The 288,358-nt window shown below is 38.4% G+C and overlaps 1 protein-coding gene, 2 long non-coding RNA genes and 1 pseudogene across 3 annotated transcripts; all 4 read right to left on the bottom strand.

Annotated features, from left to right (window-relative positions):
- Positions 1–10,269: 10,269 nt before the first annotated feature.
- On the bottom strand, positions 10,270–17,726 carry LOC140599499 (uncharacterized). Its single transcript, XR_012002384.1, has 3 exons — positions 17,592–17,726; positions 13,647–13,738; positions 10,270–10,364 (listed from the first exon to the last, which is right to left on the bottom strand). It is a non-coding gene; the product is annotated as an uncharacterized lncRNA (long non-coding RNA).
- Positions 17,727–139,892: 122,166 nt separating this feature from the next.
- Positions 139,893–145,529, bottom strand: LOC140599498 (uncharacterized). Its single transcript, XR_012002383.1, has 3 exons — positions 145,380–145,529; positions 143,440–143,564; positions 139,893–143,011 (listed from the first exon to the last, which is right to left on the bottom strand). It is a non-coding gene; the product is annotated as an uncharacterized lncRNA (long non-coding RNA).
- A 10,731-nt stretch (positions 145,530–156,260) lies between these two features.
- On the bottom strand, positions 156,261–260,785 carry VEGFC (vascular endothelial growth factor C). Its single transcript, XM_026015812.2, has 7 exons — positions 260,068–260,785; positions 191,493–191,706; positions 189,832–190,022; positions 175,842–175,993; positions 160,447–160,553; positions 159,804–160,137; positions 156,261–156,765 (listed from the first exon to the last, which is right to left on the bottom strand). Exons 1-7 carry the CDS (start codon positions 260,212–260,214, stop codon positions 156,651–156,653), a joined length of 1,260 nt encoding a protein of 419 aa, XP_025871597.1. The 5' UTR covers positions 260,215–260,785; the 3' UTR covers positions 156,261–156,650.
- Positions 260,786–281,183: 20,398 nt separating this feature from the next.
- LOC112932852 (small ribosomal subunit protein eS25 pseudogene) lies at positions 281,184–281,580 on the bottom strand (annotated as a pseudogene).
- Between the last annotated feature and the right edge of the window lie 6,778 nt (positions 281,581–288,358).

The following is a 288,358-nucleotide window of genomic DNA, read 5'->3' as shown; positions in this document are numbered from 1 at the left end:
TTCACCTGCTCCCCCCTTCCACCTTCCCTCTGGTAACCATCAGTTTGTTCTCTATAACAGTCCATTTTTGGTTTGCCTCTCTCTTTATTTTTACTTCTTTTCCCATTTGCTTGTTTTGTTTCTTAAACTCCCCATGTAAGTGAAATCATATGGTGTTTGTCCTTCTGTGACTGACTTGTTTCACTTAGCTATAATACTCCTGCTTAAGATTCTCTCTCTTCCTCTCCCTCTATCCCCCCACCCCCCACCCCACTCATGCTCTCTCTCTCAAAAAAAAAAAAAAGAAAAGAAAAGAAAAGAAAGGAAAAAGGAAAGAAAAAATGAAAAAGGAAATGGGCAGAAGACATGAATAGACATCTCTCTAAAGAAGATTTCCAGTTGGCCAATAGACACATGAAAGGATGGTTCACATCACTGATCATCCGGGAAATGGGAATCAAAACTACAATGAGACATAACCTCATTCCTGTCAGAATTCAAGTTATTTTTATAGTTTTGGAATTCTTACCCTTTTTATTTTCAATTTTTCTTCTGCCTTATTTTGTCTCTGAGACCTGCACTCTGTACTCCTTGTGTCTGTCATCTCCTCTTCCATATTTCAACTCCATGTGTCTTTGTCCTCTGGTTACCTTCTTCTGACCAGTCGCTCAGTTCACTAATACTGGCTCAGACTGATCTGCTATTAAACCCACCTGTTATTGTCTTAATTTTGCTGTTATTAGTCTTTTTTCAACTCTGCTTTATCTTTCTTTATATTTTCTACTCATCTGTCCTGTTTCTCTATCCTGTCTTTTATTTACTGGAATGCAAGAAGCATTATTTTCAATTCATTGCCATGGACTCTAAATGGATTTGTTTCCACTGTCATGTAACTCTGCTGTTTAAGAAACTGTTGTCTTCTCATGTGCCAGGATATTTTTTTATTGTGTGCCAAATATGGTATTACAAATTATAGCAATTGGGGATCCCTGGGTGGCTCAGTGGTTTAGCGCCTGCCTTTGGCCCAGGGCATGATCCTGGAGTCCCAAGATAGAGTCCTGCATCGGGCTCCCTGCATGGAGCCTGCTTCTCCCTCTGCCTGTGTCTCTGCCTCTGTCTGTCTGTCTGTCTCTCTATCACGAATAAAAAAATAAATAATATTAAAAAATTACGGCAATAAATTGAGAGAAGCCCTAGAGATTAAGAAGATTCCCTGCGGAGGTTCATTGTAACTCAGCATATAGCTCATTGGTTCACTGAGCTGCACACAGGGTTCACCTGCACCTGGCTTCCACGTAGAGAACCTGGGTTTGTATCTTATGAGGCCTGTAAAGCTTCTGAGAGTTTTCAGCTTCCTGACCTCTCAGCCACCTTCTCCAGAACCAGCCCATACCCACTGTAAAAGAGGTCATAGATTCTGGGCTCATCATTTGGTGTTTTTTCTCTTCCCAGATCATAACTTAGAATTAAACAAAAAAAAAAAATCAAACATTCAGAATTAGAAGGGAAAAGTGTCTCTGCAGATTAAACAATTTCTACTTTCTTTTTATCTCTTTAATGTGTTTAAGAAGATAGTTTTTATCTTTGGTCTAGCTTTGGCCTAGTTTCTCTCAGAGGTAGGGTTGGCCTCATATACACACTTAGCCTTACATTACTGGAGCTGGAGGTTCTTATGCCTTGGGTTACTTTCTTCTGTTGGATTCCAGAGCAACACTTTTCCCTTTTAAAGCCTCTTCCCGGGATACCTGGCGGGCTCAGTTGGTTGAGTGTCTCCACCTTCAGCTCAGCTCATGATCTCAGGGTCCTGGAATCGAGCCCAACATAGGGCTCTGCATTCAGCAGGGAATCTGCTTCTCCCCCTCCTTCTGTGATCACTCTCGCTCTCTCAAATAAATAAATAAAATCTTAAAAAATATATAAATCCTTTCCCCTTCCTCACAACTCTCTCTCCCTCCCCTCTGCTGCTTTTCCTTATCTTGCCAGCCTGCAAACTGAGCTCATCCCTTGGCCCTCTTCTTTTCTAGCCATACCACCCCTTAGATATATTTGTATCCAACCTCCCAGCTTCTAAGGGCTTCTCTACCTGTTAACAACTTCCAACTGTGTATATCCAGCTTGGTTTTCTCTCCCGACCTTCTGGTTTATGAACTGAATCAACTATTCAGCATACTTACGTGGATGTCAAGCAAACATTTCATACTGAAGACTCCTCAAAACAGGTTCTAATTCTCCACCCCAAACTCATCCCTTCTGCCCTCTTTCCCATCCGAGCAACAGGCAACAACTTTAGTTGACACAGTTAAAGAAAAAAGATGCTGCTGTCATCTTTGACTTCTCCTTTTCTCTCAGACTCCACATCCAAGCCATCAGTGATTTTACTGGTATTATCTTCAAATTATACTCCAAATATTCAGGCCATTTCTTCAAACATCTTTTATAATACTCTGGATTGTTGTAACAAGCCCTTAACTATTTTCCTTGTTTTCACATTACACCACCACTACTCCCCTAATTGGTTCCAAACTCAGCAGCAAGAATGATCTTTTAAACAGTCGATAATATAACTGGTAACTTCTTTTTAGTACTTACAGGCACTATCCTAAGTACTTTAAGTATATTAACTTTTAAAACTTCATACAACCCTTCCAGTACTATCATCAAATCTCCTCACATAACAGATAAGGGAATTCAAGTGCAGAGATTAAGTAACTTCCCAAGGTTGTGAACTGAAAGTAGAAGAACTGGGATTTGAACTTGACAATTACCTTTCCATCTCAGAGTACATCAACATCACCACCCCGTCTCTGTGGTCTAGTTTATCTGCCCCTGGCCCCTCTCCAGCCACATCTCCTACTACTCCCTTCTCGGCTCACTATTCTGGACATCACGGTCTCCTTACTAGTTCTTAAACTAGTTCTTAAATGAGCACATTCCCATCCCAGAGCCTGTGCATACTTGCTTTTCCTATGCCTGGAATACTCTTCTCTCACATATCCAGGTGGATTGCATAGAATCACAGTCCCTTCCTGATTCCCAATCTCCTTTTATAGATTATACTTCTCTTCACCTGACTTATTTTATATGTCCTCACGAATGCAGAGACAGCCTGGTTGCTCATTACTGTATCTCCTGAACCTACAACAGTATCTAGTACAAAGAAGCCATTCAAATATTTGTTGATTGCATGAGTGAACGGATAACTAATTAGCCACTTAATGATGGCTGCTTATACAGCACAGAGCAGAAGATGTAGCACCTCTTTGCTGACAAGTTTCTGTGATAGAGTAAGTGGGAGTGGGGCCAGGTCAGAAGAAGCAGTGTAATGAAGTAAAGCCTAACTCTCTGGCTTTGTCATCAGTGAGCTATGTCATCTTGGTTAATTGAATTCATTACCTTGGATCTCCATTTCCTTACCTTTAAAATGATGTATTGAAAGAAATGTTCATTTAGGAGCAAGATACTTTATAAAATAGGTCAAAATTTTTATGATTATGGATACCATCGGCAGAAAAATTAATTTAGTATATAGCATTAAGTTTTCAACCAGGGGTAATTTTGTACTCAGCATGCCACCCTCCCAGGGGAACTTTAGTAATATCTGTAGTCACTTTTGGTCATCACATCTAGGGGGTGAGCTAGGCATTTAGTGGATCGAGGCCCCGAATACTGATAAACATTCTACAATGCATGGGATAATCATCACTACCCCTAACAAAGGATTATCTAGCTCAAAATGTCAAAAATGATGCATTAGAAAACCCTAGTGTAGAGTAAATAGAGCTAGTTAGGTGTTGGGGTGAAGCCAAGGAAGAAGAGCACAGCTAAAACAGACAACTGGAAGGCGGGGCCCACTGACATAAAATAGAAATATGTTCTGTTCACAGAGTGGAACAAAGATAACTATCTTCAGGAACACTGATAACAGGAGTATCAACACAGCAGGGGGTGGAGGGCTGGCATCATGTGTGAACTTGGACGACAATGACCACAGATGGATGGGAGCTTATCTGACTATGCCTAAGCTGGTGTCCCCAGGGCATTTAGTGATTACGCACATCCCGGCCCATTTGTTTCTAATTGCAGTAAAGACCATGCTCTGTTATATCATTAAGGTGAATATCATCAAGTTTTAGAGGAAATAAATGCACAAGATGCTCCATCAAAGTAATCTCTACTTTTTGGCACATAAGTCTATCAAGCATTGATGAAGCAAGCAGGAAAACTAATGAAAATAATACAAGGAAATCTTTTCATCAACACCCATCCCTTAATGCTTAGCTATCAGGTCATTGTTTTTGCTTCCCTAGGTGGAATATGCATTTCCAGCCAACATCGGAAGCTCTGATTTTAAACAAGGCTAAGTAGTAACTTTTACATGACCTGAGCCAGTCAAGTGGTGCCAACCCTGTCTCAATTAAGATGTAATGATTTTTAAGTGTTGTTTATATTATAGCTTCTTTCTCAAGACAAGCACACACACACACACACACACACACACACATACTTAGAGACACCGGAACAGGAGCCTTCAGTGTTTGTGACAGCCATCTACTTTATTTTTCCCAAAGAAACATGCTCAGAACATTTGTATTGGTTTAAATATACTTGCTTTATTGGCAAGGTTAGAAATGGAATTAACTTGATGTTTTATGATGGCTCCCCCTTTCTCTTGGGTAAAAATAACCATTTTATAGCATTATAATAATCTTATTTTACCTATAAAAAGATAAAGATTGACTAAAGATGAGATTGACTTTTTACTCTTTCCTCTAAAATATTTTGGTGAAGAAGTTTTAGACCCCAAGATAAAGGATGAACTTTGGGGACATAGGTCCCATAAGGGTGTATTTACTGAGGTAAGCAGAGTTGCGTGATAGGCGTGTTAAGGCGGGATGGGGGACATGGCAGGGACAGGAAATCCTCTTCATCAAACATACATTGCTTTCCTCATCATTAACGTAACAGTTACACAAGTTGTCCTGGCTCCAGCACTTAAAGGACCAGAAACTGAACCCACCCTTCCATTAGGTTCAAAGTGAAATGATCATCAAGGAAACTTGTAATGTCCTGTCTGGGGAATGTGGCCAGATAATTGGGATTTAAAAGATGGCCGTGACTAGGTTAAACTACTTCTGCAAGGTGCAAAGGAAACATCAATGACCCAAATGCTGGAAGAACATAAAGCTTAACAGGATTGTTTATACTAGAATAGACTCCTTCTTTTCTAATTCCTCAGTGGCATTTCCATCTTGCTTCCTTGGGTAAAAAAGCAAGAGTAGGCCATGATTACCTCATAATATGCACTTTACTGGTGCTTTGGCCCTTGGGAGAAGTTCAATAAATATATATTTCTTAAAAATCACCAGTTAAGCACCTATTTTATGCCAGGCACTGGGTAGGAGATATAAAAATACAAACAAAATAAGGGCACAGTTTCTGAACTTTAGGAATTTAGGATGGAGTTGGAAGTGATATGTATAGTAACTACAGTTTACAATGCATTGGCAACTTATGCCTATGGCCAAGCCTGGCCCACTGGCTATTTTTGTAAATAAAGTTTTATTGGAAAACAGCCATGTCCATACACTTATATATTACTTATGGTTGCTTTCACAAAACAGCAGCAGAATCAAATAGTTCTAATCAGGACCACATGGCTATTGAAGGATAAAATATTTACTCTCTGTTCCTTTATATAAAAAAGTTATAATACCTAATTATCAAGAGTACCAGAGAAAGAGAGAAAAATCCATCCCAGAATTAAAGAAAGAAAATTTCAAATGGAAAGAACTCAAGGTATAAAAAAAAATTGAATACTTTCAAGAATTACCCCTAAATACATCCTTATGAAGTAGGTAGGTAATATGATTATCACAATATCACAGATGGGAAACTAATCCATGGAGATGCTAAATAACCTTCCTAAGCACTTTATATGTAGACACTTAATCCTTAAAACAATCCTTTGAAGTTTGTATTATGATTATCCTAAGTTAGCAGATGGTAAACTAGGGCAGAGAAAATTTTAAAAACTTACCCAAGGCCATACAGGTAATAAACATCACAAATAAGTCTTTAACCAAGATGCTCTAACTCTGAAGGGATTTACATAATTATTATGCCATAGCTGCCATATAGATGATAAAATGAAGATTCACAACTAAATACCAATTGGATTTTTATATCTCATGGTAACACAGAAAAAAAAAGTAGTCATGAGATAGTATCTTCAAATTTCAGACTAAACAATATTAAGTTAGACTACCAAATTGATTTTATTTAGCCAGATCATAACTCAATAATGAATTTAGGACTTTTACTTCCAATCATGGTGGAGTAACTGGTATAGGATTTGCCCTGTCACCACAAACAACTAGAAAAATGGGGGAAAAAAAAAGAAAAAAAACCCCAACCCCATTTTTAAATATTGGACAATGGACAGTATAGGACTGTGATCCCTGAGAAAAGAAGAACATATGAGATAAGCCCTACAGTTGTGTCTTCTTTCTATTGAAAAGCACTTATACTGCTGGTAAAACAAAACTCAACACTCTTTAAAGGAATACAAAAATATTCTGAGCATCAATATAATTTTATTAACAACATCTACCATTCAATAAAAATTTTTAGATATGCAAAGTAGAAGGAAAACATAAACCACAACCAGAAGAAAAACCAATCAATAGAAACAGGTCCAGAGGTAACACAGGTAATGGGAGCCCAAGTCATAAAGTTGTTATTATACACATACTCCAGGATTTAGAGAACAACATGATACAAATAATTAAAGAAATGGAAGATATATTTTTTTAAAAAAATAAGTGGAATTTCTAGAGAATAGAAATATGGTGTCTGGCCTGAAAAATTAAATAGACTCATTAGATAATTAGACCCTGTAGAGGAAAAATACCAGGGAAACCAAAGACATGAAAAGAAAAACTTCCAAAATAAACTACAGAGAGAAAAAGAGTAAAAAATTTTAACTGTCCCCAATACCTGTGTCAAAATATAAAGATGATATGATGTCAAGATCCAGAAAAGGAGAATTGAAAAAACAATTGAAGAAATAATGACCAGAAGTTTCCACATGCAAGAAGCTGAATAATCCCCAATATGATAAATAACATCAAGTCATACCATAATCAAATCATTGAAAGCTAGGGAGAAAAAAGCATTTACAGAAGCCAGAAAGAAAGGCAGACATGTTACCTATAGGGAAGCAAAGATCAAAATGGCCAGAGACTTTTAAGAGCAACAGTGGAAGTCAGAATCCAATGAGTTAATCATTTGAAGTGCTGAAAGAAAAAAGAGTCAGTGTAGAATTCTATATCTGATGAAAATGTCTTTTAGAAATTAAAGAGAAAAAAAAGAAATTAGGGAGAAAGAAATAAATTATTTTTAAATAAAAAAAATACAAAAAACCAAAGCTGAAAGAATGTGTTGTTCTTAAATGTGTAGCACAGGAAATAGTAAAAGATTTATCTCAGGAGAAGGAATAATGATACCAAATGGAAACTTGGAAAACCAACACCAGAAGTCAATATGTGGATAGATATTTAAATATCTTTAAAAGATAATTGTTTAAATAAAACAAAGGATGTTGAGTTTTATAATGGAGGTAGAAACTAAAGCATGACAACTCTAGCACAAAGGATGGAATGTGGACATTGGATGTACATAGTTTTTTTGATTATACATAAAATCATGTATTATTATTATTTGAATGAAGACAGTTATAAGTTAAAGATGCTTAGTAAACTCTGGAGCTACCATAAAAAAACTTAGAATTGCCAACAATTCAGCAGTGGCTAAAAACGTAACATCCAAAAACATTCCAAAAAAGTGAGGGAGAGGCAGGTGAATAAAGAAACAAAAAGCATGACAAACAGAATATGAGTAAGTAGCAAGATGGTAGACTTAAGTCTTAACTTAAGACTTTAAATTAAGACTTAACTTAGAACTTAAGTTCACTGAAAATGAATTAGATGGTCTAAATAGTGCCTTTACAAAGCTGATTTGGGGTTGCCTTAGGCTGTCACCTCCCAGAATATCCAGGAATCACCTCCATTTTGTTTTCCTAACTTCCCTTGTGTTCCTGAGATGGCTTAGACTGGATTGAACTTGTTTAGAGGAGACAGAGCTGCAGGAGAAGGGACAATGACAAGCAGCTGGGCGTTGGAAACAGACAACATAGAAAGCCAGGCATAGAAACAGACAATAGCCTTGCACCTATTGGAAAGCCCATGGTGAGGGAGGCGTGGGGGGGTCCACTGGCTCTCACCTGCACACAGCACCACAGAGGCAGGTGGGGAAAGCATGGCTAGGACAAAGGGAATGGCAAGGAAGATCTGGAGGTGTTGCCTCTATGCAGGACGGATGCAATAAATAGCTAACGAGTTTCTTGATGGTGGAGAAGAAATGAAATGGACATGAAAGGCCAAAAACCAGACCAGGACCAGAAAATGATCTAGGGGAGAGATCAGCAAACTAGGTTCAGTTTAGGGGCAAAATCCAGCCCCTAAAATCTAAAATATTTCCTTTCTGACCCTTTACAGAAAATGTTGCAGCTCTCTGGTCTTGGGCAGTCAGGTGGAAGTTGCTTCAAGGAGACCATTGGCCAGCTCCACGCTTCTCTCCAGCCCTTGCAGAACTGCTGGTGGCCCAATATCTGAAATCGCACACTGAACCCTTCCTGAGCTATTGCAAGGTCCTGACCTCCTTGACAACTCTCAGCAGACCATCAGCCTGCCCTTAAATCCCTCGGACTTGGTCAGCCTTTTAGGATGGTAATTTGTCTCTTGTTTGCCAGGTCCGGTCCCTCTCTATTCCTTGTTAATGAAGACATGGGTACTAATGGAAATAAAATACAAAAGTGTCAGACCAGGAGGAAAAACCCTGTTTTTTGTTCAAAGAAACCTACTTTGATATGAAGAAATAGAGGGTTTTAATAAAAAAAAAAAGGTAGAAAAAGATATAGCAGGAAAATATTATTCACGAAGAAGCAGGGTAGGGAGTGGCTGTATGAGTAAGAGACAAAGTAGACTTCAGGACAAATGATATTACTGGATATAAAGAGGGATATTTTATGATGACCAAGGGGTGAATTTATTAAGAAGGAGTAACAAACCTAAACAGGTATGCACCTAAAAACACCTTCAAAACATAAAAACCAAATAAAATAGAAAATCAAAAATCCTAACTAGAGATTTCAACAATCCTTTTTCAGCAAATCACAGAACAACAACAACCACCAAAAACCAATAAGAATATAGAACACTTAATATAATCAACCACTTGACATAAATATTTCTAGAACAACTCATTCAACAGCAGAACACATTCTTTTCAATGGGGTAAATTCCCCATAGATCAAGTCTTCGTAAAGTTAAAGCATTTAAATATTACAGAATGTGTTCTCTGAGCACAGTGATATTAATTAGAAATAAATAACAGCAAGATATGAGTAAACCCTTCAACTACTTGGAAATTAGGTGACACGTTTTTAAATAGTGAATGGCTTGAAGAAGTAATCACAAGGCAAATCAGAAAATATTTTGAGGTGAATGAAAGACACAGTGTGACAATATTTGGAGGCTATAGGTTAAATAGTGTTTTAGAGGAAATTTAGAAGTTTGGTTTCTTTTTTTTTTTTAAAGATTCAGTTATTTATTTTATATAGAGAGGGAGTGAGTCAGTGGGTAGGGATAGGGACAGAGAGAGGAGGAGAGGGAGAGAATCCAAGCAGACTCCCCCATGAGCTCTTGGAGCACAATGTGGGGCTCCATCTCACAATCTGAGATCATGACCTGAGCCTAAATCAAGAGTCAGATGCTCACCCAGCTGAGCCACCCAGGTGTCCCATGAAATTTAGAGTCATAAGTGCGTATATTTGAAAAGAAGACAATTCTAAAATCGGTAATGGAAACTTTCACCTTAAAAAGTGAGATAAAGGAGATAAAGTGAAAAGAAAACAATGAGCAGAAATTAGGAAATAGAAAACAGATGAAAAATCAAGAAACTTAGAGCCAAAAAGTGGTTCTTTGAAAATATCTGTAAAATTAAAGAAACCTTTAGCTAGACCAATTAAGGAGAAAAAAAATAAAAAGAATAGGACAGCACAAATCACAAATACCGGGAATTCTACATCTTGAGTAACAGACGTTCCTTACGAGCCACCCTCTGAGATGGCCCCAACCTTCCCACCTCCTGGTGTTCCTACTTTCTGAGAACTTCTATTTTACATGAATAGAGCTAACAGGCACAACCAATCAAAAGATATTGGGGAACTTACCAAGTGTGACTCCCCAGGTCAAGTCTTGGAGACATTGTGTCGCCCACCTTCTTTGGCATTGGCTCACTCACTCTGGGAGCCGCCGGCCGTCATGCTGTGAACACAAATCAGAAGCCTAGTGGCAAGGTTCACATGACAAGGAACTCCTGCCAACAGCCAATCCTAATCTGTCGGACTCCTGTGTGAGCCGCCCTGAATCCTGCGTTCCCAGTCGACCCTTCCAATGGTTGGAGCCTCAGCTGGACTCCAACTGCATGCAACTTCATGAGAGACTCCGAGCCAGAACAACCCAGCTGACGTACTTCAGAATTTCTGACCCAGAATCCAGGAACTTGTGCAAGATGTTAAATATTTGTTTTAAACTTCTAAGTGTTTGTCTCTGCAGCAGTAGACAATACCAACTCTAGGGAAGGATAACAAGGGATCAGTATAAAGAACCTTATGTCAATAAATTTGATAATTTCGAAGAAATGGACAGATTCTTTGAAAGACAAGAGTCACCAAAATTGGGGCAGGAAGAAATGGGAAATGAGAAGAGCCCCATCCTATCAAAGAAGTTGAATTCATTAATAAAGACATTTCCACAATGAAACTTCACACCACAATGGCTTCTCGGGGTGGATTCTATCAAACATGTTAGGAGGAAACAGTACTGACCCTACACAAACTCTTAGAGAAAACTTAGGGAAAGGAAACATTTACCAATTCACGAAGCCAGTGTACTTTTTTTTTTTTTTTTTTTTTGCCAGTGTACTCTTGATATCAAAACCTGATTAAAACACTGTAAGAAAAAGACCAGTATTCTTCATGAACAAAGATGCAAACATCCTTAACAAAAAATAAAATAAAATAAATTGAATACTAGTTTGATATGATTATATAATATGGTGAGATTTTAAAAAAGTCTTGTCTGAATATGTACATCATCCAAACCTAAATAAAAGAAAATTTAAGCTTATAGGCTTGGAAAATGTGATTTCAAATTAGAACAGATATCTGACATTGAGAAATTTTCTCTGTAGAGAATGGTGATACCGTCTCACCGGTGAGATTAATTTGATTAATTAATTAATCAGAACAGCAGGTTGACGTCTGACCAGTTCGTCAGCATTTTCTACCACACTTTGGATCAACTCCAATATGCTATTGTTAAGGGATCTGGCTTTGGAAAGCCTCTGAATTTAAATAATGTGTTATTATATGAAGATATATTACATCTATACTCATATCGCTATAGTTTCAATCACAGTATATAATACCTGGGATCCTGGGCCACTCATCAGGGAAGCATCTGCCTTCAGCCTCAGGTCATGATCCTGGGGTCCTGAGATCAAACCCCATGTCAGGCTCCCTGCTCAGAGGAGAGTCTGCTTCTCCCTCTCCCTCTACTCCTATAGACTGCTTGTGTGTGCTCTCTCAAATAAATTTTTTAAAATTAAAAAAAAAAAAACAACTCCCTAAGGAAACTTTTGAGGACACAAACTCTAAAAGTAAATTCAATTGAAATGAAATAAAAGTAAGCAAAATTGAATTTTAATAGTAAGGAGATTTGGCTTTCTGCAAGATTTAATTTGTGTGAGTTGATCATTAAATTAATCCAAAGGGTACATTACCGAGCTAGGAGCTGGGATGTCTTACCTCTGGGTTCTCATCATGATGGAGGTGAAAAGTCTTCTTTTATTAGCATTAGAGTGATAACAGGGGGCTGCCCTCTGTGTCCCGAGAGAAATAGTTACGCTCATCTAATATTCATGCCTATTATAGCCTAAAATGCAATGTTCCAACAAAATATTTTCTTAAATGTGTGGGAAGGGAGTTCAGATAATCTAATTTTTTTTTTTTTACTTAGTTTATTTTCTCCGTTTTTCAAGGTGTGGTATGTTAATATTCACTTTAATAGTTGCTTAACCATTGGCTTTGGTTTTCGATAAAAGCATGTTGTTTTAATCCCTCTTACTCTACACAGTCACAAGTGCACTGGTTGACCTTGCACAGGCAAGGGTTAAAATGTGCCATGTAGTCCATCCTGCCACCCTTCAGCCTCTCCCTGACCTGGGGCCCCCAGTCCTTCCAAGTAGATTTGCCTTAAGGCAACATCTTCCAAAGGCAAGATGAAAACCAAATGTAGAACTTGATAGAACTCGAGAGATAGAACATGTTTAGTAATAATCCTCTAAAGTTCCCTGAAACCAGAGTCATAATGCTCTCAGAGGAGGGAAGAAGAAAATGATTGCCCCTCCCCTCTGCTCTCCCAGCATCTCATGGTGTATGCATGTGCATGGGCGTGTAGGGATGTCTAGGGGACAGCAAGAGATGATGAAAGTCAGAGTTTCTGTGCTCATGAATTACCTGCCACCTGAGTGTCCAATACACTCTTGCCATTCTTTTTCTGGAACCCTGTGAAACACCGTTTCCAGGAAGTATTCCTGGATTTAATATTTCTGACTCTGTTTTGTTTTCAGCAGTGCTTATGGACTTTTTTGTGATTTGAGTGTATTTCTGGGAACTGGCTTCAATCTAAATCTTACCTCTCAATTAGATTAAGAATACCCCGTGAGCATGAATCGTTACCTTTTTAATTAAATTCCCAAAGAGCATCAGCCATGAATTCTATATTTAAGAATAAAATGCTATGTGTAGCACCTAGATCAATCACCAGCAAATTCTTTTATGCCATTAACATATTTTTCTCCTTCCCTCCTTAAAACACCCTTAAAAGGAAAACATGTGTTTTCCTTTATCTTCCTTCTTTATTCTTTATTTGCATATATGTTCTTTATATTTCTATTCTTCAGAAGGGAATATCTAGGGAATATTTTTGGAAGATTCTAAATAGTTGAGAGACAGAGAGAGAGAGAAAAATAAAGCATGAGCAGGGGGAGGGACAGAGGGAGAAGCAGGCTCCCCTGCTGATCAGGGTGCCCAACGTGGGGCTCGATCCCAGGATCCAGGGTCATGACCTGAGCCGAAGGCAGATACTTAACCGACTGAGCCACCCAAGTGACCCAAATATTTGAGGAATTCTGGCCAGTATCCTGCTTCTTTTTCCCCAGGGTCTGTTCAAGTTTGAAGCATGAGGTGACACTCACACCTTCCCAGCTGTCTTCCAGAATACAAGACAGAGGGGAAGGAGGGTGGAGAGCAAGATTACCCTAGGCTTAGTATGGGTGGCAAGAAGGCCGTGAGGTACACAAAGTTAAAGCTGTTCTGTAGCAAGAAGAGGAGCTGCTGATGGAGGACGTCAGAAAGAAACAGCACTTTCCACTGGGGCCTGGTGGCCAGTCACACAGGGTCCTCCAGCAGAGTGAGTGTGAGTGCATTTTCCCCCACGCATCTGGAGAGAACTGGTTTAGCGTCAGCCACAAGCGTGTCTTACCATAGTAGATCGGTGTTCCCACTCTGCCATGCTGAAAGCTGGTGAGCCACACAGTTTATGGTGAGTCCACCAACTTCCCTTCCTCGATGAGCCTAAGCATAATGATAATTTAGAATTTAAAATAGTTAAAATTTATGGAGTGCTTAATCTGTTCCAAAAGCAAATGCTTTACACAGCAGCTCATTTAATTGTCCCAACAACCATGTAAGATTGGGCGCTGCCATTAATTTTCTTTCTTTCTTTTTTTTAAAGAAGATAGGTTGATTAATTGATTTGAGAGAGAGAGAGAGTGAGAGAGAGAATGAGCAAGAGGGGCAGAGGGAGAGGGAGAGACAAGTGCAGAGCCCAATGCCGGGCTCGATCTCACAACCCTGAGATCATGACCTGATCCAAAGTCAGCTGTTTGACCCACTGTACCACCCAGGTGCCCAAACCATTATTTCCCTTTTACAGATGAGGAAACTGAGGTTTGAAGATGTTAAGTAACTTTGCAAAGGCCACTCAAATTGTGATTGGCATCACTCCCTCATGACTTCAGGCACTGATCTTTCAAAGCCCACACTCTTACTGACTCTTTCAGTTACAGGTGTGCAGAAATTGTGGGGCAGATCAGCTCACCCATAAACTGAATAGAATTACCTCGCTTGTCTTTTTCATAGATCTTCAGCTTGCATAGTCTGTTGTTACTTAACAAGAGCATGTTGTCTTGGATGACATATGACATTAAAGCAAGTAGGAAAGTCGAGTGGAGAGAACATGTTCCAGGGCTTCATCTGAGGCCTCAAATTAAATCCTAAGTTTCATTCTTTGCAAACACCAAACATGGAACCATCAGCAACACTTAGGTTCATGTTCCTTTATTCAAAATGCTATTTTATGTGGTAGTGAGTAAAAACGAGTTAAGGTGATAAAATGAACCTACTAAAAGTCTGTCTTAAAAATCACCAGGACTTTCCTTAAACACATTCCCCTAGTCTAGTTTTGATTACATTAGAGAAACCATAGTTTGCATTCCCAGTTATTGCTCAGAGGTGGATTTTAAAGGATCACAGTACAATGCAATTTTGTAAGCATTTATTTTGTCATAATTATTATTTAATGCTTATTAGATGTGTGGACCGTTCAGCCTGCTATGTATAACGAAGGGTTTACTTCATTATTTATTTAATTTATTATTAAATTCATAGGATTTATTTTCCCATATGGTAGATCACGCAAAGTCTTGGTTGCTTTTCTGTACTCGGTTTACTTTTTGTGTTTTACTCACATGGGATCGGCTCTCTGAAGCTTGATGGAAAATCTCGGCCTTGAACTCTGAGATGGTTCCACTAGGTTTGTGTGGACTATCTGATACCTAAGCTGCAAATCACATGGATTATATGTATAGGTTGGTTAGAACTGGTGGAAAATTAACCAAGAAATGATGTATGCACTGGCATTGCAGTATTATTTGTAAGAGCAAAGTACAAGAAACACCCAAAATATCCATCATTACAAGACTGGTTGAATAAAGGGTGACACATTCATGCAGTGATATGCGTCCTGCTGTAAAATGGGACCAGGCATATCTTTATATACTGTTATGTGTAACCCCAGGATGTATTATTAAATGAAAGAAGCAGGGTTCAGAAGAGTGTTTATGCTATAATCTGTCTGTGTGTACGTGTGCATGTGTGCACAGGTGTGTGTGTTCGCTTGCTTTTACTTGCAGAAAGAAACGATGGGAAGTTAATCGAAAAACTAATGAAGAGGGAGGATGTAGGGAGGAGGAGCAGTGGTGGGAGCTAACATTCTCTGAACATTTTTATGCTACTTTGACTTTGGAACTACACAATGTCGTACAAAGTCATAAACCCCCAAAGTAAGCAAACCAACATATCTCCCACACCGAGGAAAATCTAAAACTAATTAAAAAATGTTGGTTGGTTGGGAAAAAAATATTTTTTTATGGTTGGAAAAAAATCGTAATAATGATGTGGCAATAAAGTGCTAAACAATGCAGGCTGTTAGATAGATGAGTCAATGTATTGTTATTGAGAAGAATTATCAAGAGGAAAAGGTAGCCTTTTCCCTGTATGTCCTCAGGTTCTCAATTAATCACCGAGGTTGTGATATTTGCCACGAACAAGATCTAAAGATACAAAATGCCTCTTGTGCTCTGCGAAGAGAAAGAAAGTAAATAGCATGTGAAGATTAGACAAAAATACTTACAGGATGATCAAAGTGGAGAAGGGAGGGATCCCTGTTCTTGTTTGCCCTCATTCTACTGACTTCTCAAGTTCCTTGCTGGGCAGGGTTATAAAACATGCCGTGTCATCTGAGTTCACGGGTTTGTAACAAGGATGACCCCAGAGGGCTTCCCTTTTGTCCAGGGGCCCCTGGCTGTCACACACCAGTAGGTGGAGGTCCTTGTTCACATCCAGACCTGGTGACAGGTACTCTCTGACTTACTGAGCTTCTTAGGATTTGGAGGGTCATTCCTGGCTGCCCAGAATTTTCTTCCAGGCTTTGCCTGCCTTGTAGAAATAACATCAGCGTGAATATTTTCAAATGGTTTTGTCATTTTACACGTTGCAGATTGTTCAGGCGAGTGCAATATAAGGAATGGAAAATACTGGAAATAGTTCCCTGAAATAGAACAAAGGATAATTCTGACATCATAAATGATGTGGATTACATAGTTGGTGAACGGCTGATGAGTCGCTGCTACTTGAAAGGATGTGAACAGCATCGAAGAAACTTGTGTCTGAAACCAACACGGTGCCTACATTGATCAGCCGGTAGGTTGCAACTTGGAGAACCCATCAGCTTAGACTATAAACCTCGCTCTCTCTTTCATTGGCTTAATCAAAGTGGATTAAAGGGCCAGAGAGTTTCTTGGGAGATTTCTGAATGAAATTGACGAGGAACTGGACTGTTCATGATGAAAATACAGCTGCTGCCATATTTTAAATTTTTTTTACTTGATTTTCTCCCAAAATAAACAGTAACTGTTTTTTGACACATTATCTTCTCTATAATGAGGGGACTTTGATTCTTGTTGTACTTAGAAAAAGGCCACAAAAGGTAAAATATCTACACTGTTGTTCTTTTCTATTAGCCATGGAAACTTTTGAAATTCGTTTGAGAAAAGTCAAAAGTAAAAGAATTGCCAGGTTTTAATAAGTTCCTTTGGTCTGAAAGTGGGAATAAATCAAAAACATTTGGAACCAACAGGATACTGATAGTGTTTGTTATTTTAGAATGCTTCAAGGCATCCCTGCAAAAAAGGTTTGAAATTTAAAAATCCCTGAGGCCTCCCAAAACATTTACACATTTTGTTATCAGAATATAGAAATAGGTTAGTGAATAGCATCACATACATTTGAAGTTAAACATGATTTCTCAAAAACCCAACATCCAACTCCATTTTTCAATATAGTGCAAGTAATCAAGGAAAAAATTAGTAAGTTTTATGAAATATAATGAGCATCTGACTTCTGATGAACGTTATTGGTGATATGCTTTTTATGCACGATAGTTAAAAAACTTTTTATATCATGCCATTACTTCTAGCACCAATTATCTTCCTTTCAATGTGGGGATTTAGAATACTTATCATTACCCATAAATCTCTTAATCCAGTTCTAATCCCAGAGATTTATCCATAAGAAATAAATAGCAATTTGATATATCCCATTCTTCTTATCATCAAAATGGAATGGCCCAAGATGGAAGCATCCTAAGAGCACTTACTACAGTGAGAGAAACCTCTCTGATCCCTTTGCTAATTTTCTATTATCACAGAACAGGAAGACATAATACATACGGTGTTTAAGAAGAAAAAGAAAAATTATTTTGTAACTTTAGATCTTGTTCATGGCAAATATCAAGACCTCAGTAATTAATTTAGAATCTAATGGTACCTAACAGTGTTTTTTAAAAAAAAAAAAAAATCAGGGGCACCTGGATGGCTCCATGGTTGAGTGTCTGCCTTCGGCTCAGGTCATGGTCCTGGCGTCCTGGAACCCAGTCCTGCATCCGGCTCCCTGAGGGGCTGCTTCTCCCTCTGCCTGTGTCTCTGCCTCTCTCTGTGTGTGTCTCATGAATAAAGAAATTAAAAAAAAATCAAAACCAGCAAAAAGAGATTAAATGTTGGTGACCTTGACAAACCTAAACAGAACTTAGATCATCAGGACCAAAGGGGAGGTCCCTTACTATACTGCTTAGACACAATAGATGACAGGACTGACTTTGAGTCATGAAGATGCCATGACTCACAGCAGCAGCACTAGAGCTCAGGAAAGCATAAGAATCCCATTGTGACATTTGATATAAAGAATAGGATGCAAAATCTGTGGTGCTGTACTTCTCTTGGCGGTATAGGCCGGAGATGACAATCACGTGAGGCTCTGAAGACGGCCTGCCTGGGTGGGTTCTTTCCTGCTCTATGAACTAGCCCCTCATTTCCTTGTTTTCTTCATCCGTCAAAAGGATCCAATAAAGGTCCCACCTTCACAGGTTGATTGTGAGGATTTAGTGATTTAAATCATGTGTTCACTTTAAAACAGTGCCCGGGACAGAGTAAACAATCAAATATATATATATATATATATATTTTACGATAAAAAAATATTATCTAACATTCCTTTTTTTTTGTAAGGAGAGGGAATAGAAATGAAGCATATTACCAAATGTGAATGAACAATAATATAGGTTCATGACAAAGATGGTCTTTAATACTATTTTATAGATATGTTTTCATAAGGGTTGAGGAGACACATAATGATCTTGAAGAAATATATATAAGCAGATGTTATTCTATCGATGAAGATTGAAAAACATTATTATTTTATAGTCTTCTGAAGATATTAAAAAGGATTTAAATCAGATTTTGGGGAGGTAATCTGGTTAAGAGCATTAACCCAAGGTAACTTTACCAATGGTAGTTTAAATAGGGCAGTAGGAGCTATGGGAGCTCCTGACCACGTTTTGAGGTCTTACCTTCTTTCTGAGGAGTAAGCCTTTCTTCCAGAGTCTCATGGAGATCTCTGCCTGAGGACTTCTGGCATGCCCAGATTCGAGAAGTTATGCCCCTGTAGCACCCTATGGGCCATGATGGATAGGAATTGGGGGGTAAACAACCCAACTTCCTCACCTCTTAGGGAGAAGTACCTCTGTCTGTATCTGCACCAACTCCTCGAATGTCCTAAGCAGTAAGCTGCTTCTTAACATGCCCTGTGTCAACACCTTCCCCTTGCTGCCTCGCTTCTCCATGCCCCATGATCCCTTCCCAAGATCACATCCCAGATCAACAACTTGCCCTTGAATCCCTACATCAGCATCTGTTTCTTGCACAACCCAAACCACTCTCTGTTCCAGAGCACTAAGGAAATGATGCATAATGATGTTTTCAAAATGACCTGTGAGCTGTTCTCTCAGGGATAGGAAGACAGATTACATAGTGCTTAAAGTCACCTTGTGTTATGCCATTCTATTTCCAAATACACAACAATATGTTTTTATACACATTTTAATAGGAATTTCGCTCTCATATTAGATAGGACTCCAAGACAAAAATAAAAAGCTGCATGGCTGGAATCCTGAACTTGAGGCTTCTCCATCTGCTGTCCTTCTTTGTTGGGGGGCACAGGGAAGATAGTGAGAAGAAAAACTGCAAACCAAGTATGCCATTGGCTATTTCAAGTCTTTGGCTTCAAATCCTCAGTGTTGAGGGCCTCAGTTTTTGTGAGCCAGGGTGTGCTGGCTCTGTCCTCTCCATTCTCATATTCATCCTGAGGAGGAAGGGTGAGGATTTTAATTGTTCAGATTGCAGGCTGGTCATCGAAACCATTTCTCCTAGTAGTGACTTATCCATGAGAGAAACATGGCCTCTCCAGTGATCATTTGGACAGGTAGGGTTTTGCATTTAATTGTTATAGTGAGTTCTGAGATGCTGGTTCAAGCTTTGGGAGGAAAAGAACAGGCATGAAAGCTTCCTTGACTCAGGAATATTTAGACCTAACTGGTATAGGAAAAATAAAATACTTCCACATGATTCAACTTTACTCACTGGGGTTCTACTCTGGCACAAAATCCCAGTTAATAAGAGAGTACTGTGTTTCCTATGTTGCCACAATTGTACATAGAGAGCCTTTTGAGAAGGAAGCATGGCTAGCCAAGGCAGGGATCAGGGGATTCTGGTGTTCTTAGAGTCTCGTCTTAATGCAACTCCTGCATTAGATCAATCTCTCATTTGCTGGAAACCTAAGAGCCTGGGTGACTTCATTTGTATAGACTAGACAGGTTAGGGGAGTCTAGGCTAAAAATAGGCCTTATTTACTCATTCCTTTTTATCCACATCCAAACCCTGGCCACTAATAGGCCACTCAGATCACAAGAGACAAAGGAAAACAAACCTAACAGAAATTACACCGAGGGAAAGAGACTATTTTATACTCTACAGTCCAGTGCATAGCAGATATCGGCTTGGATTGCTCATCTGTAGGCACGTCTGGATGCTACAGCGAAGATTTCTCCAAGACTAGTCTTTCTCTTCCACTGCACATATACTTTTTGAGTATTTATTGAACACGGCGCAAAAAAATCATAAAAGGAAGTGCCTGCCTTGATAGAGCTTACACTAACCTGGCCTCATGGTAATAACAAAGTAAAGAATCCAGAAAGGATAGAGGATTGTTTCAAGTATAAAAGATGATTTTTAGCAGAATCCACAATTATGAATGCACACTGGAGAAGGTAATTCATTCACGCGGCAAAAGGACATGAAGAAGTTCTGTTGGATCTAGGCTTTGGCTCGAGTTCCTGGTTCATGACACAGAGCCAAGAAAAGCCACTCTTTCTCCCACATGACCTGCATTGGTTGCTACTGGCATACTTTCTAGAGCCTGTAGGTGAAATTACCTCAAGATGAGGCCCACATGGGTACAACGTAGGGAGAAGAAACATATCCTCTTCCGTGAGATCCTATAGTAGTTGCACCAGTGTTGTAGGGGTTCCTGCCTTTTCCAGACACAAATATGTTAATGGACTCAGAAATTGATATTAGAGTTGTAGTCAGAAGCCCCTGGGAAGTGGCAATTACTCAGCAGTGGCGTCTGCTGAAGGTCAATCAAGTGTTGAAGGCAGTGGCGTCTACACAGCATCAAGGTATGGAAATGTGGCTGCCATGGCACACAGTGGCAAACAGCTTAATCAAATATCTGAGATACCCATCGAAGGCGAGGATTAGAAGGGCTGAGCTGACATGGCCAAGACAGCATCTGTGGTGTGCTTTTGTTGACACTGAAAAGATTAAAGTTTAAAGAAAGACCATGATGAGTTCAATGTTTCAAATTCATGACTCAATGTATAGATTAAATCTCAGGGGCTTCCTCCAATGGCGAAATGAATCTCTCATCTTTTCGTGAGCATAGAAATAGCCCAAAAAGCAGATGTGCTATGTGTTTCTGCAGTTGTAGATCTCCATACCCGTGTGCTTTACAACCTTCGCAGAAATCTGATAAAACAGCCAGGGACATGGTTGGTATTAATGGAACAACTAGCACTAATGTGGGGTTCTCTGGGATGGATTTACAGGCGTAAAGGAATTCAGGCATCTAACCCCAACCCAACTAACTTCCCATACCAGGTGAAGCCATTCCTTTCTACTTCATGAGAGCTTATTCCTGCCTTATTTAAAGACTTAGAATCTCAGTGGCAGGAGGGAATTATATTTCAGTGGGAAGCCAGTTAACCTCATCATCACACTCTATTATATCTAAACCTAAATTAAATTAGATCCCATCACACTGGGGGCAGGGGACAGGGAGGTGAGATTACATAGTCAAGACCAGTAGGATGTGATTCACACAACAAGAACTAGAGTAATTTCCTAATTCATATCCGGAATAATCTGGGGAATGGGTCTAAGCTTGCTTGAGCAAAGGGGGACACAGAGTTTTAGGTTGGGCTGACTTTATCCATAAGAATGCCATAGTTCTGGATTCAGTATGGCTTTAACAGCTTGAAGTAATGATAAAGATTGGGTTGAGTGACTAAAATAAGGTCTCAGGTGGCTCTTGCTAAATCAAACTGAGGAGGCAGAAAATGTTTGGAATGAAATCAATAAAGAAATCCAAAGACATTGGGAGATAAAAAATGTTGGAGTAAATTTAATATACGTGGCTAACTTCTCCCCTCGTCAGTCTGACTAGAGAGGGCTCTGAAGACTGAGCATCCGGGTCCTACTGGATTTGTATATCTGAGCAAGGACAGGTCAGGTGAGCAAAGCTCTGGCTTAGACACGATCATAATGTCAGTTCTTCCTTTGATTCCACACTCAAAGTCCTTTTTTTTTTTTTTTTTTAAGATTTTATTCATTCATGAGAGACACACACACACAGAGAGAGAGAGAGAGAGAGAGAGGGAGAGAGTCAGAGACACAGGCAGAGGGAGGAGCAGGCTCCATGCAGGGAGCCCAATGTGGGACTCAATCCCAGGTCTCTAGGATCATGCCCTGGGCCGAAGGAGGCGCTAGACTGCGGAGCCACCCAGGCTGCCCCTCAAAGTCCTTTGATTGAAGAAGCCAGGAGTGCATTTGAGAAGCTTTGCAATAGCTACCCGATAATATTTTTTGAACCTCCTGATTAGCATTCCTCAAATGATTCAATGGATATTTTAAGAATAACCAGAAGAAGGAAAAGGGAGTTACCTAGATCTTTATGGTCAACCTAGCACTAACTCTTTGCAGGCTAGCCTCCTGGGAATCTCCCTAGATATTGCTCTAGCCACGTGTTTACAGCAATCAAGGCTGGGAGGTACTGAGGAAGTGGACTCAGGCTACACGTTCCAGACCCCAGGCCCCTAATCACCAGGGTAGGAATTCAGAGGCCAATGATCTGCTTTGTTATACTACTGTAACTATGAGACTTGAACTCAAGCCTTTGATCCTGCCAGGGGAGAGGCTGGTACTTCCCTAATCATGGAGCTTAAAAATCTCCAAGTCTGAAAGCTGGGGTATCTTTCATCATATCATCTGTCAAGTTCTGTAAGATCTATCTGTGCTGTTCCAGAATTCAAGGACCACAGAAGATCAGACACTTGTTCTTGCTTTTACCCTGTGCTTTTCTCTCCTAAATAGTGTCTCCGAAGACCTAGTATCGATAGTCTTCGATCCCTCAACCTTAGTGTATATATATGTACACACATTTTCCTGAGGAGCGATGATTCAGTATTCACCAGTGCAGTGCTATTATCATTGTTAGGAAAGGCTAAAGTGGAAGCTTCTGGGGTCTTTTCCACCCACAGTGGGAATAAATCAAAGGCATGACCACAGACCTGCTGAAATTACAAATATTTGCAATATCATTTAAGGCTTGAAAAATGTGGGAGTGGAGATCCTCATCACTTTCATAGTTAGCTGTCCAGTTCAGCTAGTGAAAAGGCAGACTGATCACAGAGAATGACTATAGATTATCAGAAGTTTAATCAAGTGGGGATTCAATATTGCGATTTTGTACAAGATGTGGTCTCTTCATGGGAACAAATCAATATGGCCCTTCCTAAGCACCCATTGATTTGACAAATGCTTTTTTCTCTATCTCCAAAAGCAGTAAATAGCCGAAGTTTGTTTTCCTGTGACAGAGACAGCTGTACATCTTCACTGCCTTGTCACAGGGTTATGTCACCTTTCCGTGTCTGTGTCCCAAGTCATTCAGCAAGGATAAGTAATTACACCATCAATTCTCAGAACATCATAACTGGCCATCACCCTAGTGACATATAGAAAACATGGCAGGCAGGCTCCCTATTACCTTGTAAGATACATGACTACCCAACCTGAAAAATAAATGCTGCAGAAGCGCAAGGATCTTTCATTTCATAAGGCTTCTGAGAGTCCTATGATCTAAGGGAACTCCTCTTTGATTTTGAAAGAAAAATAAATCATAAATCTGTGAGCTGCACTGGTCCATATACTGTGGCCCTAAACAACTGTTCTTTGGCCCAAAGAACAAGAATTCTCCCCTACTGGTGCAAATTGTGGTGGAAGCAACTCTTACATCTGGCCCTCACGGCTCAGTGTGTCTTGCAGATGCTGCCTAGACCCTGTGCTGAGAGCAATAGCAGGAGCTCTGATGATTTTGGAGACACATCATGACTTTGCTAGAAGTAGTTAGCTCTTCTCTTGCCTCTGAGCCCCACTACATGGTGAAGGCCCATCTGTAACATCTCATGTGACCATTAGGTCTTGTCTGGCCAATATCAACTGAATGTTATCTGACACACTATGTCATAAATGTTGGTATTCATAGTGGTTGAATTTTACACTTAATAAATATGTGAACTTGGGCAAGTTTCCTTTTTGTGCTTTGGTTTCGCCATTAGCCAGAAGTTGATGATAGTAAGTACTCCACAATGTTTTGATGGGATTAATGGCTTGACACCTGTAGACCACAGACAATAGTGTCTGGCACATATTAAGGGTTTATTAAATGTTAACTGTTATGGTTATTTTTCTCCTTTGAGGACCAGGACCTATAACCCTGGGGAGTCCAGAGTTGTAAGGGTGAGTCTCTAGGAATGATGATGGCTCATCCTTGTACCTAAACCAACGTGCTCTTCATATCAGGGTCCACAGCACCGTATAAAGGCTTCTAATTTAGTGTATGCAACCTGTCTTGGAAGATGGGATCCTATCCTCACAGAGTATTGTTCTTGAGCTGGTGCTGCAACGCCTTCAAATGTTAATTCTAGTGCTTGTAGAGCACCTTCCTCGTCAACGTATGGGCAGAGTGGTATTCCAAGATACAGAATGTGTTGCCTCCAAAATGAGGCATGTACCACATGTACCAAGAACTGTGATTTGTTCCAAGTGGTAGTAATTCAAAATGCAACACTGCCTGTTCCTGTGAAGGGAATGTCTTGACATGTCCTTGACCACCAGAGCTCCCATATCTTTACAGGAGTGACAGTCTCTGAATGTTCACAGATCACTTCCCTGTCCTCTGGAGTACAACTGTCTCCACACGCCCTTCTTGCTCATCCTGCCAGATTAGCTTGATGTCACTGATAAAATCAATCCATGTGGTGTTTTGTAGAATATCCAAAAAGTCTAGATCTGTACAGATGATATGGTGGGATGAGGTCATCAAGAAAGCCTTGGGGAAAAACTGTGAATGTGCAAGTTTATTTTTTCCAAGAGAAAGCTAATGGTTCCTGCTCTTCTCTGTTGATTGGGAAAGAATGTCCTAATTAAGTCACTAGCTACATGCCATGTGGCTGAGGCCATATTCATCTGCTACAGCAATGATGCTGCCTCTATCATGGTGGCTGGTCAGCCTAACTTGAAGTCTATAATCATTCTCAAGGATCCAACCATTTCTTGCAGGAGCCAGCGTGACAAATAAAATGGAGCTATAATAGACACTGGGACCTCTTTGTCTTTAGATCTGTAAGTGTGGCACTGTCCTGTTATCCTTCCTGGCGTATACTTTCCATTTACTCTCTTGACTGTGGTGGTGGGGCAATGTTGGAGGTTTGCTCACTATCATAGCTCTCACTACACAGGCCTAGAACCCATTGTGAAGGTCACTGTGATTTTCAAGAAAGTCAAATGTATGTGTAGACTTGGGAACTTTAGAAAAGACCTTTGGGTGGATTTGGAGACCCATAGTCTCACAGTAGGTTGGGTTTGTTCCAGGAATAGAATTATTACCTGGACCCCATATATTTCTATGATGATAGGGAAGCCAAGGGGATAATTTAGCTGTCTAGGTATCCATATCAACTCAGATCTGTGTCTAATAGTCCCTGAAATGCCCTCTCCTCAGTGAATAGTAACCTGAGTAGATTGTTCTAGGTTCTTCGGGAGAACAAGTGGAGGCATGGTTGCAGCACGCATTTGCAGTATTGCTGAAGGGTCTTGCCTCCTGTGGAAATAGCTCTTTCTTCAGTTAATGGCTCTTGGCTTTGAAAACTGCCTCAGGATTATGGCTTATTTCATGGAGTGACAGCCAGCTCTCTCCCGTTCAAATGCTCTTGCTTCCTTCTGATTATTCGTGAAATAGCCCCCTCACTGGTTGCACATGTATTTTTCTGCTGAGGACTCCATGTTCTGTTCATCATCTCCACACCTCCCCATGAAGCAAACCCCATCAGGGGCCACTCTGACCTGGATAGTTGTTACGATCATTGTAAATCCCTGCTTCCCAGATTTTTGGTATTTATTTATTTATTTATTTATTTATTTATTTATTTATTTATTCATTTATTCAGATTTTTGGTATTTAAAAGCCACTAGCTTCATAGCTTTAGGCCTTTGTAGTTCTTCTGCTTTCAATGAGGCAAGCTTTTCCTCTCTCGGCCCTGGGCTGCAGAGCAGGCCTCTTAATGAGGCTGATATCCCGGTTTATCAGCTAATTCTGGAGCCTCTGAGTCTCCTGTGTCCTCTGAGCATTCCTCTGTTGGGGGAGGCGGGGACAAATACAAATGATTTGCGGGCATCACCAGAATGTTACCACTCTATCATGGTCATGTTTCTGAGCCTTCTCATCACTTCCCTGCAATCCCCCCTAATAAGTCAGGAATTTCAGTTCCGTTTACAATGAACCATTGCTTTCTCTAGGCTCCTCAGGAGCCATCCCAGCAGCTGGTTTGCATCACCCCATGGGGTCCTTGGCAGAGTGTTAAGTCCCATATCACAAGAGATGCTCTAAGTCAATAAACTCTCTCTTATTTTCCAGTCCTCTTGATCAAAAACCTCTGAATCCAATCCCTCAAGGACTGCCCTGGCTCCTGCCATCCCACATTGCTGCTAGTATTGTGGCAAAGGCTCTTTATCCCTTTAGGAGGCAGCATGTCCCTGGTTCAGTTATGCTGTGGCTGGACTATAGTGATGGGCAATATCCTGAGAGATCTGCAGGGGAGTAGCTCTGTCCTTTCTTCCTCTATGGGAGTGGAGATAGCTCTTGAGAAGAAGGACTGGCTCACCTTTGTAGGTTCAGAAGGTTCAAAAGAGTCTGGATGTTGATGGGGGGAGGTTGTGCATATATGGGAACATTCTGTACTTTCTACTCAATTTTGCTGTGAACCTAAAAGTGCTCTAAAAATTAAGTTTATTATTTATAAAAAAGAGTTTTGGGAATTCAAATCTCAAGGGACATCTGCCCAGCTATCCTTATCTCAGTTGTCAGGATTCCAGGTCTACCTAGCCAGGTTTGGTAGAACCGAGCTGCTTCAGCTGAGGCTGCAATTGTCTTTGGAGATGAGTGGCTATAATGTAAATCCTCAGTCTTGTTTTAGGCCTTTCTATTCTCCCAAGAGAGAAGTGGCTTCTTTTAGACTAGCAATGAGGACTCTGGTCTTTATACTTGATTCTTAATTATTTGTTAAAAAGTATCAGCTTTTCATTCGGAAGGACACTGCAGTGACTTAATGGCAACCAACTGATTCTGCTGTTATTCTGTATGCTGTTTCCAATTCTTGTTAGATTCACCCATCATGGGATTTCCTTCCATAGGAATAGTCTCCCAAGTCACATCAGTGACTCTTTAGTGATTGGGCTGCCTCTTTGTGCCAGGGTTTATTCACAGCTCGCACACCACTGGGATGGTCATTGTCAAATGGGTGGCTGGAGATCCAGTCTCGGAAGCACATCTTTCCTGCCAGCTTTCTTGGACGACTCTTGGAGTCCGTTGGGTTCTTGGGAAGCAGACACTGGGTGGAGATAGGACTACCAAAGGCTTCTGTGAGATGCAAAGAGAGGAAGCAAGGTTGTACTAGAGGAGCTAACAGGCCCTGATGCACCTGACAAAATCTCAGTGCAGCCAGCAGGGAGGTCCAGAGCAAGGTTGCCAGTTGGGCAGAAATGGTGAGCGGGCTTTTTACCTCAGCCTTGCTCTGGCATCAACCATCATTGGGGACCATCCTGAAAAGAATATGACCTTGGTGCAAAAGCTGTCTGCTAACTACACTCCTCAAATTGAGTCCCATATTAAAAAAAGGATCTAAGAGACTCAGCCCCACTTTTACACATGCTCAGAATGAATTCAGGTAGCGAAATGGAGGGATGAGGTTGATCTGCAGTTTGTATCATGGAGCCAGGACATTGTTTCTCCAGCATGAGAGCTTCTCAGAGCAGCAGCTTCCAACAGTAAATCATTTTAGCATCAGTTTCTTCTTAAGGGACAAGGAACAGTGTGAGTCCATGTTACAATTACCTGTTTCATATTTGTTTCATTTCATCGTATTTCTTTATTATACAATTAAGATCCAATGATGGGCTTAATCTGGAAAATATTTGGAGTAATATTGAAAATTATTATGCTGCTTCTCATGTGTACTTTTCAAAGTGTTCAGAGAAACACCATCTCATTTGGATCACAGAATAACCCTATCAAGTAGACAGAGCCAGGTCAAAAATTCTCTTGGGTCAATTTTTGTAAGTATCTCATAACTTATAAAGATATTTTCATGACAATAGAAAAGAAAAAGAAAAGGTTACCACATGACCATAGAGGCCCTTTGCTGCTCTAGAAGGGATCCAGAGATCACTGATTTAAAAACTGAAACTACCAGCACATTCTTATCTTTTATTGAAGTTTAGTTGACACACAATGTTACACCGGTTTCAGGCGTACCACAGAGTGATTTGATAAGTCTATATGTTAAGCTATGCTCACCAGCATTTTCTTAAGAGAACTTACTCTCAGTTTTTTAAGTTTTTGTCATAACTTTAAGTTCATATGAATTTGGTGAATTTAAAGGTAAATGATATTAGTTGTTGGCATTTGAATTTTAAGATTAATAAATAGATACAAAACATTAGGCAGTTTGATAAGAGATAAAATTCACCAATTAAAAGACAAATTTTAAATTTCTATTATCATCCAATCGTTATTTAGTCACATTTTTACATTATTGCAAATATGTATACATATAATTATATAATTTTCTACTTAGCTTTTTTTTAAAACTTTACAACATTCCAAAGCATTTCCAAGATCCATACTTCTATAGTCATCATTAGTACAATTTTCTTTTTAGGATAGTATTTATTTATTTTAGAGAGAGAGAAAGAGAGTGAGTGAAGATTGACGGGGGACAGGCAGGGAGAAGGAGAAAGAATCTGAAGCAGACTCTACTTAGAGCACAGAGACCACTGTGGGGTTCAATTCCATGACCATAAGATCATGACCTGAGCCAAAATCAAGAGTTGGACATTTTCCTGATTGAGCCACCCAGGTACCCCCATTACTATAATTTTTAATGACTATCTACTATTATCTGCTGTTTTAAAATGTTTCAAACATGGTCTAAGTGGGCATTTTATTTTATTTTACTTTATTTTTTTAAGGGGGCATTTAAAAAATAAATCTCATGGCAGATAGCCATCTTGGGACATATAAAGTAAAAAAGATATATTAAAATAATATATTCCTGTTTTTTTTTAAAAAAAAAAAAACTGGACCAAACATATGGTTAAAAATCATTTATAATGTAGTTGTTCCTGTGAGATTTTAGCATTCTCATTGACCTTTCAGCCTCAATCTAAAAATAGAAGACCTTATCAGAGGTTTAGCCTGTAAATCTATTTTTAGATGTACAGCGTCATGACCTAAACTTAATAAAAATCAAACACAAAGAGTTGAAAGTGGGAAGCTTCTTTGCAGAAATTCCTTTGGGGCTATATCCTGCCTAAATTCTACAAGAAGAATTCCCACAGAAATCAGTAGGAGATTAAAATAAATATCAATGGCAGGATATAGTCCCAAAAAACTTTAAACTTGACAGGTTAATTGTTTTTCAGAATGATCGGAATTTGGGGGCAATATTTTCATGAGGGAAAACCAACATTTTGGCCGCAGATAAATTTGTACACAGTCTTTTGTATAGTAGGGCCTTATCTGTGGGAATAATGCCCACCGTTGTTTTATGACATGGGTTCCTACTTTTTTGAAGAGAACTTTTCAGAGGAGGCATTCTGATCTTGTATCGGTGGGTCAGATTTCCATAAAAATGCTTTTATTTTAAGTAAGACAGTATATAAAGTGGAAAAATTTATCTCTAACACCCCTTGCTTAGCTACATTATTTGAAAATAATTAAGAAACAAATTATATACCACAGTGAAAGATTCAAAGATAAGATTGGGCAATGAGTGCCTTGAAGCACATTGGCTATGAAATGTTACAACTAGTACAAATGTGTATGTACGTAGAGTTCAGGTTGCCTAACTTATCACCTGGAACACTCAAATAGAGGTGGTAGAAAAGTCAGCTTTTGCATTCATTGTTAAACTTTGCCCCATATGTCACAGCACAAATGCACAGCCTTAGACCCCTTAGCGTCTCTGACTCACAGTTTCCTTTTTGTGCCTTTCTGTGAAATGAGGATGAGATTCAAGAAAGAGCAACAGAAGCATAGAACGATTTCCTTTTCTGACAACCAGAAGTCAAGAGTTAGTCAACTGTGGGCAATGACTCAGCATTCCAGGGATGACAGGGCTAGCTGCTCCCCGGGGAGTCTGGTGTCCTCACCTTCCCATTAGGAGGTGGCTGCCACAGGGCCAGATATTGTGTCTTTGTTGAAGGTTGGTTATAGGGTAAAGGAACGATGTCACTGATGTTATTCCCTTTTTCTCAAAAAATTTAAAAAAATAAATGAAAGATTTCCCAGAAGCTCCCTCACATCTATCAGCATGTGTCCTGTCTGGAACTGTGGGATATGACCAATCCTAGTTGCAAAGGGGACTGGGATTAGAGCACAACATTTTTGGTATAGGCAAGAGTATATAATTAATTATAACTTATTCATATAATATATGTTTATATATAAATATGTAAATCATAATATATAACTATACAGATTACATTATTATTTAATTATATAAATTTATAAATTATATGATTTATTTTAATTATCTTCAAGGCACTTATAAAATTGCAATGATATTTTTTTTTTAATTTTTTTTTATTTATTTATGATAGTCACAGAGAGAGAGAGAAAGAGAGGCAGAGACATAGAGGGAGAAGCAGGCTCCATGCACCGGGAGCCTGATGTGGGATTCGATCCCGGGTCTCTAGGATCGCGCCCTGGGCCAAAGGCAAGCGCCAAACCACTGCGCCACCCAGGGATCCCTGCAATGATATTTTGGATAAAGGTGGGCACAGAGCAGATACCCACTAACCTCCATGAGATCAATAACCATGATTGTTTAGTTTCCTCCTGTAAACTAATAGAGCTTTAGCTATATTACAGCACTGTCGTTTAACCGGGTGGTTGGTACTTAATATATGGCCAGGAAACAAAAGAAGCAGAATCAGTAATATTCATTCCAACGAAGGTATTCAATTCAAACAACATTAAGTTAGTGCCTATTATGTTCAAATTAGGTGCTAGAGGCTATAGGAAGTATAGTGGGCAGGTAAGCTTGAGTCCAACCAAATACAATACGAAGCCATACATGTTTGGAGCATAATTAGAGATTTAAGTGAAGCCCTCTAGAAATATAAAGCAATCACAATTATTTTCCACTAGAAATTAAGTGGAGAGTCAACCAGAAGATTGACAACACAGGCAGAGGAGGATCTAAGAGGAAAGGACCAATTTCTACTGCAGCAAGAATGTCAGTGACTGGGACAAGCCCTCACAAGGTAATTTGCATTCATTTGGAAGAGAAAGAACAGACTCATGATTGAGCCTTTGGAAAGCAGTGAGAAGAGTGGTTTTGATCATTTAACAATTCAAAAGAAAGGACACAAACAGGACTTCTTTTATGAAGTTAAAAGATTCAAGTATGGAGATGCCACAGAAGGATATGGAAATTAAAGGAGATATCTAGTCCACGGGGAATAGAGTACTTGGTTGAAATGGAAGCAATTTGTTTTTTTCTGAGACCCAAGATCTTGGACAGTAAAAAATAAGAAAAAAAAATTAAGTACCAGTGGAAAAAATGATACTGCCTCTGATTAACTTTAGAAGCTGGGCACAGATTGAATTTGTTATTGAGGAAGCTGTAAAGAGAACCCCAAAATAAATCAGTTTGGTTCCAAATTTACCTTAGGTTGAAAATGGTCTGATCAAAAATTGTTTCCCATACTGTGTGGAATAAAAACCTCCATCTAAAGCATGTTGGCATTGCTACATCAGTTTCTTTTAATATCAGTTTCAGCAAATATTTTAAGATGATTGAGGCATGAAAATCTGTTTGAGATTAAAAACCTGCTGTTAGCCCAAGGAATGTAATAGTAAATGAAATGTCAGGAGGAATTCAATGTACATGTTTGAGCTTGTAGAACAACTGTGTTCAAAGGAAATTAAACAGGAAAAAAAAAAAACAACTTTGTTTCAATATGGCCAATATATGAGTAGATTAAATAGTTTGTAAAAACTTCTTGTTCAGTGTCTACATCACAAACTGTTTTCTAAATAAGTATACATTGCCCTTCTCTGATGCTAAGTGCTAATGTTTACTGAGCATTTACTATACTCCAGCTACTGTGCTGATTAGGTTGTACATATCTACTCAAATAATCTTTTTTTTTTAAGATTTTATTTTTTTTATTCATGAGAGACACACACACAGAGAGAGAGAGAGGGAGAGAGAGAGAGAGAGAGAGAGACAGGCAGAGGGAGAAGCAGGCTCCACCAAGGAGCCCGACGTGGGACTCGATCCCGGGTCTCCTGGATCACGCCCTGGACTGAACGCGGCACTAAACCACTGAGCCACCTGGGGTGCCCTCCTCAAATAATCTTAATTAAAAATAGGTAGAAACTATTTTTAATTCTCCTTTAAAAATGAGAAAACTGCTAAGTGGCAGTGTCCTGGTCACACGATTAAGCAGAAAAGTAAGACTGGACTCATGATTCCTTCTCACTGCTAACCACCCTCTCATATACTATTTCTGTTGTTTGGATTCATCAGGTATTTTTTAAAAAGGGGGAGGGATGAAGAGGAGAACTTGGATGATTGGTGTACCCTTGATATTAATGCCCATGATTATATCTTATTCAAGTTACTAAATTAACTTTAAACTATTCTTGGCTCTGTAAAGAAAGTCTTCCATTAAACATGAGACATAATTCTATGTTCCCTCTCCACCATTGAAAAGTTTACCTATGGCGAGGACATGTTTTCAGTATGGGAAAAGATTTTGTGTATTCTGCTAGGGAAAAAGAACATATTTTCTATGTTAGAGTCAATAAAAGAGTTTAAGATATACACTGCAGGGACACAGTGCCTGGGTGGCTTGGCTGTTTAGAGTCTGCCTTCAGCCCAGGGTGTGATCCCGGAGTCCAGGATCGAGTCCTGCATCAGGGTCCCTGCATGGAGCCTGCTTCTCCCTCTGCCTGTGTCTCTGCCTCTCTGTCTGTGTCTCTCATGAATAAATAAAATAAAATCTTTTAGAAAAAAAAAAGAAAAGAAAAGAAATACACCGCGGTTCCAGGACTTGGGTAAGTTCCCTTTTATATCTTCTCTTTAATGTTTGGTGAGGAAATCTTTTGTTTGATTTTCCTTCTTTGAAAGGGACCATTCGTTTCCTAAAGTTATAAATCTGACTATTGTTAGAGTCCAAGTGACAAAAGTTTGGGAAATGAAAAAAACACAAACACCAGTAAGATAATCCACAAAAACGGAGTCTAGGTTTGAATAGTGTTATTCATCATTTTTAATGGCATGATGCTGCAATTGTGTTGGTAGAAATATGACCTTCTTTCCTTAAATAACTGCTTTTAGGGTTTCCACAAGCCATTCCTCCTTCATTCTGAGCATGGTCCTGGGAACCTGTGTGAAGCGAATCAGGCTTGAGTGGTTTGGTTTGTGTTGGCAGAGGATTTGGGGCCACAGAATGGAGTGGAGTGGAGACCCCCGGGGAGACGGAGAATAAGCTGGAAGCTAGGCAATGTCTGAAAATTTGAGTCTATAAAATCGGGCAGTGAGAACACGGGAGCCCAAGTAAAGTACGTTACACGGTATCTATGAGCCAATTTGGAAAGTGGAGCCCAGAAGAGTCCCCTTGGGCACCAGATATGAGGTAAGGATTCTTTTACAGTTTGGCAGCTGTAGATCTATATGCTGGGAAAGAGATCAATTTTAGACACTTTAAAGTTATTAAAGTCTCATTTTCACAACAGACTCTCTCAACAGTGGACAGTTCAGCTAATGGGATAATTTAACCAAGAAACGAATTTATCCAAAAAATTCCTGAAGGACTGATAGAAGAAACTTTTTACTCAGGCAACAAAACCAGAATTTATTAAATTGTACCATGGACATTCGACAAGAAAATCTAATATTAAGAGTATTAAAAGTTGGGTTTTTTTTAACAGCAATATCCACAGGGACTTTTATTCCTTGACCTCACTTTGCCCCTCGATCCAAAATTCATACAAATTAAGTGGTGAAAGCTGACAAAACGTTTGAATTACCTTAAAATGACATGTTATGAATTTAAAGCAGAAGGAGAGAAGATGAACTAACATTTACCTAAAGTGACAGATGCACTAATTGCACGCTTAACAGAGAAAGTGTTCCTGAGAATAAAAACACCAGAAGGAAATGACAATTGTAGGAAATTTCTTTATGATGTAAAAATTCTCTGGGGGAAAAATGGCGTCAGATTTTTGCCTCTAATGAATTATTATAGAGTAAAATAAAAAAGACTTTAAGACCCAATAATCCCAGCTCCCACAGACCGGGCACCTGCTGCAGGTCAGGTACTGCACTTGGCCTTGACTTGCACACACTGTCTCCTCTGGTCGTCACATCAACCCTCCTCATTGCTCACATGAAGATGCAGATGCCGATAAGAAACAGACTTCTGGGAGATTCTGTGATTCACCAGATCTGGGTTTAGGAGTCATTCATGCCAGGCTTCAAAACTTGATTTTTGAGTACAGGATCAATTTAGCTATTAATTCTATTTTTTCCCAAGTTATTCATTGTCACATAAACAAGGAAAATATGTATATTCCAAGGGGGCATCCTATGGACACTTGAATCATATATTACTGGATCGTGCTAAAAGCATACAATCGAAAGGAAATTTTGTATCATTATCTTGGAACCTTTCAGGGTAAATCCTGTGACTCGAATTTTGACGGGAGGGTTGGTTTTACCTTCTAGAGTGGCCTTCTTTCTTGTCCGGGCTCTAAGCAAACTGAGAAGTAAGATGAAGAGTAATGGATATGGAAAATGAAAATGTTGCTAACCACCCTTCCCCCTAAACAAAACCCCATAAAAAACCCCCAACAACTGAGAAGGTCTAAGTTGTTAAGGGCTAACTAAGCCTGGGAAATGAAGCCAAGATTAGACTTGTCCTCCCTGCCAAGGCATTAAGGACTGACTGTTTTAGGGGAAAGCCAGCTCCCTGGGGCCATAGAGACGGTCTACAGCTGGGAGCCAATAGCTCTCAAGAGGGAAAGTGTTGGGCTAGCTCTGCATACCTAGTGGTTTCTTTTGAAATCTGTCAGTCAGATTAATCCCCCCAACCCCCCAGCGCAGAGCAAAGGGGCAGACAAGAGGTAGGTAGTATAGTCATAGAGTTACTTTCACAGAAGGGAAACAGCACTCCCTTTAACAGATTTGTTTTGTTTCTCCTTCCTCACTGGCTTAACTCCTCAGCCTGTGTGTGGTTGGGGGCAGGGGTGGGTGGTCCTCTGTCCAGGAGATGAGCATTCTAGAACAGGCTGCTGTCACACTCACGAAGCCATTCTTTACCCACTTTCCTGGGTGGCTCAGTGGTTGAGCATCTGCCCTTGGCCCAGTGTGTGATCCCAGGGTCCTAGGATCGAGTTCCATGTCAGGCTCCCTGCATGGAGCCTGATTCTCCCTCTGCCTGCGTCTCTGCCTCTGTGTGTGTGTCTCATGAATAAATAAATAAAATCTTAAAAAAAAATCCAAAAATCGAAAAGGCCAATCACTGCTCTCTTAATATCCTCTTGGCACCTCTCATAGGAAAGACACATTTTGCCCTGAGAAGGCTCTAAAATGAGTTTGCTGCTTCATTAATTAATCTACTCCGGGGTGACTCTAGGTAAGACTGAAAATTTACTCACTGTTTTTATTTTCCATCCCAAGTTATGTCCAGCCGTGCTTTCCAACATTATCACTGGTTCTAGAATGAGGCGTAATGACATTATTAAGAATGAAATATACAAATGCTGCAAAAATAAAATGCCAGGAAAGTTCAGTAGAAGCCATCTTCTGCTGTCAAATTCACAGAGAGAAACAAAAGGCTACACCCATTAAACTTTAAAGAAAATGTTTAAAATAGAATTTTCTTGAGAATATGAGTTAAAAGTTAGAATTTAAAATAATGCCCAATTTTCAATTCTGCTAGAGGTTTTTCTTAATTTATCTGGACACATGAGAATGGGGGTGGGTATTTCTTCTGGGCCTCATATATTTCATTAATTGAACCCAAGGTATCTGATATGTGCCTCTTTCTAGAATCCAAAGAGTCAATAGAGCATGCAGGCCTATAACTACACTGCCCCTCTATATACCAACTTTAAGAAAAATGGGCCGCCCTCAGGTCCTAGAATATTTTCCCAGGTAAAAAATCCCTTGAACTCATTATTTAATCTTAACTAAAATGGCAGTATAAAAGCTCAGTTATTTCTAAATGAAAGAAGGCATATTAATTTATCTATTGCTATGTGATAAATCACCCCAAAACTTAGTAGCTTAAAACAACAAACATCATCTCACACTTTCTATGGTTCAGGAAACCAAGAGCACTTTCTCTGGTTGGTTTTTACCCATAGGCCCTCATGAAGGTGCTTTCAGCTGCCCTCCAGGGCTGTGGTCAGCATTTCCAAACCCACTCGTGTGGCAGCAGACAGCCCACAGCCTCTCCCTGGCCGATGGACAAACACCTCAATCTTGTACCATGGGAGCCTCTCCATAGGCTGCCTACGTGTCCTCAGAACATGGCAGTTGGCTTCATGGCCTGGGAGACAGGGAGAGAGAGAGAGAGAGAGAGAGGAAGAGTGCTACTGCTCTGTCATTTATGTCCTAACTCCTGAGTCATGGACTGTCTTCTGTCTTATTCTATTCCTTAGGAATGAGTCACTTGGGGCGCCTGGGTGGCTCAGTTGGTTGAGCGTCCGACTCTTGGTTTCAGTTCAGGTCATGATCTCATGGGTGGTGGGAAGGAGCCCCTCCTTGGCTCCAGGCTCAGTGAATAGTCTGCTTGAGATTCTCTCTCCCTCTGTCCCTCCCCTCATTGTATGCTTTCATTCTCTCTCAAATAAATAAATCTTAAAAAGAGAGAGAGAGAGACAGAAATGAGTCACTCAGTACAAGAATAACCTCTGCAGAGAATTATTACACAGAGGTTTTGATACTAAGAGGTAGGGAACATGGGGGCCGTCTTAGAGACTGGCTCCCCAAAATAGGTGATAAAAATTTTAAAAATCCTAATTTTTATTCTCATCAAGATGCCACTGGTCAGTTGATACAAAGTAAGTAGACTCTATGACATGTTAATTTAAATTAATAGGGTTCCATCTCTGTCAAAAAAAGTTTAGTATCATGCACATACCATTTCTGGTAGAGAAATCTGCCCAGGCTTCTTAACTCTGTTTCCTTTCTCTGGCCCAAAGGAGAAGAACACCTCTTTAGGCATGTGTTGAATGTTCTCGTACAAGTGTAGCTACTGCTCTAGTAACACTACCATTTCCACCGTGGGATTGGGGCAAGAGAGGAGCACAGCCACCAGGAGAGCATTCGTTCTGAGAGAGAGGAAAGCTACCCCCTTCCCCACCTGCCCTGCTCAGTGCATCTCTATATCTCGGCCTGATGCTTCCTCCCACCCACCTTCCTTCTCAGAAGTCCACAGGGATCTCCCAAATGCCAAATGCCACAAACACCTTGCACTTCCTCTCCAGAATGATGATCTCGCTTTGATATTTGAGACTCAGCCTTTGGAAATGGTGTGGTTTTATTTCTTAGTATCACTTTTTCAAAATTCCCGTCTGCCTTGACTTCCTTAACTGCATTCTCCAGAATCTTCGGCTGTATCTGCAAGCTCCTTCCCTCTCTCTTCAGGCTCATCGTCCTTGATGCATCCTTAAAGAGGGGACCCACAGATACCTGCCCCCAGGGCTGGTGTCTCCTAACCACGCGCTCTACCGTGGACACCGCAATGTGCTGTGGCTTCTACAACCGTGTCCACGAGAGCTTCTCGTGTAGGCCGAAACCTGAATTTCCAGCTTCCGACTGTATATATATTTATTTTCAATATTCAAGGTGATCATGTAAATGTGTCCAACACACACACAAATATACACATCTGTGTTTACCAGAAACTGCTTTCCTTTATATATTCCTCACTCCAGGCAATCACATCCCCATTCTTGAAGTCACTGATGCCAGAAACAGCATGATCATCTCTGATTCCACCTCCTTGTTGCCCATGGTCAGACCAGTTGAAGACTGTGTACTACCTGGATTTGTCCTGGGTTCAGTCTCTGCTCTACCATTTCTTACCTCTGTGACCTTGAACTACTTAACCTCCCTGACCCTCAATTCTCACATCTGGAAAACAGGTGGCTCCAGGGGGCTGTTATGAAGGTTTAATGGATGAGTGTGTGGGGTCCTTAATACGGTTGTGATCACAGAGATGGCAGCTGATGCACATTTTACGATCATTAATGTGTCGGCTCTGACTCTGGATTGTCTAGATTGTGTGCCCTCCTTTCTGCTGCTACTGCCTTAATTAATTTCCTTTTGTTTTCTCATGTGGATTATTGCATCTGACTGGCCTCCCTGTTTGTAGTTTCGTGCCCTTTAAATCTATCATTCCTATGTCCCATGTCTTCTCTTACTAAAGCCCAGAACTATTTGGGCCACAGTCTGCTGCTTTAACGCTCCAGGGGCTGCTCACACTCTACAAGATCCCGTTTGGTTCCTGACTCAGCATCCAGGTTCTCAGGAATCTGCTTGCAACAGGCTTTCCTCATCACACATTTAGACTGCAGCCACACTGGGCTCATCGCTGTTCCCGAGGGCACTTTTCCTAAACTTGTGACTTTTTCGAAAAAAGCAAAAAAAAAAAAAAAATCCCTCATCCTGAAGTTCTCTATGCTGTTGCAGATATAAGCTAAAATTCCTTTCCTTTCTGCTTAATCAGCACACTTCCCTCTTACTGTCCTCACCACTTTTTAACCTCATCATGGTGGTTTATATGTTCATGTCCACAACAATATCGTAAGCTCCCTGAGAACAGAAATCTTGTCTGATTCTTTGGGCACAGTCGTTAACAGCTAGCAGATGACAGGGAAGCACTCATATACATGAATTTGTAACTCTAATAAACGTTCCAAGTTAGGAGTTCTAAATTGCAGATTCTACTCCTCTGCCAAATTAATATGTTTCTGTTTTGATAATTATTTGCTTCTTTTCAACTCGGATGGTACTGCGGGTGCTAGGAATCTCACGGCCCATTTCCAGCGGCATGCCATATCAGCTCGCCTATGGAAAGCAGAGAGAATGGGAAGCAGTAGGTTCACAGGAGCACCATGAAGACGTTAAAAATCAAATCTGAAATATAAATGCTACGTATAATAAGTAAACAAATCAATGGAAACATTTTTAATTAAAATAGAATCGTAACAGCAAGAATCCGGATGGAAAGTGTTTTCTGAAATTAGTCTCTGTCTCTCACACCCTAAGAGTCATTGGTTCTAACCTGACTTAGAAACAGGTCCTGTTAAAAGAAGTTCAACTTTATTTAGTGCCACACAATTGACAGGTGCCTTTCCAGTGTTCATGCAGTTTTATATCAGAGTCTCATTTATTTCTTGGTTTTATTGAATTCTAGGCCAAATGTGAACCCTGTGGAGTTAATGAACAGAAGCATCCTTTTCTACCTCTATTAAAACTTGGCTATAGGCTATATAACACTGAACACACCTCGGCTTCTTAAACAAGGTGCCAATATAACCTGCTCTGCTTATAGAGAAAATTAAGAAAGGCACCTTGGTGTCATGTATCGGAACGGTTCCAAATCGCTGAATGCCTGCTAATATAGTCTTCATTTTCAAAATAAATGAAATCTCTCCACTCACTTGGTTGAAACACAACTTGTCTGTTTAAACCTATGCTTTCAAACATTTATCACACCTCATAATTCCTCCTGTGATACTGGTATCCTAATTTCAAGACAAATCTTCAAATATAAATGCCAGTAAACATATGTTTCTTTCTTGTCTCTACTTAATTTAAAATTTTGATTATTTGTTAAATATAAAATTTGTATATGTTGTAGAAAAAATAGGGAAATATGAAAAACGAGGAGAATTTTATTTTATATCCAGATATATCTACTCTTTCTATTGTAACTTTTCTAGATATTTCCCTATGTGTTTTACAACCTTTTATATGCTTATGTTCTGCTCCATAGAGTCTTGTAAAGTTGTGTCCTTATTTTGTCATTTAACATTATAACACATTTGCCCATGTTAATAAAGCTACTTGCATGCAAAATTTAATGGTCATATGAATACAGTTGACCCTTTAACAACTTCATGGGTCCATTTATATATGGAATTTTAAAAATAAATGTAGTACAGTACTGTAGATGCATTTTCTCTTCCTCATGATTTTCTTAATATCATTTTCTTTAGCTTATTTTATTATAAGAAGACAGTATACGCTACATATAACATGCAAAATATGTGTTAATCAACTACTATTGGTAAGGCTTTCATTCAATAGTAGGCTGTCAGTAGTTAAGTTTGGGGGAGAGTCAAAAGTTACATTCAGATTTTTGACTGCACAAGGGTTGGTGACTCTAACCTCTACGTTGTTCAAATGTCAGTTGTATATCATCATTTATTAACCATTCCCTTATTATTGGGTATTTTCATGTATTTTAATGTTTCAGACATTATAAATAATGATGCCCTGCGCAATTTTGTGTCATAAAATTTATCTTCAAGAGTGAGACAGAAAATATGTTGTTTTTGTAGTTTACAACTCTTCCCACTTCATAAAAACAGAAGCCCATTTTGTGTGGGGAATCCTTTTTATTACGTCTTTGAAATCACTGTCAGCCTTATAATGAGCACACATTGGATTTCACAGCCCTAGCTACCTCATTTTCCTAGAGACTGTGACTGGTTCAGGGAAATACACATGATACAGGCCATGACAATCAGAGAATTTTCCAGATGGAGCTTATTATCAGGCTACTAAATTGATAGGCACCTTGGCTCACTGTTCAGAGTGAATCTGCTTGAATGGCAGAGAAAAAGACAGAGTTTTGAACTATATTATTTAATCCTTGCCTTACTTAAAAAGCTCTATGCCACTACTTTTCAGTTATTTACACCTGTTATTATTTTAGTGTAAGCTAGTTTCAACTTGAATACCATTGCAAACCTGAAATAATCCTGATTAATAAAAATTGATCTTTGAGGGAAAGTGGCAAGATGACTGATAAGAAGTCCCAGACTCTCTCTTCTACAGAGACACCAATTTGACAATAATACTACCATTCTCTTTGTGAGAAATTCAGAAATCCAGACATGAAACAACTAAGAAATGACAATAGCAAATCCTTCCTTATCAATAATTCCTTTAAATGTAAGTAGATTAAACTCATCAAAAGGTATAAAGTGGCCGAAAAAGTAAAAAAAAATCAAGATCCAACTATACACTGCCTTCATGAGACTCACTTTAGATTTAAGTACAGATGTAGACTGAAAGTGAAAGAAAGGACAAAGATATGCAAATGGTGACCAAAAGAGAGAGAGGTGGCCAGATTTATATTAGGCAAAATAGACTTTAAAGACTGTAGAGACCAGTTAACAAAAGGGTCAATTCACCAGAAATATATACAAGTTATATATGCAACCAATATCATAAACTTAAATATATGAAACAAATATTGACATAACTGTAGGGAGAAATAGCATTATAATAAGAGTAGGCAATTTCAATACCCTGTCAATATGAATAGAACATTCAGACAAAAAAGCAAAGAAAAAGAAGATTTAAACAAAACTATACACACATAAGCCTCACAGACATATATAGAGCATTCCATCCCAAAGCAGCAGAACACATATTCTTCTCAAATATGTGCAGGCCATTCTCCAGGCTAGAGCAGCTGTTATATCACACAACAAGTCTTAACAGATTTAAGAATATTGTAATCATATCGAGCATCTTTCCTGACTACCATGGAATTAATCTGGAAATTAATAAAAAAGGAAAACTGGAAAAGTCACAAATATGTGGAAATTATGGAAAACTCTTGAATAACCAATGGCTCAAAGAAGAAATGAAAAAAGAAATTTGAATATATCTTGAGACAAACAAATGAAAACATAACATACCAAAACTTATGGGATGTAACCGAAACAGTACTGAAAGGAAAGTGTAAAGTCCTAACACCTACATTAAAAAAGAAGAATTAGCTCAAATAAACAGTGTAACTCTCCACATCAAGGACCTAAAAGAAGAGAGGCCAGGGTGCTCCCATGATTTCCCCAGCTCTTTCTCTGAGAGCAAATTTCCTACGTTGCAAGGAGCTCAAGACTAGGGAGAGAATGAAGGTTCTTCAATGAAATAAGGAGGCAGAGATCAGAGTTTAGGGCATCTAAAGCAGCTTAAATCTGTGAAGTGAAGCATTGGGACAGATGCAGAGATGCAAATCCAAAAGATTATGTGAAGCTATGCCAAAGGCCTATGATTAGAAAATGGATCATGCATGTGGAGATGGAAGGTACTATGGGATTAAGAGTAGAACAGAGATACTGGAAGAGATACTGCTCAGCACTGGAGAAGAGAAGTACTTTGGAGTGACCTCAATATCTATCTTCTTGATACTCTTGGCACTTAGCTAAGGCAACAGAAGCAATTTCTTAGCACCAGCCACATCATATAAAAGCTTCTCTGAATTTAAGGATTAATCCCTCAAATAATATCTGCACTAACCCCTCAAGAAATGCTGTAGAGATACCTTAAAGCCTAAAATTAAGCTCTAAAAAATGTGCAAAGAAAACATTTTGGGTTGACTCCCACTGAATTACAGGAATTGAGGGAATCTTGGGCTTTATGCAAATTCACACTAACAAAGCAAAAATTCAAGTCCACACAAGTTTATCATAATAGTCAGTGATTGAGCTACCTGATAAAATAAAAATGGACACATTTCAGAAAAAGATTTTTAAAATTCCAGTCTCTACAGTATTTTAACCAATAAATCCAATATATTCTTAAATAAATCACAAGACATTCAAACAGAAAAATTTGATCCATAGTCAAGAAAAAAAGTACTCAATAATAAAACCAATCAGAGATGGGTCAGTTGTTGAATTTAAGCAGAGAAAGACCTTAAAACAACTAGTATACGTTTCTCTTAAAAAGATTAGTTTTGTTGAGTGAAAGGGTAGAGAATCTCAGCAGAAAAATGGAAACTATTAAAAATGAATCTACTGGAAATACTGGAATAGAAAAGTACAATAACAGAAATAAAAAATTTACCAATGAGCAGATTCAAGATGGGGAGAAAGAGAAAACTTGATGACAGTTAAAAAGAAATTATTTTATTTCAGCAACGGAGAGATAAAACTTTGAAGAAAAATAAACAAATAGGATGCCAGGAATTGGACGGAAAAATATATAGTAGTCTAATTTATTTTTACTTCATGTCTCAGAAGAATAAACTGGGATTGAGAAGAAAAATTGTATTTGAGGAAATAATGTCCAAAAACTTTTCAAATTTGAGAACACCAAATTACTTAGAAATACTAAAAGCTTCCGAGCAGAATAAATATCAGAGAACCATATTGAAGTATATCACAGTCACACTAGTGAAAACAAGAAAACTTGAGAACAGTCACAATAAAAAAGAAAATCATATACAAGGGAACTGTGGTAATAAAGATTGCTGATTTCTCCTCAGAAACAATGCAGGCTGGAAGACAATGGGATGTCTTTCTTTCTTCTTTCTTTCTTTCTTTCTTTCTTTGAGTTTATTTATTTGAGAGAGAGAGAGAGAGAGAGAGAGCTTGGGGAGAGGCAGAGAGGGAAGGAGAAAGAGTCTGAAGCAGATTCCACACTAAGTGCAGAGCCTAGTGAGGGCTTCTATCCCATGATTGTGAGATCATGACCTGAGTGGAAACCAAGAGTTGGAACTTAACCAACTGAGTCACCCAGGCACCCTGGAATGGCACATTAAAAGTGGCACATTAAAGTGGAACTTAACCAACTGAGTCACCCTGGAATGGCACATTAAAAAGTGGCACATAAAAGTGGAACTTAACCAACTGAGTCACCCAGGCACCCTGGAATGGCACATTAAAAGTGTTAAAAGAAAATATAAGACTGTCAAGTCAAAATTTAATATCCAATGAAAATATTCTTCAAAAATAAGATGAAATAAAATAATTTTTAGGTATACCAACAGAAAGAAGGAAGGAAGAAAAAGAAAAAGGAGAGGTAAAATTCACCACCAATAGGTTTGGATTACAAACAATGTTAAAAGATGTCCCCTAAGACAGAACATTTCCCTAACTCTGGGAAATGAACAAGGAGCGACAGAAAGGGAGGTAGGTGTGGGGCGGGGGTGACTGGGTGATGGGCACTGAGGGGGGCACTTGATGGGATGAGTACTGGGTGTTATGCTATATGTTGGCAAATTGAACTCCAATAAAAAATTTTAAAAAAGATGTCCCCTAGGTCAAAAAAGTGTAATAGCTGGAAATTCAAATCTACAAAGAGCAATTAAGAGAACTGAAAATGACAAATTAATTTAGAAGGTAAATAGAGATGACTGTTTTCTCTCTTCACATAACTTAAAAAAGAATAGCACTCTAGACTCAGATTCACAACACATGTAGAAGTAAAAGATAAATGCAGCAGAGAAAGGGCAGGGGCAGGTAAATGGAATTATGCCTTATACAGTAAGTGCATTTGCACAAAAGGGAGCCAGAAGTGGGGAACTAGTGAGGGAAGGAGGAAGTGGTAAGGTTGTGTTGATTGTTAGGGGGAACAATGGAGAAAGAATTGTAAAGTTCAAAATGTGAAATATAAGGAGATATAATGCTGTGCCTAATAAGATTGGTAAGATGAATATTGTCATAGGGCAATAATTAAAGTGACACATACTTTTAGCCTTAGAGCAACCACTAAAAAATAAAGAAAAGATAGGTAGCTAGGAAGCCAGCAGAAGATATAAAAAAGGCACTAAAAATATTTGACCAGCTGCAAAGAAGGGTGGAAAGGTAGCCAAAACATAAGGGACAGATGAAAAATTAATAGTAACCTTATAAATGTAAACTCAACCACAGCAATTATGAAAAAGAGTTGCATAGAACCATTCATGACAGCTTTATTCACAATAGCCCCAAACTGGAAATGACTTAAATATCTCCCAACTGATGAACAGATTAGAAAGGTGTGGTATATACATATAATGGAATATACTACTCAATAATAAAAAAGGAAGAAATGCAACGATGTGGTTATTCTTCAAAAGACCATGCTGAGTAAAAGAGCCAGAGTGCAAAGTATACAGACTTTGTGATTCCATTAATAGCATATTCTAGGACAGGCAGAAGGAATCTGTACTGACTAATCTGAAAGTTGGCTGTCTGGGGCAGGAAATGGGGTAGATCCATTGCAAAGGAGGCACAAGGAAACTTCCGGTGATGATAGAAATGTTCTGTATCTTGAAAGGGGTAATGACTATACAGTTATTTGTCAAAAGTCATCAATAGTTATACAGTTATAACGGGCCCATTGTATTGTGTATAATTTATGCCACAAAATTATTTAAAAATTTTTTAAAAATATTAAAATGATATGAGTTGTGGATTTGTGTTGAATTTAGAAAATGTGGAGTATTTTGAGGCTTTGAATGGCATCAAAGAAAGGTGTGGAATTTTTCTGTTTGTTGAAAGAGTCTTAGATCAAAAGAAAAGCAATGCTTTTTGATGAAGGAAATTTGAGAGAAGCCGGTTGTCTTCATTTTGCAATACTCCTAAACCTAGCATGTTGGCCCGCTGAAAGTTATTGCTCAATAAATTTTGGTTGAATTTAATTCATGTTAATTTTCAGGAAATCAATAACCTGAATATTCAAATGATTGCCTTTCATATTTTAATATGTTCTTGTTCATCCTGAAATTAAAGACATAGTTTTCTAAATGAAAGATCTTTATTTTTAATAAATAAGGAATCCCTGATCTTGTTAAGTGCTGGGCCATGTTTTACGTGGGTTGGTGTTTCCAGCACCTCTAGCATATTGACTTTTGATTCACCCTTTCTTCCAAACCAAGTTCTTTTAGGAAATTTGTTCAAAATTGTACCATGCGAGATATGAATGAAAATGATTGTTTATCAGAGACATATGTTAAATATTATGATTGATTTCTGTGGAAGGCTATATACTTTGCCATGTGTGCATTTCTTCCCTTCTCTCAATTCTGCCATCTTTATTGATATATAATTAACATATAACATTGTATAAGCTAAATATGTATAATGTGATTATTTGATACACATATATATTGCTAAATAGTTACCACAATCAGAGTCGTTAAAACATCCATCAAGTCAGATAATTATTTATAATATTTTTTTTCTGGTAAGAACATTTAGGATTTACCTCCTTAGCAACTTTCAAGCATGCAATATAGTGAATGTCTTTTAAAAAGCAGATTTATTAATTCTTGTCAAAGATAATTGCTCTGTAAAATTGAGATTGGGGCAAAGAACAGAAATTTAAGTTTACATGGGAAATTTTGAGTTTGGATGAGGCTGCAATGCACCATTATAATACAGTGCACTTGGAAACTGTCAAGTTTGTGGATTGCCAAACACCCTTTGGAAGGAGAAGCTGTTGGTAGATTTTGAATCTGAGCCATTTACTGTCATATAAATACAAAGACCTATTTCTTTAAAGGATATACACATTCAACTCTGAAGTGTCACAAGATCACTAATGATTTTAAGTGTTATCTTGTACTAAATGTCTGTTTTAAAGTGTCGCTCTTCTGTTTTCTTTTTTTTCTTTCTCTCTCTTTTTTTTTTTTTTTAGAACAGATTCATGGAGCTCATTAGGTCCCTGCATATAATTTATACTGGATTAAAAAAAAAAGGGGGGAGATCTCATTCGGTTTTTATTATAAAGCTCTTTGGGGCTATTTTCCTTCAATCTAATTTGGTTAATTAGCTGCTTTTGGTACTTAGTAACAGATATTGATATTTGTATTTGAAACATAAATGAATATGGAACTAATTTGAGAAGAATGTTTAGTGATAGTGGACTATTTCACAGTAAAAATTATTTATCAAGTTTGGAAAAATACTTCCGGGTATTCTATTAATTATTGTAACATTGTCCTATACAAAGAGCTCTCCATTGACGTCAAATGATTTATCAGGTAGTCTTTAGGGAAACCTATAGTATACTGATGACAGATTAGGAATTGACATGTAACTATGGATACAAGATAGCACTAGTGAAGCAATAAGTCATGGTTTGGTTAGGCTTTTCTCTCGTGAAATGAAGACATTAGAGCTCAGTTAGGCGACACCATTGATTTTCCTGTCCTGAGTTACTGTCTGTCCCTCTCTTAGTGTCCCTCCCCCCTCATAATTAAAATAATAGCTTACAACAATCAGCTTTTGTCTGAACATCAGTTTGAAGCTGGGGCTCTTGTGAACTCCATATCAAATCTTGTGAAAACTTCCGAATAATGGAAATATTTTTATTTTATTTTATTTTATTTTATTTTATTTTATTTTATTTTATTTTATTTTATTTTATTTTATTTATTTTACTTTACTTTACTTTACTTTACTTTACTTTATTTTATTTTATTTTATTTATTTTATTTTATTATTTTCCAAATAGGGGCTGTATGTTTAAGGTATTTGGAGTGACTAAAAGAATACATTCACTGGAATTCAGTTGCCTGTCGAGGTGTGGCCCATGGAGTGGGAATGGGGCATTCACAGAGCCCCACACTTGTGTAGACAAATGTGCAGCATATTTTTGTCCAATCCTAACCTGGACGCTTAGGTTGCTGGCAGATAACATTGACACACTAGGCTTCAGAAAGTTCCAGGCCACTGGGATCACACAAATAAATATTGTATAACCCTGCATACAAGCAGAACCTGAAGTGGTGTGCTTCATGAAAAGACAATTGAAGGAATCTTAAGGACACTGTGTTTTAGTGTGGCCAAAGGGAGGCACATGATATTCACATGTGAGGAGACATATATAAGTTTTATTGTTATATTAATACAGATATATGTAGAGGGATATCTATAAAATTTTTAATCACTGGTCTTAGTACTCTATAGTTGCTTTCCAGCTATTGAGCTGTGATTCTGTTTCTAAAATGAATATCATTGCTATGTTTTGTGTTCAAGAAAATAACCTTTTGAAATTTTTCTCTTTCTTTCATAAGTAGAGCATATTCCCAATATGCTCTCAATCAAGAAGCATTAAAAATAAATTACAGACTTTACCCCAACTACTTTTATAGGCCACATATCCTAAATGTTGATATTTTCCCCATGAGTTTTCTTTAATGACATCAGAAGGACGATAATAGGTATGTGAAAATGCTAAACTTATTCATCATAATATCACTAACTTTATCTTTTCTTGCTTTAGGTTGATTTGTATTGATTAATTTAAGCTCTGCAGTGATTGTTTGGCAGAGATGCTTGTGAATTCCATCGGTGATTATAGCGTATTTTTCTGTACTACTAAAAAAAATTATATGGGAAACATTTTCATTTCAGATATTTGTTTTTATTTGCAGTTATAGGATGTAAATGATAAATAAATGATAGAGCCCACATGTTCTTACTTTAGTAAGTCCAGTTCTGAGACTAAGAAGTGGTAATAGTTTTATCCTTGACAAAATGCTAGAAACAGCTGTACTTTTACTTTCTGCTGATGTGAATTTCCCATGTTAAAACATGAAATGCAGTGTATGTGTGCTTTTTAAAACTCTCTTTCACTCAATACTGTTATTACTACTAAACCAAATGTCTTGTGTAGTGTCTGGCAAATGTAAACAGATGGGGCATCTTTGCTGACTATCGTCTGGTTAGTGTTTATTAGTGGCCAATTTACCTCCAAGAGCCCTCATGATACTTTGCAATCTAAAATTCTATGCAATATTTACTTTATACTAACCTATAACAAATACGTCTTTACTTTTTTATATCTTTACTTACATCAGTGTCTTAGGTTTATTTCGGCAAATATCTTGAGAATATATGACATGGAATGTGCTCTGCTGGACTTGTCACTTGGGGGTCTACTCATACTCTTGAGACATTGCTCCTTTCTGATACAATTCTTTTGTTGTTGTTGTTGTTGTTGTTGTTAAGATTTTATTTATTTATTCATGAGACAGAGAGAGAGGCAGAGACACAGGTAGAGGGAGAGGTAGGCTCCCTGCAGGGAGCCCAATATGGGACTCAATCCCAGGACCCCAGGATCATGACCTGAGCCAAAGGCAGACGCTCAACCACTGAGCCACCCAGGCGTCCCAGATACATTTCTTGTTTTAAGAAACAATGAAGAATTCTGGACATTCCTATAATTGACTGGGAAATGATGAATAGTGTGCGATAGATTTTCTCATTCCCCAGATAGCAACAGCTCTGTGCAACTTTGTTATCTAGACATGAAAGAAAACAAAATAAAGAATCTCAAAGAATTCCAGATTAGTATTATTAGGGGAGAAGTTTAGAGATGCTGCCTCTACATTTTCTACCACTTCACACACATTTTTATTCAGCTCAAATATATATTCTTTTAAATTAGTAATAGATTGAGAAACAAGGAACTGTTCTCAAATTAATGATATTGAGACCAAATGAGGACTTTCATATTTTCACTATTGAAATAGTTGGTGTTTTTCCATGATGTTTCAAACTACTCCTTTAGAACAAAATTTACTTTGGTCCAGATTTCAAGATGACCAGGTGCTTGGGGTTGCTCACACATTTGACCTAGAAACTCTTATTTATGGCTTATGAACATTTATTGACTTTCTACTCTGGGTTGGATACTGGACTATAAAATGATGGAGAAACCCTCCTCTCTTGAAGGCTTATTGCTTGGTTGGTAGAGAGACACACATAAAGACAGATACAATTTAATGTTCTATATGTAGGGGTGCAGAGGAGGAGATAGGGTTGGAAGTGGTCAATCCTACTTAATGGAGCTCATGAAAGAATTCACAAGAAAGGTAACATTTGATCTGTGTCTGTAAAGATTGAAGTTTGCTAGGCAGAAGAGCGTGAGGAGAAAAGAGCATTCTATTAGAGGCAGAGCCAGGAAGACAGATGCAGAGGAAGGAAATGACCCTTAAAGACAGTTGGATGCTGGTTGTTCTTGATGACTGGAGAGTAGTGAGCTCCTAGCAGGGGGGAAATAAAGCAGCGTATCCCGTAGAAGTCTACAGTGGACACTGGAACAAATATTTTATATTTTTGTTATGTTAAGGTGTTACTTCATTTTTAGTGAAAGAAAATGCTTTCAGTTTTAAATGGAAGATTTCAGATTTTGAACTTTGAACTCTTAATTAGAGTAAATGTATCAGAAATTATAAGAATCACAGTTGCTAACAATTATGTAATATGAATCTATCGATATATGTGACCTCTTGTTCAAAGAGCAAACAATAATGGTTGCATGAAGTAAACAGAAAAATCTTTTATTAGTGAAGAAAAGAAAAACCAGGGGATTCACATTGCTTTCATAAAAGCATATTTTCAGGGTGCCTGGGTGGCTCCGTCAGTTGAGTGATCTTGAGGTCTTGGGATGGAGCCCCGAGTGAGGCTCCCTGCTCAATGGGGGAGTCTATTTCTCCCTCTACCACTGCTCCTGCTCTCTCTCTCAAATAAGTAAAATCTTAAAAAAAAAAGCCACATATTTTCACTTGAGAATCACCCAGTGTGCTTGTTGAAAATATGAAATCCCTGACCCTACCCAAGGAGATTCTGATTCAGTGGGTCTGAAGAGGAGGCTCTGGGCTTTGCATTGCTAATAAACTCCACAGGTGGTTGGTGTGTCCACTGAAGTGAAGCATGAGTACTGGACCTCCTATGGTGAAAAGTGTTTAATATTATGTTTTGTGACCTTTAAAGCCTGTTTATGTGCTTCAAATATATTTGATTGAGAAAGTAGAAATTTTCTCCCACTTAATTCAACTGACAACAAGACATGGCCATGCGAGGCCTTAACCCATGTGGGTAACAGCAGCTCACTCTGATGGAAGGGCACGTTCCCGTCCAGGCAGTGGTCCTGAAAGCATAGCATAAAAGCAATGGGAAATACAGCCTCTATCCCCTTGCTCTTTCTCACCATTCAGTCTACATATTTGCCACATGAAGTATCCCACTCAGGAAATGCTGGGTTAGATTTCATTTGAGCTAGTATCATTTCTTCTCAGATGTATCAACAAAAATAGTTAGGAAAGGTACCAAAGAGCAAGCTGCATTCTTTCCATGAATGCTGTCTGGGTGCATTGCAGGATCCCCAGTGGAGGTGTGGGCATTGTCTCTGCTGAGTAGTATTTGCTTCAGCATAGTCTTTGGGGTTATTCTGTTACATTTGTAATGCTGATAAGCAAATACATTGTTGGCTTAGTTAAAAAGACTTTGTGGACTTGCAGTTGTGACGTCCAAATGTAGACTTCTGAAGGATAGGAAATAGGGAGATAAGAGGTGTGACTTTCATTCTTTGGTCCCTGAGTTCCCACTGTTCTCCATTTTGCCTTCTTTGCTTCCTCCTCAGTCTGGGCCTTGGTTACACCACTTCCCATCATTCTCTTGTTCTTCTGTTAGCACAGAGAGCAGCAGGACAACCAAAATTGAGATTCCCCTCAATTTTGACAGTGACAGTTTTCCTGGTTCATGAATATTTTCCAGGATTAGTTTATGATGTATGGCTCAAAGTTCCTCTTCACGTTCTGATTACTAAAATAAATAGTCATCGAAGCTCTTATTTTACATTTTATAATTCAGTGGTGATCATTGATATTTAATGTATGTGCTACATGTTGCTTAGTTTATATGTTTAAAATTATACCTAGAAATAAAGGTGTCATTTGTTTTGCACCAAAAATTAATTAATATTGCTCTTTATATTTTAGCTGCCAGATTGTGCAGACCACAAAATGATGAGAAATTACTTTTTCTACTTTCTTTATCTCGGGTACTGATGACAACAAGGCAATTTTCTTTTAGGGGGATTCTTTAGAAATCGTATAAATCCCAACAAATTCCAATTTATTAAACTGCAAATTTTAAAGCTTACAATAGATGGGAGGGGTTTTTACTGTTGTTGTTTCAGTCCTTTTGTCATGTCTGGGTAATAATATTAGAAACAGATCAGAAGTCCTTGAACCTTACATAAGACTGGAACACACTAGATGGTGCTCTTATCCCAATTGCGATCGGGCCCTGGAAACAGTGCTAGAATAAAGTTAGAATAAAGCTAGAATAACGGAGAGAATGCTCAGCGTGCATATTGGGTTTTGTCTTCCAACAGAGGATACGCTCATGTCAGATTGTATAATTCCCATCCACCGCATTGCATTTGCATTTTCCTCAGAAATGACTTGTTGAAGCTTTGCACTAGCACAGCCTTGATTTGACTACACATGTGTGGGTGTGAGCATGTGTGAGCACATGTGTGTGATTGGGACCAGGCAGGTAGTCTGCTTTATCTGACTTAATTTCTGATTTTATTGCTCACAACTTCAACAAAGGAGCACTCCATTGCAATTGACTTCCTTGAACATAGCTTACCTCCTGCCACCTCCTTGTTTCCCACTACTTTTCTCCATATGGGATATCTGTCCATCACCTGTTTCCATCGATATTTTGTCCATTCTGCAGGACCTATTTCAAATGCTATATCTCCCATGAAGCCCTTCCTCATTGCTTTAATTTTTCTTCTGTTACATTGAATTCCTGTAATACTTCCATATACTCAGTTTATGCCTATCATTCTCTGCCTCACATTCTTCATATATTTTTCTTATTATCTTGAGAAATGGACAATTCCTTATGCAATTCCTTCTCCTTCTTCTTCCTACATCAACCTTTACAGGAAATACTACATCTTGAACACAATTGGTGCTTACAAATGTGCGTGCATTGAAAGAAAAGAAGAATGAACAAGTGAATTGCTATTAGAAAAGCATTTGTCTGGATACCCTTTTTGCTCTCCATCTTCCACCACACTGCCCTGGACTGGAGAAATTGACCTCTATCGATTAGATTGATCACTCTTTCCTCTGGCTTCCAGTTGACATAGCCAATAGAAAGTACAATAAGAAATAGGAAGGCAAGAGAAAAGTAGAGGTATTTATTCTTCAGTCTCACTCTGGGCCAAGTCATTGGTCGTCTCCAGCTCTGTTTCCTCCCATAAGGCCACAGCCCTTGACGGGTATCTAGTAATCACTCCCTCCCTTTGCTCCCTCAAGCCAAGAGGTGATAACTTTGACACTTCACTCTTTCTCATTTGCGTTAACTTCGTCTCTTTAAAAAAAATTTTCTGGTTTTATTGAGAAACAATTGACCTACATCATTGTATAATTAACTCTGTCTCTATTAATCTCTCTGCAATCAACTGATGGAAATGTGACATTTATGACCCACATACAAACTAAGACCCATAGAAGGTCCTTAGAAAATGAGTTGGCTCATATAAGACATTATTCTTTCTGATAATGTGACGAGGCATCATATCTTAAAGGATTGTTTGTATAACTGAGAAATGTGATTTCCTCTTGCTCTCAGGTCAGAAGATAGCCTACTCTGATACACACTAGTGCTTGCTCTCATTTGCTAAGGTGTTCAAAATAAGCATATTAATTATTGGAGGGTATTTATTATTGCATAGAAAAAAATTATCTACAATAATATTAGTGGTAACTTTCCTTATATTCAGGCTAATTGCTATGTACATATTTTCTTATTTTAAAACATTCCATTTATTATTTTTCTGCTAATATACAGAATCACTGACTCAAAGAACTAAAACAATGGGTTTCAAATCATTATGTGAGAGACCTGAGGATTCCCAAATCAAATGTTTACTTCAACATAAAAAACAAAATGCATGTGAATTTAACCTTTAGCAAATACATGGTGAAAATGGGCATCAAGATATTAGATGGTATAAGAAGGTATATTGAATTGACAATACTAATCTCTCATGTGATAGGATTCAGATGAAAATCTTTTCGGCTTACCAAAAAAAAAAAAAAAAAAAAAAAAAAAAAAAAAAAAAAAAGACTTAAACAGGTTTAGGAATCTGTTCATTGATTCTCTTCCAACACAGACCATAGCCATGTAGAACTTTTTTTCAGCAGTAAAATAGCAGTAATTTACGTAACTCACAGAGGTTTTAAGATGGTTAAATGGCATAACAATATATACAGCATCCTGCTCAGGCCTGGCAAAATGTGTTCCATAGATCCTAGTTTTCTTATTTTTCTCAGAATCAGACAGTCAGTTGCCAGATGATCACATTGAAGCTCCGGCCTCCTGATTTCAAGTTCACGGTCAGTTCTGACTTACTGATGCTGACCCAATTTGCCCTCGTGTGCATTAATTTCTTTTTTCAGTTATACTTTTCTCTTTGCAGATATGTAGAGCGTAAAAGCATCTCAGGAAAATCTAGGCTACAATATGGATTTTAGTCTGCATTAGAAGTTCCACTGGTATCGTGTATGTAGTTATTATCTTAGACCTTTGTTCTTTTCCCCTCTGATACTCACAAACTCTGATACAAGAAAGCCATGGCCTACGTGATTAGAACATTTGATTTTTCATTCATAATTTGCTATCATTTTTGAGATTGTGAATTAAATGGCCCCTTGGACCATGTGTTTCTGGCTTAGACCTTGCAGACACTGCCTATCCACTTCCTAAGATTGGACACCTGATCTCTGGAAGAATGGCATGAGTCCTATGTGCCTCTCTCTCTTTCAGTTGTGGGACTGGCAGCCAACAGAATTCCACTTCCTACCAATCTGACCCATTCTTTGGCTGACTAGGTCATAGGCCTGACATTGGGAAATAAGGCAATTTAAGGGGAGAGAAGTTTTTAAATTTGTTTTGAATGTAGTAATTTGAATCAAATTATTTTATTTAAGATTTTATTTATTTATTCATGAGAGATGCAGAGAGAGAGAGAGGCAGAGAGACAGGCAGAGGGAAAAGTAGGCTCCCCATAGGGAGTCTGATGTGAAACTCGATTCCAGAACTCGGGGATCACGCCCTGAGCCAAAGGCAGACGCTCAACTGCTGAGCCACTAGGCATCCCTCGAATCAAATTCTACTTCTGGTTAAAGGAAATTTGTAGTTGTTGAGTTAGAAATTTGTAGTTCTTGGGTAGTTATTTAATCTGTTTTAGTTAAAACCAGTTGGATATTTTCACTCTTTGGATGTCCAGGAAAGGACAGCCATGTGGAATCAATGGGTAAAGGTGAAAATATCACATAAAACTTTCAGAGAAAGAAAACATCTGAATCTCAGTCCCTGAATAATAGAATACAGCTCTTAATTTTCTTTAAAAATGTTCAGTTTCTCCTGAATTTTGCCTCTTGGTATTGATCAAGCTTCATATAATACATACATACACATGCCTGTATGTGTTCGTAATTGTAAAATCATATTTTGTGTGTGGGAATATATGTATATAGAGATAGAAAAATCTTAAGATCATTCTTATGTGTTCTAGACCCGATGATTTCCAGATTTTTGTGGAGAATCAAATAATTTTTCTTGCTGATGAGGCTGCCTTGGCCAATACCAGCATATGCAATGCATGAAGGACAATGACTGTTTTCAACATAGAAGCCCACAAAGGAATATTCCATTGATACGTGAATTACTTCCCAGAAGTGCTATTACTTACAGAGTGAGTCGTAAAGCACAAGCTTTCTACCCATAGTGCACCAAATACAGCTGAGGGCTGTGTGTACTTGGACACAGAAGGGCCAGGAATGACTTCCTGCAGTACTACATGTCCTTAGACCCTTGCTTAGGTCCCAACAATTACCTCAAATGAGAGAGATATAAGAAAGATGGTGTCTTAATCATCTTCCACTTTTATCAAACCAAGGTCCCTGGAGGAAAACCAGGAAAACCCCACTCAACACAGAAAAGATGGATCCCAAAGTATGGAAAAAGGACAGGAAGTGAAATAAAAGAGAATACTATTGCCATATACATTAAAAAGATGATTTTTTACCTATATATGAAGGATTGTTATACATACTAAGAAAAATCTGAGATGACATTTTTTTCCCTGAAAAAAGTATGTTTTTTTCTTTTTTTCTCAGTGATAAATCACCATATTTGGCAGACATTTGTCTCAGAACATGCAAATTATCATTTGAAAATAGTAATTGCTAACATTTCTGAGAACTTGCCATGTGCTAAGTGTTTTATATTTCTGCTTAACATTTGCCACCACCCTGTGACATATTTTCTTTCCTCCATTTTACTAAGAGGGCCTTAGGGGATTAGGACAATAACCAGGTCAAATATGTTATTAATGGAGGCCAGAATATAAATGGCTGTCCAGCAACTGTGCATAATCATAACAAAAAAGAATGAGGGAATCATCAGTAACACAGATGCTTTTCATTTATAACTCAAGATACTAATAAGATAGAAGAATGATTCTTGAAGAAATCAGAGATACTTATCAAAGTGATCTTTCCAAGCCTATTGGCCACAGGATGATAAAGGAAGGCACCACCTGAGCATATGAAATAGCAATGGCTAACTTTTGTCTTTGTTAATTAACACATTTTATCCTTACTGAAAGCAAAAATGGCCTCGACCCTGGTCTTCAGAGGACAACATAAGCTTGATAATAGCATTCAGTAAGTTACACTTCTTATCTGGTTTTGCACACTTGGGAGCTAAGATCCTGATTGTGATCATCACTGCTAGTTGAGTGATCTTCACAACTGCAATTGAGGAGCAAACGTTAAATAAAATCAAATGCCACCTAAGTATCTAAATAAAAGTTGAAGTTCAAGCAGAGAGGATGAGTATGAAAAGAATTCAGAATAAAGAAGTAGATTTGTTGAATCCAATTTAATTATACAGCGACTTATGTGAGAAGATTGCAGATTCAAATCAGACTTGAAAACTGTGTAATGTGATGCTAGACCTCAAAGACAAAGTCTTCAGGAGTCATTTAGAAGGCATGAACTTTGAGTCCCTATCGGCATTGAGGTAACCATAAGTGGCTCAGCTCATTATTTAAGAACATACAAAAAATTGGATATATGCACTTCCACCTTTCTTGACCCCTCCCTCAAAAATCTCTCTAGTTAGTATGAAACCTCATCAGCTGAGAAGATAACCTCAATGTTCTTTGGATAAAAACCCTAGTTATCTTGAAAAGGTAGAATTATTTAATTAGTGGGTATTATAGATTCACCTGGGGGAACTGAAATATCTGTTTTCTGTTTCTTTTCATAGCAGGACCTGCTGAGATTTAGCTGGGTTCACAGAAACCCATCCAGGGACTACACTTTAGTCCACATCAGACTCCCTTTGTAACTGTAACCATATCACTAAATTGTGGACAACCCAATGTGAACAGTGCTGAGTTATGCTCCTTCCTGGTCTTTCCATTAAAATAACTGAGTGTGCAGTATCCTAGCTTTTTACTCCCTTCCTGCTAGATGGGAAATGGTTACAACTGCTTTACTTTAAAATATAGAACACATTTTGGAGATGGGACAATCAGTCTAGTCAATCCAAATAGAGGAGTCACTTTACTACCCATCTACTTCTAAACTTTTAGATGAGAAAGAAATAAAAATATATCTTGTTGAAACAAATGTATTCTAAATAGCTTTATTGATATACAATTTGATATACTATAAAGTTCACCTGTTTTAACCATATAGCATTTATAGAATTGTGCGACCAAGACCATAACTTAATTTCAGAACATTTTCATCACCCCCAAGCCCTCAGCTGTACCCCTCTGTCCTAGACATACACCAACCTACTTTCTGTCTCTATAGATTTACCTATTATGGACATTTATATAAGTGATGTTATGTAGTATGTGAACTTCTGTGACTAACTTTCATTCAGTATAATGTTCTTGAGATTCATCCGTTTTGCAACATATGTCAATTCTTCATTCCAAGTCATTGCCACGTAATATGCCATTGTATGGATACGCTGTAGCTTGTTTTTTCATTCATCAGTTGATGGACATGTGGGTAGTTTCCACTTTTTAGCTAGCATAAACCATGGACATGAACTGAAAAGGTTTTATGTGGACATGTTTTTTTCATTATTCTTAGGTATATGTATGTAAGAATAGAATTACTGTCATATAGTAACTCAATGGTTAAAAATTTAAGGAACTGCCAAACTATTTCCAAAGTGGCTGTAGCATTTTTTATGTTCCCACCAGTAATATATATATATATCATATATATAACATATATATATACACACACACACTAAATTATTACATAAATCATATACTGGAATAAAGAAATCAGGGACAGATGACTTATGAGAATATTTAGACTATGAATCTAAGAGACAGAGAGACATACAGTGTTCACTTGTTGAAATATATTCTAAGAACAGTTTGTGGCCTGAGGAATGTATTACTTCGCGTATAATGGGAATTATATATATATATATATATGAAATGTGTCTTGAAGTATCTTTTTTATACAATTAAACTTCTACCCTTGAGTGATAATCAAAATATTTAAAAACTAATGCAGCTTAGGGAACAACCAGTCTTGTGCTGAAGTCCACTTAAACTGACCCTTGAGAACCAATTGCTAAATATTTAGGAATTTTATCAGCCAGTTATTAAGTCTTTGGTACTTTGAAATCATCTGTTGGTGAAGTATTTACACCACAGGAAGTGACAAATGCTACAAATCAGGGGCTTTCTGTTCTGGAAAACTGGTTTACCACACCACTGAAACCAACCAATAAAAATGGATGCTAATATCGTAGGAATAGAGGCTGGTTGTAAATAACAATTTCTTTTGCATGAGTTGAATTTCAACTCTTTTTATTCCCTTATTAATACATGGGACATATGGTTTAATTCCAGCCAGATATAAGTATAGAAATAGTAAAATAAATTCAAAGCATTCATAATTTTGTGTTGTCTGGAAAGTACTTCATTTATGTGTTATGCCAGTATTTTTAACAGATTTTGGCATTTTAGAGAATGTAGGAGATTGACTTAAGTTTTAATTTATAAAATGAGAATTGACTTAGGCTCATGACATTAAGTTAGAAAGTAGGAGAAAACTATTGTTCATAAACAATGCTAAAAATTTAGAATGACTTGGTGCTCACTATATTTATAAGCTAAATTTATTAGATTTATAAAAATGCTTTAAGTACTTTAAAGGTGGAGGATCTGGGTCGCTCAGTGGTTGAGCATCTGCCTTTGGCTCAGGGCATGATCCCGGGGTCCTGGGATTGAGTCCTGCATTGGGTTCCCTGTGGGGAGCCTGCTTCTCCCTGTGCCTATGTCTCTGCCTCTCTCTGTGTCTCGTGAATAAATAAATAAAATCTTTTTTTAAAAAGTACTTAAAATCTTTTTTTTTAAAAGTACAAAAAAGTACTTTTTTGTTTATAAGATGCATTTGAAGTATTTCAAAAGAAAATCTAATACAATAAACTGATAGATCCAGTTAAACATAGTTACTAAAATGCTTTTCTTGATGTTTGTTAAAATTTACCAGATGACTGGATAGAATAAAATGATTTACTGGTTGAACTTCAAGGATTTAGGAAAATATAATTTTTGTTTTGATTTTAATAAATCAAATATTACTTTTCAGAATCAAATTAAGATCTGTCCTAGTTACTAAAGATGCTCTCAAGGATGGGAAGGTCACTCAGTGACATGCAGAATCTATCTAGGCAGATATTTCTAGGTTTCTGACTCAAAAGATGACAGAAAAATATGTAAAAAGATTTACTGAATAGGACTATCCCTGCACCCTAGAAAGAGAACCAAGAAGATCCACCATGTAATTCTGATAGGGGTCTCAGTTTCCTCTTCACTGGGAACTTATGTTAATAGTTTGTCATCATGACTGGGCAATGACCGCCCCCACCCCCCTGCCCGGGGCCCAGTGGCCTCTTTCATTCTGATTCTTGTCTGTGCTTCACAACCAATATATTAATCTTTTCACATCCAATGTCCTTATAACTATTTTCAGATTCTCCATCTCTGTTGATGCAATTGCTCCATTTGCCTCAAATATTAAACATTTATTAATAACTTTTCATACAAATTTAAAGTGCTCTGGAGAGTGCTGGTTGCCAAATGGAGAACGTTATCATGGGAATGGCTCTTAGCCAGAGGCTCGGCCTCCACGAGCTTCCTTCTCTGCTCTCTGAGTCCGCCTGCCTCCCTGCAGCAAACAGAACGCTCTACTCCACATTTCTCATGAGAAGAGTTCCCTCTTGGCTTGAAGTGCAATTTGTAAAGTATAAATCTAACCATATCAAGATTCTTTTTCTTTTGCACAATTTAACATCCCTCCTGGTAGCAAGAGTTCAGAGAAATCTCTGTTTATAGTTTTTTTTTCCCCTGAATTTTGTGCTCAATACAGTGAGGGTTACCTTTGTACCCTAAGCTAACCCTGGATATCACATGGGCTACAAGAACAGTATTTGGCTGTGGGACCTGATTAATTCAGCACATTCTGTTAATGCTTCCAAGTTTTAAATACACAGGCTTTTTGTTGTTGTTGTTGTCATAAGCAACTTCCAACCTCACGTTCACAGGAGGACATCTGCAGGAAACACCACTCTCTGGTTTTCATCCTATCCATATTTCAGTGTATAAACGTTTACATTCCTCTGGAGAAAAATATTTAAGATTCAATATGCTATGACTATTATCAAAATTCCTTGAGAGATGATCATAATCTGTTATATACTAATAGTCTGAGTTCAAGAAGATAATCCAATTTTAAAAGCTTACTTATTCCTAGAGAAGCCAATCCTAGACAGATCTTGTCACAAGAGAAACCAGACCCATATTCATCATCTAAGTGTGTGAAAATCCTGTATAAATAAGTTAAGAGGTTGAAAGACACATTACAGATTCCAAATGGCTTGTTTGTTGGGTGCTTGAGATTTTGGCATCAATTTCCCAGACAACTGAAGGCCTACCAATACTGAACATATTTCATCTTTTAAATGACTGCATAGTTCTGATTGACAAAATCCTAACTAAACTAAAGCATTTCTGGGAGTGGTTCACTTGGCTTAGGGTGTACAATTATGAGCTAGTACTGCAAAGCAGGGTAAGACCTGTCAAGCATCACTGAAGTGTCCCTTGTCATGTGCTCCTTGGCCTGACAGGACACGTGCAAAGGGGAAAGGCAGCAGGTGTTTCTAAAGCACTGCAGTGTGATGAGAAATGGAACCATTTCAAACAGGATGTGGAGAAGAAATGCTTCCCTAAAATACAACCTCAATAACATTGAATGCGGGTAGAAACTAAGAATAGTAGTATGTAATAGTCAACCTGGAATAAAGAACCCAGAGACGGATGACTGGTGGACATATTTAGACCACGAATCTAAGAGAGAGAGGCAAGCGATGTTGAAAAATATTCTGAGAGCAGGTCACAGACCTAGGAATGTATTACTTTCTATATAATAGGAAACACCATTATCTTTTCTACTGGAACCATCCACATACATAATGACACACTCAACTAGGATGATCGCTATATATTAAGGATCTGCATAATTGTATTTGGTATTTTACTCAACTGAGTAAAAGATTCTCAAGAAACTGTGTTATCAAGTTTTTGAAGTAAATTCTCTCCACTTGAATCTGTTACTTCCACTTACCTCCTCAACACCAAGCTCTTGGCTTTTTGCTTTGTTTTAAGTGCAGGGCTTCCATTTCTTACGGTAGCGCGTAGCTCTACCTTCTTTTTTTCACTCTATCCAGACAGCCTGTTAGTTCTAAAACCTGTCCTCTTCGTTCTCCTAGCCTTATGTTCTGCACAAATTGATAGCAATGAGGAAAAAAAAATTATAGTTGAATTAGCACAAGAATAAAATTCTAAGCGATTCAATACTCTGCACATTGCAGGATTCTGACTCTGTCATGATGGAATGAGAGAAATACCACCTTTCATTCGCAAGTAAAAACATTTTGCTATGCTGAAGTTAAGAGAGTCTGGAAAAAGAGATGTTGCTGCCTGCTGCTAAGATGTTGACAAATGAATATGTGCAGAGATTGGCCTTTTTAAAGCTTGCGTATGTTAGCCTCCTGAGAGCTCTGAGCCGCAGGCATAGATCACAGAGGAAGGTAATACGGTAGGTTAAGGATGTCAACTCAGACCTAACTGTATCTCACTCTCTTATTCATACTTGCTTTCTCTCTCTCCCCAGTGCCCTTCCCCACACTCTCTCATAATCTTTTGCTTAAGCCTGAACCTTAACGTTATTGCAATCATGCAGTTTGCTTCTCCCAATAACATTCTTGTCAGGAGACATCTGTTATGTTATGAAAAGTCTCTCCTAGTAAAGCATCAATCATGTCTCACTTGTAAAGCAAAACACATTTTTGGGGGGTCCCTAGATAGCAAAATACTGCTGAGAAAACAAACCGTGCAGAAATATTAACTGTGGCGTATTAATATATGTATTCTGAGCAGGCTTTATTTGTCTGCCATTGGTGCTGTGTGATTCCAACAGTGTGAGCTGCTGACCTCTTATGTCTGAAACCACAGAGGGCTCATCAGTGTCCTCCCTAAAAGCATCATAATAGGCTGATTGCCACAGAGATCCACGTGATGAGAATGCGACTCTGTGTTTTAGGCACTTTGCTCTCATCTGCTAAAAATACGACTCCTAAAACTATTGCAACTGTCTAAGTCCCTTCCAACACTGTGGATGCATAACATCAGGCTACCTGGGAAGTCTTACCCAATCATCTAGGTGTTTCCAAACACTTAGATGCTTTGCATCATGGACATTAAACATCTGGTCAATAGAACAAAACTTCTTGACATCTTGACATTTTTGTATTTTACTGACATGCTCACTCTTTACATTTACAAAATAAGATTTTCTGCTTTGAGGCCCACATTACTACTCTCTAAAGTCCAGTCAATCTCATGTATTACAGCACATGTTGAGTGAAATGAGAATGTATTGCGCTTTGCCTGCCTCGAGGCTTAAAGTTGGGTATAAAAGAGAAATTAACATAGTTTGGGTAAATACTTCTACACTGGAAACTACACTGGATGCTGTTAGAGCTAAAAGTAATGAGTCAGGTGGTGTCCAGTCAGGAAAAAAAAACCATGCTAAAGGTTTCAAGTAGAGGAGGTTGGATACACAGGACTCACAAGGACTGGAGAAGTAAAACAGAGCAAGAGGAGGGCACCAAGGGAATGCCAAGGAAGGAATGATGTGCAGAGATCAGGAATCTGCTTGTGCTTCCAAGTCAAATGCCCTGAACCTGCACCTGCAGCTTCATCTAGAGATGCTACCAATTCCAGAGTTGTAGGTACCAGGAGAGGCTGCTGCTACCAGCCCATCCCTTTCACCCTAACAGCGACAACCAGCCACTGCCAGGAATGTCCACTGCTGTGGGGACCAGAAGCAGAAAGTTCTCTCTTCCTCCTGCTTTGTCATCTCCTGACCATGCTTTCAAAGGACAGAGCTGGGCAGAAAGCCAACTGGGAAGGGCATGTGGCTTTCAGACCGTTGGAGGAGCAGATATGGAACTTGAGAGAGCAGGTGAAGAAGCAGATAGAGGCAGTGGTGTTTTGTGAGGTTAACACTTGACACACAGAGAATGAGGTTATAATTAACACCAAAACCAAGATGCAATTGTTGGGAATAACAGGCAGTTCAAAAACAGGAGGGTTGTCCCAAAGCACAGCAGGTGATCTGTGAGAAAGGAGGGGGGGCGATTTCCTGTACTGCCTGTTGACCTGCCTTTTTATGTCAACTAAGACATGAGAGTTTTTAAAAACTATTACTTTTCAGTTCCTCAAGTAATACATAAGTTCTCCTCGTAAGACATTAAAATGTATCCATGCAGGTTAATTTTCCTTTGATTACCAGGACAATCCTCGTCCCCTCCCAGAAATAACTGTAGGTTTGATGTGTATCCAAAGAACCCAAACTATACCCCTTGGCAGGAAAAATGATCAAGGAAAATGTAGCATTCTGTACTAAAGAGCATCTATGCTGTTCTGTAAGAGAACAGAGTAGATATGTAGTTTTTCTGAATAACAAGCAGAACATCAAATTTTCAGGAACACATATAGCGTGTTTCACTTATGGGTTTCCTAAAAAGATGCAGAAGGAAGTCTTGTAGGTCTAGAGTAGGCATCTAACACGGTCTCTGCCCTCCTGCTCCCCAGTGCGTTTCTAGGCCGTCCCTCAGAGTGGGGGCCTCAGACTCTGCCTCCAATCCTTTCCCTCTGTTCCAGCCCTGAGGCTCTGCTCTGTTTCCCGCCACACAGCTGACCAAAAGAAGAGTGGGAGAAACTGGAAAACAAGAAAACAGAAGGGTAAATCAAAAAAATATATCTAACATAGTTATAAGTAGCATCTTAGAATTCTGCTATTACAAAAATGTAATCATAAGAAATGGTTTCTCCAAAACACTATGGATTCTCAGTTTTCTGAAAGGGTTAACAAACTTGTTTTGACCCTTCTTTCCTTCCTTCCTCCCTTTCCTCTCCATCCCTGTTGTTCTTTTGTCAATGCTTAGATCTAGCTCCATGTAAATAATGACAGTGTCAGTTAAAGGAGAAAGTTGGTAAAAGATAGTAAATAATCTGTGAATGACATCTTTTCATGGATTCCTAAAATTCTGTGTCCGGGGGAGGGAATCACTGAGGAAAATGCAAAAAAAAAAAAAAAAAAAAAAAATCCAGTTGCGTCGAACATCATTAAATAGCTCAGGGTGATGAGGAAGCATTCAAATTGGTATAATCTGGGTCTCTCCCACCGCAGACCTGGGATCATGCTTGTTGGCAGGGCATTTACAGAGTCTGTGCCCCTCGAGGGGCAGAAGTGAGGGACGGAGCAAAATCAGGAGGGAGGGACTGTCAATACAAGATGCGTGTTTGGGTTGGTCATCACTGCCTGTGACAGATGCATGATTTCACCATCACTTTCTGAGCATCTGCATGGAATGCATCAGAACTCTCTATCTCAAGGATAGAAAATGAATGCCCTTCTATCACTTTCTCTCTATTCTTTGAGGATGGTCCCACAGGTCATCAACGCTTCTGTGGGCTTCCCATGCCACGTGGTCAGAGGAGACACCAGGAAGGAGGCCAGAGGGAAGTAGCAGGTGCCTGAGATGAGGCCTTGCCCAGCCACACCTGAGCAGAGGTGGTGGTAGCCCGCGTGGAGCTTGTCCCCATAGCTGTGGCCGAGTGGGAGGCCAAGAGAACTCAGACACAAGAGGTGTCAGAGCCGTAATTCTTGAAAACTCTCGTAATCACCCAAGTCACATACTGGTGGGTGAATGTGAGTGCAGTATTATATTTAATACACCTTCCATCTGTCTTTCTTCTAGTGCCTGTCGTTATAGGATGAATGGGCATGTTATATTTTCAAGTGTCCCACAACTTACAAATATATTTGAACATACGAAGTGTAGTCCTTGAGGGCAGGAACCACGTATTATCTGCTTTACCATATACATACTTAGGAGAAGGACAGGTGATTAAAGGAACTCACAAATATTGAATCATGGGTGTACCTGGGAAAGATCTTCAAAGACACTTGCTGGGAAGGTGGATCCAATCCCATCATTCCTATCAATGCTGTACAGTTTGTGGGGGTAAACCCTTCTCTGCTTCTGGTAAGTGTAAAGGCAGAGGGGCGAGGTGGGGGGGAGGCATTATGGTAGAGTAGGAGGGAGTGAGATACTTTGCCAGAAGATACCAGATGGTCCGTAAGTCATGTGTCCTGACCCCGGTGGTTGGGATTAGCTCACATCCAAGCTTTGTCTTCCCCCATTTTCCTGCCTCATTATCCCTGCTGAGGGGTCTCAGCCATTTGTGGTTTCCACATCCACACTGTTCAGCTCCTATTTTATTTTATTATTATTTTTTATTTTTTTAAGATTTTATTTATTTATTCATGAGAGACACAGAGAGAGAGAGAGAGAGAGAGAGAGAGAGGCAGAGACACAGGTAGAGGGAGAAGCAGGCTCCCTGTGGGACTCAATCCCAGGGCCCCAGGATCACGACCTGAGCCAAAGGCAGATGCTCAACCCCTGAGCCACCCAGGGGCCCCTCAGCTCCTATTTATTTATTTATTTATTTATTTATTTATTTTCAAGGCACATTTAATTTAATATCAAGAATGCAATACAAAAAGCCCAAATACAATGAAGGAAACACATTCCCCCATTAACACCAACTACAATGCTCTTTTAACATGTGCCTGTTGAATGGAATGGGGATTTAATTTCACTACTGAAAAAAATAACACAGTGAGTCTCATCACAGCCAATATCCTTATACAATCTAGCAGTGAAATGAATGTTTATAATGCTTCAAACAGTTTCAACCTGAAGTTTGATACCACACCTTTATGTTTGTTTGTACAGTCCTCAGTAAGATTATCTACAGCATTAGCAACCATTCAAAGAACAAACCATTGATTAAAACCACATTGATTTAAGGCTCAATCAAGTAATATAGAGCCCCAAACTAAATGGTTAAAGATATGACCCTCGGCTCCTATTTTAAATTCGAGCATGAGGAGTTGTCAGTGTCAGAGCCACAGAACCAGAAATTCCGAAGGACGACCTGGGGCCTGCTGTGGGCCACCCTGCTCCTGCTGTTAGCCTGAGTTGATGGTTTATTGAGTTTATTGTTATCCTGCCACCAGCTTCTCAACAAACAGGCCAGACTTCAAGAAAGTAATCACTGAAACGCGGCCAGTCCTGAACAGGTCTAGATCAGCTAACTCTGGGCATCTTTACCTCACGGGGCCCCACCCGAGAAGGATGCTGGCCTCTCCTGCTGTTGGTCTGTTAACACCAAACCGACTTGGTATTTTTATCTGTTTACAGAGCAGTGCAAAATGTTTACATAGTAGTGACCTGGTTTCTGGGTCTGGAAGTGCTGTTTGCAGTAGAATGTTTTCTGATCTCCCATGAAGCTCTAATCGTGTGCACTCAGCGAGGCTGCGGTGCCAGTTGGTGGGAGCTGTTGGGAGAACCTTTCCACTCCGGTACCCACCTTGTTTACTTTGACCTCTGGAGGCTGGTTTCGGAAGCGCTCCTGTGAGCCCGACTGCTTGTCTTTTACCGTAGATTTGATTCAAACTAAACACTTTGGGGTTCTGAAAATGGGTATTTTTAGTCACGGACGGTGCAACAGCAGAAAGGATGCTGATGGCACCTCTGGTTTGCCATCGTTTTCCTAGAACCACAGTTGACACACAGGTGTGTGTGTGCCTCGTCTTCGGTCTATGTGAATTTTTCCTGGATCTTTCCCTGGAAAGCATGACTAATGTACATTAGTGTTTCTCATTAAGTGTTTCTCTACATTTTAACAAGGCATCATCTCTCAGGGACAGGGAGCTTTTCACTTAGGGCTACGTTGTAATTCTTTGTAGAAGGAAACAAGGACGGCCTGACTCTCCTGACTCTCCATGCAGGGCCGATGGGGCTGTCAAATGTGATAATGGAAAAGACAGCATTTTACAAGCAACATGAAACTCAATATGTAGCAGGTTACTATCCATGGACAGTTCATTAGATTCCAACCCCGAACTCCATCCCTCCACTTGGATTCATGAGCAGGAAGTGGAAAGTAGGAAAAGCACTGAAGTGCAAGTCACAAACCCTGTGTTTTCCACCCCTCTGAGGATGCAAATAATATTCGATAAGTCACTTATCTTCTGTGGGCCTCAAAATCCTCACTGGTAAAATTAAGGGGCTGAGTTAAATTCCTTTCAGCACTATAATTGTTTGTAGCTATATGGTGCATACTCCTGCTAAGATAGAAAAGCCCAATGGGGCACCTGGGTGGCTCAGTTGTTGAGAGTCCGACTCTTGATTTTGGCTCAGGTCATGACCTTGGAATCCTGGCATGGAGCCCTGCATCAGGCTCCCTGCTCAGTGAAGAGTCTGCCTGAGAGTCTCTCTCCCTCTGCCCAGATAACTGGTTGGGGTGAAAACCCTTTTAACTGACTTTAAGACATGTCCCTTTGCCTACTAGTCTTTATAGTGAAATAATAATGACATTTTAATTCTATGATATGTTATGAAAAAGGGATATCAAATTTTGTTGAAGTGTGGAATAATTTCCACTGCATCTAAACAAATTTAGGTTAACTGATTCTGAATAAATATGGAATTTATTTGGTATTCTGACAATTGCTATACATACACTCCCCAGCCATCACTCCCAGCCTAGCACCCACCTGAGCCCATGGAGCTGGGGAGGAGTGGTGGGTGGGAATGGGGCGAAGTTAAGATACTTCATAAACTATCTTTTTACCCACTGTCCCCCAAAGCTGGTTTCACAGAATCCTAGTTTCATGAGCTGTTATAGATAAGGCATGAGAAAGGTCCCACAATTAAATGAGTTTGTGAAACATTCCATTCATCAAAAATAACAGATTTTCTCACTACAAAACTTTCTCAGAGCTTTTACGATGCTCACATATATTCTCCATCGCCAATAGAAAGATATGACATGTGTGTTGCACACATGTGATTGACCACCAGACCCTTTTATGTGAGGAAGTCTCATAGGACAGGTTTCCTCGGAGCACACTTCAAGACGTTTATTTTTAAAGAGCCAAAATTAACTGGAGAAAGTAAAGATCTGCTGAGACACTAGAGAAAGGGAAAACTTAGGCTGTGGGAATTCACTATGTGTGTTACTGTGATGACTTGCATCACAGTGAACAATAGCAAGGACTCATTATTGGTTTTATATTTACCTAAAACACACTTCATCGGTTACATTCAATTGCCTTCTGTGGTGCTTAATGTACCATCAAGGGCAAGGACATGTAGACATTTCATAAATGCTTCTGATGCCAAAGTTAAACAATTTTTAGACTGTGTGTTATAGCTTGTTAATAATAATTGTATTCCTTACCATTTCTTCCTTCCTTCAGCAAACATTCATAGAACGCCTAGTCCTAAGTACTTTCCCACGCTCTAGTGCTACATCATTGACCACTAAGGCACAGATCTTTCCCCAACAAGCTATGATTTAGTAGAAGCAAATGTGCATTTTAAAATTGAAATACACTGTGACAAATGTAACATTTTAACCAACTACAGCGCAAAAAAGCAATGAGGCGGAGAGAGGACAAGTAATTCTCAAAGAATGCTGAAGGATGTTTTCTAGAAAGACACTTGAGTCTTAAAAACAGAATAGACGTTTTCTAGACGGGATATGCCAGTCGATTCTAGCACCAAGGATAAAAGTTTCAAAGGCAAGGAGATGGGAAGCAATTTCATGAGTGTGGGAGAGTATAAGCAGTTGATATTGTTGGAACATGAAGTAGAAGGAGCAAAGTTGAAAGGTAGAAGGAAAGGAGCAAAGTTGAGAGATTTAAGGATTAAGAGCTTGGCAAGGCTCAGTTTAGTAAAACTTTATGTCCTTTGTAAAATGACTGCAGAGTCTGGTTCAGGCAATGGAGAACTCTGAGAGGGTTTCAGGAAGGAGAGAACCACGATAAAGCAAGCACTTTAACCCTGAGAGGCTGGAGGTAGGGAAATCAGTTAATTGGTATTACAATTATCCAAGCGAGAAATGATAGGAGCCTTAAACAAAGTCCCTAACAGTGGCATGTTTTGATAGGACATATTTGAGGTGTTGGGGAGGTAAATTTAATACTTGTTACTGAATGGATTGTAAGGAGTGATGACCATGAATGAAGAACCGCAGATGACTCCTAGGTATATGGCTTCTTGCTTGGAAAATTGGTTGGATAGTGATGTTGGGAATGAGATAGGCATACAGAAAATGGGCATTTTTTTGTAAGTGTAAAAAAGTATATCTTATTTTTGTATATCTTTCGTATATAAAATTTGAAGTGCCTTGGAATATACAGGATGAAACCCTAATGGATGATTGGTTGAATTTGCCCTGAGTTCCATAGAAATGCTTTGTTATAGTTATATATTTATGCACCATCAGCTTGTAGGTGGTAGATACAATATGCTTGAAATACAAAATACAGCCTTAGAAATGAAGACGATAAGAGACAGAAGAATAAGGACTATCTTTATGCCAAAAGCAAGATACAGAATCATTAAAGGGAGACTGAAAGGGTTCTCGAACCAAGACCTGGGAATGTAAGTTACGACAACACATAAAATAGTAAGAGAGTTTTAAGGAAGAACATGTCCAAAAAAAGAGAGAGAAAGAGAAAGAGAGAACAAAGGCCAAGTGCCTCAGAGAAGTATTCTGAGATAAGGTTGAGACTTGTTTTAGGATTTGGCAACACTGAGTCATTGGTGACCTTTGCTAGAACGATTGCAGTGAAGCCAGACTGCCTTAAGTGGTGGAGATATAAGCAAGTGATACCATGGGTTTTAGTCATTTTTTTCAAAAATGTTTGGCTGAGAAAAAAGGAAGAGAAATATAAGAATATTTAGAGGGAGGTGAAGGGTGAAGGAGGAATGTGTTTAAAATGTGGTTGTGTGTGTATAGGTATGTGAGAGAGAAAAATAGGAGGCAAGAAGATAGGAAGGGAGAGTGGGAGGAAGGAAGGAGGAAAGACACAGAAATATGTCTAGAGGCTACAGGACCTATCAGTCTTGACACTATCTTGGGCCAGGTAACACTGTATTGTGTGTAGGTGTGGTGGGGGTAGGGGTGGAAGATTCTGTGCATTACAGGATGTTTAGCAGCACCCATGGCCTCTATGTGCTGGATGTCAGTAGATGCCACTGTGACCATCACACATTTTTCCAGTTATTGACTGGGGAGGGAGGCAAAATTATTCCCTGTTGAGAACCACTGGGTTGGAAGAGAAGGTAGTGGAAAAGGCTGACCATATAATGGAGAGAAGAGAAAAAAATAATGCAGCATCCACTAAGATAGAAGGAAGCTCTGGGCTTAAGAACATAGATAAAGGTCTATCTTTTGTACAGAAGGGACACATTTTCCTCTGACACCAGAATGAAGGAGAAAAAAGTGCATAAGAATGCTAGGAAATTTGTATTTGGGGATGGAATGAATACTGGTCAGGGAAATGAAGGGATGACTCTATTTCCTTTGTGAGCTAAGGAGATAAGGTCATCTGGTAAATATGAAGAAGCCACAGTCTCAGTAGGAGGAGTAAGGAAGTGGAAATCATTTAGGATAAAAAGCTGAAGTGAATGTGAGAGGGAAAGTCCAAAAAGAAAAAAAAAAGTCTTGAAGAGTGTAATGGAGGCCACTGATTTGGAAAGCACAAATCTGAACAAGCTTCAATCCTAATACATGACTGTTTTCCCCCCAGCGGCGTCTGGCCTCGTGGTTAAAGAAATGAGGCGCAGTGCTCATGTGATTGTGACAGTGTTGGATGTTTGTAGGTCAGGTAGGGAAAATGGCAGAGTAGAATCTCGGTTGGATCGAAGACAGACAAAGACTAACCATACATCATCTCTGAGATTAGTGGATTTCAGGTGATGTCTAAGTCAATGGTTTTCAACCTAGAATCTATTGACAGAATTTCTTTAAAAACCGCAAGGACTCAGATGATAGTGTTTCAATTTTTAATTCCGGAAGTGTCTGAAATTTGAGGCAGATTAAGTATACTTCATATTTTAAAAGCCATTTGTGTAGTCTTTTTTGTGTAGTCTATCTTTTTTATTAACCACTTGAAAATAACATACTTATCTTTTGCTTATTGATTTGTCACTCTCTGCATGTTAAAGAAGCCCTATGGGCACCTGCCTGGCTCAGTCGGAGGAGCACGTGACTCTTGATCTCGGGGTCATGAGTTTGAGCTCCACGTTGAGTGGAGAGATTACTTAAATAAAAAAAAAAAACTTTAAAGAAACCTTATGTGATAATAACCCTATGTGATAAGTGTTGCAAATATTTATCTCAGTTTTATATTTGTCTTCTGACTTTATCTGTGGTTTTATCCAGGCATTGCTAGATTATTATATACCAAATGCATCAGCATGTCCTATAAAACCAAAGAAGTTTTATGGCATACTTAGAAAAGGTCTTCCCACACAGCTATGATAAACAGATATGATAAACCATTTTTTATACCTTATTCCAAAATTTTATGTTTTTTTTTAAATTGATATTTGTGGGTGCCTAGGAAATTTATTTTGACCTCGTATGTAAGCTAGGGACACAAATAAGTTATTAAGAGATTATCGATCACCCAAATGTAACATATTAAATATGATCTTTTCCCCATTGTTATAAATGCCGCTTTTTAAAATAAAATAAATATATGCAGCTATTTGGATCTGTTCGTGTTACCTTTATTTATTCCATTGATGTGTTTAGTTTTGGATATGCATATATTTAAAACCTCCCTGAGTAGTGCATATGATGATACAGTCACTGATTAGACTTTACTATTTTATGATGAAGACCAGAGAATTTAGGTGGTTTATCAGAGATCATACAGGTAATTAGCGGAAGTCCACTAGAACCCAACTGCTTCTCAGTTGAGTGTGGATTCTGCTAACATACGAATGAGTTTCTCTGTTACGTAGCCGTTGACTAGATCTGAGATGAGTCAGTCGTCTTACTTATGCTTAGTCATTACAGTGACCAGATGAGGGATTTCCACAGATGGTTGATGGGAAAAGAAAATGTTAGGAGAAAATGACTACTTAGTAGTCATGAAAGTACCTTATTCTTCATATTATTTTGCAACCAAAGGCAAAGGATTAACCATGAACTTTTTACATGATTTGTGTAAAAGCATTTCTTTACAAAAATTATGCGTTGGTTTCAGGTTCATGGAGAGCTTTTTTCCTTTGTGCTAGTATGAAGACAGAGAAAAAAAGAACATACTGTTGATTAGTTGTGCTTTTGTAGTTTTTACTTCAAAGTTATAACATCAATTTGACTTTGCTGGTTTTTTTTTCAATTTAGAATGTATTACTGTTAGCTGATAGGTGTTGGACTATATAGCTCTTTGGATTGTTTTTAAATTTTAGGAAAATGAGTGAACCATTTTAGAACGTTCGCAAAGCACCACAGAGGTCTTTGAACATATGAAATGCTAGTTACAAGTCGACTGTCTTAGTGAAAGTAGGAGGTGGGGAATGGTTGAAATCTTAGAAAACCCTAAACAAAGGTATTGGCTGATTCCTCACCAACATGTACAGACACAGGGGATAGAGGTAGAAAGATTACCTGCATGCACTTAACCTTCCCAGGATAGGAACTATTACCATTACCATTAAGATTTTAATTAAATACAGATTGAATCAGCCTCACGTGGTGAGATTTTTCAGGGGAAATTTTTTTAAGGCCAGGTCTTCTTTGATCTCCTTACTTAACATAAGGCAGCTGGAGTAACTATAATCTAGAGACAGGGAAAATGTGTTGACCATAGAGTTCACTGACAGATTTGTGACAAACATGGACTGGTTTGAATCTTTAGCCAACTTACTAATTTGACTCCCTCTGATTTGCAAATTGCCTCATTGCTTCCAAAATCAGGGTTCAGCAAATCACTGCAGGCGTGGAGTGTGCCCTGTTCAACCATGAGATCCTCCCTTATTTTAACTTTCTGCGGGAGTCAGGATTCAAATAAAATCCTAAGGTCAAAAAAGGTAGATTTTCCTTGTGGATGATGAATTATCATAGGAGTACTACAGTTTAGTTTTAGATTCACCCTTTTTAGGTAAAAGGACACTTTTGGACTACTGAATGGGAGATCAAAAACTGGAACTTTTGAGTCTCAGCAAAAATTCAAAAATAATCAAATCAATGTATTGTCTAAGCCTGGAACACAGCCATAAGTAAATCAGGGTGTGATATGTAGTGGATATTATGAAATATGGTAAAACACTTAAAAGATTGGATTCTTTTCCTTCCTTAGAGGATACTTTCCAGATTTGCACTTGGAATTAAATTTAGTGATACTGGTGTAGATGCAGCCAATGTCAGAGTTCCAGAGTCACATTAGCAAAGCATGAAAAACTGTGAGCACAAGTCGCTGAACAAAGAAGAAATACTTACTCACAAGTCCCAACTTATCATATAATGACATGGTCAAGGCCTGGAATGCACCAGAATCTTTTCTTTCCAGTCACCTAGAGTTTATGCCTTATAGGTCAAACCTCTCGCACTGTGTAGTAGCCAGGTCTGCAGCAGAAGTTCTTCAGATAAAAGTATACTCTCTTGGGGCATCTGCGGGGCTCAGTCAGTTTTGCACCCGACTCCTGATTTCGGCTCAGGTCATGATCTCAGGGTTGTGAGATTGAGCCCTGAGTCAGGCTCTAAACTGGGCGTAGAGACTCCTTAAGATTCTCTCTTTCTCTGTCTCTCCCCCGCCCCGTGTGTGCGTGTCCACATGTGCTCTCTCTCTTAAAAAAAAAAAAAAAAGATAAAATTTTAAAAAGTAGATTCTCCTGGTTTCCTTTCCATGTGATATTCCTTACCCATATCAAAGACTCTAATCTCTCCCACATCCTCTGCCTTTTTGTATTAACACATGTCACCTGGAAGGACCAGCTATGTATAAGTTAATGTGAAATTAATAAAGGAGTTATTATTTCCAGGTTAGTTGCATTTAAAGTCTTTTGAAATTACAGATTGAAAAAATCTCCCATACTTATGTCACTTATGATTAATTTTAGGATTTATTATTGATTTGGGAAGTTTTAAAGGGTAATTTGAAAACCTTATGAGTATGTGCTTATAATTTTGGTATATCAGATGTAGATATGAAATATAATTCCCTTTATATTTGAATTAATGAATTATAGTACCCACATAGACATCCCCCCCCCAAAAAAAAACCCTCTTTTGTATGTAAGCTAAATATTTCCTCAAAAAATTCCATGTGGAGGCAAACAAGAGATTCGTCAGCATTCTTTCCTTAGGTGAAGACTCTGAATCCACATTAAGGCAACTCTAAGCCTGGATTCCAGTGTTTCCAATGGAGTTTATATCTCACTTTACATAAGAGTTGTCAGGCTAAAAATTCTAAGGAAATAACTGTTGTGATTTACACTTAAAATTATTTTCTTGTCTATCCCTTTGCTGAAAGGAGGTCTAGTCAGCAAATGAAGGTGCAGAGCTTTGGCAAATATTGTTAGAAAAACTAAACTGTGTTGAAATCTTGAGAATGCTTCCTCCACTTTCTCACGTACCCACAGCATTTCAGGGATAGCCACAGAATGATGAATGTTGCAATGCCACACTGGAAATACAGACTTATGTTGAAATCTTAGTCAGCAGCTTTAAAAAAAGATAGTGGGATGTGGTGAAATCATGAATTATGAGGAAGGTCCAAGGCTAAAGTTATAGAATAATTTCATATTGGGCCTGGGAATTAGTGAGGGAGGGAAGGACAAGGACAAGTCATTTTAGGTAATACAGACACCACTGGGTACACAGAACAGGGGTGCGAGAGACCACAGAATGGTCAGAGAAGAGTAAGGCTGCACACCAACAGGGTGGATGGTGTAGGTCAGCTGGTAAGATCTACTGCAAAATGTTATAGAGAGTTTTTGGTGTCATGCTCGAAGATTTAGACTATATGCTGCAGGAGGGGATACACTGAGATCAGAATTATGATTCTGATGGTATATGGAGTAGACGTGTTGGAGTTGTGGATTATACAGAAAGAGAAAAGATGTAGGTTTGAGGGAAAGCAGTGGTGTTGGGATGGAAATCAGGGGCACATCTGAGGAAAGATTGGTATACTTGACTAAATCCAGTAAGAAATTGGATGTAAGGATGGTAGTAGTAGAAGACAGAAGAATAATCAAGGATGATCTCAAGATTTGGCTCAGAAACCTATGAGGATTGAGAAATGCCATTCATTACATTTTAAACATTGGAGGGAAGGGAGCTCTGGAAATTTGGGGGGTCCTGGGGCAAGTGATACATTTGGTTTGGGACATGTTGTGAGTGCCGTTCCAATGGAGCATCCAGGTTAAAAAAAATCTGTGCGGAATACTAAGGGGTTTAGGATAGAGGTGGAGCTCATAAAGATTAGAAGGAGCATCAGGATCCAGTGGGATCTCTCTTAAATGAGAGCTGAAGTGCCGGGAAGAAACTGCTTGGGCAAAGAGTATTGAACAGAAAGGGGAGCAGGAAGAGCAGAGGACCAAGCATGAAAGGCCCAAAAGCTCTAAAATTAAGAGATTGAGCAGCAGAGATGCTGTTAGGGAAAGAGGATGAGGTGAAAAAAGAACCAAGCAGAAGTGGTGTCAGAAACCAAAGGATGGGACGCCTGGGTGGCTCAGCGGTTAAGCGTCTCCCTTCAGCTCAGAGCGTGATCCTGGAGTTCTGGGATCGGGCTCCCTGCAGGGAGTCTGCTTCTCCCTCTGCCTGTGTCTCTGCCTCTCTCTCTGTGTCTCTCATGAATAAATAAATAAAATCTTAAAAAAAATTAAAGAAACCAAAAGAAGGTCATGGGAAGGAGGAGGGATTGGCCATCAACTACAGTCATCACAGCATCCTCACGTGGCCAAGAACTGAAAAGAAGGTGGTTGGTTTGGCAAGGAGGAAAGTGCCTTTGGCAAGGTGCCTTCCAAGCGTGGGCATTTGGGAGGTGAGGACCCAAGTCAGGCAGTAGCGAAAAGAGGGAAATGAGGAAATGAAGACAAAAAGGTTGGTTTGGAAATCTGCTGGCGAGTACGTTGCATGTATACTCAACACCACGTCTATCACATGTGTTCTTTATGCCACATATTGTTATAGGTGCTGGAACCACAAGGAAAAGTGAGATGCAATCCCTGCTCTCAATAGCTTCATTTTCTATCTGGGGGGAGGCTGATATGGAAATAAATCATCATCAATGAGGCCATTTCAAATGCTGTCTCAGTGGACCCAATATCTTCTCTTCTAAAGACCCACTGAACTACTTAGGAAGGCACAGAGAATAGGAAGGCACTGACAATACATAATATCAAAAAATAAGAGTCACGATCAAACCATTTTTCGAATTGTGAAAAATTTTCAATCAGTTATGAACGCACTAAACTGATCCTTAGTAATTTTGGAGGGCCACTGTGCTTTTGACTTGTAATACTGTGAATTCCCTAGATTAAAAAAAAATTGGTGTGTATCAATTAAAATACTTCAAAAACTCACCTCTCACTCAGACAGTGCCCTGTGCCCTACTCCTGGGCACCTCTTTTAAAAAACATTTGGCAAATGCAATTGTCAAAAAACATGGAAGAAAAGGCTAAGTGGCTATGGTTTATCCCATGCAAGAGCTGGAGTCCATGCAAGGGAAGAGCTCTGTTTGGGGGCGGGGGGTGGCACGGTGGGGCAGGCTTGACATTTCTCAAGACCAAGACCTCTATCAGTTTTTAGTGTCCCCGAACCAGGCAGCAGTTAAAGTTTCACCCGTGTCCAGAGTGTGGCTAGATTTCCCTCCATTTGAGATTGAGCAAAGTGAAATGAGGCACCAGTGCAATAAGAAACATAATATTGCAATAGGAATTGAACAGCATCCTGCAACTCCAGGGTAACGGCAGCTTGCTGGAAAAAAAAAAAAGACATCACCCAGAAAAGTGTCTGGAGCTGTCAAGAGACTGCAAGAACACGTGGCTTCCATGAAAAGAATCACATTTCAGACCAAGTAGGCATCAACTTCAAAGCAACTAAATAGGACGAAGGGGGTTTAAATGTTAACACTAATAAACCTGTGCCTTTTTGTTATCTCATCAGAAAGACACATCACTACACCTCTGAAAATAAATAAGAAAGAGAAAACATGAAAAATAACTTTGCCTTTATGCAGTCTCTTGAAAAGATGATGTTACATTCCCAAGAGCCTGAAGATTCCCTCCTTCAAGAGCTTCCACAGGGCACCTGGGTGGCTCAGGCAGTTAAGGGTCTGACTCTGGATCTCAGCTCAGGTCTTGTCTCAGGGTCATGAGTTCAAGCCCTGCATGCTAGGAGGCATGGAGCCTGAAAGGAAGGAAGAAAGAAAGAAAGAAAGAAAGAAAGAAAGAAAGTGTCCTTCTCATGGTAACTGTCTTCCTTCTTTTCCTCTCCCCAAATATTTGATTCCAATTCTCTATTCTCTCTCTCCCTCCCACCCTTCAAGAAATGATATCAGCGGCCCGTCTGACTCCTGTCTCCTGTCCTCACCCTTTCTCTCTGGTCAGTTCTTTCGCTCTTTGGTACATCAGTTTACCCTCCTGGCTTCTTTCAATTCTCTGCTTCACCTATTAACCTATCACGACAAATTTCTAAGAAACTAGAGTGTAAAAACACAAATGTTTCGGGAAGGAGGTAGAGAAACTGAGAACGCTCACATGGGAGTAGGTTTTCTGCCAGTGACACATGGGTGCAGTACAGCACTAGCCCAGGCGACGACGGTGTGGTGCTTGCGTGTCATTCGATCCCCCGTTTGGAGAATTGAGTGACTCATGCTGGGGGCAGGGGCCACCAACCCTCTACAGAAACTGAAGCCGAGAAAGCAACTTTCCCCTTTTCCTTGGTGACCCACACAGGCAGATAAGGACAAGAAATGAACAGCAGGAGCGAAACCAGAGCTATGCCATCTAGTGTCCAAGGTCCCCCGTATTAACCAAACTATTCACGTGGTTTTCTTGGCTTTGTGTGTTGTTCCCTGAGCTCCTGTCCATTCCTGTGGTGGATTTTCCAGCTTCCAGAGCTGTCTGAAATGATGCCAGTAATTAACCTTTTTTTGCTTAAATTAGCCAGAGCTGCTGCTTTGGCTTGTAAGAAGAATCCTGCCTAATACAGAAACTAGTACCAGACGTGGGGCTTATCGGTGATACCCCACAGAGTGACACGAAGGAGGTGGGGAGGTTGGACTGCTTGCAGGATGTAGAGGTGCTCAGTTGGGGCTGAGGGATCCCCCAAACCCCGTTGTTAGTCAGGGGAGAGAATGTTGCAGCACCTGGCATGCTGAGATAAAAGCACCAATTGCATTATCAGCTAGAGGGAGGTGATGGTTTCAAGCAAGCTTCCAGGGAAGCCATTTCTCCTATTGTAGAAGAATATGAAGGATGCGCAGAATTTCACCCCATGAGTTCGAGTGACTGCTTCCACTGGCACAGGGCAGATTAAAGAAGAAAAATCGGTAGCTTAATATTCTAAATTCTCAACTCAGACGGCAGATCATACCCCAGGGAAATTCAAAGCCCAAGCTAACAAATGACTTTGCAAATGCTACCAAAAAGCTGATAAAGCCAAAAATCAAAACATGCCTTTTGATCCCGTGGATCATCAAATCACAGTGTCTGTTGGATTCATAGATATGCAGGATCTCTCACAGTGAATGTCAGAGCACTTGGAGGGGGTAGTATTTACATATTTTAATTATTTCCCTTTATATTTCCTCTCAGTCCCTCCACTATTGTTTGGGGACTACTACTGAGTTTATGGCAGACTGTCAAAAACAAGAGGACTGTGGAATTTGGGGAGGAATTTGACATCCTAGTTGTTCAATGTGAAAAGATAAACTGAGGAGTATTAGAAATTTCAGAAGTTCATTTGAGCAAAAGTCCATTTGAATTGGGCAACCTCCAGTCTCACAGGTAGAAGGGAGCTCTGAGGAGCCAAAATAAAATACTTTTAATGGGAGAATGGAAAGTTAGAGTAGGCAAGAGAGTGGGCTGATTACTACAAGATGACTTTCCATCAGGGGATGACAGGGGGTCTGTGGGGCGGGGGGGGGCGGGGGGGGGCGGTGTTCCCTGACTAGTGCTAACAGGAGATTCCCTGACTGGCTGGTTTAAGGTTCCATTCTGGGGACATCTAAAATTGTAATTTAGTTGTTTTAGTTTGGTAATGTGGGGCTTAGCATAAGCAACTCCATTTGGGACTGGTTTTCTTGTTTTTGTTTTTGTTTTTTTTATGACACACACTTGTTCAGAATCTGTCAGATATAGTAACTCATAACTCTTGGATCTATTTCTCTGTGAAAGGACATAAATGTGGTTTTGGTTTTAGTATAAGGCATAGTTGTATTCTAGGCAGGGACTATTTTTTTTTTTTTTTTGAGTATAAATATGGGATAAATTACCTACATGGATATCGAGCTGTCAAAAAGAAAGGGTGCTAGACATTTGCCCTTCTCATTCTGTGCTGTACCTGCACCTCTTCTTTATTTTAGGGATCCCCCCCTAGATTGTGAAACTTAGTGAGAAGCATCTTCCACCTTCCGCTGCAGAGAGCAATGTAGGAAGACACACCCTTCCTCTCTCCTCTCTTCTGGCAGTCGTAGAAGATGTGGCTCTTGCTGACCTTGATTCTTGCTTCAAGGGGTGACCTTGGGAATTTCAGGCATCATTTCAGGGTTCACAAATTGAATGGTAGCAGCAAAAACAAATATTATTTTAATATTTGTTTGATTTTTAGTTATATTCTTGGTTTTATCTCTCTATATTTTTAATCTTGCAATTATTTCTTAATCTGTCTCATTTGATTTAGTCTACCTTTGTTCTTTTCAGAAAACTGATTCAGTTCTGCCATTCATCTCATTCCATTTTTTTGCATTCTTTTTCTTTATTGTTTCCTGTTCTAATTGGTTTATTCTGTTGGTTGTTGTTTAGCTTTTTGAATTGAACCTTAGCTCAAGTGTTTTCAATATATTTTGCTTTCTGATATGTGTGCATGCATGTACATGTTCACACAGACACACACACGTGTGGACACACAGATACATTGACATCAGTGATGTGCTAAAACCAGAGCAATGTGAGGGAGAGTAGGTTCTCCTAGAAGGTCCTCCCCCAGCTGAGCCTTACCTCTATGGCATCTGGTCTTCTCTTTCTATAGGATGCTGTTTCTCTTTCTCACCTCTTTCACACATAACCAACCATGAAATGAAAGGCCCATTAACCACTGATACTTTCAAGAAAGAAGCATGGCATCATGAGAACCTCCCTGAGAACAGGCCTCTATGCTTGCTTACGTCCCCTGGCAGATTCAATGTCTTAGCTGTCAGCTCAGATGAAGCCATATAAGGTATACTCACAACATTTCAGAATGACAAAATGTCAGGCAAATTTAATTTGTTGGAAGATCAGCTTGGTGAAAGAATTCCAAATTAAGAAATTTAAGTCATACTAAAACTAGCCACCAGTTATTGAGTACTTCCTGTTTCTTGGGCCCTGAGCCAATTCGTTATAAGTCATTAAGTCATTTCATTCTAAAAACCACCCTCTGAGATCAGCATTAGTCAGTGGTAGATTGTGGCCAACAAGATAACTAATTCCACTTAACATGTCTTAATTGAGGACCAATACATAAAATTATGTAGAGAAGAGTGTGGCACTACTTTGTACAAAAGAGTTCTTGTTGTGTCTGGACTATTGTGACTATCCAGCATTGTAGATATGGAGGATCGCACTTGGTACATTTGTAGGAAGATCAACAGGTCTGGAGGTCAGGCCATTCTGGGCTTCCATTTGTGGAATTGTCATATTGCAATAAGACTACACTTATTTTCACATTTTCAGAGCAGAACTAGGAAGAGATGTAGAAGTTATAGGGGAGAAAATTATGAGTCATTATAAGGATTTTTTTTTCAATAAAATGGTCTAGCCATGGAACGATCTACCTCTACAATGAGGGGTCTCCATCTTTCCAGAGTCCCACAGCAGCAGCCAGATGCTACAAGAAGGTTGTAGTAAAGATTCTTATAATGGGGTGATGTTGAGTTGAAAAATGTCTCAGATTCTTTTGACTCATAGGCTCCATTTCTGTACATTTCTGACATTTTGTGCAATAAGAAAAGGTGGTAATGATGTAAGAGGGCTGGTGATGTGACACCTTCTGAAAGACCCAAGTTTATTTCATGGTTTCACAAGATCACTCAGTAATCCCTCAGCAAGTCAGATGAATTAGTAAGAAAATTGTCATAATTATCTGATTTAACATATAGACATAGTCTTAGCAAAGCATGAGTTGAGAGTTGACAAAATGGAACCACTTCAGAGTAGACTGCAAGCTATGAGGCCAAGTTGGCTGGGTTCAAGCTGTGTGATGTAGAGAATTTACTTATCTTCTCTGTGCCTTGATTGGTTCCCTTGTCTGGAAGTTGAGAGTGGTAATAGTACCTCATAGGGTTGTTGTGAAGATTGAGTGAGTCGCTCACATAAAGAACACTGTGCTTTGTACACATAATAAATATTCTTACTCAAATATACCCTGAGTAAGAAAGCAAAAACGTGTAATTCCTTAGAGTTAACATCTAGGCAAAAGACTTGTTACATCCTGGGCATTGTTGTACATGCCATAAAAAGCACATTTTGTACTTGAACATGCTATGCTCTACTGCATCTGTAAGAAGTTTTTAGGCATTTATTTCTTCAAACCATGAAAGAAAGAAGACAGCAGAGATTAATGTTTTCTTTTCTCAAAGGATTTGAGTGTAACTGGTAAGCCCACTTAGAGATTCACTAATACACTGGAATGAAGGAAAATCCTGACACGATACCAAGTCTATCAGGTGAAAAGATGGAAAATTTGTGAAATGGAAAGAGCAGTCTGCAGGGCAAAAGTGCAGAGCTAAATTTCTTCTCTATACTGACCTGTGGCTGTTGGCTGGTTATAGAGCCAGCTGAGAGCTCAGTCATCTATTCTACAATACAAAAAGAAGAAGATCTGGTCTGCCGCTTTCATAGGGATGTGTGGGTCAAGTGAGTGCAAATATGAAGGCTCTCCAAACTGTAAAGCCCCACACCAGAATTTAGGGTTGCTCTGATATATTGTGTGGGCGAACTGGTGAAGTTCACCAAACCAAGTTAGCTTTCTGGTTCTCTTCATAAAAGCACATAGTGCTTCATAAAAGCACTAATGTGAACAGAGAAATAGTCTATGGCATTCAGGAAGCAACACCCATTGTTACCAGGCAGTATCACCCCGCTTTGGTTTTCTTTACTCAATCTGGAGTTTTCAGAAGATCAGGGGTGTTTGTCACAGGAGGAAGAATGCGGAGAGAGGGGAAATGAGGACATTGTTCCCGACCTGCACCCTAAGTTCATGCCTGAGTCAGAGTTGAATTGCTGGGAGGTGGGGTAAGGGAGCTAGAGGAGTAGGATGGGGGAGAGAAATTTCTAGGTATGAAATAGAACTCTGAGACTTCACATTTTAATACATAATTCCTAAAGACTGTTCTTTAATAGGCAAAAGGACACAAAATGCTATGGCATCTCTTTTAGAAAAGTTCTAGGGTCCGGTACAGGGAAACCTTCAGACTGAATGAAAAAGGCAGCAGGAAGGAAGAAGGAGTGTTTTTTACAATCTTGAATTCCTGTGGAATTCTGAAGGCGGAGCTCATCATTCAGTGCTATTTTAGCTAGGCATAGAATTTTCAGTTCAAAATTATTTTCCCTCAGAGTATTGAAGGCATTTCTCCAATATCTTCAAGTACTTGGGGATGTTGAAAAGAATCCAAAAGCCAACGAAATCATTACCGTTTCATAATTTTATTTTTTCTCTTTGGAATGTTCTAGGATCTTTAGCCGTGGTGTGTTAGAATTTCACAGAGAAATGCTAGGCTTTTTTTACTCACTGGAATGAAAACTTCGTAAAATAAGGGATTTAGCTTTCTTCACTCCTGCTTCTTGGTCACTTGTATCACTACCATGTCTGACACAACTCCATAAATAGTTGACAAATACATTTCTGGAATGAAGTTATTCTGTGGGACACCTAGATGATGCATCTAGTCTGAAGAATCTGTCTTTCTTCACTGAAAAAACTTCCAAAGTTCATTTGTATAAGCTCACCTTTCTTTCATTCACCTGTCTTGGATGGTAATAATGAGGCAATTTGTCTACTTGTTGAGACCCTAAGGGTGTCTCAACAATCCGGATAACTAAAATTTAAGCATCTGTCCACTTCATTCTTTTTGTCTTTTCCTTTCAGTCAGCTGGCTTCATTTAATCAAATAAACACCCTTTTGTAATTATTCATCCTGAATAATTGAGTGGTTCTTAGTGCAACTATCATTTGGTGGCCACTAATCTGCCTTGTTATTTTTTTAAAAAGATTTGTGTATTTATTTTAGAGAGAGGCAGAGAGAGAGAGAGAGAGAGAGAGAGAGCATGTAGAAGAGGGGCAGAGGGAGATAGAATGTCAAGCAGATTCCCTGCTGAATGTGGAGCACTGAGCCCAAATAGGGGTTCGATCCCATGACCCTGAGATCATGATCTGAGCTGAAATCAGGGCTGAGTCATGCAGGTGCCCCTAATTTGTTTTGTTATTAAACATGAAATCTCTTGCTTTGACAAAGCCTGACAAAAATTAGAAAAAAAAATGAATGGAAGGATCCTTCAGCAAGGATCCAAAGAAATCAATTCACTAATGACAGTCATGTGATTTTCTGAATTTCAAAACTAAATTTTCACCTTAAAAAAAATCTATGGGGACCATATGATTTCTCAGTTTGTATATTTCTAGGACATGATACTTTAGAATGCTACTGCAACCCAAGATTATCATGAATTCTCTTAAAATATTACATTTCAACCCCTCAAACTTAGAACATTATCTACAAAGAAGGAAAAATCATAACTTTAAAAATGTTTGTATTTTTATATATTCTTATTCACTTATGTATTCATTAATTATTTAATTGAACTAACCATTCATTCATTTATTTCATTCCATGAAATCTTTTCTCTTGTGAACAAGACAGGTCTCTGGGATCACTGACATCAAAATAAACACAAACTACAAAAAAACTGCTCCCAGTGGATTAAGCTCAGAATTTTGTAGCTTGTTCTGTTCTTTATTTAGTCTTTTGCTACCATTCAAACTCAAGAGAAGTAAAATACACGCACATTTTTAGAAGATTATTTCTTTGATGACTCTATTAAGTATTAATAGTAATCCAAGACATGGAAATAGAGTCAGGGATCACATTTTTCCTACCTTTCTTTTAAATGACTCCCTATTTCTTGGCTAAGGAAGAGAAATAGGCAAAGTACCATGGAGAGTGATGAAAACAAAGTAGGGATCCATCTGATCCTTCTGGGATATTTTTCAAGAACATTTTATCCTTTAAAAAATGTTACTCTTGTCTCATTGCCAAGGTCAGTGACAACTTGGATAATCCTCTAGGTATGAACTAACTGTTTAAATGTGACCTGGCAAGTAACATGTCCATTCTGTGCTCTCTCACTTGAGAGTATTTACAACATTTCTCATTCATGATAAGTTAAAATACCTTTTACCACACTTGCTCATTTTTTCCTATTCTTTTTTGTTCTAGAAAAAGACAGTAGATATATTTTCTCTTCAGAACTGAAATAGCACAAGTGTACTTTGTACATTGCTCTGAGGAGGAAGTTTCCATGTAACTTGTCCAACACATAGATAGGCGAGTGGGTGGATTTTAAATGATTCTCCAGCAAAGAAAAAGCAATGACATTTTCAAAAGAGAGAGAGAGAGAGAGAGAAAAGAAAGAAAAGAAAGATGCAAATGAAGTTAAAAAGAACCACAGAACGATTGTTTCAAAAAGAGCCCTAAGAAGAGGCAAATTCTTGGTGTGGACATTAAATGCAAGTGATTCTGCATCTTGTGTAGTGACTGGCCCAAGTGGCAAAGGTTTTTTTCATCAGTTTTGGGGAGTCTCTGAAACCCATTTGCTTATGTCCTCTTTAATTTAGATGTCCTTTAATTTATGTCCTTTAAATTTATTGAATATGTCATCTCTTCAATCCCACCCACCCTCCACTACGCTTCAGTAGAGAAAAAAATGGCCAAAAGTTGCAAATTGTGATTTGCAATATGTACCAGGGCCATTACATGACTCCAACTGTATAACCTGAAAGCAAACACCCTTATTGTGAGGATTAAGTGAAGTAACCTTTGATCTCTGCCTCAGTGAATGGCATTTCCCCTTTAATCTCCTTGATATCCCCTTGGCTATTTTTGTGGGAGAAAATTATTGCCACTGTTTCCACCATCAATCACCGCTACCTCCCCTTTCTCTCCCTGTTATGCTTAGGCAACCAACCCTATTGCTGTGGAGGCTTTGAGCAGCTTCCAACCATGCATTCCTAGAGGAAACACTACACAGTGCTGGATAACGTGAGACTGCGAGGTGTGAGTTTGACATGGTGGCAATGTTTCTGCTTGCATGTGAGAGGCCCAGCATGCAGGACCAGCCGTCTCCGAGCTCTCCAAGTTACGGTCACATCATCTCTGGGGTTTCTATCCCCTGCATTTCTTTCGCATCACTGTCTCCTTAAGGAAATTTTCTACTCCAGTTGAAATTGGACAGGAGCACTCTCTTATTTGCATGAGTGCCCCACTGAATTGTGTATCCCTCTCCGCCTGCAGCTGGCCACGAGCCCATTCTTTGAGGAAACCAGAGAGACTGCCTGATGTTCAGCTAATTGAAAAAACAAAAGCAAGAGTCCAAGTGATTCTGTCTGTTGCTGGTTGTGGGTTGTTATGAGTTGAATTATTATGCCTTCCCAAAAGATATGCTGAAATCCTAACCCATGAAACCACAGAATGTGAATTTATTTGCGAACAGGGTCTTTGAAGATGTGATTGGTTAAGTTAGGATGAGGACATACTGGAGCGGTACGGGCCGTTAAGTCCCTCGTGACTGGTGTCCTTGTAAGAAGAAATTTTGCCACAGACATAGAGGGATCTCCAGGCTGGAGGCATGGATTGGAGTGCTGTTGCCCTAAGCCAGGGCATACCTGGGACCACCAAAAGCTAGGAAGACCAAGAAAGGACCCTCCCCAAGAGCCTTTTGACAGAGCGTGGTCAGAACCATGATTTTGGACTTTTAGTCTCCAGAACAGTAGGAAAATAAATTTTTGTTGTTTCAAGGCATTCCAGTTTGTGGTCCTATGTTACAATAACTCTAGGAAATAAATATAGAGGTGTTAAAGATGAATTTAAGTCTAAAAAAAGAAAGAAACTAATAATCTTTTCCAAACTTTGACTGTTCAAGGAACCTAGGAATCCAAGTATGGCTACAGATTTTTACTTTGTTCTACATATTCCTCCTGGAAAAAAACAGGTAATAGACTACATACCTCCTGGCCCAATTGCTATATACACTGGCAAGCTCGGAAGCAGATGACCTTTGAGGCTGCTCTCGGTGAGGAGCTCTTGTTCTTTTTATATTTTTTTTCTCCCTGAATGGAGGCCCAGGAATTGTTATAAGAGACATAGTGTTCATCTTCCAACAGCTCTTCTTCCCTAGAGCTAGGTGTGTATCTAGCTGTGCCTTACTCCAGCACATCCCCTGAAGGAGAGACCTCCATCCTACAAATGATGAAGCATTTCTCTATCTGTGAAAGGAAAAAGGAAGAAAAACATTCCATATATTTAACAATATCTGTGTCTCCAGGTATGAGTTATATACAATATAAGGTTAACCCATAATTCTTGATATGAAGCATCAATTACTCAAGCGTAGTGGCCTCCTATAGCCCGAGATGAATGGAACCTCATATAATTAATACATTCAACACATTAAATTGCATAATAACTCGCTGTCAAATAAGAGGAAGTTCATATGAAAGAGATCTCACAAGTCTGTCAACAAAATAATTGATGTTTCCAGAGGAAAGATTCACCAAAAAGCTCACATTTCTGATGCAGACTTCACAATGAGAAGATTTCAAGAGACAACATTTGTTTCCTTGCCCTAAATGGTTCTGTGGTCTCTTCACACCACACAGAACAACAGTGTGTCCCTGGGCAAACCTGGTCACGCAAAGCAGAGACCATTTTCAGCTCTGTTTATAGAATTCTCTTTCCTAGAGATTTAAATTAGACCTGGGTTTAGGCTACTTTTTAGAGAACATTGTCAATTAAATAATATCCTTAGTGACAGACACCTTCTACCTAATAACCAAAGACTCAAAATTGTCTGTGGTTGCATTAAAGTCTGCTTTCCTTCATCCCTACAGATGTGCATATACTTGAGGTCCTAAAATTAAATCTTTGGTTTCAATCATAAGGGAGCACCTCACAGATAGTCATCCCAAGGCTAAATGGCTATTACTCTTGGGAACATTCTGTGATTTCTTCTTTTGGGATTTGTTCACTGCCCCTCCCTCCCATCCCTAATGTATATTGCCTACTATGTACTGTGCCCCAACCAAGAATTACAGGAGAAATGGCTTGGACCAGGACTAGTTTCCTCCTTTGAGGAGTTATAGGCTATTTAGGAAGATAAGAAACAAACATAAATATCTACATGGCACATTTAATTGGTGTCTGGACTCTCCAGTCACTGATAATTTAGACACATCAGGTTTGTTTGGAGAGCCAGCGAGGCAGACAAGCTAAGTGCCTGGAGATAGACTAGTCTGAGGCTGAGCATGACCTTCTACACTTCAACATGCTGGCAGTCTGAGAACCAGTGCCCCTCCTCTCCACGGAGTCACTCTGCTTTCTGACCTGGTCACAGTGCATTGTGCATTAACGCCAAAGGGTAAGTACTGCAGGTAGCCCGCCATTTTTGGAATAAAGTGGAATTGGTAATTTCTGGATACAGCTATAGCCAAAATCACACTGTCAGGCAACGTGACAGAAAGATAAATGGCCATTCCTAATTTCAAAAGGTGAGCAAGTGTGATTCTCTCCTGGGCTGGGAGCAGGACAGAGCCAGATAGTGGTGACCTGTGGACATGCCCACCCCTCACAGTGAGCAGTTATCTTATACTCCATATCTAGTTCTCCTAACATGTTGAGTTTCTGTTCTTTGTTATTCTGAGAGCATCTTATTATGGGCATTTGTTACTTACATACCAGGTTATTTTTGATGGTGTGATGGTCATTGTAGTTGAAAATTTATTTCTAAGAAAACTTGAGGCCTAATACAGCTGTAAGTTATTGAAGCAATAATTTTCATTAGCATCTGCCACGTACCTCCAAGGCACTACTGGTCTGATAGTAAATAAAAATTAAAGTTTAAGAAGATACAAATTTGGACTACAAGTCTGCCCAAAGGCTGATTAATTTCTAGTGCAGAGTAACCCTCGGTGTACTCCCTTAACTGCCAGATGAAATTGGAAGAGGATGCAACTGATTCTCTATGTTGAGTAGCCCGTGGGATTTGTTCTCTTCCCCAAAAGCCAGGAAACCAGAGCTTAACTTGGTAGCTTTCTTCTTATCAGTAAATGCCCTCAGGGCAAAACAGATCTGTGTGCTACACACAGCTCTCTGGAATACTCCCTTTGTTCAGATTTTGATCTCATAATTCTTCACTGTCTTTTCAGTGTTTTAAAAAAACATCAATTTATGTTTCATTGATTTATAAAGTTTGTCCACATTGCGAAAGTGAGTAAAACTATTTCACCTGTCATGAAGTGGAAGCTCCCAAATCAGGATTTTTCAATCTTGGTAGCACTGGCATCCTTCTTTGCTGGAAGGCACTGTCCTGTACACCCTAAGTCGCTCAAGCAATATTTCTAATTTCTACTAACTAGACGTCAGTAGCAACTTGCCTATGGGGAGTCAAAAATGCCTCCAGACATTGGCAAATATCTCCTGGAGAGCAAAATTATCCTGAGTTGAGAACCATTGCCCTTGAATGTTGATATTTTAAAATAAAGACTTCTGAAAATATGTGCAGCGTATTCTGAATGAAGAATAATTATATGTTGTGACTTTGCTTCAAATTTCAGCTTTGTGATATTGAAGAAGGGGATCTTGCAAATCCATTGGGGAATGGCTGAACAGTGTGATGTAGTAGAAAGAACATTAACTTTAGAGCCAGATAGAATTGGATTTTAAACCTGCCTCAGCTACTTACTTTGACTGACTACTAATTGCATGGCCTCAGGCAAGTTACTTAACCTCTTCACCCTTACTTTCTACTTCTGTAAATTATGATCCTCAAAGGGTTGTTTGTAAGTAATTTCCTTCTCATTTGGTTCGATTATTTAATCGGAGCACGTAGAGCATGTAACGTTAACTTCTTTTTTCTTTTTTAGATACTTGACCAAGTATAGACGTTTTTTACCCAAGACTTTATTGTTAAGTTGGGGGGGGGGAATCCCATTGAATTAAATATATTAATATACAGAATATATTATTTAACTTGAAATCCTAAACAGTCTTCAAGGTGAGACTCTGTTTCAATCCTACTTTAAAAACTTTTTTATGCATGGTGGGGAGGCTTCTGCTTATTTATATTCTGTTTATGCAATGTTTGCACAATGTGTATACAAGGCTACAAGTTATTTTCAAAAATTTGTACTTTTCTTGAGGTGTGCTCTTGCAACACCTTGTGTGGATGGCAGAGGTGGAAAATAAAGCATTCTGGGTGTGAGGCAAATAACAAACACATTTTTTATTAGTTTCCACATCAGCTCGAATCAGAGAAGTCAACATTTTTTATCTCATATATATATTTTTTTATGTTTTCTTGACAACTCTACAAAGAAAACGAACTGAGTCCAGTTGCCAGGCCCCACAGGAAGTGGTTTTTACATGCTGTATACCATTTCATTTTCCCAAGAAACACCTGAGATACTTGTTCCCATTTTACCGATTCCGGAAGCTCGGTCATATGGGAACTGTGTATCCACATGCATCTAGCTAAGAGTGAAGACTCCCTCCAGCCCCGCTGGTCTCAGATCCTGGGCTCTTAAACACAACATCATGCATGAGCCTCTGTTGACCAAGTGGAATATGCATGGACACCCGAGGTTAGTGTTCTATTGGAGGAAGCATGAACTCCATGAAACATCCTGGAAAGGGCTCTGGAGGAAAGGCAGTGATAAGTTCAGGATATGAGAACTACAAGACAGAAATCAGCAAGGGTGGGGCCAGAAGCGTGGGCTCCTAGAAAATCCCTAACATTTATTAGATGAAAGGAAACATCTTTATTTCTAGTTAAACAGAAACTCCCATGGCATCTCTTCAATTTGGTATGTTTAAGTGTAGGATTATAAATGATACCCTCCTGCCCACCAAGAGTTTACTTATGGGAAATGAATCTCCCTTTGACACGGAGACAGGCTTCTTAATCATCAGATAATTCTACCATTTGGACATTTTTGGAACCAGAGAATTATATTTCAAAGCTTCTGCTGAGTGCAGGAGTGCTCAATGGGCATTTTGTCTCCGTAAGAAGCAGAGATGTTGGCCCATAGATCTTGGATAGAAAACACCTTTGAGACTCTCAGGTGGATTTTCCTGCCAGGGCAGAAGAAGTAATGAACGCTGCTACACAGAGCCTCTAAAGGGCACACTTCAGCAACAACTGCTTAGCAATACCTAATACTTCAGATTGTATCTGTCAAGTGAAGATTAAGTAGATCCTAAGCCACTTCAGAGTTCGGCTCCCATTTAACAATCTGCTCTCTCTCTCTCTCTCTCTCTCTCTGTGTGTGTACAGCAGATACTTTCTCCCACAAATGGTGATCGAAGTGGCATTTGGCAAGGAAACTTGTGACCATTTGTTTAGTTAGCATAATTTTTCCTTCTCAGGGGCTACATATTTCTAAACACTTTAATTCCATATTTACAACCTGGTATGAGGTGAAGCTCGACCTCAGACATGTGCAGTGCCCATAAGGGCTTAATTTATAGTGTATGAATGGGCATAGGAGTTTTGCAAGAGAAGCCAGAACTTGATATTTGAATGTGCGATTTCCTTCGTTTTAGTTATTTGCAGCTACTCTAATCTTTGGTGAATACTGTGTAGTTCACACATGGTCTTTGTGCGATCTGAGTAGGTTTGAGGGCTGCCACGCAGGCCGCCCTAAATGACAACAGACATTCAGCCACTGAGTTCACCTCACATCTGTCTGTCTGTCTGTCCCACCAGGGAAAGAGGAGAAGAAGTAAGGAGATTTGGAGCCATGTTGTTTGGGGAATCAATGGCTGTGTGTCTTTGGGACAGTTATTGTTTCTTATTCTCTGTCTTAGGACTGGAAGAGCAGGGTAATGAGACCTGACTCCCTGGGGTTTCGGAGGAATGAATAACACAGTGGGCCAATGATGGGTAGCTCCCAGTGTGCTAAATGAGCACCAGCTCTATTCTCATTTCTTCCATAGCTTCCAGAGATGACCAGCTTATTCAGGGAGAGGTCAAATCTTGTTTTGTTAACTTGAGTAACTTGTACATACAGAACTTTTATGTGGAGAGGAAGAATGCAGTAGAAAGATACGTGGTGTGAGAATATAAAAAGTTGGAAATTGTGCAGCACTGATTTCTGAATTAAGTCACTTTACCTGACTTCACATATGTATTTGTTTTCCCACTTCCTGTTGCCTCTGTGATCACAGATGTCTCAGCTGCTGCCATGCTACCTGCCATCTTTGCGGGCGTGGGGATTGATGGCTGGTACTTTAGAACCCCTGTTTCTCACACCCTTGGTCCGACAGCATTCTCAAGCCCCTGCTCTCCAGGGCAGCAGGCAACCCTTCACCCTCCTCTCCAGCCTTCGGGCAGTCCACTGAGAATGAGCACACGGACAAGCATCATCCAGATTCTGCTGAACCTGAGGTGATGACAAAGCTTGAGGAAGCTGGGGCCCGTCAGCAAGGCGTTACCGTCTGGCCATTGTGAAGGCTGTTGTGAAGGCTCCTGAGAACCCATGGCCTTTCTATGTTCTTGCTTTGCTTTGAGATGTGGAGGGACAGGAAGGGAAAGCAGCTTCCCAAGCGACACTTAATCCATAACAATGGTGGGTAGGCTTTTTTCCAAGGTAGGGTTAATGCTAGAAACAGTAACTTGGGAGTGAAAACTGGAACAAAAGGTGAGTGATTCTTTTTAAACGAGCGCATTGGTTTCATGAAACTTCAATAGTTTAAGATAGCATGAAAGCATGAATTTTTAAGCCTATATTTTAAGAGAATAATGTACATATATCCATATACACACCTACACATTTTACTGCCAAATTACAAAATTCAGGCCGTAGAACATCTAGAAAGTCCCTATATGGTGTGGCCCAAACCAAATCTCACATGTTGTGCTGCATGGGATCCAAATCTATTTCGGGAAGGTGGAACAGATAGGTGCTGGCAGCCATTCAGCTGTAATTCTAATTAGCATCAATGTTCAGTTTGTTGCCAGCCATGCAGAGAGTTCATTTGCCTTTGAAAATGTCACTTAAATTTGAGATTTTTTTTTTTTTAAGAAGTTGTCCCGATGTTAAAGCTTAGTCATTAGTCATTGATTGTCCTCCTTGTTTCTAATTTATCTTATGCTAAACCACCTCCAGGACTTCTTCACATCTCCATTTTAGTGCTTCATTCATATTATTATATTTTAATATTTGCTGGGTCCCATTAGGCTGCCGAGCATTGGTTGGCTTGCAGGATTTTAAATGAATTTCACTTTGTTAATTTTCAGTTTTCTGTGCCTAAGCTCCAGAATGTCCTTCACTGAGGTCTGTCGGTCACAACATGTTGGATGTTGGGATGCAGTCGGGATTCCTGCTCACTATGAAAAAGCCTCTAAGTGGCTTCCCCAAAACAGGTGACTATTATGAGCCAAAGGTAGGAGGCTGCTCTCAGCGGTCGTATTAGGTAAGCATTTTCTTCTAAATACAGAATTAAACTGAGCAGACAGTGGAGAGATGTCTTTATCATACAATGAGGGACTTAAGATTATTCCTCTAACATATTTCTTGAATAAATTGGGAAGGAGTGTGGGGAGAGTTTAATACTACATGTGATGGGGGAGTTTCTAACTCTAAGACCCACGAGATAGCAAAACAGAGAAAAAAAAAGAAGTTTCATTTCTAAGCTATCTGCATTTTCTAGACCTCAATAAGTCATAATTCTAAGAAGTGAAATCTGGTGTGAACTTGAACTTGTGCGTTTAAGTTAAAAATCTTAGCCAGTGACACACTGCAGAAGATAAGACTCTGTCTTCTTCTTCCAAAACATATATACACTCCTCTCCCCACTCCTTTGGCTGGTTTGCCCCATTTCATGGTAGAGTGAAAATATTTCAAGCTAAGATAACAGAGTCAAATTCAAGGTCTTCCTAGCACAACTTGGGGAAACGCCAAGCATAGCAGCATGTTGTTCTTGACAGGTACAACTCCATCAGTTTCTTGAGGGAGAGAAAGATCTGTAGAACGTTCCATAGGGAAATGAAGCAAATGCCTCATTGAGTTACAATCACTGAATTATATTTGTTGGCACACTGTATTCACATCTTTCATAGACTCACTAAAAAAAAAAAAAAAGGATGATGGGACTGAAAGTAAAGGCCAGTCCTAGTAGGAAGGATTCTGTTCACCTCATCAGTACTGTGAGAGTTTAGAGGATTGTTGGGACTTAGCCGAGAACGAATTGTTTTCTTTGAGCTATTCTTAGCACCCCACATAAACACAACAGTAAATTGTGAGTGTAAACAATACCACCTGAACTTTTCTTTTTGCAGCAAACAGACTGGGCTGTGCCAACAGTCAAGATCTGTCCTCAAAGACATTTCCCACGTACGTGTTCATTAGGTCACCGTCAGACTCTACAGCTCATCCTAGGATGTGGGCTGGTTGTTTCTGAATTGGTTGTACAAAGTTTTAGTCTGTAGCCTCAAGCATTTGTCAACCAAACCCCAACTTAAGGAGGTTTTCAAAGTGAAAGCGCACATTTACAAAATTAGCTTTGCTCTCCCCTACTGTAGCTGCTTTAGCCTTTGCTCCATTAAAGAAAGAAAAAAATGGGAGGAAAAGATCACTGTGTCCTAGTAGATTGTTTATGTATCTTTAAAACAGAGGAAATATGCCCATATTGCTTCTAGGCATCTAGGCAGCGTCTCGGCAACCGTGATGGGCAGATGGGAATCTCGGCTGTTTAGAAATATCTGCTGAGAACATATCTTCTGAGAACATGTGTCACAGCTGCCCATTTAGCTAATGTGGATTATTTGTAATGTTGTTTTTAATGTATTGGATATTATTTTGCACAGACAGTGCCCGAACTCAAGCCTGTCATCATAATTACACATAATTTTCTGGGAGAAATATTTTCAAAGTAAACAATTATCCCTAGGGACTATTTTTATTTTTATTTTTATTTTATTTTTTATTTTTTTTCCTAGGGACTATTTTTAAAACAACTAAATGGATACTACCCATGAACATCTGAACAGTGGGTTGAAATATTTAGAATTGTTAATTATTATTACTCAAGCAACCTACAGAATATGAGTCAATTCTAGGACAAATTGTGCACAGTGAAAATGGTAGGCACAGATGGGTAGTGACAGTGTTTGTAGATGTCCCACTTAATGCACGGGCTTGGTGAAAGGCACGTTGGTATCGCTTCATGCTGCTAACCCAGACCTCACAGTCCTTGAGGCGATGTGCACAAGGAGTCATGATATCCCCATTCAAGGGGCCTTAAAGACATATATGGGCAGCCTCAGATTTCCTGACTGCTTATCGAGGTCCCTGAAGCTTATTGTGTCTCCATGCACAAAAGCAAAATTCCAGAAGTACAGAGAACAGTGGAGTGAGTTTTAGCTCATGACAAACCTCAGTAAACTGCCCCAGGAGACTCCTTTGTCTACACCTGGTTGAAGCAGAATTCTCAGCAGTTTGTGGCTCAGTCCTCTTCTTTCACTGTTCAGCATCTGACAAGATTGGTTTGAACATATTTTACATTGATCCATTTGCCACGGAAGTGTCTTGAACCCTAAATAAGGCTGGCATTTGTCATTCCAACTGATACGTTTTTACCATCAAAAATAATCAGAGCAGAGAGAAGTCAGAAATGCAAAACTATTTTTGCCTGAGTCATACTTAATCCAGTTTCACTGCCTACACACTATTTGCAGAGAAGAAATACGATTCAACTAAAATTCCCTGATCCTGACCATGCTATACATTCAAGATTATGTTTCATCCATCATTGGGAGCTTGGTTTTGGAGATGGATAAATCCATTTGGATTCAATCCACGTAGACCAGGTAACTGAGGAGTACTGAAGACTTGGCTTACAGCTCAAACAGACTTGGTTTGAAAAATTGTTTCTTCCACTAACTTGCATTATAGCCTTGGGCATGTCACTTCAGCAGTTAACCTCAGTCTCAGTAAATTAGTCTTTGTTTTCTCATTTTCCACATGTAATAATTTCAATTTGCAGAGCTATGGGTGTTGGAGAGGTAGCTTGTGTAGACAGCTGGTGCTCAATGAAGTCTCTGAGGGGCAATTGAGTTCATTAATAGGGAGCGGAGGTTTTAGAGCAGACAGGCCTGGGTGTGGATCCTGGATTTGCCCCTTAGTATCTCTGTCCTATGACAAGCTACTTAACCCCTCTGTGCTTCCTTTTGCTCTCCTATAGAAGAGGAATAATAGTAATAACTAGGGTCATTATGCTGATTAAACAAGTATATGTATTTAGAAGAGGATTTGGCCTGCAGTAAAGAAATGATGCTTATTCCGTATTAATGACAAGCATTTATTATTACCACATAATTTCATTATTATTATTATATTATTTATTACAAATTCCATGTCTTGTCTTCTGTCACTTGATGGTGATGATGACTCTACAGTTTTGAGTTCTTGCTTTGCCTTTAGTTCATCTGTTCCCTTGCAGTGCAGGATTCCAGCTCAAGAAGCACAAACTAGTGGAGCAGCAGGTAAGAGTGATGAGGACCTCCTCCCTGGAATCACACAGGGTGTATCCTGGAGCTCCACTGAATAGCTTGAAGGTCAACAACATGCAGAGGAAACACAGTTGTGATGCTATGGGAGATTGTGATGGTTAACTTTATGTGTAAAGTTGGCTGGGCCACGGGGTGCCCACACATTTGATCAAATATCATTCTGGGCGTGTCTGTGTTTTCAGGTGACTTGGTAGGGTAAGTAAGAAGATGGGTGGGCCTCATCCCATCCGTCAAAGGCCTGAATAGAGCAAAAATAATTTTCAATAAAAGGGAATTTCTCTTGCCTAGTTGCCCTCAAACTGGGACAGAGGTTTCTCTTGGCTCCAGACTGGAAGTACACCTCACCTCTCCTGGGTCTCAGGCCTTTGAATTTGAACTATAACTAAACCATTGGCTCTCCTGAGTCTCCAGCTTGCTGACCCATCTTGGAAAATCATATGAGCTAATTATTCAAATATTCCACATAACTATATAAATTTTCTACTGGTTTTGTTTCTCCAAAAAAAACCCTAATACAGAAGTGAACGGAGTTCCTTCTTTTAGAAGTTTTTTAGAGATTTTATTTATTTATTTGAGAGAGAGAGTGAGAGAGCAAGCAAGAAAGGGGAAAGGCAGTTGGAGGGAGGAGAGGCAGATTCCCCACTGAGCAGGGAGCCTGATGTGGGGCTAGATACCAGGACCCCGAGATCAAGATCTGAGTTGAAGGCCTACACCCAACTGATTGAGCCACCCAGGTGCCCTGAGTTGTTTTTAATATGTAAAATTTTTCCACTTTTTTCCCTTGCCTGTGAAATTAATCTTGTAACAAAGATTTTATTTGACGAAAAATGTGTATCTAACACACTGATCCATTTATTCAGCAGAAACATGCATTTAGGGTCTGCTATACAGCAGGCGCTACACCAGCCTCTGATATATAACAGGGAATGTGGTTTTTCCTTTCGTGGAGATTATAGTCTAGTAGGGGAGAGAAATATTGTAAAAATAAACAAAATATAGTTTTTATAGTTTCTATGAAACACATGAAGAGGATAGAGACTCTGTGAGGAGATGTCAATCAAGCTGAAACCTGAAAGAGGAGAATCTTTTAATCACACAGAAAGGAGGCAGGGAATTCTGGGCAGAGAGCCTGCGTGAAGACCCAGCATGGGGATGTTGACATGCTGGGGAAATTAAAAAGAAGAGCTTTGGCTGAGTCCTTCCCAAGTCAATGTAAACAGCAGGAGGTGAGGTCTCAAGATAGGTAGTGCAGAGAGTGGGCAGGGCTTTGTGGATAGATCACAGCTAAGAGAATTAATTAGAAACAAATGTGAAGCTGTGGAAGGACATTAAGGGATAGATTGACATAACTTAATTCATTCTTTTAAACAGTTTTCCAAGCTGTGGGTGCCTGGGTGGCTCAGCCAGTTAAGCTTTCAGCTCTTGATTTCAGATCAAGTCATGATCTCAGGGTCATGAGATGGAGCCCCATGTTGGGCTCTGCACTGGCGTGGAACCTGCCTAAGATTCTCTCTCTCCCTCTCTGTCCCCTCTCCTATGCTTTCTCTCTTTCTCTCTTTCTCTCTCTCTCCCTCTCAAAAAAAAAAAATTCCAAGCTTACTGAGAAAAAAATTGATTAGCCTAGGCAGGATGGAGGTGGGAAGAGCAGTCTCTGAGCTGGTGGTGCAGTGGTCAGCAGGGGATACCGTGCTCTGTGTGAGAGTGGAGGCAGGAGAGACAGAAGAGAAGCAGCCATAGGAAATGCATCGTCTCTACTACTTGCTGGTACTCATTCAGGTCTCACCTTCACATGATATTACCTCTTTAAGGACTTTCCTCTCACACACCGCCCAGAACGGTTCAGGGTCCACCCCTGCCTCCTTGCTGTCATCTTTACGACACATCACAGTGATTAGTTACAATTCTTAAGGGCAAGGACTTTTTCTGTTTTTCTTTTTTCCTTTTTTTCTTTTTTCAGAAGCATAGCTCTGGGATCTAGCAGATTGCCTGGCACATCATTCTGATTCAATACCTATTTGTTGGACCAGCAAAGGAATTGATTACTATATACTCTGTTGGAGAGAGATAAAAAGCCCTTAATTCCAGACAGATTTTAGGAAATGAAAGGCATAGAGAGTAAGACTCTCTGTGAATATATTGTCCAAACTTGACTGAGACAGAAATTCTAGAAACATTAGGTGGGTAAAATCACCTTATGCTTATCCCAGAAGCACTACCCCAACCCTCCAAGCTCCCACGATGCAAGTGTCTTAACCAGTGAAACATTTTTTTCGATTCTTCACCACTTTTGGAGTGTTCACGTCTTCAAGTCTAGAAGGTGGTATCTTGTCGAAAGCATTGAGGTCCTCATTTCGTTCTCTGTGCAGCCCCCAGCATTGTTCAGGTATACCTGCTACAGAAATGCCCAGGCTGGGGAAGCCACCAGGAAGTCTGTGGCTTGTGACTTTGGAGAATGAACCTGTTGAAGGAGAAGCTCTGATAGCCCAGCAGTGAAAATGCTAGCCCTCGGGGCTTTGAAACTAATGAATGACGTTTTGTCTCTTAGTACAAGCCGTGTTTCCTAGATTTAAGTCCCTATTATACTGGAGACTATATATATAGTCTCTGTCCCAGTCAAGAACAGGGAATCTTAAGGGATAGGAATCCATGTTACTACCAACTTCTTAGCTGAAAATTAGAGAAAACACTCCAATCTAGCATTGCTGAGGAGTTATGGGGCTTCTGTGTGCACTTGTACACTAGCTGCACTCATTGGACTAGTAGGTTTCAATAACCCGTGTGATTTATTTTTCCATGGAGTCAACTAGTAGTTGAAAGGAGGCAAACTGGCTTGTCATTTTGGTGTTACATAAACAGAGACTATTTGTGGATTCAGGATCAATAGTGTGAAAGGATAGATCGCTTAGGTTGAAGTAAGTGTTTTTAGAGCATGTATGGGGAAGAAATATGTAAAGAGAGTTCATGTCATCTCCCTCTTCTGAGAAAATGGGGAATCCCAACTTGGTAGAAGCATCCTGTAGACTGGGGGGAAAAAGCATGAACTAAATTGTATAAAAGCTTAAATCTGGAAATGCCCCAATGTCTTCCAACAGGAGGGCAGATAATTAAACTTCTCTATGTTCCCATACAAGAGAATTAGCAAAAAAGCACTGAGTGGCATGTGACATTAGGGATGAATCTTAGCGACATAATGTTAAAGTAAAAAGTTAAAAACAGATGAAATTTTTAAATATCCATTTTAGAAATATATATATATATATATATATATATATATATATATATATATATGACAAAGCTACATAAAAATGGAAGTGAAGGATTCGGGTTGCATGAGGGCACAGTGATAGAATGGGGCCGGAGGAACCACAAGCTTAGGTGTAGATTGCTGTCACGATTTAGTTTGATTTGCATTATAGAGACTTGCAGGTGATAAGTACATCGTTGAGAAGAAGGGAAAAGGAAGGAGAGAGAAATGGAGAGAGGGCTTTGCATATATCAATATGGAGAGTGGGTCATAAAAAATATCATAAATTCAACTTCATGCACCCAAGTAAAAAAGAGAAAGAGAGAGAGAACCTATGACAGTTGATCAAAATTAGCCTTTTCTTGGAACACTGGGTAAAAAGTCTCTTTCAAGTTTATATGGTCACCTGGGCATGTGGGGACCAGAACCAGAAAATGTAACTCGTTTTTCCTGACCCTCCTGGATGTTCCTCTGTGGGTCTTATTAAAGCCACCACGACTCTTCAGAAAATCTTAGAACAACCTCACACTATCCTGTCACTCCCCCTCCGCCATCCTGTGTATCTATGCCATACCCTACATCTGCTCCCTTCTAATGGTCTCCCACAGTCCTCCTCATTCTCCACCTCAAAGGCCAGGAAGCAACCTCTCCACTGCCCTTCTTGCCTCCAGGGCTTATATTCTAGAGCATCCATCACTTTCTAAATCGAAACTCTACACTAGGCCCCCCTCAGACTTTTCCATGAAAGTGTAAGATGAAGCCAAACCCCCAAGTATGGTGGGCAAGAGCTTTCATCATCTGGTGGTCCTTCAACTCCTGCCACAGATGCTTGTGTTACACTGGTGGGCACAGTCACTCTTGTTCTCATATTTGTTCTTCTCCCTTCCAGCTAGCATGTTCTTCTCTCATCTCCCTCGCCAATTGCTGCTGTCCCTTCAAGTCTCCTCTCCATTTGAGGAAGGGTCGATTTGCTTCTTGACATTCCCAGAGCACTGGCCTCTCAGCCTGTCTCTGGCCCCTGAGCCCTCCCAGGTGCGCAGTAGGATGTGAGACCCCTGGAAGCCTGGCCTCCTGTGGAGCATCTGACAGCCAAGGGATGCTCAGTCAGCGTGAGGATAGCAGGTGGACAACTCAGAAACCACTACTACATCCTTAACTTGCTCTGGAATAAGATGTCCCACTTCTTATTCCTTCTTCGTTGACTATGTCTCTCAGCAGAGAAGAATTCTAATAATCCCTCTCTTCTCTAAATAAAATTTAACTGAATTGCTGTGTATGAAAATCTCAGAAGACTAGGATATTCTTGAAGGTAGAAGCATCCTGTAGCATTGAGCCTACAACCAAATTTTGTGTGAAATATATTATTTTGAAAAAAAAAGAAAAAAAAGCACACAAAACAAAACAAAACAAAAAAAGAAATATATTATTTTGCCACACAGAAATGGTCTTTATTGTCTTAAACGCTCTATTCATATTCAATTTCAATGATGGTTTAGGCCATAGTGGTGTTTTAATTTAAAACAAAATAAAAAATACATATTCTACATACAAAAAATACATATTCTAGAGGGCCCAAGGAAGTGGAAAGAATGTATTCCTAAGACTTGCATTAAACATCCATATTTGAAAAACATTTCCCTGAAAATTATAATGCTATCAGACTTTAATAGGAGCAGCTGTAGCATGATTTAAATAATGGCAGTTCAACTAAAAAGAGGTAAATCAAAATTACTTTTGTATTTCTTTTTTAATTTTTTTACAAAATTAGTTTGTTTTGTTTTTAAAGATTTTATTCATTTATTCATATGAGAGACACAGAGAGAGAGAGGCAGAGACACAGGCAGAGGGAGAAGCCGGGTCCATGCCGGGAGCCTGATGTGGAACTCGATCCCGGGACCCCAGGATCATGCCCTGGACCAAAAGCAGGTGCCAAACTGCTGAGCCACCCAGGGATCCCCTAAAATCAGTTTTAAAGAGAGAAAATACAGACAGGCAGCTCTTTTGTCATGGTTGTGGGTGTTCAGGAGTTTGTTGCTGTGGAAGCCGAATCGAACCTGTACGTGCCTGTGGATCTCTGAGCTGTTGCACTAGAACTCCTCCTTCCTTGGGGACTGATGATCCATGGACACCGTCCCCCACCCTTACATTCTGGTCTTTGTGGCCACGGGTGTAAAAGCAAGAGGAAAAGAGCCACTAGGAAGGCTGGAATTGAAGTCCGCTTTAGCCACTATCTATCTATCTATCTGTTGGGGTCATCTCCGTTTGAGCTTTCTCTTGGTTGACAGAGCTGCCATCAGGCTCCATGGGCTCTTTTCCTGTAGAGGAGAATCCGGTCATGATGGAAGAGAGTGGTTCTCTCTGTTTCTGTGTCCATGTCTTCACCTGTCCCTGTAGAAGTGGAGCTTCTGACCTTCTGACCTGTGTGGGTGCTCGTCCATGCACTGGGCATGCTCATTCTTTATTGCTAAGCAGCATGTTTCCTCCTCTGTCCACATTCTCTGAAGTCATGTGGCATGTTTCTGGTGTGATTTAGGCAGAACTTGAAGTTTCAGCTGAATGTCTTCCAAGCTGTGCGTTTCCAGACTGCAAACATGCTCACTCGGTTTTGAAGGTTGTTAGTTTTTTTGTTTCTTTTTTAATTTCTCCTGTAGGTTCTTCATTCATTGGATTTTCTTCAAATATGTCTTTGCATATTTCTTCTTTTCCTCCCTCAAGCCTTTTAAGAGAAGCATCCACACTAATAGCATCAATGACCAGATGACTTCCATTTTTATAATGCATCCTTTCTTTTTATTTTTTTAAGATTTTATTTATTTATTCATGAGAGTTGCAGAGAGAGAGGCAGAGACACAGGCAGAGGAAGAAGCAGACTCCCTGTGGGGAGCCTGATGTGGGACTCAATCCCAGGACCCCAGGGTCAGACCTGAGCCAATGGCAGATGCTCAACCACTGAGCCACCCAGGTGCCCCTAATGTACTCTTTCTTTCTAATGCCAAGTGCTGTCATACATGGAACCTTCTCCGAAGAGGCCTAGAAAGTTACCATCTTCAGCACAGTTCTGGTCAGGGCTGTGAACTGGCTCTCCTCCTCATTCACAACCTGTTTGTAAACATTTTCAGGCATGTTGTTCCGGTCCTCCAGCTGGACATACTCTCCTGGCTTCCAAGAAGCAGATTTCTTAGACAAGCAGTTTTAGACTTTCCTGAAGTCTAAAGCAAGGGTTTTCACTCAAACCCTGCAGTTTTCTGAGGTGGTTCTACATTCTTCTGAGATGCTTTAGGATTTTTTTTTTTTTTTTTTTTTGCATTAGTCACTTGGAATTAGAAAAATATCTATGACTCTTCCAGAGACTATGCCTGTTCATGAAGGTGAGCCATCAGCAGCCTCCCCATGAGGTTTTTTGTTTTGTTTTGTTTTAATCTCTTTTACTTGGTTAGCGGGTGATTCTCAGTGGCAGATGCTGGGACAAGAGGGTGCCAGTCAAGTGGAGGCTAGAACACCTCGCAGGTGGGGCAGGTGGGTCCTGTAGGGAGGTGGTACTGCTGCAGCCCAGCATCCTGATGCCCTGGATGTCTGGATACCCGGGCCCTGAGGGTGGCATGCGTCTGCTCACAAGGCACAAATTCCCACCCAATAGGTAGGTCACCTAGAGGTCATGGCCTGTGGCCTATTCCTGGCACTAGTCCTACAGTTGGGGACCAACAGAGCTCTTCACCTGAAGGTAGGTAGGCCAGGTCTGGGTGGACCCAGTGAGAGTGGGGATGAGGGCGGGGGTGGGGATGAGGGTGGGGATAAGGGTGAGGGTAGGGGTGAGGGTGGGGGTGGCCCAGTGCCTGGTGGACCTGGATGGGCCTTGAACACTGTCGAAGATTGAGGATTTTCTAGCTCAGATAGGTTCCCTGGTCCCTGGGCTCCCTGTAGACCACTCAGTCCCACCAATTAGACACTACATTTTGGGGTGGGGGGGTGGTCCACAGTTGGCCCCAGGGGCAGAGAGCCAGTCCTCAGGCCAGGACTCCAGGAGGGGTAGGGCCTCCTCAGCTGGCCCACCTGGGGGCAGTGTCTGGGGGTCCTGGGGGTGGTGGGTGGTGGGTGGTGGGTGGTGGTAGTGGTGGGGTCAGACCAAGTCTCCCTGTGCCCCCGCACCTGCCCACTCCTGGGACCTTGCACCCTGTCCTTGAAGCTTGGGGAGATACAGGTGGTGGTGGCAGTGGCAACAGGGCTTTGTGCACAGGCAGTGGTGGTAGCAAGTGTACTGTGTCCTCAGGTGAAGAGCTGTGTGGATTTTTATCAGTGCTGCCAAACACCAGAGTTTGTAACTTTAGAGGACTGATGTTCTGTGCCCGTGACTTGGGAGTGAGGGTCCCACAGGCTTGTAAAATGAGTCCAGTGTTCTCAAACACTTCGTGATATTCTTCAGCTCAAGCAGGAATGTTTTGGCTAGCTCTTTTTGTCTCTTTAAAGCAGGTCAGAGGGACGAGGTGGCTAGTGGTTAAGGTGATAGACAGCTAAAGTGGCTCAGCTCTTTCCTATATAAACAACCATAGCAGTACATACCAGGATCTACCAGGAAGCCCAGAGAGACCTGGGACTGTGTCAGACCTGGGGACACCAGCAGAGCACCTGTGGCTGCTCCAAGGGCCATGCGGGGATGACGTCTTTGTGACAGCAATCCTTCCCCACAGCTGGTCACCAGCCTGGAACTGAATCTCCAGGTCTGCTCCCAGGAATCCCTCTGTCTGTGTTCTGTCGTCGTGAGTCAGAAAAAGGTCTTGGAGGGTCCGTGCAGAGGGGTCACCCTCTCAGATGTCCCCTCTGGAGGGAACACAGCTGCCACAACCCAGTCCTGGGGGTGTTTCCTGCTCACACTGGTTGGACCTGCTGCAGACACAAAACGGTGGCCCCGGGAAGGATGTGGGGCTGCCTGAGTGCAGTTCAAGGATGCTCCTCTTCCAGGGCGTTCCGGCAGTGAGACCTTAGGGAGCCAGGCAGCATGGTGCTGGGAGCTGGCTTCCCAAGCACTGGAGTCGGTCATCGGGGCTGCTGGGTGGGACCTCAGAGCCCAAGGTCTGTCCCCCACATCTCTGTGGGGAACCATGTAGCCCTTGGTGCGGGGTCGATGATGACAGTGGGGGCTGGCAAGTCTGAAACCCACCAGGCAAGTCCAGGCTGCAAATTCAGCTCAGCATTGAAATGATAATCTCAAGTCTGAAGTCTGTGAAGCAGGCCATGCAGAGTGGAACTCAGGCCAGGTTTGTATGCTGTGGGCTTGAGGCTGAATTCCTTCTTCCTATTCCCATGTCTATTTCATAAATTTAATATTTCACATATATTACTTTAAATAGATCAGAGAAGAGGAAGACTTTAAATGGAGGACCCAGGGATACCTGGGTGGCTCAGCGGCCTTGGCTCAGGGCCTGACCCCGGGGTCCTGGGATCGAGTCCTACGTCGGGCTCCCTGCATGGAGCCCACCTCTCCCTCTGCCTGGGTCTCTGCCTCTCTCTCTGTGTCTCATAAATAAGTAAATAAGTAAATAGATAAATAAATAAATAAATAAATAAATAAATAAGATCTTTAAAGCAAAAATAATTGTAACAGAGGAAGATTCCCTGAGCGCGCGGAGTGTGCACAACTCTGTTGCTTCCGGGCCAGAAATACAGAGCCGGACTTCAGCAGCTGGTGAGGTTGGCCTTTCTTGTCAATGACAAGGTGATGCTCACTTTGTCCCCGGACCCCGTGTTGTCAGTCCTAGTAGCTCATTAAACTCTCCTGGGGACACCCTCACTTCAGGGGCTTGGCCCTATGCTTAAGTGATCAGAGTAACAGCAAAAAATTAGATATAAATTATAATACAATTTATAATATAAATTAGAAACATAAATTATCTCAAGGGTTCATTGGATTTATCTAAAATGAGTATGTTGGGGCAGCCCGGGTGGCTCAGCGGTTTAGCACTTGCCTTCGGCCCAGGACATGACCCTGGGTCCCAGGATCGAGTCCCACATGGGGCTTCTTGCATGGAGCCTGCTTTTCCCTCTGCCTGTGTCTCTGCCTCTCTCTGTGTCTCTCATGAATAAATAAATAAAATCTTAAAAAAAATTTTTTTTAAATTAAAAAAAATAAAATGAGTACGTTGTTGGAACTATTATTAATATGAGGTTGAGTGATCCAAATAAATGTATTGTTTTAAGTTCTTTTTTTATTTTTATTTTTATTTTTTAGATGTTATTTATTTATTTATTCATGAGAGACACAGACACAGAGAGAGGCAGAGACACAGGCAGAGAGAGAAGCAGGCTCGCTGCAGCTGGCTGGATGCAGGGACTCTGGGATCACGCAGCTGAAGGCAGATGCTCAACCACTGAGCCACCCAGGGGCCCCTCTTTTAAGCTGCTCTTTGAGGAGAGGAACAGGAGAATAGTGCTAGGAGAAGGGTCTCACCACTCCTTTCCCATTCAGACTATTTAGCTGATTTGGTCAGTTAAACATTGGTCACTTAGTGAATGTGACATTTTTCTCCTTTTTCACTCCAAACCAAATGTTATCTTATTCTTTTTCTATTATTGCATTAGTTAAGGATATTCTAGAATATTTAGAAAATACAGGTAAATTAAAATATCCTGAAACCCAGTGTTGTCAAACTTTAATCTTATTGTGAAAATAAGCCCTTGTCCAATTACATCAAATTCTACAGGTACTCATTGCAATATAGCAATGCACATTCTTGGCCTGTTAAATATATCTGATGCAATATTATTGTCGTGGATAATTTAAATATATAATTTCTTCCAAATGTGAGGTTAGGAGTAAGACTGCCTGGGTCAGACTGTTTTCTCCAGCACACAAATGTATGACCTTTGGCAAATTACTTTACTTTTCTGTTCTCCAGTTTCTTCATATGATAAATGTAAGTAATGGCATACCAACTTTGTAGTGTTATTATAAAGATTATATAAATTATAATCGAAGACACTTAAAATGGTGCCTACATTATACCAATAACTCAAAAAATTTAGCTTCATCAACAGTGATAATTGTAATGAGCAGGAAGATACTTGGTTAAATTACTCAGTAGCTGTAAGAAACTGATTAAGATCTAATTCTTGCCTTCAGTGAATATATAGCGGTTGAGACATGGAGAGAAATGAAAATAATATAAAGCTTAGAGAATGAGGAAAATCCCAAAGAGATTGATCTTAAGGAATCATTAATTCAAAACAGTATCCACTAATTCATTTCAATTTAATAAATAGATGGTAATATAATTTATAAATGAATCTATGCTAGTTAATGGCAATGAAATATTTAATACTTAAAAACTACTTAATGGCGGGACTCCTGGGTGGCTCAGCAGTTGAGCGTCTGCCTTCAGCTCTGGGCGTGACCCCAGAGTCCCAGGATCGAGTCCCGCATCAGGTTCTTCACAGGGAGCCTGCATCTTCCTCTGCCTGTGTCTCTGCTTCTCTCTCTCGGTGTCTCTCATGAATAAATAAAGTCTTAAAAAATAAAGAAAGAAAGAAAAAGTATAACAACAAAAAACTAGTTAATGAGCCAGGATGCCCCTCACATGATGATCTTTAATATAGATGATACCAGACATTTTAAAGATGAAGGTTTATAGACTTCTTTCGTCAATTATCTTTCTTTCATGATTTAGTTTTATGCCCAATTTTACATAATTCAGCCTGCTTCTTTCTTAGAGTCCTTTTCCATATCACTCAACTGATAATATTTGTTGAAGGTCTCCTATATACTGATCACTATACATGCTCAAAAGTCGTACATGTATTTTCAAGTGTCATGACAAGGTGAGAACCCATTAGAAAAAATACCACAAATTTTGGTTATGTAGTAAAACAACTTCTTAGTAGCCAAAAATGTCTGTATTTAAAAATGGAGAAAATATTCTAAATGTGAAACACTAAAATGGACTACAATTCTAATTGTATTTTTATTATTTAAAAAACATTTTTAAAGATTTTATTTATTTATTTGAGAGAGAAAGAGAATGAGAATGAGAATGAGCAGGACCAGAGGAAGAGGGAGAAGCAGCTCCCTGATGAGCAGAGAGCCTAGGATCACAACCTGAGTGGGAGGCAGATGCTTAACTGTCTGAGAGGCCTGGGCACCCCCTAATTACATTTTTAAAAGCCCTTCCACAGGATACCTGCACCCCAATGTTTATAACAACAATGTCCCCAATAGCCACACTGTGGAAGGAGCCTTGGTGTCCATCAAAAGATGAATGGATAAAGAAGATGTGGTCTATATACACAATGGAATATTACTCAACCATCAGAAGGGATGAATACCCACCATTTGCTTCAAAGTGGATGGAACTGGAGGGTATTATGCTGAGTGAAGTAAGTCAATCGGAGAAGGACAATCATTGTATGGTTTCACTCATACGGAGAATATAAGAAATAGTGTAAGGGACCCTAAGGGAAAGGAGGGAAACTGAGTGGGGAAATTAGGAAAAGAAGCCATGAGAGACTCCTAATTCTGGGAAACAAAGGGTTGAGGAAGTGGAGGAGAGTAGGGGAATGGGGTAACTGGGTGACAGGCAGGGGGTTGGGGTAACTGGATGATGGGCACTGAGGAGGGCATGTGATGGGATGAGCACTGGGTGTTATACTATATGTTGGCAAATTGAATTTAAATAAATATATATATTTTTTCAAAAGCTCTTTCAATTCAATAAGTAAAAAAAAATTCAGGGTGAAAAAAATGAAAATAGGACAGTTGACAGTTTTAGAAATATAGTCATTGAATATATGTGTGATATGTTCAATTGCATTATTAACAAGTGCCAGTTTAACTAAACTTGAATACATTTTCATCTGTCTGCAAATACTAAAAACGAGTGTCAGTGAAGTGCTGGCTGATGAAACCATCAGTAAGTCCAGCCCATTGAAAAACCATATTTCTGGGATGCCTGGGTGGCTCAGCGGTTGAATGTCTGCCTTTGGCTCAGGGTGTGAGGGGTCCTGGGATCGAGTCCTGCATCAGGCTCCCCCCTGCTTCTCCCTCTGCCTGTGCCTCTGCCTCTCTCATGAATAAATAAATAAAATCTTAAAAAAAAACATATTTCTTAGGAATTTCCCTATTAAAATACCAGGGTATGCAAATACTATCTATAAGAAAATTCTTTGGAGAATTTTATAATAGGAAAAGTAGGTTTGTGTAGTAAATGATGTACCTAAGAAAGACAGTGAGATAAATATTTACTGGTAGAGAAGGAACTCACAGTTGTTCACAGCCGACTGTTAGGGCCCAAACACTCAATCCCCCATGTGTTGCAGGAATTCTTTTTGGCCACTTAGGGTTCACGGCTGAATTCCTCCCCAGGAAGTAACTGCCTCACCCAAAGTGACCCATGCAGCTGGGGATGGCTGGCATCTTGGACTCGTCAGGAGAGGCATAGAAAGGTCTGATTTGCTGTTTCAATTCTGGGTCACTTTGGGGAACAGTCCCAACTCTGGAACTCCAGGGATTGTCCGAGACCTTTGACAAGACCGCGTTATGTTTTCACTTCCCCGGTGGCCAGTCTTTCTTCCTTCTTCACTCCCTCACAGGCATTGCTTTCAGTTCCCCAGTAGACTTCATGCAGACAAATCTCCATTTCAAAGTCTTTCTCAGGCCTCCAACTGAAGAAGAGTTGGTGCCAGAAGTGGACTGAAGACAAAACCAGTGGTGGGTTGGCAAATGTTTAGCAACTGGCTTTCTGGGTGGGTGGGGTGGGGAACACCTTAATTTGTAGCATTAGCCAACTTCCATGGTATAAATACTCCCACCTCAGAAGGTTTCAAGCTACTAACTTGATCTTCCCAAATGGAGAGGACATGAGAGAGGCACACAGTCTCTTGACTGAAGGCACACTTCTCAAGATATAGGGTGAGCCAGGAAGCATCAGCCTGCAATACAAGCCTAGGAACTTGATTACCCACCACTAACGGGATGTGGGCAGGGACTACTCCATCCAGTTGGTAGGCGAAGTGCTCATGGAATCAGGCCTGTGTAGGCCTGCAGTTACTGCGGCTGCCTGCTGATGAGGTGTGATGGAATGTGGTGGAAGGCTCTGCACTGGTGGCTGGAGCAGGGCAGTATCACAGGTGTTTGAAACACAGGGGTGAGGAGTGATTGTAACAACAGTGGACTTGGATGGCTGTTCTTGAGGTCCATGGATGGGCTGGAGAAAGAAAATGAGAAACGATATTCATCTCTAGTTTAAGTAGAAGTGTGACCAAGCATCTCCTTGGCTGCACTCATCCCAAAGTCATTGAAAGCCCAAGTATAAGCTTTCATAAGATTGTTTATGACTGTTGTATGGTGACCTTTGCACTTCCATGGCAGAGATAAGCAGGCACAGAGAGGAGTCACCATCCTGGCCAGGCACTTGAGCCTGTTCACCAGGACAAATTAAGGCCACTGCTATACCACCTAGGCGCCTTTCATGGTCACTTCCTTGACCAATTGTGATTGTAGATGGAGAAGTGCTATATTCCCACCCAAGCAAGTCACGGAATTCAGAAGCAGAATTCCCCCAAGCATGAGATTTGGGACACCCTACCAGATAAGCCACCTAGTTGAGTGTGGATGCCAGCCCAGGGCAAGAGAATCTACAATGAGTAGTACAGAATGAGATGGGGTAGGAGGGTGTCTGTAGTGGCCCTATATACAGTAAAAGGGGCTAAAGGTTGTTCAACTCACCTTCCCCTGTTGGTTTTCCCCCAACAAAGACCAATCAGATTCCAGGATAAACTCTTCCAAGATGGGGTGAACTGGGCAGCCAGGGTGGCTCAGGGGTTAAGCACCTGCCTTTGGCCTAGGGCATGACCCTGGAGACCCGGGATCGAGTCCCACGTCGGGCTCCCTGCATGGAGCCTGCTTCTCCCTCTGCCTGTGTCTCTGCCTCTCGCTCTCTCTGTCTAATGAATAAATAAATAAAATCTTTTAAAAAAATAATAATAATAAATAAATTACCTGCATGACGTGGCAATCCTACAGGACTGATTAAAAAAAAATAAAAAAGATGGGGTGAACTTACTCTAGGAAGTAAATGAATTTGGTTAGACCACAGCATGCTGGAGTAGAGCCTGTGCTGGAAGGCCCAGATGCTGGAACACTGACATTCATTCCCCCAGAAGCTGCAGGAATCAGAGTTGGCTGCTGATAACTCACATTGGGTCCCTCCCCAGGAATTGGCCTTGGCTGAAGGAAGCTGCCTGGCCCCGTGTATACTTCTTTCTTGGAGGCATTCTGCAGGTAATAGCTGATCAGTAGAGAGTCATAGGACGTAGCCCTCTTGCCTTAATCTGTAGGACCATTTCTGCTCCACAGCTGCCTTGGTGTTGGTTGAATTTTTCTTGCAAAAATATCACACACCAGTTCTGCTTCCCTCATTCCCTCATAGCTGCCATTCTGAAAGCACTCTCCAATAAACTTCCCACAGATCTTCACCTCAAACTCTGTAGAACCTGACCTAATGCATGAGTTAAGTACAATACAGTACAATTTCTGGAATAATGCAGCCTAAGAAGTTCAGCCTAAGAAGTTCAACGCTTGAGGCAAATCTAAATAGGTTCTAAGACCTAAAAGGCATTAAGTTCCATATAAGAAAACAGAAGCTGATGAATGCATGGGTAGCAGAAGGCTGGGAGTTGTAGAGGTTTGAAGATGGAGGAGAAGGTATAAAATAGTTGTCTAGAAAGCAGAGGTACTTGTGTACGGATGCAGAACAGACCATTGGGGTTAAGCAGGAGTGGAATTTTATCAAGAGAATGTAATGAGGGAAAAGAGGTTGATCATAACTATTTCTTATTTGTAGCTATGAATCTAATTGTAAAATTCCACTTTTGTGACATACTTGTATCAATTGATTATAACTATGGACTAGGAAATTTAAATGGTCAGAATGGACATAATCTTTCATGATAGAAGGTGACTGGGTTAATGGATAAGGAGCTGAAACTGTATTCAGAATTCTGGAGGAAATAAACTGGAAGGATCTCAGAGCAGGATACATTAACTTGAGATTATCTAAGGATGATGGGCATGTTTAATGACACAGCCAAGGATACGACAGTGGGAGTGAGAAGATGAATGGGATGGAGTATGATATTCATTTATTCATTTAGTAATAAACATTTGTTGTAGACAAGTTCAAGGAATTGAGAAGACAGAGTATTAAATCTGCACGAATACTGGGGTTGGATACAGAGTTGGAAAGAGCGAGAGTCATCCAAGAAATATAAATCTTTTGAAGCAAGTTTTTCCTAGCTTTACTGAGATATATAATTGATATATAACATCATTTAATGTGTACAATGAGATGATGGATATATACATATTGTGAAATTATTCTCACAGTAAGTTAACACATCCTCTCCTTTTCTTTCTTTTTTTTTTTTAATGGCAAAAACTTGTAAGACTCAGTCTCTTAGCAACATTCAAGTATAAAGTCACTATGATCTACATTACACCTCCAGAACTTATTTTATAGCTGGAATTTTGTACTCTTTGTTGGCCTACACCCATGTCTTCCACCTCCAGCAACCACCAGTCTCTTTGATTTCTGTGAATTCATTTTTAGATTCCACATCGGAGATCATGTACTATTTGTCTTTCTCTGTCTGACTTGTTTGACTTAGCCTAATGTCCTGAAGATTCATCCATGTTGTTGCAAATGCAAGGTTTCCTTCTTTTCTATGACTGAACAATATCCCATTATGCATGTGTATATCTTTATCCACTGATCCATCATTGGACAGTTACATTGTTTCCATGTCTTAGCTATTATAAAAAATACTGCAATGAACACTGAGGTGCAGATATTTCTTTGAGAAGATTTTATTCCCTTTGATTATATATATATTCATATATATATATACACACACACACACATACATAAATACAGAAGTGGAACTGTTGGATCATATGGTAGTTCTATTTTTAATTTTCTGAGAATCATCCATATTGTTTTCCATAGTGGTTTACCAATTTACATTCCCAGCAATAGTGTATAATGTTTCCCTGTTCTCCATATCCTCACTACTGTTTATCTCCTCTTAATAGTCCTTTTATCAGGAGTAAGATGATACCACATTGTGGTTTTGATCGGCACATCCCTGATGATTAGTGATGTTGAGCATCTTTTTTGTGCTCCAGTTGGCTGTCTTTGAAAAAAATCTCTATTCAGGTCCTTCACCCATTTTTTAAATAAGATTATTTGGTTTTTGTTACTGAGTTGTATGGGTTTCTTTTATATTCTGAATATTAACCTTTTATCAGATACACCATAACAAATATTTTCCTTTTCCATTGTCTGAATTGTTTCCTTTGTGTAAAGTGTTTAGATTGATGCAGTCCTGCATGTTTATTTTTGGTTTTGTTGCTTGTGCTTTTGGTGTTATATCCAAAAACTCATTGCCAAGACCAGTGTCAAGGAGCTAATTCCTTCTGTTTTCATCTAGGAGTTTGACAATTCCAGATCTTGCATTAAACCTTCAGTCTATCTCAAGATAATTTATATGATGTAAGGAGAATGGCCCAGTATCACTCTGTTATATGTGACTATCTGGTTTTCCAAACACCATTTACTGAAGAAACCATCTTTTCTCCATTGAGCATTAGTTGGCCATATATACACGGGGTTATTTCTGGGCTCTATATTCTGTTCCATTGGTCTTTGTTTTTATGCCAGTTGTCTTGTTTTCATTACCGCAGCTTTGCAGTACAGTTTGAAATCAGGAAGTGTGAGGCCTCTGGCTTTGTTATTTCTCAAGATTATTTTGGTGCTTTGCGTTCTTTTGTGGTTCCAATATACACTTAAGGTTTTTTTTTTTTTTCTATTTCTATGAAAAGTGACATCATAATCTTGATCCAAATTGCATTGAATCTATAGATGGCTTTGTGTGGTATGGATATTTTAACAATTCTTCCAATCAATGAACACAGGATATGTTTTCATTCATTTATGTCTTCTTTAGTTTCTTTGGTCAGTGTTTTAAAGTTTTGAGGGTACAGGTCTTTTACCAACTTGATTAAATTTATTTCTAAGCATTTGTCACCTCTGTGAATAACCCTGAAATATCAATATACTATAAAAAGGTACAAATCAATTAATATAAAATGTCTTCAGAGTGGAATTTTTCTTACAATTAGATTTGTGACTGCAAGCAGCAAAAAAGCATGAGAACATCCTGTTTCTTGTTGAAACTATGTACTTGAAAGCATACACAATCTTGACCAAGTTAGATTCTAAGTCATATTTTTAGAAAATGCTTGAGCTCCTTTGATACTATCCTTTCCCATTTCTGTTCTTAGTTTACTCTTTAACATATTGCTGTGTTTTTATTTATAGTGTATTCTCTACCAAGAGACTATGCTTAAGTAAAATTAAAATCAAGATAATTAGAAACAACCATATGATTGACTCTATAGTGAGTTTTTTTTTCAGAGTCTTGGCCTCAAGTACAAATGGCACAAAATGTTACCTTTAGATCACCCCTTTTCAGACTTTTTTTTTTATAAGACTTTTTTTTTTATTTAATTTTATTTATTTATGATAGGCACACAGTGAGAGAGAGAGAGAGGCAGAGACATAAGCAGAGGGAGAAGCAGGCTCCATGCACGAGGAGCCTGACATGGGATTCGATCCTGAGTCTCTAGGATCGCGCCCTGGGCCAAAGGCAGGCGCCAAACCGCTGCGCCACCCAGGGATCCCCCTTTTCAGACTTCATATACTAAATTCCAGAGTCTATACAATGAATTGCTCTTCTCACCACTTGGAAGAAGTGAGAAGATATGTGATAACATAAAATGTGATTTTATGATGTGATAACTTCCCAAGTAAAAATACATGGAAAGTTGTTTTCTCATCTGAAATACAAGTATTTGAGTCTCAGTGCACAGCTCAGCATTTTCATTCCCTAAGGACAGTTCTCCAGATGACCTTTACCTTAATAACTGGGTTGACAAGAGTCTGATTATAATGATAATCACAAACTAAAAAAAATGTGGGAAAAGTCATTCAGTTCAGGTGGGTGATGCAGAAGGTTTCCTCATATCATATGACTTTCTCCTTTCCCATCAAAAAAGATGAGAGAGAATCATCATTTTGGAGTAGTCTGCCCACAGTGTTCTGCTCTTCAAGTAAATTTTAGGTACTTGAAAATACAATAACATATCAAATTACTATATATGTTTAGCATGCTTTTGATCACAAGAATACTATGTGCTAGTATTTTCAATTGTGCTTTCTCATGTAAATTTTTCAATAGTAGTTTAAAGTTGAGGCTAAGACTGTGTTATAAAATCACTAATAATGTGAAGTTTTCTGCTTATGCCTTTGAAACAGCACCACTTAAAAACCATACCATAGGATTTCACCTCTGGAAATAAGTAGATCTTCTCCTTATTTTTCTCTTTAAGGATGACTAAAAATCACAGCCCATATACACAAAACAAACTTGGAAAGGTAGAGAAAAGAGGGAAGACTAACTAGAAATCTTGGGGCCCAAGGGTTAACACAGGAGTGTCTTCCTTGGGTTTTTGTTTAGCCTCCTATATCCCAGGCTTGGAAATGAAAAAGTTGGCAATCTAGAGCCACTAACAGGTACAGACAAAACAGCAGTAACACCTCAATGAAAGCCTCTTCTCTCTAGTCAAAGGACCAGGAAAGGGACCACCTAGCAAAAAACCTTTTAGACTGTAACTGTTCTACTCCAACCAAAAATCACAGAAAAAGTTGTGGTCCCCCTCCAACTCTGGCCAATAAAGGTAGAGGGGGTAGCGTACCCCACCGCTCTCCTCAGACTGTAATGAGATCCCCCAAACCACCTGCTGGAGTGGTGTCAGAGAAGGTCAAGTTAGGAGCTGCGACTTTTATTTCTGCCAGGTGATAATGAGGCATACCCTCTCCACAGTATCTGTGGCTTTGATGGAGGATCCATAGCTTCTGATCCTATCTCTGAGCATTAACTCCTACTGCCTGCAGAGGTGATCTCAGTGAACATTTTACACCCCAGCCCAGGGGCAATGAGTCATCATTCCATAATGTCAATGGGAGGAAAATGGGGAGCAGTAAGGAAGGAATTTCTACTCCTTTCATTCAGGGTGTTATCAATAGAGACCTAGAGGAATAACAAGGAATACCTGCACCCTCCCATCCCCACCATGGGCCCCATTGTCAAAAGATGCCAAGTGGGGAGCCTGGATTTCTAGTCCAATCTGGCAGTAACAAGGTAATAGTCCCCACTTTCCCTGCTGAAGCTACATCAGAGGAAACAAGGTAACACACAAGGTTTAAATAAGATCCCAAGTCTCATGACAGAATACACAAATTGTTCAGCTTTTGACTGAAAATCACTTGTCACAACAAGATCTGGGAAAATTAAAATTTCATTTAAAAAAAAGACAACCAGTACATACCAATATTGAGATGGTGGAAATGTTAGAATAGTCTAATACTTGGCACAGCTACCATAAAAATGCTTCACTGAACAAGTATGCACATACTTGACATTTTTAAAAAAGAGAGCTTCAGCACAAAGTACAAAGTATCAGCAAATAGGAGATTTGAAGAAGAACCAAATGAAAGTTGTAGAATTAAACAACATAAAAAATGAAATTTAAAGTTCAGTAGGTGGGATTAAGAGCAGAATAGAGACAATAGGGAGTAGGGATCAGTGAACTAGAAGACAGAACATGAGAAATTATCAAATCTGAAAAAAAAACAGAAAATGGACTTGAAAAAAAAACATGAACAGAGTGTAAGAGATTCTAGAAACTATAAGAAAATAGCTAACATTTGTGTCTTAGAAGTTTTGGAAGGACAGAAGGAAGGGGAGGGGTACTGAAAAGAACTTGAGCAAATAATCGTTGAAATAGTTGAAAATATTTTAAATATAGAAAAAGCTATAAAGAATAAACTAGATGGAAAAATGCTACCCAATTTCAAGGCATATTATGAAGTTATAGTAATCAAGACTGTTTATTGGTGGAACCCCAGATACACAGAACAATGGAACAGAATAGAGATACCAGAAATAGACCTAGACTAATAAGCCCAACTGACTTCTGACAAAGATACAAAAGTAGTTCAAGAGGAGAGGAAAAGAATTGTCAATAAATGGTGGTGGAGCAATTGGACAATTCATAGACAAAAGAATGATTATCTAAACTTCACACCTATGGAAAAATCAGTTCAAAATAAGGACTAAGTGGAAAAGATAAAATTATAAAACTTTTAGAAATAAAAGGGGGTAAAATCTTTGGGATCTAAGGCTAGGCAAAGAATTCTTAACTTTGGCACCCAAAGTGAAATCCATACAAGGCAAATTTAATAAATTGAACTTCATCAAAATTGCTCCATGAAAGCAACATGAAGAGAATTGAAAGAGAAGCCAAAGACAGTAAATATCTGAAAACATATATCTGACAAAGGATTCCTATCTAGATATAAAGGACCCTCAACAGAAAAAAAATCACAATCAATTCCATTAGAAAATGGGCAAAACACATGAAGACATGGACAAATAGACATGAATGGCAAAGCAGTACTTGCAAAGATGTTCGTTTCATTTGCCATTACAATGAAATGACACTACCCACCTATCAGAATGGCTTAGACTTTAAAAAAATATGACAACACCAAATACTAGAAAAGATATAGAGAGACTGAATCACTTATACACTGTTGTGTGGAATGTAAAATAGGACAGCTATTCTGGAAAACAATTTGGCATCTCCTTTAAACACAAAATATGTGAACTACATACAACCTAGCTATTGGACTTCAGAGCACTTACCTCAGAGAAATGAAAACTTATGTTCACACCAAAACCCTGTACAGCAATGTTCATTGCGGTTTTACTCTAATAGTCCAAAAGTGAAAGTGGCCCAGATGTCCTTCAGTGACTAGGTGGTTAAACGCACCATAGTACATTCACACCATGGAAGACCATTGAGCAATGAAAAGGATTGAACCAATGATGCTCGAAAACTTGTATGTGTCTCTAAAGAATGATCCAGAATGGAAAAAGCCAGTCCTGACAGGTTACATGCTAAATGATTCTATGTAGCTAACTTTCTTAAAATGGCAAATCAGAAAAATGAAGAATGGATTAGTCATTGCCAGGGTTATGTATGGACGAGAGAAAGGGGTGATGACAGGAACCGTAGGGAAGTAGGGTAAAATGAGGAATCCTTATGGTGATGGAAATGTTCTGTATCCCCACTGTATCAGGATCAGTATCCTGGTTGTGATGTAGTATATACCTTTAAAGAAAACTGGTGAAGGGTACATAGGATCTGTTTGTGTTATTTTTTACAATTGCACGTGAATTCAAAAATAAATAAGTTAAAAACAAACTATAGTTAGCCAATTCTTGTTATTCGTCACATTTTCTGGCTACCCAGCTCAATTTAAGTACTTTTGCTAACTTAAGGGAATTTGCCACTGTCTTGCTTCCTCAAATAGAAAACAGAAAACTTTCTCAAAGTTCTTTTTTCTATTTTTTATTTTTTTTAATTCTAGTATAGTTAACATGCAGTGTTATATTAATTTCAGGTGTACAATATAGTGACTCAACAATTCTGTACATTACTTGGTGCTTATTATTGTGAGTGCACTCTTTAATCTCCATCCTCTATCTCCCCATCCCAAACCCCCAGTAACCACTAATTTGTTCTTTGTAATGAAGGCTCTGTTTCTTGGTTTGTTTCTCTCTCTTTTTTTTTCCCCCTCTTTGCTTGCTTTGTTTCTTAAATTCCACAGGAGTGAAGTCATACGGTATTTTTCTTCTCTGACTTATTTCACTTAGCATTATACTCTAGCTTCATTCATATTGTTGCAGATGGCAAGATTTCATTCCATTTTGTAGCTGAATAATATTCCATCATACACACACACACACACACACACACACACCTATATATATCATGTCATTTTTATCCATTCATCTATGGATGGACAGTTGGGCCACTTCCATAGTTTGGCTATTGTGAATAATGCTGCAATAGACAGAGGGGTGCATATATCCCTTTGAATTAGTGCTTTTGTATATTTTTGCATAAATATCCAGTAGTGTGATTGTCAGATCATAAGGTAGTTCTAGTCTTAAGTTTTTTCTTTCTCAAACTTATTAGCACAATCACCTGCATGACCGGCATGAGACTTTACAGAGGAACTGAAGACCTTAAGCAAACAGGTTTGTACACACTCCATTTTGCTTGTGGGAATAAGGATAGGGTTTGGGAGAGAAGCATTTGTCTTTCAGGGTAAACGTTATATAGTCATGATTCTGACATAAATTTGACATTGGCACATTGGAGGGAGGCAGCAAACTCATTTCATTTGAGAGTAAACTCAATGTATCTGAAGTTTGGTGGCAGTGATTGTAGCTGTGTAACTCATATGGCTGTTCTGAGGCATCACGGTGTTGGAGGCTCAGAGTCAATACTGGATTTCCACTTCTGGCAATTTTGTGAGCTACCTATTGGGTGCTGGGGCCAGCTCAGGCCTCCTCAAGAAGGCAAGAAAGCCAGTTACCCTCTTCTCTTCCCAAAGTTGCATTCACAGCTATAGTACCTTTGGCCAATAAAGAAAGAAAAATTAAAAATTTCAAATTTGTTTGAACTGTCTCCAAAACAAATTGAAATCTCAATAGTCACACTACATATACCTAAAATCACTATTACATATAAAAGAAGTCCAAAGTTCTAATTTTTTGTTTCTCTAAAAAATTGAGCAAAAGCCACATGAAATGAAACAGAACAAAATGGCTGCTCATATATTTGGCAAATCCACTGGGTTTTAACAAGACCCATTTCTTCCTGAATCATCAGCATGTTTCCAAAGTTTATTTGAAGCCTTTCCTTAAAAGGTGGTTTTGTATAAAATGTAATGTTGTGGTTTCCCAAGCTGTTATGGAATATTTGACATGTCTGATACATTATTTTCTCAGGATTCAAGATAATACTTGCTCATGGATGCTCTCAAACTGGTAATCTCAGAATATCTTTTATTACTGGAAATTTTAATGTAACCAGAGCTAAAATAAAACAATTGTTAATTTGTATGTGTATGGAGTGCTTATCCATGATGTTATATTAAACACAAAAGAAAATATTTAGTACCTTGAGGGTTTTTCCTTTTTTTTTTTTTTCTTTTTTTGACAGAATAAGAACTCATTCTAGTAACAGCAAAAAGAAAAAAAGATGAGTTGGGTGGGTTTTCTTAGAAAAAATTCATCATTAAATTCTCTCTTCATTTTTTTTTTCCATCACTGACATTTTTTTTTGTCCTTCCTTAGGTAAATGAATTGTATATTATATACACTGATCACATTTATGAGTAGTTGGAAATTTGAAATTTTTTGCCACCTACTTTGCCTAAATTGAACTGTATATTCCTTTCTCTCTTTTTTTGTTTAAGATTTAATTTATTTATTCATGAGAGACACACAGAGAGGCAGAGACACAGGCAGAGGGAGAAGCAGGCTCCATGCAGGGAGCCCGATGTGGGACTTGATCCCGGGTGTCCAGGATCACACCCTGGGCTGAAGGCAGACGCCAAACCACCAAGCCACACAGGGATTCCTTCCTTTCTTTTCTATAAAAATTGAGATGAGTCAGTGGAAAATCTACTTATCATTCTCATTTATTATATTTTGGTGGGGAGCCCTTTAAAGGTGTTTTCAGAAAACTCTACTGAGCTAATAAAATGCCTAAAATTTGGCCCCAATTTTGTCTAGCAAACAGTATTATTGCAGTTTCTCTATTTTATTCCTTAAACTGAAACTTAATTTGGGGGCATTCATGAATGCACACTTTCTCTTTCACTGTCACACACTTACCAAACTTAGATCTTGTTCAGGTCCTGTTTCCTAAGCAGATGGAGTTACGTAGAAATATGTATAAAATCTGTGCAAAGGGCACCTGGGTGGCTCAGTAGTTGAGAGGCTGCCTTTGGCTCAGGTCCTGATCCCAGGGTCCTGGAATCGAGTCTCAAACTGGGCTCCCTGCATGGAGCCTGCTTCTCCCTCTGCCTGTGTCTCTGCTTCTCTCTCTGTGTCTCTCATGAATAAATAAATAAAATCTTAAAAAAAAAAAAAAAAGCTGGGCATAAAAGAGCAAAAAGATTCCCAAAGCATTACTCCTCCATAGCCTACCTAAACACCTAAACACTGAGCTTTCATGGTCTTGCGCGTTCATTCTTCAATGGCAGAGAAATACACGCTTAAAAATTGATAGAGTATTAGGGAAAAGCCTATAACAAAATACCTTGAAGTGATATTTGTATCTTAGCCCTGTTGAATTTTCATTTAAAAATAGGTTTATGAACGACTGCCTTGGCACATATGAAGAACAAGTGATCTCTCTTATCCAATGGCCTGAGGCCACATCACATTCTGGAAAGAAAACAGGAATGTATCAGGGAACCTGTGTCTTAGTTGTGTCTCTTCCAGTTGCCTGAGACGGTTCGCCATGAAGTTAAGCTTTGTGCTTCAGGGTCCGGGTAAACTGGATAAGGCACACTCTGCTGCTAATCTCCTAGAGATTTAAAACAAATCAGTGCCTTTTGTCCAGTTGGCACCATTGTGAGTACTTGACACGTGTGGTTGAATAAAATTATAAAGACAAATGTGTTACTGGCTTCTGGCATTTCCAGCTCCCTGCCTCCTTTCCCCACCCACTTCTCAAATTCAAGAAGCAGGGTGTGTGCGGTGATCTATACTTATTGCCCTCGGGGTAGGGTTCTTACAGTAGTAATACAAGCAATCTGAAGAGTTTTTGTTGTTTTAAAATAGACTTTTGAACTTTAAGGTAAACCACATGTCATTGAGGAAAGAACTTTTCTTGAGTTTTTTTTTTTTTCCTCCAAGTTGTTATTTAAATTCCAACTAGGTTAACATACAGTGTGAAATTATTTTCAGGAGTAGAATTGGTGATTCATCACTTACAACACCTGGTGCTCATCACAATGCCCGCCTTAGTACTCATCACGTGTTTAACCCATCCCCCCCTCCCCCCCCCCCCTACATAGTTTGGCTATTGTGGATGTGTATATCCTTTCAAATCAGCATTTTTGTGTGCTTTGGGTAAATACTAGTAGTGAGGTTTAATATGTATTTATTAAATAATAAGAGCCAAGTTTCCCCACCTAAACAATAAACAACATACAGGACGAGCTAGGTTGTAGCTAGTTTTTTTTTTTTTTCCTCTGATCACTGAGATCATAATTGAGATTCCATGGGCTACAAAAAGGAAGATAAATTGGAGATGGAGGAAATGCACATTGGGCACCTGGGTGACTCATTTGGTTAAGCATCTGAATCGATTTTGGCTTAGGTCATGATCTCAGGATCCTGAGATCAAGCCCCATGTCAGACTCCACACACTAAGTGTGGAGATTCCCTCTCTTCCTCTGCCCCCTCCTTCCACTTGTGCATGCATGCACACACACACACTCTCTCTCTCTGTTAAATAATAAATCTTAAAAAAAAAAAGAGAGAGAAAGAAACACACCTTGAGTGTATCTATATAAGAACCACTCATGCCCCTCACCTCATGTCCAGATTAGGCTTAGCCTTGAGTGAGAAAATTGGAAGCAGAGCTGAAGCTAAAGTTTCAAGAAAGTGAACAAGCATAATGTGAGTTTTCCTGACTTGTACCCCTCTGTTGCAGTAATAAGTTTGAAAATGGCAACATAACTCATTGAGATAAAAAAGGCTTGATAAAATTCATTTCCTCTGTGTTTCATCAAATTCATCATCTCTGTGTGTCTCAAAATTCCAAAAAAAAAAAGGGGGTAAGTTTGGCTGGAAATAAGGTCCTGCAGGGTCAAAGTCAAAGAAGATGTAAATCACTCTGACTAGCAACCGGAGAATACCAGGAAGACAGGCATTTGGCACATGTCAGTGTGTTTGGTTGACCATGTCCAAGGACTGAAAAACATAGTAATTCAGAGGTTTCAGTGTGAACAGATGTCAATATCTGGGAACAGGTGTTCTCTCCCAATGCCAAGATGTTATGTAAATTCCTCACATCTAAGATGTTACTTAGTTGAAATTGAAGTCTGACATGACTGAATTCCTCCATAGTTGGCCAACCTTTATTTTTGTCATCAGACACATATTGCCTCAAAAGATAAAATCATATAGAAAAATATTTCATTTTTTGCATTACTAAATAAATGGAATGAAATTCATGTCAATGACACATGCATTGCTTTAGTGTCCACAGTGGTTATGAAGAAAAGCTTATTCCCATTTTTTAAATTGAGAATCTGAGGCACTTTGGTTAAAAATACTTGCCCAGGATCACATTGATTATATATGGCAAAACTAGGAATCAAAATTAGGTATGCCTAATTATGGAGACCTCTTATTCAAAAGAAATAATGAACATGGTATACTTTCCAAATAATGTACTATAATATAATGTAAGTTAATCCTATATGCTTAATGCAAAATTATTTTTGCAATCTGTGCCTCAAAGGACACCAATGACAGAGTAAAGAGTGAACAGGGAGCCTATAGTGTGTTAGTTTGCTGGGACTGCTGTAACAAAGTACCATTGACCGGGTCACTTAAACAATGGAAATCTATTTTTTCATAATCTTATGGGCTAGAAGTCCAAGATCAAGGTGTTTACAGGTTTGGTGTCTTCTATGGCCCCTCCCTGTAGCTTCATATGGCTGCCTCCTCTCTGTGACTTCGCATGGTCTTTCATCTGTATCCAGATCTCCTCTTCTAAAAGGACACCTGTCATATATCTAAATATGGTCACATTCTGAGGACCTACAAGTTAGGATTGCAACATGCGACTTTTGGGAGGACACACTTTAGTCCATAACACATCCAACTGGGAGAAATTATTTACAAATAATGTAGCTGATAAGCAGTTAATATCCAGAATATATAAGTTCTACAACTTAACAAAATAGCCCAAATTAAAAATGGCTAAAGGACTTAGAGAAATATTTCTCCAAAAATGATTTACAAATTGCCAACAAGCACATGAGATGTCCAACATCACTGATCCTTCGAGAGATGCAAATTACTATAACAATGAAATATTACCTCACACTATATGGATGGCTACTCAACAAAATAACAGGTATTAGGATGTGGAGAAATCCAAACCTTGTGTACTGTTGGTGGGAATGTACAATGGTGAAACCACTGGAAAATAGTGACAATTCCTCAAAAAATTAAAAATATAATTACTGTTTGATCCAGAAATTCCACTTCTGGATATATGTCAAAAGGAATTGCAGGGTACCTGGGTAGCTCAGCCGGTTAAGCATCTGACTCTTGATTTTGGCTCAGGTCATGATCTCAGGGTTGTGAGATTAAGCCCTATGTGGGGCTCCGCTCTGGGCATGGCACCTGGTCAACATTATCTCTCTCTCCACCCTGGCCTTCCCACTGCGCACACACACACACACACACACACACCTGCCCCCCATGTTTGTACTCTTTCTCTCAATAAATAAATAAATAGGAATTGGAAGTAACCTCTCAAAAGAGGTTGTACACCTTGTTTGTGTACATTGTACACATTGTATAAACATTGTACACCAATGTTTATAGCAGCATTATTCACAACAGCCACCAGGTAGAAGCAAGCAGAGTATCCACTGACAGATTAAGGGATACGCAAAATATGGAATTTAGCTACAATGGAATATTATTCAGACTTTCAAAGGAAGGAAACTCTGACATGTACTACAAGATGGATGAAACTGGAGGGTATTATGCTAAGTGAAACATAGCCAGTCACAGGGAGACAAATATTCTATGATTCTACTTATGTAAGGTATCTAGAACAGTTGAATCTGTAGAAACAGGGTAAAAGTTGGATGCTGGGGGTTAGGGGAAGGGGATATAGGAAGTTGTTGTTTAATAAGTGTAAAGTTCCAGTCCTGCAAGATGAAAAAACTTTGGAGATTCCTGCACAATAGTGTGAATATCCTTGGCCCTCTTGACCTGTGTACATTTAGAAATGACTAAAATGGTAAATCTTATGTGTATTTTACAGCAGTTAAAGATTTTGGAAGATTGACTAAACATCTGACTTAGGGATAGCAGTTTCTGAAACGAAGTGAACATCCAATGAATATTTGCTGGCTGAATGAGAAGAATATTTTCATCAGGGGTCACTGGTTTTCTTCAATGAAGCACATGTGTAACATTCCAAAATTCTGATGAAAAATCAGTGTATAGGTACTTTGATGTTATTCTATATAATTTGAAGACTTCAGAAAAATGTAGTTGCATTGAATATAAATGAAAATATATTATATGACTATATCATTTTCAGAAGTGACCTAAAATTCCCTTGGCTTCATGATTTGTAGAAATAAAAGGTTTTGGTGGATCATCTTAGTATTTTGCAAATTCAAGTTGATAGCTTGTGAAGACTCTGATAACTTAAAAAAATGCTTAACAAGTAACGTATTGTAAACTAGGAATAAAGGAATAATTTCCTAAATTTGATAAAGAACATCTGCAAAAAACCTACAACTAACATCATACTTGATGGCAAGAAACTCAAAGCTTTCCTCACCTAGATGAGGAAGAGGGCAAGAATGTCCCCTCTTACCACTCCATTTCAACATTGCATCGGAAGCCCTAGCTAATGCAATAAGACAGGAAAAGGAAAAAAGGTATGTAAATTGGGAAGGACCAGAGAAAACTGCTCACAGATGACATGATTGCCTAAGAAGGAAATCTGAAAGAATCAGCTTCTGGAACTAGTAAGTGACCATAGTAGGTTACAGGATGCAAGGTGAATGTGTAAAAGTCCATTGCTTCCTGTATATGTAGCAATTTGTAGTGGAATTTGAGATTAAGAACAAAATACCATTTATATTAGCAACCAGAAAATGAAATACTTGAAATATGAAAATACTATGAAATACTATGAATAATGAAACACTATGAAAATGAAATGAAGTATAAATTTAATTAAAAAATGTATAAGATCTCTTTGGAGAACACTATAAAATCCTAATGAATGAAATCAAAGAACTAAGTGATAGATATTTCATGGTCCAGGAAAGAAAGATTCAATATTTCCAAGAGGTAAGTCCTTCTTAACTTGATCCATAGATTCAATATAACCCCAATCAAAACTCTAGAGAGTTATTATGTCATTATCAATAATCTGATTCTAAGGTTTGTATGAGATCGAAAAGACCCAGAATAGCCAACACAATATTAAAAGAGAATTAGAACACTGACACTGCTTGAATTGAGACTTCCTATAAAGCTATAGTCATCAAGACAGTGTGGTACTGATGAAAAAAATGAATAGATGAGCACAATAGAGGGCCCAGAAATAGACCCCATAAGTATAGTCAATTGGTCTTTGACAAAGGGACAGAGGTAAAACAATGGGGCAAAAGAAGTGTCTTCCACAAATGGTGCTAGAACAAGTGGACATCCACATGCAAGAAAGTATAGATAAGGACCTTGTACCTTACAAAGATTAACCCAAAATGGGTTACAGAACCAAAATGTAAACTATAAAACTCCTAGAAGAGGACATAGACGAAAACCTGGATGACCAGGACTATTGAGAATCCATTTCATAACTTCTGTAGTGACTGAGAACCTTATTAAACTATTTTGTATTAATTATTATGGCATAACTTTGGGAGTAATTTCATTGACTTTGCTATATATGCGGCTTTCTTAAACTATTATATTAGCATTTTATATTATCTAGTAATGTCAAAGTGGAAACCTAAGGGAAAGCGAAGAGTGTGAATGTCTACAAATTCGTAATAAACTATTTCTTGAATGAATCTACATTCTTCACCCCTGCCCCCCAAACAAGGGTTTCCTTGTGATTTAAATAGACAAATACTAGGGGGCAGAGAGTGACTGAAGAGTTTGAGGGAATTGGTAAGAAAGCAGAGGAGTAAAAAAAAAAAAAGTAAGAAAATTTATATTCTTTATTCATAGGAATGTAATTACTACTTGCCTATGTTCATCTTCAGTTTAAATTAGGGTACTTCTTGGGGTCACCCTTGAAAATACGATTTGTTTTGTCATCGCCTGGTGCCCGTGCAATGGAGAGGTTACTTCCATCCTCCAGTTGAGCTAGAATCCTACAGTTCTATCAGGCTTAAGGTAACTTAATCACATAGTTGTTGCTCCACCAAAAGCTAGTGGCAAGAGCATGCCAGATGCTTCTGTCAAGTTCCAGCTTTGTAAAACAGCATTTTAAAATCAGTTTCTTAATCTCTAAATCAGAGACCATGAATCCACAGATGCAGCTTCATTTCCAGAAGAAATTCCCATATGCTTTAGACAGATCCATTCATTATTCAGGTTTGAGACACATGAGTTGTTCAAAGATTTTTTCCACGTATCAACACTGTTGTTTTATCGTCTTGCTCCCACTTCTTTTTGTTTGTTATAAGGATCATTTTAAAGATATTATCAGTATCTGCTTTACAGAAACGTATCTCTCTAGAACCTTCTACCTTTTTAGAATCTTTTCTGACTCAATTTACCTTAACAAATGTTTGTGCATTTATACTTCTGTAATATAAACATACTAGATACATTTATGTGACAACTTGTTTTTCTTATGCGAAACAAACTGTTATATAAAATTTAACTGAAAAGTCACTAAGCATCAGCGAATTTATTTTTATTAAAATCATTGTAAGTAGGCAAAAGTTGCAATACATTACTGATTGTGCATTGCCCTGTGTGCCTGTGTGCATGTCACACTGTGTTGAGTGCAGCAAGGTACAACTCTGTTAGGTGCTGAGCGATGCACAGCTTCAGACGAATAATAGAGGGATGAGGTGTGAAAAGATATGCATTAGAATGTCTGTAATGTAGTCACTAATGAAAATAGAGCTGGTGAGATGTTATGAACAGTAGAATATCGTTTTTAAAGTACATGCCATAACAAAATAAAGTTTCTCAAGAATATTACATCAAAATGTTGACGAAGAGTAGTTGGTGATAGATTCAGCGTGAGTTTGAAATGTACTTGTTATTTCCTGAATGTTCGATGAAGTTATATTCCTTGCAACTCGGTTTTTGTAGGAAATATGCCATGGCTAGTAGAGATAAAATATCAGTAAAGTGAAAAGGAATGGGACCAGCTAAAAGGGGATGGGCACCAAGAAAGTATAGCGTTGAGAAAAGGGAAGGGATATGGGGTATTTTGGGGGTGTGAGGCTCCAGTGCAGAGTTATTGGCATCTGGATAGTAGTGGAAAACTACTACTGGGATTTTGGTGGAATACTTTGAAACCCAGGAGGAGAATTCTGCTTGTGATCTAGAAGGCAACATTGTAAATGCTCTGGCAGGTAATGTAGTCCAAGTAGTGTTTTAGGAATATTACTCTACTTACGGTGCTTAATTTGAATTGCTTACATCAAGGGAATGAGAAGGCTGGATAAAGGAATGCTCAGTTATTTTATAGGAATAAAAGATACTTGATCATGAACACAAACTAATTTGAGAATCAAGCTAGCTTTACCAAGGATAAAGAAGAAAAACAATAAATAACATCTGGGTGTACTATATTCTTCCTGAATGAAAGAACTGCATGTTTCTCTGTAGACCCTATAAAAACCCCTTACTTACAAATGAATTGGTTTCTGTATACTAGGTATTCCTTAAATAAAGTCTTGATCATATAAACTAGTTTTAAGAACTGGTAAAACTTCCGTATTAACTTTTTAATTGACAAAACACTTCTGTGGCTGGTACTTTATTAGTGATTTGGCATTTGAAATACAGCTCTCAGTCCAAAAGGAATGTGAGGTAGCTTGAGTTCTTTTACTGGGAATACACTGGTCAGTTAAAAGAAGTGAGCAAAGCATCAAAGACAATTTGGGTGAGGTAATACAAATAGGAAAACAACTTCCATTGACCTCTTGTTGGCTAATTTTAAAGTTAAGGGTATGACCCTCAGTCTTTAAATGGCCATTGGTTTATTAAAAATTGTAATTCTAATTTTTGATTTCATTTCCAAAAGTTAGAACATTTCCAAAGAATTCTTAAAATCTTAATTATCGAGCAAAATTTTAGATTTCTCCTCAGTAGTGTATTTCCAAAATTCTTTTAGCTTTTTTTTTTTTTCCCCACTTTCCAAGCTCCAATGATAGAAACCAGTCCTGTGCTTCCAAATTTCTGGAATAGTTGCAGATGAGTCGATAAAAAATGCCAACTTTCTGGTCTGGTCTAGTGTAATTACTTTTGTGGTAGTTTTGATACTTGGTGCTTTTAAATCCATTTACAGAAGAAATGCAGATTTTTTTCACTTTTATTTTTGGAGAAAATGTACGTAAGCAGGGGAAGTTTTCCTGTTTTTTCTTGTTATGTTATTTATTTATTTTTTTTGTATTAGTGGCAAAAAAAAAAAAAAAAAACCCTCTGGAAACATCTGTTTTCCTTCAAGTCTCTGACTTTCCATGTCCATTCCTCAGTTATTACCAACAACTGATTGTAAAGTGGGTGATTTTTCTAGGATGCTCTGTACAGGAGAACAGGAATTTAAGAAAGCTTGGGGATATGATATTTCTGAACCCATCAGATACGCTCTTGGGATTGGCAAGCAATTCTCAGCTCTTAACAAACGAAACCATGACCTGGGTTAACTTGCTGTTTGGAGGTGGTTTGTGCTCATTTCACTAAGCGATCCTTATGCATTTGGAAGTAGAACATTTAGAAGATGTGGGAGAGACAGTGAAGGTAGCATTATCCATGGCTTGGTATTGGACTTGGGGCTTGCTCTGCCTTAGGAGATAATTATTCTAGAATTTTCCTAATCCTGCCATGAATTTATTTAACAATTCTGGAGGAGCTATTTAAGTTATTCTCAAATTTCATCTGCAAAGTAGGCATAAATAAACTTGTTTAAATCATTGGAATTTTCTGAACCATGACAAATAGAGGTATTAGGAACCTTATAAGTTAATAGAGAAAGAGATGTGATTAATGCTAACTTACAGTTTCCTTAAAAATAGAATTGTTAGAAAATTAATAGCACTTTTCCAGACCTTATTGGCATCACACTTGAAATCAAATGTGCCAGAAGTTTATTATTTTTTTCTTATATGTACCAAATTCTCCCACTTAATATACATTGATATGAACTGGTGTAGTCCAACTCCATAAATATTGGTATACCCAGGGTTAATTTTCAATGCTCATCTGCTGTTGGCTCATCACTCTGTCTTAGGTTGAGTATTGCAAAAAGTGGGCCCATGTGGATGCTTTGTAAGAGGGTATTGAGAAAAGATGCTGAGCACCTAAGGTGATAGCTTATAACCCACCTGAAATTTTATGGAAGAAAGATAAATAGAGCTTGGGGATTTCTTTGCAGTGTCCACTCTGTATAAAGCATAGAACTAGATTTTTTAACATTCATTAGCCCATTTAATTTTCACAAAACCCCTATGAAATGTGTATGATTTTCTTCTTTTCCTTTCCAAATGTAGAATTTGATGAATGGATAGGTATGTCATCACAGAGTTGGTTAGGGCAGCAGTGGAACTCTAAATTCACTGTGACTCAGAAACTCATACCCCCCATTGAAGGTCAGAGTTCCTAACAGTTGAAATTAGCCATCTAAATAGGGAGGGATGGAGGCAAATTAGTGGATTTCTTATTTTTATTTTATTTTTTTGTCATTTTAACAATGCGGTTCCATTGATGTTGATGAGGTTGTAGGCAAAATTCTAAGATGATCCCAATGACCTCCTTCCACCGGTTTTCCTCCCTTGATTATGTTACATTATATGGCAAAGGGGATTTTGCAGGTGTGAGGATTACTGATAATTTTACCTTAAAATAAGTAACACCCATCCTGATCATTTCCAGACCAGCTGAGCCTTACTAAATTTCTTCATGTGGTTAAAGAGTAACCTTAAGCGTCAGAGGGATTCTTCGTGAGGAGAGTTAACTGCGGATGAGATGGAGAGTCCCTGAAGCCAGGACCTGGAAGTGGCCTCTAGGAGGAACTGAATTGTGCCAACAAGGTGAAGGAGATTGGAGGCAGACTCTTGCCCAGAACCTCCAGATGGAGTCCAGGCTGGCCAACACCACCAAGGCAGCCTGTTAGCCCCTAGCAGAGTCGTTGGTCCCTCTGGACTTGTGACCTGTAGGAATGCAAGTTGGTCAGTGGGTATTGTTGTAAGCTGATCAGGTTCTGGTAATCACTTCCGTGGTGAGAGAGAACTAATATGTTGCATGAATGGTCAAACCCACAATGCGCTTACAAATACCAGTACTGCCCTTGACACAATTCCCAATCACAAACTTGGCTGCCTACTTAGATAACTGTCAATTTTTTCTTCTTCAGTCTGAGGAGACTCACTGAGCTTGTCTTTTTCTCCTTTATCTGAGCAGGATGACTTGTGTCAAATCAGAATAATGAATTTATTCTGTCCCCCTTTTAGTTTTCCTAAACATTGTTTAAAAGAAAATAGAGTCTGGTCTAAAACCTACAATTTCTTATATGCACGAATAGCGAGCCCTGTTTTCAATAAGAGACATAAAGACCTATGTGGTAGCAGAGAGCTGCCTATAAAACCCATCCATGTCTGTATTGTCTGTATTTGTGAAGGAGAAACTTATCACAGGAAAAGCATCTTGTGTACTGTTGAGAATTAAAAATGCTTTGAATCCATTGGAATATCTGGCAACTTTGCTGTAAAGTCTTGTTTTTATTAACATGGTTTGGGCTGGACCTTTCTTTGATAATTTAAAATTCCTTTCCACTCTCCATCCTCCCTGCCTCCAACCCCCATGCTTAAAACATTATTGGTATTTTGGCAAATCGGGCGGACTTAAAAACAAACTACTTGCTTACATTTTGTCAAGCATCTGTCTGACACAAAAATATGTTGATGGGCAAGCTTCCTCCGTGCTGCTCTTGGGCACATACTTGGTTTTGCCGTTAGAACTCATGAGCTGTGTGTAATGCACACAGCACTAACTGACCCCATTATGCCTTTGCAGGAACTTTCTCCTCCTCCAGAATCCTAACTGCTGCACGTGAATAAAAGCATTCACAGTGTTGCTGTCTGTCCCCCTCTGCAACATTCTGTAATTACTCCTCCTTTAAAAAAAGTAATCTATCCTTATTATACAACTATCCATCTTTACTACTGTGAAATAACAATAATTGTATTATGTTCACTGATTCTGTGGGTCAAGAGTTCAGATAGGGCAAAGCAGGGCTGGCTTGTGTCTGCTGCATAATGTCTGGGGCCTCAGCTCAGGGAGTTTCAAGTATCTGAGGGCTGGAATCATCTGGAGGCTCTCTAACTCACATGGCTGGTGTCTGGGCTCATATGACTCAAAGGCTGGACTCAGCTGGGACTGTTGACTGGTACAGCAACTCATGACCTCTCCATGGGGGCTGTGATGCATGCGGCATAGTGGCTAGGTTCTGGGAGAGACCATAGTATAGAGGCAGTGCCCAGAGTGAGTGTTTCAAATGACCAGGCCCCCTAAGGGCAGCATGGTTTTATACTCAGTCCCAAAGTCCTATCACGGCCCCACACTGTGCCTTGTTGATTCAAGCAACGAGAAACCCATCCAAATTTAAGGACAGGAGAAGGGTAATAGATTGTGCTTCTTGATGGGAGGGTAGCAAAGCACATTTCGGGAAAGCATTTTGGACAGGATCTATTTGGTGACCTGCTTTAGGAAATATGGCACATCGTAGTTCACCCTCTGGGCCACACCAATTCATATCCCATGACATGCAAAATAGTCACTGTCTCTCAAGACCCCAAAACACCTCCTTCTATTTTAATTTCCACCTCAGCCTTAAGACCCAGAATCTTGTCATCTAAACCAGGCAGTATGTAGATAAGACACCATAGGTGCAGTTCCTCAAGTGTGGTATCTCTCAATCTGATCTGTGAACAGAAGAGACAGGCTGTGGGTCCTCAAAGCAGCAAATACACAGTAGATAAACAGATTAGGATAACCAGAGCAGACCCTCTGATGCAACAATAGGCCCACTGTTCCATAGCAATTCTGAAATCCAGCAGGGATTATGGTACCAGTCCCTGGAATAAGGCTTAAACTTACAACCTGAGACATGTTCTTTTGGCTTTTGGGTTCATACTGGGCTCTTCATTCAACTTGAGTCATACTTTTTCATAAGCCACAGCTTATGTTGACAGCTAAACAGAATTTTGTTTATTTTTGTTTTTATCTTGTATCTTATCTGTAGCTCAGGGATTTAAGGATCCCCCCCCCCCATTTTGTCCTATCTATCCCTTTTAGTCTCAGCAAGACAGTTTCTTTAAGAACTTTGTGGATTTGTTATATGTCAATGTATGAGCTTAGCCCCTTAGATAAAATCCATATTCACAAATCTCTTAGAGATAAACCCATTTCTGTTTTGGGCCTCCCATGTGACTTCTATGGAATAGCATCCTTAACATTTTTAGAAACGCTGATTTTTTTTTTTTTTTCTTAACAGAGACACACCTTGGGGGCCACCAGAAGGCTTTTGTGTATCTGAACATGTCTACAGGTCACGGACAGAAATCATTCTGATGTTTTCATGATGGTCTTCACAGTTAACCAAAGGTTTCCTCTGTGTTCTGAGACAATATTTTTTCTGCTAGCACTCTGGTTTTGATAATTGTATGAAAAACCCTTTCTTATTTGAGAAGTCTTTTCTGGCTGGAAATGCTTTCCTCAGGCTTCTATTGCTGGTTTTGAAAACTGAAGAAAGTTTGATTTCTAGTTAATCTCTCTGCTCTCATATTCTGCTGTAGGCAGCTAGGAGAAGCCATGTGTACCTCAGCTTTTGTCCTGAAACCTCCTTACCCAGCCTATTGAGCCCACAGGTTTGTTTCTTATTTTCTACATGACCATGGATGACTGTTGCCAAGCTCCCTACAGATCCCTGTGAGTTTCCTTTCCTCCGGTGTGCAATAACCACTTCCTAAATCTCTCTCCAACCTTTTCTGACTACCTTTTAGGTACTCAATTACTTTCCTGTGGCTGCTGTAACCAATGGCCCCAAACTGGGTTGTTTAAAACAACAGATATTGAGGGTGCCTGGGTGGCTCAGTCAGTTAAGTGTCTGCCTTTGGCTCGGGTCATGATCCTGAGGTTTTTTATTTTTTTTTCTGCTTTGTTTATTTGTTTGTTTCTAGGTTCCTATCTAAGTATACCTATTGTTAGAACAAAGGGCAGGGGAACCCAGCAGATTCAGCATTAATAGTGAACAAGTGTTCACCCTCATTTATAGAGTAGATGAGTAGACCCAGGAACCAAAATAACGTGCAGACAGCTCATGGGCTGCAACCTGAGCTACATTAAGGAGTCAAAAAGAAATACAGTGTAAATGGTTTTCACTCAATAGCTGGGGAGTTAATAGTGAACTTGAGAACCAGGTGCCCTGGTTATATCCCATTGATAGCAGGTGTCAGCTTTATAGTTTAGGGAAATTTATTTATTGTTGTTGTTTTTAATTTTTTCAAAATGTTATTTATTTATTCATGAGAGAGGCAGAGACAGACATAGGCAGAGAAGCAGGCTCCATGTAGGGAGCCTGATGTGGGGCTCTATCCCAGGACTCCAGGATCACACCCTGAGCTGAAGGCAGGTGCTCAACCACTAAGCCACCCAAGCATCCCTAGGGAAATTTGTTTATTATGTGCCTCCACGTCCTCATTTCTAAAATGGAGATAACAAAAAAATAAATAAATAAATAAAATGGAGATAACATTACCTTCCTTATATGATGTTGGAGGGATTAAATTAATATCTATATGCAAAGCACCCCGAACAATATAAGAAACAGCAAATAATAGTGCATACTAAGATTTCAATTTTAAATAGTCTTAACACACATACACACAGATATCCTCCTTAAACACACAAAAACATAAAAGACTCAAATCACTATCCGGTAGTTCCTTGTGAACCAAATAGTTATGGAAAAGCTTGGGTGCATCATGAATATTTGAGGGCTAAGCCTGACAAAAAAATTTGAAATGTCACTGAGGCAAAAGAAATATTTTGTTAAAAGATTTATATATATGAAGAAGAGAGAGTGTGGGGGTGGGGACAGAGGGAGAGGGAGTCTCAAGCAGACTCTGTACTAAGTGCAGATCCCAACACAGGGCTTGATCTCACAACCCTGCGATTCGGACCTGAGCTGGAACAATGAGTCTGATACTTAACCAACTGCATGACCCAGGCACCCCAGAAAAAGAAATATTTTAAAAATACCCAAGTGTTATCCTGTTTTGCTTTAATAATTCTCTACAAGATAAACGTTTTGGAAGACCTAAATAACTGCCCAAGATGCCTGAAAGAATTTCCCCCCATCATTTGTTCTTTAGAATCTTTTTTTTTTTTTAACTGATTAGTGAAATTAAATTCATGTTTTTGAACCATGGCACATAAAGTGGGTTTGGAGAGTATTATTATATCGTTATTTTTCAGTTGATATCTTTGGGAAGTACACCGAGAGTTGACCATGGAGGAAGAGGGGATTCAATCATAAATAGATGATGCTTACTTGGAATATTGTCTTTCAATGCAAAGTTGAAGGAATTCTCCTTTTACAGACTCAAATTAGAACCATCTCAAGAAACCATACAGCCTTTTTGAAAATGAAAAGTAAAAATTACCCTGGAATATCACACTAATGGAATTGAAGGGGAAAAGTGCAGGGTGAGAAAGAAGGAACACGGTAAGCCCCAGAATTTCCAAACACAAGGACTTACTCTCTAAGCACTTAGATGAAACTTTTCCTTTCATAGGAAGTTGGCCTCAAAGTTTTCTGGGTGTATATTTGGACTGTCAAGCCCTGGATGACTAATGTGTGGTTTGCTTATGACTTTTGACCTGTGGCATAATGGGCTGGCTCAGACTCTAGCATCTCCACGGTGACACATTAATGTCATCCATGTCCTTTCATGGAGGAAGGATTTCCCCTTCCTCAGCACCCCTGCTACTGCCTTGAATACGTGAGCGTTCTCATGTGGAAGTCTCTCAGTCATCCCCCCAGGACCGATCAGTCACCTTGTCATCCTTGTAAAGACATGGCTGCCAGTCTCACAGTGAAATAGGTACAAAAGAGATCTGTGACCAGAGGTAATTTTGAAACTTCTTATCATCACCAGTGTTGTTACTTTTGTCCAGAGGAGGATGCCAGGAGTGCTGCAGCCTCAGGGGGGTCCAGCCACCGTTTTTTTCAGCTGGGGCTGCTTGCACAGTGGGCCTCACCCAGGCAGTCACCCACGTGTGTTCTTGTTTTGCACAGCATCTCCCGACACACATGCTCGTTATCTTCTTTTGTTGACACAAATATCATTATGGCCGTAAGTTGGTGGGTACGATGTGACGTTTGAGATATTCTTTGTGTGCCTCACAGTGAAAACTCTGTGCAGCTGAAACTGAACATTGTTTTCTCTGATTTTTAATGGCACGGGTGGAAGTTGAGAGCTCTCACATCATTATTCAGGATTTGGCAGATTCTTGAACTGGATTGTAAATGATTAGAAAAAAAGAGACTTTTTTTGAGCAAAATACTGCTTCATCATCCTTAGAGTGCTTTAGTACTCTGAGCACTAAAGTCTGTATGTGAAGATATCAGTGTGGTCAATATTTCTGAACTGATAGAAACTCATTTCTCTTCAGCTTTTGAGGACATTTGACTTGCTGCCTGCGCAGAAAACCCTGACCCTGAAAATATTTTGCACACTTCACAATATTCTCTGCATCACCAAGGGCAACTTTGACTTCCTTGGCCTCCACTTTCAATTTTTACAACATTCCTAGAAATAGCACAGTTGGTATCTGTGTCTGATTGATGAAAAATCTAAGATGTAGAAGGAGAAATAATCAGTCATCTTGTCTTCCGAACATGTGCTTTTAACCACTAGCTACTTATTCTCCAAATCCATTAATTTGAACAATTATAACTACAATATGAGTATTTCTGAAGAAGTTTTAAAAATTGTATAAAGTGCCAAGCGTAAGGCTCAGATATAGTAGGTACTTCATTTAAAAAAAAAAAAGTGCGAGAACTTGAATGAGATGAAAAGGTCCTTGGATTGGGTATGTTTCCATAGTACTTAAAATGAAGAATTGATTTGCCACATACATATTAGGCTTTGAAAGGCCAACAAAATTCTGGTTCTCTTCTCCTGACTTCAGAGTTAGTTATAGCAGGAATTAGCCTGTTACTCTTTATGTAGTGATTATGTGCTAACAGCAAGCTAGTGTCTTTTACTGAACAGCATTTTGTATATATTGTGACTGGTTCAAGGACTGAAACATTATTAGTCAAATATTTTTTTCTCTAAAATTTGGCTGTGAAAATGATGGTCTAAAATCACTTCTGCCCATTTCTAGCTCCAACTTTTTTGCCTCTAGTAGGCACAAAAACAAAAACAAAAACAAAAAACAAAAACAAAAACAAAAACAAAAACAAAAACACACACCATGGTAATCTACATGGAATAGAATGTACATAAGGTTTGGCTTTTGGGGGATTATGACACAGAAAAGTGATGAGGGTATCGTACTTGTTAGCTACTCAATGGACTAGACATTAGCATCTTAGTTTGGGGAGAATCAGTGAAAAGAAGAGCGTGTTGAAAATGGCCAACCTTTCTGAGATCTGTGGGAAAATCTATATTAGTCCCACGTTACTGATCTGACTCTCAGAAGCCAAAAATGAAGCTGCATCTTCCTTGTCTTGAATCTAGGGAAAGTAGAATTCTTCTAAGTATTTCTGCACAAACAACTCCCTACCTACCAGTAATGATCCATAAGAATTCTAAAAAATGTGATTTCTCGATTAAACGACTCAGTAGGTAAATAGCAAGAGAGAAGACAATTGCCTTTGAAGCTTAAGTTATTTGACTGGAAGATCAAGTACAAAAATATTTCAAAACCCAGAAAAAAATTGAAAATTGAAAAAAAAAGTTGAAAATAATGATGGAAAAAGGAAACACATTTGGGATGACAGATTTAAGAAGCTAAATGTGTTACTAATAAGACTTCTAAGGAAGAAAATATAAAACACTGAAGATAAAATAATATTGTATTAGATGTCCATTGCTATATAACTAATTATCTCTAAACTATGTAGCTTAACATAATTTTATTATTTCATAGCTTCTAAGGGATGGGAACCCAGGGGAACCTTAGCAGGGTGGTGTTCTGACTTGCTCTCGAACCATCTGCCAAGACTGCTATGTCTGAAGTTGATTGTTGCTGAAGCATCCTCTTTCAAGCAAATTCATGGTCTAGAGAGAATGAAATAGTGGGCAAGTGCTCCATAGAGAAGCCAAAATCTTACAACTGTATCTCAGAAGTGACATACCATTATTTGTGCTGTACACTGCAACAGATCCGCCTTGGCACAGTCTTTGAGGGCACTCCACAAGATTGTGAATACCAAGAGGTGGGGACCATTGGAGGTCATCTTCAATGCTGTCTACAATTATAGAAGGAACACCTTTGGAGTTGAAAGAAATTTGAATCTGAAATTTCAAGGCATTCACTCCATTATAGGCTGGGTAAGAAGACACGCATGTATATTCTGCATAAAAGGCTTGAAAGCCAAATATTAAGTGAAAATGAAATACAATATTAAACTCATTTATTACTACAAAGTGAAGAGCATCAAACTGGCCAGAAAATTATCTTTGTAAGAATATAGACCAGACCAGAAGACTGGGATGGTAACTACAGATGAATGAGAAGAAAGGATCACAGCTCCAAAGTTCTAGATCACTAAGATAGCATACCTAAATAAAACATCAGCATGAGTCTAGAATGTAAACCATTCATTTACCCCATGAGAAAAACAATTAAGAAAAATGCATTAACCAATAACCAAATAAATGGTTATACAGAATTCAAGATACGAGAAGATAAAGAAGAAAAGAAATAGAAGCTCTGTAGCATGCAGGTTCATGAGCATATATCATACTAGTGTCAAAGAAGAACTCCTATAAAGGAAGTGTAGAACCCTCCATATTTGGTAACAGTCTCAAAATTTCTGTGGTTTTCTGTAATAAAAACTTAGTCCTCACTTGATTTTGCTAAACCTCTTCACCTTGGGTGACTCTCCCAGATAGCCGACCTCTCTAACGCCTCTCAAATTTCAAACCACTTAAGTTCTGAGGCTCTACCATCTTAAGGCAAGTGCTTTTCCATGATTTTTCAGGGAGAGGTAGAGAGAGGCTATAAAAAGTGCGCAAAAGCTTTTTGCTGACGCAGCTTAGAGATGATCCGCATGACTTCTACTTACATTTCCTTGGCTCAAATATGTTCCATGGCCTCAACTGAGTGCAGGGGAGCTGGGAAGTGGAATATAGAAAATAAAGGGCAGCTATGTGTTGATGAGCACTAAGGTTATCCACTCTCCTGTTAAATGATCCTAGCAAACATGAGGGTAAGAAATGGAGGTCAACTGAAATCATGGGGAAAGGCAGGGAAATGAGCAAGAGGTTAGAAATAAAGTATTTTAAAGTTGTCATCTAATTGATAAGGGCAGGGGGATACTCAGTTTTTATTAAAGAAAGGAGTTTTTATCTTGTCTTCATATAAAAGCTTGCTTCTCTGTATGACAGCAGAGAACGCAAAACCTAACAATAAATGGGGTGGACAGTTAAAATGGATTTTGTTGATCATATGAACAAACATAACACAGTGAGTGACAACATAAAATTAAGAGTAGGGCATGTTAGAAAAATAAAATCAACTATAAAGGACATTAAACTAAATGAAAGCAAATGAAAGCTTAGAAGAGAAAATCTAAAAAATATATTAAAAAATTAAAAATTAAAATTAAAAAAGAAGAGAAAATCTAAGAATCAAGCTTAAAACAAGTGGGTCAGGAAATATTGAAAATAAAGAGGCAATTATAAACTCATAACAGAGTGGAGATATTAACATCAAACAGTGTAGTTCCTAAAAATTGAAAAGGCTGAACAGAATTAAGGGGATACCGTATAAACCATTTCCATTCCACTTTACTTAAAAACACATCCCTATAGCAGACAGAAATTATACCAGTACTGGAAATCAGTCATTAACACTCTACATTGACTGTGTACACAAATTGGCAGCAGGTGCTTCTATTCAGCTTGTCTTCATTTTGCACTTGTTCTCATCCTAAGTAGCTTGATATTCTGGTGTGATGTTCTTTAACTTGGTAGGTGACTCGGAGTATAATATTTCCAATATAGAAATGGATGACTATGACCAGTATTTCAATTTATTTAATGCCATAGATTATATATATATGCTTATATTTAAGTTTATACATATATATATGAACATAAGTTCATAAGTTCTTTATTTGTCAAGCACCTGGCTCTTGAGCAGTACTTCCAACTGTCTCGTCAGTCCAGTGACAAAGGTCCTGTACATCAATGTAAAACGTGTGAATGTCCTGAATACAAATGGCATCCATCCTCCTTTCTCCAGTGGTGCAGCTCTCTTGTACTTTCCACTGGCTGGAGCTGAAATCCAATTGTAACCATTTAGTTGCTAATTGAATCAGACTTTTGTGTTCCACACAATGATTCTATGGGGCAAATGCACTGAAAACAGGAAACATTTAAATGAAACCCATTCCTTTAGTCTGCCACAGCTGAGATTTTCTCTTTTTTTTTTTTTTAAAGATAATATCTCAAAGGTTCACTTGTTGAGTTTACTTGGCAATGGAAAAAAAAACATTGCAGGGAATATGAAATTACATGGAAATGTCTGGTTTAACATAAATAGAACTGTGTGGCGCAGAAGCTTATGAGGCCATGAGGGACTTGCAGCTATTCTGTTACCGAAAGGCCGACTAGGTCAGCAGGCTGTATGTGAAAGAGCCAAGTCCATCAGGCAAATATGAGGACTGACAACCTGGTCGTAGCCTCCCAAGGCTTGACGCGATGCAAGACGGGAAAGGTGCTGTCTGAAGTACTGAAAATGAACTTCATTTGCAAAACTTACAGGCAGAAAATTAATCAGATTCCTTTGGTGATCAAAAAAAAAAAAAAATGGCAGACTGCGTTTGACATTTCTAAATGGAATAAATTAATCTTTGACTATTTTAGTCTGTCCAAGAGCCAAACACACAAAAATGAAATAATGGTGAGAGATGTATTAAAAATGGTATCTAAAAGCAGGCTTCACCCCTTGAGACTACTTGAAGCAAATGGGCACTCTAAGGGGGCAGATGTCTCAGAAGTTTTCTTGGAAGGTTAAAATCCGAAAAGAAGACAGCAAGGTAAGAGAGAAAAACAAAATTTGAGATCATTTCTGGTCCTTCCTTTCAAATAGGACTATTGTTCATAACATTGTGTGAAGAAAAATACATGGAAGGCTGCCAGGAATAATGTTTTAAATTTACTCCATTACCCACAACTTATTTGACATCTGTTTGGAAACTGTAAGTGGCATTGTAACCTGAAAGGCCATTTCTGGTTCAAGGAGGTTGGAGGCCACATTCTTGTTCCTTTATTATTTTTTTAAATCCCGAATAGCATAAGCTTCTAGGAGACATCATTCAGCTTTCAACCAGACACATTGTTTTGAAGCTTTCTAGGGATGAGTTTAGAGCTGCCACTTAGGGGTTGAGGTGGGAGGTATAGGGTCAGAAAAGAGAAAAAAAGGCTAGGGAATTGCAAACATCTGGCTTGAAGTTTTTGTTCTTACATGCTTAGGGACAGTCTTCTTGAAAAGTGAAGGAGTGACGCTTTGAAAAGTCATTGTCTGTAGTTTTGAAGCCTTTTCATAACATATGTGTCTATTTTGGTTCCTGAAAAAATTGCTTTTTTCAAGCTTATGCAATTATGTGATCCAAACTCAGTTATCTCAGGATTGTAAGTTACTAGATGAAATGAATAGATGCTATTTATTCAGTGCTTTCTACTGAAAGTAACCACAATAAGTGAGAAAATTAATAGAAAATATATGAAAACTGAATGCTTTGGAAAGGCTCAATCGCTTCTTGGCCTTTTGGTGAAGATCAAGTGAAAGGCTCAGTCAAGGAGAGTCAATTAAAAAAAGTTGTCCAATTAGGTCTAGGCAAGCCAACTATCAATATTTGGCTGCTATGAAATATAGCAGAAGAATATTATTTCTTTGGATTGCTTTATAAGTGACTTAAATTTCTCAGTTCCCTTTAATGAAATAAAAACTCAAAAACAAAGCACTACCGGTAAGTAAACGCAAGAAAGCCAACTGCCAACTCCAAAGACAAGATCTTGTTCCTATAATAAAAACCTAGTGAATTAGTACACATGCATATAAACATTTATATTTAAAGCATGATTATATTCTTAATAATCTTCACTTTAACTTCTTAGACTAACTGGTGACCAACTATGACTTCTAGTTATCTGTGGTAAGACCCTTCCAGTCCAATAGAGTTTAATCTTGAGACACAAATTATACCACAAGCAGAGTTTAAAGAATCTTATTAATTTAGTGTCTTTAATATTAGACAGTGAAAATCGAGTACTTCATACAATCCATACCTATTGCCTGACTTAATGCCAAATGTGATTCAGCAAAGAATCTCAATTGAGATTTTGTTAACATTTCACTCCACACCCAATTCTCCGCCCACCCAAACTGTTTTTCTTTTAACAGAGATTTTATATTTTTATCTGAAGACTAATAATCCAAAATGCCATTAAAAGGGAAGTTAATTTTCTATTTTTCTTAGTGGAAAGCATGTTCGCAAGAACTCTTGAAGGCTTACCTGGCTGGTGGCTCACAAGTGCTGGTCAGTGCATGACCCTCCCCCAAGAACCTCTCCCTCACTGAAAGGTGTAAAGCATTTTCAGATTGTAAAATGGGACTACGTAGTGTTCCCCTAAACATCACAGACCCAAAAGGCAGAGGAACTCGGGGAAAAAAATGCCACCTGCCTGGCGAGCAGGGCATCCCTTACTTCTCTCAACTTTGGAACAAAATTCTTATGAAGACCCTTGCCCCTCCTTCCCTCCTCCCCTCCTAAACCCCCAAGCTGACACATGCCATGTAGTGTCTGGGAGGAATTTGTCCAAACTAGAGGGTTGAAATAGAGTTTTTAAAAATCTGATGATGGACTGGTCCTTTGCTTTCTGAAGTGAAGCAGTCAAGCATACCTGTGTAAAATCAAAATTCACAATGTGATTCTCCCACAGTGTGACTGGTGGCTCGAGAGATCACTAAGGGCCCAGGCTGCTCTTCTCTCCTACATTGGTGGTGAGGCTAATACTCTCCTCTTCCTCCATCTTCATACATCATATGGAGATTATAATTTCCAGGAATTGCCAGTCAGGAGATTGTGCGGTCATGGTGTCATAAAAAGAGAGAATCCCTGTGACTTCCGGGAACTGAGAGAAAACATTCAAAAGAAGAGAAATGATGGATTCTTGCCGTGCCTACCAAAAATTAAAAATAATTTAAGCTAAAATATCACAGCACTGATGACAGAATCAAAAACAGATGAATTAAAAAAAAAGCAGATGGCCTTGGAAGCAATCAACAATTCATAAGAAAATAATACATAATAATGCACACATAGAAAAAGAATGCCGCACATACAACTCACATGAAGAAATAATTATTTACAAATATTGGTAGAGTAATTGGCTAAATGATTTGGGCAAAAGTTAAATGAAACCATACCCTACAGTTTCTGTTGGTTTAAAAAGTTGGATTTTGTAAATTCTATTGAAGAACCATTTAGTTGTTCTATAATAAGATTTTTTTAAGATGAAATAAGTGATATTTTATATCCTAGATTCTCTAGGAAACTTACTTGTAAGTTAGTTTTTTCTCTGGATAATTTTACTTCCTTATGCTAGATACTCTACTGCTCTATGAATTTCATATCCTGGGAACAGAGCACGTCCAGTGTAATTCTCATTGGTGTTACTGTTGCGCCTACAAGAAGTTGAAGTCATTGTTGTGGAAAAGGAAAAGAAGCATGACAGACTTGCCTATAGAGCATTTTCCCATATGGAGAAGAGAGACAGGTTCATATCCCAGCTTCAATCTTATGGAGACTTGTAGATGTTTCTCTGTGATTAATGACACCATTTTTTCCAACATTGACAAAATTCTAAAATACCTCCTAATTACTGCAAACGGAAGGAGGCTATGCATATAGAACATGAAAAATAGCAAAAAAAAAAAAGTTTGAACCCATAAAATTAAAAAATATATATATATTTGTACACAGACTATATAAACTACATTACCAGGCTAAAAACAAACAAGAAATGTATGGATGAGTAAATAATCAAAATTAAATTAGTATTGTTGTTTGAAAAGTTCAAACACTTTGACAAGTAAAGTAACCCCATAAAAATTGACAAATAGGATTGTCACAGAGAAATAATACACAAAATCATATCCTACCTCATTGCTGATCAAGAGAATTACAAATCAAAACAATTTAAGATATCTTTTTCCACCCACAAATTACCTAAGATTATTTTTAAAATAATATTTGTTGGGTTGCAAGGAAACTTACACTCTCAAAAAATGGTAGTGTGAGAACCAAAGGTTCTAGAGGATGATGTTGGAACTATATATCAAGGTCCCTCAAAGGTTAATACGTTTGACCCATAGATTTGATAGATAGGTACTAACTTAAGGAAGTAGAGCTATGCCAAAGTGCATAAAGAATTACAGATTGTAACTGTAATAGAGTGAAAAGTGTAAGTTAATTAAATGCTAAAATGTAATAGAATAATCAAAGAGATTTTGTTCCGCTGTAATATGTGGTCATGCAAAATGGAGACATTGTAAAAGAAAAAAGTTTACACAAACATTAAACCCTGGATGCATGAAACAAATCTGTACAAGCCAAGGGATCCCAGTTTTGTAAATTCATGACTATAGTCATAAAAATATATACAGCATAACATAACGGTTAAGCTTGGATGGTATAACAGGCCACTTTAATTTTCTTGCATGTAAACATTTCTGAATTTTCTACTGTAAAATGGTATTTTTTTCCAGAAATATAGACACAGTGGACAAAATAGCTTTGATTATATATTTTTTAAAGATTTTATTTATTTATTCATGAGAGACACAGAGAGAGAGGCAGAGACACAGGCAGAGGGAGAAGCAGGCTCCATGCAGGGGGCTGGATGCGGACTCGATCCTGGGTCTCCAGGATCACATCCCAGGCTGAAGGCAGACACTCAACTGCTGAGCCACCCAGGCGTCCCTGATTAGATATTTTTAAATGAATTTTATTTCACATTATCCACAGCCTTCTCTTCTTCTATCCACAGTATCTTCTCTCCTACTAAGAGTTACTCTTCAAAATCTAGAATTTGTTTTTTTTTCCTCTTCTTCCTTTCCTCCTCCTCCCCCCCACCTCCCCGCCACCTAGGACCTATGTAAAGCAAGTAGAGGGGCGCCTGGGTGGGTCAGTCAGAGAAGCATCTGACACTTGATTTCAACTCAGGTCAAGATCTCAGGTTGTGAGATAAAGCCCCTTATTCGGCTCCACACTTGGTGGGGAGTCTGCTTGAGATTCTCTCTCTCTTCCCCTTTCTCCCCCTCTGCCCATCTCCCTGCTCATGTGTATGCTCTCTCTCTAAAAATACATAAATAAATCTTTTAAAAAAATTAAGAAAGTGGAGACTTATTCTCAAAGGAGATCTTATGGAATTTGACTCAGCAAATCAGTCTTTCTGCAAAGGAGTAAACAAATATGAGGAAAATGAAACACATTCTTACCTTAAGATGTGCTGAATTCCAAAATCTGTATATACACAATCAAATATTGAATAAATGCTTAAGTATCACCTATATGCAGAGTCTTCTATTATAGCCTCTGTATGCACGGTTGCACTGAACCTGTACAGCAGCACTGTTACCAGGTGGATTAAAGAATTAAGGCTTCGGTCATGTGGTCTCACAGCTTTTTGAACTGTGCTCTTCCTGCTATACTGAAGGAAATGCCATCAGAAGAGCTGATTTGGGGCAATCTATTTTTTGCATTTCCTGTTGGCAAAATGAGATATGTGAAAGTGCTTGGGGATTTAAACATAGTTTTAAAATACTGCTATTTCCTATATGTAGAGATTTTTCCAAAATAAGATGGCTTAGAATTTTGGAAAGATATCTAGCCACCTGGAAACTCTGAAATCTAGACTGCAAGGTTTTTGTGATAGTCTAATCAAAATTTGTATAGGTGGGTGTTTTATTCCAAAACCAGCCTGTGTGGAGGGAATCATTATGGAAGATTATGTTAGAGGATTACAGTAAAAGAAAAATATCAATCACTTGAACATTGAATTTTGTTAATCATATTTAGGCTTTCTTGAGATTGCTAATATATCTGGAGGATAGTTTATATTTTTTAATAACATTATAGAAAATCCTGTTTTACTTTTGTTGTGCTTATTAGAATTTTTACATTATAGGTGCACACACTCTTTGGTGATTTTTTTTTTATTTATTTTTTTTATTTATTATTTATGATAGTCACAGAGAGAGAGAGAGAGAGGCAGAGACACAGGCGGAGGAAGAAGCAGGCTCCATGCACCGGGAGCCTGATGTGGGATTCGATCCCGGGTCTCCAGGATCGCGCCCTGGGCCAAAGGCAGGCGCCAAACCGCTGCGCCACCCAGGGATCCCTCTTTGGTGATTTTTATAGTTTTATTTTAAAGTTATTACCTCCCTTTCCTCCAAGTGCTCAGAATTTTACACTTTCACCTTTAACCTTTTTCAAGAAACTATGCTTTGAACCACATTGACGGGGCCTTCTGTTGTTCATCTTTTATAAAAGATACTCTGTATTTTGGTAGATCTCTATAAATTTATTTTCTTTTGAAGAGGGAAAGGGTAAAAAAATTAAATTCAAATCTGCTAGAAATGGATGAGCATTCCCAACATAGCTATTTCTGAGTTATGGCATTTTTTCCCCAACAGCTGTTTAATACTTACGTCTAATCTTATAAGCAAGTTATATGTTAAGGACATACTGTTGCCTCCTTTGTTCACTTAAAAGCACAGGAACATTATGCTTTGCTCAGTGACATTTTCCAGATCATGTGGCCTTTAAAAAAAAAAAAAAGCAGTAAGAATTCTCTCATAGTTAAAATTTGAAAAGTGCTGATTTAAACTGAATTTCTAAGGTTTATGAGGAAAGTGCATTTTCTTAACCATGAAGGAAATTCATACCAAAAGGATAGGAGAAATTCTTAATCAAGTAGAAACTTGAATTCCAAGTCTATTTCCAACCTAAAGCCATAAATATTTAGATGCTTTTTAAGTTTTTTTTCACATTTGTTTCCTCTTTCTGTATTATAAATTCTTAAAATTAAGTTAAAACTGTCCCTCATTTTCAGAATATTTATCTTGATCTTTCATAGCCTCTAGACTTTGTGTGCCCTTTATATACTGAAGGGGAAAGAGTTGGAATTGGTATATGTGAAGTACGAAGCTTCACAACCTAATTGGACAAAAAGTATGATTGAATTCCCAAATACATTACAACATTGGTTTATATAATTACGAGTGGTGATGAATTAAAGGTCTAAAATTTGATATTTAGCTGAATCCTGACATTTTCTCATTTTTCTCTCTTAGAACTTTGTTGCAATTTGTAAATGAGGCTGAATTTCTGGACACTTTAATGCTGATTAAAAAGGATTTGGCATTTGGAACTTCCAAAGATTATGGAAATTACTTACTGAGAACTTTTTTGTGGATCAAGCATAGTCTAAACTTGAACATATTTGACAGTTTTGCAGCCAGCAATCAAGGAATTAAAGAATTTCTCTTTGAAATCAACAACTGTGGCCTTAATTCTTGGTCCCAGTGCTGAATGAGGTCATGAGCTCGTATCTTTCGCTTGGAAAATCATTTATAGATTGCTACAGCTACCTCTAGAGTTCCTTCTGCCAATTTAATAACTGTATTAGCAATATATGAAAGCAGCAGGCGTTTCAGTATAAGCTCATTACAGTATGAGGCATCTTGATGTGTCAACTATGTAGGTAAATAAATTTAAGATCCATGTTGGGAGCAAAATGCGTAGAAGTATATCACATACTTATACATACAAGTATAAATATAAGTATTTTATCAGTTTTACTTATGACTCAGTGGAGCTATTAGCGGGGGAAAAAATTTAAAAAAATAAAGCGAGATGAAATCAGAGAGGGAGACAAACCATAAGAGATTCTTAATCATAGGAAACAAACTGAGGATCACTGGAGGGGAAGGGGTTGGGGAGGGGGTGACTGGATGATGGGCATTAAGGAGGTCATATGATGGAATGAGCACTGGGTGTTATATGCAACTGATGAATCACTGATCTCTACCCCTGAAACCAACAGTACATTATATGTTAATTAATTGAATTTAAATTAAAAATCCCTCTCAGGTGGAAGTTCAAGAATAGCTTGGACATTCTTGAATTAGTTATTCTTTCTGAAGATCTTGTTTACTTCTCTTGCATACCAACACCCAACACTATTCAGGCACTCTGCCTCGAAATACAAACTTTCTTGGTCTCAAAATATTTGATTCATATTCAACTCTTTTCTGCCAATTAAAATTTGCACATAAAGAGGAGTTGCAGTGGAGTGAATTATGTCCCTTCCAAATGTGTCTGTTGGAGTACAAACTCCCAATGTTACTGCGTTTGAAGATAAAGCCTTAGGGTGGTAATTCAGGGTGAAAGAGGTTGAAAGAGTAGGGCTCTGGTCTGCTAAGGCTGGTGACCTTGTTAGAAGAGATACCGGAGATCTTGTTTCCCCTACATATGCACAGAGGAAAGACGATGTGAGTACAGCAAGAAAGAGGCAAAGTGTCTGTCTTCAAGGTAGGAAGAAAGTTTTCACCAGAAACTTCTAGAAACAACATTGATGGCACCTTGACCTGAGGCTTTCCACCTCCAAAATGTGAGGAAACAAATTTCTGTTGTGTAAGCCAGCCACACTGTTTTCTGTTCTAGCAGCTGACCAGATGAATATAGGGTGAAGTGTGTTTCAAATGAGCTGAGTTCATACCAGGCTCTGGACAAAAATTAGGCATGCCTAGATGAGTCTTCTATTTGCAGATTCAAAGTCTCGGGTGAAGCTACTCTTCATAAGAGAAGAGAGAATCAAGAGCTATGAAGTGGATCCAAGAGAGAATCAAGACATATGAGGTGGATCCAAGAGAGAATCCAAGACATATGAAGTGGGTTCAAGGATAGTGGCTCACAGTTGAAGGAGAAGGATTGATGGTAACCCCAGCCTGGAGGATGTTCCCGCTCAGTTCATGTTGCATTGAGTCTGTGCTTTGGTGTAAGGCTGTCAAATAAATAATTGTGGGGGGGTGTGGAGGGGCAAAGGGAGAGAGAGAATCTTAAGAAGTCTTCACCCCAGCACAGAGCCAACTGGGGCTAAAATTCATGCCCCTGAGGTCATGACCGGAGCAGAAATCAAGAGTTGGATGCTTAACTGACTAAGTCATGCAGGTGCCTCTTAAATAAGAAAATTTTTTAAAAAAATCTGAATTGAAACCTTTTCCCCTAAATCCTATTTTAAGTTTTATTTTGGCTGGGACATCTTACACAGGGGTTAAGAGCTTTTTTTCCCCCTCTCCTGATGAGAGCATGGTGACCTTGCTCGGTGTTCTGAGCACACTTGCCTCCCCATCCAGGAGAGGAGCTACAGAATTTTGGCACAGCTTCTGCTGCAGCTGCACCTGTGAGAGATGACGGCCTTGGCAGGGAACCGGAGGCGGTGCAGGTAATTCAATAAGGTAAACCTCAGATTTTAGAGCAGTAATTTGAAAAGAAAAAAAAAAAAAAGAATTTGTGAAGGACCTTTTGAAAAATGAAATCTTTTGCCCTCAACATCTCGATGTCAAACAGACAGAAGCCAGGCTGCTCTGGCAGAAAGAGGAGTGGAGGTGGAGGCCTGGTGCCCAGCCTCGGCCGTGGGGCAGCACAGACACCGACCGTCACTGCCGACCATCGCTGGCCCCGTGTGCTCATGTGGACGCTGCCGTTCCACTGCGTGTCTCCTGAGGAGTCTGCATCAGGGGAAGGCCCACAGGCACCACATTTGCAAAACTGAGGGATTGACTCCTACAATAGCTGAGAACCTCTTCTTCTGGGTCTAAATCAAATTCTGGAATTCTCTCAGATGCAGCAGAGACTGTGGTTTGTTCAAGCGAACTTTGCAACCTCTAATATCTCTGCGGCCTAATGGGGAACGTGCACCCCATGCCCTCCGTGGGGGGAAGAAGACTCCCCTAGTGTGTGCCCTGTGAGGTGACTCATGTTGGGGACAGCGGAGCTTGCCTGTCAGCTTTGCTCACACACACAGGCCAAACCAGGCATGGGACGTGTTATTTAAGAGAGAGCACAACGAAATTCTCATGTGATCTGAGATTCATGCAGAAACACCGGCTTTAAATCTAGAGATGAGGAAGTTCTTTGTGTCCCCAAGACCTTACCAGGAGCATCTCCCCATTAGGTGAGCCATGCGCCAGCAGGGCAGCCATGTGCACAAGCCAACACGGACCCTATCTCATGTCATCTCATGCAGCGGCTTTCGTCAGACTTGCAGCAGTGAGATGATCAGATGACTGTCGTGGTGCCCATCACATCTACTCGGCAACACCATAAGCCAGTTCAAGAACTGTCCCACAGATCACGGATTTTGCCTTTGCCATCCTGTTCACCCATCACAGAAATTTTTCCGACACATTTCAGGAATCTACCCCACCTTTCCTATCAGGATCCCCACCAAGAGCTCAGGAGACCTCTTCCTTTTTTTCCTTGAAATTCTAGTGGGCCTTCTTTTTTTTCCCCTTCTGACCATTTCTCATTTTTCTTCTGTTTTTCCTTTCTGTGTTCACCTTTCCTTCATCTCCGTCCTCCCTTCCCCATCCTCTCTTGTTAGCAATTCCAAACATTAGTCTCTGGTCCTTGCTTTACTGTGTATCTATGAGGAGCATAAGTTCACAAATACCCGTTTGAAGTTAGTGTCTCTTACCTTTGACACCCTGTCTATCCAACCCTTGGGGTAGAGTCAGAGGAAGCTGGGAAAGTTCGATAGGACATACCCGCAGCCTGTCTCATCCCTGTGTGCTTTCTCCTGCTGCGATACTTCCACTGGGCAGCCACTGCTGAAAACGTGTGGAGTACAAATGTCAGGATGGAAATGAGGAAAGGAGTAATCAGGAGTTCAGATCTATGATTAAGATGAGTAGGAGATAAAGGGAACAAAGTAGTACATTGGAAAAAAAAAATCTGTCCTAGAAAGGAGATAAGAAGTTAAAGAATAGGGCTGATCAGAGGACACGTCACACAGCAGGGAGGACTCAGAAATCTTGGTGGCAAGAAATCTGGATATGACACAAGTACTGAAGAAAAGTTTGTGTGTTTTTTAAAGACTTATTTATTTATTTATTTATTTATTTATTTATTTATTTATTCATGAGACACACAGAGAGAGGCAGAGACACAGGCAGAGGGAGGAGCAGGCTCCCTATGGGGAGCCCGATGTGGGAATCGATCCCAGGACTGTGGGATCACGCCCTAAGCCAAAAGCAGATGCTCAACCACTAAGCCACCGAGGTACCTCAAAAAAGTTTGTTTTTAACCTGAACATGTCAGCTACATAGTTTTATTTGTGGAGGTGTGATGATAATCTCAAACTTCCACTGAATTTAAGCACATAAATTTGAATATAAGGAAAATGAATTTTTTTATTGAAGATTCTATATTTATTCATTTTATTATTTTTTTTTAAATTTTTATTTATTTATGACAGTCACAGAGAGAGAGAGAGAGGCAGAGACACAGGCAGAGGGAGAAGCAGGCTCCATGCACCGGGAGCCCGACGTGGGATTCGATCCCGGGTCTCCAGGATCGCGCCCTGGGCCAAAGGCAGGCGCCAATCCGCTGCGCCACCCAGGGATCCCATTTATTCATTTTAGAGAGAGGAAGACAGAGAGCAGGAGCAGGAGCAGGGAGGAGGGACAGATGGAGAAGCAGACTCCCCACTAAGCAGGGAGCCTGAATGTGGGGCTCCATCCCAGGATCCCGGGATCATGACCTGAGCAGAAGGCAGAGGCTTAACCAACTGAACCACCCAGGGGCTCCAGAAAGACTGATTTTTAAAAAGATGAGGAATATGTGCAGCTGCCTTAAAATGATGAAAATTTCCATGATTGTAACAGCACACTAAAAATATTATTAAAAATCACATGAAGTAGTGTTGAATATACAGGAAACATTTTTTTCTTTTAAAATATTTATAAATCTGGGGCACCTTTAAAAGTATTTATAAATCTGGGGCACCTTATAAATGTGTAGCTCAGTCGGTTAAGCATCCGCCTTCAGCTCAGGTCATGATCTCAAATCCTGGGACCGAGCCCCATGTCGGGCTCCCTGCTCAGCTTCTCCATCCCCCAACCCCCTGCCTCTCTTGTTCTCTATCCTGCACACACACACACACACACTCTGTCTCTCAAATAAATAAAATCTTTAAAAAATATTTATAAATCTTATTTGTAATCTTACTTCTTATTGAGAATGTTTTACATTCTCACCCAGTTAGTCATTATTTGGTGGATTTTAAAGAAGTTCCGAATGGTGCTTCACAGTTGTGTGTATGAGACCAAGACCCTTGTTGCTGCCTATGTGGACAATCATAGCTCATGGAGCCTGATGTATAATCAGCCCTGGTGGGTGAGCCCAGGAGCATCATCTGAGAATTTTGACCCGCGTACTTGTCGAGAATGTAGATGCCAGGTCCTGGTGGTACAGAATTCCAGATGGCAACAACGTTTGAAGTCAACCTCTCCTTCAATGGCTTTGCCTGGATGAAATAGAGTATATGTGTATCTGACGGAGGTTTGCAAACAGCACATTGGGAGTTTTAAGTTTTGGTTTCTTGGGGAAAATTGCTCAGTTTTGTTTTTTATAATAACTCTTTCCAACAGTTGAGACTTTCCACAATCTCTCTGTGTGACCACCTTTGATATGAAGGAAGGAATCAGGTGAATGATGCTCTGAGCTATCTAAAGTAGTTAGGACTTAAGTAGTTGAATAAGATGGTATGAGGAGACAGGATTTTTCATGTATAATTTCTTAATATGAGACATTTAAAAACATTTCCTCTTAAAGGGGGGGGTCACTAGTTTCAAGAACAGAGCTTTCTAAGCATTAAAAAAAGATTTTTAAAAAACATTTAAAAAGTTTCCTCCTAATGGGGTCACTAATCTCAAGAATTGGGCTTCCTTGAAGTTCTTAGAAAGGTTCTGTGTATGTGTGCTTTCCCCCACTCTGTATGGAGTTTACTATAAACTTTGCAACTTCAGAGGTGGGACTTCATACACAATTTTAATTCAGCTCTCTCCTTCCACAGAGTAAGAGAGATTGAGACTCAGAGGGTTTTGGTGATTTGCTCAGGGGCATAGTACAAAAGTCAAGATTAAAAACCTGGCACATAATTCCCAATCCAGCGCTCCTTCTGTTATAGCATGCTTTTTAAAGTAATGAATCATGAGCTATGGAACAAAGAAAAAAAAATCAAACACGTAAAACTTAGGTTTAAACCATCAGACACCATTTGCATTTCTACAAGTTACCAGGTAGTTATTCCCCACTGAAAAAATATCCTTACTATATACTAACACTTCAAACATGAACAGAAAAAGTAGGAATTACTTTGTGAAACATGTCCTCGACTTCCTTAAATTGTTCTCTGAGTGTCCTCTATGTCTTTTTGGGAAATGATACTGGATTTGTTCAGAACTTTCTAGAATTCATCTCTATAAGAATCAGACAAATGCTCTCCCACTGTGGCAGAGTGAAATAATTTTGTTTAATCACTTTTTCGTTTGCAGTTCCAAAGGTAAAGTCCCTAAAAAAGCATCCTTTGCAAAGTCTGCCAGAGAAAGCTCAGATCTGGGGGGACAGGGTGGTGATGAAGGTAAGGTGAGCTCGCTGCCCAGCACCTACTCTGGATGGTAAACATGCAAAGTTATCTGAGGAAGGAGTTTGGCCTTTGGCCACATGCTGAAGAAGGCTGTGGTGTGAGCTCTCTGACCTCTCTGTCTGCTTTTTCTCTCCCACTGTGAGCAGAGCAGAGACCCAGGGAAACAGGTGAGGAGGGAGCCTGTGACCCTTTCTCCTTGTCTTAGAGAAGTGCATTCTGGGTAGGCCAGTGAGTGCAGGTGGAGGACAGATTATTTTTAGAAAGTCTAATAATGGAATATATTTCACTTAAGCAGTGAGCAAATTAAAACACCTTTAAAAAAAAACAAAACAAAAAAACCCTGGAAGCTAAATATTATACAATTGCTTTTTTTTTTTTTTTAATTTTTAACTAATCTCCGTAGCCAACATGGGGCTCAGATTTACAACCCCAAGATCAAGAGTCTCATGCTTTACTGACTGAGCCAGCCAGGTACCCCTTCCCATTAGTCTTTTAAACTGAATGTACAGTATTTAGTTCCTAGACATGAAATTCTGTGTATAAACTTTTAAGATTTGAATATATGTATTAACTGTCCCTGCAAGCTTCCAGTGTTTTCTCATCATCCTTATCCTTGAGATTTGGCTGGGTTGGTATCTCGAGACTCGTGGAGAGTTTACATTCTCAGTATTTTTTTTTCTTCAGCTTTTTGCTGAATCATGCTTGCTAACATTCTAAATAATTATTTAGCCTTATCTCTAGTCTAAACTGGTACCACAAAATCTCGATTCTTATTATTTAGTGAAGTGAGATTTTTATGGTCTACATAAAATTGTTTGCAAGTATCTCTGGCAATGTATTGTTTTTGCTCATGTTACTTTTGATTTTGGCCAAAATTATTACATCTCCAGGGACAAATTAAGTGCTATTTTTCTGGCATGCTTCATGCTTTAATTTTTGGTCTAGTGATTCTTTTTGGCTTACCCATATTCTGAGAAACTAATTGTCAACACATACTTTAGATTTTTTAAAGCTGATAGTAGCCATTGTACCAGGCTCTCATTCTTTACATGGCCTCAGGGGGTTCATTTGAACTTAGATTACATTTTTCCCCTAAATCTGCTAAACATTCAATATATTTTAAATGTATCAAAACTAGAAACAATTAGCCAGATTGCCATAATAGATTACATAATGTTTGCTTACATTCTTGGCTCAAGTGTGATAAAAAATGATTGAATTGAACGTCAGTTGAATTTCATAGATGGTGACCAGTTTATGGACTAGACACCAACTATGCCTCCCCATTAGGTGGAAAGATGTTATTTATTTTGATTCCACTTTTCCATTGGTAGTCATCCCTGAGCTTGTTTTTTTTTTTTTTTTTTTTTTTTTTTTCTGAGCTTGTTCTTATTGAGCAATATTGATGGAAACTACAGCTTTAGTCAAATTTAATTAGCTTTTTCTTTTGTATTATTAGTTATTATTATTGTCTTCTACTGTTCTCGCGTTTGAAAATGACTTGGACTGTGGTTTGAACATAAGGATGTATAATGGATAGATTTTCTCCCTTAAGGCTTCAGCCATCCTCACTAAAAAATAAGAAGATGGTCCATAAATGTATGTAATGAGAGAATTTCAGAAGAGCATTTTTTTCCCCAATACATGAAAAAAATCGGCCTTATAAACTCTATGTTTAAGTTATGCAGAGCACGTAACTGGACTTTTCTAAACATTACATGTAACATTATTTTAAAAGTCAATACTGAAAATACTCAGAACATGTTTAACGCATCAGTCTGTTGAAATATTTTTAAAGAAAACTATTTTATGGCAAAACACAGATGATAATATTTTGAGTTGTTGCCTACACCATTTTAAAACATTTTTGTTAAATTTGCAAGCTTTAGGAAGCTTATATTTATATAGCTCGATAGAATTTTCTTCTCCTTTCAGGATTACTGTTTTTATGTATTGCTGTAGCCTTGTCTTTTTATATATTGCTAGCAGTTATGTTTTATTCTTTGCTAGCAGCTCTATCCGACCAGCAAATAATCCTCTGTCAATAAGTGAACTACTCATATGGTTGTGTTTATGTAGGCAAAATATTTGTTCCCAAAGTATTTTAGCATGATGCCCTCTTAAACATGAGACAAGCACTTCAATTGTGTTATTGAAATGTCTCCTTTTTAATATATAAGAGTATTTAAACATGATCTCCAGTTTATATGTGCCAGAGAGGAGCATTTCAGCTCACAAATAGTATTTTAGTTGGTCAGGAGGAGTTAAATATCTGGGCAAGATTCTTTTTGAGTAAAATATTTAAAAGCCATTTGAATACATACCGGGGGATAATAAAGCAAGTGAAGAGTCGGAATGATCCCAGTGCACCGAATAGCTTCCATCACATGGACATGCTAAGCAGCATACCGACTCACTTGGTTGTAAATTTAAAAATGTCATGTGCTAAAACATAATCATGACGTATAGTGAGAGATGAATTCAAATAAAATGTAATAGCAACTGTTGTCTCTCTGGAACTTTCTTTTCTAGGATCACACATTTTCATAATAGTCAAAATCTGACATCTGACTGGAGGAAAAGAGAAAGAGCAGGAATGTTTGAATGTTTTCCTATCATCAAGTTTTGCTTATTGTGTCTGATAGTAATGGACTGAACTTTCCAGTTTATAATACAATTTTCATTTTATTTTAAACATATTTTGCATGATATAAAAATATTGATCACAGTGAGCTTTACCAATTGTTATTGCTATAAACATGAATGCAGAAACAATATTTTTTAGTGGAAATAAATTATATAGTCATTTTTTTTTTTAATCACAAGAGAAAAACCTCAGCTGTCTGGTCATTGGCAGAAAAACCAGTCATTAAAAGAGGTCTTTTGCAGATGAGCTCCAGTCCGTTTCTGTAAAGTTATCCACACAGGTCAGCAAACACTGACTTCTGTCTCTGTCTCCATGGTCCCACCAAGGTCTCTGTGTTCACAGATAGTTCTAATGTGGCAACACGGTTTTCCAAGATAAAGAAATGGCAAACTGGAAAATAGTACAGTCTTAGTTCATCTGTGGTCTTTTCCAGTATGAAGGGACACAGCGACATACTTCTTCACTAAATATAAGTCCTTGCTCACAATGCCTCAGTCGGTTTGTACACGGTCTTCTGTAACAGCTAGAAAAACAAGGAGGAACACATTTTTGTTAAAGCCCAAAGCAACGAATTCATTATGTGACAGACATAGTGGTTTCTCTAGATTTAAGATGAGCACAAAGTTACTCATTTTATCATAAAATTATTCTTAGGTTTACGTCTTATTGAAGTTTGTGCTGAGACTTAACAGAAACTGAGGAAGAATAGAAAAGCCTAAAGCAGTCTTGCTGCTAGAACAGATGGGAGAGCGAGATGATGTGAGTGTTGGTTCTTTTGAAGTGCTCTCTGCGTCCCCGGATGAAAGGAACCTAACCCAGAAACCGTGAAAGTGAGGGATTCAGGTCTGTCGATGTGGTGTGAGCAAAGAAGCGTGGCACAGTTCACAAGAGTCTGGGACTTATATGGAACCCAGACTTGGAAGGGATTAACTGCAGCCACATTGGCAGGACCGTGGTCCTCAGTAGGGAGCCCCAACCTCACTCCATGTCTCTGTCTGAGCCGCCTGGGCTCCAGGTGGGAAGGGGGTGGTCTGGGGCAGGGGGAGCAGGACAGTGCTTGCTAGGGGCACCCTCTCTCTTCCTACCCTAGACTTCCTGGTTTCCAGCAGTGGTGAAAGGGCAGATGATCAAAAGGCCCTGGTGCTCTAGCAAATGGGAGCTGCCTCTGAAGAGGCCGTGGGAGTGTGAGTGTCCACTGCGAGAAAGGGCTGGGTGTCCAGGGAGCAATGCAAGGTGACCTGGCAGGGGAATCAAAAGCGCACAGTACAGGGAGACTGCAAATGTGAGTCTGAAGTTTCATTTCTTGGGCTCTAGTAGAAAAGAAAGCATATCTAGTTAAGATGTTATTATTATTATTATTTTACTTCTAAGCACAAATGCATTATTACAAGACTTCTGGTATTCCTTTACTAAAGACATTCAGTTCTCAATAATTAGTGAAAGTTGCTGATTTAAGGCAGTGGGCAAAAAATATATACTCCGCACCCCCATCACTTTTGGAATAAATATTAAGAGAAAATGAATGTACATATTTTCAAGATGTTAAATTACCTTTTTTTTTTGCTTCAATATATACATAAAACCTGAAAGTATAGCCTTAGAAAAATGAACACTTGAAGGTTTCAGTAAATAGAAAATCTTCATGAAACAGTATACTATTAGAAGAAATACAAAGGTAGAAATCCTTTCTCCTAAGTTAATATAAGAATTCTATAGAAAAACATGATGGCTAGTTAGTCTTCTGTAAACAAAGTTAGGTTTGGCAAGTATGCTAGGGTTCACTCAGAAGGGTTCAATATGCAAGATGGTTTAATAATCTTTAGTATCTATATACTATTCTGCATTTTTTGAACTATCCTCTGATATAGTAGGGATCTGCAAGTAAAACTGAAATACAGTTATTGCTCAAAATATTTTAAAAATGAAACAAAAGCATCCCTATAAGGCGCTCTAAAGCAATAATGGAAGATAAAATATCATCCATGAGTTACCTAGATTCACTGAAGTTCCCTTAAGTGGTAGCTAAAATGTTAGTGTGGATGGATCACTAGAAATATAAATTAAAATGGGAGCACAAAACTCAGGAGGATTAAAAAAGATGGACGTTTTATTTACTGGGGAAAGGTAATGAACATTAGTGCCTATGTGAAATGATAAATAAATGAAATTTAAGATTTAAGTCACGTGAGCGATCATCTGTTGTCTGCGCATTACTGGCACCTCTAAAGAGTAGGTTGGAAGAAGAGAACCCAGTGGAGATGATAGAAGTAAAATGTTATGGCGGCCAAAAGAGGGGTGCTTCAAGAAAAAGGTACAGAGAAGACAGGTTACACGAAGACCAACTTGTCCACTGGATTTAGCAGTCGAGTCTATTGGGACCTCAAATAGAACTTTCTCATGGCGCTCTGGGGCATACCCTGGGTTACGGTTGGTTGAATAGATGAGAGATGAAAGAGGTGAAGGCAAATCCTAAATGCCTAGGTCTTGGAGCAACTTTGAAGAGGACAGAGCTTCACTGCTAAAGTGTGCTCAGCATCACAGTAAGATGCTAAAAAATATAGAAGAAGCTTGGGAACTCTCAGAAACCCAGGGGAAAGAAAAGAAGTCAAAGATGTCAAACATAGGGAAGAGAGAAGACCTGTCTGGTGGAGCAGTGTTGAAGGAAATGCCAAAAACACAGATCTGGCTAAAAGAGTAACCTTCCCCCACCCCGACTCCACTTACCCTGAGGTTAAAGAGGAAGTAAGTAGTTCAGGGTGCTGTTTGAGTCTAAGTCTTATTTTGTTGTTCTTGGTGAAGAAGGGGAATCAATGTTCAAGGAGTGAGCCTTGAGTGATCTTTAACAATAGAATTTATTTCTCCAATTCCACTAAATACTTAGCCTAAGTATCTTTCTAGATACAATTCTACATTTAGTGGCACGATCCTATCCTTTGTAAATTTTGCCTGAGATTTTCTGCACCTGGAGCAGCTGTCCTCTATTAGGTGTCAGAATTTGGACAGGGGACAGGTGTGGGTGTTTGGATGTTCTGGAAACGCTCCTCAAGTGACTGTCCTGTGCATCTGTCTCCCAGCCTGCGCTCAGCACCACGGCCTCAGCCCTAGCCCCCGGGCCAAGCAGGAGGAGTGCATTCTGAGCTCAGCTCTGGTTTTGGGTCTCAGGGCTCTGGTCTTACTTTTTTTTTTTTTTTTTTTTTCAGGAGTAAACACAGTCTCAAAGTCAAGCATTGGTTAGAAAAAACCAGAACTTGTCTTCCGGAACTTACTGGTCTCATTCTAAAAAGCACCTGCTATTTTGGTTGAGAAGACTCTTCCCAGTAAGAGAAACAAACACTGTTCATGGAGATTTCTTCTTTTTTTCTTTTTTAAGTTTTTATTTATTTATGAGAGAGAGAGAGAGAGAGAGAGAGAGAGAGAGGCAGAGACACAGACAGAGGGAGAAGCAGGCTCCATGCAGGGAGCCCAATGCGGGACTCCATCCAGGGACTCCAGGTTCATGCCCTGGGATGAAGGTGGCGCTAAACCACTGAGCCACCTGGGGTGCCCCTGGAGATTTCTTACCTGCATGTTTGATGTTGAAATTTCTTTCCTTTTAAGAAGCATTTCTGTGAATTTTCTGTACACTCACAGGCACATTTTCCAGGGTTTAGGGGTTGATTTCTTGGGCAGGTTCTTTTACATACGCACTGGCACGTGTTTTCATCAAATTCTCTGTTGGCCCCACACGAGTTGGGTAACAGTTTGTTTTTACAGACACACTGGCAGGAGTTTCTGTCTAGTTCCTTGTGGGGTCCACAGCTGGAAGGCCGGAGCCCCCCTCTGCAGACACACTGACACGTTTCTTCATCTAGCTCCTTGTTAGGTCCACAGATGTCATGGAATCCATCTGTAGAGTCTAGACAAAAACAGTCAGACATCTTTACTACACCTTACTTCGTTCGGGTGTGGCCTGAGACAATTAAAAGCATTTAGAAGCGTCTCTTTATGTTTTTCATTAGAGGGTGATGCACAAACATGGGTACGCTCCTTTACAAGGGAGTTCAAAACGGTACCAATGTCAAGTGGAAAGCATCCCGTTTTACAGCCGCTTACTTCAGAGTATGAAAACCTGAAGGTTGTGCAGGTGATTTTAACAATATTAAATTATTTGTGAATCAAACCAGAGACGCGTGGCATTTAGTCTTTAAAACACCGTTCTGCTTACCATCTCCAGAATTTGAGGCAAAAATAAAATCTTGCTGAGCCAGGCATCTGCAGAGATGATTATTCCAGATGTAATTTGTGGGGCAAGTCTTGTTTGCAGCTTGGCACCTTTGGGAGAGACAGACGAGTTAAGCAAGAATGGTCTACCTGGGACACAGAAGGGAGCATCTCTTACCCGTGTATCACAAAGCCTGCGCATGCTTGAGAGGAAGCTGTGGAAGGACGTCAGGATATATGAAATGAGATGTGGAAGTTCCTTCTCAAACTGCCCCCCCGCCCCTACATATGCAGTCAAATTTTACCCCAGAGCTGACCACTTAGTGGTCCCGTCTTCTATCCCTCCAGACTTTTATCTTGATAAGGCAAACATGTTTATTTGTATAATCGCATGGTGGTTTTATGTGTGTAAAAAGGGGATAAGGCTCTCATATCACTCTGCAACTGCCTTCTTCCACTGAACAGTATATTGTGCATATCTTCGTAGGTCATTCCAAAATGTTCTGTTAGTGGCTACACAGTGGTCCATAAAATGCATGAGCACTACGATTAATCTCTTGGGAATTATTTAAATACTTCCAATTTGTGGCTTTTTCAAACAATTCCACAGGAAACATCTTCACATGTTGACCTTTATGACTTATTTCTGAAACACAGATACTTGTAAAGGGTCTATGAATCCAAAATTTCCTCTCTACACCCCACCAGGAAGGCATCGAAGACCATGTTTGTCATTGTCGTTGCTGCTGTTTTAGTTTTTCCTCGCTCCCTCTCTCCTCTTATGTCCTCACTGCTTCTTTCAGTAAAAATTACGAACATACGGGCTTCAATCAAGCCCACGGAGTGCTCCTCTGCTCCAGCTGTCTGACTGCTGGTTAACTGGGACTCCTTCATGTTGGCGCCTGGCTGAAATGAGCCGTGCAGTGGGGAGCTTCTCTGTTCTCTGAGACAAACAGAAGTCACAAGCTCATCTTGCCCACTGTCTTTTCCACACCTAGAAATGGCCGTTCCTTCAAGGAGCCCAATTCTGTTTGTTGAGAAATGGCATGTGGGAATCGGTCTGTTGGGTGCCATCAGGTCACATCACTTCTTGACTTTTCAGGGTGCGGAGCTAGGAAGTGCACCCATACCCCACAGCATGTCTCCTTAGTTAATGTTCACCCATTAGAAGGATCCTTGGCTCTTAATATCCTAACTTAGGGAGTATATATAAACCCCTCACTACCTTACTTTTCAGCTGAGGTCAGTGCAGGGCAAATAATTATCTTTCACATTCAATATCGTGAACAATATGTGATAGAAGGGTGTTGAGTTACATTCCAGGCTGATAGAACTTGACAGTCCTGCGTAGACATCTTAACAGGTGCACCGAGTGTAAACACACAGGTCATGTGCTAAGAAAAGTTTCAGGGCCCTACTGTGTGATGATACAGCGATACGCCTTTCTTGAAAAGACAGCCTGATGTCTCATTTAGCACCTCAGGAAGGACTTTTTGAACCGTGTAAGCACATCTGCTTTGTTAACGCATTTTTCCTCAACAACCACCTCTGAGGATACACAGGATCTCTCCCACCCAGGAGTCTCTACAGCAGCTCCGAGACCCAGAGCATCTCTATCTGCTCCATTCGGTGAGGCAGTCTGCCTAAAAGCCCCTCCGCACACCTCTTGACACAACCTCAAATGGCAATGGCTGTCTTACCCTTATCCTCCTCCCTTGTAACCTCCTTCAAGGGCCATGTCTCCAGCTTAATGAAAACCATCTATGATGGAAAGTTATCTTGAATTTATTTTTGATTTTTAAAGGTTTTTGAATGCTGTTTGTTATCCGCTGTCCCATAACATGGGCTAATAATTTTTCAATCAGCATGCAAATAACCCAGGTAATCACATATAAGGAAGCCACGTGTTGACAACCATAACAATTGTTGGATGTCAAGGAAACAATGTCTGAGCATTTCAGATCCTATCAAGATAGGGTGTTACTTTTCTACAGGTATTATCTTTAAGTTCTTTGTACGAAATTAGTTATGTATGGGGCTTAATTCCTCTCGTTTAACACAATAAAAATTTGTTTGCAATATATATTTTTGGAAATAGGTTATTGCTCTTAAGTAAAAGATACCTGTATGTAGTTTTAGGTCAAAAAAAAAAAACAGTCTTAGTGTTATTTCCAAATATGATTTAACATTACTGGTTTTTAAATTTACCTCTTGACCTCATACTAATAACTTCCATTAAAATTTTTGTTCCTAACAATCTTCATATTTGCTTAGGTATATACAATATATATGTATATGTGTGTGTGTGTGTGTATAAAAGTAAGATATTTGCCTTATCCTGCATATACTATATGCCTTTTTCTTTATAATTTAAGTTTTTGAAAATTTGTGTGTTTCCTGTTAAAATTATGAGAAAAATATATATTCAGAGGATTCTGATCCATGTCCTCAGCATGCTGATCCTTTTTGTAGTTTTGGTTTATGTTTTCAGTGGTTCTTTTTATAAATAAAATAAAATGTATATGTATGTATTTTTTTCCCATTCTGCTATATTTTTTCCCATTCTGCTATACAGAAGCTTACATGCTATTCGAAACCTTGCTTTTTCAGTTAGCTGCATGTCTTGGCGAACCCTATACGTTCCTAATAACTTTATGTGTCCCCAAGAACAAGTCTTCATTTAGCACATATTTTTGTCATTACTATTTTCTTGGTTAATCATGATTGTACATTGTCCCACAAAAATATTTGAACAATATTTCTCCATTTTCCAAAACAATATCATTGTTTTTTCATTTACCCCCTATCCAAAGCTTTAGTCCCTTCCATCAAGTAAGATGCTCCTATGTTTAGTTATAGAATAGTAATGCAATAAATCCTGGCTGAATGAAACTCAGACCACTCTTCTATAAATGAAGGTAATCCATTTTGGCTGTGTTGCTTCCATGTTGACATATATATGATTTAAGGAACACACTCCCATGTTGGTATCAAGAGGGCACAGTGCTATGGCAGTTGCAGTAGAAAGACATTATCATTTTGCCAATACGTGATTTATACTGCTATTACCTAAGCCAGTGTTCTTCCAGTTGTTAGTTATAATCCATCAGTGGGTTATGAAATCAATTATAAGGGTTGGAAAATGCATTTGTAAGGAAAAGAAGGATACGTAATAAAATACTATTAGAATGCATGTGATAAAGACTTCTTTCTGCAACTATATTTCAGTTCTCTACATGCATATATTTTGTTATATGCATATGTAAATATGCATGTACACTCCCTCAAATATATAACCTCCCCCTCTCCCACGTGTGGTGTATGTGTATGTGTGTATATGGTAGCAAAGTCCAGTGTATTCGTTTTTTAGTTACAGTCATTAAAGGTGATAAACGCATCTGAGCTATTTATTTCTATGGGGAAAAGTGTCAAGAATGAGCTCAGTCACTAGCCTCAGTGGGACTGGTCCAGGAGAGGTCTTCAACTGCAGGGGAATGCACTAAAGTATCTGTGCTGAAGTTAAAGTAGGTATACAAAATTGTTCACCCTAACGGGATAGGAAAATAAAACATTTCCTATTTTTCATGTGGTGAGGGAAAAGAGTTTCGTCTTGAATATTTCACATCTTTAAAAATATAAATTCAAAAACATGGACCGTTTGTAGAAACAAATGTAGGAATGTATTTCTGAAAATGTCATACAAAATAACAAGGTGTCTAGTGTCTAGTTTTACAACATTGACTAACTTCATATAATCTGGCTACACTAACCCTTTTGGTTTTGCACATTCACGATAAATAGAAATATGGCCTTCAGAATAGCAATTTCAATTATGTTATAACTTAAGTGTTGTTGCCAACATACACTTTATATTGTGGACTAATTATGCTTTGCTCAAGGTGAATTAAATATTTTAATTTCCAATAGTCTTAAAACTTAATTTAAATTTCTAGAAAAATATCACTTTAGAAACTTTGCCAAAAATAAGAAACTACTACTACTTACCAATGTTAACGTATTTTAATGTTGAACTTTGGAATCCTGTTAGATACCATTTAATTAAAGATACATATATTTGCATTGGATGCATTTTCATAATTACTAAATGAGGTTCCCTACCCTAAAAGTGAATGGCAAGTTCTTGGCCTTTAAAGCTTCTAGAGTGAAAAAAAAAGGGAGACACAATTGCCAAACATTATCTTAGAATGAAAGAAAATGTTTTTGATGTGGATAAAAGTTAGCACAATTTACTTATCTTCCACATATCTTCATCTCCAAAGCATTTTTACCCTATTGAAATTTTTCTCCAAGTTCTGAAGGCCAACGTGTGTAAAATACAGTTACAAATTTAAATAAATTATTTTTATACTGTATTTATAAAACATTGATTTAAAGACACAATTTGTCTACAAAGAAGAAGATTATGCAATTATTTATAAAGCAGGTCTATGCTGAGAATCACATGTAAATAAATTAACTTTCCTACTTTGCCTTTCTCAGCCCGCCCCCACACCCTATAAACACAACCACAATCCTGTTTATAATAGTTATGAAGGAAAAAGATGCTTTTCTAAGAATGATTTCATTAACTCATTCAGCTAATTAAGTAGCTGTTGCTAGTTAAAATCAGAGGACAAAAATTGAAGGGTATATATGTGTTCAAAAACAATGTATTTAATGATTAAATTATTCTTATCATTTATCTCTCTTTTGAAATTTTATGACTAGTATGTTCTGTGAGATTAAATCCTACATCTTGGGTAACAGTTGCTAGCTCTCATGCTTTGGACACTGTAGTAGGCTGTTTTGTGCATACCACTGATTGGGTTCTTTCATCTTCTCTATACTTTTGGCACTAGAGTGTCTGTATACTGGGAAATTCCCTGATTCCCCAAATATCCATATTTAAGGAATGCAGACATACTACCACCTTTTGTTTGGTATTAGGGAGATCTGAGCTGAATGTAATATATTTTGTAACATATTTCTAAGTGAAAAAAATCCTGCATCTTGATTTATTTAAACTACTTTTGATCCAATTTACCAAATATCTCTTAAAATATTACATAGATCATCCAATATGAATGTCAACATTAACCAAATACCAATTCAACTTGTAGCACTCAATGGTTTTTTAGAAAAGCAAATTCTTTCTGTGGACATGAACTGTGATATTAATCAAATATTCTCAAAGGCATCTCTTTTCATAAAGTGTCTTTACAACAGCCCAACTGATTAAAATTCTGCTGATCATGTGGTACCTATAGTACCCAATCATGTTTCTCAAACAGCTATCCTGCCTAAAGTCTTATTAAATGTGGAATGTGATCCAGTAACATTAGGTTGAAAGCATGGTATTGTGAGCTCTCATACATTCCTTCTAAGCATCTTTATATCTTTTCAGTAAGATGCTCTGTATTGTATTATGAAAACATATGGAGCAGGGCGGGGCGGGGAGGAGACTCTGACCATGTTAATAATTTTGATAAATATCCAAATACAGTTTTGATTCCCTAAATGCCAACTGCTGATGTCATCTGAACTTCACCCACTGTGATTAACAATCACTCAAATCTATAATTATCCTTTGAAAGAGTATCTGTCCAGACCCTCTGGCCCAAGACTGCTTGTCAGAATAGCAGCAGGAAGGGCAACTCTTTTCTTTCATTTTCATAGAGCCACAGAGCCCTGGGTAAAATACTTCAACAGTTTTATTCCCAAAGACGTTGAATTGTTGTGTTTACTTTGAGTTCCTCATGCATGGCCCTTGAATATACTTGACTATGTAATGCAAGGTGTTGGAGGAATCTGGGGAAGGAGGGTAAGAAGTATATGGGAATTCTTTGTACTTTTTGTTCAATTTTTCTGTGAGCCTAAAACTGCTTAAAAGAGGTCTAGCAAAAAATATTTAGAAAATGATAGATTTGGTCTAATGTAGATAGTTATTAAAAATAATCATCAGTGTGTTTTAGCTGAACTTGACATTAAGTTGAGAAACTCTTTGATCTAATAGTTCCCACCTTTGGTTAACATGACAATGACAACCTCAGTGCAGAGGATATACTGATGGAATATTTCCCACCTTTTGCTAAAATTTCTACCAATCAGTCAGCAAACCATAGGAATGCTGTGCTTCCAACTGCTAGCTTTTAGAAGGCAGAAACCAGATAGTCCAAAGGGTGGGTACTCTGCATAGCACAATTAGCTTCCTTTTAGAAAAAAAAACATGTTCCAGGGTCTAGAGACTCTTACTTGAGTTCCATGGATCAATCAATTCCTATCAATAGGCGTTCACTTGAAGGTGTTAGACAATATTTAGATAAAAACGAGCTTTTTTTTTTTTTTTAAAAAAAAGATGAACAGACGTGAATTAAGATCTAAAAAATAATTGCATATTATCATGAGGGTTTTAAACCTAGAAAGAGGATATTTTTAAGCCAGAACACAGATGTGTGTTTTAAAACACTGGAAAAGTAGTTTCTAATCAATGGGTGCAAGACTGTGTCCCAGTTTAGTTGGCAGATGTGTTATCTCTGCATTTCTGCTCTGATGCAGTTTGTTAAATGCATCATGCTGTTCTGTTTATCTCTATTTTTGGTGAAGCAACTATGTATGATTTTGAAATGAAAAGGAAAGGAACAATTAAAATGAGAAAAAAACCCTCATGGATATTGAAACTTCTGAGCATTTAGACCGAGGATCTGTTATAGATTAACAAAGACAGTGAGCACTCAAGTTCTACATCAAAGGTTGCCAGGGCTATAAATTTACTCTGTTCCTTAGAGAAGAGATGAGTTCTCACAAGAATGAAATTTTCCTTAATAAGCCCAAATAACTCTAACTTCTTAGAAGCAAGTATGTTTTATCTAGTGTCTTGGTAAGCAATGTTGACATTTTTTTAAAAGAAATGAAAACCAGTAAACAAAAAAAATGAGTCTTCAGGCTAGATTTTTCCATTTTCTCATTTTTTCACCCTTCTTTTCCTCTCTCACCACACCAAGATTCTCCCCAAGACTGACAGAACCTCTTTATGAGGTTGAAATCACCTATTTTTGGCACTCATTAAAAAAGAAATTCAAGGTTCCCTGGCTCTGCTGAACATGGTTTCATCATTCCTGTACAAAAAGACTCCTCAGGCTACCCCAATACCTCTACAGAAAAGGTGAGACTCTCCAGGCCAGTGCCCAAAGCTTCTAAAGCACAGCCTTAGCATTGCCTTTTAATTTAATCTCCTATGGCCTTCACTGATTAATATTCAATTAAGTTATTCTGGTCTATTCATTGTCCCCAGAATGTGTTGTTTCCCTTAGGAATCCTATAGGGACATTGTCAATGAGAACCAAGTGACCAATAAGTTGACCACTGGGTAAAATTCACTTCAAGACACTTGCCTTTCAAATGTGACCTCCCTCTCCTTTGATTTTACTCTCTTCCTAATATGTAGTAGAGTGTCTCCCATAGAGTGTGTATCATAGAATAAGCATGAGCATTCATTCATTCATTCATTCATTCATTCATTCATTCATTCATTCATATAATGGAATGCTATATAGGTATTTACTGAACAAACCAGGCCTACAGACCTCAAAATGATTACATGTCTAAAACATACTGCAGAGAGATAAAAATAGTCACCATTTTAACACAAATATTTTAACCACAAGCTGTACTACTTCTTCTGTCATATGTTAATATATCCGTGTGCCATACATATGCAAGAGCATGAATAAGAATAAAGAATAGTGACTGGGGCTTTGGGTTGTATGTTAAGTGAGTATGACACAGTAGTTGTTGAATTTCAAATCAGATTGGAGGGATATTTCGGGATTTTTTTTTTTTTTTTTTTTGGACTTTTACTATATGTTTGAAGATTGATTTTTTTTTTTTAATTTAAAGAAGTTAAAAATGCAGTAAAAGACTACATCCCCTTAGGAATGGATCGACTCCAAATCCCTGGTTTGCTCCTCTCAGCTATGAGATGTTGGGGAAACTGAATTAATCCCTCTAATTCAGTTTCTCATGTGTGATTGAGAATTTCACCCTCTTGTTTCCTCTGCTTCGTTCTCAAGGTCCTTATGCAATGTAGGTTATGAATAAATAAACATGCTATCTCCATTCTGTGTCCTTCAGATAATGGGTCAGTCCTTGTCATTCTTGAGCATTACCTAATACTTGGTCATCTCATCACTTCTTTCCTTGAATTCTTGTTGGTTTTGCAGTATCCTTTGGATTTTGTAATAACTAGTTTTTAATTTTATTTTTTCTGACTGTTCTTAGTCTCCTGCACAGACCATTGTTTCGTCCAGCTTCCAAAATATTGATAATTCTCATGATGTCAGCTGCTGCTTCTCCTTTTACAGTCTGTATTTTCCTTGGTGGGGTTCATCTCTTCCAGTGCTCCACCAGCTTCATGCTGGTAGTACCAAAGAAGTATGCCCATCTTCGTGTCCTCCCAGCTCCAGATCCCACTGCTTACCAATCATTTCAGCGTGATTTCTTACAGAGACCACAAATACCAATGTGCATATCCAACCCGTGTTCTCCTTTTCCAATCCGTCCTTCCTGTGAGCACATATTCCGTGTTTGTATCATCCGTGTATACTTTCATCCTCAACTCCTGCCTCTGTGTTGTCCCACGCATGTAGCTCCCAAGTGGTGGGTTTTCTGAAAAATGTCTTTCCGCCTCTTTCCTCTCCATCCCCATTTCCACCACCATGGCTCCCACCCTTGTTAATTCTGTATCAGATTATTTCAGAAGCCTCTTCAATTTTTCCACTTCCTGTTTTGCTCCTCCAGCCCACCTACTACACTGCCTTCAGGACAAGCTGTTCTTTCTATAATATACAATGTAAATACCACGAGTCCTACATGTACCTTCTAATGGTTCTTGAGAAACTTGAAGAAAAAGTCCACCTTTGGCATGGCAGATGCAATTCTGTGTAGTTCTGCAGACTCAGGCAGGTCCACTCTGTCTCTTGCTCGATGGTAGGCATGCATCCTGCATACATACTTCTTCTGCAACCCTAGCTCCAGTTCCGTGTTCACAGGTATGAGTTGCTTATGAGATTTCTCTAGAGGAGCGATCCTGTCTACCATTCTTTTCAGCCTAGCATCATAGCAATACCACGGAGACACACAGGAACTGTTTGATGAATGACTCAATAAATCAGAGCATGTGTCTTATGTACTTATTATATGAGATATACTTGTGTTTATACTCTGGCACATGAGCTGCTTTAGTTAAGGAATTATATTATATATTTTTAAATGTCCTACATCTCTTAGGATAGTGTGACACATATGTAAGATTCAACATAAAAATTCCATGAATGAATGAATACTACTTCTACCAACTAACAAAATCTAGGGCATCACTTTTTATTCACAAACGACCCCCTCCAGAAAAGAGGCCCTCCATGTAAGGGGTCATGGGAATCTATGGTATTCAAGCTGAAGGAAAATATAAGAGGAAATAAATGAAAGGAGAGAGAAAAATCTGTGATAACATCAATAAGAATATTGATATCTAACTGCTTCTAGAGATAATTTCTTCTGTCTCTGGAATTTCTGATCTATTTTAGTACTGCTGGTATTGAGACTTGAAAGGTTTTTGTTTTGTAAATATTAGAAATTCTATCAGCTATTGGGGGAAAACATGGGTTTAAGAGCTAAAAAGACTTGAATTTTAATTTTTTCTGGCACTTTTCTTAGCTATTAGGTTTGTGCTAATTAACATTTCTAGTGCTCAATTTTCTCATTTGTAAAAATGTCTGTAAAATTTCAGCCAAAATTTATTGAAAACTCACTGTTGGGTGTCAGGCACTGTGATAATGTTGACCAGGGATGACAGATTATAAACATCGCCACATTCCTATTTGTTAGGTGTTGTCATCATTCTCACTATTGCTCTTATCCTGTTACATCATTATACAGTATCAGACTAATATGTAATACAGTATAATGTCACTGAATGGGTTGATCATGAGGATTAGGTTATAAATGTTATGCTGCATTGTTATTTATAACATTTGGATTTATTTATTTATTTATTGCAGATGAAGAAAATGAGTCACAAAAAGTTTACAGGAACTAGTGAAACTCAAAGCAGGAAATGAATTTTCTAACCAGGAAGCTGCATGTAATATGCATAGCCTTCAGCCCTGTGCTCTGTGGTGTGAATCATCAGTGCAGTCACCTGACAGCGCTAGGATGAGCATGAGGCAACATGCGGCCAATGCTTGTGCATAGTAATATTTAGTGAACTTCTACTACTACTACTACTACTACTACTACTACTACTACAGATATAACACGTGTCGTTTTTCTTTGACTGTGAGTGCTATGAGGCCAGAAGCAGCTAGGCTCATGCTTATCCTCTCTCATACTACCTTGAAGCATTCTTTGCCCGTTTTAGAGATTCAACAATTATGAATGACTCATTTTATGAACGATTCATTTATTTATTGAATTAGACTTCTTCATAAGTAATGTAAAACAGATGGTCTGCTACTTATTTAACCTCATAATAATGGGGACATAATGCCATGCACTTGGGAAAGCTTTGCTGACACCACAGAGCTTCGGGAGGGCTGGGGCCACTGCTGAGAAATTGCAAATTCCACACAAAGGAGGGCTAGGAGGCTCTCCCCACTGGGGAAATCATGAGAATCTTAAAAGATCTGACCTAGTTACCATAAAGATTTTAAGCAATCTACCATTTTACCACTTCCTGTTTTGCTCCTCCAGCCCACCTACTACACTGCCTTCAGGACAAACCTATATGAATTTCAAAATTATCATTAGTAAAAGGACCTGTTTCTCTTGGCTTTTCAAAAATCCTTTTTTTTTTTTGAGAAATATTTTGCCTATGATAAAATGCTCCTATCTTAAATCCACTCTCTTTTCCCCCCAAGTTTATGCACCCATGTTACTATTACCACAATCAAAATAGAGAATATTTTTATCACCCCCAGAACTTCCCTTTGCACCTTCCAGCAATGCCCCACCATCTGTATCTTCAGGAAACTACTGCAATGCTTTCTCTCAATTTAGATTGTATTTGTCTTTTCTAGAGTTCTTGTAAATTGAATCCTATAACATGTATTTTTTAGGTTAGCTTCTGTCACTCAGCTTAATGTTTTGAAAGCCATTCATGTAGTTCACAGCTCAAGAGTTAATTTTTTTCATATTACTCAGTAATGTTCTATTGTATGGATACACTGAAGTTTACTTAGGCATTCACCTTTGATGGACATTTGGGTTGTTTCTAGTTATTGGCTAATAAAGCTTATGTGAACATTTGTGTGCAAGTTATTGTGGAGAAATGTGTTTTTATTTATCTAGGGTAAATACCTAGGAGGAAATTTATGGATTGCATTTGTAAGTGTATATTCAAATTCATAAGAATCTGCCAAAATGTTCTGCAAATGGTCATACCATTGCACATTCTCATCAGTGATATATGAGCATTCCAGCGGCACCACATCCTCTCTAGCCCTTGCTTTTGTCATTTCTTAATTTTGGCCATTGTGGCGGCTGTTCCCTTTTAACAAATGGTTTTATTTTTTATTTTTTTAAATTTTACTTATTTATTCATGAGAAACAGAGAGAGAGGGAGAGAGGCAGAGACACAGGCAGAGGGAGAAGCAGGCCCCATGCAGGGAGCCCAACATGGGACTCGATCCCAGGGCTCCAGGATCACGCCCTGGGCTGCAGGCAGCGCTAAACCACTGCACCACCGGGGCTGCCCAGTAGTTTTTAATTAAATTGTGGGTCACAATTCACAATAAGTGGAGACCAACATTCAAAAAAATAATAGAGTAGAAAAAACATATCTAAGGGCATCACGTGTAGAAAGGCATACATTGATAATGGGGACACTATCATCTGTAAGGGAGTAAAAATTGAGTGCTGGGGAGAAGTCTTATATCTTCCAATGGGTTCTTGGCTCTCCAAAACCCAACCATAGCTTTTGAATCCGCATTTAATTTCTATTGGGTTTTATGGGCTGTCATGTGAGTAGCACTGGCATTAAGGATATCCAAAGCATATGAAAGATAGAGGCTATAAAATTATAGTGAATAGAGGGCTGTCACTAAAGGACTTTCTCTGGACCAAGTGCTCAATCTCAAAGTCATAGAGTGACAGGTGCCTGGTAGCTGCCTGGTGGGTGCTGCTTACGCTTGATCCCTGGTGATTTGGTGTGTGATGTGAGCTTTGGGAATTAAGTAAAAATAGTTTATATTTTATTATTTAGTTTTTCAGAAGCTACCAAATCCATTAGAATATGTCAAATGCTGAGAAGAAAGAAGTGGTGACACTATTTAAATGAATATCTAGCAGCTGTAGAAGTTACAAGATGTTTTCTCATATGAAGCAAAGTTAAGTTCTCTAAAAAATTTTACAGAAACTATTTAAAAACTTATCTTCCTTTTTTTGGAAAAATAAGAGTAGAATGTCTTCTTTAAAACTATGTTTATGTGGTTATATATTTATATTAATTGGTACTTTCCATATGGAATTTGATTACCACTAAATAAGTTACCTTAAAAGTGTCTTAGCAAATACGGTAGTTATAAAATTATATTCAATGTTAACAGCTTTTACATTTTTAATGTGACTTTTAACTATAATATTTTTGTCATTTTTAATCCATTGCATTACTTTCTGTATGTAAAAAGCCTCAATATAAGTAGGTTTATGGTATTAAGATTTTATGGGGGAGGCCATAAGGGAAAAGGTCTATAAAAGGATCCTTAGGGGGTGATAATGAAAAAAGGGCTGGATAGCACTGCAGTAAAGGAAAGTGTTCTAAAATAATATTTTGTTTTACCTTTATAGTTCCATATGATTTTAACTACATATAAAGTTACATATTTATTTACTTTACATCTATACACTAGATATGCTATACACATATTATATAAACATAGATCTTGAACCTGCACAGACCCAAGAGCATACTGACTTTGAATATGAGGTGCATTTCTTATTGTAGATAGTGGTAAAAAATACTGAAAAACACAGATGAATGAATCAGATATGAATCTTAATGGTAATAATAAATCTCTTTACTGACTCTCTCTTACACACCAGGTACTGTGCTAAGCATTCAGTATTTCATGCATTCCTCTTTACATCTTTGTGCTTTTACATATAAGCAAGCTGAAGTTCAGACACATGGAATACCCAACCTTAAACACTGACTTAGTGGCAAACCTGAATTTATGCTTAGACCTGGCTCATTGGAAGGGACAGGCTCTTTTTGCTCTTTTTGTCTGTTCTTGCCTTTGACTGTGTATATAGTACAGCAGTTATATGAATAAATAATGGTAAAAATCTGGGGAAAACATGCAATTCCTACAAAGTGCTGTGGAGAAATAAGTTATTTTATCTAACAAGAACTGGTTGGTCAGTGGTGTATTGTTTGGCCTCAACACTGGAGTTATTAGCTGCTTCATCTGTAAAATAAGGCTAATAACTACCACCAACTTCATAAATGCTTTTGGGGCAGGTTAAATGAAACAGTGAATGTAAAGGGCTGAAAGTATAATAACGGCTCAATAATTTTCAAGCCTGATTATAAGCTGTATATAGAGGAGGATATGAATCTACCTGTACCTGAAGTGGTCACAGTCTGGTTGTACATGCCACATTTATAGACCCCGACAAATTCATGCAAGGAGAAAGCAAATACAGTGATTGTTGTGGGCATTCAAGAAGCAAAGATAGCAGCAGTATTTGGACAGGATACATGCCAGTCAGAGACCTTTACGTGCACTCTGAGAAGTGGAGAGGGCTTAGGAAGGCAGAAAAGAAAGGGAACTTATTTTAAGCCAGGGCCAGAATAGAAAGAAGATACAGAGCAGGAAATGAGCTTGGTGTTCAGGGAATGAGACTTTATGAAACCCACACCTGGTGAGAAATGAGACGCAAGACAAGAATGGAAGGCTAGTCACAGAATGAGGAGTTGACAAATTTGCATTCAATTCTTTGAGTAGCTGAAAGCCACCACCAGTTTCTGGTCAGATGAATGAAGTGGTACCTTTTAGAGCTTACATGTGACATCATGCAGGAGCTGGAGAGAGATCTGATACTAAAAAACTGATCTGAATGCCATGGCATGAGATCAGTCATACATTCAAGATGGAGTGGACGAGGATGCCAGTGATGGAAATGAGATACACACTGGGGCAGATCTCTCCTGTCCAACTCCCAAAATCAATAGTGTTGGGGGTGTGACATAAGGGAAAAAAAGTAACAAATAACCACCATGTGATTTCAAGGACTCAAAGAATATGAGAGCCAAGTGTTACGAATAATGTAGAAATAAACAGAATTATAAATCTTTGATTTTCATACCTATTTTATCTAATATAATTATAAACACAGCAATATGAGAGATTTAGATGTAATATTTTCAATCAATCTGAAACCTAACTCTGGGAACGTCATGGGGATAATGGCTGGAGCCCTCAGCATGGATGAGCTGCCACAGGTGGTAGGGACAGGTGCTGTGTGAGTAAACTTGCACTTACAGCAATTTGGGGGGTACTTGTACCACTATGCAGCAGCGTCAATTTACTCACAGATGCTGGTAAGGCCTTTTTGTTCCCACATTTGGGACAGACTTCACTCAAATTAGGTTATCCTTAGTTTTTGCCATAACTGCTTTACTTAGTTGGCAGAGAGGAGGCCTCATTTTTCCTGAGACACAAAAAAACCTATCCACAGAGTCAACACCTGATGCTCTGTCCAGGTCCTTCTGTGTGACCCAGTGCAGCATCTGCTGCCATTTACCAGACTAAAAATATGAGAAAGGAACTTGAATAGCAAATGTTACTTTGAATGTTAGTATGAAATAATAGCAAAAATTCTGTCAAGTAATTCATCAATATTTCAGTATTCACTCCTTGCTGCAACAATATTAACAGAGAAAAAAATAAGATTGAAGAAAGGCAACTGAATGCTAACAGATGTAAAATAATTTTTTAAATGTTTTTGTTTTGGACCAAAAATCTTACTGAGGCTTAAATGTTTTTAGCTGTAACATCACCTATGACTTTGCACACTTGATTTCATGGATGTCAGATCAATTAGGCTAAATCACTGATAATATGAAGAGTGGTGAGATGTGTGTCCTTCCACAGAAATACTTGTTTTATATTATTATATATTGTCATATATTATATATTACTTATATTATGAATTACTCCTACAGGGCTTTCCTGTTTCAGTCTAATTTTATTTTCGTGGTGCAAATAATTAATGTCTTCTCTTGTATTTGGTGCAGTATGTTATAGCAAACATCACAAAAATTCTCTTAATAAACTGTGTTTACTTGAAAATAATTTTATATTAGTAGATGATGAAGAAAAAAAAGATTTAATTCATACTCACTGTGGTAGTGTTGCTGGCAGGGAACGTCTAATAATGGAATGAACTTGTCTGTAAACGTCCAGTTTAGACATACATCGGCAGGAAGTGTGATTGGCAAAACTGATTGTTACTGGTTTGGGGCCTTGAGAGAGAGGCACTGTAATTTCAAACAACTACAGAGAAGGGACAAAGAGAAGAAAAAATTACATCAATGTGAGAAAGCACTTATGGTAAACGTTGGCATCCAAAAAGAGTGAGATTAATTCTTTGTGATGAGGCCGTGACGCATAATGTATGCAGGATGCAGAAGTTTTTTATGATTACATCGCAAAAACTGTTTTGCTTGTAATCTGTATCCTTTATCAGAATAATAAATAGTCCATATGTTTATCTCATATCACTCTTATAAAGCATATTACAATTTTGATAACCAGCTAATGATTACAGACCAGACACAACAGACCACCATGTTCAGGGAAAAAGAATTTTTTTCAGAGTCCTAGATTATTCCAAGGGTTACTAAAAAGTCACACAGATATAAAATATCTTTGTGATATAAGAGTAAAGAGCTATTGGCCACACAACCTAGAAGTGTTTGGTTAAGTCCTATTCTATGTAAACTGAATACAGAGACTTAAAACTGATTTTTATTCCAAATTGAATTTCTACCTCAAAGTAGTTTTACATTTGTCCAAGATAGCTTATGAGTTTCTTATGTTCGAAAGAAAAATAAACACATTCATCACTGAATAGAGGTTTGTTTCTGCTATTTTGACAAAGGTATTATGAAAGTAATAAGCTTAAAATAAAGTGGGACATTACACATGTTTGTGGGTTAGAGTCTCAAGATTTAAAGTCTTATTCTGAATGCCTTGTCTATAGGGGACTTTAATTCTCCTCTTCCTTCTTCAAAGTCAACATTTTAAACTGAATATACAAATAAATTAGTGATTAAGAAAACTAAGTGGATTTACATTCCCAAGGTTCTTAAAATCTAAATTATCAATAATAATGGTAAAAGTGAAATCCTGGCCATTACTTGCTTGATAAGATCAGTTTGTTGTCCAAAAACTGTAGCTGAACTGCTCTGATGATATTTGGTGCCTTTTAGGCAATCTGAGCACAGTTAAAAATGATGATAAACTCCAGACCCTTGTGATTTGGCCCATCACTATAATTTCATGCCAACACCTAAAGATCATTGAACAGATACCTAAATTATAAAATGTACATTTTCTTCATTTGAAAGGTATTCATATATATTCATTGAAAAATTCAGCAACTTAGCATATATGTGCCTTAGGAAGAATAGGTGCAGGGTCACACCCTGACAGGGCATTTTTAATAGCAACCCCATTTGTAATTTGTGTGAACTTGAAAGAGTCATTTAATTTATCTAAGCTATAAATTTCTTTAAAAATCAGTAAACTGAGGAAACATTTGACCCATTGCTCATGGGACTGTTATAAAAATTGCACAAGCTAATGACTATCAGTGTGATATGCATACCGATTGCCAGAACGATGTGTTCTTATTTGAATACATTCTCAAGATTCTGGATCTTCTCCAGAATACTATCCATGCTACCTAGATAATCTCAGCATATTCCAATACTACGACTTTGACCAGTGTCTTCCCTAGAAGGACATTTGTTTATGCAGTTTGGGAGAAACTTCCTATTGGACAAAATGTCACTGATAGAAATCCTTTGCAGTAGGTATAACTATTTTAAGACAGAGAATTCTGCAGTGTCTAAATATACTGCATTTTATCTACTTCTTAGGATGTTTCAGGACCCTACATTAAAAACCAGTGTAAGAGAAGAAATATAAAGTGGTTTAGAAAATAAGCAATATTTAATAAATTGCTTATTTGATTTTTATATGTATAAAATTTGATCATTATTTAAACCCTGTATTAGTAGAAATGATAGGAAGATCTGCTCATAAAATCCTAAGAATTTATGTCTAATAGGCATTTAGATTTGTGTCTAGAGCTTAGGCGAGCCATTTAAAAGCCAACGATATTAAAGCTGTAGTTGAAGTCTTGGACATTACTTGGAGATTACTTGGCGAGAATCATTTTGAATGAAAGAAGAAATGTCTCATAATAGAAACCCGGAGAACAGGTGCACTTAAGGAGTGAAAAAAAGGCAAATGAAGTAGTAAATATGTCTGGGAAGAAGAAAGATGTGAAGACGGAGAACCAAGAGGAGTTTATTGTTAAACCAAAAGAAGCCAAAGGAAAGAGGAGAGCTTCAGAAAGGTGTCTGTGGGTATAGGTGTGATGTCCCGGAGAAATAAAGTGTAAGGATAGAGTGGGAACAAATGGGTACCAAAAGCTGCCCTAGGTGATCTGGGGGGCCAGGCTATGAGACAGGAGCAGTGGGGCTTGGGTGGGGGGCAGGGGCAGGAAGGGATGGAGAGGCAGTGAGGACGGACAGCCTCCAGCCACTGCTTGGGGTCGGGGTGGGGGTGTTAATGTCCACAATCAGGACCTGCCTGTATACTTAGGAACTGGGGCTCTGAAGAACGTTCTAATGAGATGAGAACGCTTAAGTGAACATCACGAAAGCATCTTCCTGAAAATAAGCCTGACTCTATTTTCAAAGGGAGGAAGAGATTTGTATCCGTGAACACACGGACTAAAGGGATAAAGGGACAAGAAAAGAGGCACTAAAAAAATCACTATTTAGAAAACTATTCTTTCCTCTAAGTTGAACTCATTCATAAGCATGAAAACTATGCTCACTCAGTTAAGTGTCTGCTTTGGGCTCAGGTCATGATCCCAGGGTTCTGGGATCAAGCCCCGCATCAGGCTCCCTACTCAGCAGGGAGTCTGCTGCTCCTTCTCCCTCTGCCTTTTCCCCTCTAAATCTCTCTCTAATAAATAAATTCTTTAAAAAATCCTACGGTTCAATATGAGAAAAATTTACTAATAGTATAAATAAAACCCCAATACTTTAACTACTGATGTTTCATTTCTCTTATTTAAGTCTAGGTAGGCAATTGACCAGCTGAAATCAGTTAATTTGATCAAAAGGATTCAGTAAGCTGAAAATTTAAAGCAAAGGAAAAAAAAACCCAAAACTTTCCTTCTCTTGAAATGCATCTTCCACCTCCAAATTTTTACCTGAATTTTTTCATCTAGTTTCTTTAATTCTCTGCTTGACTGTGTCAGCGGCGACAAAATTCAAGGATCCAGAGAAAGATGCCTTGACCAATATTAAACGTAGAAAGGTTATTGGTAATCAATTTGTCTTCCTCTATTAACTTCTACCAACTACCAACCTCTATAATCTATCAACTTCAGAAAAATGAGGAGAGTGTGCCGTATGTGTGTGTATTAGGGCACAATTGTGAGCCACCTATTGTGGCTCTTTTGAAGGGGACTCTTCCATTTTCCAATATCTTTCTGCACTGGTCTTAGGTGTGTATATTGATTGACTTTTCTCACTTAGGACTTTATGGTTTCTACTAACTTTTTAGTAAGTATGATAAATTCTGTTTTCTTCCTTACAGACCAATTTGTGAATTCTGAATTACTTATATTACTAAGAATGTCCACAGACCCTTTTTCCTAATCAGACAGTATACGCTTAGAAAATGTAAACTTTTTTGAACTAAAAATAGTAATAATTTGAATCACCATATAAACTCACAAGACGCCCCCTGCAAATAAATAAACTTTCCAAATTAACCAGCAACTTCCCTCCTTTACTAGAGATAGAAGAATAACCCAGAGCGGAGTCTTAGAAACAAGTATTTGAGTTCTGCACCTGCAGTTTACTACTTCTATGACTGGGAAGAATGATCTAATTGCCTTTTGCCTCTCTTCTGTTATCTATAAAATAGGGATAATAATGGTGTGATTTCCTAGTGGAGTTCTTTGGATGATGATTCTCCTTCAAAATTGAGTTGAATCTTCATTTGAGGAATTATAACATTTCTGCTTAAATTTTTACCTTCTTTAGTTTTCAGTAACTATTTATTGAGTACCTATGAGATACCGAGCTCCAAGCACCTGCTAGCTTCTCAAAATAACAGTCATCAATCAATGACCCTTGCCTCATGCAACTCTCTGTCCCTCCCTCTCTCATACATATATGCACACACATACATACATGCATGCATGTACATATCTATAAAGATACTATGTTAGAATTTTTAAAATATCAAATAGTTCAACAAATTCTGTTAACATACCTGCATTTTAACTCTCATGAAATCTGTGCTTGCCATTATAGGAAGATCTGAACCAACATAGTAACTATAACTTTTTCTCAAAAGTGTCAAGGTCTATCCATGCATATCACTATTGAAACAATAAATAAATTCTTCATATTTTAATAAAACAAGAATGCTTATACTAAACTGTTTTGTGTCTTCATGTGTGCACAGTAGTATTTTCTATTTTAGAATTAAGCTCATAGAGTGTAATGTTCATGTATTATGTTCATCATTAGCTAATAATTCCATGTATATGTGTGCCCAGTCAGTACTAATTGAGGATGATGACATTTATTCTTTGATATTCTGAACATGATGATTTTCCTAAAACAGTTTTATGCTATCAAGTGAACTGTTCTTGAACAATACGTGATAACAGCTTGTACCTAATTTAGGATCTAAGTAGTAATAAAGTTCGTAATGGAGACTGATGGTACACTCTCTGCACATGCCTGTTAGAACAGTTGTTGGTTTTGAAGATCAAAAGGTTTATATAAAGATGGCATTTAAACAAGCTTGAACTGGGGGCGGGGGTAGAAAAAAGTGTGTATTCTACAAAATTGCAATAAATAAGAGGAAAAGAAGCATTTCCAAATGAGAGGTTCCCAGTTGTTTGTTACCTACTGGAATTCCTTAATAAGAATATCTAAATAGTCGATTCTCACCAACAAGAATGGACTTCAAATAAAGCCATCTTTTCAAACAATAGATTGTTTACACCAGCAATAGCAACAGTTGTAAAGCAACAATTCCTACTTCTACTTATCTTGCAGGCTATTCAAGAAAAAGGTGTAGAACTTCCTTACTGACGAGATCCTGGTTTACAGTTTAGTATTACATTCAAAAGGAATGTTTGTGAGGGAACAATTATCAAAAAAAAAAAAATGGCCTCCCTTTACAGCACCTTTATTACACCCTGAAATATAACCAGTTTCTCTTTATAGCATATCTCATTGCCACATTTAATTTAAATATTCCAACCCTGAGTCATCAATTAAGTATATAATTAAGTATAGAAGCACTTTATAGCTTCTGGAAAGTATGGTTAATAATTGCAAAATGAGACAGAGGAACTATTGGCATTTAAAGAAACAATCCCTAAAAATTGAAAAAGGTGAAAATTAAAGGTCCACTGACAGCTTCTCAAGTGAGCATACAACACGTGGCTCACTCTCAAGGGCCTACAGAACTGAAATCAGATCTGGGAAGAACACAGGATAGCAGATCCTAACGGATGTGCTTTTGTACTTAGTTAATTTTCACATGTTGTTATACGTGAAATGCATACACAATGATATAATTAAAAACTCCAATTCAGGAGTTTTAGAAATACTGAATAAAATTTGTGCACAGGATCAATACTTGGAGTTGGAAGAAAGGAGTATTTTTAGCAGATGCATTTTTTTTTCTTAAGGAAAGTGTTCTTCCTAAACTTCTGATAACTAGTATTTTCCCCCCACATCTGGATAAAACCTGATTTCCCACAACTGTGTTTGCCAGATATTAATTAGCTAAAGATTTCAAACAAATCACATTCTGCTTGTTGATTACACATATGAGTGTAATCTTTCAGACTGCTGCAGTGCAAAATAATACCTCTAAGTTTCATTCTATAGTTGCACATTTTACTTAGGTTTAAATATATTCTGCTATAGAAGGAAAATTTTGTGAAGCACTCAGGTCAACTCAGATATAATCTGGCATGTTTTTGCTAATATATGCTTTTATTATTTCTTTATAAGATAATAAAGAATAGACTGGCTTATTGTTTTTTTGGAATGGCAACACAGAATTTTAAATACTGCTGTGCATGTCCATCAGAATGAGCTAGAAGAGACCCGTTCCCACACTGAGCCAAGTCCTTCAGCTGGCACTCACGGACACAGCAAAGAGGCTGTGTTTTCTTCAGCTCCAACCCCAAGATTTCTACGGAAGCCCCATGGGCTTGGTATTTTTTCTTTCTCATTCCTATCTCCAGTAAACCTACATAAGGTAAATACTAACATTTAAATAACTTTTTAGTCCAAATGTTTGGCTCAAAAGCAGATGACTTTCTTCTGCTTCTACTTGAGTCATCAAATAATTTATCTTTTGCAAAATTCGCTTTCTACTTTTTGGTTCTATCTCTTAAATATACAACTTCTCATAAGAAAATATACTGAAAGCATATGTTTATGAAAGAGGTCAAAAAGACACCCAATCTACTTCTTAGAAGCAGATAGCTAAGAGGACTTTGAAGCAGTTGTGACCTATTAGTTCACTTTGGAATGCTTAGTGCATATGGTTTCACTTTTCAACTAATGGCTGGCTTCCTCACACATTCTGGTAACCTGCCCTTCACTGAGCCCCATAAAAAAATTCTAGGAAGTTTTTATAAAAAACTTGGGTTTTAAATTACTTAAGGTACATTGTCCTTAAAATTTATATGATTCTAGTTGGTGACTTTTGTTGCTAAAAGATATGTCTGGAACTCCTTTAACAAGACAAAAACTCTTTTTTTTCTTCCCTTCAGAAAATACAGCGGTAAGAAACTTCCTTTTATGTTTGAAAGAGATCATCACATGCTCCCATTTATAGTACATTGAAAATATAATAAAAATACACTTTGAAAAGGTATTGCTTAGGTATAAGCTTTTACAAGTTGCAATATTAGCAAAAATGTTAAATACACGTTAAAATACTGCCTTTGGGAGTTTCATAACTCACTGTCCTTGATACGCATTTTCATAAACCCTTGCATTTCTTTTTCACAACACTTAGACTACTTTTATAACTTGATAAATGTTGATTGACTTTCCCCACTAAATTCTAAGCTCCATTATTCAGGACCCGTACATCACCGTATACTCACTATATAGCAGAATACAAAGCACAATATAGTAGGTGCTTCATCACACTTGCTTAATTGAATATAAATTAAAATAATTGCTTTTATGATTAAAAACAATCTGAGTGGATTCTTCAGGTGGGAGAGAGGGTGTGATATTAAGAAATCAAAAGGAGAAATGGATGGGACTATCAATGATTCAATGTTGGATTTCCCTTAGCATTGGCTTTTGCTCTTCTCTCCTGACATGTGAACAATCTAGCTAGTGACAAGTACACCAGGGATTCAAACAGCATTTATCAATATGATGTTTCCTCTAAAATCTATAGCTAAGGATCCAGTAACTGCTGTAGAATTTTAGAATCACATGCCCTATCTTCTGGCACATCCACCTAAATATCACTCAGATTTTTCAAAATCAACAAATTCATGACTACCTTTGACTCTAAATCCATTCCCTTTTCTTTATTCAATTTAGTGCCTAGTGTTTACTATGTGCCAATAATTGTGCTATGCTCCAGGGTAATACCCAAACCCAGTCTCTGCTTTCATGGATTTTAGAGCTTAGAGACTAGAACAACCTGACAGATGAGGTAAGGAGGCTAAACTATGAGCAATAGAGAATGCTATGGAGCATACAACAGGATGCCCGAGAGGTGAATTCATATCTAGAACGAAAGATGAGCAGAAATTAGCAAGATGAGCAGGAATATCAGGACAGTGTGTAAGGAGATGGTTCAGACACAGAGTAGAGTATTGTAGTGACTCCGAGGTAAGAAATATTGTCATAATTTAAGGAGTAAATGAATTTGGATCCTTGTGGAAAGTAGTTTTGGGGAAAAGCATTGACAACTGAGGCTGCAGAGTTAGGTGGCAGCCAGATCACAGGGCCTAAGTAAACCATGTTGAAGGATGTCACCTAAAAGGAGAGTGCCGCCCCAAATATTTAACAGCTTAGAAAGTTTGCATCGATCCATCAGAACCCATGCTAGCCTGGGCAGAAGCTGACTTATCATTTAGAGAAGAAAAAGCCTCACTGGTATAATGTAGCCAAATGGATCGGAGGGAAGTAAGAGTGGAGATATAGGACCAGTCACTAGGCTGGCCTAGGTGATTGATGAATGCGGCCTATATCAAATGAGATCAGCAAGATGAAGACAATGGATGGATTCTAGCCATGTTTGGAAGGGAGATTTAACTGGAATTGTTGATTGGGCTTTGAGTGAAAGGAAGAATAACTTGGATTAACCAACAAGATGAGTGGTGTCATTTACTAAGAGAATACCCGAAGGAGACAAATGTTTAGTTACTTGCTCTTCTATCTGTGTGGCTGGGGTGGCGCACGTGAACCATGACCTATGAGAAGGGAAGCCAAGTCACAGCCTTGAGTATGGGAACCATGAGAGAAATTTGAGCTGGAGATGAGGATTTGGGAAATCCTCACGAAAATCAAAACAGTGCTAATGAAGACACGTAGAGAGAGTCTGTGGAGTCAGAAAAGGCATGCTGGGACAGCATACTGAGACCTGAGTACCTTATTTTCAATTCACTTCAAATTTATAATTCAAACTCTGCTAATCTTTGGAAAACTGAAGTGCTAATATGAAACTACTCTGCTGTTCTAAGGATACATATATTAAAAAACACTACCACTTCGCAGATCAAAATTTGCAAGAATTGTGATTATTGTACATGTCATGCCTATCAAAACAAAACTTGAAAACAACACAAACCGACAACAAGAAACCGGACCTCGAAAATTTTATAGGTAAATTCTGATTTGTCGTATGAGCAGATGACTGGGAGGAAGTGGACAAAATGAAAGATTTCAACATCATAAATCTGTTATAAAAGTCATCCTAAATTCCCTGAAGGCTGGCTGTGAAAGAGGATGGGAGAATTGATTCCATATAACCTAGACTTGATTTTCTTAGAGAAAAAATATCCTATGTAAGGATACCAGACCACATTCCGTTTCACCTACACATACCTTACACTTAGCACTAAATGCTCTTCTTAGCTTGGAAGCCTTCTACTTTCTGAAGCCTGCAACCTTCTCAGGCTTCCACCTGACAGAGAAGTTTGTGTGCTGTTTAGAATACACTCTTACCCTTGAATAAATGTTCTCACTCGGGCACCTGTTAGGTCAACACGGACCTTATCAGGCCACTACAGGGAATAAGTATGCAGTCGTCACAGAAAAACTGCCAATGGTGAACAGAAGACTCTGTTCATTCATTTTGTTTACTAAAAATGATTTTCTGCTGAGTTCAGATTTTACCTAAGGCATTCCTAGTATCTCTTTGGCACATGTGTAAAGTAAGTGTGTATTCAGGAAGACAATAATAAGAGGAAGAGAATGAAGGGTGACTGTTACTCATATCAGCTATGAATGGGAAAAGAAGGTGAGCATTTTCTCTTTCATTTGTTCAAGAACAAACATTTTTAAAAGATGGATCTGAAATTTATAGCATACAACTTTGGTTAGGCAATCAGATCCATTTATTTAAAAATTACACAAGTGAGTTAATCAACTATATTATTATTATTATTATTATTATTATTAGCCTCCAAGGCAGTAGTTTTAAAATCTGCTTCAGTGAGTAAGGACTAGGGTAAGGACACCCCCTCACAAGAGTGGTGGGGTAAGCACTGGAGATGTGTCCATATCTTCATTATTTTTCTAGTGAGAGGGTCTTGTTTTTATTTTATTTTTTTAAAGATTTTATTTATTTATTCATGAGAGAGAGAGAGAGAGACAGGCAGAGGGAGAAGCAGGCTCCATGCAGGGAGCCTGACATGGTACTCAATTCCGGTCTCCAGGATCACACCCTGGGCCGAAGGCAGGCGCTAAACCGCTGAGCCACCCAGGGATCCCAGGGTCTAGTTTTTAATGTGCTTCCAAAAGGGAATGTTGCTAATTCTGTGGCAGACACTCAAGGAACCGATGAACAACACAGATTTGTTCTTGGCTTTATGGAGGAGATGGACATTAATCAAATAATAATGACTATATTGTTATAAACTGTTATTATAAGCTGTAGTAAGTGCTATGAAAGAAAAGTATGGGAAATGATTAAGCATTTTAAAGAAATACAAGATCCAACCAGGGAGGTCAGAAAAATCTCCCTCAAGGACTTCTTGAGCCACGTGATTGACATCCAAAGAAGTGGTACCTCAGCAGGGAGGAGGCTGAAAGGTGAGGGTGACTTAAAGATGGGAGTAAAATTGTAGGGCTGGAGGGGAAGGTGGTTCCCAGGGACTCAAGGAAGCCTAGCGCATTTGGAAGAACAAACTTAAGACAAGGGACACCTATGTCAGATGATGTTGTGGAGATGGGCAGACACTGAGGTCTGTGATGAAGATTCTGGTCTTATTCAAAGAGAAGTGGGAGATCACTGGAGAGTCTTCATGCTGGAGACTGACACCACCAGATTTGTATTTTATTTTATTTTTTTAAAGATGTTATTTATTTATTCATGAGACACACACACACACACAGAGAGAGAGAGAGAGAGAGAGAGAGAGAGAGAGAGAGAGAGGCAGAGACACAGGCCAATGGAGAAGCAGGCTCCATGCAGGGAGCCCGATGTGGGACTCGATCCCTGGACCCCGGGATCACACCCTGGGCTGAAGACAGACACTCAATTGCTGATCCACCCAGACATCCCAGATTTGTATTTAAAAATATCACATTTGGGGGCAATTAAGAGAATGCATGGGGATGAGGGGCAATGGAAGCAAGAGAGCAGAGGGCATGGCTTTTTATTAGCTGGAAAGAGATGAAAAACATCTACAGTGGACTACAGTGATGGTGGTAGACATGGGGACTCAAGATACTTAGGGGATAAATAAACACTTGACTTGGGGACAGGCTGGATGTGTGACAAGAGAAGGGGAATGCCAGGGATGACCCCTGTGTTTCTGACTCGAGATGGTGTCACATGTCAAGAGGGAAAACCACAAGGTTAGGGTATTGTTTGGGCTGAGTGTAGTGCTAGGGATGGAAAGTTCGTCTAAGAAATGATTACTGCACAAAACATTTGAACATCCATACCTAAAGAAAATATATTTTGAAATATGTAATTTATATACTAAAATAATAACTATTACACCTTAGAGCAGGAGACATTTTTTAAGATTTTATTTATTTATTCGTGAGAGACACACACATAGAGAGAGGGAGAGAGAGAGAGAGAGAGAGAGAGAGAGGCAGAGACACAGGCAGAGGGAGAAGCAGGCTCCATGCAGGCAGCCCGATGTGGGACTCGGTCCCGGGTCTCCAGGATCACGCCCTGGACTAAAGGCAGTGCTAAACTGCTGAGCCACCCGGGCTGCCCCAGGAGACATTTTTTAAAGAAAATTCACCTTAAAACATCTTGTTCTATCAACAAGGCATAATAGAAGAATCCAAAGAAGAAATTAGTAATGAAAAACAGCTTTACATATTGTCAACTGGCAACTGATTTTCACCAAGAAAATAAATTAACTCTAAAAAGACAGGAATTTCAAGAATTGAACCAACAAAACAAAATCCCAATGCTAAAACAGTTACTACTTAACTTTATACTTTCACAATATGAGCACTTTGAAAATAAAGTTTCATCTAACAGCCAAATCCAATAAAGCATTTTTGAAATGATAAATAATGAGGCCTTAGAAGATACATTTTATTTGGTGAAATAATTCTTCAAGATCTGTCTTTGGAGGCTATTTCATACATCTCATGTTTAAGACAGATATATAGCCTTTTGGTCTTTGGAAAATGCAAATGATATATCTAGACCTTTTGAGGATCAACTAAACTGATACTGATTTAAGTCAAATCCATAATAATAATAATATAATCCAGGATACATATCATATTGCTTAATCAAAACATTTAAAAAATATGCTATTAAAGGCATTCCACAAATGTAATTTCCTTAATCACTCACATTTATTTTCTCTAATTTAAAAAAAATGACATTTCGAGAAACTTACAGGGCCAAAAATCCTTTCATGGAATTTGGTTTAGATATAAAAGCAACAACATTTTTAATAGTAACTTCTTTTTAAAAATTAATGTTGGTTTTTGGAGGTTATCCTGCTGGAATAAATATTTATTTTGACTTTTAAAAATGTATTTAGTTCCAACAATTATTAAAGGATTTTTAAAATCCTGTTTTACTTCAGGGTTAAGATAGGATGCAAACATATTATGCAGTAAAACGTGCTAAATTAGTAGTATTTTATTCAGAATAGTGTACATAAATCTAGTTTCTTAGCTAACAACATTCCTAATTACTGTTTGATAAAGATGGAAAGGTAAGGGGGGTAAGCCTATGGAGGAGGAATTTTGCTGTGCTCAATCACTACAATTCTGTTACTATACTAAAATATTAGAATTTTATCAAGCACTGAAATGTTATCCCATGACCCACAAACATATATTCTACTGGTTAAGTTTCTAAACGCATGAATATATTTAGAATTATGCTGCTTCTCTTGCTAATGCTTGCCAGAAGGAATGCTGTATCATTGTGCTGGATTCTAGAAGGTAATCAAGAATAAATAAACTCCTCCTGTCTGTCCTTAACTATGATGATAACAGGAATGATGCCCCAAAGCATCACCTTTTAATTTTTTTTTTTTTTAGTCTTTAGAGTTTAGGCACAGGTAAACTGAAGAAAAAATTCAGTTTTATAACTTATTTTTTGTTTCCTCTTGCAAGTCTTAGTATCTTCATTAGGCATATGAGCAAAATAAAGAAATACAATTCTTTAAAAAAAAAAAAACAACAGTTTGGATTGTATAAATAGGACAGTGTCTCTAAACCCAGAGCCCAAATGGTCACCACAGTAAAAAATTTTAGAAATTTCCAAATAGATGGGAAAGTGTACTGGAAAAAACTGAGTTCATAATCCCAATTTTCATTTCTACTTAGTTATGTTAAAATAAGAGCAGATTAGTGGGATCCAAGCTTTTGATCAGCTCAAGTTTCTGTGAGAAGCAGCTTTCATTACATATATTCTAAGTATAAACATTATTTTCCTAAGAATGTTAACTTGTTGTCATTCCATATGGTATACATCAAACCTCACATCACATTTTTTAATTTTTTTTTTCATTTTGAAGGTCAAAGTACAGTTCTGAATGTAGCCACATTACCTATTCCAACTCTCAAAAACCATTGGAAAAGCTTTTCAGGCAAATACAGTTTTGTCTTGCGGGAAGTTTGCATCAGCCCAACGCACAACCTGGGCTTCTCTAGACATTTCTGTGCTGAGCTGAGTGGCACACACCACTTCGAATAACACTCTGTGGTTCTCACCAGCTCAAAAACAGGACCTTTGATAGAAGACCTACAACGCAGGGTAGTGCATCTGCTCTGAAAATCCTGGATCCAGACCAAACCTTAAAAGTAAGTTTCTTGGTTATGATATTAAAAGCTTAACATCTAATGTGATGGGACTTTAGAGGTAAAGTCCTGGGATTTAGCATTGGAATATTTTCTTTGCTTTCTACATGGACACAATGAATACGTTCAGAGCGCTGTTGACTTATTTCAATACTACACCACTGTTTTGCAGAACACACACATTGCATTATACATTTTGAATCTGTGATTTGGATCATCTCTCTGGAATCAGAAGACTTAACCATTTAAAAGTAATTGATTACCAAATGTAAATGTTTAGATCTCACACACAGACACACATTCATACTATTTATTACCGGCTTCCCTTGGCTTTGACACCACGACTAGGAACAGAGTTCATAAAGCATTAGTTGCTGTCTTTGGGAGATGATATCTTCCACGTTACAGAGTACTGGGAAATTAGCTTCATCTCCCAAAGGATAGTCTAAGCAGCTCAGAACCACGGGGCGTTACTGCAGAGGGACCAGAGCAGGGGCCAGGCACTGGGGCCAGTGTCCGAGTGGGCTCAAGCCAGAGCCAGAGCAGGGCACCTACCGTCTTGCTGAGGTGGCTTGTGCTGGTGTTCATACACTGTAGGCCCTCGCTGTTACAGCAGCCACCACATCTGTAGACGGACACACATGGAGGTTTAAAGAAGGTGTTTGTTGCTGCTCCAAACTCCTTCCCCACATCTATACACACCTCACGTGGTATGCACTGAGTTTTTCTCCACTCATTATCAATACCTGTCGAGTCATAGGGAAGCCGTAAGTTACACAGAAGCCACCAAGGCAGAAAAGCCCACAGTAGTTGGAAGTCACATTTGATTTCAGGTTTTCAGATTTAAGTACAACCCATAATGTTAAATGAGAAATCGTTGACAGGATCCTAAATTGCCCTGTGAATTGGAATGAGATATAATATTTATTTAATATTTAATAGAGCAGCAAAGGATATTTTCTTTAAAAACGAATTTCTGTAGCCATGTGCCAAGCTAAATCAGGATTATGCTTTCTTAAAATACCAAAGCTTTTATTATAGTCCACCTCTGTGTGGTTTTCTTTGCTTAAGAAAATGAAATTTTAACAGATAGCTGTTTGCAGGACCTGCAGAAACAGTCACGCTCATTTGCTACAGTACGTACTATTGTTGTGGTCTCTGAGCAAAGACAAACAACACGATTTAATTTTTCTTTTTAAACTGAAATGTAAATGAGGAAATTGCTATGGGTTTAGACTGAATTCAAAGATTATTTTCAGGCAAGCTATCTGGCAGCTTTGGGTAATGTCACTTGAAATGTAAGGGTGTTTTTCATCAGCTGGGACATGGATCCTGACCTACGTGTCTCCAGGAAAGTCCAATTATCCTCTTCCTTTTATATTCTCTCCTGGAATTCTGTTTCCAGGGACTGAGGGGTTTAGCTCTCCAGCACTGTGGACTCTTTAAAGATTACATTTTAGATGATGTACTTCTTAAATGTTTTAGCTTTTTTTTCATCTTTTCCCTCAAGTAAAATTTTTAGAAAAAAAGGATATAAACCACAGATTTTGCCTGCACTTGTTTTCAAAATAATTTGTATCTTGAACCTTGATAGTGATCAATAATCTAACAACTGAAGGGAGTTATTTTTGAAAAGTAGATCGCCAATTTATACTATGCCATTTTATGCAGCATAATTTTTTGTGACATTTTCTCCTAGATCTTTTAGTAGCTTTCCAAAAGTCCAGCTCCCAAGCCTGTGAAACAACCTGTGAAACAACATGGCATTAAGAAGTCTCTGAAAAGATGATTTGGGTGATTTAGGAATTAAGCATTTCTGAATCCAAATCAAAAAAATGTATGTGCAATTATTTTGTAAGATATAGAATGCTGACATGGTTGAACTGACACAGTGTGGGAAATATGTTTTCAGGTTTTTAAAGTTTTGCAGTGGGATATCACGTTAATTTAAAAAAAATGTGTTGGTAGAGCTGTACCTTTCTATCTTTATATTTCGAGAAATCCTCTTAACCACTCACAGTGAAGTTATAAAATGCTATATTTTGAGAATCTTTATTCCTACTTTGTTTGCTTTAGGCCCTAAAGGGATTTAGTGTTACAAATGCTGAAACTTAACAAATGAAAACAACAACAACAACAACAACAAAAAACCAGGCTGGCAGCCTTCACTGGGTTGATATATGAAGCTTATCACATATTTTCTTTCCCATACTTACTTTTCAAGATCTCTGCATTATAATGTGCTGCAGCAAATTTTATAGTCTCTTCTGTTCTTGCACTGATGTTGGGCTGTTCTTTATTACGCTGCCAGCCGCCTTTCCTTAACTGACACTTGTACATTTTCCAATATTCTGGGTAGAGTACGGTCATGAGTTCATCTACACTGGACGCTGATCGCAACTGTTCCTCCAAATCTTTGCCTGCATACGCCTATCGAAGAAACATGCAAGATCAGTCATTTATCAGATTAAGGGATTTGAAAACAAATGTACTAAAAAAACCTCTAGATTTACTGTTATATATGCCAAATCCTTATTAAAATATTATTAATTATCCATGAATTACTAACTTGGCAAAATCATATTCATATTTTAATTTGATTCAATACCATGATTCAAAATGAAGTTCAGTGCCGTGCCCACAACCAAAGTAGTAAAGTATATATTTGGTCTTTTTTTAAAGTATTTTATTTATTCATTCATGAGAGACAGAGAAAGAGAGAAAGAGAGAGAGAGAGAGAGAGAGAGAGGCAGAGACACAGGCAGAGGGAGAAGCAGGCTCCATGCAGGGAGCCTGACTTGGGACTCCATCCTGGGTCTCCAGGATCACACCCTGGGCTGAAGGCGGCGCTAAACCGCTGAGTCACCCCGGCTGCCCTATATTTGGTCATTACGACAAAAAATTGGAAAGACATAATTTTAAACGTAATTTCTAAAGTAGCTTTTTTGATTTATAGTTTTGCATAATTGGCAAATTTTTCAGTTGAAAGTGTATTTAAGCTTGTATTAGCCTTCAATATGTATAAACTGAAGTCCATTCTAACACTTTGCTTCACTTTTAGTTATCAGCATCAATAAACATAATTAAGCAAGATGCTTGAACTTAGGAATCTTAGCTTTCTAGAAGGTATTTTATAGTAAATAATTCCACAAAGAATGGGATTTCAACAACAATATCACAGTTAGGTTTATATTTTGGCAGAACCTCCAAGTATTTCCAAAATCTTTGATTGTCAAGATTTATTTTGCTATGAAAAAGACATGAAACGCTTCAGAGAATATTAATTCTGCTCATAAATACCCGTCTATATTAGTGTGTGCAATTAAGTAGAACATCCCAAGTTATAGTCAGGCAGTTACCGTAGTTACAAAAAATAGTTTTCTAAATTATACTTTGAAATTAAGGGAAAATGGAACATTGTTTAGCTTCATATACAAGGTGAAGTTGAATGAAGTAACCACCCCCTACCTGGGGGTCTTGGGCAGAGATGAACAGTCTACATTCTAACAAGTTATAGTTTTCTTTTTTCTAATTTTTGATGTACAAAATTAACATATTTGCTTTAAAAGTCAAGATACTATTTAACTTAGTCTTTTCACCATGATTTGGAATAATCAAAGTTATTCTGTGGTAGGTGCTGTTTGTACTTTATTTTGAGAAATACTTTTTTTTTTTATGATTCTAGAGCCTGGTAGACAGATTATAAAAAGTGTTCCTTTTTTTTGATAATATAATTGGCTATTAATTTTAGGACCTCCTTTTCCTTCATTTATTGTGTCAGTGGGCCATAGACCTTAATATCTTTAGGTCTGTGTTCTGAAAATATTGATATTAACCCATTACCCTCTAGAATAAGTGGGGTGATTCTTGATATGCCATACAGTTATATAAAATAGAACTCCCTCGAATAGATAGCAGGTGAGGATGGAGACATCCCTGCTTAAATGAAAGTGACAACATATCCTCACACAGTTTCCCAATTGCTTATGAAATATTTGTCACAGGAAAACCTCATATATGACATAAAATTCAAGAATCAAAAATGTCTCAGAAACTGCAACTGGAGCGAAAGCCTACAAAAGTTCATTGGTAGAGGCACCTGGGTGGCTCAGTGGTTGAGCATCTGCCTTTAGCTCAGGTCATGATCCTGGAGTTCTGGGATCAAGTTCTACATCGGGCTCCCTGCAGGGAGCCTGCTTCCCCCTCTGCCTATGTCTCTGCCTCTGTCTCTGTGTCTCTCATTACTAAATAAATAAAATAAAATAGAAAACACTGTTGCTCAGTAGATAAATAGAAAAATACAAGCATACAATTGACAATAGAAAAAATGCTATATAAAAAATGGGGAATAAAAAGTGCCAAAACTAAACTACAACACAGGAATAGAAAATATAAGTCATATTTATACTTTTAGAGTCAAAAAGGCTTTTCTGGAGGTGAATATAAAGACAAAATATAAACTATCTGGTAGAAAATACTATAAACTAAAAGATAATAAAGTAGGAAAACTATTTGCAAGAAACATGACAGATGGAAAAGGACTCATATTCTTAAAATAACACATGAACATGATAAAAAATAAAAATTTTTCAATAGAAAAATGAACAAAGATCTTTTTTTTTGCACAAAGATCTTAAACTGAATATTCACGGAGAATAAATATATTAGTATGTATTTGGTGATGGTAAAAGTGAAGGGAACCACAATTTTTCTCAATCCTGGTGGGAATATAAATTTGTGAAGCTATTTAAGGCAAGTGTGTTATTTCAAATTGAAGAGACTTAAAAACAGACTCCATTTTAGACAGAAAATTCACTTTGGAATAAATTTTCCATCCAACAGAAGTGAGAATATAATTATGCCAAATACATGTACAAATTCATCATGGGGCTGTCATAATGACTTTAAAAAACAATCTATACAAACAATAATAAAGAACAAATAACATACAGTATAAACATAAATGTATTAATCAGATGTATAAATGAGATATGTAAAGAGGTTCGTAAATATTTTATGAAGAAGTATACAATTTAGACACAGCACACACGATGTTTATATATGTAGCATATTTTTTCACAAAACCAAATTCACATATAGCTTGTATGAATGCATTTGTGTATAAAGATAAGAGTAAAAGGCAGCAAAACAACATGTATCTATCCATGTATATGTATCTTCTCCAAAGTGCAGAATTAAGGTAATTACTATGTCCTTCTTTACACATTTTTGTATCCTAAATTTTATATTTTAAAAAAGATTTTATTTATTTGAAAGAGAGAGAGAGAGAACACACACACGAGTGGGGCAAGGGTCAGGGGGAGAGGGAGAAGCAAACTCCCTACTGAGCAGGGAGCCCAATTCAGGGCTTGATTTCAGGACCCTGAGATCATGACCTGACCTGAAGTCAGGCACTTAACCCACTGAGTCACCAGGCGCCCCTGTACTTTAAATTTTAAATAATGCACATATATAATCTTTACTATCAGAATGAAAATGTAAAAGTAATCATCTCTGAGCTAAATCTCTGAGTAATCATCTCATTCAGCCTTCATTTGCTTTACTCTTCTTACGTCTCTATAGAACACGCCTTTGACATATTACTTAATTTATAGCAACTACTGGCAAAAGCAGAAGCTATCATAGACAAAATGGTATAAAACTAGCTTGATACTGAGCAATTAATTTACTTATTCCCATTAGACTTTACTTATTATAGCTGTGGAAGAAAAAGAAGCTTTAGTATCGAAAGACCAGATTTCCATCATGGCCAAAGTCCTTATTTAATTGAGTAAAATTAGATTTCATTTCTTTGAGTCTCACTTCACTCTGTAAAATGGGAATCCTATTATCTTTCTTAGAATCTTTGTGGTGATCCAAACAGACACTTGATAAAGAAGTATGTTATAAATCTTACATAATCTTCCCTTACAGGGAAGGGTGGAATGACTTGTCATTATAACATCTTTAGAGAGCAAACACACAGTACAGAGACTGTTTTTTAGATAAATTGAAATTTTTTACTCAGTCTTAAACTGTAACTCTCAGTATTGTACCAGTTCTGGGGCCATATTTCTTTGAATCCATCTTCTGCATTTTTGTTCTAAATGAGCAGCAACCTAGGAAATCAGCATTGTCAGCTAAGTGTTAGAGCTATTGAGTGAATCCAGAGAAGATTCAAATCTTAAGGATAGATATTACCAGTTAACCATGGCTTGTTCACATTCATATTCTACTTACGAGGAATTAGAAGGGGTCCCAGTAACCTAGAATGAGTTCTGACCCAGGGACACATTCAAGTCTTTCAAGTAGAATTGATATCCACATGAAAGCTTCCTTCTTTAAGCTTTCCTTTTTTTTTTTTTTTTTAAATTGCAATATAATTAACTCCCAATGTTATATTGGTTTCAGGTGTACAACATATTGATTCAACAATTCTATACATTTCTCAGTGGTCACCACAATAAATCTAGTCACCATCTGCCACTGTACAATGTTGTTATAATATTACTGACTATATTCCCTACGCTATAGTTTCTATCTCCATGACTTACTTATTTCATAACTGAAAGTTTGTACCTCTTAATCCCCATTTCTATTTCAACCATCTGTGCACCCACCTCCCCTCTGGCAACTACCAGCTTCCTCTCTGTATTTAAGAGTCTCTTTGTTTTGGTTTTTAGATTCCACATTTCCATACACGTGAAATCATACGGTATTTGTCTTTCTCTGACTTACTGCATACAGCACAACACCCTCTAGGTCCACCCATGTTGTTGCAAATGGCAAGATTTCATTCTTTTTAATGGTTGAGGAATATTCCATTGTGTGTATGTCTGTGTGGATGTGTGTATGTACACACGCACCAATACATGCACACACTACATCTTCTTTATCCACTCATCTATCGATGGACACTTGAGTTACATCTGTATCTTAGCTATTGGAAATAATGCTGCAAGAAACATAAGGGTGCCTATAGCTTTTCAAATTAGTGTTTTCATTTTCTTTGGGTAAAGTAGAAGAATTACTGTATTATATGGTATTTTTTATTTTTAATTATTTGAGGAGCCTCCATACTGTTTTCCAAAGTGGCTACACCAATTTGCATTCCCACCAACAGTGTCAGATGGTTCTCCTTTCTCTGCATCCTCGCCAACGTTTGCTGTTTCCTGTCCCGTTAATTATAGCCATTCTGACTGGTGTGAGGTCATATCTCATTTTAATTTTGATTTGTATTTCCCTGATGCCAAGTGATGTAACAATTTTTCATGTCTGTTGGCCATTTATATTTCTTCTTTGGAGAAATGTCTGTTCATTTCTTCTACTCATTTTTGACTGGGTTATTTGTTTTTTGGGTATTGAGTTTGATAAGTTCTTTTTAGGCCCTGAATACTAGACCTTTTCTGATATGCCATTTGCAAATATCTTCTCCCATTTTGTAGGCTGCCTTTTGATTTTGTTGACTGTTTAACATCATACCAGAAGTCCACTCTAAATGTTTCTTGAGTCTTCAAGTTTACCAATGTTTTCAAGCATGTTGAGGTCATTTGCTTAAATGTTGATATATTCCTTTTATTTTCCAAAAGGATGGTACATCTTACAATAGAAAGTGTCTTAAAAATGGATATTCAAATGTAATAAAAAGCCTCAAGTAATCTAAAAATGAATTTAATTCTGTACTGTACTTTGGAGGGATCCCTTAGGAGGTTCCAGTGATGACTCTTATTTAACATTCAGCATGTACGTATTTGCAAACAGCAACCTATGTGACATTCAGTGAGGATTTTGAGGTGCAATGGAAATCCAAGTTGGGTGTGCAATGTCAAAGGCAGGGAGCTATAATCAGGAACAAACTCCTTCCTTGATAATTCATGTACCTAGAACACATTCTCTTATTACTCTAACAGGAGAATGACGATTCCAGAAGTTACATGATGAGAAAGAACTTTGGGGATTCACCTGCAATCTGTAATTCCCCTAATTATGAAGAATCGTAACATAAAGTGAACACTTGAGGTCATTGACTATGATTCCTAATCATTTTACATTTTAAACACATAGCTTGCAAAACCTCGATTTCCTCTCACTTCTCTTTGTTGACTAAAAGGGGCTGTTCAGATGCCTGCTAGGGAAAAACCACGAGTCCACACAGGTTGTCCCTCCTCCCCTAAACTGTGATACCTAGAGAGTCAATGATAAGTAGGAAGTCATCTAGGATTAATATTAGTAATGGGCTGGCATTTGCCATGAGTGAAAGTTAGGTTTTTAAAATAACCCTACAGAGGCACCTAAGTGGCTCAGTGGTTGAGTGTCTGCCTTTGGCTCAGGTCATGATCCTGGGGTCCTGGGATCTAATCCTGAATCAGGCTCTCCACAGGGAACTTGCTTCCCCCTGTGACTATGTCTCTGCCTCAGTCTGTGCCTCTCATGAATAAATAAATATATTAAAAACTCCCTACAAGTCCAATGTCAATAATCTCTTCAAACAACAATCTTAAGTTAATTGCTGTGCTATATATAGACTTGGCACTCATCTGATAATTTTATAAAATTGAAAATTCATGTGGAAATGCATATACTTTAATTATGGAAAATTTTCTTTCACATAAAAGCATATACTGTTATCAAATAGTAATAATCAGAATTGAAAGAGTGGGCAAGGGTCTATCAAAGATAGGTTTGAACACACTACTGTATTTTCATGAAGTGGCCAAAGACGTCATAGGCAAATCTTTTTAGTTGTCCAATATATATATATTTTTGGGAGAGAGGAGGTAAATAATTTGTTTAAACTGGAAAATAAGGGATGTTTATATGTTTTTCTTAAACTGTGTATATGCTATCTTTAAAAGTCTGGCTCAAGTAATATTTTATATTTGAAAAGTGAACATTTTCATGGACAATTTCATTGATAAAGCAAAAAGAAAACTATTCGGTCAAATTATCAGTTATAAGAAATTTACTAAAAAGCTTAAAAGAAAATATTTTTCATCTTATTCATCTTATACATCATTCTTTTGTCATAAGAAACCAAATTATCAGTAGGGATCAATCTATTATAAGGCAATTTTCAAGATCAGTAACTCTATAATGCCATTGGGGTTTCTTTCTTTCTTCTTTAGAAAATATCTGGGTCAGATCCAATCATGAGAATAAGTAGTTGCTGAAATTATTCTTCCCCTAACACAGCAGCAGGACCTGCTTATTCAGTCCTACTTACTTAGCGGTGGCAGTTGTATGACAGGTGAACTGTGGTGGTTTGTTCTGTTTCCTTCAGATAACTGCCCATGCTAGGCAAATTTCTAAATTTTAAAAGTATATTTTGATCAATGAAAATACCTTTTTAAAGCAAAATCTGGGCAAGGTGATAGAATGTAGAGGATTTGGGATTTGAAAAATCATCCAAGACATAGTTGTAGAATTCATTTTTAAAATCACCCTTTAGTAGAGAGTCATAAATAAATATGTAAGATCAAATGATATCCTTCTAAGGAATAGAAACTTGTATCTGTTTTCTATGACCTTAGCAAATCATTTTACCTAATGTTTTAGTGAAGGTGTCATAGTCAGGTTCTTTTCCCCACAGGTTCCCCATCACCCATGTCTACACCAGCCTGGTATGCCACAGATGTTAAGCCCTGAATGCAGACACTTACATTTCAGCTTAAAAATGGAAGTATTTTATTGGAAGTTTTAAGATTCAATTTTTTTTTGCCTAATCCCCTAAAATGTTTTATTGTAAACTTTTAATATAAGGCCATAATAAAGAATGGAATCTTTTTATATCTATTATTGGTAGAATAAATTGTGTTTATAAAAAAGTCACTTTCTTAGTTTATGACATCTATGAATTAAATTAAAAATGAAATACTTATTTCATTACCTAAGTAGACTCTTAGAAAATTGTTTAACTGTTCACTTGCAATTGTTCTTGTTGAGATAAATTTCCAATTTAATGCCAAAGTAGATAGTTATATTTTCATAATCCACACAACGGCCAAGATAGCTCTATATACACTCATTTCTTGCACTCAACACTGAAAACCACTCACTTGTTTCTTATTTTTGAATCGAATTGGTTTTCCTTCCTTGTAGAATGACAAAATGATTTCAGAACTATTTATTCCCAACTTTGTCCATGTATGATGGCAAAAACAGCATCAGACAGATGAACCAAAAATAACGAATGTTTTTACTGACAACAAGGAAAATCCCAAGGAACTAAAACTTATTACTGTAATATTCCAATATATACATATTGTAGCTCAAAGGTTCTAAACCAGAGATTATTTTTTCCTAGGGTTATCTGGCAACATCTGCAGACAGTTTTACTTTTCAGAACTATGGGGTGATGCTACTGGTACTAGTTAAGTGAAGGCCAAGAATGCTGCCAACCATTCTAAAATGCACAAGACATCTCCCTACCCCCCCCCCAATTCCCTCAACCAAAAAAAAAAAAAAAGAATTATCCAGGCCAACACTCACTGGTGCTGCTGTTGGGAAACTCTGCAGCTGAGTAACTGGGCCTCTTAAGAACATGTCAGAAGGTTAAAATTTGCATGAATTTTACTTTCTAAAATCCCTAGAGGTATCAGAATGAGTAAATAAATGAATCTAAAATATCACTAGCAGTTGGACTTAGTAACAATAAAATTTTTACAGATATACATTTTTTTTTATCACCCAGGGTAACATCTTATTTTTCTTTTTACATAGGGATTTCTCAACACCTTTGTTTCATAAGGAGAAGAGAATGTAGCAGTTTAGACATAGTCTTCCTCTGTAAATAAATTCAAAACACTTCATAATTATTTTCCCTTGATTACTTTTTTTTTCTTTTGAAGATTAAACTAATTTCAAAATCATTTGGCACATTTTTTCAATGATGCTCTTTTATAAAGTTATTTTGAAAGTAAAGAATATAATGGATTATTATAATATTTTTCAGTAAAATTTTTTCTTGAAAAAGGCCAATTTATGTTAATGCTACTTAATTCTGGAAGTAATATTAATAATACTTTAAAAATCCTTAATTAATGAATAATATTCACCAGAGAAAATGAAAAAAATTCAAGTACACAGTTTCATAAATTGTTACAAATTGAACACACATCTGTAATTGCACCCAGATTTAAGATATAGAGCATCTATTACTTTCCAGAAACTTCCTTTGTTCTCCTCAGTGATAACTCTACCAAATTTTGCCGTTTTGTTACATTTCTGCATTTCTGTTTTTGACCATCATAGATTTTAGTCTTTTTCAATTTTTACACAAGTATCCAAGACCATATAATATTTTCTGTTGGATATAATATTTTCTGTTGGGTCTTTTTTTTCAACCTTAGGTTTCCGACATTCGTCTCTGTTTGAAGCAGTTGGTTTTCCTGCTTGTCTTGTTTCTCATTGTATGAACTACTGCAATATATTAATCTAGTCTATGCTCAGCATGTCTTTTGATGGATGTACTATGAATTGGGGGGAGGTCTATAAATAGAATTGGTGGTTCACGAGGTATGTATATATTTATAGCTTCTAGATATTGGAAAACATTTTACAAAGTAATTGTATCAATTTGCACTCCTGAGGGTTGTATATAAGAATCCTTGACTCCATATCTTTGCCAACGACTAGGAATGTTTGGTTTTTAATTTTAGCCATTCTAATGGGGTTGTTATAACACTCATGGTTTTAATGTGTAGTAGTACACCTTGATGACTAATGATATTGAGCACTCTCATGTTATTTGGGCACTGGGTTATCCTCTTTTAAAAACTGCCAATTAAAAGCTTTTTATTCATTTCCGTTAGCTGTCTTGTCATTGATTTGTAAGAGTTCTTAATGTACTCTGGATAAGTGTCCTTTATCAGGTATGTGTATTGTAAACATCTTCCAGTATGAAACTCATATTCTCTCTGAATGGTGTTTGCTAAGAGAAATTAAAGAAATCTATATAAATGAAGAGACCTACCATGTTTACAGATTGGAACACTGAATATTACTATGTTGACAATCCTCCCCACATTGATCTATAAATTCAATGCAGTCCCAGGAGAGTTTCTCGTAGAAATTTGAAGCTGATATTAAAATGTGTGCAAAGAATCTAGAATAACTAGTTTTATTCAGAAAAAGAACAAAGTTGGACGACTCAGATTATCAGGTCTCAAACTCTGTGCGGTAATCAAGACAGTGTGATACTGGCTTAAGAACAGACTAATAGATTAGAATACAGAATACAGAAACAAACAAGTAAAAAAAAACAAACATAATACTAATGATAAAAAGAATTTTGATAAAGGTGCCAAGGCAAATAAATGCAGAAGGGGTAGTCCACTCAATAGAAGGTTCTAGAACAGTCAGTTAATTATATGCCAAAATAGAAACAGAACAAAACAACCAAAAAAACCCAAAACCAGAAAAGAAAACCAATTAGACTCTTCCTTTTCACCAGAGTCATAAATACAAAATAGATTACATACCTCAAGGTAAGCATTAAACTACAAACCTTTTTGAATAAAAGATAGTTTCAAGTTTGTGAAGCTGGATTAGGCTACAGTATTTTAGGACATCACAAACACGATTTATTAAAAAAAATGCAAGGTTGGATTTCATCAAAATGGAAACCTCTATTCTTCAAAAGATACCATTAAGAAAATTAAAGGACAATCAAACATAGAGGTAAGATGTTTGAACATAATATATCTGATAAAGAATTTATATCCATAATATATGAAGAAGTCTTCCAAATAAAAGAAAAGAAAGATAACTCAAGTTTAAACAGGTGGGAGGCAAAGGACTTGAATCGATGTTCCACCAAAAATGATATTCAGATGGCTAATAGTGACTTAAAAAAATGTTCAACATCATTAGTTATTAAGGTAAATTATGCAAAATAAACTACAAATTATCATTACACACACCCAACCGAATGGCTATAATTTAAAAGAATAACATACCAAGTACTGGTGAGGACAAGGAGAAATTACAATCCCCCATTTGTTCATATGAATGTAAAATATACACTTTGGAAGCTAGTCTGACAGATTCTTAAATAAGTAAATATATACTTATATGGCCCAGTAATTCCACCACTAGAGAAATGTCCATACAAAGATTTGCATGTGAATGTTCATAGTCACATTATTCATAATAGCCCAAAACTGAAAAAAAAAATTTACAAATCCATTAAATGGCTAAACATGAGTAAAATGCATTGTATTATATAACGGAATAAACACTACTTAGCAGTTAAAAGGAATAAACTATTGATAGATGGATGAACCTCAAAGATATTATGCAAAGTGAAAAGAGCCAGACACAAAAGACTATGCATCATAATCCCATTTATAAGGAATTTCTGGAAATTGCAAAACTATAGAAAGTGAACACAGATTGGTAATTGCCTAAACCTGGGAGTGGGAGCTGGGATTGATTTAACACAAGGTTTTTGTTGTGTGTGTGCGTGTGTGTGTGTGTGTGGTAGTAAAGATACTATAAAACTAGATTGTGATGGTTGTAGTATGTCTATAAATCATTATCCATTTACAGGCAGCAAATTTTATGGTATGTGAATTATACTTCAGTAAAGCTGTTAAAAATTGAGATTCTTCTCAATCCCCCCACTTGTGATGAGCACTGGGTGTTATATGGAGGTGTTATATGGAGGAGTGTACTATATTGTACACAGGAAATCAATATTACACTGTATATTAACTAACTGGAATTTAAATAAAAACTTAAAAAAATGAGATTCTTCAACAAAATGAGGAAATAAGCCAAGAAAAAGACATACAACCCAAGAAATTAGCATTCTCATACTGGAAAAACATGAAGAGTTATACATGGGACTTGAAACTAACCAGGCAGAAGGAGGCCTCAAGGAGAGAAGAAAAAAATATATATAGAGAGAATTCCTAAATTAACTTCTATGTTTTGTTACCAATTTTCAGTGGGCTTTTATAATTATCTTGGAAGGTCTGTAGAAGATTTAGGGCAGGGACAAGCAAACAGAAATAAGTAATTATTAGTTCTAAAAATTCCCAAAAACTTACACAAGAAGAACAGTTACTCAGAAGTAAATAGTATAGTGCATGATAAAATAAACAATGAATGTCTCTCCCCTAAATTCAGATATACTGCAGCTCCTTTAAGATGGATGGGTAAGAAGTGTGCATATGAGATGTAGAGGATAATGAGTGGCAGGTAGATAAAAAGAGGGATACTGCCCGGATCCTTATCTTCTATAAAAACAAGCCAGCAAATAAAACCTAAATGCAAAAAATCAAGAGAGAGCACCAGAATATGGAGGTACCTACCAACAGCAACCATTAAGATGTGAAAGAGGTTGTATCGAGAGAACAGGACTTAAGGATGGAAAGTCTGTGGCACTGGACAGTTTTTTCATTTGGCAGAGCTGTGATACCATCTACTGTTAACTATTCCCATGTATCATTTAATAAAAAGTTAAACCTGCAATCATTCAAGAATTTGGTAGAAATGCACAACCTGGTCTTTTAGCACACGAATCTCACAACAGTGAAGGAGTTTTAAAATCCTTCATAATTCACATGCAATTTTTCACACAACTCTCCCTGCTGTTCCTGAACATGAATCTATACCAAACGATTTTCACTATGCCCAGGTGTAACCTGCTTTGTAATGCAGTCTCTCTCCTCCAATCACTTCTTTCCTTTTCACATCCATGAAAGTGGTACCCGTTGTTCAAGGCCACATTTATGTACTAATTTCATCCCGAGTTTTTCTTTAGCCATTTAAGCAAACTTTACATCCTGGTCTTGATTATTCACTCATTTAACGTGGGGAACTGTAGTCCTTGTGTTTGCTGAGTTCTCTTTGTGAACGAAAAACTCTTGTTTGTGGACATGGAGGCTGGTAAGCAGATTTGAGGGCTGTTGAGTGCTAAAATGTAGAATGCTTGGTTTATATTAGCAACGTGAGAGACAGGGAAATGTCCGTGTGAATACGGAGTTTCTGGCATGTGTGACAAAAGTGACTAGAGAACACTCTGGGAGGACCAGATCTGGCGGGGGACAAATAATGATTCATTTTGGACGATCCGGTTGGGAAGCATTTAAGACATACATGTGGAAATTCTGAGTGGACAGTAGAACGGTGACTACCCATCAGAAGCAGCCTATCCTGTAAACAGCAATATGACAATTGTCTCTGTGCCTAGTTGGAAATGAAGCCATGTGTGTGGCTGAGATTGCCTTGGAAGAGGATACAGAGTGAGCAGAGAGCCACGGAGAGCCTAGGCTGGGGAGCTACAAAACCAGACATTCAGATTCCAGAGCACGAACCAGTGAAACAGCAAAAGGAGAGTTTGGAGGAGCTGGTGTCATGAAATTTAATTTAAGGTAAGAGAGTGTTTCTGAAAGGAGGGAATGGTTTAAAATGAAAGTTAAATTCTTCTGCATACTTTGTAAGATGACAACCGAAACCATCAAAAGGACCCCAGCAAGGGCCATGATCTCTAGCTGAGTGCAAGGCAGGAAACAGGCAGAAAAATAAAAAAGGCGTCGATTCATTGATGGATGAATTATCCAGGAGAATGGGAATTCTCCTAACTAGTTCTTGCTAATTTGTTAAAAGAATAAGCTTAAGTTTGGCGGTTTGGGCTGGTTTGAGGAATTCTAGGTTCTAGGGGAGCCAATAAAATCACTCACAAAATGTGTGACTCACCACTTTTTGAGAATAAATTTCAAAACCACTTTATCTTTAGGGCAATCTATCCATGAAAATAGAAGGAAAAGTTAGGCATAAATAGCTTCAACATTGCTCGGATAGCCAGGAGGTGAAGTATGGAGAGAATAAACACAAAACACATACATTAAAAAAAAAAAAAAAAAGTTCTCAGAGACCTAAATTTCTAGAAGACCATCTTTGTGCTCTTAGATGAGGCAAAGTGCTTTTAAATTTAATACCAATAGCGGGATACTTAAGATAAAGTAAAATAAAATAAAATACAAATTGTATTTCAAGAAAATTGGAAGGCCTGCTTATGGAAAGACACAAAAGCCACCCACTGAGAGAAGACAGTCACAAAGCATGAATCTCATAAAGCCTTGTTTCCAAAATAGAAAGGAACTTTCAAAACTCAATGTTAAAAAAGTAACAAAAATGGGCTAAAGACCTGATCAGATACTTCACCTAAGAAAAACAGTTGGCAAATAAGCACATGAAACAGTGCCCGACATTATTGATTATTAGGGAAATGCTCACTATAAATTTAATGCAATACCACTTCACATCAATTAGAATGGATTAAATTCAAAATACAGTACTAAGGGCTAACAAGGGATAATATTATAATTATAATTATACCTTAATTATAAAGAATGAATCCTACATCTAACTAAAATTTAAATATATTTAAACAAGACTAAAATTTTACATTTCATCTAAATATTTGCATCAATAAAAAGGTCAATTTAAAAGGGAAGCATGATCTTAACACTATCAATTTGTTCAGCAATAAAAAGAATTTAAACAAAAAATATAATTTTGATTTTTTTTCTAGAAATAAACTGCTTAGTACACACAGGATTTATGAGATTTCTCTCTCCTTTTCTTTTCTTTTCAAATAGTATGATCTTATACTCTGAGTTGGGAGCAATACTGCATTATGTTGAAGACAGTAATCTGGGCTCAGATGGGTTTTGTTCCTTGTTACTGGTTAAGCAACTTTGGAACAGTCATCTGAATTCTCTGGGTCTTAATTTCCCATTTAAAAGATGCTGATCTTAACTGTGTAAAAAGTTGTTCTATTATTTTATGTTTTATATTGTACAATAAATAAAATTTGAATAAGAAAGTCATAATCTACTTTAAGTGTAGCTGGAATCTACAGAGTGGTCTGGTATATCATCTGTCCTTTTAGCAAGTGTTTTATCATTAAAAACACATTTGAAAGAATACACTTAACAGTTACTGTAATAAATTATGCAAGTGCTCAATAAACAGGAGGGGCTACCATTTTTTGGGGGGGGCTACCATTTTTATGTTTGAAAATCCATCTTTAGACTGATAAGAGAAAAAATACAAAAGAATTTCTAGAACATTTTTTTTTAACTAAAAACAACCACTTTAATGGATTACCAAAGCCTAATGTATAAGCAGCATTGATTAACTACTTTGGGGAAAATGGAGCGAAAGAAATCTGTAGACTCTAAGAAACTGGTAAAGATGGCAAAAGTTAAGGGGGAGAAACCTAAAAGAATGTAAAAGTATTGGAAAAGAAAATGTTTAGAATCAATATGTGTGTGTATGTATACATATTCATGAAAATATATACTCATTTGCAAACTGAAGGATTTCATTTATAAAATGGCTGTGGAGAAATATTCACCCAACTTCTGTGTATGTGGTTTTATAATAATGATATTAAGAAAATATTAGAGAAAGGGACACCTGGGTGGCTCAGCGGTTGAGCATCTGCCTTTGGCTCAGGGCATGGTCTGGAAGTTGTGGGATCCAGTCCCACATGGGGCTCTCAGGGAGCGGGCTTCTCCCTCTGCGTGTATGTCTGGCTCTCTCTCTGTCTCTCATAAATAAATAAAATATTTTTTAAAAAAGAAAATATTAGAGACAATGATAATTTTATGGCTATATTAAAATCGAAATTTAAAAATTGTAATTTGAAAACATTAGTCAATTAATTTTTTTTTGTTGAAGTATAATTAACATACAGTGTTATATTAGCTTTAGGTGTATAATATAATGATTCAGTTCTATCCATTACTCATTGCTCTTCACCATGAGTGTACCCTTAATCTCTTTTATATAGTTCACCTATCTCCCCACCAACCTCCCCTCTGGCACCACTATTTGTTCTCTGTATTTAACGGCATGTTTTTTGGTCTTTATTTCTTTATTCTGTGTTTTGTTTTGTAAATTTCACACATAAATGAAATCATATGGTATTTGTCTTTGTCTGCCATAACTACCAACACTTGTTATTTCTTACCTTTTTGATTTTAGCCATTCTGACAGGTGTGAGGTGGTATCTCATTGTGGTTTTGATTTGCATTTCCCTCACAATGAATGATATTGAGGATCTTTTCATTCATCAGTTGTCCGTTTGTATGCCTTCCTTGGAAAAGTGTCTATTCAGGTCTTCTGTGCATTTTAATTGGGTCATTTACTTTTTGCCATTGAGTTGTAGGAACTCTTTATATATTTGGCATATTAACCTGTTATTGGGCATATAATTTGCAAGTATCTTCTACACAGCAGATTGCCTTGTCATTTTACTGATGGTTTCTTTCACTGTGCAAAAGCTTTTTATTTTGGCACAGTCCCAATAGTTTAATTTGCCAGAGAATACATACCTAGAAAAATGTTCCTATGGCCAATGTCAAAGGAATTACTGCTTAAGTTTTCCTCTGGGAGTTTTATGATTTCAGGTCTCAAATTTAAGTCTTCCATCAATTTCCAGTTTATTTTTGTGTATGGTATAAGAAACAGACGTGGTTTTGTTCTTTTGTATGTCCAGTTTCCCAATACAATTTCTAAAGAAACTATTTTTTTTCTCCATTGCATATTTTTGCTTCCTTTGTTGTAGATGAATTGACCACGTAGGTGTTGGTGTACTTCTGAGCTCTCTATTCTGTTCCATTGATCAATGCATCTATTTTTTGTGTGTGCCAGTACCATACTGTTTTGATCACTTCAGCTTTGTAGTATATCTTGAAACCTGTGATTGTGATAACTCCAGCTTTGTTCTTTCTCTAGATTGCTTTGGCTGTTTGGGGTCCTTTGTAGTTCCATACAAATTATAGTAGTATCAGTTCTAGTTCTGTGAAAAATATTGGTATTTTGATAGGGACTACATTAAATCCATACACTGCTATGCATACTATGAACATTTTAACAATATTGATTCTTCCAATCCATGAGCATGGAATATTTTTCCATTTGTTTATGCCATGTTCAGTTTTTTTTCATTGGTGTTTTGTACTTTTTGATAGTGCAAGTCTTTCACATCCTTGGTTAAGTTTATTCATAGGTATTTTTTGGTGCAGTTGGAAATGGAATTGTTTTCTTAATTTCTTTTTCATTATTAAAGAAATGCAACATATTTTTGTAAATTAATTTTGTATCCTGTGTCTTGACTTATCAGTTCTAGCAGTTTTTTGGTGAAGCATTTTGGATTTTCTATATATAGTATCCTGTCTTCCACAAATAGTGAGTTTTACTTCTTCCTTACCAGTTTGAATGTCTTTATTTCTTTTTTGTATGATTGTGCTAAGGCTTCCAGGACTATGTTGAATACAACTTGTGAGAACAGACATCCTGGCCTTATTCCTAATCTTAGAGAAGCTCCTAGCTTTTCACATTTGAGTATGATGTTGGCTGTGGGTTTTTCACAACTTTGTTATGTTAAGGTATGTTCTCTCTAAACCTACTTTGTTAAGAATTTTTAACATGAATAGATGTATTTTGTCAAATTCTTTTTCTGCATCTATTGAGATGATCATATTGTTTTTATCCTTTCCATTGTCAGTGTGATGCATTATGCTGATTGATTTGCAAACATTAATACACCCTCACAGGATGCCAGGGTGGCTCAGTGGTTGAGCAATTGCCTTTGGCTGGCTCAGGGCATGGCTGCGGCGGAGGGGGGGAGGTCTCAGGATTGAGTACCTCATGGGGCTCCCCACAGGGAGCCTGCTTCTCTCTCTGCCTATGTCTTTGCCTCTCTCTCTCCATGTCTCTCATGAATAAATAAATAAAATCTTAAAAAAACAATCCACCCTCACATCCCTGGAATAAATCCCACTTGATTGTTGTTCCAATATTTTCTTTTTAACTTAAATGACTGCAAGGCAACCCTTTCTAATTTTGCGTAAGATGTTATCTCTTGCTGTTGAAGGAATTGTTTCCTGGTTTGAAAGAAAGCATTCCCAGTGGATTTCTCTGTAATGGAATTTTGTTTATTCTCAATCTGCTGGGAATCTGTTTTTCTTGTGGCATATAAATTCTCTCTTCCCTTGGAGCTCCTTCCTACATGACTTACTGACTGTAAATACGTTCAAAAACACCTTTCAAATCCTTACATTCTATTAACATTTCCCAAAACTAGTCTTTGAGGTACAAATGAAAGGTTGTCTTCTTTATCTTCAGATGTTTTTCAAACATCATTTTCTTTTTTCCAGCACTTTTCCCTATAATTTTAGGATCAAATACAAGATTGCAAAGCATTTCATCATGGTAAGATTAGTAATTATGTGTGTTATTTTAATTTTATTTTAACAGTATAGAGTAACTCATTGTTCAAAATGGTGTAAATTTGTCCACTTTGGATCTAGAAAGATAGAATTCTGACTCACTGGTTTTTGGCCCAGTTCTATTCCTTACATATTATAAAACAGGAAAGAAAAAGAAACAAAATACAGGAGCTATGTACCACCACTACCTTCTCTTTTTTTCAGCACTGGATGTTTTGGACAGAGGCCCTTAGAGGAAATCTTTCCAGAAACAAAATTCTTATCTTTGCCTATTTGGTTATGTAGGAAGAATTCAATGAAGCAAGAGATTGTGAAACAGCATATTCAAGTGCTTATAAATGCATGCTTCTGAATGGTGACACTTTGAATAGAATATGGCAAAATTTAATCTTGGATGACCTAACACTGACTTTCAAGTGTGAGGAGACCCTGGACCAAATAGCAACACAATGCTTCAGAGGAGTGCCTGCCATCTGGATCATTTTCAAAGACTATTTGAAAGGACTATGAAATTGTTTCAGTGATGTATGTAAAATTTTCATAATATTTTGAAATCTATCTTAAGTAAATTGATACATTGAGCCTTCTGTAGCATCTAAAATAGCAAAAACTTTGGAAACTAATTGGCCTTAATTGCAATAGAAGTACCTGTTTATTTAAAACTGGTCTTACATCCATTGTTTCCTGCTAGAGAAAAGGCACTACCTCCACTTTGGAGCATCATCTCCTCCTTGGAGACTCTGACTTAATTTTTATATCCAGAGACATTCTGTAGGGGTTGTAGGGGTTGCTTATTTGTTAAATAAGACAAAAAGTATTGGAATAACGTGCACCTAAATCACCAATACAAAAATAAAAGTTTGCATGCTTTTGGACAATGATGGCTAATTATCCTGTAGTTAAATTTTGTGGTGTTGTCTCTTGATTTAGAATTTTAAAAACCATTAATCTTTCTATGCACTCAATATAAAGGAGCCTAGTCTCTCGATCTAGCCTCAGAGTTTACAAACTCACTTTATTTAGTCTCTTTGTGCTTCAACTAATTTTATTGTAAAGGAGATATAATAAACTTAGCTTCCCCTAATTCTTACGATGATTAAAAGATATGATGTGTTATTTCAACCCTCTTATTTGTGTGTGGTGGTATCTCATTGTGGTTTTGATTTGCATTTTCCTGATGACTGATGTTGATCATCTTTTCATGTGTCTGGTGGCCATCTGTAAGTCTTCTTTGGAGAAATGTCTGTTTAGGTCCTCTGCCCATTTTTAATCAGTTATTTGTTTCTTTTGGTTTTGAGTTGTATAAGTTCTTTATATATTTTGGATATTAACCCCTTATTGGATATGTCATTTGCAAATATCTTCACCTATTCATTAGGTTCTTTTCTGTTTTGTTGAGGATTTCCTTTTTTCTGCAGAAGCTATTTTGATGTAGACGGTATTATGCTAAGTGAAATCAGTCAGACTGAGAAAGACAGATACCATACGATTTCATTCATAAGTGGAATCTAAAAGAGCAAATTAATAAACAAAGAAAAAGCAGCATTAAACCTATAAATACAGGGAAAAAGACCTGATGGTTGCCAGAGGGGAAAAGAGGTATGGATTTGGGCAAAATGAATGAAGACAAGAGAGAAAAACAGGTTTCCATTATGGGATGAATAAGTCATAGGAATAAAAGGCACAGCATGGTCTATGATATTGTAATAAGCATGTATTGGGACAAAGTATTTTCACTTGTGGTGAACAAAGCATAATGTATAAACTTGTCCAATCATTATGCTGTACATCTGAAACGTGACATTGTGTGCTAACCATACTCAAAAAAAAATAGAGACAATATGTGTACAGAACTCAGTATAATTCCTGGTATACAGAATGAACACCACATAATGTGAAACTGTTTTCTCTGAGGCTCCAAGAAAGTATGCATTTTAACGTTAAAGAATGAAAGACTCTGTCTTGTATCTATATATTAATTTCAATGAGAATATCACTTGTAACAAAAAAAAGAGAATCTTGTAGTGATTTTTAAAATATTTCCTCTTTTATAAAATTGTTAAGTATTTCCTAGTTGTGTCAACATTTTTCATATTCCTAAACAGGGTGCTGTTCACCAAATTAAAAACAATTCTTAGCTAAACACAGAGAGATAGAAGAAAACTATGGAGTAAATATTTATCAATGAGCCACATGATGAACATAACTCATTTTATTTTTAAGGATGCATTTTAAAATAATGATCTTTCTAGTTCAACAAATGAGAATAATTGTTTTTTTTAAACCTTCTTAAACAAAATATCGAATGTATCAGTGTATAAATTTTAAATAGTTATACAAAACATGCACTATTTACAAACCTGAGTGGTAATATTAATTAAGAGACCACCCAATTTGTTGTATTAACTAATAAACACCCTAAAATAAAATGTAAACCAACACTGAAAAAGAAATGTAAACCACCATAAAAATTCATTAATTAAAGAAGGGGGAATTATTACAAGTTTGTTTGAAAATATTCTAAAAAAGTTATGTAACCGATATATTTGAGATGTTTTTCAGATTAAAAACTAGAGATAAATCCAGAATTTATTCAGTGTTTCTAAAAAAGTTTGTCTTTCAGTGTTCATATAGTTCATATAATGCTCATAGCTAAAAATTATTTGAAAAGAAGAAATACCTTCCTTCATTTTATTAAAAAAAGCCCCAAATAACAATATAGTGTTTTAAACAGAATAATCATAAAGATAATCCAGTTATAAAACTTTTATAGCACAACTTTGCTTTTTTTCCCCAATTAAACTCTCCTTGGAAAATCACATCAATTCTTCATAATTTATATTTTATTCTTTAGTGGCTATTTAAATATCCCATGATTCCCATTAGAAGTAATGTCAGATTTAGTTTAAAATGCACTTATATATAGCTCTGTAAGCTGCAGATGCACAAAGCACAAAATGAGCAGAATATGTTTTGCAAACCTTGAGAGATACTTTTCGACATTTCTTTAGTTGCTGAATAAAAATCTATTGTTGGGGGGATGATAATAAATTGAAGACAAATCTTTCAAATATCAACTTGATAGACTAAGATGCTGGATCTGGGCAAAGGTGGAAATGAACTACAGCTTGAAATCCAGAGATAAAGGCTTTGAAACTTTTAAAGAAATAAAACAAGATACATCATGGGTTGAAGCTTTTAAATCTAGATGCCAGGCCAAAGTGAGGTTATGTTTTAGGATTTCAGTAACTTTTGATGGACAGATAACCCAGGAGAGGTTTTGCACAAAGTCTGCATTTGGGCCAGAGTGCCTCAGCATGCAGCTGAAATCAAATCTTCAGGACTTTAAAGTCACTTTGTGGATCACCTTATCAAAACAAATCAGACAAGAGCCATTTGGTAAATAACCACATTAACATGACATGATGACTTGGTAGTTTCCATACTGACTGTGGGTATTAACCATATTCTTATGGTTTGTTGATGATTATGCCGGTCCTCAAAGAAATCAACCTCAAAGCTAATTAATCAAGTGCAGGAAAATATAAGCGAGCCTTCAGTTGCGATCTATGTTTTTCTGCTTATTAGGTGCTTTTGGGTTTTGTGTTCAGAGGCTGTAGAAAGGGTTAGGAATGTGCCCAAACCACGGATTTCAGATTTGAAACTGTTTTTAGAACACAAAAGGAAAAAAAAAAACCCTCATCTTTTTACAGTTATACAGTTACTTTGACCACAACCAGCCTGCCCTAATAATTGGAATATTCACATTGTTTATGGAACTTGGCCTCAAATGATTTTGGCTGTTAGTATATTTGGAATTGTTTAGATAGTTCTGAAGAAAAAACCTGCTAGAGATAATGGAGACATTTACAAAAGTAAATATTCCCAAAATGTCTTAAGTAAAAGCAAACTTCTTTGTCCCAAGTTCAGGTAATTTTTTTTCCATTGCACCTCAAACAGTTCTTTACATATAGTATGACCTCAATTAATACTTACTGACTGAAATGAATAGCAAGGACTCAACAAATGTTTGTCATATAAAGCTGTTAATCCATTAATTAATGAGGTCAATGAGAACTCCCTGAATCTGAGAGATAAAACAGCAACAACAAAAATCCTTTGGAATAAATACTTAGCTTTACATTCTTAATTTATCAATGTTACAGTCCAATATTCTGTGTTGGATGTGTGTATGTGTGTATGTGTGTGTGCCACATGGAGCTCAGTTTCAAAGCTAAAGCTGCATTTTGATGGTTTGTCTTTACGTAAAAATCATCATCTTATAGTAACGTGAAAAGTTAGATAAAACAGGAAATGTGTTTGTTTCACATTTTTAAATCCTAACACTGTTGAGCATGGAAACATTCTTAATATAAGAAACAGAAAAAAAAAAAAAAAAGACTACACTAATTCCAGCTGAATTGTTGGAATAATGACTTATTTTATGTAATTCATGTGTGTTCGTTCCCAGGGCTGTGCCAGCTGGACAATAAACATTGATGAAGATTATATGGGGATGCCCTGTAGGCACTTTAAAATGTGAGAACTCCAGGCCAGAGTCTACTCTGGGGCTTGATTTATCTGGTAGGGTTATCTTTAGTTTCGTAGCAATTGGGAAACTGCCAAATTGCTACTGAATTATGCTGTGTATGTGAGGTCTTAGATCTCTACTTCCTAATTTTAAACTAATAGAGTACATAGTGTCCCATATGTCCTAAAATACATTATGCTGTGAATGATAAAAAAAAAAAAAGATAAAGTGTAACCTTTAGTTGAAAAACCATTTGATGAATATTTTAAATTAAACCATTCGGAGCTACTTTATCGATTGTGCTGTTCATTAAGAAAAAATATTCTGGACTATACCCAAGATCTACATTAGGGAAAGGAAAGGGGCGTGAGAATGATTATGCTTTTTCTTGGCAGTGACCACACTTAAGAAGAAAAACCATACATGATATAGTACTAAGTTAATTTTCTTATTTAGTAAAGTGTTCTTCTTCTCTTTCTTCATATAGTTTAAATTCATGGTTTAAGGAAAGATCCTGAGTAGACAGATACTGGTTCAAATCCTAGTTCATCTACTTATCTTTTCGACTTACTTTTGAGTAATCATTCATAATCATTCTGTGTCTCAATCTTCTTATGTTCAAATGTGTTTCATACTAACCTATCTTTTGGGTCATTTTGAAGATTAAAAATGCTCAATGTGTTTGATAACTGTTATCACCATCTTCATGCATTTTGTTGGCACTAATTTTTAAGTTGTAAAATCCTAAAACAACTCTATTCTGAGTGAATTCTGATCAAATTCTTCTACAATTGATGGTGTCACTCTTGCCCATAATGATGTGAAAGGTCAGAAATTAAATTTATTCCCCCCAAAAATATTTATTTGGCAAGAAATGGGCCAGGTGCTAGAGAGTGGCACATGGAAAATATCTCCTAATTTGTGATGGCAACGATGCTGATATCAAGAGCAACAACGGTCAGCTAACCACATGGAAGCCCATCTGGGTTCTGGATCAAGGGAGGAGGAAGAAACAGATACCAAAGGCAGATATATTCAGGGAAAGACTAGCAACTCAGGGAAATGAGAAGAGTAGAGGGAACTCAAGAAGGAACTCAGAAGGTAGACACGGGTTCTAGGGCAAACACCCTGTTGAGCACTGCTGCCCATTCTGATTAAATATTCTCTCCTTCCTGTCCCTCGGAAGGCCAGGTGAATTCAAAGTACTCTGGACAAGAGCAGACAAGAAGAGCTTGTTTCCAAAGTACTTATTTTCATTTGTTTTATTTCATTATTATTCATTTACTTATTTTCATTTATATTCATATTAGTAGAATACAAATGTGAAAATATTTGGGACAAGAAAAATCTGTAATAAATTGTATATGTAGCAGTTTGATATGCCCTGCTTATTATTTAAATAAATGAAAATGATATCCAATTTAAAAAATCATACAATAGAATCACAAAATGAAGATAAATGATTAAAAGCCTTCTCTGATAGTAAACTAGAAATAAGATGTAGGATGCACAATTATGTAGTCACTACACATGTATTCTATATAAAATATATAAATAATATGTGTATAAATATATAATATACAAAGTGATGGGCACTGAGGGGGGCACTTGGCAGGATGAGCACCGGGTGTTATGCTATATGTTGGCAAATTGAACTCCAACAAAAAATATACAAAAAATACAAAGTGATATATATTACAATGATATATAAATAATGTAAAAATCATGTAATATATAATTTTATATGTCTATATAATTTTATATATATACATAAATATAATGCTTAGGGTTGAGATACTTACTAAGGATAGTTCCTAAGGTCTTTCCAGTAGCAATGGAATATGATTCTACATTTCTTTCTATTCTTTTATTCATATGAATGACAAATGCGTGTAGGCATTTATTTTTTTTAAAGATTTATTTTTATTTTATGATAGACAGAGAGAGAGAGAGAGAGAGAGAGAGAGAGAGACAGGCAGAGGGAGAAGCAGGCTCCATGCCAGGAGCCCGACGCGGGACTTGATCCTGGGACTCCAGGATCGCACCCTGGGCCAAAGGCAGGCGCGAAACCGTTGAGCCACCCAGGGATCCCCGCGTATAGGCATTTAATAATATATATTATTCAGTGATTTTAAAACATTTACTCTGTAAGCTAAGTAATAGCACCATTCTAAACTTCTTAATATAGCAACAATATAAATATGCAGCAAGTACTGTTTCTGATCAATGACTCCAAATCTCCACCCCATACTTAAGGCCACAGAAAGTTATTAAAATTTTGATTTCCAAAAATGCTGGTCACCATCCTGAAAGGAAAAACTTGCCACAGTTTCAAGAAGCCTTTGTTCTTCTATTTTAATTTTAACTGCCCATTCTCAAAGCCATTATCTGACTCAAAACTTTTCACGCTTACGGCATTAAGAAAACGTGAATGTAGTAAGAATTCTCATCCTAAGAAAGAAAAATCACTTTAGGTTGAAAATGTTTGTCCATGATCAATCCTGGATAGTCATTTCTGTGAATTTACAGACTCTCTCTGAACATAAAGTCATTGATTACATAATTATTTCAGTGAGCTAAGGTGCATAACACCAGCCTCTATTTTATAAACACAATTTATTGTCATTGGAATCTGTGATGAGTGAGGTTTTGAACTACAATAAAGAGAATGCTCAGAACATGTTGAGAATCCAGGGCAGCATACACACAACTGAAGCAGAAATACCCTATTTCCTTAGGTTGCCTTAAGTGCCCAAGGCAAACATTTCCTTATGAAATATCAAGGTTCTTTCCTAAATGAAAAGGTAACCTTCCATTCCCTTTAAAACCCAGGGTGCATATATAATTGTCCTATACGTACAAAGTTCAGTAAGACATTACCTAGTTCTTTAGGGCCTTAGGATTAAATATGATGTTTAGCAGGGGAGATTTCAGCATGTCTACCTCATTATTTTGGTAATACTCAAGTGATGATAGACAGGAAGGAGGATAATCAACATGGATAAGCTTATTATAACAGCAAGGATTATTACCATTTTTGTTGTTAATGACTAGAATCTGTGCTAGTTGTTTAAAAACAACATTATTGCTTCTCCTGTAATAGCACTTCTCTACAAGGTACAGAATATTAACCTTGTTTTATAGTTGGAAACTGAAGTTTAGAGAAGTTAAATAACTTGCCAAGGAAGGGTTTGTAGCCAGGAAGCAGGCAAGACAAGATTTAAATCCGTATGCCTATGACGTCACAGCCTGTGTTATTTGCACTACGGGTCAGTATTTCTCTGTGATTCTAGCAATCTGTACATTTGTATAATTTTATACTCCCCAGTCATAGTGCACCTTGGGAATTGGGTGTGTCTTACCCTTTCTGCCTCGACCCTTCCCCTGACAGCCAGCTTTTCTCCCAGGCCAGCTGGTGGAAGACACAGCGACTTTGATATGTGTTAGTAACAAGGATCAAGGTTTTAAAGACAGATAGCCCTGAGTCAGACAGCAGCCACTTATGCTTGCAGATGGCATTTCCTTGAGTGCTTTGGGAAGACTTGTCAATGCCTCAAAGCCACCCGGTTGCTTGGGGCACTAGCTTGAACATCCACTGCTTGCACCCTCACCTGACCATTGATTCCAAAGTGTTCGCTAATGAATATACAAATATATATATATATATATATATATATATATATATATATATATATGTATATTTCTTTTTGTTAAAAATATAAGTTCCTGGGTCTGCCTCCGAGGATTACTGCTTTATTAGTTCTCGATACTAGAAATTGCTACAAGTGATTTGGTTCCCTGGACCACTCTTCCAATAGTGGTCCCTGCAGTGTGGCCAGTATGAACCAGCCAGAAACCGTGGGGCTAGCTGAATTCTCCACTGGCTGGCTTCAGAAGCAATCAGATCTGGTTCCAGGAGCTATCATATTAGACCATGTCTCAAATAATACAGCAAACATGCTCACCTAACAGCTCATGTGAAAAAGTCTGGCTAGGGCACCTGGGTGGCTCAGTGGTTGAGAATCTGCCTTCGGCTCAGGTTGTGATTTCAGGGTCCTGGGATCAAGTCCCACACTGGGCTCCCTGCAGGGAGCCTGCTTCTCCCTCTGCCTATGTCTCTGCTCCTCTATGCCTCTCATGGATAAATAAATAAATAAAATCTTTTTTAAAAAAAAAAAGTATGGGTATTTCAGGCATTTATAAGTTCATCCCAAGCCAAAACTGTGACATCCCACTAAAGTTGCACAGAGGCCTGCTTGATTACAGATCACAGCTGGAGCACTGTTTCCAACTGTAGGCACCTAATTTCAAGATGGAAGAGGATAATCCAGATGAGGACAACAGAAACAGAATACTGAAAGTTGGTCCATAGAAGGGATTGTTAGGAGCACTGGAGATAAATAGGGTGGGAATATAAATTCAAAGGAAATATATCTTTTTCCAAATACTCATTGTGTTCAGATTCAGAAGACATTTTCCCTGTTACCCAGGGAACAGAGCTAGAACCAGTGTGCAAAGGCAAACTCTTGGTTCATCCTAAGAAATAATTTTCTAAGATGGAGCACTTTCCCGTAATGCAAAGTAGTGAGGTCAACAGCAAACAGGAGCAAAGTAACTTGTGAGGGACGGCGTATGGAAGGTACCTAGCCAGAGGTGCCAGAGAACATATTGACACCAGAAGATGATACCAGAGGGCATTTTCTGTTTATTAGTTACCAGGCTTTTTTTCCCTCACCATTTATATAAACAGACAAGCAGCATGTCTCCAGCTCACAAAACTAACATCCTTCCCCCAACTAATAATATCTGCGCTACTCTTGTGCTCTCTGCCTACACAAAATCAACCCTTTCGAGGCCAATAATGTTCATTCTTCTGGGAATCCCAAACTCATAAAATATAGAGAGAGTTGATCTTTGGGACTGGACACCTGAATGCAAATATGTCTGAGAGGAAGATGTGAAATTTTAGTGCTGAGATCCAGACCCAGACAGGAACCATCCAGAGTCTTGGCTATGCAGTCTTGGTTCTCTGTACTGAAACAGTATCATTTTTTAAGGAAAAAAGAATCCATTTTAAATCAGAAGTTTATAGGAGTTCATGTCTGTTACTTGCTAACAATACAGCATAAAATAGAATTCCTGAATATTGTTTTTATTCTCTTGGTGCTTGTATTTTGGAAAGTTCTTCAAGTTAAGGTATATGTTATAAAACTGAAAACTCCAGAGACGGTAGTTTGTTGATCCTGTGATTTCTAGGAAGTGTAAAGCAATTTTGAGGAAGCTGGTCACGATATGAACATTTAGAATAGCACACAAACAACATTAAACCACTATTGAAATTCCAAGTAACCACAAAAATTATCAAAGGTCACTAGGCATCAGTTATTCTTAGAAAGCCACTAACGTAAGGCAGATGGCAGATGTTGATAAATTCTTGTTTGCTTAATTTATTAACTAGATTCAGAAATTTACTTATTGCCTGAGTGCTTTGGGACCCCTGAGACATGCACTTTAGGAATATGTGGACAGGGTGATAAACAGCATCTTTTCTGCATCATGCTGCGTGACAGCGTGTGCTGAATGAGCGGTATACTTCTGTTCATGATTCTCATTTCATTATTCAAAGATTTGACATCATGAAAGTATGTCCTGGGATTGTACCTTGTGACATTGTATATAAAGTCTAACAGCATGGTTATATAAGCTTTGAAAACAGAAGCAAAGGGAAATGAGATGCACTTAAAAATCAATCAAGATGGATACAAATTGAAGTTATGAACTGAATATATTCTTCTTTTAGGGCGCTATATTAAAATAAACTGATCTGAATTATTTAGGCCTAAATAACGATGCCAATCTTTTTTTGAATAATTAGCAAAAACACAGGCAGAGGTGGGCACTTCACAGGGATGAGCACTGGATGTTATTCTATATGTTGACAAATTGAACACCAATAAAAGTAAATTTATTTAAAAAAAGGCAGAGATAAATTAGACAGACACAAATCCACTATTTTTAAATGAAATATCACAGTCAGTATTCATTGAAAACTATAATGAATGTGACTGCAAACGCTGGGACAGAAGCAAAGATTGGACAAGTATACCAAGCAAAGTTTATGATAAAGCTTTATTAAACAGCTTATGATAAAGGAGGATGACATGAGAGCCGGAAGGAAGGGAGAAGCTGGCTTAGACCACGCATTATTTGGCTTTGATATATCAGGAGTTCAACCTCATTTTTATAAAAATATTAAAATGTGGGGATCCCTGGGTGGCTCAGCGGTTTGGCGCCTGCCTTTGGCCCAGGGTGCGATCCTGGATTCTCGGAATCTAGTCCGGCGTCGGGCTCCCGGCATGGAGCCTGCTTCTCTCTCCTCCTGTGTCTCTGCCTCTCTCTCTCTCTCTATGTCTATCATAAATCAATCAATCAATCAATCAATCAATCTTTAAAAAATATATATTAAAACGATCCCTTGGGGGTTGGCAAAGGCTTTTTAAATATGTGTTGAGGCATTTAATATGTGAGTCAAAAATCCTGGGAATTTTAGACTATGTTAAGACTGCACCAGATTGATTTTGAATGGATCCCTTTATTATGTGACGGGTCACTTTACTATTATGACATAGGTAGAATTAATTTTAAACTAAGAGAAGATCTTTTGTGTGTGTTTCAATAACAGCTCATAGATAACTGCTGATGAATTATTACTTTACTATTAAAAAATGCACAAGGCAAATCAACATAGAAGTTGTACATTGGTTCTAGAATAAACAAATATCTGAACCCAAATTTCAGAGGTTACCGCTATGAAATCTATACTTGGCTGTTACTAAATTCATTAAGTCTCCATTTCTTCAGTTATAAAATGTGAACAATAATATCCATATATTAGCTTTGAAAACAGAATTAAAGGTTGGCTTGTGGATTAAAGGTAAAAAGGCAATTGGTTGCTTGTGAATTAAAGGTAAAAAGGCAATTAGTACAGTGGCTGGATATGTATGGCATACGTGTGGATCGAAAGAAAGAAAGAAGAGAGAAAGAGAGAGAGAAAGCGAAAAGTAGATGAATAACTTCACATCTCATGTTAATTCTTGGTGTCAATTTCCATTATCTATAAAATAGACTAAAAAGATCACCCCTATTTACCTCCTAGAAAGTTTGATACTAAAAATGGTTGTTTCAAATACAAAAATGTGATTTTGGGAAAAATTTCATTAAATTGCGTTAAAACTTTTGAACTGGATCTTTGCTGGGGCGTGCCAGGATAACACAGGCACAATTTATGTGGAAAACAGAGGCCTGACAAGTAACTCCTCTTCCAGAAGCGGCGTGGCTTTCACGTAGCCCATCCTGGCACCGGCAATGGCCTCCTGACTTTCCATAACCTGAGTGCAAAGGAGACAAGACCTTGTGACTCAGAAGACACTAATGCCACTGCCGACAAAACCAAATCAAACCCAATCAGCTTTGCCTTCACCCTGCCACTTTATGACAGCACAAAGGCATTTAGCTGTGAAGGGATGAAATGCAAAATGACTCATTCCTTCTACTCGCTACTAAGATGGAAATTTCCTCTGAGTCTCTTGGCAGTTCAAAGGTCTTACAAAGATGAGCACGGCCTCCAGTGAAAGCTGCCCACGTAAGATGGACCATGCACGTGTTGCCTAACCGAAAAGGGTGCTTCTCACACAGTACTAGGAAGCACGACTTGCCCGCAGGAGGATGGGAACAGGGCCAATAAAAATCGAGGTCTATGGCAAGCGAGCTCCGGCTTACCAGCTACCGGGTGACTTGGCGGCCTCGGCTTCCTCGCTTGCAAAGTGAAAACGTTAATACCTTTGGTCTGATGTTATTTTAAAGACCACAGCGACAGTTGACAGCATATGGTTGGTTCACAAAGTGGGTCACATTACCGTTTACTGATGGGGGGCGGGAAGTAGGTGCCTAGAAACAGGGCCAAAACAACTAGCTGGCATTGACAGCAACAGACTGAAATCCCTAAGAGAAACTGTGACACACCCGGACCCTCCCTGCCTCTCCTCCACCTCCGGGCTGATGCCGCTCAGACGCTGACAGGTTGCAGCTGTGACATCCTCAAGGGCTGTTTGATGGCGGTGCCATCTGTAATCAAACAGCAAACTGTTTATTATTGTTTGGCTTGGAGCTTATTTTTGGTCGGGGCAGGAAAAGGCAGGGGGTGTCAAAGAATGATATATGGGCTGCAGGATAAAAAACCCGCGCCCCAGTGCTTCATTTCTAGGGCTTAAGAAGAGAGAAGCCAGCACCCCCACCTTATGGAATTCATTAGCTGGGTGGATTCCTCACCCATGCGCCCAGGGCAACCTGCCGTCCTGCTCGGCAGGCAGCACGTCTGGTTGCAGCAAGGATGACCCTTTCATCAGAGCTGGTTTGTCCTTTTCTGTGCCCCCAAAGGATCTTTGCTAATATTGAGACAGATGCAAAGAAAGACTCAGAAAACACTATTTTGCCAAAGTTTTAGAAACACGAGAACACAGTTTTATAAACCATGCTGAAGGAGATGAGGCACAGTTCAACCTCTGACAGTCCACTGAAATGTTTTATTCCCACATAAGTGAACTATTTTGACACTTTTCTAGTTGAGAGGCGGAAAAAGGCAACTTAAAATGTAAGATAAAAATAACGATGACATTGTCACTCCCAGCAAGTACTCAATCATGTACCACAGACTTCTAACTGGTTGATTGTAAATACATATACTTGTTCATTTGATTCAGAAATGCTAAGAAATCTGTAGGTGGACCAGAATTATGTGGCTTAATTTGTATTTTTGAGTCCTTGATTTCTGAGATGAACTCTCTGGCACTAACATTTTCTAACAAAGCCAAGTGAGGCTGCCTATACCATTTTGCAGTCGAGAAAGTACTTTTACATAAATTAGCCACACTGATCTTTCAATAAACTCCTGAAAGAAGCAAGAATGTTAATACTGTCCCTACATTCCAGAGGACAAACTTCATGTTAACTGAAATGGAGAATAATGAGGCAAACTCCAAATCAGTTTTCTTTTTTTCAAATTCCAAATTCTTTCCAATGTTCAAAGCACAGCATTCCTTTTTCCTTTTTTTTCTGTTTTTATTTTTATTTTATGTATGTATGTATGTATGTATATATGTATGCTCCACACCCAACATGAGGCTTGAATGCATAATCCCAAGAGCAAGAGGCACATGCTCTACCGACTGAGCCAGCCTTTAGATGCAAAAAGTCATTGTATGAGTCAGGGTCCAGTCACAAAAATGGAATCCACTCTAGGGACGTCTGGGTGGCTCGGTGGCTGAGTGTCTGCCTTTGGCTCAGGTCGTGATCCCAGGGTCCTGGGATCCAGTCCCACATTGGGCTCCCTACAGGGAGCCTGCTTCTCCCTCTACCTGTGTTTCTGGCTCTCTCTCTCTCTGTGTCTCTCATGAATAAGTAAGTTAAAAAAAAAAAAAATCCACTCCAGATGGTTTACATAGAAGGAATTAAATTCGTGGCCACTGCTGACAAAAACAATGAAACAGTCATGAAGACAAACAGGGAATGTGTAACCCAAGTGTCAGCAAGAGCTGGAAGCCACTGTCACCTCTTCAGCAAAAGGGAAAAGGAGTGTGGTATTCTGAATCCTAGCAGCAGGATTCATGTGATGGAAGCTAGCACGGCAGGATACGAGATCACAGAAGGGGAGACACGCCTACTACATAAAACACCAATCTACTACCCTGAAGCCATCACTGATAAAAATACTTTTTAATACACCAGAAATAAAATTACTAGGTAGATTTTGTACTTTTCATATTTTGGTTGAAATATACACTAAAATGTATGGAAAACCTGCCTTTCTCCTATTTCTACTAATCCCTGATCTTCCTTACTCAAAGGATAGCACTTTTGACCATTTCATCCATCTACCTATATGAAAATTTCTATGATTTACAAAATACAGGTTGACACTCCTTCTTACTTGAGGGGAACTTACATCTATGCATTTGGTTAGGTAGTGTGTGAGTTTCCCACTGCTGCCAGAGTAAGTCACTACGACGCAACTGCATTATTTTATAGTTCTGGGGATAGGAAGTCCAAAGTGGTTCTCACTGGGCTACAGTCAAGGGCTGTGATTATTTTTAAGAAGCTCTAAAAGAAAATTCATTTTCTTGCCTCTTCCAGCTTCCAGAAGCTGCCCACATCCCTTGCCTCATGTCCTCATTCCACCTTCAAAGACAGCAATGGTCAGTAGAGTCTTTTTCACACCACACTTGACCCCCCTGGCTCCTTCTTTCACTTAGAAGGACTATTGTGATTACACTGGACCCACTCAGATAATAATCTTCCCATCTCAGGTTCCTTAACTTCACCAAATCTGCAAAGTCCCTGCTGCCATGTAAAGTAAAATTCCAGAAATTAGGATGTAGGCATCTTCGGAAGCCATTATTCTGCTTACCACAGGTACGTGTGAGTTCTCAAAAAAAACTATGTATTTATACTGGGGTGGGGGTGGATAAATATATAGAGAAATGCTGACAAGCCTTTTAGGTTTATCTACAGATACCTTATCCCAAAGAGGACTGTTCTACATTAAATAAATACTTAGTGTTCTGAAATATACCAACAATTCCTAAAACATAGGCTGTCACATGGTTTCCATCAGCATATACATTGAGAGAGAAACCAATTTACCTAGAGTATTATCTGTATATTCTATCTCTGCAATTACACCTAAGTCATTCATATATTTTAGTTTTCATTCAGCTACTTCTCTTTTCTTGGTCTCAATTCACATAGACACATACATGCACAAATGCATAGAAATCACCATATGCATATGGGTAGTTTACAAAAGACCCTGTTAATACCTTGCCTATATGTCTATGTCCTCACTATTTCAATAAATACCAGTCCTACTTCCATCTGCATCTGTGTTTTGTTGCTGAGTGCTTGCTTTTACTGCCAGAACTCATTCTGCCCACTGAAGGCAGTTAGGATATACTGGGAATTATGTTGCCCAGAGAAGTCCTCAGCCAAAGATTAACAAGAAGTTCTGTGCAAATATAAATGCCCCAGTTCCCTTGCCCCTGGGCTGGGATAACTCTGAGGTGCATGTCCTACACTGATTCCCAGGATTCCCCAGTGGAATGAAACTCATACTTACAGCAGTAGCTTGCCTGATAAGGATAAGTTACCATTCATTGGCTCCTCTCCCATCCTGTGCCATCTTATCTCTTCCTTGTACATGTACCCTGGAATCATCTCCCAAATAAACTCCTTGCTCAAATCCCTATCTCAAAATCTACTTCTAGAGAAACCCAAATTAATGATCCCATTGATATACACATATTCATAGTCATATAACAATGAATTCCCAGTCCATGTTTATATCCTTATCATGAACATATTACTGCATTATTTCAAGGCCAGTCTGATATTTTTAGTTTGGTAATTTCAAGTAAACAGATATGTACCCAGTTAATTTATGCATGATTTAGTGTATAAAGATTATATTCCTATGTCAAAGATTACTTTGTAGATCCATTCTTTGATATTGTAACATAAGAAAATAATTTGGCACAAGGGCATAACATGGCATAGAGAGTGAAGAATACGGGTAAAGTTCTAACGTCTGGCAGAGTCGAGTTCAAATTCTGATTCTGCTACTGAATCTACTGGGTCTGGGGGCAAGGTACTTACCTCTAAAATCTTTGACTTTTAAAAACGTAAATGGCAGTAACAGCAATAAACTTATAATGATCTCAGAGTTATGTGTGATTATATTTTCTTATTTAATAAAATGTACTAAATGCTTATAAACAGTTTTTGAATGCCAGACATTATTCTAGGTTCCAGGCATCTGACTGTGAACAAAACACTCTAAAGCCCTTAGAGTTTCCAGTAGAGAGAGAGAATCAATTAAGAAATAAAGCAATAAATACAAAGGGAAATGAAGTGGCGATGACAGTAAACTGAATGTCATGATAGAAACCAGGACGAGGACTCCTAAAGAATCAGTATTGAAGTTGAAACCTCAACCACAACAAAAGAGCCAACCATGCTTCTCTAGGGAAGAACATTCCAGGCTCTATGGAAAGAATGTGTTTACATGGTAGATAAAAAAAGGGGGGTTTGAAAAGGGGTGGTGTGACAAAATGTAGCAGGGGTGAAGTTGATGAGGTAGTCAGGGGCCAGGTCTTATTTCATAGTCCACCCACCGCAGGGAGTTTGGATTTTAGGCTGAATGTAAGGAGAAGTCATTGGTGGGTTGAGGTTTAGGAATGGTATTATCTCCCTTAGAATTTTAAAAACACCTTAGCTGCCAAGGGTAGATTAGATTCAAAGCACATGGAGAGTGGACATAGGACAACTAGGTTCTATTACAATCATCTAAATAAGGGATAATGACAGCTTAAGTTAGCAGGATAGAGGATGAAGTACAGAGAAATAGATGGATTTGGGATGTATTTTAGAAGAAGAGAACCCTTGAGTTGCTAATAGATTGTTGGAAGTTTAGACAATGAGGTAAAATGAAAAAATCTGGGATGTTTCTCAGATTCATTATATAAATTACACATGAGAGGGGGGGCACTTGGTGGGATGAGCACTGGGTGTTATGCTATATGTTGGCAAATTGAACACCAATAAAAAAATAAAAAATTACACATGAAGTGCTTTGCTCGATGACTAGCACATATTAAGCACTCAGTAAATGGTAGCTACATGATAAGGCTTGACGGATGGACAAAATAATTTAAATTTAAACCAGTAAAATGAGGAATATAAATGGAAAGAGTATGTTAACAGGAAGCAGAAATAAGTATATGTGTAGATCAATTATTCATTAACAATAGACATTTCTTTCTGAGCACCATTTTATAATCCACACACACATAACTAGATACTGAATCTTAAGGGCTGTAAAGGGACACACATATGGTACCAGTCTTGATGTTAATATATATTAAACACAAATGAATGGAATAGGCAATGATGGCCACACAGGAGTTCAGAAGATAGAGGATCTCTGCATCTGTGACATAAACTCAGAATTTCAATACAGAAATAATATTACCTACTTCTAAGTCACCCAATGCCATGCACAAGAAATTCAATTGTAATTGACAGTTTGATCTGTTGAGAACCTTTTCTTTTTTTAAGATTTTAAAATTTGTTTTAGAGAGAGCGAGAAAGAGAACGCAAGTGTGAGGAAGGGGCAGAGGGTGAGAGAGAATCTCAAGCAGACTCTGCTGAGAGTGGAGCCCAATATGAGGCCCCTTCTCAAGACCCTGAGATCATGACCTGAGCCAAAGCAAGAGCCAGGTGCTTAACCCACTGAGCCACCCAGATGCCCTGTGTTAACAGCTATTTTAAATAGGCAATAATAGAAAGTAAGACTCATACTGTTATCAGAGTTAAATCACAGGTAGCTACACTCTAATATAAATTCTAAGGTATGTGTTAATAAGACCAAAGGACTTGATGGAATATTAAATAAAAACTTCCTCATTTAATACTTTATATTTTATGCTCTTTATTAACATTCCTTATGATTAGTCATCATTTGAGCTCAATTTTTAAATTCTTTCTCCTAGTTGAAAATATAGGGATGCCTGGGTGGCTCAGCAGTTGAGTGCCTGCCTTGGGCTCAGGGCATGATCCCAGGGTCTTGGGATCGAGTCCCACATCAGGCTCACTGCAGGGAGCCTGCTTCTCTCTCTGCCTATATCCCTGTCTCTCTCTCTGTCTCTCATGAATAAATAAAATCTTAAAAAAAGGAAAAAAGAAAAAAAAGAAAATACATTAAGTATTTCATCAGGTTTCAATTCTTTTCTCATATGTCTCACTCATGTATACTCCTGAGATCAAAGACGATTGTTGCTCTCCCTGAAAATTAACCTAATTATGGATTTGGTATTTTTAAAGGAAATATTAATTTATTGTATTCAATATATTGCCTTTTCCTAAGTTTCCATAAAAATGAAAGCATGGGGGATCCCTGAGTGGCTCAGCAGTTTAGCACCTGCCTTTGGCCTAGGGCATGGTCCTGGAGTCCTGGGACTGAGTCCCACATCAGACTCCCTGCGAGCAGCCTGCTTCTCCCTCTGCCTGTGTCTCTGCCTCTCTCTCACTGTGTATCTCTCATGAATAAATAAATAAAATCTTTTAAAAAAAATGAAAGCATGATTTCACTGGACATGTTCTGTATTTCATAAAATTCTGTATCCTATGTCTTAGAACTATCTTTTGTAAATTTCTCATTTATTCAATAACAGATGTTTTGTTGATCATTCAATCATGTGCAAAAAACTTAGTTTTTAAACTCTGGGAGGCAAATAAATGATTTAGGCATGGTCCTATTAAGACGAGAAATAAAAAATATTCCCAAGTAATAGCCATTAGTAGAAGGAAGGAAAGATTGGTTACCAGCAGCAAATAAAACCCCATTATATAGCTGAGGCCCCATTTTTAGAGGACAGATAAGCTTAATTGCTTCCGTTTTTCTCACTAAGGTTTATTCCTCATCACTCTGAGATGCCACACTTTAGTTACCTTGCTGATCTGGAATATGGAATGAATATCCTGAAATTAAATGTATTTCCCAGTAGTAAATTCATATTTAGATGAACAAGTACCACACATCAATCACACCAGACACTTTGTAGTGCTAGCGCACACAAATCTTCTTAATCTTGGCAGCTAGTGCTAGAAAACCTCCTTGTTGCTGACTAAAGTTGAATTAAATGTGGTTATCTATCTTGATCCATGTCAGAGAGGATATAAAGTACATCAGTAAGTAGCTTCTGAAATAGACACCATTCTGGAATTTCTACTTTTTCTTGTTCTGTGTAACTTGTCCCCAGAAAATGGGCTCCTTCTCAAACCGTGGTTGTTAGTAGTACAGTTTATGTCTTGCATCCAAAGTCTGAAACCTCTCCATGACATCCACACTATTCTCCATGCTGTGCTCAAATACCAGACATTAGTTATATCCAAGCTGCCAATATCTTTTCCCCTTATATGCTCAGCTTCTAACTCTTTTCTGCACTTAATACTATCACATGGCCATTCCTAGAAGAACAGACCTGTGGTTTCTTTCATGTATTTGGTCTTTATTGGCATTTGCTGGCTGTTACCCCAACCTTTCTGAGCTCATCCCACTGTATCCACATCCAGGGATAACAGAACCAAGATCACTAATCTTCTAGTTCATTGCTATTGAATTATATTTAAAAAAAAATTTTTTTAATTTTTATTTATTTATGATAGTCACAGAGAGAGAGAGAGAGAGGCAGAGACACAGGCGGAGGGAGAAGCAGGCTCCACGCACCGGGAGCCCGACGTGGGATTCGATCCCGGGTCTCCAGGATCGCGCCCTGGGCCAAAGGCAAGCGCCAAACCACTGCGCCACTCAGGGATCCCTGAATTATATTTTAAATGTACTAGAAGAGTTTCCTATTGAAAAAACCAGAAGACTTGTTAATTTTCTTTAAAAATATATTTTACTTATTTATGAGAAAGAGAGAGAGAGAGAGAGACGCAGAGACACAGGCAGAGGGAGAAGCAGGCTCCATGCAGGGAGCCCGACTTGGGACTCCATCCTGGGTCTCCAGGATCACACCCTGGGCCAAAGGTGTCGCTAAACCGCTGAGCCACCTGGGCTGCCCAGAAGGACAATTTTCATTGTCATAAGAATTTCCTAACTTCCAAAAAAAAAGGAGAAAAGGTCACAAATGAATCGTAAAAATTCATAAATATACAAGAAGCTACAATAGTATCTGGCCAAAGTAAAAACTCAGTAACTATACTATCTACTGAAATTTATAATTGTCAGAATAAAATTTGTAATTTATAATTAAAAATTAAATTTAATAGGCTTCCCTTTGAAAAGACTTCTTAGATCTGGCATTTCTTAGGTGGAACTGATTCATTTAGGAGAGTGGGATGAAAAAGGTACTTGTGTATTTGTTTATTACACAGAAAAATGAAAATAGTGAACAGCAAGGAGGAGCCAAAACAAATAAAAAATGAGGTAATGCAATCATTAAAATCATATTTTTATGGAATAGCTCATGAGATGAGAAATAGAGAATATTATATTTTAAAATTATGCTATGAACTCATTTTAAGCACAGTTTTATTTTCTTTTCAAATATAACATGGGAAAATATAGAGCAAAACATGGTAAGCACTGATACTAATGTTACACATAGTCATTATAATATATTTTTGATTTTTAAAAATCACCTACAAAGTTCTAATATATATTTAGAGAAACAATTCAAAATATGAGGTTATTTTTAATTGAATTTTATTCATACATTTCAATTAGGTTACTAAGCAATAGTTTTTCCTTTCATACTTATGCCCAAAGAATAAAAAAATATTCTTCAAGCAAAACTATCTTTTAGTGGTTGGAGGGTTTAAGCAGACTCAATTAAGAGTAGCTAAAATATTTTCAGATGTTTTGGCTCTACTATCTACATATTTGTAACAAATACTTGTCAACCTGCTAACTGAAGACCCTCCAGAGCTACAGGTAAGTAGAGAATGTGACAAGAATTCTACTCTGTAACAAGCTTTTACTGTTTCCTTTTCTTAGCCCACACTCATCCTCAGAAGTCTACTCCAGAACTATTTTCATATAACCTCAAGTTCTCTGAGAAACAGAGAATGAAAGAGTTTCATTTTGTCTGGCCGGTTTCTCCGACCCAATTTTTTTTCTCATGCATAGCGTTTGAAAAAGACCCATTTATTCCCCAGAAATGTGCCATTCATTAACAATCTTCTGATTCCAAAACAAAGAATTATTTTTTAAAGAACTGAACAAACACCACATTGAGTCAGCTCCAAATGGCATCAATCTCAGTTAGGATGTTGTCTAAGCTTATTACGACTCACAGTGCCAGCAATCGTTGTTTTGATCATGGTAAAATCAGTCAAAGTCAGCATAAACAAGTTTGGCATGCTGAAAGTCTGCCAGTGAACAAGGCTAGGGCTCCCAGGAATTTAAAGTGATCTGTTCGCTAAAGTGAAAAAGTTCTATATTTTCCTGCTATAAAACTAACAAAAGCAAGTGACAATTTCTGAGGAAAAAAAAAAGTAGTGTATAATTACAGATCTTGTATAGGATTGTCCTAAACTTGCTATGCAATTAAATAACAATATTGAGAAGGAAATATATTTACCTCCTCTTGGTACAGATTTTCCCTCAAATATCAGTGAACATTCTAATATAGGTATCTTTAACCTAGTATCAGTGAATATAAAAACAGCTGATACCATTTGTAGTGACTATATACACATGTGAGTTTTCTGGGGAACAAATACGTAGTTTTTATAGGTGATCCTTAAAACAAGAACATCTATGTCACCGAGTTAGTAAGATTATAGGAAGGTGTAATGTTGAATACCGCATCAAGGACAACAATGAATTAGTGTGTGTGTGTGTGTGTGTGTGTGTGTGTGGTCTCTACCTTTGTCAGACAGCTTCCCTGTGCACATCATATACATGCCAATGTAATGCTAGAAAAAATAAACATATACTTAGCACTCATGTTAATTATATCTTATGACACAGACAAATCATAGAGAGGAAGTACTTGCAGGCTCATCATATGCAGACAGAAAAATCAGAGGGAAGAGCGAAAGGCAGGGAGTATAAATAGGATGACAGAAAGTACAAGAATTTTCAGAGTTGGAAGAAATCATCAACATGAGAATAAAATCTGGTCAGAGAGAATGGTAAGAAAATGATAGTAAGGAAAACCCAGCTGTCTCTGACCTATATGTTAGTTTTATTTAGAATAATAAATTTATTCACTATGACCAAGCAATTTCCCATGCCTTGATGCCAGCTAAGCTCAGGAAGGAAGTGAAAATCATCTATTTTATCCTGTACCTGTGACAGAAGATGCCCATGGCTATGCAGCTGGCATACTGCAAGTTGGTATCAGATACAGACACAGAACACAGCCCTTAAAATCACCAAGTGTTATGGACAATCCTAAAATCTTTTATAAAAATGGATTAGTCACTTCTAACAGTTTGGTAGAAGAGATTTCTAAAAAGGTATCTATCGATCTAGCTATTTACCTACCTACCTACATACGTACATATAAAAGTGCACGTGTGTGTGTATGTGTGCATATAGAGTGAAAAACAGGTAAGAAAATAAAGATTCCTAGGAAGCCAAAAATGAAGTGAAAGAGGGAAATAAATCACAGACTAAGTAAGCCATATTTATTCTGGAAACAGGTGCTTTGGGTGGTGAACTTGGGCTTTGAAACTGATTGGGTCACAGGAGACAGAGCCCAGAATTCTCCCAGAGTTGGGAGTCTAATAGAAAATCCTGGCACTAAGCTAGACCCTCCAAAGTGTATAGCACCCTCTCAATACAAGGGCAAACTGCAAAAAAGCTTATGTCCACAGAGACACCAGGAATTGCCACCTCAAGATTTGTTCTGGGTGTAAGAGGGGAAGAAATCTCTTCCTTGTGAGATAACCACAAAAAAAGCTCATACCCTGGTCTGTGTTCTGAAATAATCAACCTGTGCAATTCAAGCAGCCTTTAACCAAATTACTTTGAAACTGGTCTGTACTTACAGAGTCTGCAGGTGCCTAATGCAAATTTGCTCTATAGAAATTCATCCTCAATCCACTTAAATAGGGTTCCAAAAAAAGAGAGTCCAAAGTGAAAGATCAGAAAACATATCTCCATTCATAGGAAAATACATATTTTGGGATATTTTTATAATACAATCTTACTATGTTGAAAAACGAGGTAGGGATAAAGGAGTTACAGCTACAAAAAATATTGTGGATGCACTGCAGAGACTGATGTTAAGGGAACAAAAATCTTATGACAGAGGTCTGATTTTCTAATTACAGGTGATAAAACTGAGTTTTCAGTAGTTAAGTATTTCAAACAGAGTAAGTGTAATTCAAACCACAAGTCCACCCAACACTTTGTTCCCTTAATCACTAAAGCCATCCTAACCAGATAATTATTTAGATGGCTTACTTAGTGAATGCCACTGCTAACCATGATGGGGCAGCTTGTGACCAAAAAAAAGTGCTTCTGCTCAGAACTAGAACTCACAAAATTTAAAACAGCAAACACCTATTTGAATATCTAACTGCAGAGGCAGCCGAGGTTTCAGATGCCAAGATCTTGGGTAGAAAAATCTCAGAAAGGTGGGCTGACATTTTGAGCGCTACCTTTGGATGAATATGCCAGTCCTCGAATGGGTGAGGGGTTGAGCATCCAGACAAAAAACAACCGAGATTAAATGTGGGGACTTCTGGCATTCTGTTGGGTTTCAGAGATGAAACATTGAAGTTTGGGACTGCAGGGGAAGCCAGGGTTTGAACGGCTCCAATTCTGGAGAGAAGGTAAGATGAAAAGAAACAGTCTGACATTTACAGTTTTCCTCTTGCACTTGCTAACTTTTCAAATTGTCCAGGGCAAGAAGCAAAGTAGCCAACCAAAAATCTGAAAAGTACAGGATGTTCTTAGCAGTATCACGGGTGGGGGAAACCGTAAGTAGTCTGGGACCCACTGAGGAGGAAGGATCGCTCTCCAATAAATCTCCTGAGTGAACTCCACTGGAACAAGGTTGAACCAGAGCAGCCTGACCCACACACCCGTCACAATCTGATTGCACTGGACTGACTGTCCCCATTTAACTGACTACCAGAGGATGAGGTAAACCCTTTCTGACAGAACAAGCCTAACCCAGGTATAATTTTCCATATACTATGTCAGGCATTTAATCAAAAATGTTCAACTGTATTTTGGTTAGTTCAATCAGACTAACCAAACAAAAACACAGTAAAGTTAGACAATAAAAATAAAATAGGAGAAGCCAGATATTGAAACAGGTATTGTGATATGCTATGACGGTATGTTTAAGAAAGCAGAAGGCAAGATGAAGAATGTTACTGAGGAAATTGTATTAAAAAAAAAACAACCAGAAATTTGAGAACTGCAAAACATGGTAACTGAAAATAGGGATCTCAATAGACTGGATTAATTATATTAGAGAAATGAGAGGACTGGGGCACTGGAAGATAGGTCAGAAGAAAACATCCAGAAGAAACGAGAAGAAAAGCATAACAGATACAGACGATACAGAGATGTGACACAGAGAGGAGACAGGGAGGTCTAACATACATTCAGTTGGAAGATGCAGACTACAGGGCAGAAAGAATATTTGAGGAAATTATCTAGAATTTTCTAAAATAATTTAAAAATAAATCAAGTTATAGACTGAAAAATTGCCATGGGCTCCAAGCATATTAAACACAAAGGAAGATAGTACCTCTTAAAGTGTAACAGGACTACTGAAACCCAAAGACAGAAAACCTGAAAAACCAATAAGGAGAATCATTCCTTGTTCAAAGGAGTGATAATAAGATTGACATTGGAAACAATGAAAATCAGAACAAGATGAGGAAAAAAATCTTTAAAATATGGAAAAGAAAATAGATGCCAACCTAGAATACTATACCCAGAAAAAAAGTTAGACAATGCATGGTGTCAAAAATATCAAATCTGGGACACCTGGGTAGCTCCGTGGTTGGCTGTCTGCCTTTGGCTCAGGTTGTGATCCCAGGGTCCTGGGATCGAGTCCCACATCAGGGTTCCCCACAGGGAGCCTATTTATCCCTCTGCCTGTGTCTCTGCCTCTCTCTGTGTTTCTCACAAATAAATAAATAAATAAAATCTTAAACAAACAAACAAACAAAAAAGCCAAATCTCTGGGTATCAATAAGGCAGATGTGTAAGACCTCTCCACCAAAGCAAAAAAAAAGTTTTTATGTAACTGAAAGATACTTTAAAAGATCTAAACAGAAGGCTCAATATATGCCAGTTTCCCTTACATCAGTCATTTAATTCAATGCCATCCCAATATATATAGCTCAGGCAATATGAAAGAAGAAACCAGAGTGTCTGTGCCAAATCCTTCTATGAAACTACAGAATTTAGGACTACATAACACTAACACAAGTCAGAGTAAAATAATAAAACTGACAATTCAGAAAAGACCGGCAAATGTACAGAGAACATTTATGGCAATGTTAACACTGAGGAGCAGTGAGGAAACAATACAAAACTAGATATCTAAACAGAATATATTTATCCTTGTTCATACTCCTCTTGCTATACAAGTATCAATTCCAGGTTGATTATTGATCTGTGAAAGGTAAAACAATAAAGCTTCCTGAAGACTGCCTTCATGACATTGGGTAGATGAAGATTTCTTAAGATATAAAAAGCTGGAGACACCAAAACTGAGTCTCTTGTGTCCAAGAGATGACCAAGCAGTTAACGGTACGGCAGCTACGACATATCTCGGGGGTCAGCATCAGCTGACACCCCAGAACAGATAACAAGCAGAAGCAGAGGGGGTCGACAGGGGCCCAGGACCAATGAAATCCCTTTAAAAGGGGGAGGATTGGGGCAGCAAACTGTCAGAGTCTTCAGATACGACCCCTCTCTGTCTGTTTAGAAAAGGCAGCTGCCATGGAAGGCTCTGCAGATGGATCTCTGAACAGAATCGAGATCCTCCCCTGCTTGAACATAATAAGCAGAAGGTTTTGAGAGCTGACTAGACCAGACCCAGGCTTTATCTCAACTGCACATCCACAGACTGGCTCTGCATTTGGTACGTTAACGTCCTACACCCTTCTGTTCTCCTGTTTGTTGTGTGGTTAGTCTTGTGTTCTACTCTGTGTGCTGTGTAAGAAGCCAACTTAAAATATGGTGAAATGTCATTTAGTTTGGAATCATGGACCTGCTTTATAATGGTGATTAACTTTGCTTTATGACCAAATAAGCTGATTTGTGCAAAGACCCAACTTGTGTGTGCGCCTTCACAAGTGTGCTTGTGACAAAAGCACTACCCATAAAAGAAAAAGAGGAAAAGTCACTCAACATTAAAACTTTAAAACTGTGGCCATTAAATAAAAGAAAAAAAGCTGGTAGTAGGTGGAAGAAAATAATATATATATATATATATATATATATATATATATATATATATATAATCTCAAGTATTTTCTTCCACCTACTACCAGCTTTTATATATATATATATATATATATATATATATATATATATATATATATAATATAATCTTATAAAACTCTAGTATCCAAATCAGGTAAAGAAATTCTAAAAATCGATTTAAAAAAATATATAGCCAAAAAGAAAACTGAGCAAAATATTTGAGCAGGCACTTTACAAAGAGATTATCCAGATGGGCAAAATCTTATTAAAATGTGTCCAACTTCATTATAGTCTCCATGGAAAGGCAAAATAAAACCACAATGAAATACTCTTACGTAATGACCAGAATGGTAAAAATGGAAAAGGCTGACAATATCAAGTGTTTGATCGGGATATGAACAAAAAAAATGGGTTGGCCCATTTATTCTCTTCACTCCCTCCCCTGCCTCATCATACATATAAAAGTACACCTATTCCTCATGCTGGATCCTGTTGGGAAGCCCCTCTGTCACAGTGGCGAGAATTTCCAGGACAGATGACACCATTCCCTCCTTCTGACCCTGTTGGATGGAGGTGGTTAGGACTTCCCACTGTGGCTAAGTCCCTGGGTGTTTCGTGAACATCCTCACCTCTTTAAAATATACCTTGGGATGCCTAGGTGGCTCAGCGCTTGAGCATCTGCCTTTGGCCCAGGGTGTGATCCTGGAGCCACAGAATCGAGTCCCACACAGGGCTCCCTGCACGGAGCCTGCTTCTCCCTCTGCCTATGTCTCTGCCTCTCTATGTCTCTCATGAATAAATAAATAAAACCTTTAAAAAAATAAAATATACCAATCATTAAATTCTTTTTGATTAGAACATTTCCAGAATCCTGATTGCTATTCCTTTGTAGAGATTTGGTTTCTACTCTGTGTGAAACAGGGAGCTATTCTAGGGCCTTCAACAGAAGAGGATTGCAGTATGACTTGCTTTCTAAAAGGATTATTTTCTTCTGCTCTGTTGAAAACACTCTATGAGGGGGTGAAGGGTACAACTGGCGTGATCAGTGAGCATACCACTATTGTCATCCCTGTGAGACACAACTGAGGCTCAGATCAAGACAGGTAACAGCAGATGTGGTGAGAAGAGGTTGTTAGATTCTGGATAGACTTTGAAGGGTTAGCCCAACAGACTCAATTCCCAAATATACTTGGATATGCAGTAGGAAAAAAGTCAGGGATGATTCCCTGGATTTCGACTTGTCCAACTTAAAGCAGTTTGCTGTCATTGACTAAGTTTGGGAAAGTGGTGGATAAAGTAATCCGATCGGAGTGAAGGAGACCAGAAGTTGGGCCCCCAAATATGTTATATTTGAAATGTCTCTCATCTATCTGAGTGGAGGTGTCAAACAGGGAGTTGAAAACAGAGTTGGTCATGTTCTAGAGTTAAAAAGGAGGATCTGGACTAAAGACATAAATTGGGGGATATTTAGAACCATGGGACTGGTTATATCACCAAGAGAGTGAGTGGATACCAGAACAGAGGGCATGCGGTGAAGCTGTGGGCACTTCAATATTAATTAAAAATTAAGTAAGAAGATGAAAAAAAAAATTGGGAAGAAGAATGGCCAGCAGTTCAGGTTCTAATTCTTCTTCACACTTGTGTACTGGCTGGTAGGAAGGGAATGCCCCTCCCAGCTGGCCATTTCTTAGAGGTTTAAAGAGTCTGCTTTTGATTAGCCAGCTAACAAGCCCAGAGCCCTATCTCCTCTATTTGGTTCTTACATCCCTTGAGGCACTCATTGCCTCTTTGCTTTCATGATGCCACAGCCAGTTACCTGGTAGGCAGGGACCATCCCTCCAGTATAGAGCCCAGCCAATCCTAACCCATTCACTCTGCCCTGCCATGGCTTTCTTTTGGAAACTCTAAGTGAAGGGTCTTAGTCTCCACTTTCCCCTCACTCCTGCTTTCCACCTCCTCAAATCTTCCCCTGTGATCAAGCATAGCAGGCAATGACCCCTTCCTGTGATATGATAGATTTTGTTTTATTGTGTTTCTCCTGTGACTCCTCCTGTGGCCACATCTGACTATCACAGAAAAAAAAAAAAAAAAACACAGAACAAAAAGTTCTGATAATTGTACATTGGCTTTAGCAACATGGAGGTCATTGCTATCTTGAAAAGAGCAATGTATTATGTATATTTAGTTAATATGTATTTAGCCAGTAGATTTTACATTAATAACTGGATATTTAGATGAACTTTATTCCATTTGAGGGCCTTTGATCACAGAACCTAAATTAAGGATGCTGAAGACAAGTGTGTGAATCACAGTGGAGGTAAAGGTTTTGACAGGCCCTGAGAGGGAACCAGTGCTTTATCAGTAGTTAACATGAGGCAGTGCTTTAAATGAGCTCTTTTCAATGCTGTAAGGTATACACTATTTCTGTCAATTTATAGTAGAGAACCTGACTCAGAAGTCTTAAGATCATACAACTACTAAAGTACAGTTCTAAATTCAAATTCAATTCTGATCCCAAAGTCCAAGCTGTTTCAATTACCCTCCAACAATAAAACAAAATAAAATGATTAAAGAAGGCACACTTGACTTCTCTGAGAATATGGGGCCCTGTACTTCCCCAAAATACTATTTTCTGGTAACCGCTGCTAAAAAACATCCACAAAACATATTCCTACAAGGCTTGGGAAGAAACATCTACTTAATTAGCAAGAAGTTTTCAGGCAACTTAAAAAATATTTGATAACTATTCATGATCTTGAAAACGGTTAACTCTGAAAAGCAAAATTCAACTAGCTTGAACATTCAAATTTCCAGTTGTAACTAGATCTTATTCCTCTTTTCCCATTAAACTGAAAATATTTAGAAAAGTTCAACTGACAGAAACTCAGGTACCCAAAGACTTCAATCAGTATTACTGCTTCAAATTAACAGGCTATATATATTTTTTAAATGTTGGTAAAAATCTTATCTGAACACATTGAGCAACTATATTTGGCTACCCATAAAGTCTCTTTCTGGGCGTGACAAGTCATTTCCAATGAAAAAGGGTCAACCCTAATATTACCAACATTATTATTATGGAAAAAGTTTAATATATTAGTCACTAGAATAATTTTCTAAATATATTTAGCAGGTTTATTTGGCCACAGATGAAGTCTCTTTTCAACCCTGACATGTTATTTCCAGTGACCTGAATAGGCTATTTCCCTGAGAAAGGAGAATGGCATGAAGTCTCAATGCAGACTTTCCAAACAGAATAATAATGTTATCTAATATATTTTCAGCTTTGAAATGACCTATTCCAATTATGGTGTCCTCTGGACTACTGCCCCTGAAAAAATCACTGGGCTCCTACATTAGCAACAGATTCTCTTGAGTTGGTTTAAAGCAATTAGGATTTAGAGTTTAATTAAAAGCTGTGGGTTTTCCATCTCAGGTAGTGCACATGAAGGCCTATCATATAATCTTGTTTTCTCCTTAGATGAGCACTTTCTCACTTCCCCTCCAGCATCCAAGAATAGCAGGGTAGAATGTTCTAGAAGATGCTCCTATCTGGTCGTGATGCTGTGCACCCTTCACCTGGGCAAAGGGATGGCTGTTTTTCCTCTGTGAGGATGACACAGCTGGATCTGCACCATGTGTTTTATTGGTAGTGCGAAGCAATCTGAATCATCCATCTCCATTTTAGGGTTGGAGACACACACCCTGATTTGCAGATAATACGCCTTATCTCAGAGTGTGTTATCTGTAAATCAACAGAGTGAAGTTGGGATTATGGTATTCTCTTATCAGAGCAGCCTGTCATCTGACAATAGCTGCTCTCCACTCTCCAAACAGATCGATGGGAGGGAAAGGAATAGTAGAAATCACAGCATCAATACCAAACTGGTGTCATGAAAAGTACAGCTCAATGGAGGGGAAAGAAGGGACACACAGTATGTTTATGCATTCAGCAACAGAGATGATGCCATTAGAAAGAAGAGAGATTAAGTCTTGAATCATGTAAAATTTGACATTTATCTGTATCCAAAGTCGCAGGCAATAGAGTAAAAGGAAGATCACCACTAATATATTAAAGACAAATTTTAGATAGAAAGGGTTATATTTACTTAATGTGATATTATTTGTCTTGTACTGAAATCTACACTACTGGAGGATTTTTCAAGAACACTAGCTTCTCCGAGTTTTTCCCTTCTCTGTTACGGCACTAACTTTTGACACAGTACAATTAGCAAGTTTAATTTTTCACACTCTATAAACATTTCATATAAGCACTATCTCTCCAAACTAGACTTTTAAGTCTTTTGAAGAGTCAAAAGGTCTTAGGTGATACATTCATATACTTTGATAACCTTAATCTTTCAGATAAGTCTATAAGGGACACAACAACTTTGTAGGACAACTAAGTTGTCCCTCAACTTTTGAGGGACAAAAGTGAAAAATTTGAGGGGTAAACATCTACAAATCATATTGACACAATGTTACAAACACTGCCACTCAAAATCCATACTTTTCTTCCTTAGAAAGAGAGTTCTGATATTATTTGAAGTTGCATGCGCTTTATTTCTCAGCCTCTCTTGCAGCTAGACATGGCCAGAAGAATTCTACTACCCGTAAATGCAAATCTCCTGGGGATTTCTGAGAAAGCTATCACTTTCCTGTTAAGGCACCCACATCCTGCCTCTTTATTCTTCCTTTCTGGACATCAGACATAATGCTGAAGAGGAGTTTGGTTGCAGCTATGAGTGGAGAAAAACACTAGTCTGATACTTTGATAGCATCATGGAACTCTATGTTGTACCAGCCCTTAACTGTCCATTGGGGAGAAGAATAAACTATTTGCTTAAGCCATTGTGGTTAGATTTTTGTTACATTCAGCCGAAACCCACTTTAACTGATACTCTTAAAGTAGCTGGTGAGATCACCAGAGGCTGAAATAAAATTATTTTATGGTGTGGCCACAGCATTAAAAAATAAAAAGAACATAAAAACTAAAAAACAAAACAAAAAAAACCTCCTTAGCATCAAAGAACAGAAGTTTAGAAGTCTTTAGGGGAAACAAACAAACAAACAGAACAAGTCTAAAAGCAAATTTTTACAAAGACCACTGCAAAAACAAAACAAAACAAAACAAAACAAAACAAAAACAAACAAAAACAAAGACCACTGAAAATAGAAGTGGTAGGTAATGGTGGCAGGAAGAGCCATGGGTAGTAGCCATAATTCTTATTTTATAGCTGGATTATTAAAATGAGGCTATGTTTAACCTGCTTTAATCAACACAATAAAAATATGAAGTATTATACTTAAAAGTGCTAATTTGCAGGAGTCCAGAAAATTCGCTTATGGGGACAACTTCATGTCTTTACAATACTGGATAGCTGACAAGTGTATATACTCATGGAATTTACATGTTCCCAGCACGTTGCTAGGAAAAAAGAAAATACAAATAAAATTAGTCCTATATAATATACAGTTGATTTATGACATGCAACTGGTTGTAATTCTTGAATAATTTATGGCATAGGACTACTTACTACATAATTAATCAAATGATTTTAAATAGGATGACGCTGAATGTTAAATATGAATTCTGGTCGACATTTTGAATTATTAAGTTCACTAGTAATTGTGAAAATTAACTTTTTAAGTGTTACATTTTAAATATGCCAGAAAGTAATATGCAGTCAATAACTTTAGAAACCAAGATCAAAAAAATCACTCTTGCTTGTGACTCAGTAACTGTATCTAATTATGCCAGTACCTGACATGGGTGGGGTGTGTCAGACAATTATTTTTGTGGTAAAAAAAAAAAGATCTTTCCTGATGCAAAATGGCTATACCATGTAAAATATAAAAATTTAATATCAAAGAAGCAAGAAATGGAAAAATATGACCAATTCTATAAATTAAAACAACATCCCAATAGAAACTTGGTAAGCAAAACTATACTTCCTGGTCCAGATTAAGTCTTGAAGGAATACATGAGATCACATGCTTTATTTACTGCTGCTTCCTGCATTGGACATGTCTTGATTTGTATTCTCTAGATTGTAAGGTAAGAATATCTTAGAAATCAATTGGTCCAGCCTCAGAGTAAAACCAGGATTGATCAGATTTTAATGACCAGATACAGTCAAAGTGCCTTGAGCATAAATAGGGAATCCACTGTATGAATACAGCTAACTCACCACCTCAAATCCCCCAGATGGCAAATAATGTGGGAGAAGTGAATTTAAGACATTTACCCATCCTGGAATGGAGGATAATAAATCCACAGCTCTAAGGGGAAGCAAGTAACCTTCAGGGAGAAAGGCTTGTCAAATATAAAATCTTTAATCATTGCAGATTACTACAGCTTGGTCTGTGGCCAGCTCCACAATTTTATAGCTAAGGAAAAAAAAAAAAAAAACAACCTTAACCGAAAGAGAACCATATTGTGTTTATAAATAAGGTATTATTAGAGAAGTAAACTAAGGTTATATATCGCTATTTGATGGCATTTTTCCCTCCAGATGTTAAGCTGAAACTCTTTATCCATCTAGAAGCGAATGTATACATTTAAAATTTATGTTGAACAGAGATTTTCTTAAGAATGAGTACCCTGTACGTTAGCCAATCACATTCTTGGAATCACCTCTAAACATTCCACTGAGTTTTATAATTGCAGTTAAAACTGTTCATGTGGCATCTGTAAGCACTTGTTGACAGATGAGATGGGCCTCTATGCCATGTATTATATTTCCAACTGCTTTAAATTTAAATTAGCATGCTTTCCTAATTTTCCCATCTTGATCCCGTGATGACAAATTCAGGCTTGTAAAGGCCCAGAATCAAACACAATTATTGCACCGTCCAGGTGTTTAATTATTTATTAATCTGAATGAAGATAGGAATATATTTTCTTGTTTGCACACTTTCTCCTGTCACTTCTGAGACTGTGCATCCAACTTTCTCTAAGTCCCATGAGAATTTTCTCTCTCTCTCTTCCTCTAGCTACCATCTTGCAAACAGAGTTAGTCAGGAGTCACTCACAAGCTACTAACACTTTATTCTTTAAAGATTTTATTTATTTATTCATGAGAGACATGCAGAGAGAGAGGCAGAGACATAGGCAGAGGGAGAAGCAGGCTCCCTGCAGGGAGCCCGATGTGGGACTCGATCCTGGGACTTCAGGATCATACCCTGAGCCGAAGGCAGACGCTCCACCACTGAGCCACCCAGGCGTCCCAACACTTTTTAAATGTGAGAATGAGAAGGGACAAGATGTGGAGATTTCTCCAAAGACAGAATTTTTATTTGTTTGAAATGTGGCTTCTTAAAGCATTTACAAAATATGAACATAAATAACATTTTAAAGTAATCCATCAGCCATGCAAAAAATGTTGGCTATAAAGATACAAATTATTTTAACCCTAAGGGCAACGGATTGAAGACCTCATACAAATATATAAAGTCTCTCCATAGCCACAGGCTTACATTAATAATCATAAAAATTTTAGTCCACATAAGTCTAAAAGTGTTCTTTTGATAAGCCTACAGTATTTTTTTTAATTATATGTGATTTTTTTCTTATTTCTAGGGAAGAAAACAAAACAGGAAGGAAACCGATGTCTTACCAGAAAAGTAAAAGTTTTCCCCTAAATCTTTATTAGATTGTCTTATACTTCATTGGCCAGAACTATCCTAAGGCAATATTCCCTGCAGAGAAAGCTAGGAAATAGGCTGATACATCTTAACGGAGTACATGAGAACTGTCCCATAAAAAAATGAGTCACTATTCTAAACGAAACTTTTAAGCACATAAAAGCTTACATCTTAGAATTTTATAGAATTGTTTTCCTCAGATTTTACTTAATACCTTAAACAGTGACATGCAGAAGGCACTAACTCCTTGGTAATCAAGGAGTTATTTTAATTATTATCAATTAATCAATGTCATACAGAGGCCGATACAGATCTAAATGTTACCCTCGGTAAGTATACATTTTATGGTCAGAATATGCCTAGAAATCTAGTTCTCTGACTTAACTCTGCTTGAAGTTACAATCATATTCTTTTTTAAAAATATTTTATTTATTTATTTATTCATGAGAGACACACAGAGAGAGAGAGAGGCAGAGACATAGGCAGAGGGAGAAGCAGGCTCCATGCAGGGAGCCCGACGTGGGACTCGATCCCGGGACTCCAGGATCAGGCCCTGGGCTGAAGGTGGCACTAAACTACCGAGCCACCGGGACTGCCCTACAATCATATTCTAAATAATTCTTCAAATCTAAGAACTTGAGGTCTTCTCCAGTTATAGCTCAAAATAAAATACATTTGTCTTCTGCCCATAATTATAATCACCAAAATACTGAACTTTAACCTGCACAGTACATACATAAGAAAAAAAGAATGAGTGGGAGCAGAGGACAGTACGACTTCACATGCTGATGGTCTAGTTGTGGCCACTCTGCTTTCTCATAGTGAACATAACTGCTGGTGAGTTTGATGACTAGGCCATCCTGGGTTACAAATAATTTCTAGTGATATTTGCTCACAATTATAATTGGAAGCAAGAAAGAAAGTGGCAAATAACCCCCCCCACACACACACACACACACATACACACATACCCGAAGAAAGCAAGTGAACAGGACTCTTCTAGAAAAGAATGCTACCAGAGGGAAAATTATTCCCTTAAGGTACCCTAAACCAAAGAAAACAAGTATTTTTTTTCTCTAACAATCATTAAGTCAGTATTTAGTGCTATGACATCTATTATAATCAAATGTTTTTTTAAATTTTTTTATAATCAAATGTTGACTAAGTTTTTAAGATTTAAGTTCCAAGTAGGAACTACCTAATTAAATAATTTTGACTAAATCTCCTGGCCCTGAAAGCAAGTTACTCTGTTGAACAAGTAAAGCATTATAAAGGCTAATGTAAACTGTACTTATCTTTAATTACCAGTCTCACTGAAGTCAAGTTTTGATAATTAAACATGGCCCAGATATACTTTAACCATGCTCCAACTCCCTGCTGGAAACATCTGGTCTGATCCAAATACCCTCGGCTCTACATGTGTAGGAACTTACCTTCTCCATTTCCTGAGTGTCTTATGTTCAAATATTCTTGCAGTCCTTAAAAACTCTAGCTACATCCTCGAAAATTTTCTGATTTCAAATTGCAGTAATAGCGTAAATCGGTTTAACAAAATTATCATAATTTATGCATGTTGCCACATGCAAAAAAAAAGCACTGAAAGTTTGGAAACAATTCTGGTTCCTCACGCTAAAAGCACACGCCATCTACGTGTCGTGAATACTTCTGTATTTATGGATGCAGTATGGGTACTAAGTTTTCCAAGCCACAAACCAGCTAATATTACTTTACAATGGAAGGAACTGTGATGTATAAGCATCATTTATGCATCAAGATCGTGGGAAGATGTGTTGAGGTGCATAGACGACAGAGCCTGGAACCTGGTTTTCCACAACATTTAAACTTAAATTTAAATTGACTCTAAGAAAAATCTACCCCCACTAAAAACCTTACCATTCTTTATAGAATGCCATTTATATACTGTCGTACAAGGTGGTATAAACAATGAATAACTCTCTTGGCGGGGGTAGACATAGTCATTCTGTAATGAGCAAAAGTTGTTTAAAGTGTGTTTAAAAATATTTAACTGCAAACTATTATGCTAGAGTAGAAAGATGGAATAAAGAAAAAGAAAGGATCGGGTAACTTACCAGGAAGAGTATGTATCCTATGTCTGAAATTTTGGTTTATAAAGGAATGTTACTATGTCTGTCGGCACCCAAGGGCACACTATCAAATGGGATGCTTGGCATTGGGCTGAAATACTAATCTCTAAATCAGGAGTCTTGCTAACCTTCAAGGGAGACCGTGATCCTGAAATTACTGCACATCTTTCCTACTGCACACAGGACAGACCAACTCATGTCAGGGGGAAAGCAGAGCACCCAGACAGGAAAAAAAAAAAAAAAAGGATTTAATTAACTAAAATGGTAATAGTTTAAGTTTAGGGTTAAAAAACCAGAAACTGTTTTGGAAAAGACTACACTCAAGTATGGAAAACAATGTTCCAGCAGGCTGCTCGTGAAATCACAGCTTCGGAGAGTCGGGTACCGATAGGTCTAAATGACACTCACATCAACAGGTACTGAAATCCATGTTTATGATAGGTTGGTGACACTCTGGTAAAAATAAAAAAATTTCAAACATAAATATTTAACTGGAACGCTTAAAATTCAGACTAACAGCAACCAACGGTGGGCCACCTAAACATATCTGTTATTTTGTTTTGTTTTGCTTTTATTTTTATATTTTATTTAAATGCAATTAAAAAAATAAATGCAATTAATTAACATATAATGTATAATTGGTTTCAGAGATAGAGGCCAGTGATTCATCAGTCTTCTGTAACACACAGTGCTCATCACATCAGGAGCCCTCTTTAGTGCCCATCACCCAGTGCCCCCTCCCCCACCCCCTCCCCTCCAGCGACCCTCAGTTTGCAGACATACCTATTAAAACTCCTTTATAACCCATTCACTAAGCAAGTACTTGATGCTTACGCGCTACACACAGTGCATATGGCACAGCCTACGGTTCACCTGAATATTGCAGATTTAATTTTTGCACATACATATCTTAGTTTTTAAGTTACCATTTTAAAGTTGGGGCTGAAAGTGAAATTTATATTTATCTATAACAATCCTGGGAGGAAGAAAACCCTCAATCACCCCTGACAGGGGCACAGCTACTAGTTTAGGCAAATCAGGCACGTTTGTTCTCATTCCTACCATACCCCAGACACTTTACAGAGGGGTAATAAAGTTAAAATCAATGCCAAGGGCAGCTTTATTTAGAAAAAAAAAAAAAAGAGCTTGGCACAAGAAGGCAAAATTTTCGCTATGTTCTGCTAGAGGAAATTTGAAGCAGTCACTAACATTGGCGCTAGTTTACAGATGCACAACAGCCTGTGTGGTCAAATAAGCATGACATGGAAAGGCAACACCAATTTTAAATTATTTTCATTTATCACTAAGGTAGGTGTCACCATATGCAATATAATAGTCATATAATTATGCTCTGCTCCTGTGGCCATGACACAAAGGTGAGTTTTTCTAAGGCAGGACTGAATTGGTCTCCAACAGAGTAGGCCCTGCTCCTCCAATGTTTGGTAAGGGAAAAAAAAAAAAATCATTTGCCCTACAATTTATGACATCATGATTTGCTTAATCTGTGTATCTAAAGCCGCTTCAAATTACTCAATTTTAAGTGTAATGGTCATGACTCATGAGTAACTTTGACCTTGGTAAAATTCTAATTTGACATGGAGGGACACCAATTTTCTTTTTTTAAAGCCGTAGGATTCAAAGAGAACAAACAATGATTCACTATCGTCCCCAAACTTAAATTTGGCCCTGAGACAAAAGGATTAGTTTGTTTTTTAGGGAAGTCTTAAGTGTCATGACCCGTAAGCAAACATGAATCTAAATAAGTATTCCATTTTTCAAAAGTAAACTTGGAAGAGGACTTTCAGAAGGATAAAGTAACTAAATACACACAACAGATGCAAACAAAAAGAAAGAATTAAAAATATTCCATGTAGGCAATGATACTGTAGTAAAGTAAACCATGGTGGTTTAAAACAGCCTCACATCTGGTATTTGATATTAACCGGCTACTTCCAAGGAACTCCGAGTGCGAGGACATAACAAACCGTTTTCCACATTATAGGAATTCAGGCATAGGATTCAGGGCAGCTCTGTGGTCCCTCCGGTTAAAGGAGCATCGGGGCCACTTTCTATAAGACTTCAGTCTGATCTGGGGACCCTGGGGTGGTTCAGTAGGTGAAGCATCTGCCTTCAGCTCAGGTCATGATGCCAGGGTCCTGGGATCGAGCTCTCCATCGGGCTCCCTGCTCAGTGGGGATCTGCTTCTCCCGCTGCCTCTATGTGCTTCCTCTATCTCTCTCATAAATAAATAGAATCTTAAAAAAAACAAAAAACAAAAAACAGTCTGATTTAATTTGTCAGGTTTATCCACAATTTGTTTTGAGGGCAGGGAGGTGAGCATGGGTAGAAAAGACTCCTTGTAACAATGTAAAGCAAGAGAAGAAATGTACTATTTTCTTGAGGAAATGGGTTATGGGGCTCTTATCGATACATCCTTTTTTGTGAGATAATTATTTGTGCCATCAGAAAAAAAAAAAGCCTTAAACCATTAAACACTAATTGGCTGAGGAAGTGATAAGCAGTCAGCCTTCCCCGCTCCCAGGTGGTTCCCAAAAGCGTGGCCCTTCTGTGTGGGGTGCCATGTATGTGGGAATTGTCATGTATGTGGGAATCTTCCAGAACAATCACGGTGTCAAAGTGTGCTCTTTCTTTTTAGATATTTTTTTTGTCTGTTACAAGTACTTCCAGTTGGAAGCAAAAATATTATTAATCTCACAAACACTTCCTCTCCATATAAATGAATATTAAATATGCAATGTTATTTTAATCTTGTTTCTAACTAAAAATATAAGCACAGCACTTTTAACAGGAAAAAAAATAGGGATGCCTGGGTGGCTCAGCAGTTGAGCATCTACCTTCCGCCCAGGGCGTGATTCGGGGGTCCTGGGATCCAGTCTCACATCCCGCCCCCCCGGGAGGGGTGGAGCCTGCTTCTCCCTCTGCCTGTGTCTCTGCCTCCCTCTGTGTGTCTATCATGAATAAATAAATAAAATCTTAGAAAAAAAGAAAAAATAGTATAAGGTCAAAGATGACTGTGAAGAAAATTACATTAAAATTTAAATTTGAAAGTATAATGGCACTTAAATAAAAACGGCATTTTATATCATTACATACAGTTCCAGTCTTGAAATAAAAATATGGAAAACCACTTTTTTTTGGAAAACAACTTTAAAAAAAGATGACAGCAGTATCTGCAGTTAGATTTGTATAGATAATCTACATGGATGTGTATGGATTTGCATAGACAATGTATTATCAAATTCTTTATTCACAATAGGCTATCTACTGTCTGTCTAAACTTTTGGTTCAGATTGAGTCAGGAATACATTCTCAGTTTAGGAGTACAGTTTCTGATCAAAAGTTCCTAAAATACTTCAACTAATATCTGTACTTAAATCCTAAGGAAGTGAATTTTCAAGACGCTACTGAAGAAACATATATTGTTAGCTCTTGAAGAGCTGGGAACTGTAAATGCCACTTATTTTGAATTTCCTCTTCCTCGTCTGCTCGCGTACCTCCAACACCCTCCACCTCCATCACCATCAAGTTTCTGCGCAGAGAAATTCATAGTGTTTACTATCTGGCAAATGAGCAAATAGAACCATCAAACAAGATCAACTACTGTGAGCAAATTAGGGCCCTCACGTAAATCAGACTTACCCCAGAAGTAAAGTATCTACTCCATGATTCATCTCAATGACAGCACAGTTGGGACAGATTTGCTGGTTCCCATTCCGGAAGAGTGCCCCCAAAGAACCAGAGCAATTACATTTTTCTAGACAGATTTACATGAGTTGACCTCTTGCACATTTTCTTTGTATTTTATTTGTTGAAACTATATTTTTAATATTTTAGATATTCTGGAATGGTTTCCCTGTAACTTTAGAATGTATATTTTTATTTCCCTTATGCCAATTAATAATATACAGACTTGAGAGGTTTATACACTGGAGTAGCTATATCAGTCTGTTTCTTTTATAGAGATTTAAACTTTAAAGTATTTAAGCTTTGGGGCACCTGGCTGGCTCAGTCAGTTAAGCATCTGCCTTCAGCTCAGGTTGTGATCCCAGGGCCCTGGGATGGAGTTCATTATTGGTCCCTGCTCAGCGTGGAGTCTGCTTCTCCTTTTCCCTCTGTCCCTCCTCCTACTCATGCTTTCTCTCTTGCACTCACTCTCTCTCAAATAAATAATTAAAATCTTTAAAAAAATATTTAAGCTTTGAAGTATTCAGGATGAGTTCATGTGAAATTAAATGGCATTCTAAAACTCCTATGTGCACCAAAATCCTTTTCATTCAATGACTTAAGTACAGAGCACTTCATGGGTTGACCCTCATCCCCTGTTCCTTGACTTGGTTGGTCATCTGTGGCCAGAGCTGTCACACTCAAGGAAAGACACAAACCAGGCACACACGAGAGGTGGAAACATATTATAATCCAATCTAAAATACGTAGCCTCCATACACTGAATGACTAAACACCATTCATTTTCTCCAAGTTTCTCAAAATCAAATATCAACATTACCTCCGCTTTCCGTATTTTAGAAATGAGGAAAATCATCAGTAAGCTTATAATACAAATGTAATAAGTTAGGTGGAAGGTGTTGAAGAATTACTCTGAAGAATATCACAGTTACTTCAAATGCCTACGGCCACAGTCCTTATGTCTATGATGTTTTTCTGAAGATGAAACCTATTTAACAAAAAATTACAGAATATGTCTGCTTACTTCTGTCTCCCTTCGCTAGTCTTACTGGTGGGAGGAATATGTGTAAGCAGATTTTAAAAAGAAGGAATTGCTGGCTGGATCAGTTGGTGGAGCGTGTGACTCTTAATTTCAGGGTCTTGAGTTCAAGCCCCATGTTGGGCATAGAGGCTTCTTAAAAAAGAACAGCAAGAAGAAATTACTAGGACACTTTAGGGTTATCAGTTTCTATCTCACTCTTGCTTTCTTGCTCTTTAATTGCTAGTTGAACTTACAAATCAGTGTATAAGCTATAGAGAATATAATATCATATACTCTGACTTTTAAAATATTTTCTTTCAGTGGATTGTCCAAAAATACTTGGCTAGGCAAGAAATAATACATAAGCTATGGCTGGCAGTTTGAAGAATGATTAAAGTGGGGGGGGGGAAAGAGGGAAGGCAGGGGTAGTGTGTGTGTGTGTATGTACGTGTGTGTATGTGTATGTGTGTGTATCTAAGCATGACCACTGTTTACACTGTTTGCTCTGTTTGGAATGTGAGCCATGATAGAAAAAATGTCTGTTATTAATATATTCTATAAATGTTTCCAGACAGTGCAGTGATGGGTGCTTACATAAGTCTGCAGTGGTCATCACCACCATCATCAGAAATAATCAGGAGCATATAGCAGAATTCAACTACCATATATGGGTGGCCGATGGATTGAGAAGAGCTGTCCCTGACAGACACTTCAAGGAAGCCTGCAGTTGCAAATGGCTTTGGGGAAGCCTGTGGCCAGCTTCTAGTTCTCTGTTTTTTTTAGATATTTCTACACAATATGTCGAGTTAATCTCCTTAAGACACCGATTGCAGCCTATCACTCAAGAATCTTCAGTGGTTCCTGTTGCTTTCAACCAAGATCCAAAGTTAGGTCCTGCTCCTTGGTTTCTTACACCTTCTACAAGATTCCCCTCTTGCCCTTATAGCTCTGGACTCTTCAACCAAAGTGCTCTACCCCCACTCAGCTCCCCAAACCCGCTCCCACCCTCAACCTTGACTGTATTGACCTTACTGCCTCTGTACTTTGCCTCTGTACTTCAATATCCAAAATATCTCCCCTCCTTTGTTTGGGTAACCAGTGTCAACAGCGGAACTAACACCAATCCAGCCTTTCCATGCTTGTCCATGTAGCCTCCAGGGGTTACCCAACAACTTCTGGTAAATCAGGAGACTTGCTTACAACAGCTCTTAAACTGTCTGCATTTCCAGTGTAACCCATTCCTGGTATTTCTAATGAGTAAGCTTCTTGTTCCTCACAGAGGATCACATGCTTGTTATAGACAGGAATCACTCACCCTACACTGGGTGCATCACTCACCGCATTGTCATTTCCTGCTTAGAGCTGAAGCTGCCATGAGTGAGAATTAATTAAAATGTTTCTGAATTAAAGCAGATTTAAGTAGGAGGATTCGGCATAAGAAATCCATAAACCTGATACGAACAGGTGAGTGGAGTTAGCAGCATCACCATGGCCTCCTCCAGGTGGTCACTGACTGATCAGGAGGCTGGGGGAAGCATTTGGAGAAGAATCGCCCTATAATCCAATCCCTACCCATGCCCTAGGGACTGTGCTAACTTCAGATCCCAGGATTCTTCAGGAAACCCAGGGCATACATATGTATTTTATATGTAGCCAACATATAACCAACCCCTAGCAGGGCTGATGGTAGCATCTCATATGTAAATACATGCCCCTTTCTTTAATAAAACTCAGGAATATTCAAATTTAGAGGATAAATACTGTAAGTAGGGTTTCATTAGAGCAGAGCAAGGTTATAGCATCAAGTAATTAATGAAAATGAAATTTTGGATTTCAGAACTGCAATGAATGCCTCCTCACACTTGAAAGCCGCTAGTGCACAATCAGTATCAGGAAACAATACGAATCTACCAGTGAAGGGTATTTCAAGGCATCCATTCGATTGACTCTATGATGGATGCCCAGTGGTAAAGACAATGTCTTCTTTCTCTAATAGTTAAACTACAAACTCTGAAAAAGAGTAAATCCATGAACAATAGGAACCACCTGAATAATTTGCATAGGTAAATTCCAGAAGAAACAATTACACAGACAAATCTTATTATATAAAAATTATACAAAATTTTATATATATTTTTTTACAAATTTATTATAAATTTTAGAATTGTGTTATGTTAAATAAACTATCATACCCCATTTAAAATTCTCTACTACATCATTTTTTTTTCTAATGTGAAAAATCAATGGTACCTTAATTCACAATCTATATGGATCTGAACACACAACCGTGCACTCTGCAACAAATGTAGGATTACCTAGTATTTAGAGAATGCACATCTACCTGAAATAGCGTAACTGGTATAAGCTGAAACGATGTGTGCCTGGAAGTCTGAGGACCTATAATGCTTCTATCAACCACAGTTTGTTCTTCCAAATCCAATTATTCCTGAAAGGTTACTGGGCATAGATAGGTAGGACCATAATCTTTCACTAAAGTTATACTAGTGCAACTCAGAAAAACTGTGTCAGGAATTCTGGCTCAGGTTCTTGTTATGCAGTCATTCTTGTAATGCTATGGATTCTATGGATTAGGCCATTTGGGATCATCCTTTCATCAGAGGGGCACGATATGGTAAGGCCTGGAAGAAAGGACTGGTCTATTTCAGTGTTGCCCAGTTGTAGGGAATTAGGACTTAAATAAATGTAATGGGGTAGGCCTCTTTCTTCCTCCTTGCACACAGCTACACCTTGCAGCAAGAAAGGAATATATACGATCACAGGCCTTTCACAAACCCAGAAGGCCCAAACCCATGATCACACTCTTCTAAAATATGTGCTGCAAAAGTTTTTTTTTTAAAAAAAAAGAAAGGAAAGAAAAAAGCTTTATCCTTGCTCCTCACTAAGTCATGTGAGTCTCGGGTCTATTATCTTTAATGAATTATAATAACGTCCATCTCAGAAAGATGTAATGAAAAGCAAACTTGACTTGTTAAGCTCTCAGCACAATGCCTGGCACACACAGATGCTCAGGATTTTGCAGAAGAGACCTAATTATTATGTGAATGCCTACTCAAGATACAGAGGTATGGATGGTACCCAGAGTGATTTGAACCTGTGAATACCCCTATAGCTGCCAGACAACAGCCATGCCAACAGCACAGGCAACTTTCTTTCCTCTCCCACCAGTCTGAGTCCCAAAATATCCTAAAAAAGCTATGAGACAAAACTCCTGGTTGGTCCCATGTTGATAAGGAGCGACCAGGACCTCCATCTTGAGACCTGCAGAACTGGAAGGGCAAAAAGAAATCTTCCCAATCCACCACCCTCCACCTTCTCAGATCAATTTTAAAACAAGAATACACATACACTGGCCCTAAAGCTGTGCCACTGATACCAGTAACTGCTTTCTACAAAGCAATTTTGATGATAATTGATTCTTGAACAAATGACTGCCAGTCAGGTGTCCACAATTCAGAAGAAAGAATACAAAGTGAAACCAAAATGAAGGATGAATTGAGCTTTTTAATGTCCCAAACCATAGATCCCCAGGCATCATTCAGAGTTGGGGCAGAAATCTCTTATAAGAGAGGAGGCTTACAAAACACTTAAAACCATACACTCTAAGGTGCTCGGTAGCAATAAAAACTGTAGACTTGCCATTAAAGAATAAGTATTTGGGAAAAGGAGATAAGAATCCAATCCTTCCATTATGTAATCCTTTGCCCTCCTCAGAAAGGGGCTCTTAGGGAGTAAAACTCTGGGCCTCTGACATAAATTGATGCAGAGTGAGGTGAAGACAAGAGAGTTCATAAGTTTCCACTTTCACGGACATTTCATATTTCCCTACCATTGAACCTCCTTTCTAAAGAGTGCTGCCAAAAAGTATGGGTATTTGCAGTACATCAAAGAAATGTCATGAAGCACAGAAAAGGCCACAAGTCAATGACTAGGTATTATAGTTGCATTTATAGCCTAATTCAGTGGAATAAAATTTACCTCTCCATTCTTAATGCAGTGGAGTAGGATATGCAGGCTGTTAATTTTCCTTTCAGAATTGTAATAGTACTTGTCAAATTCAAATACTTTAAGGATATTACATAATTTAAGTCCTATTGATCCTAGGCAATTATTTTCCTATAATGGGATGTAAATTTGTAAAGCTTATTTTGCTTCTCTGAAGAGTTTTTAGACTAGTAAAATCTTAAGTTGATTTATGGAATAATGGTATCATCATCCACCAATGATCCATGAACCACCAAGAGCAGTCTCTGCTCTTCTTAGCAAGACCCTAATCCTACAAGTAGGACCAACCTGTCCTATGATAAAAACATTGATGCTAAGGTTTATTCCTCCCACTCCCTAATCTTTCTTATTTATTAGTCACCAAATCTATGGGTTCTTCCTCTGTGACAGCTTTGGCTCCTGTTCCCACTGCCTAAGCTGTGCTGTATTCATCACTTCCCTTTTAGAATACTGCTGTTGCTTCTTCACTAGACTGTACCCCCAGCAAAAAGTTTTTATGACCTCTAATCAATCCCATAAATGATTTTAATATTTTTCTTACTATCTGTGTCTTTCAGGTACCCAGAGCATGAATCACCCTCCATAACCCACCTTGAAGTGGCTTGGGTCATATGCAATGCAACCCCATCCATCTCTAAAAACTTATTCATAGTTAAGATTCTTCACTGTTACTCTATATAACCCCTTGCCATCTTACCTTCTCACCCCATCCGTGACACGGAAGGGATTCCTGTGCTTGATACAGTCTAGTCATCTGCTGGAAATTCTCACCCAATTTACAGCCCAAGTTCTGCCTTATGTCAAGCACTCCTACCAACGAGGCCACATGGCTGACTCTCTTGCACAAACTTCAGGACACAGACAATGCTTTGATACCAGTCCCCTAATATCTCACAGTATTGTGAGATATTGTGCTTCAGCCTCGATTATTTTCTACCTGAGTTGTATAACTCCTTGCAGAGAGGAAAAATGGCTTATGTCTTTTAAGATGCCCCATGCCTAACAGATTACCTTAAAAGCTCAAACAGTTATATAATGAAGATGGTTAAACCAATTAAATTAGTCACTGTTACACAGACCGGTGACTCTAAAGCAGTCATTCTGCTTGAGAATGACTTAGGATATTGTACAGTGTGCATGAGAATGACTTAGGACAATGTACATTCTTAGACCTAAGCCCAGAGATTTGGTCTCAGGTAAGGGGGGGGGGGGGGGGATTAAAGATCTCTAGGGAATTCTAATGCAGTTAACACACAGATCGTAGTTTGAAAAACATCATCGATTAATTTGAAACAGTAAATACAAATAAAACAAGTACAAAAGTATGCAGAATTATAAAAGCGGAGAAAGAAAATCTGTCATGTTGCAAAGTAGTTGCTGTCATTAGAAAGTTTTTTTGTGATAGTAACTATAAACTATATGTGCTTTTGCTACTTTAATATAAAATAGAAATTCTCATTAAAGTAATTAGCATTAGGGCAGTCTGGGTGGCTCAAGTGGTTTAGCACCGCCTTGAGCCCAGGGCGTGATCCTAGAGACCTGGGATCAAGTCCCATGTCGGGCTCCCTGCATGGAGCCTGCTTCTCCCTCTGCCTGTGTCTCTGCCTCTCTCTCTGTGTGTGTCTCATGAATAAATAAATAAAATCTTTTAAAGAAATTTTAAAAAATTAAGTAATTAGCGTTACTATTAATCTCGGGGTTTTTTTGTTTTTTGTTTTGTTTTGTTTTTTTTGTTTCGTATTTAAACTGCAAAGTAGGGATATTTAAAGTTATTTATGTAAAACAGAAAATGGGCGCCTGGGTGGCTCAGTCAGTTAAGCCTCTGCCTTAGGCTCAGGTCATGATCTCATGATCCAGGCATCAGCTCCCTGCTCAGTGGGGAGTCTGCTTCTCCCTCTCCCTCTACTCTTCCTCTCTCTCAAATAAAAAAAAAAAAAAAAGAAAAGAAAATCTTAAAAAAAAGAAAAACAAGTTATATTTGCTCATTCAATATTTGACCTAGATAATTCACTTAATTGATACAAGATTATAAATCTTTAAGCTTTCTTCTGTTGATTTTTCTCTTTAACACAGGCCTTTGCAAAATAAGAAATGTTCTCCTTAAATTCATTGCTTTTAAGATATATAAGGATCTAGGTATTTATACTCTCTGCTAAACCATTTTTTGGACTAAAGGTATACTACATGCAATCCTTCCATTTTTTATTATAACCAACTTTTTCTTTTAAAAATCAACTCAACTCCAACCAACCAGAGTGAACTCTACATAATCTCATGCTGACAAATAATGGCATTTAGCAATCTAGTGCTCTTTCTAGGTTTTGCATTTTTTTTAGTTGGATGATCATTTTTAAAATTTCCTTTTTCACATCGTGTCTACTTAATTTTAATTAAATAATAGCAATACTTTGCTTGCCTTACTTTTCTAATGTTGGTTTGCTTGTACTAATACCCTTCCGGGAGACATTTTGCAATCTTTTAGTAAGTCACATAGCCACGAATAATTAGAAAGAGGAACCTAATAAATGCAAATATCAGTCAAGGAACAAAGAAATCTTGTTTGTGTTTGTGATTTTACCTCCTATCTTTGGTATGGTTTTGGGGTGGGGTGAAGGATTGGATGGCTAAGCACGGTTTATAGTTTGTGACAGTTTCGTGTATTTTAAACATTATAGAAATACTTCCTAAGTGTAAATTACTAAAACTTTGCATCTGTCAAAGATTCTGTAGATCTAGTGTGTTTTATTTACCTTCTGAAATATCTTTTTCGGGTTTTGTAGTTCACAGGAAATTAATTACTTCCCCTCTAAGCTTTACCTCCACAACTTGAGCCACTTGAGGCCACTAGGGAGAGACGTGGAGTCTTTGGACCATGTCTCTTGGGGATCCCATGGCAAGGACATAGCAATTTCACTAAAGGCATTAATGACACTTGTCCTGTCGAGCTCAACCAATCAGGAACTCTTTGGCACAGAAATAATATACTGTCTTGTGGGCGGTGGAACTCAGACACCTAAAATGATGCTTCATTAAGTGAAAAAGAGTCCCTATCACGTAGAGGACATCAACTCATATTCACCATATAGGATATAAAAGATGGCTAGATATGAAAAGCAAATAAAAATATGTAAAGAATTTCACAGCAAAGGGAAGATTTGATTACATCACCAACAAAGGCGATTTTGAAGATTAAAAATAAACTAACTTTAACCTCCAACTGCAAACTCATGCGTAACACACACACACACACACACACACATGCGCACACCTCGGCATATTCATTCAAAACTGACCCAGCAGTAAGTGACTCTCATACAGACTTTTGGCTTATCAGGAAAGACTTCTCATTTTACTTCCTTCTTCACACTTCCTACTGTAAACTCAAGTAAGTTATCATGGGCAATAACCTGCTCTCAAACAGGTTACATGATGTCTTTCATCAGCCACCTCTCTGGGTGTTGCCTTACTAAGTCATACTTTTAATAATTTGACTTCGCAGAAACAGAAAGTGAATAGATCTCATGAAATTCAAATTACAGGAAGTGTTAGTGGGTCTAATGCTACATATTTGTGGCATTTAAGCCACATTCTCGTGATAATAGTTCTACTAACGTAAGTATGTGTGTTGAAAAGTACTTTGCAAATCACATAATACACTGTGTTCTGCAATTTAACACATTTTTTTTTTTTTTTACTCACAAGGTTTTTTTTCCCTTGACCCCTATGTTGAAAATACTGAATTACAAATTCAGGGGTGGGGGAGGCTTTTTTAAAAATAATTTCCCCCAAAATTCAAAATTTAAAGGTAATTTAAAAAAAAAAAAACTTAGTCTTTTCAATTGTAAAAAGTATTTCAAAATATAACTGTGAAGGCAATTCAATGTCTATACATTCAACATATGTTAATCAAGTGAACTCACACTTGACAGTTACCCACCACTGGCACTTCTCCACTTTGCCACCGGCTGAAATAAAGCACTATTGCATTCTGTACCCAGGCAGGGGTCCTGCAAGTCTTTGAAAGGAGGCGTCTCATTGTCAGCTGAATATAAAACTTCTTCAGGAGTTCCCAAACTCTATTAAGCATCCTATATCCATCCTTAGGTCAGCTCTGAATGTTTTAGAGACGCATTTTGCATTTTGGAAGAGCAAGTCAGAAGCAGTCCAAGTACAGTTACTCCTCTTGAAAACCAGAATATCTCAGAAGTGTCTTGGCAACATTTTCCCGCAAAGGGTTAAAACATTTGTTATTTAATAAAACAATCCACCTTACTTCTCGGTATTTTACCAGATTTCAGAAAGGCAAAGTGGATGCAGCTGAAAAGTCATGCCTGATAGTGATCTCCATGAGATCCTGTTGCAGCTCAAGTGTGGCCAACTTCTCCAAGCGAATCTCAGGTCTTAAGCCCTCAAGCCGGTGACTAAATTCCTCTTCCACTTTCCCTAAAATCACCTCGGGTTCCGAGTTAGAGGAACGCTCCGCAACAAGGAACCTGGGCCGACCGGCCGTCCCCGGCCCCCCTAACCTGCTGGCACCGCCCCGCAGCCGCGCTCCCCGCCAGGGTGCAAGCCCGCTGGGCGCACCGGGGGCTGCTCTCAGCAGGTTCAGCGACCTCTACCTCCAGCCCCCTCTGCGGCGCCTTCCAGCCTGCTTCCCCTCCTAACTTGCTTTCCTACTTGGTAACAACTTTATGCAAGAAAAAAAAAGAAAGAAAGAAAGAAAAGAAAGAAAAGATAGATAAGAAAGAAAAGAAAAGAAAGGAAAAGAAGAAAAGAAAGAAAAGAAAAGAAAAGAAAAGAAAAGAAAAGAAAGAAAAAGAAAGATAAAAAGAAAAAACTTTTCTCCCAGGAAGCGCACAGTCTACTCGGTCAACTCTGGATGCAACGTCCAGAAGGTGAAACAGTCACAGCACACTTGGCGGGGCCCCTGGGCCCCCAGGAGCCCCCAGCGCGCCCAGCCCGGCCCCGCAGGAGCCCCCAGGAGCCCTGCAGGCGCCCCCCAGGCCGGCCCCGCAGGAGCCCCCAGGAGCCCTGCAGGCGCCCCCCAGGCCGGCCGCGCAGGAGCCCCCAGGAGCCCTGCAGGCGCCCCCCAGGCCGGCCCCGCAGGAGCCCTGCAGGCGCCCCCCAGTCAGGCCCCGCAGGAGCCCTGCAGAAGGCCCCGCAGGAGCCCCCCAGGAGCTCGAGGAGCTCTCAAGGAGCCCCGCAGGAACCCTCCAGTCCTGCCCCGCAGGAGCCCCAGAAGCCCCGCAGGAGCCCCGCAGAGCTCTGCAGGAGCCCTCCAGTCCGGCCCCGCTGGAGCCCGCAGGAGCCCCCCGAGGAGCCCCGCAGGAGCCCCCCAGGAGCCCCCCAGTCCTGCCCCGCTGGAGCCCGCAGGAGCCCCTCCAAGCACCCCCGGGAGCCCCCCCAGGAGGCTGCAGGAGCCCCCAGGAGCCCGAGGAGCCCGAGGAGCCCGCCGCGCCCAGCCCGGCCCCCAGCCCGCGCGCACCTACCTGGGCCTCGCCCGCGTCCGGCTCCGCGTCGGAGAAGCCGAGTCCCGATTCGAAGGCGGCGGCGGCGGCGGGCGCGTCGCGGGGCCCCGGCAGCAGCGCAGCGGCGAGCAGGGAACACGCCAGAGACCAGAAGCCCAGCAAGTGCATGGTGGAAGGAGCGGGGCGCGCGGCCGGGCGCGGCGGGGGCGGGGGCGGGGGGCGCTGCGCTCCCGGCGCCGAGAGCCGCGGGCGACCCCGAGGGTGGCGGCCCACGCTCCCCGCGCGGCTCGACGCCGGCCGGGCCGGGGCGGGGGCGCGGGGCGCGGGCGCGGGCGCGGGCGCGGGGCGGGCAGGTGAGAGCGTCACGGGGAGCCGGGCGCCCGGGCGGTCCGCGTGCGGGGCGGGCGAGGTGCGGCGCGGGCGCGGGCGCGGGGGCACGGCTCCTCCGCTCGCCTTTCGGGCGCCGCTCCCCGGCGGGAGGGGGGCACGGCCGAGCCCCCGGGCGCTGCTCGGCCCCTCCGACGGCCCCGGGCCCGCGGCCCCCTCCGCCCTCCCCTCCCCTGCCCGGCGCGGCGAGCGGCGGCCGGCTGCGGAGCGCGGCCCGAGCGGCGGCGGCGGCGGGCGCAGGGGCAGGGCATGGCTGACGCGCCCTCTGCCTGCGCTTATGTGAGAGAAAGCGGCCGAGGGAGGGAGCGTGCCGAGCCCGGCCGCCCTCCCCTCTCACTTTCCCTCGGAAGCGCTCCTCGCGCTCCCCGCGGCCCGCGCCTCCGCCCCGGCGCCCGCGGCCCCTCCCCGCCCCCGCCCCCGCCCCCCGCCCCCGGAGGCGGCCCGCGGGGCAGGCGCGGCGGGGCCCGGCCGCCGACCCTTTGTCCTCGCCCGCGCCCCGCGCCAGGGGTGCACGCGGCCCCGGGGCCCGGGAGGCCCGCGCGGAGCTCGGCCGCCGGGGCGGGGGGGCCCTGTGGCCCCGCGTCCCGCTGACGGGCTGCGCAGCCCGCGCTCCCGGAGCCCCGGTGCAGGGAGCGCGGGGGTCTCCGGGGAGCGCGGCCGCCAGGCGGGGCGGGGCGGGGCGGGGTGGGGGCTGCGCAGCGAGCGCTCCCGGGAGCCCCGGGTTGCAGGGCGCGCGGGGTGCAGGCGGCCCCGGAGCCCGGGAGGCCCGCGAGGAGCTCGGCCGCCCGGGCGGGGGACCCCTGTGGCCCCGCGTCCCGCTAACGGGCTGCGCAGCGAGCGCTCCCGGGAGCCCCGGGTGCAGGGCGCGCGGGGTGCGCGCGGGGTGCGCGCGGCCCTGGCCGGTGGGGATGCAGGCCCCAGCTCTGCACCGACGACGGGACACACACACACGGGGTCGGTTTCTGCGGGGCAAGTCGGGCTCGCCTGAGAGGGGGAGGGGTAAAGACACGTGTGTGCATCACATTGTGCAAAGTGACATTTGCACGGGAGTCCCCGCGTCTCCCAGGTTGGAAAACCGCGTCGTGGCGCCCGCTGCCCGGGCGTGGCCCTCCTTGGGGCGCACTGGGGGGACCTGCGGATGAGCAGGCCGCAGGGGGTCCGCGGGGTGCAGAACGTGAAAAACCCGGGCTACCTTTAAACACACTGATCCTAGCATTTCTGACCCAGAAGACACTTTATTGCCCGGTTCAGATTCACCTCTCTTTGAGCTTCCCTCGCCCAGGACGCACTGGAAGGCGCTCATATCACCAGGGACAGGGACAGGGACTCCTCTGTGCTTTTCTTTCTTTTTTCTTTTTTTTTTGAAAATCAACATCGTCGAAAAGCATTTCCTTCCACGTATCCATTGCTCTCGACTTCTGGACTTTACACAATAAATCTGATCTAACTTCCACATGTGAGTGCTCCGAATATTTTGAAAACATCTGTCGCGTTCCCCCCTATGCTAGCTTTCCTGCCGGCTAAATATCCTTTTTTTTTTTTTTCTTTTTTTTTAATGGAAAGGACAGCTCCAAGTTCCCTCATCAACCCTAGTCTGATTTTCCACGTTCTTCCTCTAGTATGCTGCTGGGAACAAGACGCAGTCCTGAAAGTGTTCTACAAGCACATAGAAAGGGTCGTCCTCTTCCAGACTGTGCATTTGTTGATGCAGCCTCGAATGGAGTTTATTTCCTGGCAGCCAAGTGAGTGTTGACTCACACGACGCTTAAAATCAACTAAATTCCTCAAGAATTTTTCATGTGCACTGCAGTTCAGTCACATGTACATTACCCAGCATTTGTGAAGTTGGCTTAGGGCTTCCAAGATCTGAGCTCTGTTATTTATCTTTATTAAGTTCTGTCCACCCAGTGAGTCGGCCCTAGATCACAGCATGTTGAGATGTTTTTGGGATGCTGGTGCTCCGGGTCTATTATGCTTCTCGCTGTCCTTCTGCTCATATTTCATCAGTTTACCACAGTTGTCTTCAGATACTGATAAAGCTGTGAAAAGGGAAGAGCTAAGACCAGACTAGTAGGACTGAAAAAGATGGAGCTGCTTTTTTAACCATTCCTTTCTATAGTGCTTCTCAGCTTTGCACTTCGGATATGGAGAGGGATTTCAAGAACACATGCTTGAGTGCACCATCGAGATTCTGGTCCAAGTGGCTGGGGGGGTCAGATGTGCACTTCAGACCCCAGTACGCAACCCCATTGAGAGTCTCAGGCATTTGCCACACTCCTAGGGGTTGGCATACAGTGGAGACTGCAAATCAACAGAATCAAAATGTATCAAACTGTATCGTGTTAACTGATTTATTTTATTTGAAATACAGCTATAAGCACATACAGGCCTTTTTTTCTAAAAAAAAAAATGTTATTGTTTTTACCACTTATTATTTTAAGTCAAGGAAATGCTGGCAAAAAGAATAGTTGAGAGAAAAAAAAAGCAATCTCAGAAGACCATCCTGCATTCGTTGTTGGAGTGTCTTCACTGTAAAAGAGGAGAATTTCTCTGCTCTACCTTTATCTGCCACTTTTGGCTCTTGTGCTTTTTTTTGGTGAGCATTTGTAAATTTATCTTAATTTTCTTGGGACTTTTTCGTTGAGAAGTTACTCAGTTTTTTTTTTTTTTTTTTTTTTTTTGTTGGAGGAAGATGTATGAAATTTTTTTTCTAGTAGCTTTTAATCTTATACTTAGTTGTACTCTAGATGATGTTGAGTTTACAGCTGCACTGAGGCTTTCTTGGTGACTTTGTACATGGTTGAGTTTTGGAACCAATTCTATGTGTGCTCTTTTTGTTGAATGTTAAGTTTGAGCTTATTGTAATATTTGTCTTGAATGAATTTTAAAATGAGATGTTCATAATTTTTTCTTGATCGAATTTTTCCTTTAGTGGTGTATGCCCATTTTTGTGACATCTGATGTTTTTATTCTAAATTCTACTTTATTGGTATCAAAATCAGAGTCTTTGAGAATTGAGACCATCTGTGAACATGAGTCGTAGGAAACCATAAACCCACTTATATCAAAGTGATTTAGTTATTTCTTCTAGGGAACTTTAGCCTAGGAAAGATACTGCAAACCAGTAATCAAATCCACTGTTTGCTTCAGGAAATGCCAACAAATCGATATATTCAAGACAATAACCTCACTCTGGCAAAAAGCCTTTTTATCAATAACAGCATGGTCAAGACCCTCACCTACATGTGTCAACCAATCCTAAACTATGACATCACAATTTTTGTCCAATCCTATCCAGCTCTCCACTTTGAAAGGCCCACCTTAACCTACTTGAGTCTAGCCCCCAGAGTCCTACAATTATTCTACTTCTGACATACCCCTTCTGAGACGTTGCTAAAACTGTCACAGTGGTGTTCCCCCTTATTGCCATAAGTGCTACTAAGTGTAACTTTTGTTTATTGAAGGGTTATCTGGAGATATTTGGGGGAGTTCAATAACCTGGAAGTCCCACCGAGACCCTATTGAAGATCCCGTTTGTGCCAAAGCCTGAGACCCTCAATTCAGAAATGGGGAGCCACCGTGGCCTGCAATGATAAGGTAAGTCTCGCATGAGATCTCAGTCCCAGTTTCTCTTCATCACGCTATCAAATGCTGAGTGTATTTGGTCCTGGAAGATTGCCTTTCAGGAATTCTTGGCTTATTTGATCAGATTTGTAGCTGTGTACCCTCAGAAGAAAGCTGCCTCATTCCTAGCAACATGGTTTGTTTGTAGCTACTCTTTTCAGTATCTTCTGTCGCTAATGGTTAGCGGGAAGTTCATGTCCCAATGATATGTCTTTCAAGATCTTCCAGGTTGGCCATTGGAGGCTGCCTAAGTCATTAGGTTGGGGTGCCCAGGGCATAATGAGGCCAACAAAGCACTGATGTGACTGATCATTGCCTGACTGTCACATTTGTCTCAGCCTAACCTCAAGTGTGTGTCTCCTGAAGGCATCTTGCATATGTTTACACTGTAACCAATGCTTGTGAGTCGCCGCCTAAATGGCATAATTTTACCAACACTAGTTTAACATAGAATGGGAAGGGAGTAAAACTGCAAACATTTAATGACTTGTAATATTTTATTGGTATGCAAAAGCTTGCTAGAGAAATCCAGATTCCCCAGTTGCCTCTCTAAATTCTGTGAAGGAAACAAATGAAAAAATGTGAAAGGCTATCTCTCTTTTAGATCTGCTCAAACCACAGCTTGAACCTAAAAGTTTTGATCTTACTCTTCTTCTATCCTATAACCCTCCATTATCCCCTGCCTCCAACACTCTGACCAGCTCTCTTTTCCAGCTGGCCAGCCAGCCACTCTGAAAGCTCAATTGTCTCTTAAAAGTTAAGCAGATCAGAACAAGCCCCTTATGGTCGAACTTAAGCCCTGATTGTGGTTTGAGCTGAGAGCGATTTTCAAAGGCTTTCCAAAGCCTATGCAGGGTAGGCGGAAATTTACAGAGCAATTTGCAGTGGTCCTTAGGACATTTAATTCAGGGTTCCCAGACCTGTATCAATTGATTTATATGTTATTAGGAACCTCATATGTAATAAAATTCAGTGGGTACTGAAAGATACTGTGAATATTCTGATTGAATAGACCCCAAATCCCATAATAAAACTAGAGGAACTTAGAAAAACTATAAATATTAGACAAAAATTTTGGACACCATGCCCACAAATAAATAAATAGATGAATACATTGGAGACTTTGGGAATAGGCTCTTTAACCTCTCTGGAAAACATTTAGGTGTAGCTCTTGGAGTAGATATGACCACGGCTCATTCCTCACTGAATGACCTTAAGTCAGAAACAGGGGATTTAGTACGCAAGCAGAAACTGGAATGGAAAATAGTCCTGTTGCTAGACTTCTAAACCCTTGTGAGTAAAACTAAAGGGAAGAAAGGAAATAGCAAATCAGTGAAGCTGCCACAAAGGATGGTCAAACACTCAACTTTTCATTTGCCCTTGAACTCCCAATGACTCTTACTTAGGAATATTTTTTGTGGCACAACAGCTGTTTTAGAGTATGAAGAATTTTGGGGGGGAAATAAACATGGGGGTCATCTCTATCACCTTGGCTGCTTGGCATCACCCAAAGCCTTCAAATGGAAACTTGCAAACATTTAACAAGAAATTACTTTCACTCCAAAGGAAAACAAATTGATCACTATACTTTTATGAGCATTGGTGAGAAAATTTTATTACAGTTGCTGAGCACGTCTGGTTGCATGTCTCATCTGTATCAGATTAATCCTGGTGTAACTATAAAGATGGAATGTGTAAGAACCCAAATTTTAGGGTACCCTTGAATACGTACAGATGGATTCATACAATTATGCCTTGTGATGGAGTTTGAATGTCCCAGTTAATATTTGCTAATTTTCAAGGTGAAATGAAACTTTTGTTTGCTGGAAAGGTGTAGTTCGTATAGTAGCAAAAATATTATTTGACCTTGTGTTTTCGATCTGGAGAATTCCAACTTATTTCTCCAGTAACAGAGGCACTTAGTGTACTGGGATAGTCACTAGAGAACTTTACAAAGCCTTGATGTTTACTACGAAATTGCATTGTTCATGATATTCTCAAACCTCATGAAAATCAGAGAAGGTGAGTAGCATTTTTAAACTAAAATGAGCACTCATTGATTCTTACCCTAAGAACCCATAAGAGGTCTCCCTTTCAGGGTGCATATTTCTACCCCAATTCTGGACTCTACTTTGGACAGATGTGACAAAACACTTTAAGAGACTCAGGCAGTCTAATCAGTCTTAGTACTAACAGGGATGAGTTGCATTTCCTTCATCTTCTCCCAAGTGGCCTCTGTGTGACCTAAAAACCTCAGACTGTCAGCTGGAAAAGACACCATAAAAAATGCCAAGGACCCACAATGGATAGGAACTCTCTAGTAATTTTTGACACTAGATCAGCGCTTAAACTCAAGAAAGTCAATATTTAGATTCTTATATCCCAACTAAAACAAACAAACAAACAAACAAACAAGAAACAAAACCCGCTGACAACAGGATTGATTTTCCTTTAGGAAATTTGAAATTAGAAATTTTTAAGAATTCTTTAGAAGCAGTTGGTCTGTTGGTGGACAGAACTTCCACTACAGAGCTTTGTGCCAACACGGCAAGATGGCAACCACAGGACATGGCCAGCCTCCAGCAGAGACCTACAGAACTCGATTTAGATAACTAGGACCATGCTGGAATCTGTATGCTTGTTTTCTTTTCCCTCTTAGCAATTTTCCTTTATGATTGTAGGCTTAAGGTGCTGGATAGGTAACCAACGACTGTGACTTCTTAACCAGTGAAAAGTCAAGGTCTCTAATATTGCTTTCTCTGCCCTTAGTCATTCCTTGCTATGACTCAAAAACTGGGAGAAATGTGTGCATGATTTATCCAGAAAAAACAATAGAGCTCTGTGTTTTGCACACATTTGCATATGAGTGCCAACTGGCTAGTGCCAGTCGTTTGTTATGAAATACTTGGTTTCATCCATAATTGGACTCAACCACAAATTGGCTTTTTATGTGGAAGAGAACACAACAGGACAGGTAACCAAAATCCAAACTCCTTAGAAAGAAAGGTTTCTGCCTCCCTGAAACCACACTCAAGGACCATTTCTTAGAGATAACGTCTGTAAACAAGCTTTCATGGAGGAAAGACTCAGAAAGGGAACAAGGAACAGATGGTTTGTATTTAAGATCTGTCTCACATTTACAGACCTTACAAAGAAGGCTTAGTATGGAGATACTCTTGATTGCCTATCAGACCTACCCTGAGTGACCTTTGGTGAACCTCTCTTCACCACATGGGGTTTATGTGAATATTAAAATTAGTTAATATAGGTAAAAAAAATTAAAATAATACTTGGCACGTGATAATCTGAATAAATTTTGGATAAAGAATGACTAATGATTATGAATTAACCTTTAATTGTATGCTATTAATACATTGGTATATTACTCTTTATTCCTTCCTTATATTTATTATATTTTTTCTATTTGTTCACCCTCAGAATTAAATAATTGTTCAGGTGGATATAAAGTTCTCATACTTTCTTGAGCACTTAAAAAATGTTATTTCCTTGCATTCCTCCATCAACTACTTCTACCAAGAAATCTGAAAACAATAATAGTTTATAGCCATATAATGTCTATTATGTGTTTGTGTTTTCATGGGCTTTACATATAGTATCGTATTTAGTGCTCCCAACAGTCTTAGGACATGGAAATTATTATGATGTGTATCGTATAAATGAGGAAACTGAGCTATGGAGAAGCTGAATATCCTGTTTAATGTTAGAGCTAGTTTTTGACAGACCCTGGATTCAAAGCAGGTGGCTCCAGACCAGGAGATGAAACACTCGCTGCCCCCTATTTACTGCCTCCTTTTGAATATTGCTGTGATGCTTTTCCTTGTTACATGATCTGCCATTTCTTGTTAGAAAATTTTGGAATGCCTCCTTTGTCTTTGCTATTAAATATTCCTGTAAATATCCACAATTATTTATTTATAACTTCTTTGGCACCCTTGGGGTTTTTTCAATCCAAGTTTGTATTTGTGTGTGTGTGTGTTTGTGTGTGATTTCTGCAAAATAATGGGTCATACGTCTTTAAGTAATTTATACAAGCTGGTTTTTTTTCCTCTGTATTTTTGTAGAATGTTTTGTATACATGTTGAGATTCTACCTTTATTTTTCTGTGTTAACTTTGTTTTCCATTCCATGTGTTTATCCTTTCCTAAAATGTTCCCCCTTATTTTGAACTTGCCCCCCCATTGCTCATATCAATGATTCTTCTTTCTCCCTATGTGTTTATAAACATATGTATTTTTTCTGCCATAATATATATGTTTCATAATTCACTTTTTTCACACTTTCCTGTGATTATTTCAAGGATTATTGAAATTCTACCCCTTAACCAATTGTGATTGCACATCTAATCCTCATATTCAAGAAAGAATATTGGAGGGCCACCTGGCTGGCTCAGGTGGTAGAGCATGCAACTTTTGGTCTTGGGGTTTTGAGTTCAAGCCCCACGTTGGGTGTAAATTCTTAAAAATAAAATATTAAAAAAAAGAATATTGGAAAGCCAGTTACTGAGTATGATATTTTTTAGAGGGAAAAATCTTGATCGACTTTTTAAAACTGTATTATTTACAAATATGAGTGGTAGAATTGTTATAGTTAACAAATTACTAGTGAGACATTTCAACTGATTACAACAATTGGTGGTCATGCTGTTGTTTTTAAATATTCATTTTCATACAGAATTGATTCCAAAGTGCTTACCATGGGATGCAGTTTCTTTCACAATATTGTGACAGGCCCACCTTTCTAGCTTAATTCCCTATTACTTTTCTACAATGTGTCCTATTTGCCAACCCCACCAGGGGGGTTTTTGTTCCTCAGTCACACCAGATAAACTATCTCACCAATGCACATTTTTAATACTGTTTTGGTAGGAGAAGCAATTCTTTCCAGTCTTGATATTCATTGAAATATTTTTGTTTTTGTTTATTTCCTTATCATCATGGTCAAACATTCCTTTCTAATCCATCGGAATGAATTCTTTCCTCCCTTGTGCTTCATTATTTTTGTATGTTTCATGATCTAAACGTTTTTTGTCTCATCATATGCTTACTTATTAAAGGTATTTTCTCAGTGACAAGCGTGGTGCCTGGAATCTTCTAAATACTTAGTATATGCTTGGACAATAAGCTAATCTCTTATTTCTCAGGTTGACCAAAGCACAGATGTTTCTTCGGCTCATTCTCCTTCTTTCCTTCTCCTCTCTTCCTCCTTCCCATTCTTCCTCTCCAACCTTCTCCAAATCACAATCTGATAAAAATCATATTTACCACTGTGTTAGCCACATGTTTAACACTAGCCAGCTTCCCTGCGTAAGGATTGGATTTCACTCATCAGTGTCTTTATTGTAGCATCAAGCACAAGAGTTTATTGAATTTAATTAAAAGTGAGCAAGGAATTTGAGATAAGACCTTTATTCATTTATTATGGTAACTGCTTTCAAAAGGTATATCTGAGGGAAGCCTGGGTGGCTCAGCGTTTGAGCATCTCCTTTCGGCTCAGGGCATGATCCTGGGGTCCTGGGATCGAGTCCTACATTGGGCTTCCTGTGAGGATCCTACTTCTCTCTCTATCTATGTCTCTGCCTCTCTGTGTATCTTTCATGAGTAAATAAATAAAATCTTAAAAAAATATAACTCACGTACAATAAACTGCTTATACCTAAATATGCAATATGATAAATTTTGACATATTTACACATCCATGAAAAAATCACCACGATCAAGATTGTGAATATATTTATCACTCTCAAAGGTTTTCTCATGTCACTCCCTTCTGCTCTTTTGTGTCCAGGTAACCAATGAACTTTTTCCTATCATACAGATAAGTTTACATTTTCTATAATTTCATATAACTGAAACCATATAGTATATACTCTTTTGGGGTCTGATCTCTTTTATCCAGCATAATTATTTTAAAATTCATCCATGTATTGACGGCATGACAAGTTCACTCCTTTTTGTTGCTGATTAGTATCCACTGTATAGATATATCATAATTTGTTTATCTGTTCATCTCTTGATGAACATTTACATTGTTCCGCTTTTTGGCTATTACAAGCAAAGTTTATATGAACATTGTTGTAAAGAACTTTATGTGGCAAAAGGACAAAAGCTTTCTTGAGATGATCATGTTTTTTCATTTCTAGCTTGATCATGTTTTTTCGTTTCTAGCTTTTTAATATGGTGAATTATACTGAATGATTTTCAAATATTAAACCAACATTTTTTGCTGGAATAATTCCAAGAGTTTGCATAGACTTGGTATTTTTTTCTTTTTATTTATTTACTTTGTATTAAGTTTAGAATTTTAATTCCAGTATAGTTAACTGAGAATGTTATATTAGTTTCAGGTGTACAATATATATGTGGAACTTGAGAAACAAAACAAATGAGCAAAGGTATTATTTCTTTTTTAAATGTTTGGTAGAATTCACAGTTGAAGCCATCTGGGCCTTGAGTGTTCTTTGTGGTCAGATTTTTTACTGTGAATTCAATTTCAAGAGGTATATAGGTCTATTTAAATTATTGGCTTATTCTTGGATGAACTTTGGTAGTTTTACCTTTCAAGGATTTCTTTCATTTTAAGTTGTCACATTCATTGGCATGAAATTTTTCACATTTCCTCATTCCTTTGAGTTTGTGTCACATTCATTGGCATGAAATTTTTCACATTTCCTCATTCCTTTGAGTTTGTGTAGAGTCTGTCATGATGTTACTTCTCTTGTTCTCAGTATTAGTGGCTTATATCCTTCCTCTCTGTTTTCCTCTCTTTCCTGATCACTCTGCCTAGAGGCTAATCAATTTCATCGATCTCTTCAAAGAACCAACTTTTTATTTCATTGAGTTCTCTCAATCTTTGTTTTCTATTTCATTGATTCTACTCCTTATTATTTTCTTATGTTTAGATTGGGTTTAGTGTATTTTTTCAAAGTTCCTACGATAGAAGATGCCATTGATTTGAGACATTTTGCCTTTCATGGTATAGTTTTTGTGCTACAAATTTCTAAGTACTTCTTTAGCAGCGTACCACAAATTTTGATACATGTACTTTTATTTCCATTCAGGGAAAAGCATTTTCTCATTTGCCTTTTGATTTCTTCTTTGACTCATAGGTTATTTATAATTGTGTCATATAAGTTCCAAACACTTGCAGATATTCCAGAGAGATTTTTCTGTTATCCCTAATTTATGTTGTGACCAGAGAATGTAGTTGGTATGGTTTGAATCTTTTAAAACTTATTAAGCCTTGTTTTCATGCTTGGAATATGATCTACCTTGCTAAATGTTCCACGTGCACTTGAAAAGAATGCATATTCTTTTGTTCGCAGGGTGGGATTTCCTATAAATGTCAAATAGGTCAGGCCGATTGATAGTGTTCTTCAGTTCTCCTATATCCCTTCTGACTTTCTGCCTACATGTTCTGGGTTATTGAGAGAGGGACACGGTACCTCGAGCTGGGTTTGCCCATCTCTCTTACACTTGTATCAGCTTTTCTTCCTTATATCTGCAATCTCAGTTATGTGTGCTGTGTAATATATTATCCCCAAAATAAGACTCTTTTGAGAGTAAAACTAGTTTGAATAACAATGACACTGTAACAATGGTTGTAAACCTAGATTTTCCTGGTACATACATCAATCTACTTAAAAAATGGCAGATATAACTATATATATAAAACTCTCTCTATATAAAACTCTATATATTTTTCTTACATGATGTGAATCTGTATGAGGTGATAAATAGAAACAGTCTGAATGCTGTAACTTATTATTTCAATTCAGAGAACCCCTGTCTTTATTAAAAATTGCAGCACTCCATACTAGTCTTGTCAAAGTCTTACTGCCAATATTGGGCTGGGGGCTAGGGGGTTATAGTTGCTTTTACATTTGTTATTCCTTTAATCCTTCTTGCTAGTTGCAGTTTTGATACTTTGAAGTACAGAGGAAAAGCAGAAAATAAAAGTATAAGGAGATAAAATGAAAAAAATTGTTTTTTGACGTACTGTCCTGATGGTCAACTTTCAGGATTTTCTGCACTTGGAGAATGTTAAGAACCAACTGTCTCTGGCTGTTGAGGAACTTTTTGTCATTTTTAGGGGTACCTATATACATTACAATTTTTATTGAAGTGTAATTGACATACAATATTCTAGCTCAAGGGTACATCATAGCAATTAAATATTTTTATGCAATCTGAAATGGTCCCCATGATAAGTTTAGTTACCATCTGTCACCATACCAAGACATTACATACTATTGACTATGTTCCCTGTGCTGTACATTACAAAGAGAGAACCTTTTTGGATATTGTGGTTCTTTTGAAACCCCTTGTATCAGTGGGGGTGTTATACCTGCAGTTTCTTGAACTGCATGGATTCATTACTTTCCAGCTGATGGCTTATGACTTTCCCCATCCAGATCACATAATGCCATATTGGGCTTCATGGACTTTTAAATTAATATCCTTACTACAGAGCTGAAAATGGAATGGGAGAGTTTATGAGCAAATAAGAGGCTGTAGGATTATAACAGTTCAGTCAAGAGAAGGCCATCAGTGGGATGCCTGGGTGGCTCAGTGGTTGAGCATCTCCCTTTGGCTCAGGTCATGATCCTGGGTCCTGGGATCAAGTCCCACATCGGGCTCTCCACAGGGAGCCTACTTCTCCCTCTGCCTGTCTCTGCCTCTCTCTGTGTCTCTCATGAATAAATAAAATCTTTTTAAAAAAGAGAGAAGACCATAAGTTTAACTAAGATGGTAGCATTAGAAGCAGAAATAGGTGGATCAACTCAAAAGAGTTTTATTCAAGAGTTTCTGTTTTATTGAGCATTAGGTGAACAAAATGAAAGTTTTGGGGCTAAATCTCAGATTTTGGCATTCACCATTGGGCTGATGATGGTACAAAGATATGAATGCTGAATAGGACCAGGTGTAAGGAGCTTGAGGAGTGGTCTACAAATTAGAAAGGAAGCTAGGAAACTGGATTGTCAAGTCAAGAGAGGAGAGTATATTGCAATAGAGGTATCTACTAGCAGTGTCAAATCCTGCCAAGAAAGTAAATAAAATGAGCTCTGAGGAACACTCACTGGAACACTGCTGACCTCATTAAAATATTTTGGTGTAGTGTTGGAAGCATAAGTCGTATTTCAGTAGGCTGAGAAGAGAAGGGGAAACCAGGAAATAGACACAAGTATAGGAAATGCTTTTAGAAGATGTGGATAGGAAGGAGAAGAAAGAGTTCAGGGGTAGCTACATGCGGATGTGTATAGAAGAAAAGTAAGATGGAATTGCAGAATGGGGAGGGCAGATTAGAGTTAGCTGAAACTGAAAATACATTTGAGATTCAATGTAAATTTGGCTATTAATCTGATTGCAGTGACCACCCACTGACAGGCTTTAAACAGAGATGTTTGATGCCATGAGAGTAGTGTTGGGGAGAATGAATTTTTATCATTATTCAGCTAGAATAAAGGTGCATTGAGAGGGAGAAAATGAGATTGAAGGTAGAGAAACAGGATAAAAAACTTTTCCAATGATGTAGGTGACTGATGGTAAGGAACTAGATTATGTCATTTTGAACTTAAAAAATAATATGTTCAGGACGCCTGGGTGGCTCAGTTGGTTAAGTGTCTGCCTTTGGCTCAGGTTATGATCCCAGGGTCCTGTGTCAGGTCCTTGTGTCAGACTCCCTGCTCAGCTAGGAGCCTGTTCCTCCCTCCCACTTGTGTGCGCACTCTCTTTCTCTCTCTCCTTCTCTCAAATAAAATCTTTAAAATAAAACCAACATGCCGATGACTGTAAAGAGTAAGTAAAGATTATTTTATTTGCTGAACACTTACCGTGTGAAAGGCAGGAAAATAAGAGTTTTCACAAATATCAACTCATTTTATCCTAACCATTCAGCGAGGAAACTGAATGAGAAACGTTAATTTGCTTGAGTTTACACTGTTCTTCAAAATCTATATGACTGTCGTTTCTCATTATTCTAACCACCTCATATGGTGTAGTCAGGACAGAAGAACCATTTGAAAAAATAGGGAAGTAGGGAAAATATATGCAATTTTGGATACGTTGAAAACTGAGGATTAGCATGTACAGCAGTACTTTCGGTTCCTGCCTATTTTTTGGTTGCAACAATAAACTAACGTATTAGAAACGTGACTCATTAGTCTTTTAAATGGCATTTCTGGAATCCGAGCCAAGGATTTTATTGCCCAAAGTGACTGATGGAAATGTTTTTCTTTCCTTCCATCCTTTCTCTTTCCTCCCTCTTTCCTTCTCCACCTCTTTCCGCCTTCCCTTGCTTCCAACTGTTCTTCTCTCCTGTATGACTCACCATCTCTTACCTATCCGCATGTATGACCTTTACCTGGACAGACATCCATCTGTCCACCCATTATCTATTTTCTCACTTTTTCACAACAGAATTTATGTCATTTTATAACATAAAAACAGGAGATAAATTAAAATCAGTTAATAAGAAAATAAGCTCAGGACAGTAGTGTGAAGAATGACTAAGCAGGTGAGAATAATGTATGAAAAAAATGTCATGTAGAGCTCAGCAGATTACTTTGTCAGTGATCACTATTTGTAGCTGGTCAAATGGTTATTTGTGTTGAAATACAATCTTAAATTCAGGTCAGGATACACTTACCTATCCATTCTTTGAAAACAGTTTTATTTTGAGATTTTAGTTGTAAAGAAAACAATAAGGTGTTTAGAGCAATTTCATCATAACAAAATGGCATGCATGCAGATATGTACATTTTTCAAAATTAGAACGATTTCACCTATACTTTTTATGTTTTAGGTTGCAGATAAGCTGCCAAAGATAATAACAGGAAATGCCTCTTTTCTGAAAGAACACCACACAAAAAGCTATAGATAACATGCTATTTCTGTTGCAGGAGTCTTTTGGAGTTGACAGCACACACGAAAAATTATAGTTTCTCATGTATTTTTGACTGTCATCTATTGTTTACTAAAATAATACTTCTTTTGAGAGACATTCACAATCTCTCATGTTTGAAAATGATGGCTGTACCTAAGAAGGCACTACTAATTCTGCATGTCTATAAACCAAACAAAAGTCATGTTGTTAAATAAAAATTCCTTTAAAATTATTGATCGGTAGAAAAAAGTAGCAGGAATTTTATAATTTTGAATTAGTTTTTTCAGCTTACACCTTCTTACTCCTTTTCTCTATATAACCTGAGCTCCTAAATTCATTTACTTTTAATATTAAAAAAGTTAAATTTGTTTTTTGTTTGAGTGTGGTTGACACACAGTCCAGTTAGTTTCAGGTGTACAACCTAGTACAACCTAGTGATTCAGCTTCTCCGTACATTATGCTGAGCTCACCACAAGTGTGGCTAATATGTCACCATACGACGTTATTGCAATATCCTTGACTATGCTGTGACTTTTACTTTTACTTTTACTCTGGTGACTTCTTTATTCTATAACAAGAAGCCTGTATCTCCTGACCCCCTTCACCCATTTTGCCCATCCCCTCACATCCTTCCTTTCTGGCAGCCATCAGTTTCTTCTTTGTATTTATAGGTCTGATCCTGCTTTTCATTGTTTCCTCTATTGTTTTGTTTTTTTAGATTTCACGTGTGGGTGAAATCATATGGTATTTGCCTTTTATAGGACTTAGCATAATACCCTCTAGGTCTGTCCATGTTGTCACAAATGGCAAAATCTCATTCCTGTGTATGGCTGGGTAATGTTACGTTATATGTATATTAAGTATGTTATATATATGTTATGTTGTATGTATTACATTTATATAATATATACCACTTCTTCCTTATTCATTTGTCGATGAGCATTTAGATTGTTTCTGTATCTTAGGTATTGTAAATAATACTGCAATAAACATAAGGCCACATGTACCTTTTTGAATTAGTTTTTTCATTTTCCTTGGGTAGATTCCTAGTAGTAGAATTATTGGATCATGTAGTATTCCAATTTTTAAGTTTTTGAGGAACCTCCATACTGTTTTCCACGGTGGCTCTACCCATTTACATTCCCACCAACAGTACATGAGGGTTCCTTTTCTCCACATCCTCACCCACACTTGTTATTTTTTGTGATTTTTTTTTTTTTAGTCAATCTGACAGTTATAAGGTGATATCTGATTGTGTTTTTGATTTGCATTTTCCTGATGATGAGTGATGAGCATCCTTTGATGTGGCTGATGACCCTCTGTATGTCTTCTTTGGAAAAATGTCTATTCAAGTCCTCTGCCCATTTTTAATCAGATTGGTTGTTGTTATTGTTTTTGATGTTGAGTTGTAGAAGTTCTTTATATATTTTGGATATTAACCCCTTATTATATATTTCATTTTTGGATATCTTTGAAATATCAAAGATATAAAAAATATCAAATATCAAAAATCCACTCATTCAGTAGTTTGCCTTTTTGCTTTGTTGTTGGTTTCCTTCACTGTGCAAAGGCTTTTTATTTTGGTGTAGTCTCAATATTTTATTTTTGCTTTTGTTTCCCTTGCCTTAGGAGATATATCTAGAAAAATGTTGCTATGGCCAGGATCAGAGAAATTACTGCCTATATTCTCTTGTAGGATTTTTGTGGTTTCAGGTCTCACATTTAGGTTTTTAATCCATTTTGAGTTTTTTTTTGTGTATATAAAGTTAGAAAATGGTCCATTTTGATTCCTTTACACGTAGCTGTCCACTTTTCCCAGCACAATTTACTGAAGAGACTATTTTTTTCCTTAGTGTATGTTCTTGCCTCCTTGGGCATAGATTAATTGACAATATAAGCATGGATTTATTTCTGGGCTCTCTATTCTGTTCTGTTGATCTGTGTGCCTGTTTTTGTGCTAGTACTATACTGTTTTGATTACTAAAGCTGTGTAGTGTATCTTGAAATCTGGAATGTGATTCCTCCAGCTTTGTTTTTCTTTCTCTAGATTGCTTTGGCTATTTGAGATCTTTGTGCTTCCATACCAATTTTAGTATTATTTTTCTGGTTCTATGAAAATTGGTATTGGTATTTTGAAAGAATTTCATTGAATCTGTAGGCTGCTTTTGGTAGTGTGAACATTTTAACAATATTAATTCTTCTAACTCATGAGCATAGTATATATTTCCATTTGTTTGTGTCACTTTCTTTCCTCAGTGTTTCACAGTTTTCAGAGTACAAGTATTTTATCTCCTTGGTTAAGCTTATTCTTAGATATATTTTTAAAAAGATTTTATTTATTTATTCATGAGAGACAGAGAGAGGCAAAGACATAGGCAGAGGGAGAAGCGGTCTCCATGCAGGAAGCCCAATGTGGGACTCAATCCTGGAGCTCTGGGATCATGTCGTGAGCCAAAGGCAGATGCTCAACTACTGAGTCACCCAGGCATCCCAGATATTTTATTCTTCATGTGCAACTGGAAATGAAATTGTTTTCCTAATTTCTCTGCTTCTGTGTTATTAGTGTATAGAAACACAACCAGTGTATGGTTATTAATTTTGTATCCTGCAGTTTCCTGAATTCATTTATCATTTCTTTTTTTTTTTAAACAAGTCACATTTTTTTAAAAAGATTTATTTATTTATGAGAGAGCGAGAGAGAGAGAGAGAGAGAGAGAGATTGGCAGAGACACAGGAGGAGGGAGAAGCAGGCTCCATGCTGGGAGCCTGACGTGGGACTTGATCCCAGGACTCCAGGATCATGCCCTGGACCAAAGGCAGGTGCTAAACCGCTGAGCCACCCAAGGATCCCCTCGTTGATCATTTCTAACGGTTTTTTGGTATTGTAAGACTTTCTATACATAATATAGTATCATCTGCAAATAGTGACAGTTTAGATTCTTTACAAATATGGATGCCTCTAATTTCTTAGTCTTGTCTGAATACTGTGGCTAGGACTTCCAGTACTGTGTTGAATAAAAGTGGCAAGAGTGGACATCCTTATCTTGTCTTTCATCTTAAAGAGAAAGCTCTCAGTTTTAAAGCATTGAGTATAATGTTAGCTGTGGGTTTTTCATGTATGGTCTTTCCTATGTTGAGATACATTTCCTCTAAGCCCACTTTGTTGAGAGCTTTTACCATTAACAGATGTTGAGTTTTTTCAAATGCTTTCTCTACATCTGTTAAGATGATCATATGGTTTTTAGCCTCCTTTTGTTCATTTATCATGTTGATTGATATGCAAATAGTGAGGCAACCTCACATATCCAGAATAAATCCCATTTGATCATGGTGAATGATCCTTTCAATGTATAGTTGAATTCAGTTTGCTAATATTTTGTGAGGATTTTTGCATCTGTATTCCTTAGGGATTTTGGCCTGTGGTTTTCTTTTTTCCTTGCGATGTCTTTGTCTGGTTTTGATATCAGGGTAATTTTGGGTTTGTATAATGAACTTGGAAACTTTCCTTTCTCATTTATTTATATTTTGTAATAGTTTTAGGAGACCAGGTATTAATGCTCCTTAAAGGAGATGATAGAATTCATTTGTAAATCCATATGGTTCTGGACTTCTACTTTTTAGTAATTTTTAATTACTAGTTCAATTTGTTACCAGTAACTAGTCTGTTCAGATTTTTTGTTTCCTCCTGATTCAGTTTTGGAAGACTGTATGTTTCTAAGAATTTATCTATTTCTTCTAGGTTATCCAACTTTTAGCATATAATTTTTTGTAGTATTCTCTTATAATCCTTTGTATTTCTGTGGTGTCTGTTGTTATTTCTCTTTTGTTTCATATTTTATTTACTTGAGCCCTTTCTGTCTTTTTGTTGATGAGAGGCTGGAAAAGGGTTTGTCAATTTTGTTGAAAGTCTGTTCTGTCTGGCATAAGTATTGCTACCTCAGCTTTTTTTTCTTTCATTTTCATAGTTAATATTTTTCCATGCCTTCATTTTCAGGCAGCATATAAATGTGTCTTTTTTTTTATGCATTCCCTATGTCTTTTGATTAGATTATTTAGGCCATTTACATTTAAAGTAATTTTTTTTTTTCATTTAAAGTAATTATTGATAGGTATATACTTGCTGCCATTTTATTCTTTATTTATGCTTGTTTTTCTTGTTCTTCCATGTTCCTTTCTTTGTCTTTTGCACTCTTTCTTTGTGTTTGATGGGTTTCTATAAAAACCCATTTTGGTTTTCCTTTTCTTTATTTTTCTGTATATCTATCATAGATTTTGGGTTTGTGGTTATCATGAAGTGCATAGATAACATCCTAGGAATATAGAAATCTGTATTAAGTTGATGGTCATTTAAGTTCAAACACATTTAAAAAAAGGTTTTTCATTTCTGTTTACTCCCTCCTCCACATTTTATATATATATATGTGTTGTCATATTTTAGATCTTTTTATTAGTAATTTTCTTACATCTACGTATGTCCACTTCTTTTCTACTTATAAAAGTCCCTTTAAAATTTCTTGTAAGGCTGGTTTAGTGTTGATAAATTCCTTGACTACTAAAACTCTGGTGGGCACAGGCTGCTGTGGTCCCTGCGCTCTCCATGCAGTGAATGCCCTGACAGGAAAGTCTAAGCTAAAGTGGGTGCATCTTGGGGCATCCTGGGAGCATTCAGTGAGGGTGTGCCCTGATGGGGCAACTGGAGATGAGGTGGTATGCCAGCCAGGAGGTTCCTGGGCTCTCTCTGCAGAGGGTGCTCTAGTGGGGTGGCTAGAGCTAAGGCAGGATACAGGCTGGGGTGTTCTGGGATACCCTGCACAAAGTGCACCCTGGCAGAACAACTAAAGCTAAAATGGATGTAGGCCAGTGTGAGTTCTGGGCTCTCTGCACAAACTATGCCCTCATAGGACAACTGAAGCTAAAGTGGTGGCAGGCTAGAAGTTCCCAGGGCTCTTCACACTGGGATGACCTGATGGGACAGCTAAACTGAACTGAGTGAAGCTAGGGTACCCTCAGGCAACTCAGTGCAGGGGATACACTGTCAGAATAGCTGGATCTGAAGCAGGCAGCCAGGATGATTTGTTTGAAGTCCAAATTCTGGAGCCTTCTGTGCTAAGAGTGCCCTAGCTAGCCTACTGAAGTTAAAGTAGTATGGGCCTGGAGTGTTCTAGAGTAGTTTGCACCTATGATATGTCACCTGGGGATGAAGGCTGGAACTGTAGTGAGCACAAATGGGTGTTCGGGTGTTCGGGTGCACACTGCCCCCTAGCCACCTTGGTGGGACTACTAAGGCTGCTGTGGGCTAGGAGCGAGAGCTGACTGAGGCCTCAGGCTGGTTAAGACACCCACACAGTGCACTGGTATGTGTTTTCAAGGTGGAAGGGGAGTTGAGACCACCTCTCTTAGGCCTCCCATGTGGAGAGAATTCTCACATCATCCCTGCCATTTGGTGAAGTTTTAGAGCTGTCTCATTTATATGCTACTTGTTCTTTTAAAGGGGCTTTTTTTCTGTGTCTAAGGACAGAGGAATATGTTCCCTCAGTACTGTCCCTCCTGACTGTGGTTTGCAGCATTGGGTATGGGGGTTCCCTTTGTTACTGAGTCTCTAAGTCTCCAAGTGTCTGTCTCTCTTGCTATTCTCTTTGCCATTCTCTTTGCCATTCTATCTTTTGTTATGCAGAAGCTGTTCAGAAGACCCTCAGTTATTTAAGAAGAATTGCTCTGTAAATAGGTAAAACTTTGTATGTTCTGGGGAGTAGGTGAGTTCAGGCTGTTCTAAGGTCATTATCTTGCACCCAACCCCAAATTCATTTAGATAGAACAAAAGAGCAAGCAATGGGCAAAATGAAGGTAGAAAATTCAGGTGTCACAGGCACACATTCTGGGAAAAAAAAACTATATTCAAATCATTCTAGAATTAAGAAACCTAAATACCCTGTCCAGAAGCAACCTGGGTAAGCTTTGTTTAATTAACATTCTTGAGAAGAATTATTTGTTACATTGGTCTAAGTCATGTATCAACATCTCAAAATAAATTTTGTCTTGAATTGCCCTCTGCAGAAGATAAGAGTACCTGGTATCATTGTTTTTAAAGATTGTTTACTCAACTCTCTCTTCATCACCTGAACAGCTAATCAACTTTTTCTTAATTATGGACTCTTGAATTTCTTACTCCTTAACTGCTCCTTCTCTCTAGTTTTTTTATTTAATAAAGTTTTATTGTCCAAAATGTGCAGTTGGTGGGATCTTGCTCATGCATCTTCACCAGGAGCTGGGGCATCTCTACCCTTGGTGTTTCTGGTGTAAATTACTTGAGCTCTGTGCTTTGAAACCAGTTTAATAAGTCCTTTACCGAGGAGCTCCTGAAGGGCTGCCCTGTCCAGAAAACCTCAAATCTTCAGTCTCTGAGAGACAACAGCTGGAGTTATAAGCTTAATAGTTGGGAACTTCCTTACAGAGTTTGTCATATGTTGCTTTGTCAAACACCAGATTATTAAGCTTGTCCCAAACTTTGCCTTTGGACCACTTCTTCTTTTTGTCCTTGCCTCCAGATTTGTTCACTGGGTCTTTGTCCTTTTTGGCTGTCTTTCTGGCATCTTTCTTCTTCTTGTCGTCCTTGGGTGGCATAGCGAAGCTTGGAGAACAACAGCCACCCCTGTGGCCTCGCTAAGATGTCGGACAGAAAAGATGATCCTTCTATATATTTATTGGACCTTTTCTTTTTATCATTTTGGCTTATATCACTTAATTTTACAAATGGAGTGGAAAACTCTTCTATTTTCATATCAATCAAAACAATCTTTATTCCTAATGTTATGACAGCTATAATAGTATTTAATTTTAACTGCATTTTGAGACATTCAAATCTCCCTAGGACAGTGGTTTTCTAAATGTGGTTCCAGCAGCATCAGCAGCACCTGAGAAGTTGTTCAAAAGACAAATTCTCAGGCCCTGCTCTAAGCCTACTAAATCAGAAGCTGTGGGAGTGGGGCCTAGCAATCTTTGATTTAACAAGTCCTCCAGGTGATTATAATGCTAGTGAGGTATGAAAACCACTGCTTTAAAAATTCCAGTGCCCAAGCCAAGCCCCAGAACAATGATTTCAGCCTCTCTGAGTGAGACCTAGATATAAGTATTAAAAAAAAAACTCCCTTGGTGTTTATGTGCATCCTAAGAACCACTACTCGAGGAAAAAACATCTGAGATATTGGGCTTCTAATCTTGAGATGTTTGGGTCTTTTCTTCTTTAATGTCATCTGCATACAGCAGATGACAGGAAATGTTACATATATCAGGGAAATGCACTAGCAAGTTTAGACAAAGCTTAGAAGAAACATATATTCTGAACTTAAGGTAATGTTTTTTAATGACCAAACTTGGGATCAGTACCTTCTATCAGATCACTTCTGCTTATTCTCAATATCGGAATCAGCCCTCATATTCTTCCTCCTGCTTCTCTGATTTCCTCTCTTCTTTAAATCCACATTAATTCTATGAAGGTTCCAACTCATCTTTTTACCCATAAGCTTTGCTTTATCAATTTCTTCATCCATATCATTGATCTTTCAAAAAACCCCTATTTGCTTATGTATATCTTTTGTTTAAATCCCATCAACAGCTCTTTATAACCTACAAGGTAAAATACATGTATGTTTGCATGATTATTTTCATCCTCGATGCTCTCCCCAGCATGCTCTGTCTCCTTTTTTTTTTTAAAGATTTATTTATTCATTTATGATAGACACAGAGAGAGAGAGAGGCAGAGACACAGGAGGAGGGAGAAGCAGGCTCAATGCAGCGAGCCCGACGTGCGACTCGATCCCGGGACTCCAGGATCGCGCCCCAGCCCAAAGGCAGGCACTAAACCGCTGAGCCACCCAGGGATCCCCTCTGTCTCCTAATAGTATAAAATCACTCGGAATTCCATGAATAAGCTTTGCCTATGTTAATGCCTAGCACATTTTAAAGTCCAAATAAGTGTTTTTTTAGTGAATAAATAGAACTATTATTTAGTGTGTTAAAATATAAAGAGTAGGGATTTCAGCTTCTGCTGACGTTAGAATGGCTTAGTCCAACTAAGCCAGTTGCAGGTAACAGTTATAAGATCTCTTCCATACCCTAACTCCCTCAAAACCTCCAACTATTTGAAGTCAGTGAGAGAGTTGCCAGAATCAGACAGAAAATGGAGGAGTATGTACTCTTGAAAAACAAACTGAAGTAGACCAATACTATAAGAGATACTGATAGAAGCCTGTCAGGCTAGAAGGAAACTACACAACAGATAGAAAATTGGATCTATAGGAAGGAATGAAGATCACTGGACATATAAATATGTAGTCAAACATTTAAAAATCTAAATATATAAATACACAAACACATAATTTATTTTCTTAATTTCTTTAACAAAGTAATAATTATATTGAGGGATTTATAATGTGAATAGTTGTAGCATATGTAACAATAAGAGCACAAAGAACAAATGTAAATATAACTATATGGTAGCAAGTTTATTTTATGTGAAATAGTGTAGAATTAACATTAAGTAGACTGTGTTCATTTAAATATGCATATTGTAAACTTTAAATTAACCACTTTAAAAATAACACAAATCACTGAAATGCTAATAGAGGAATCAAAGTAAAATTCTAAAAACAAAAAATTTGAATTTCCCATTAAAAAAACAGAAAATGAGGAACAAAGGAGCAAAAAACCCATTAAGAACAAATATAAACAAATAGTAAAATGGCAGGCCAAAATGAAATCTTATTAATTACATTAAATATAAATGCCTAAATTCTATAAATAAAAGCCAAAGATTTTTAAATCAATTAATGAAGGAAGACCCAAGTATATAGTCTATAAAAGATATACATTAATTACCAAAAAATAAGCAGGTTGAAAGTTAGAATTAACAAAAAAGATATGCTATGCAGATTGTAATAATAAAAAGCTGGAATGGCTATTTTATGTGTTAGGGGAAAATCAACTTCCAGACAGCAAATTATACCTACCAAATGCAAAGAGGGCAATTGAAAATGATAAAAGTATTAGTGCATCAGGAAAACATAAAAATTGTAACTATGTAAGATCCTAGTAACAGATCTTCAAAATACATGACAGAAAAACTGAGAGAGCAAAATAAAAATAGACAAAGCCACAAGTATTATAGGAGACCTCAACACCACCTTTTCAACAGAACACATACACAAAAATAATCAGTAGTGATGTACAAGATGTGAATGACACCATTAATCATGTTGGCCTCAAAGATGCTATTAATCATGTTGGCCTATTTATAACGATATTGCCAACAATTGCAGAATAGACATTCTTTTCAAATGAATGTGGAACATTCACCCAAATAGACCATATCCTGGGCCATAGAAATGTGTCAATGCACAAATTTGAAAAGATTGAAATATTATAGGATATGTTCTTTGACCATGATGAAAAAGATTAGAAATAATTAACAATCCATATTTTTAAAAAGTAGAAAAGCCCAAAATATTTAGAAATTAAAAAAAAATGCATTTTAGAATAACTCATAGGTCAAAAAGAAATTAAAGGAGTAATTAGGAATTGATTTGTAAATAGGAGAATGAACAAATTATAGTGTATTCATACAATGGAATTCTACTTAGCAGTAAAATGAACTCCTGAACAGCATGAGTGATTGCCTCCGGCATCCTTTGAAGAAAAGAAGCTGGTGTAAATATTTTGAAAAAATAAATTCTATGATTATATGAAATTCTGCAACTACTTTAAGGAGAGAAATCAGAACAGTGACCTTAGGGGTGAGGGAATTGTAATTGTGAAGAGAAACAAGGACAATTTCTGGGAGATGGAAATGTTCTATATCATGAATAGTTTGGGTTATATAGCTGTATCCATTTGTCAGAGTTTTTTCACTGAAATTTCAATGCCTTTAGTGTATGAAACATACGTCAAATGAAGACCCATAAAAATAATAGTAATAATCATTATTTTTACCCATAAAATAGTTGTCATTACCATTATTATTGTTAATATTATTGAGTGGGAAATTAGTCAAAAGTAGATATATCATAATGGCAGAATGTTTATAATTATTGAAATTGTGTGATGGTTGGTGGAGATTCTTTATATTTTTATGCTTACTTCATATGTATACAGCATTTTCTATGATTAAAAGAGAAGAGAACACAAAAGTAGTGACCATCTCAGATGTTCTTTTTAACACCATTCAATAACTGATATAACCTGAGAAAGGTATTCTCAAAATTAATGCAAGGAAACATTAATGGCCTTTTTCCTCTAAATTTATTCTGTAGTCTAGGTATTTTATAAGGAAGCTTTTTTTTTCTTAATGAATTAAAAATCTTGATGATAACAACAAAAAACAAAATTATTAATCTAAGGCTTCACCATTCAAAATTCATTTGTTAAGATATCACAGAAAAGACCGCATCCACATTATATACAAATCCACTTGTGCTTCACTCAATATTTCATGAAGCTAATCTGACCCTTGGGAAAGTTCTGAAATAAACTGTTTTTAATACATTTTTTTCTCATTTTACAGAGGCTATAGTATATGATCAGAAATATGACCATTGTGAATGGCTATGTCTAGAATTATTAAATTTATCTCTATTGCTCAAGCCCTCTGGGTGCTTCATTTTATTATAAAAGAAAATTATATTATGCTGACTTTCTTGTTCCTCACAATTCATAATGATTGTTGCCCAGTGTATAATTTTATTAAAGATGATGTCAATTGAATCTATAATTGCAGTTTGCAGAATTTAAGAGTGTTTTATGGTTTTTGACTTTCAGTTGTTCTTCAGCCACAATCACTGCTTGATACCTTATAACTAAGGACTAAATTGTAAAGTTACCTACCAATGACTCACCTTAAATAAAATAGCAGAGGGACAATATACAGTCAAAAAATAAATTGGCATATAACAGAACCAGAAAAAAAAATGAATTGTCATTTCTGCAATATATGGGGAGTCGTGATCATCATTTGTGACTTCCTCCCTGTCTCTGCATTTCATGTTTGCTTTGTCTTTAGGTAGCAACCCAGCTGGTCAGGATTCATTACCAGATGGTATAACTTAAACCTTCATACCCCCAACAAATTCTGAGCATTTTTGTGTCATGCCCATATAGGGTAGCACTTGTCAATGAACTTTCTTTTCTTAAAAGACTTTGTTTTATAACGTTTTAGGCTTACAATAAAATTAAGAGGAAGGTACAGAGATATCCCCAAAACCCCTGCCCCATATATGCATAGTTCCCTGTTATCAATATCAGTCATCAGAATGGTACACTTTTTGCCAAGTATAAATCTCCATTGACACTTCATAATCACTCAAAGTCCATAGTTTACATTAGGGTTTCCCCTTGGTTGTGTATTTAGGGATTTGGACAAATGCATGATGACATACATTCATCATTATATAGAGTATTTTCACTGACTTAAAAATCCTCTATGCTTTGCCTGCTCATCCTCCCCTTTTCCCAACCTCTGTCAGCCACTCATCTTTTTAATGTCTACATAGTTTTACTTTTTCCAGAATGTCATATAGTTGGAAGCATATGATACTAATGACTAACTTCTTTCACTTAGTAGTATGCATTTAAGTTACTTCCATGACTTCATGGTTTGATAGCTTATTTCTTTTTAGCACTGAATAATATTCCATTGTCTGGGTATGCTGCACTTTATCCATTCACCTACTGAAAGACATTTTGGTTGCCTCCAAATTTTGGCAATTATAAATCAAGCTACTATAAACATCTGTGTGCAGGTTTTTGTGTGGGATTAAGTTTTCAGCCCCATTGGGTAAATACCAGGGAATGCAATTGCTGGATCTTAGGGTAAAAGTATGTTCCAATGAACTCCTTACCACCAGATAAGGTACTACTAGAAGGTGTCCTAGAACCTCACTCACTATTCAAAGGATGGTCCTTCAACAAACAGCCTGAGCATCACCTACGAGCTGGTTAGAAATTTGGGTTCCATTATCCTACCCTAGTCTCAATTTAGATCTGTTTTAACCAGATTATCCCAGTGATTCATGCCACGTGGATTGTTTATTAAACATTGCTCCTAGAGAATGGTTTGGATCCTTGATACATAATTTACTGTCTGTCTTACACAGCAGCAACCATAATCCCCTCCTGAGAACATATATGTTCTAACACATACACATACTCCTGAGTCCTTATATGTTCTAACCAATGTGGTATCTCCCAAGGGTCACATTGATTTGATATTTCTGAGCCAGTTGAGTCCAAGATGGGAATTAGAGGTGCTTCCTGTCAGAGGCAGAGTATAGCTCTCTAGATGGAGAGAATTGAACATCCCCCCTCAAACATCCCCACTGCTACCTAGTACATGAATTTGGCATCTCTTTTGTATAAGGCAGTGGTGTTGAAACTGCTATATATATTGCTTGAATACTCCTAATGCTCAGCAGCAGCCACTGTGGAGGGTCAAAGGCAGAGATAAGGCAACCTAGACTCCAGATGTCTAATACGTCAACCTGGGCAGCTCCTTTTGTGTCCATTTGATATATTAGAGTTCCACTTAAGCTTTCCTTTTGGAAAAAAAAAATCCAAATAACAGTTTCTGCTAAAAAAAAAAAAAAGTAAAAGGTTAAAAATCTCTGGCTTCCATATGACCAGAAGCCATTAAGCTACACATGATTCTCAGGAGAGGTAACAGAGTAACCCCTTATCTCATACCACTTCCGGGAAATACCCAGTTTATCAGGTGAGTTACTTAGATCGATTTGCTGAAAAGTTAGTCTAGAAAGTTAATTTTTAGTGCTGGCTTTGGCAACACATATAATAGAAAGTTAATTTTTAATGGGAAAATACGTGAAAGACTGATTCAACTTTAATATGTAAGAGGGAAAGCTGGACAATTATTTGTGGTGCTGGGTAAGAGTAAGAAAAGATAGGTTAAGAAAAGTTGGACTGTGTGTTTGTAAACATGAATATAGGTACAGATTTTTTTAAAACTAAATTCTCACTTGGACTCAATAAACAATTATTACCTCATTTGGGTTTTTTTAAAAGATTTTATTTATTTTTTTAATTGATTTATTTATTTATGATAGTCACAGAGAGAGAGAGAAGCAGAGACATAGGCAGAGGGAGAAGCAGGCTCCATGCACCGGGAGCCCAACGTGGGATTCGATCCCGGGTCTCCAGGATCGCGCCCTGGGCCAAAGGCAGGCGCCAAACCACTGCGCCACCCAGGGATCCCAGATTTTATTTATTTATTTTACAGAGAGAGAGAGAGAGAGCAAGCGCAAGCAGGGGAAGGGGCAGGGGGAGAGGGAAAAGCAGGCTCCCCACTGAGCAGAGAGCCCTATGAGGGGCTTGATCTCAGGACCCTGGGATCATGACC

The sequence above is a fragment of the Vulpes vulpes genome, chromosome 7 (assembly GCF_048418805.1).
Source record: "Vulpes vulpes isolate BD-2025 chromosome 7, VulVul3, whole genome shotgun sequence".
Classification (NCBI taxonomy): Eukaryota; Metazoa; Chordata; class Mammalia; order Carnivora; family Canidae; genus Vulpes; species Vulpes vulpes.
Note: the sequence above shows the minus strand (reverse complement) of the source record. Positions and strands in the feature narration are given on the sequence as shown.

What these genes read in the sequence shown, in the direction of transcription:
- VEGFC (XM_026015812.2), bottom strand. Translation starts at nt 260,214, where the DNA reads ATGCACTTGCTGGGCTTCTGGTCTCTGGCGTGTTCCCTGCTCGCCGCT. An exon ending in TAATGCAGAGATCTTGAAAA is followed by an intron (nt 190,023 to 191,492) that starts GTAAGTATGGGA and finishes ATGACTCGACAG; the next exon opens with GTATTGATAATGAGTGGAGA. An exon ending in CAAGCCACCTCAGCAAGACG is followed by an intron (nt 175,994 to 189,831) that starts GTAGGTGCCCTG and finishes CCTTCTCTGTAG; the next exon opens with TTGTTTGAAATTACAGTGCC.